The sequence below is a fragment of the Eublepharis macularius genome, chromosome 4 (assembly GCF_028583425.1).
Source record: "Eublepharis macularius isolate TG4126 chromosome 4, MPM_Emac_v1.0, whole genome shotgun sequence".
Classification (NCBI taxonomy): Eukaryota; Metazoa; Chordata; class Lepidosauria; order Squamata; family Eublepharidae; genus Eublepharis; species Eublepharis macularius.
The window spans coordinates 135,492,984-135,781,341 of NC_072793.1; the positions used below are offsets into that span (position 1 = coordinate 135,492,984).

The following is a 288,358-nucleotide window of genomic DNA, read 5'->3' on the forward strand; positions in this document are numbered from 1 at the left end:
GCAGAAAACCCTTTTATTTGGGGGTGGGGAGTGCGGTGGGAAATGAACTCTTTAAAAATCATACTATCAGAATTCTAGTTCCTTTGTTTAAAACCTGATATGATACCCAGGGTATTTGAAGGACCACCTACTCCCTACAAAGCTGATTGTCAGCTGAATTCTTCTATAGAGGCCCTGGATGCTTCCACAATCAGAGGTGATGTAGGTGCAAGCAAATACAGGGTTTTGCCATGAGGAACCAGAATACACAGGACTGAAGCCAGAATGAAATGGCTCAAGGCATCCAAGTGTATGGGACAGTGATAGCCTTCATTGCTCCATTTATTTGCTAGAAACATGCCTTCAGCATGAACAACTGCTCAGTATTGTTAAAGTACTTGTAAGTAGACATGGGCATGAACAGCATTACTAACAGAAAAAACCCACGAACAGCCCAATCTGCTGTTTGCGAGCAAGATGTTCGTGAGGCCCCATTCTAAACAAACAGGGGGTTGTTAAAAGCCTTGTTTGTTGCCTTCAGCAGCCGTCTGGACGGAAGGACTGAACTCTGTCTGAACTCCTTCTGGCTTTCCTTCTGTCTTTAACCCTTAAAAGTACTTCCAGCAGAGAGTCCTGTTTTTGCAACTGTGAACAGAAAATGACAACAAAGGGGGAGACCCATGCATCATGCCTTTCCTGGGGTGCAATCTCTCTGAAACTTGGAAGGTCTTCGGAGGACAGTGAGGACTATGTCCCCTGCAAATTTGGTGGCTATTGGACATTGGGAAGGTCAGATTGTAACCCCTCAAGGTAGCTTCCAGCAGAGAGTCCCATTTTTGCCACTGTGAAGAAAAAATGACAAAAGGGGGGGGAACCCATGGATCATGCCTTTCCCGGGGGATATCAGGAAGGTCAGTTTGTAACCCCTCAAAGTAGCTGCCTTCCAACATGCAGTTCTGTTTTTTGCCACTGTAAACAGAAAATGACAGCAAAGGGGGGGCACATCTCTCTGAAACTTGGGGGGGGGTCTTCAGAGGACAGTGGGGACTAAAGGGGTAGAGCCATGGATCATGCCTTTCCCAGGGTGCAATCTCTCTGAAACTAGGGGAGTCTTCAGAGGACAGTGTGGACTAAAGGGGGAGAGCCATGGATCATGCCTTTCCCAGGGTGCAATCTCTCTGAAACTGGGGGGGGGGGTCTTCAGAGGACAGTGAGGACTAAAAGGGGAGAGCCATGGATCATGCCTTTCCTGCAGTGCAATCTCTCTGAAACTGGGGGGGGGGGTCTTCAGAGGACAGTGAGGACTAAAGGGGAAGAGTCATGGATCATGCCTTTCTCGGGGTGCAATCTCTCTGAAACTGGGGGAGTCTGCAGATGACAGTGAAGACTAAGGGGGGAGAGCCATGAATAATGCCTTTCCCAGGGTGCAATCTCTTTGAAACTGGGGGGTCCTTCAGAGGACAGTGCGGACTAAAGTGGGAGAGCCATGGATCATGCTTTTCCGGGGTGCAATCTCTCTGAAATTGGGGGGGGCCTTCAGAGGTCAGTGATGACTATATCCCCTGCAAATTTGGTGGAATCATCCATTTATTCCCAGGGTGAACCAGAGGGCATACACTACAATGCCCGCAACTAAAGTGGCCAATGGGATTCCATCATTTAAATAGATAGATTTAAAACATTTCTCAACATGCAACACCTTAGGGGTGGTATATATTATTGAATGCCCATGCAGGAAATATTATATAGGGAGTACCTCTTGTGTGTTAAGAATACGCATTCAAGAACACCAGTCTAAAATAAGAAGACATATTTTGGAAGCGCCCTTAATGGCTCATTTTCTACAGGCACAGCATAAGGAACAGAATTTGACATTTTCAGTGTTGGAGGTGGTCAGAAACAAGAAGGGGGTGTTTACGGCTAATCAACTACTTCAGAGAGAAATGTTCTGGATATTTTATTTGAACAGCAGGGAACCTATGCGTCTGAATGGTGAGTGGGACTTGTCTTGTTTCCTTTAAGCGCGTAACAGAGAATTGAGGAGAAGGTGCATACGCACTAGTATAAGATCAGGAAGTGTTTAGGTAGAGCACGGAGAATGTTACCGTCATATTGATTCCAGATAAACTCGTTCAAGAAATAATTTGTAACAGTGAGTATGAAGAAGTGACTTTATATTATTGAGTAGTGAGCATTTTGTAGGTACACCTGTATATGTTGATGTATGTATTTATTTGTATAACAGCTAAGCCCCTGAGAAAGCAATACCATGTGAAACAAAATTTGCTAGCATTTTGTCGGGCGGATTGGGAATTGCATCCTCCTCAAGACTTCTGGAGAGAGCCTCTAGCTTGGATTGCGTCTACTCTTGTGGAAGAGATTGGACCATCTTAAGTGCCCATGCAGGTGACTTTGAGACTACGCAGATTTGCACAGCACCATAGCACTTTTATCACTTCTTCCCTACCTGGAGGACCATCTATCTCCCATTACTCAGAACATTATTAATAGGCTGGAACATCCTTTGGAGTTCAGGACATTGGTTGGACTACATGGGATATTTGAATAGTGGCATTGTTATGCATTGATTTGTATGTATGTATTTTCCACTAGTAGTCCAGCATTGATTTGTTTAAGGCTGACTGTATGCATTTTGCTAAGTGTTGATTAATATTCCTTTGATAAGTGGCAGTGATTGATATATGTTGCAGAAAGTTGGATTTGGGAGCAAGTAAATATTACTTGACGTTATTATAATTCTACTTGGGGAGACCCACTTTTTTTGTACTGTTGCTCACAGTCTTTCCCATAGCCTTTGTTTTTGTTATCATTTAATATTATTGTCTGTTCTTCCATTAGTTTTAAAGTCAAGGTTGATTTCAGATATTGTCTCTGCTTTTCTAAGGAGGTTTCCACTTTTTGATATAGTTTTTAATAAAAGTTTTCTAGTATCTTTTTTATACTTTCTCATATTTCTCAGAACCTTCTTCATCTCTTAGTACATTTATAATTCTTTTTTCTGTTTCTTTTCTCAGTTTATATGCTAGCCACCTCCCTGGCTTATTTGCATTTTTAAAAAAGTTTTGTTTTGCAAACTTAATTTTTTTGCTATATCTTCCATCAAGAGATCATTGATTTGATGTTGCAATACTTTTATTTTCATTTTCAACCCAATACTTTTAACAATGGTAGATCTCCCAAGAAAACCTAGATGGAGATTAAATACACTGTATTTGAAAAATAAGTTTGTGGAAGAAACAAAAAAAGAGATGGGACTATTGTTTAAGCAGAACGTGCAGCCAGAAACTGCAATTTCAACAGTTTGGGATGCAAGTAAGGCTTATTTTAGAGGACTAGCAATTAAATTCGCTGCATAACAAAAAAAGGAAAAGCTATGGAAATATCAAGAATTGACAAATACCCTAAAGAGAAATGAAGAAGATTTAAAGTTAAACCCTACAATCCAAAAGACTATTTTTTTCTATGGAGGTAGAACTGTCCCCCATTCCAGAGGCCAGTTTATCCCATTAAAAAGAATGGACTCTTAAAATTTAAGGGGGGGGGGGCACACCAACAACCAGTTGTGGCCTAGAGTCCTTCTATTTTTCTTTCTCTTTCCCTCATTTTAATTCTGAATGAAGAACTCAGGAAGGCCATGCTTATCCTAATAATTAAAGATCAGGAGTATTGTTCCAATATTTCTAGAACAAATTTTCGATACAATAGCAATACTCCATCCTTCTACCTAACAATAATGATAAGCATGCCTTTTCTAAGTTTGCAACGTGGAATTGAAGCAATTTTTTTTCTAATACACACCCTAGTTCAGTCTCACCCTCTAGATCAATAATATTGCTATTATATGCATTCCAAGGGTTACTTCAATAAATAAATTGTCAGGTCATATACTTGGTTCACTGTTGTCCAGAGGTATCATTAAAATGGTTGGTTATAAAGCAGAAATGCATATTTGCCTAAATTTAAATTCTCTCATTTTTTAAAAACAATATATAGTTTAAGGTTAAGCTCTAATAGGTAAATTTGAATGTTATGTTCAGATACAGCCCTTGGATAGAAATATATTATTTTGTTCCATTTACAGTAAGAATATGGCATGTCTTTATTGTTGTATTTCATTTCTCCAGAATGTCAGATTCACTTTCCTTCAGCATTTCTTAGCTGTATTATGAGTTTGTTAGCTGTTAATTTTAAGCAGATGGGTCACATTCACCCATGATCCTGCCTAGCACGTGAGCTGTGTTGCCATGGTCAGGAACAACGGTTCCTCCATGCTTTGAAAGCACCCGGGATTGCTTTTAATCATCCCTTTTACTATTTGCACATTTCTGCTAATTCATTTGACAGCTTATAGTCAAGGCTTCAGGTGATGTAGTTGAGATGATATATCCCAGTGACTGACAGAAAAATGAGCAGTTCGTAAATCTAGTCTTATTTCTAAGGAATTTTATATATCCATTAATTCAAGGTCTGAATTACTAACTCAATAGGTCAAGAGGTTTAATCAGATTTCTATATGCTGAGATGAGGATAGAAATGAATCGTTCATTTTTTTTTCTTTTGCTCTGAAAAATAGGTTATCTGGTGGAGGCTTAGAGCAGTTGAGTTCTGTATACTACTCACTCACTTCAGTATGGGCTAGACTTTTGCTTGTTGCTTCCTGATATATCAAATGTGTATGTGTGTGCGTGTATGTATATATCTTAAATGATTATTAATGTTTGAAATATTTTAACATTCACTACCATGGCTGTCAAGAAAATGACCTCCCTTAGCCCATTTCTTGGCTTTCAGAACTTTAGCTAGGGCTTTTGGGCCTAGTCAGGACAGAAGAGAAATCTCTGGAAAATTACTGTAACTTTGAGCCAGCAGTTCCCAGGTAAGGCTGGAGATGGAACCATGGCACACAGGTGTGGGTGATATCATGAGATCAGAAGGCTTCAAGGTCAGGGATCAAGAGGGAGGCTCTCTCCTTACATTCCATCTCATTCATGCTTAGGGATGCCAGTTCTTTATTGGGGGTGGGGGATTCCCCACTTCCACCCTCCACCCACCACCCCCACTTACCTAGCTGGGGGAACACGCCTCCTGGGGCTCGCTCCCAAGCATTGCAGCATGCTCCTGCATGCCACAACAGCCTGATTCAGGCAAAATTCAGCCCAAACCAGGCCTGATTTGGCTAGATCTGGCATGATTTGGCCCCCTGCAGAGCATGGGAGCATTCCCAGGGTGGCACATGGCCTGCACAATGCTGGCCAGGACCAGGAACATGCATGTGTGCTGTGCATGTGCAAGGGGACCTAAAAGGTAAGTGGTGGGCCTCCAACCTCCCACTCGAGGGATCAGGGAACCTAGCAACCCTATCCGTGCTCTGGATACTGGTTAGGGTAAATTGGTTTGACTGGGAACATGTTTTATCTTTTGTGGTCATATGTCTTAGCAGGATGATACCATGTAGCAGACAGCATGGGTTAAAGAAGGGTCTTCAGTTTGTTCTTTGGTGCTTCCAAGCCATCTTGAGCTCTGGGTTTGGCAACTGATTTAGTTGCTGGCTCTGAGCCATTTTGTTTCTTGCTCTTTTGGTACTGAGATTTGGGGTTCTGTTTGACTTTTGTGGTTTGACCTGAGAAGATAACATCTAGATTAACTAAAGCCTGTTAAATATTTTTAGAGTCGTTATTTAGCTTTCATTATTTTCTTTCCTGTATTGCACAATTTCTATACTTGCAGTCTTTTGCACAGTCCTTAATAAACTTTATTAATTACATTTCGGTGGTGTTATTTGGGTTATGGGACTTCTGTCTGAATCCAGTACTTTGGCCTTTTTGGCTTCAGCTACCAAATAACTGTTTTTGAGAAACTCAGTCTGCAGACATCCTACTTTGCAGGGATGACTTCTTGATTAGGGGTGTAGACTCTGTTCCTCGGTCAATAAACTTAGGGTTAGCTAGAGAGACTAGTGGCAGCTTGTTACCCTAGGAGACAAGGGCTCTTGCTCCCCAGAAGTGTGTTTGACCCCCTTCCCAGCTCCTTGAGGAGTTCGTGACAATGTAGACCATGAACTGGGTATAAAGGCAGGATAGAAATGTGTTAAACAAACAAAAAATAAACAAGTAATGATAAGTATTTTAGACATTAAATGCTATTCCATAGAACTCTTACAGTGCAAAGGGTTTAGAAAGATATAACTCTGATTAGGACTGAACTGTGAATAACTCAAGTCACTTATGGGACAATATGGTTTACATATGGTTTACTGCAGCTGCTTGAACATCCAGTCAACATCTGAGGGCAAAAAAACCTACAATGTGTTCAGGACACTGTGATAAGAGATAATCAGTGACTCTTTGGCTTGCCATGCTCTAACAGTGGCTTCTCCATGGTCCAGAGAGCAATAATTTAATCCACAAATAGCTATATAAATAACATGCTGGTTCTTTTCAACCTATTTATAATTGTTACAATGTAGTCCTGTATTGTGCTTTATTAGTTCTGGTTAAGTGCCTAGTATTTTATTGATCCTTTCAAATATCACAATTATGACCCTTCCATCCCTCAAAATCAACTCCATGTGCTAGTTTTCTTATAATTTTAGCATAGCTTTGTGGTGTTTGATAATTTTCTGAGCATGCCCACATTTCACACTGAGCATAGTCAGCACTGGAGCTCATATTCAAATTACTATCAAGTAGTTTGCTAGATCAGTTGCGTAAATCCAAAATGTAAAGAAGAAAATGTGTATGTGTAAAATGATACGTGGGGCATACATATATGGCAATAGGCAAATCAGGCATTATGTTGGTCACTCGCGGAAACAGTGCAAAACATAGCATGGCAGATATTGAGTACTTTTTGAGAAGATAGTGGGTTTATCAAGAAAAAAAATATAAGGAAATGTTTTTATTAAATTTGAAAATGCAGCATTACAGATCAAGTGAGAAACAGAAATCAGAGAATGTTGTACATCACAATACTGGGCCATTGGGATTTTTGGTTGATACCTTATATATTTCCCATACATACTTATAATAAGATAGATTTTGACAATACACCAACTGCAATATAAAAATGAGCTGTCCCATTTTAGAGTCACATTGATATATTTTGGCAACTTTCTGTTGCATTTAAGGAGATCTCAGATATACTCATTTTTGGTAATAAATTATATTAATAGTATTTACATTTTAATGAACAGTTCATTCATTTTTCCAATAGGTTTTATTTTCAGGAATAATTGAAGCAGTCTAAAACAAAACACAACTAGCTGACTGATTTCTTTTCAAAAGTCCAATGGCTGCATATTGGCATTCAAGAAAAAAGAGAAGAGCTGAGAATATAGACCATAAACATAATCTTAGAAGTCATTATCTGTGCTACGGAGTGGCAGGCCTGTGTTCCTCTGGAGCTCAAACCTGTTAAAACAGAGACGAATATTCAACTTCAAACAAAAGCAGGATTATTGATCAGAACCAATTTTTATAACACATATGCATCATATTTTTTAATCACCTGGGTTTTGGCCGACTTAGATTGATATTATCTTTAAGAAAGTGAGAATCCATTCCTAGCAAATAACTTCAGCTGAACAGCTGAGTATGAATCAAAGAGCTCAGCATTTTCAAGTCCACCCTTGGGCCTTTACACAATTCTATTTATTGTTCTGTTGTTCGCGTGTTTTACAAATATATTACACTCATGATTCTGCCTTATACTGAATCAGATCCTTTGGTCCATCAAGGTCAGTATTGCCTACTTACTGGCAGCAGCTCTCCAGGGTCTTTGGTAAAGATATTTCAACATCACCTGTCACCAGATCCTTTTAGCTGGAGATGCCAAGGATTGAACCTGAGACCTCACGCATGCCAAGCAGATGCTCTACCACTGAGCCACGGCCCCTCTACATATTCACTTAGCACTTGAGAATACCATTCTGCAGATCAGTTTAAATGGTGGGAATGGATTTTGGTTGATGGAACAGCAACAGCATAACAGCCTGACCCCACATGAAGATGTGCAGAGGTCATTTAGATCATAGTACAGTGCTAGGCTCCTAATTCTAGTAAAACCTCATCACTTTGGGCCAAGCTACAAGTGACGAATGACACTTGAATGGCAAGTGGATTGAGTGGAGGGCAAGTGAACAGGGAGAAATACACTTGCTGTTCAAGTGTCATTCGTCACTTGTAGCTTGGCCCATAGTTTCAATGCTGGACCATTCAGAGGCAGCAGCCATCACCACCGCCGATCAATGTCAGTGAAACCTTTTCAGAGTACGACTGAAACATGCAAGAAAATGCTAAAAGCAGGAAAAAGTGGGGGTTAGTCTATGATTTTCACCACATTGCTTTCCCTGTAAAATCTCTTGAGCCCACCTCCTTTTTTAATCCAACTGTATTAGTACAGTTTTAACCGACTTCAAAAAACTCCACAAGTTGGAACCAAAGCATCAACCACACACTGAAACTGGTGGAGAGGAATTTACCACTTCCTCCCTCGTGTTTCAGCATGCTGAAACTGCCACCTGAAAACCAACATCTACAGGTTAAAGGGCTCTCTGATATAGGAAGCAAAGTTGGGGAGTACTGGCAAAAATCACCTTCTCCTCCTCTGCCAACGTAGGTGCTGTTGTGCTCACATCACTGCTGTTACGCTAGCCAGCCCCATGTAGTTATACCACCTCCTGTCACACTGTTTCTACTCTACTTTCATTTCACTCTTAATAAGTCAGTCACATTCTCCGCTATTTTTATCCTTGCAATTTTGAGACATGAGAGAGGAGGAGACAGAAAGAGGAAGAAGAGGTGTTACTGCCTCAAAGTAATTGATGAGTGTGGATTTGAACCAGGGTCTCCCAAATCCTAATCCCTCTACCCATTACTGAAATAAATTCTTATCTCACCTCTTTATTTCTCCCTTCCAGTCTTTCTTGATTTGTTTATTACTACTCTTGGAAAGTCTCCATGTGCTATCACTTTCCTCTAATACATTCTCTACTATGGTATCTACTACTATGATACTATTTACTATGGAGCACTGAACTGTGCTCCTTTCTGTGCTCTTTTCTACAAACTGTGCTCCTCTCTGTGATCCTTAAAATAATATATTTTAAGTATAAAACTATTATCTTCCTCTTGGTAAACTTTACTTAGCGCTTTCTGCATTTTCAACCCATGAGGACTGCATCTGTTTTATTCATTGGTTCTGGCCCCATATGGCTTCAATTCTGTTTTTTTTTTTAAATTAAGAATACCCAAAATAATGGACTAAAAAGTACAGGAAAAACAGGTGAAAACTTTAAAATATCAAGTGGGATTCATGGCTGTCTGCAGAGTTTTTGTGTTAGCTGTATTGCATTTCCCCCCAGCACCTACCCATTGTAAGGGTTTTTTTGTTTTCTTTAAGGCACTGTTTCAATGTTCTATTTATTTATTTTTTAAATCAGAAAAAAAAACTTGATTGGTTGCTAATCAGGATGCAGGGGAATAAAGAGGAGGGCAAAAGGCAGAGCCAGCCATCACATCATAGAAAGCATTCTGGACTTCAAAACAGCCCTAGTTTGACTTTGCTGGAAAAAAATCATCAAGGTATCTTCACAGGGAGAAAAATTGCAGAAAAGGTGGAGAAAGATTAGTTCTGCAGCAGATGCAGCCTTTCTCCATCTGGAATGCAAAAAGATCTGGGAAGTAGTTTGGAGTAGAGATGGGCATGAACAGCAATACGAACTAAAAAAAGCCATGACCAGCCCAATCTGCTATTTGCGAACAAGCTGTTCGTGAGGCCCCATTCTGAACAAACAGATGGTCGTTGCAAGCCTCGTTCGTTGCTGTTTGTCAAGCCAGACAGTCTGGCACCTGCAATCAATTCCCTTGGCAACTTAAACAGGGATTGTCTGAACTCTGTCTGAACTCCTGCTGTTGCCCTAGAAACCCCAATCTAAGCCCAATTTAGTTTGATAAGCAAGTCTTCCTTTCAAGTGTGGAGCTCCAAATTTGTTACAAGAGAGCAAAGACCAGGGGGGAGGGGAGCTCCCAGCTCTGGCTTTGCAGACAGTGGAGAGGGAGAGACACAGCTTCTGTTGGCATTTTGATAGAGTGCATTGGAGCTTGAATTTTCTTTGTGGGTGGTGGGATAGGGATCTGCCCCTTCAAGTTCCAAGGCTGCTACCAGACTCTGGGGCCAAGCTATTATTTATTATTAGTACCTTTCCTGGTGCCTGCTCAGGTCAGGTTTCTGGGAGTGGTGCAGTAGGGATCTTGACCAAACTTGGATGATGGCTGGAGGAGAGCCTGCTGGTCCCCATGAACATCCAACCACAAACACGTTCGTGAACAGGTTATGCTTGTAAGTGTTAATGAGTCCCTGTTTGTGGATAGCAATGAACAATGAACATCATGTTCATTTTTTTTCTGTTTGTTTTCTAGTTTGGAGACTGAGTTGGGGTATTTTGACTGTGATGTTTTCCGCATGGTCACTTTACAGTGTTTCAGAGTCTATTATGCTTCTCATGTTCTCCAGAGTTCTACACATGCAAAGGAGTAATTGAAAACAGAAACAGTTTTTGTCCATCTTTCCCGTGTTTTTTTTTCCTCTGCACACATTCTGTGTTTTTTTTTTAAGCCACTGCCCAGTAGCTGCTGGCATATGTTATGTCTGTGCAGAATGAAAAACTCCCATTCTGCTTCTCATGCCCCCACCCTTTCCCTCAGGAACTAATTGGTCTGTCCTTCAGTAACCACTCTCATCATCCTCAGCTTTCTGAACTCCTTTTCCGCCATTTTTATCAGTAAAGTGAGGTAAGGGTTATAAAGCTGTTTCTCCATTTGCTTCCTTCCTCCTGAGTATACCTGCACTCTCTTTTTTTCAAAGCCAGGAAAAAGTCCTAATGTTGCTGCTTATTCTCTGCTGGCTTTAAAAGCCAGGAAAGGGTTAAATGGCTGCTTCCCCCTTCTTCCCTTGGTGGTATAAGCACACACACATTTTTTTTCCTAAGCTAGGAATGAGCTGTAACATTATTGCTCATTCCTCCTGGTTTTAAAAGCCAGAAAAGGGTGAAATGGTTGCTTTCCCCTCCCTCCCAGTGTCTTTTCCTAATGCCAAAGAGGAAAAATAACAAAAAGTTTAAGGAAGCAGCAGGGAGGGAATAAAGCACCAGTATTTTAACCCTTTCCTGACCTGGCTTTAAAAAAAATGGGAGTGGAACAAGCATGAAAAGTACATGTTTTCCCACAGAACTTCTCCACCAATTGCCTCTCCAATGGGCATGGAACATCTCAATCAGAAAATACAGGGGGGGATGGGTTCCAAAATTTCAATGTTAAAATACATGCATTTTTTTTTAAAAAAAGGACATAAGCTCCAGCCCTCACAAAATGTGGCTCCAAACAAACACATCTCAACTCAGCAGACACCAAATTACTTTGAGGTCATATAGTGCAGAATGATGGGAACCCAAGCCATTTTAGCACTGATTAGCGTGAATGCTCAGCATCACCGGCATAAAGTGTATTGTGTGGAATGAGCCTGTGTGTGCAGAAGTCTGGAGAGAAACCGATGCAAAAAGGCCAGAACCTATGAAAAAGCCCCACGTGGAAAAGTCCAGAGACTGAATTTCATGGATATAAGTTTCATATCACCCCAAATATGATGCTTTAATTTCAATTGAGTTTGTTTGCAAATTCAGATGATCATAACTGTATAGAAAAATCAAGGGACTGACATGTGCCCAACTAGTTCTTCATTCTGTCCTGTAACTAACAAGCCAACTCTTCTCCCATCCATTTCCCATTCTCTTTTCTTTCATATGTTAAGCTGGACTGTAGCCTGCGGGCATATAGAGCTCAGTATATTTTAGGCAGTTTTAAAATAGTAAATAATGATGACGATTATGCTGAAGTCTCAATGATTTCCATTCAGCTCAGTATCTGATTTCCATGCAGCTTGCACAGCTGCAAATTTCAGTTACCTCAGCAAGCCAGATTCATGCCCCTTGAAAAGCCTACTGCCTATTTTAATGGATTTTCCCTTTCCAAACAAGGGAAAAAAGTGACTGTTTCTAGGTCTTTCTGGTTTTACTTCTTTCCCAGAAGTCAAGGCACCATGGTAACAATGTTAAAGTGAGGGGGGAAACTCACTTGACATTGCAGGAATCCTAATTTCCTCACTGCTGCTACCTTCTCCTCCATCACTGATGGTTCTTATTTCGATAAGATAATCTTCTTCAAAGGGTACCAGCAGCTCAGCTGATGTGTTGTTTGTCTCCATTATATGAGTAGTGCTTTGTCGATTTTGCCTGTACAAAATCTAAATATAAAAGGAGACAAAGGCAGAAGTTACTATGTTGCTGTTGCTTGATTTTGTAGAATGTTACATACTGGGCTGGATTTTTGGTTCTTATGTACATAGGTCTGTGTGGAATTTGTTTCCCTGGTAGATTCTTTTATCCCCTTCTATCATTAGTGAAAACAGAATCAAAACTACCTGCATCTGTTTTGGAAATGGGTGATGTCTTAAATCACATGGAAAAGCCATCAGTGTTCAGTGAGTCAGGCACTATTTTTAGGATGTGGGGAAATTAATTTAATTTATTACATTTGTATTCCGCCCTCCCCACTTTCGCAGGCTCAGGGCGGAAATGGCCATTATCTTTCACCAGTGGTTGAATACCTTTTTCTTCATTTGACTGATTTTTGGAACGCAAATCCAGGATTCTTAGACATTATAAAACACATCCAGAAAAAAAAATCCTAGTAGATTTTAGTTTTTGGTGCTTGCCATCATCAGTAGGCACTTTGTTTTTCTTCGATTCTCTGATTTTCCCAGGCAGTGGTCCAAGGAAGGTGGCTCCTAACAGGCAAGAGCCAGACACAAGGCCCGGTAGAACTGTGGTCCTGGCTTGCTCCTTTTCCTTCGCTACCTCCTTTGTGGGGGCACCTTGTTCAGGAGTCCATAGGACTGGACTCTTTCATCATATTTGCTTGAAACTTGGGGAGTCTTTAATGGACAGGCAATACTAGCTGCACTGTAAATTTGGTGACAAAACAGCCACTGCAGTCCACTCTATGCCCCTCCCCATAGGAAATAATTGCAGAACTGTGAGTCTCCTTCCCTCACTCCTTCCTGAAAGAAAACAAACAACAGACCATGACAAGAAAGGATGGCAAATGCAGAGTTTTCAGTGGAAAGGTACTTTTTAAAATTGTCAATCAATCACTGTAAGAGTAAGAAAATGAAATGAATGCAGACTTGATTTTTGTTTTTTTAAAATGCTGATGGTAAGCAGACCCCACCTTCCAATAGGAATCAGTCGATGTAATTGTGCCTGCCCTGAGGCACATGAACTTTGGGAGGTCTGCGATATCAAACTCTTTTGTTCAGTCTGCTTGAAAATTAGCCAGGTCTTTAGAATAGAGGGATAACTGTTCTGTGCAGATTTTGTGCCATTAGCTTTATAAGCAGCTGCTCCAGACCCTCAAATACATTCCCCATTGAAAATCCCCAGTGAGCCAGCTTGGTTCAAAGGTTAGAATGTCTGATACCCAGATTTGAATCCCCACTCTGCCATGGAAGCTTGCTAAGTGATGTTGGACCAATCAGCTAACATCACCCTTTCTGCCTAGCCAACCTGGATAAAATAGACAAAAGAAGAATGATATGAGCCTCTTTGGACCCCCACTGGAGAGAAAGGTAGAGTATAATTAAAGTTAATATAAATAAATAAATAAAAAATGGTCCCCAAACCCAGAACCTGAAAAACCACATAGATTTGAATCCCAAGCTGGTAATGTCCTACCCCAAAAATCAGCAATCATGATTTTAAAAATCCCCCTTTCAAATCCCAGATCTGAAATGATGATGATTTTTTTTTTCTTGGAGCATACATATATGGAGAGAGAGAGAGAGAGAGCATACATAGAGAAAGAAAAGTTTTAAATTTTTTTAAAGCTTTTAAAGTTTTTTTTTTTAATATTCACTATTTTGAGGGCCCTAATTGGGTGGAAAAGTGGGATAATATGCTTTTAATAAATAAAATAAGTCTTCACTGCATTTTCAGGCCTTGCGAACTAATTAACAAAACATGCGCCGCTCCAGTTGATTACAAGCATCCATTATGGAGACTTAGTAGGGTTGCCAGATACCCTTTTCCTCTCAGAGGGAGGGGGACCAGTACTTCACCTTTAGAAAGTCTTCCAGGACTGTGTAGGCCAAGCCACATATACATGCCTAGCCTGACCACTTCGGTTCAGGCTTGTAAGTTCTCACAGGCCCAGTTCTGGCTTGTCACCCTGGGAATGAAATGAGCAGGCTCCTTAATTAATTTCACCTGCAGCCTGTTATTGCAGACTAAGATGTCCTTGAATAGAAGGGAGTCTCAAAGCTCCAGATGCTTTCTCAGTCCTAGCAATGTTGATATCAAAGTGTGCCCTGATTGGCTGACAGTACTAGAAAAGATGGTTCCTCGCTGCTCTCTGAATCTGACACACTCTCACTTGGGGACCTGGTTTGACCATTCTATTGCTACCTTTATGCTATCAGTATGTGAGAGACTTTGCTCCATGTCAGGCCTTACAATGACAAGAGCTGCCTGGCATGGTTTGGGACTTTGTTTGAGCATCTTGAGTATGAGCAACTTAAAGCTGCTTCAGAGAAAAGCAAACTAGCAAGCTTTCATGTCTAGTCAAATAGTTTTAGCTAAGAATTAAGTAAGCTGTTGTTATTTTATTGCCTTTTGCTTGTGCCTTATAGAGTGGTTCCTGGACCCTTGCATGGACTCTTCTGAATTAATAAACAACATTTATATTTAAGCCTGTGTCTTGAGTTTCTGACCACTTGTGGGCATGTTCACCCAGAGAAACGAACCTGGAGACTGGGAAGTCTCAAACAACTTAGATGACCTCAACCTTCCAGAGGGCTGTGAGAGGTTTTCAGTGGCTGTAATCAGCACTTAGAAACAGTAGTCAAGGTTTGAACTGTCTAGACAAACATTGTCATGCAGGTCACAAGAGTGCTCCCAAATTGGCCCAGCACAAAGTACAGGAGCACTCAGTCTGCATGATGATGTCACTCCTGGAAATGGTGACACTGCACCAGAAGGATGCCTTTCCCCCCTGCCAACCAGGTGAGTGGTGGCGGGGGCTGGATGCTGGGAGCGGGTGATACGTCAAGCCTAAGACTTACCCTGTGAAGGCTGTGTGTATAAACCCCTGTCTGTTATTCATCCTCTGGTAGATTAATCTTAAATAAACCTTTTATTCAAGCATACAGTATAAAAATGCAGTAATAATATATGGGCTTGGATCCCATATCTTTGCTCCATGTGCTCTTCTCTGAGTGCTATAGAGGCAGTCCTCTGCTCTGGGGCATGTTTCTCTCACACTAGGCAGTTTAAGGCTCCCTGAAAAATACTGGAAGTACCCAGTACTAGAGGAAGTGATTCCGCAGCTGAGGTATAGCACCCAAGCTATGACTTCTAGACCATTATTTGCACATGTATGGAGTTAAGGCATAGCTGAGGTCTATAATAAGCAAGAGAATGCATCACATCCAATTGACATTAAAATGAGTAGTACAAATTCTAACACAAGTTGCTGAAATGGAGGAGGACTCCAATGAGAAACTGAATACCACACCTTTCAGGAAGCAGTCTTGTGCACTAATCAACTGGTCACTAGGCACTATAATACATCTCCTCCATGTATTTTAAAAAGCAGCAAAAGTCCTTTTCAAATTATATGTAGAATTAAAATAGCTGGCAAATTTCCCCCAACTCACTTCATAACAATTTTGTTATCCTGCTTTCCTTGAAAAATCTCATAAGTCCAGAGTGTTCTGCACTACTTTTGGGAAAGCCCAGGAAAAAATAAACACAAAGAGTACATCTCTTCCCTAACTATCAAGCCCTTTCTGTAACCCCCTCCCCCAATAAAAACTCTACACTTAGCAACTGGTGGCAGGGGAGAATTTTTAAGGATAAGAGAAGCTTTGGAAAAGAATTTTTATATCTGAGTTAAAACAAACATCAACCTGTCAGGGATGGGAAATATCAGCTTCTCCTTAACTAGAAACAGACAATGTTCCTGAATATTGGCCAGGAGTGTCATTTCTGACAGGGAACTTGGGATTGGAATGGAACAAATTCTGAAATAGTGTTTTAAGTTAGGGAAAAGTTGCTTTTTTATTGAGAAGGGGAGGGCGAAACTAGCAGGAATGACTTGCAAGTTACAATGAACTCCTCTACGGGCCTCCTAAAGCTGAAGATGTTTGGGACAAGTTCATAATATAGAAGGACTTTCTGAACTCCCACAAACTGAAATGTATCCCATCACTGAGAATTCTTGTTTGAATGAATATGCAAAATGAGCTGGAATAGGTGACTGGCAGCAAAATTACATTCTGGGGATCTGGAGTAGGATTGCCAGGTCCCTTGAGTTCCTCAACAGGAGACTGGGACCTGGCACTTACCCTGTGGAGACTTCAATGTCTTTCTTCCGCACATGCTCCCAGCATGCGTGATGATGTCACTTCCCAGAAGTAACATCATCACGCGGGTCAAAGGGCACCCCAGGAGTGTTCCCATGGTCACCAAAGAGCTGAATCGCCCCCCATGGGCCCAATTCAGCCCTGAACAGGCCCATTGTGGGCCACGGGAGCATGCTGCGGCAGGGCGCAGGAGTGCGCTGCACTGCCCAGGGTGCACTGCACCCCCCACTGGCCAAGTACATGAGGGCAGGGGGAGGAGGTGGGAGCAGGGGATCTCCCACCCCAGATGGGGGGTGGGGGGTGGGAAGTCTAATCTAGAGTCTAGCAGACTTTGCATTATGTATGGTGTTTAGTTTTTGGAAAAGAATAGGAAGAATCTTAGTATTTCTACATCTCTACTCTACAAAGAAGACGATAGTCCAATGAAAGTGGTTAAAAGATAAAGAGATGGGGCAGATTCTCTGTTCATGATGCTCCCCAGCAGATTCTGTTTAGATTGCATCCAGAAATAACAATAATCAATAGGTTTTTCCCCACTCTGATGTCTCATCCCAATTTGAGCAATTTGTTTACAAAACTCAGCAAGAAAACTCAGCAGCCTAGAGCCTGTCTTTTATATGATAGAGAGGAAAATCGTTCTTTCCCCCAAAGAAATTGCAATTGCTCAGCCCCTTTGTGATCAAGAGCTGCAAGCATAGCTCTTTGAGCAATATTTGCCTTTTTAACATAATAGATTTGTGGTTGCATTATTCACATAAGGCACATCAACAAATTTACTTTCACCCGTTAATGCCTGATGTGGAGGTAGATTTATGCATTGACAAAGAAGTTACTTATCTGAGTTCTCTGGGATATCAAACAGTCCACTTTTATTATCTAACCATCCAGCAAACATTCTACGCGCTCGGAATATTAATATATTCCACTTAGTGAATAAATTGAAGGAATGTGCGATTGTCCTTTATATCAGAGTAAAAACTTTTAATACTTCAAGCACAATCATATACATTACATTCACTACCATTGTCATTTATCACATACTTACCTTGTAGCCAAGCACCTCAGATTCATTTTCCATTGTTTTCACATGTTCCCAGTTCAAGCATATCTTTGAATTTGTTAATTTCCATGCAATGTTTGCTGGGCGTTGGCTTGGTGCTTTAATAAAATGTAAGAATAATATGCATATAATAATTATTTTGCAGAATATGAATATTACTTTTCATATCTGTGTGCCATTGTTTAAATACTTTTATCGTAATCACCTTTACCTGAAATTTGAATTCTGTTCAGCATTTGTGGAAAACTCACCAATTTGCATAATACATTTAAACATGTTAATATATTTATTCATCTTTAAAGTTATTAAAAACAGGCTTGGACCCAACAGAGAATTCTGTGGACAGAAGGGATTTCCATCTGCAGAGCTGGACTTCAAGCGCACAATACCCCCTGAATACTGCCCTCAGGAAAAGGGGAACCCTGGGAACAGCTTGAGGTGGAGCTGAAGGTCTGCAGCAGGGGGAAGGAGTTGGAGAAATTGCTCCCTCTTTGTTTGCGAAAAGCCATTTCCGGGATACAAACCAGATTCATCCCCCTCCTCCCCCAATACTAAAGAGTCAAATATCACTGATGATTTTTCCTTACATTCATGCTCCTTCATAGACCTTTGGGCTTAAGATCCCAGTTTCAAATGACTCCTATCCTTCAATCACTCCATTGCCTACCTATCAGTTATTGTGCTCAATTCAAAGTATTGGTTATTACATAGAAAGCTCTTCATAACCTTCGTCCGGCATACCTATGAGACCGCCTCCCTCCCTATGTTCCTCCATGGCAGCTTCACTCATCTGAAAAGGTCTCTTGCAGGTGCCAGCCTGTACATGGGTGAACTCAACAGCAGCCCATACACGGGCTTTCTCTGTGGTGACCCTTACTCTATGGAACAGCCTTCTTGAGGAGGTCAGGAGAGCATCCACTCTCCTGGCTTTCTGCAAATGATGCAAAACCAAATTATTCAAAAAGACTTTTTAGTCAGATAGGAGGGAAGCATTGTAGGGGGGTGGGAGTCTCAGATGCTTCACTAATGAGGTAGGGACCATAGACTTCACCGCTCTGTTAACATATATTATCTGTTGTTTTAAATTTGTACTCCTATATACTACTTGTGCTTCATGTTGTCTAATGTCAGTTCTAGAATTGATTATGATCTGTTTCAGCAATTCTTCAGCTCTGAATTGGATCCTTGCTAATGCTACATCTTTGTTAACTGTATTTATTTATCTTATGGCATTGTCTATGGAAATGTCCTTGATACTGTATGGAAATGTCTTTGATACTGATTGTACTAATCTCATGCTATGTAATCTGCCTTGAGTCTCAGTGAGAAAGGTGGACTATAAATGACATAAATAAACACTAGATTCGGGTCCAGTAACACCTTAAAGACTAACTAAGTTTCCAGGGTATAACCTTCTGAGAGTCAAATATAGATATTTGTTATGTTAGAGCAAATGCATTTATACCTTGCTTGGACTATTCAAAAACATCCATTGCTTCATCCTCCACCCACACCAACATGTGCCTTTTAACAGCGTTATCTTAAAGCAGAGTTACAATCAGTGTAAACCCATGTACTTCAATAGATTCAAAAGAGTGGAACTATGCTTAGGACTGCACCCTTAGACTGAAATCCTAAGAACACTTTCTTGGGAATAAGCCACAAGACATAAATAGGATTCTGAGTAGATGAGGATCACTCAGTGAAATCCTAAGCAGAATTTCAATGAGTCTAAGCTTATTGAAATCAGTGGGCTTACATTGGAGTAACTCTGCTTAGGATTTCACTGTGTCTCCATTATTGGCGACACCCGTGAGGGCAACTAAAGAAGAGGTAAAAAGCGCCATTTTGGAAGTCCGTCGGGCTTATTCAAAATATGCAACGAAGCGGCAGCTGCCCCGCGAGATTTTTATCGAATTCTCATCTAGGAGGGTCCGGGACACTATCCTATACAACTCATATAATGCGGACTTGGACTTTCTGGGAAATAAGGTTAAGATACTGAAGGACGTTCCATTTCTAGTTCGGAAAAGAAGATTTAAGTATAAAAGGCTTGCTGCTCTCCTGAGGGAACGTGGGATAAAGTATAAATGGCTATTTCCGGAAGGAATTTGGTTCAGTTATAAAGATCAAGCTTACAAGATAAATTCAGAAGATCTGCTAAGGGATTTTGAGGCCAAAAATCAAGAATTTGGGCAGGACACCAAGCAAAAAGAAGAAGATTCAAAGTCTGAAGGGGGGGGAGGCAACGAGCACTGCGGCTATTGCTGCTCAGAGAGAATTGCGTCCGAGGCCTGGGGGGGGGGGGAAGACTTAAGTTGGATTGTGATTTGTATTTTGTAAGGTCAACCACTCCATCAATATTTTATAAAGGTTAATTTTTAATTATGGCAGTATGAAGGGAAAGCATTGTAGTGTAGTGTTTATTGTTTGTATGTTGCCTTCCCCCTTTTTCCCAGCCCTCCTTCCCTTTTTCTTTTCTCTCCCCCTTTTCTATCCCTTGTACTTTTGTAGTTTTTGTAGTTTTCTGTGTTAGATATTAAAAATAAAAATTTTCAAAAAAAAAAAAAAAGGATTTCACTGTGTCTCCTTAACTCTGGCTATCTACTAGTTCTTTCATGCTCATCCTCCTATGCTTTTAGACCTGGATCCATGGGATAATGACTACTAGATCGATTTGTACTTGACAATTACTACTAACTACTGCACTTAGGACACAACTATGGCTAAGAAGAAAAGCATAAGCATAATAATTATTGTTTAATAAATATTTATTCTTTGGGAAACACTGGATATTTCCAAATCTTGCATTTATGTAAAAAACACGCATAAGTATTTGAATAAGATACCAATTGGACAAAATGCCATAAAATTGTTCCTTTTTGCCCATACAAAGACTGACCACATGTTCACAGCTGGAAAGATTTATGAAAACAACAGTGTAACCAAATGTATTTTTACTATCCCACAAGTTATATTGTACATAAACCCATTATGTTATTGTCAAATAAACCAAAGGCTGACTGGCAAGATATCTGTGAACATTCTAAATCTTAAAGAAATCCTAACATCCTTCAGGCCATCAAATGTTTAGTAAAAAGCCCAAGTTTACTATAACATTTCCAGTGTAATCCTAAACAGAGTTACTCCCTTCTAAATCCATTGAAGTCAATGGGCCTAGAAGGGTATAACTGTTTATTCAACAAACTTGAGGTGGCTTGCTAACACTTTTATTTTAGTGTGCAATATTACTTACACTAATATCATGACACGGAATGGCTATAAATAAATTTCAATTTTTGTTACACTTGGTAAAATAGCATGTGTATCATAAATTTAATAGAGGCAATTCAGATTGTGACCAATACACTAACAATCAGAGACTTTGGGTATGTGATTACTACCCTAAAACCATGTTGAACGGAAAGGCAGTCTAAAGTATTCCAGAAGAAAAGTATGACCTAGGGGCTTTAGAATAAAGATGACACCACAAGTGAAATCCATATGTTAGTATTTTGAAGGTTACCATTTTCTCACATGGATTCAGCTGCAAAAGTGATTTTTACTTCTTTAGTATTCACTAAAATGTAGTGTTTAATGCAGATCCGTGGTGTAATGCATGGAACGAAAATGCAAAGTTGAGATTCTTTATGACACATTTTCCAGTTCTGTATTTCCCCCCTATAGTCCCTATAGTCTTTGAGTGTGGGAGCCAACTAATACTGCTGATATGATCCAGAAAGAAGTAGTAGACATCCCTGTGGAACACATGTAGTATGATGGTCGGGTAGCAATACTGTTAGTTTGCATGCTGAGTAGTGATGAAAGCTCCAAGAGAAGGAATGATTACATAATGATCCTCTATCTACATTCTTAAGTCCTAGCTGGAATTTCTATTCATTCTGAATAAAAAAACAAAGACAAATCTCAAAGGACTGAACTATGGGTAAGGGTTGAACTATGTAATTTGACACAAACCACTCATTTTAGGACTTCCTTTGATGCCCTTATAAGATATGTGAATATTCCTCCATGTTCCTCTGCCCTTCATGGGGAGGGCAGAATAGAAATCCAAAGTAGTAATAATAGATAGATAGATAGATAGATAGATAGATAGATAGATAGATAGATAGATAGATAGATAGATAGATAGATAGATAGATAGATAGATAGATAGATAGATAGATAGATAGATAGATAGATAGATAGATAGATAGATAGATAGATAGATAGATAGATAGATAATATGCCTGAAAACATCTTATAGTACAAGCCTCAGGAGTAATCGATTTAAAGTGGTAATGTAAGTACAGAATAATTTTTTTGGGAAAGTGCTTGATACACACCCTATAGCCCACATCACACTCCTGTCTTCTTGATGTATACCATGTAGATGAGTGTTTATAAGGACTTGCATGCATTAAAATAAATAACCACAAAACACCCTTTACCTGTGCATTAGTGACCACCTCTCCACACGTAACCTAAAAAGGAGAAAAAGTTAAAAAACGGGCAAAGTGATTTCCCACTTAGAAGATAATTATTGGGGACCCACTTGTTCTCACAAAACCAGGAGAATTTTGAATAAATATAATGAAGTATGGGCTGATAAATTAATTGCAGATTGCTGGAGAATATCAGAATCTCGTCACAAAAAATTGTGGTGATGTACTCTGAAAGATCTTTCCAGCTTTTAAACATTTATGAGAATTTTTAATTAAAGTGCGAAACTGAAGCTAGAATCACTGCAGTATGAAATCTAGATTTCTCTTCTGGAGTTCTTAAGATTATCTCATTTTAGAGAGCTCACAGATTCCATGCAATTCTTCTTGGCTGTTGATATAATATACTACTCACTACCATATTTTTGTCTGGTACTATTTGGAAACCACTGAACATTGTAAGCACTAAATAGCATAAAACATTTCAGATTTGCTGAACCCGTTAGATCAATGTAAATAGAACAACAGACTGTGAACTGTTCCTAGTGCTACAATAAGGAAGCAACCTAGTGCTACAATAGAGAAACAATAAGGAAGTAATAAGGAAGTAAACAAAATGTTTTTTCTTTTATGTTCATCCAGAGAAATGTAGAAAACATACCAGTGGTTATTACTATATATTTGTATTCTACTCTTCATCTAAGGAGCTCAGGATACCTACAGTATATATAATGTACAGTATATATAAGTGCCTGTCCCCTTTACTCTCACACAAACCTGTGAGGTACCGGCCTCAGTGACTCTCATGTCTAAGTAAGAACATGAACTTGGGTCGTCTTCATTTTATTCTGAAACTGTAACCACTAATGATTCAAATCTGGTTCTCATGCTTAAGGAAATACGTATAAAAAAGGTCTATAGCCAAGTCCTTTTCCTTCTAGCTGTCTTTCATTTGCTGAAATTTCTATTATTACAATCACTTTCTTCTCTGGAAAGGTAACTGAAATTCCAGCTGTTAAATGTGATCAAGCCTTCAAAATGGCAAAAGGAGTATTTCCCAAATTTGTGTTTTCTTTACACATTCAAATAACAACACAGCCTCTATTCCTAAATACTGCTAGAGAAGGAAGTAAATGCAGCTGCAAAAAATGCCTTCTCCCAACTCAGGCTATACTGAAAGATGACCCCCTACTTTTATACAGCTGATCTGGCCACCAGGATTCATTGCACAATAACATTGAGACTAGAGTACTGTAATGCACTCTCCCTTCAAAATCAACTCAGAGACTCCAGCAAGTGTAGAACTCTGCAGCTTGTTTACTCTCAGGGACTAGATGAAGCATGCATATCACTCCCAATCTGCAGTCACTCCAACGGCTTCCCATCAGTTACCAGGCTCAATTCAAGGTCATGACTATCACATTCAAAGCCCTTCATGGCCTTGGCCCCTCATATCTGTGTGCAACTGCCTTGCCTTCTATATTCTGCCATGGCAACTTCAGTCACCTAGTCAGGGCCTTGTGCAGATACCACCCTGCAGTTGGGCAAAATCAACAGCTGCCAGCACACATGCTTTATCTGTGGTAGCCCCCACCTTATGGACTGGCCTGCCTGAGGTGGTCAGGAAAGCTCCCACTCTCTTGGCTTTCTGTAAACTATGCAAAACTGAATATTCTGCCCAGATTACACAACTGTGTCATAAGAAATAGCTCAGAGAGATGCCTCTGTGGGGAAGAGAAGAAATACTATGCTATTGGGTACTAACTGCTGATGTAGATGTGCCTACCAGGGAGTTTCTATGCTGATAAAAATGCCATGGAAATTAGTTAGTTTCAGAAAGATTTCATCACTATGCTTGTTTAAATTTTTTCTGCAACCATTCCCTATTGTTTCTGTTTCATTGAATATCCTAATTGTTGTTTGTTACTGTACTTTTCAGTGAATGTCCTAGCTGTTGATTATATTGTATTTTCACCCACATTGTGTAATCTGCCTTGGATCTCAGTGAGAAAGGTATAACAACAACAACAACAGTCATGATTAATGGTGAGCAATAATGGAGATTTTGCTTTAGTAGAATGTAAGCATACCTTTGAACAGTATAAATATTATTTATAATTTCTGTAGATCTAAGGTTTCTTTCTCTATGTCTTTTATCATATCTTTTGCAAGCAGAACTGTTCTATTTAGATTCTATTTGACCACTTCTGCCATTTCTCTTCTAAGTCCTACCACATAATATGGTGGGGTTGCTACACTTATGCCCCAGTGCTCTCTAGCCTAGGAAGACTGACCTTTGTGGAATTGAGAGATGGGCCAAGCCAGCTATCAAACCTCTGATGCTGATGGGACTACCTGCAACAGTTTGTCAAGGATCTGCAAGCCTGAGTCACTGTTCCAGGATAGGAAGTACTGAATCTGTTCTAATCAGACATGACAGATCCAGCATTGCAGCTGGATTGGGCCTTCACCCAATTCAGAGAAACCTGGGCCTTCCTGGACATGGCTGACAATACCACCAGACGATGAAGGTAGCATCTTGATAGAGCACAGGTTTATAGACTGGATCCATAATTGCCCGAATTATGATAACCTGTCCGTTGGTTTTTTTAGTTTTTGGGGGGCTGATTCAGTCCTGGGAGTGGGTAATATAAGCTTTCTTATTTTTTATTTTTTGACAGAGATGTGTGCCAGTGGCAGTATGGATAGGGAAAAAAAGTGGTTTGCTTAGCAACTTTGAGCTGTCATCTGAAAACACACGTTTTCCTTTGCCCAGGCACTACACAGGTGTGATATACAAAGAACTGGCAACACAACTGGTATCACAGCTCATCATCCAGTGCCATTGCTTGTTTTATAAATAACACAAACCATGGCAGTGCAGTATGTGTAAGTAAGCAGCATATGCAAGAGATAAAAGTAGCTATCCACAGCACTGATATACCTTCTGTACTGTACTTTTTGAAATAGCAGAAAAGAGGAGCACATATTGTTTGGTGCATAATTATATGAATGACTAGAGCAAGATTCTGGTCTAGTAACACCTTAAACCCTAACTAGATATCCAGGGTTTGAGCTTTCAAGAGTATTATTTGTTGCGAGTCTGGTGCACTTGTGCTTTTTCAAAATACTTACGTGATTTTTTTGTAGTGACATTGACTGGGGCACTGGATGGTCCAGTCCCAGCTGTGTTGTAAGCCCTCACTATGGCAAAATACATTGTACTGGCCCTCAGGCTGGTGATAATTTTTGATGTTATATTGCCATTGACTCTGACTTTGCTGGTCGTAGAATCCTTGGCATCATCCATCCAGTATAAGACCTAAAGCAAAGAGCAAAGGCAGTTCATTGCTTTCCGCCAATTACAGTCTTGATTGGGAAGAAGACAAGCTGACAATGAAGGCTTCAAGAGGGATGGCTGATTTTGTAATTGAAGTTGTCAGGATTTAAACATGAATATTTATAGTTTTTATTGTATCCTGAATACAAACTAGAAAAAAAAATAAATTACGAATCCTTTGCTTTTATAGATACCCCAAGGGAAAACACAGATGAGTAACATTTAAAAGCTTGTTTTACCTCTGTAAGCAAGAGGGGGGAAAGTTTTAAAATGGAAAAAATTCCTGAAGAGGTCTTAAGTACGCTTGTCCATATAGTTACAATGCAATATCTATTGACTCAGATATTGCTTTGAACTGTAACAGATGTTTGATGTAAAATAGTATGTGCTTTGTAAACTACATAGGCCTACTGTTGTTTAAATACTGTATGCTGAAAACCATACATAGTAAACATGTCTGTGATATTTGAGTATCGTTCTTTCTTTCTATGGATTCTCAGTAAAGGCAACTGTTACATGTTTTTCTAACACACTCTTCTCTCTTCATGTTTAGGGACTGCTGTCACACTGTACAGTTAAAACTTTTAACAGTCTTCATTTCATTGCGGCCTTTTACTCTTGCAGTGTTGGAAGAGTGGTAACAGAGGTGGTGATGATGACCCCTTAGTACAAGCACAAGAAGGAGATAAATGTGTTGGGAATATCCAAATTGAGGGAATCTTTCTCACTACTGACAAAATGAGTTTTTGGGGTGGGATGGAGTCCTGTAATGGGGGTCCAATGTGTTTATCTTGTTCAGAGTGACAGCAAAGTTGATCCAGGAAGCATTGTCCTGAGACTCAGTTGGTTTTGTGAGACTATCACATAACCAAATATGACTGGCTACACAGCATGATGCCATCACACTGATTATATCATTCCTGATTGATTGAGATTACTATTCCCAGAAAAAAAATAAAACAGATTTAATAAATGGACCTAAAGTGGCTATTGATCAGGGAATGAACTTGCAGTGAACAAAAACGAGACAAGAGGAAATATTTTGGCCAACTCTTGAAAATCATTCTTTCAGGTTCAAATCAGTCTAAGTGAACATTCAACACAGCTCTTATTTGACTCCTCTCTGTCAAAAGGCATTCATTTTTATCTCCTCAAATGCATCCTTCCTTTCTTTTTCTACATGTAGATAGGGGGACTATGGATAATCTCATAGATGAATCCCTAAATGCAAATTAGAATACAATGAAATCTCGTTTAAGTGAATTGCCTGATTGACATTCAAACAAATTGCTATGAGTAAGCAAGAATGCTATGTAACCTGAGCTGCTCCTCCACTTTGATACTTGAAGAACAAACTATGGACAATCAGGAATCTAATATACCATATTTACACAATCAAATGATGTCTATTTAAAGTTCTCAATAAGATTTTCAAAATAACACTACTTTTAAGAGATGGAATAATGTTGGGATGCCAGTTAATTTGCCACTTTCTCAGGAGCTGTGATTTGGCCAGTTAATTTTGCTGTATCGTCAACTGAAAGTTTCACAGCTCTAACACCTTTGCTACTTAAATTATCTATAACCTCAACCTGAGAAGCAATTGTTCTCTTTAACACATTTCTTTGTAGAAGATACACACTTACAATGGCTCTTCCAAGGTAAGAATGTGATAAAGAAAATGGGGAATCCATGTTGGAACAAAAATTCTATATAAAATGGCATATGTAATAAGTAACTATGGATGCTTCCCATTTCCCACTTCCAGAGGAGTTAGCTGTGTTAGTCTGCAGTAGCATTGCTACTGTAGCAAAGTAGTAAAGAGTCCAGTAGCACCTTTAAGACTAACCAACTTTACTGTAGCATAAGCTTTCGAGAACCACAATTCTCTTTGTTAGATGCATGGAGGAATTGGATTGAGTTTAATGACCTCTGGAATATTAATTTTTCTGATTCTCTACAACCTTGTGTATTGTTTTTATTTCATATAAAATAGTTTAAACAAATTAAACTGGTTCATCAAAAAGTGTCTGGGTAAGGATAAGGGAGGGAAGGACAAGCAGTATTGTAGTTGGAGTCTGCTAAAGACCATCTAATTAAGGAGATGAGGTGGATTCTGCCCTACATGACAGGTTAATAGGGTATCCAAGAAACACGATCTTGTAGTTAAATGAGACCTCAGCTTCCCTGATGTGTGCTGGAAGACCAATTCTACTACTACAACCTCTTGACCTGCCTGGCTGACAACTTCCTTTCTCAAATTGTGGAGGAAGTGATGATGGGCTCAGCCATAATGGACTTGATCTTAACCAACAAGAAAAAGTTGTTTGATGGGGAACCTTAGGAAGAAGTGATCACATCCTCCTACCTATCACATCCATTTACTGTGGAATACCAAGGAATATCAAGGATACCAAAGAAGTTTGTAGCCAAATGTAACATGCAGCCAAATACACATGTTAGATTTTAGTAGTAAATGTCAATAAACTGATGAGAGTTATTCCATGAACAAGAATTCTGGAATGGAAAGACCAAATGAAGTGTCCTAAAAGAACAGCTTTTGCAGGCTCAAGCTATCATCATTCTAGTAAGATAGAAATGTGACAGGGGATCTAAGAAGCCAATGTGGATGAGGTAAGGAAGAAAAAGGAGATGTTCGAAAAATGGATGGAAGGAAATGCAGGCAAAGAAGAGTATCTAGGGGTAGCTAGGCACTGTAGGGCAGCCATCAGAGAGGTCAGAGCTCAGAATAAGTTGAGACTGGCCGGGGGGGCTTGCCACACAAAAAAGATGTTCTTCAGATACATGAGGAGCAAACGGAAAGTAAAGGGGGAGATACCCCCATTGCTTGGTGAAAGTGGAGAAACTTTGACAAAGGACAAAGAGAGGGCAGGAAGGCTCAATGGCCTACTTTGTCTCGGTCTCCTCTTGGAAAGAGAGAACAGGTCCACCTAGCGATAGTAGTAGGTAAGGCATGGCTTTGGGGCTGCTGTTTGACATGAAAGAAGTCATGGAGAAGCACTTTGCTGTACTGGATGTGTACAATCACCTGGGCCAGAGGGTGTGTACTCAAGAGTGCTTAAAGAACTTTTGAAAGAGCTTGCAGACCCTTTGTTGATCATCTTCAAGGCCTCTTGGAGGACAGATGATGTGCAGAAGACTGGAGGAGGGCAAATGTCATGCCAGTCTTCAAGAAAGCAAAAAAAGGGCGATCCAGGAAACTCCAGGCCACTCAGCCTGACCTCTGTCTCAGGGAAGATACTGGAGCAAATAGTAAAGGCATCAGTCTGCAAGTATCTGACAGACAACATGATGATATGGGGAAATCAGCACAAATTTGTCCCCAATAGGTCCTTCCAGAACAACCTCATCTCCTTCTATGATCAAGTGACAGGCTTACTGGATTGCAGGAATGCTGTCGGTTTAGTTTATCTGGATTTCAGTAAAGCTTTTGACAAGGGTCCTCATGATATTCTGATGGATAAATGGAAGACTGTGGACTTGACTCTAGAATGGTGGAGCTAGTTGGATAATGGCACCTAATGAGTAGTTGCCAATGGCATCACATCTGATTGGAGTTATCCAGTGGTGTGCCACAGGGTTCAGTTTTGGGTCCAGGATTTTTCAATATTTTTATAAATGATCTGGATAAGAGTGTGAAGGGATTACTCATTAAATTTGCAGATGACACTAAACTGGGGGGAACAGCAAACATCCTTGAAGACTGAGATAGAATTCAATGAGATCTGAATACGCTGGAAAAATGGGCAGATTCAAATAAGATGCAATTTAACATGGATAAGTGCCAGATTCTCCACCTGGGTAGCAAAAGCATGCACACTGGATGAAGGAAGCAGTGTGTGTGAGACTCTAGATGGATGGGAAGCAAAATATGAGCAGTCAATGTGATGCAGCAGCAATGAGACAAATGCAATCTTGGGATGTATCAATAAAGGCATAATCCAAATCACAAGATATCATTGTCCCACTATATACTTTGTTGGCCAGGCCCCACCTGGATAATTTGTGCAGTTTTGGGGGTCTCATTTCAAAAAGGATGTGAACGAATTGGAACAGATGCAGAGGAGAGCAACCAGGATGATCAGGGGTCTGGAGATCAAGCCCTATGAGGAAAGACTGAGGGATCTGGGAATGTTTAGTTTGGAGATGGGAGGTTGAAGGAAGACATGATTGCTCTCTAAGTATTTAAACAGCTGTCACTTAGAGGAGGGAAGGGAGCTGTTCCTGTTAGCAACAGAAGATAGGACTCAAAACAATGGGTTTTAACTACGGGAGGCAAGGTACCAGCCGGACATTAGGAAAAACGTCTTCATTTTAAGAGTAATTCAGCAGAGGGGATGCCTGGGGATGTGTTGGGTTCCCCCTCATTGGCAGTTTTCGAGGAGTGGCCAGATGAATACTTGTAAGGGATGCTTTAGGTGTTCCTGCACTGGGCAGGGGTTTGGATTAAATGGTCTGTAAGCCCACTTCCAATTCTATGATTCTATATATGCAATGATAACAAAGATTCAAACAAGCCAGCTAAATCTGATTGCAGATACCTAATAAGATATGAAATGTGCTACCTCATATCCAAGAACTCTTCCAGTATGTCTGTTCCATGCAATGGGATTCCAGGACACTTCCATTTCAGAAGCTGAGAAACTTTGTATAGAAGTTCCAGTAGGTGCTATCTGAGGCTCTAGGATAACAAGAAAATCACTATAAATCTAGTAAACATTTATTTTACTTAGCAATATGTGAATTAAAAACTGATATAATGAAGATGTAAAAATGAAACATTCCTTTCATACAAGAACTAAAACAACACTTCTAAGTTTGGCTTCCTTTGTTGGCTGTATCACAAAAATGTTGTAAGTAATATTGGAAAACTGAGTGGAGATTAGAACGGGGAAGAGGTGATGCTGATTTGGAAAGTAATCATGTCATTGGCTACTTTCACACTATATCGGCTGACTTAACATTACTGGAGGAGCCTGGAATGGAGCCCCGGAAGAAAAGCTACACTGTTTCTCCAATGCAAGAGCCAATCTTCTTTGTGCCTGCTATCATCAATATATCTAATTCTCTACATTTAATCTAGAGACTGGAGGCATGGGCAGACAAGACAGAGCTTTATACAAACTGATGAAAAGCCTCATGTTTGCATAAAAATCTAAAATCTGAAAAAATATATTGGATGGTGCGTTAAAACCTCTCCAAATGATAAAAACAGCACCTGTACCTTTAAGAAACAAATGACCTCAGTTAGTGCTGTTACTCAACCACAACTGTATTGCCAGCCTTAAAGCTTTGGTTTCTATCCACAAAAGACAATGGGTGGTGGTGGTGGTGGTGGCTATTTTGACTTTTGAGGAAGGAGTCACTGGGGTCAGGTCCAGCAGCAACCATCGGGCCACTTGATACTCTATGACTTTACCCAGGCCTGGCTACTTGCAACTATTCTACAGCTGCTCCTCCTCCCAAAGCTGATGTGGTGTCATGGTTAGAGTTTCAGACTAGGATCTAGAAGATGTAGGTTTAAATCACCATTCTTCCATGGAAACTCAATGGGTGTCTTTAGGCGAGTAACAGAATCCTACCCTAACTTACTTCACAGGGTTGCTGTGAGGATAAAATAGAGGAAAGGAGAATGATATAAGCTGCTTTCGATCATCATTTTGGAGAAAGGCAGGATATACGTGAAATAAATAAACAGTAAATATTGTCAGGTCTAAGGAAAACAGGATACGTTGAAGCCGCTTCCCCCCCTTGCAGCAAGAAATCCAAGCTCTCTTGAATCAAGGTTTTTTATTGAGAAACCATAACTAAAGCGTATATATGTCCATAGATTACACAGAAGCAAATAAAGCGTCTGGCTGTACGCAGAACTCTTGTTGAGAATGACGTATGGAATGCTTGCTACAAAGTTCCAGTCCCTCCCTGTGAGCCCCCCACCCTCAGTGCCCAACCAGCTGGGCATAGTCAGTGGGAGAGTAGGATGGAACCATCTCAAGGCCTCTGTGGCAAGCCATCCGAGATAAGCGTGCTGTCTTCCCAGGAGCTGGATGGCCTGTGTGAAAAACTACACCCACACCCACATACATACAGAGGATGACTGCAAATCAAGGGAAGATGGAGGGACTGTGGGCAACAGACCTGACATTTTGTCCCCCGAAGGCCCCCCTTCACCCCCCTGGCCCTGGCTTGGCTGGGTATTTCTTGTGGAAGTTAGTTGTGAGACGTAGAGCGTTAACATGGGAACGTTCAACCCATTCCCTGAAGCTTTCATCAAAGTCTTTCCGTCTGATTAAGTAGTAAAGTTTTTTGTTTTTCCATTTAGAGTCTAAGATTTCCTCCACTTCATAGTGGACTTGGCCATCAATTAGGGTTGGATGTGGAACACCTCTCTCAGGGTGCCACTCATCTGGAGGGGGAGCTTTTTTCAGTAGGCTAAAGTGGAAGGTTGGGTGCATTTGGCGTAGGTTCTTTGGCAATTCAAGTTCTACTGTTACTTCATTGATTACTCTTTTTACTGGGAAGGGACCCATGTATTTGAGCCCTAGTTTTTTGCAGGATTGATCACTTTTGAAGTTTTTAGTGGAGACATACACCCAGTTGCTGGGTTGCAGGTTCCATTGTTCGGTGCGATGTTGATCTGCATACTTTTCGTAATCCTTTTTGGCTTTCTTTAAAGTCTCTTGGATGATATTCCACTGAGTTGTTAAGGAGGACCACCATTCTCCTAGGTCTCCTGCCTTATGAGTCTCTGGGTTGGTGGCAAAAGGTAGGGCTTGTCCTTCGTATCCATGCACTATTTTAAAGGGGGAAACCCCCATGGAACTGTGTACTGTGTTGTTGTACGCATATTAAGCAAAATGGAGAAAGTTTATCCAGTTGTCTTGCTGATAGTTAATGTAGCAGTGTAGAAATTGTTCCAGTACTTGATTAATGCGGTCCATTTGTCCATCGGTTTTGGGATGATGCGCAGAGCTTATTCTTTGCTCGATGCCGGCAACTAGGAGGAGTTCCCGCCAAAAGTTGGCCACAAATTGTACTCCCCGATCTGAGATCACTTTGATAGGAAATGAGTGGAGCCTCACTATATGTTTCATGAACAACTTGGCTAGTTTTTTGGCTGTTGGTATGGCGGTACAAGGGGTGAAGTGTGCTTGCTTAGAGAACAAATCCACCACTACTAATATGTATGTACACCCATTGGAGGGGGGTAGACCGGTGATGAAGTCCATCGAAATCACCTCCCAAGGTTGGGAAGGAGTTTCCAGTGGCTGAAGGAGTCCTGGGGTTTTTCCTCTTCTGGACTTCCCCATTATACAGACTGGGCAGGTGGACATGTACTGGGAGACGTCCCATCTCATATGAGGCCACCAGAACTGGTGCTGAATTAGGTGGAGGGTTTTTAAGTAGCCGAAGTGACCAGCTAACTTAGCGTTGTGACACTGTTGAAGAATTTCCTTGCGTAGGCTGTGTGGAATATACAGTTTGTTGCCTTTGTACCATTCACCCGCCTCTGTTTGGGTGAGCTCGTGGCGAGGCACTCCTTCTCCCTCCTTTTCCACTTCCTCTTTTACACGCTTCTTACAGTCAGAGAGATCAAGTTTCTGATTGAGTCGCTGTTTCACTATCTGGCTGTGGGTTGTCACTGCCCCTTCCAGTTGGGTTGGTGAAAACACTGTGTCAATAATTTCTTCTTTTTGGCTGTCATGTTGGGGCATTCTTGATAGGGCATCTGCTAGGAAGTTGGTTCTCCCTGGCAAGTACTTGAGTGTAAAGTTAAACTTGGAGAAAAATTCTGCCCAGCGAAGTTGTTTAGCATTTAGCTTTCGTGGCGTGCGGAGAGCCTCTAAGTTTTTATGATCAGTCCAAACTTCGAACAGGCTTCTAGCCCCCTCCAACCAGTGCCTCCATGTAGTAAGGGCAAGTTTAACCATGAAAGCTTCTTTTCCCCACACACTCCAATTTCGTTCTGCATCAGTAAACTTTTTGGACAGATAGGCACAGGGGCGGAGTTTGCCTTCTGCATCGGGTTGTAGCAACACACACACACCCATTGCCGTGTCGCTGGCGTCGACTTGCACAATGAATTTGCGGCGTTCGTCTGGATGCTGTAGCAAAGGCTCTGAGATGAATTTTGTTTTTAGCTTTTCAAACACTCGCTAACACTCCAGGGTCCACTGTAATTTGTCTTGGGTTTTTTTCTCTTGACCCCCTTTCCCTTTGGATTTTAACAAGTCTGTTAAAGGCAGAGCTATTTGGGCAAAGTTTTCTATAAACGGTCTATAAAAATTAGCAAATCCCAGGAAAGATTGTAATTGCCTTCTCGTTTGGGGCGCTTCCCACCCCTCCAGTGCCTGTATCTTAGCTGGGTCCATTTTTAGTCCTTGACTGGATATACGGTAACCCAGGTAATCCAATTCCTCTTTGTGAAATTCACACTTGGAAAGTTTGACAGGCAACTTATGCTTGATTAGGGCGTTTAGTACTTTCTGTACTAGTTCAACATGTGATTCCTTATCCGCCGTATAAATAAGCACGTCATCAAGGTAAACAACCACCCCTTTGTACAGGTATTCATGGAGCACTTCATGAATAAGCGTCATGTATACAGCTGGGGTGCCTTTAAGCCTGAATGGCATGACTAGGTATTCAAATTGTCCTAAGGGCATGTTAAAGGCAGTTTTCCATTCATCCCCCTCCCGTATTCTAATGTGGAAGTATGCATCTTTTAAATCCAGTTTTGAGAAGATTTTGCCTTGAGCTACTACGCTGAGCAGATTCCGAATCAAAGGGAGGGGGTAGGCATTTGACATGGAGACCTCATTAATGCCTCTGAAATCCGAGCATAGTCTCAACCCCCTGTCCTTCTTTTTGACAAATAAAACTGGGGCAGCATAGAATCATAGAATCATAGAGTTGGAAGGGGCCATACAGACCATCTAGTCCAACCCCCTGCCCAGTGCAGGATCAGCCTAAAGCAACTCTGACAAGTATTCATCCAGCCTCTTCTTGAAAACTGCCAGTGAGGGGGAGCTCACCACCTCCCTAGGCAGCTGATTCCACTTTTGAACTACTCTGACCGTGAAAAAGTTTTTCCTAATATCCAGCCGGTACCTTTGTGCATGTAATTTAAGCCCATTGCTTCGGGTCCCACCTTCTGCTGCCAACTGGAACAGCTCCTTGCCCTCCTCCAAATGACAGCCTTTCAAATATTTAAAGAGAGCAATCATGTCCCCCCTCAACCTCCTCTTCTCCAATCTAAACATTCCCAAGGCCCTCAGCCTTACCTCATAGGGCTCAGTCTCCAGACCCCTGATCATTCTCGTCGCTCTCCTCTGTACCCTCTTGATTTTGGCTACATACTTTTTGAAGTGAGGCCTCCTGAACTGCACACAATACTCCAGGTGTGACCTAACCAAGGCAATATAGAGAGGGGCTATGACCTCCTACGATTTTGACGCTATGGCCCCTTTGATACAAGCCAAGATTGAATTGGCCTTTTTTGCCACCGCATCACACTGGCTGCAAATATTTAGTTTACAGTCCACTCTTACCCCAAGATCCCTTTCACATATACTACTGCCCAGAAGTGTATCCCCCATCCAGTATTTGTGCTTCTCATTTTTGTGGCCCAGATGTAATACTGTGCACTTGTCTTGGTTGAATTGCATCCTGTTCACAGCTGCCCACTTCTCCAGAGTATTCAGGTCTTGTTGAAGTTTAATTCTATCTTCTTGGGTGTTTGCTACTCCTCCCAATTTGGTATTATCAGCAAATTTAATGAGCAGCCCTTCCACTCCTTCATCCAGATCATTGATAAAAATAGTGAAAAGTACTGGGCCCAAAACCGAGCCCTGCGGCACCCCACTGGACACCTCCTTCCAATCTGATGAAATGCCGTTGACCACCACTCTTTGGGTGCGGTCCTCTAACCAGTTCCCTATCCACCAAGCTGTCCTATAGTCCACTCCACAGTCTTCCAGTTTGCTCATCAGAATGTCATGGGAGATCTTATGAAAAGCTTTACTGAAATCTAGATAAATCATGTCAACAGAGTTCCCCCGATCCAGTAAGCTGGTCACTCGATCAAAGAGGGAAACCAGGTTGGTCTGGCAAGATCTGTTAGGAACAAAACCATGCTGACTTCCCCAGATCACTGAGTGGTCCTTCAGATGCTTACAGATTGATCCCTTTAAAATCTGTTCTAATATCTTCCCAGCAACAGAAGTCAGACTGACCGGCCTGTAGTTTCCCGGGTCATCCTTCTTCCCTTTCTTAAAGATTGGGATAACATTCGCTCTTCACCAATCTTGTGGCATATCCCCAGTCCTCCAGGAGGCCTTGAAGATGATGGACAGGGGTTCTGCAAGTTCTCTAGAAAGTTCTTTCAGCACTCTTGAGTGCACCCCATCTGGCCCAGGGGATTTGTATTCATCCAGTGCTGCCAGATGCTTCTCCACAACCTCTCTGTCAATGTCAATTAGCCACTCTGGTGTCCTGCCACATTTTCTACTATCTCTAGATGTGCCTAAGTTCTTCAGGGAGAAAACAGAGGCAAAAAAGTCATTAAGCCTGTTGGCCTTTTCTCTGTCCTGCATCAGAGTTTCTCCATCTACTCCCAACAACGGTCCAATTGCCTCTTTTACCTTGCGTTTGCTTCTCACATATCTGTAGAAGTTTTTCTTATTGTAGCGAGCCCTCCTGGCCAGACCCAGCTCGTACTGAGCTTTGGCCTCTCTGATGGCTGATCTGCAGTACCTAGTAACCCTCATATACTCCTCTTTAGAGGTCTGCCCTTTTCTCCATTTCCTGAACATTTCCTTTTTCTCCCTTAGCTTATTCTGAAGCTCTCTGTACATCCACATCTGTTTCTTGGAGCCCTTGCCATGTTTCCGTCTTGCTGGGATAATGAGGGCTTGAGCTTGCAAAAGCTCGTGTTTGATAATGGCCCACCCTTCACTTGCTCCTTTCTCTTCCAGCACACTCCCCCACGGAATGACTCTCATCAAGCCTCTGAGTTCATTGAAGTTGGCCCTATGAAAATCTAACCTACGAGTCTGGCTACGAACTTCCTTGGCCCCCCGCAGCAACTGGAATTCAAGGAGGACATGGTCACTTCTCCCTAAGGTCCCCACCACCTTCATCTCATCTACCAATTCTTCCCTGTTGGTTAATATCAAGTCTAGTATGGCTGAGCCCCTTGTAGCTTCCTCCACCTTTTGAAAAAGAAGTTATCGACCAGGCAGGTCGGGAAATCGTGTGATTCACGACGTTTTGCTGAGCCTGTCTCCCAGCACACATCAGGGAAGTTGAAGTCACCCATAATTACAAGGTTCTGATGTCTGGATAGTCTACCAATCTGTTCAAAGAGGGCAGCATCCGTTTCTTCTCGCTGGTCAAGTGGTCTGTAGCAGACTCCAACAATAATACCCTTTGTCCTTCCTCCCCTTATTTCTACCCATATGCTTTCCACCGGACTGTCCACCCCATTCTCCATAACTTCTTGAGAATCAAGCCCTCTCCTCACATACAGTGCCACTCCACCTCCTCTTCTACCCTTCCAGTTTTTCTTGAACAACTCATACCCATCCACTAGCACATTCCAGTCATGGGAATCATCCCACCAAGTCTCAGTAATTCCTACTATATCGTAGCCCAGCAGAAGCATCTGGGCTGAGGCAAGAGCACATGGTGGAGAGCTGCTGCTAGAAGGTAAGGGGTTGTTGTCTTTCTGCCTTTTGCCCTTTGCCTTTCCTAGCTACCGTGTGAGAAGCTGAGGGTGAGTGGGTTATGTGTAGCTTGCTAGAGAGTGGTTCTGGTTAAGTTCTGTGTGGGGCTGTTGGGGGCTGAGTGAATTGCTGTTGTTTGCTGCTGGTTGCTGTTGCTCTTGGTTATGAGCCCCGCCCCCTAGTGTCCTGGGGCCCTGCTGGGCTAGGCAGGAAGTGACCTTTTGAAACAAAAGGCTCCTCCTCGCCAGAGGGCAAGAGCTAATGTGCTCTTGGCCTGTGGCTCTTAGCCTGTGGATCTGCCTGGGGGACCTGAAACTCTGCTGGTATACTGATTCTGCTGGTACTCTAGGTATATATTTGGAAGGCAATCATGTCTACTGAAGCCCCCTTCGCAGTCACCTGCATGGACTGTGCCATGTTTGTTTTCCTCCCAGAAGAGAAGACAGAGTTCACTTGCCAGAAGTGTAAGCTGGTCAGAGTTTTGGAAGAAAAGGTTCAGAGCCTGGAGGAGAGGATCACCACCCTTCAGGAGATCAAGGAGGGAGAGGATTTTATTGACAACAGCCTGGGGGCTCTGCACAGCCAAGAAGAGGAAAGTTAAGGAGGAGAAGAAAGAGTCGATCTCCCTTCTGAGCCTCCTCTCAGATCTACAGTACAAACCCGAAGACGTCAACGAAGAAGATGCTCTGGTCCACTTGAGCTCAAGAATTGTTTTGAAGTGCTAGAGATGGTGACGGAAAGTGGAAGGAGAACTGCAGAGATCTGGAAGAGGGTGTGCAGAAGACATGGGGCCACATGGAAGTGGAAAAAAATGGAAGGTGGTAGTCGCCGGGGACCCTGCTCACGGGTATGGAACGCCATGTCTCTGGGCCAGATCCCCTATTCCGAGAGATGTGTTGCTTGCTGGGGGCCAGAATTCAGGATATTACCGACCTGCTGCCCAAACTCATCAAGCCTGCTGATAAGTACACGTTTGTGCTGATTCATGTGGGAACGAACGACACCGCTGCGAATACTGTTGCAAGAATTAAAGAGGATTATGAAGCTCTTGGAAGGCAGTTGAAGACATTGGGGGCTCAGGTGGTATTCTCTTCTATCCTTCCAGTCACAGGAAGAGGAACACGCAGGGAGCGGACCATACTTGAGGTGAATCATTGGCTGAGTTGGTGGTGCCAGCAGGAGATCTTTGGGTTCTGGAACCATGGGATAGGTCTTCTTAGAGAAGGCCTTCTAGCACATGATGGGCTTCACCACTCAAGGGCAGGGAAGAAAATGTTTGGAACGAACCTGGAGAACTTCATCAGGATAGATTTAAACTGATGCTGCAAGGGGAAGGGGATGATCGACATGGTGATTTCAATGAAGAAGTGAAAACAGTGGGGACCCACCTGGGTAGGAAAGGTCAAACAAAGGTACAAGGCTACAAATGTCTATATACCAATGCCCAAAGTATGGGCAATAAGAAAGAAGAGCTTGAGCTTCTATTGCAAACAGAGGGCTACGATATAGTAGGAATTACTGAGACTTGGTGGGATGATTCCCATGACTGGAATGTGCTAGTGGATGGGTATGAGTTGTTCAAGAAAAACCGGAAGGGTAGAAGAGGAGGTGGAGTGGTGTTGTATGTGAGAAGAGGGTCAGCATGCGGGGAGCTGGCTGGCCGGATAAACCCCCTCTCCAAATTTTTGTCTATGAACTTCCGTAGCTCCTGGCACTCCGCCAGGCTCATGGAATATAGTTTGCCCTTGGGTAACTTCTCCCTGGGAATCAGTTCAATGGCACAGTCAGTGTTGCGGTGCGGGGGAAGCTCATCCACTTCCTTTTTGCTGACCGCTAGGCGGAGATCCCTGTACTCCCGGGGGATGGTTTTCTCCTCCTCCTTGGCTAGTAAGGCAACATTCAGAGGGGAGGGAGGTGTCCCGCCCCACTCCCTCATCCACGCATGCACATTGCACTGACTTCCTTTGAATAGGATAGCCCCCTCCAACCATTTGATGTAGGGGTCGTGATCTCCTAGCCAGCGGCTACCCAGGATCAGAGGGTATTTAGCTGCATTGCTGACTATGTAGGGGCGGGCATCCCAGTGCTTCCCCATTCCCATGGGCACGGGTTCGGTTTCAAAGGGGGCAGGACTCATGCTTGACCCATCCATTTGTCCAAAAACTATTGGATCCTCCAGTTCATGGGCTTTCAAGCCTAATCCATTTACTAGAGCGGGCGAGATATCTCGGGAGCACCCGGAATCTATGAGGGCTTGTACTCGCACATGAGTCCCTTGTTTAAGGTTTACAAGCACTACGGGCATGCACAATATGGCCCCCCTTTTTCTCACCTCGGAAGGGGTGGAATCCTTGGTGACCTGCTGTGGGGGCCCTTTTACAGAAGGTCCTCCTCGTTTCCCAATGGGCGGGTACCTCACCTTCGGGGGCTGCCAATTCCTCAGCTTCCAGCCCGGTATCCAGCTTCCCTTGCTGTACAGGGGCCTTGCGTTCCGTTTTCGGGACTCTCGGCGCTGGTACGGGTCTTGGCACTACTTTTTCCGGAGGGGCTTTCAGGGGACACTGTGCTGTGAAATGTCCAGTATTTCCACACTGGAGACATAAGTCCTGCCTCCAGAGAGCGTCACAAAGTTCTCTGCCTGGCCCCGGTCCTCCTGGGGTGGTCCGGCCACGGGTAGGTAGGTTGGCTTGCCTCGTCCCCGAGAGCTTGTGCTGTTTTACCAGGAAGACTACCTGGGTGTGGTTTTCAACCTCGCAGGCCAGTTGAACCCAGCCTAGGAGGGTGGGTGGATCATCCAGCATCAGGGCCTGATCCAGTCGTTTGGGATTCATTCCATTTCGGAATAGTTCTATCTTGACTTCCTCATGATAGGTGGGGCACTTGGTGGTGAGTTGGCAGAACTCGGCGGCGTAGTCCCTCACCGGCCGGGAACCCTGCCGTATGGCCTGGAGCCTCGTGCGTGCTCTCTCCCCCTCCATGGGGTCCTCATATTGGGCTCGTAACACTGCAATAAAGGCTTGTAAATCATACAACTCAGGGGCTCCGGTATCGTGAAGAGTCACATACCATTCTGCCACTAATCCTTCCAGCCAGGATGCCAGGTGGATAACACGGCTCTGTTCAGAAGGGAACAGGTAGCCCCACTCATTAAAGAATTGCAGCGCTTGCACTATGAAAAAACCCAGCTTTCACAGCTCTCCGTCAAAAGAGGCTTCTAGTTTCACCCATCCCATTGGGATTTCCATAGGCCTTGCTCGAGCATCCAGATAGGCGTTGGCAGGAGGCATTGGGTAGCTCTGTTCTACATGCGGGGGTGCTGGTGTTCTCCTGACCAAAGGGGCATGTGGTACAGCCTGCTGCAGCCACGGTGGAGGGTCTGCACTAGGGGCCCTCCCGCCTTGGATGGTTTGCGGAGGCGCCGTTGGCCAGGGCCTCGGCAGTCCCTGGTAGGGCCGAGGCCCTGGGGCTGGTATTATGGGTGGTCCCTGCCTGGGCCCGATGGCTTGCCTGGCACTGGAAACCACCGGGGCCACAGGAGGAGGAATGGGCTCCGTCTCAGTGGCGAGAGAATGGGTCGCCGCGGGCGCAACCAGCGGTGGTGGTGGTGGCGGGGCAGTTGGAGCCACTGGGGGTGCCATCATCTGTTCCACAAGCTGTGCTGCGTGCAACAGCTCTCCCCTCAACGCCTGCACTTGGGCCTCCAGTGCGGCATAATGGGCTTTTTTGGCCTGGGCAGCCAAGACATCTTCCTCCCCTCCTGGTGCCCCAGGGGCAGGGGCCGTGACCTGGAGGATTTCCTGCTCCCAGGCATGTTGTAAGTCCCCCGCTCATGCCCACTCCTCAGCCGAGAAGTCCGGCTCTGGCGGGGCCCCTGAATTTTGGGTAGCGCCCGCTACAATAAACATCCCAGAAACATCCTGGTAGTCACTCGCTCCCAATGAACTACCTTCCTGGGGCTCTTCGCTGCCTTCACCGGCTAGCTCCAGTATTTGTACATCCTGCGTTGCCGATTGTGTCACATCCAAGGAGACCGATGAGGCAGCTTGAACAGTCGCATGCAGCCCCTGACCCAAGGGCTGTTGTAACTTGTGTGCGCTGGCCGCCAATCCCTGCGCAAGGCCGGTTACCACTAATATATCGTAGCGCATTATCTGAACTTGTTCCATGAGGACATCCAAATGATCCCCCCTGGGTGACGGAGGGGGGTAGGTAGTCCCACTTTCCGGCACGTCCACATAGCACCCAGCTGTCTCATCCCACCAGAGATCGGGGAGGTCGCTGAGCACTGCCGTGTGAAGCGCTGCCGTAGAAGTTTGGAGTGACTCCGAAGCATAGTCCTCTCCCACTTCCCACCCTGCTGAGGATTCAAGGATGGTGTGTAGTTGGGGGTCCAGACTGCTACTGAGTCCCGTCCCAGCACAATATCGGGCGGACAGAGTCCCTCTGCGCCCCTCCTTCTCCACACGTGGCCTAGGGGCCCACTGTCTCGGGGTAGGCAGGGAAGTCCATGACAGATGTGAAGACCTGCTCCTGGGGATCGCACCTAAGTCGGCCCTTGCACCTCCACCTGGCGGTATCGGGTCCAAAGACTCCGGTGGTTAATTGGAAAGGCCCTCCAACCCCTCTCCCAGGTCATACGACTTGATCAGTGTAAATCTGGTAGCCATCTCACTGGGGTGTAGGTTGAAGGGAGAAAGGGTGATTCTCAACAATATGTCAGGTCTATGGAAAACAGGATACGTTGAAGCCGTTTCCCCCCCTTGCAGCAAGAAATCCAAGCTCTCTTGAATCAAGGTTTTTTATTGAGAAACCATAACTAAAGCGTATATATGTCCATAGATTACACAGAAGCAAATAAAGCGTCTGGCTGTACGCAGAACTCTTGTTGAGAATGACGTATGGAATGCTTGCTACAAAGTTCCAGTCCCTCCCTGTGAGCCCCCCACCCTCAGTGCCCAACCAGCTGGGCATAGTCAGTGGGAGAGTAGGATGGAACCGTCTCAAGGCCTCTGTGGCGAGCCATCCCAGGAGCTGGACGGCCTGTGTGAAAAACTACACCCACACCCACATACATACAGAGGATGACTGCAAATCAAGGGAAGATGGAGGGACTGTGGGCAACAGACCTGACAAATATTAGCGTTGCCATGTCTCCTTACTCTCCCAGTGGGAGGGGGATGACCTGGTACTTACTTCTTTGGCCTCCTTGTGTGTGTGCAAAGCATGCACATGCTTCCAGCAGACGTGATGACATCACTTCCAGTAGTGACATCATCTCTTCCAGCTATGGGCATGAGCCCATCCTTCACAGGGGTCTCCTGGCATGATAATATCACTTGAGGAAGTGATGTCATCACATCTGTGGGGAGAGAGCCTGGGATCCCCTGCCCTCATTGGGGGAACCTATGTAGCAAAGAACCTGTGAACATTTACTAAGTATCTCTTTAAATGATAATAAGTACAGATATTATAACAATTACTAAGTATTTTACTAGCAACAGTGTACAACTCAAACACTTCTGTTATAACTCAAACAAACTCAGCTAAAGTTTGCTCTATTTACTAGTAGGAGAACCCACTCTTAATGGGCTTCATATTGAACAAACCATCTCACACGAGGTATACCTCAAAGAAGCAACAAAGTGCTAGGGCTAAAGTGCTAATCCCAAATGGGATTTGTTTATACCATATTGCACAAATGTTCTTTAATTGCAAATGAATAAATAGCACCCTTCAACTATAAATATCCCTAAATCAATTTTTGGTTATTTTTTTTTCATAAATTGTCAAAGTTCATAAGCACTATATCCCAATAGTAACAGAGAGTCCATACATAAATCTTGACTTGATGATTCTCATGAAGTGGCTGTGATTAGTCTTGTATCCTTAAATGGGTCATCTAGATCCTTATTGTCCTGTTTCAAAGTGCATCTTTTTCAAAGAGTCACAGTCAATGTAAACAGATACAGTATAATGCAAACACAATAACAATGTAACACCATTCCATAAAATACATAAGAGCAACATTCAAAACGTACAAAGTTTACTTACATAATCTCTTAAGGTCTTTCAGGCTTAATAATAAGGTTATTTTTCTTTATTCGGTATCACTTTGTGTGTCCAGGAAAGCACACAAGTTCATTAAAAAACAAGCACTACCACCTGCCTACCATTTGGAGAGTCTGTTCTTAAAGAGAAACTAACATTTATCCTGTATGTATTGCACTTAGCCCAAAAAGCAAGCGAAGTAATTAGTTATTTTCGGACCTTCAGAGGCCAAACACTTCAGCTTATGAATCCAATATGTCTCCTTTCTCCATAAGTCTCTTATTATCGGTTCTGAATCCCTCTTCTTGGTTTTATACAATGGGTGGAGCTGAGAGAGCTCTAAGAGAGCTGTGACTGACCCAAGGTCACCCAGCTAGCTTCAAGCAGAGGAGTAGGGAATCAAACCCAGTTCTCCAAATTCTCCTGCCGCTCTTAACCACTACACCAAACTGGCTGAGCTGCACTTGTTGGTAGGTGTTTTGGCTCCTGAGACTGGCCTGTCCCTTGGCCAGGAGCCTGCAAAAATGTCTTACAGCCCAGTTCTACATCCAGGCCAGGACTGTGCACAGCCAGTCTGGCGCTTCACCTCCTTTGTGCTATCTCATCCTACGCCTTCTGCTGACACCACTCTTGTGGAATGGAAGTGGGTCCTGAGGGGTTACAGGTGCAGGTTCATGTTCTGCCTGGTATAATCTTTATGGTTATCTCCAAGGCTGGTGGCAAAATCTACCTTTCAGACTCTGGCACTGCTGGAGTGTGGTCAGCAGGTGTCTTTGCAGCATCATGCCCTCCCTGGTCCCCCTGGTCCCCTGGCCTTGACTCCAGAGTCAGTCACTGGGTCAGAGGGGCTCACGACAATTGTGAATAATTGTTTAAATTAGGATCTTGCAATGGTCATCAGAATTTCAGTGACATGTTTTCTAAGCTACATCTGAGAATTACTTTTGTAGAAAGGTAGTTTATATATTTTCATAAATAAAATAAATCTGTTGCCAGGACTTAGTATGGACTTAGTGTGGATATGACCTTCTCAACCTTAATGGTGATCAGCTTACGTGATTTACCTTAGAAAGACATAGAAAAAAACGTTCAGTGGCTTGTACTCAGTGGGAAAGCTCTTGTATTTCCATGCCTTTTTAAAAACATGAGAAAAGAGTATGTATTTTTCAGATAGGAATCACAGAACTATTGAGGTTGTTCATAGGGCCATAAATTCACAGAAATAAGATGGCATTTATATCCCAAACCAAACATATTCTGAAGAAAAAGATATATGCTTAAAATATCACAGATCAACATCTAGGTGGCATGGTATGTAAATATATCAGTGCCAGTGTTTAGGATAGGGTTGCCGTTTCCCCGATGTCTTGCTCCCACCTTCTGCCCCTCACCACCACTCAGCTAGTTGGTGTGATGACTTCACTCCCAGGGGCTGATTTGGGCTTCACATGGAGTCTATTTGGGCCCGAAATGGGCTGAGTCAGGCGAGTTTGGGGCCCAAATTGGCCCCATGCTCTCTGGCACTCACGGGGATGTCATTTCCCAGAAGTAACATCATCACAGCAGCCTAGGAGTGCCCACTCAGAAAGTGCATGCACAAAGAAGAAAGGTGAATGCCCAGTCCCCCCTCCTGCCAGGACAGTAAGGGGACCTGGTAACTCTAGTTTAGGATTGCATGCCAAATCTTACACAGCATAGTTTTTATCTTAATTGGTATTATAAGAGGATCTACTATACACTGTAAGAAATGGATCATTTTGCTTACCGTCTTCTCCAGAGTACACAATATATACTGAGCTCAGAGCACCTACTCCTTCATGATTGAAGACACCCACTTTCACTTCAAAAGGGAACAATGGAGTGATGCTTTCATTTCTGTAGACATACTTGGATGCTTCCACAGAATTAACCACTGCTTTTGTCCAGGTTGTTGAACCAAGAGGGCGGAACATGATGATGTATCCAAAGCCTTCCCCATTTTGTAGTTCCTCAGGAACTGACTGCAAGAAACATAATAATCAATCAGTAGGCACTTGCAAGCTGTATATGTTGTTTTAATTGAATCTTTACCCTATCAGTATATTTCAGTTGTATTGATTGGGTTGACTATGCTTTCAAGAAGATAATAATGCTTGTCCCATCAGTCAGAGTAATATTGAAAATAGCAAAAAAAAAAAAATCTATTGGAACAATCAATTTAGAAACAGAAGACCTGATCAGCAGCATTAAAGGCATGCACAACATTTTTAAAATTAGAAGCATTTCATTATGATGTAAGTTTAAGTTTAATTATTTCTCCCCTAGACACACACTTGTATAAGATACTTTACAGGGCTTGGACTGCTAATTTTGGATGAATGACAGGGAAAGGAAGCAATTTAAGTATATAAGTACACACCAATTGCATGATTGCACACTTATAGGAGCATACCTCTGTAATTTAAATGCTTTAGTGTGAGTCCCTTGAGTCTGAAAATATTCTTTTAGTAATTTAACGTAGTGAGCTTCAACTAGTGTTTATGACAAAATTAATATATCTATTAATAAAATATACTTGTCAAAATCTGTAGTGGAGAATATGCTAAGAAAACATTTTCATCAGTGTGTGTTTTTCTTGAGATGAAAAAAATACTTAGGTTGATTATTTCTAGGAGAGAGGAACACTGATAGAATATTTTAACTATCATTATAAAAGGCTTCATGACAGAAGTTTGCGCTGCTTAGCAAAGGATTATGCCATGCCAATGAGCACCTTAAAGAGATCAATCGCTTAAAAATGGAATAATACCACAAATATCGGAAGAAGCAGTAGAGCTCACAAGCAAATGAAAGACATTGAGCTTTTTTAGGCCTTGTACAGAAAATTCAGATGGCGAGATACATGTGTGGCATACATAAAGCAGTGAAAGAAAGCACTCAAGAGTAGACAGAATTCTGAGAAAGTCCCCAACAATACCTGTGTCACAGTGCCAAGGAAATGAATTTGCTAAAGGAAGAAGCAGAAGGCTTTTTAAAGATACCTTTTAGTAGGGAAAATGTAAGCTGGTGTAGCATAGTGGTTAAGTGGCTGGGATCTGAGTCAGCATTCTGCTGGTTTGACTCCCACTGCTGCCATGAATTCTGCAGGTGGCCTGGGGTAAGCCACTCCTCACCCCCAGTTCTCTGACTGTATTGTGGGGATAATATTAATAACAGTACTGACTTCTTTCACTGCTTTGAGTGTGGCACTAATCTGTCCAGAAGGATGGTATATAAATACACCACTGCTTTTTGTTGTTGTTGTTGTTAAGTAGTACTAATATTGAATTTGTTGTCTTTTTTATGCTTTCTAAACTGGAGGATTGAGAGCTTGCTTTCACTTTCAGTTACCTGCTCAAGTATTAAGTAAGCTCTGAAAGATGGAGTAGGATTGGTATGTAGCTGTGGATATTTGGTCTGATTACCATGAACTTGTCTAACATTACATGTTTGCCTACAGTGGCACCTGATGGAGCATCATGACTAATGACAAAATAATCCCTCTTCAGTCCTATGAAGCAAAGGAATGAAGATTACTCTAGAGGAAATAAGGAGGAAAAAGGAAAAATATACCTCACTCCTACAATTCTTTAGGCCTGAAGATAAATGTCTTTGTCTGGGATCTCATGGGAATACAGGTGAAAGGTGGGAAAGGCTTGTCTCCATCCAGCCCAATCAGCAATAGGAACTACCCTGATGAACAGACTGGGTTTTTCAGCTGGTCATCTTTTGTGGCTGAGAAGGAATTTTTTTATGTTGGTTGAAACTGGCAGGGCCTTTTTGTATTCCCTGGGCTCAAGTGAGGTTGTTGTATATTGCTTGGATCTGGTTGTTACTTATTGCTCTTTTGGTAGGGGAATAGGTGCGGACTAAGGGGACACATTGGGAAAGTGACTTGGTAGACTATCTCAGATAAGATGAGGCATAGCAGAATACTCTTGTCATGGATATAGCTAGAACTATAGGAGAACAGTTGATGGATACGATTTAAAAAGAAATAGAAGATGCCTTTGCACATAGAAACAGGGCTAGCCCAGCCACGTAATTAGACATGCCACAAAGGGACTCTAGAGGCCTAGAAAAGAACAACCTTAGATAGGTGCATGAAATAATGGAGTGACACAGTGGTATGCCATCATGTAGCTTAGAAGAGCCACCTAACTTGTATCACTATATATAATGTAATAAGGCCCAGGTAGAGAGAGCATCTGAGAATGGCAGGAATGACTAACTTCATAGAAGTTGATGATATTAGTCAAGAATAGATGTACTGGTTGAGGGCCAAAAAATATTCATATGTATGAGAAATTTGGAATCACTAATTTTATATAGCCTTGGTTAAAAAAGCAAGAATGAAGGAACTATTTTTATATATTTTAAGAAGATGTTTCAAATATGGATAACCTTGTCTGGTGTTTGAAGTTATAAGATGCCAAGAATGTGAGTTCCATTAAAGTGGGACAGACAGCTATGCGGCTCTCCCAGCAGCAGCAGAATGCAGCTTAAGCTGGGAGCCGTCCTTTGCGGCCCCGCCCTGGAGGAAAGGAGACAGGCTCCCTTCCCAGGCATCCTGGGCTTAGCCGGGGGGCGGAGCCAAGAGCCTGATTCAGGCGGCTCCTCTCTTCCCAGCTGCAGTCTCTTTGAGTGCTCGGTGAAACAAGAGCTCTTTGCTCTGCCTTCCTTTGAGTGGTGAAGCTGAAGGGAGGAATGTGTGCTGAACAAACATTGATGGAGGCAATGGAGGCAGTTGGAAGGCAGCGATAGCAGTCAGCTCTTGGAGACTGTCGGAGGCAGCTGGCGGCTGCAGTGCATAATACAGGCCAGGGTTTCAGGGCCTGTTGGGGCTAGAGTAATTGAGCAGTTTAATTGAGCAGGCTGGTGGGGCACTGGGGTGGCAGGCAGCTAGGCTGTATTGGAGGGACTTTGGCTCAACTTGGGTGGGGTCTCTCCCCTTAATAGTTGTCTTGGAGAAAGTGGGTGGTGAGAGCCCTCTCTCTCCCCCCCCCACTCACACATAAACCTCTCTTCCTGCCATAAGCCTGTTTGTTTCCATTTAGCCTCCCCCCACCACCTGCAAGGAGTAAAATAAAGTAACTTAAAAAACAGAGCCGGTGTTCTTCCCTTTGGCTTACTGGTAAAACAGCACCTAAGCCTATATTTTTGTGGGCCATAAAAGAGGGCCTGTCTCTGCCTGATAGTTATTCTGTTAGCAGGCAGATTTGCTCAGGGCTGTGCTTAGCGCCATCTTTTGGTGGAGAATTACTGGTGGCCTGTTTCTGCTTGACAGCCATTCTGTTGGCAGGCAGATTTGCTCAGGGCTGTGCTCGGCACCATCTTGTGGTGGAGAATTCCTGGTGGCCTGTTTCTGCCTGACAGCCATTCTGTTGGCAGGCAGATTTGCTCAGGCCTGTGCTCGGCGCCATCTTGTGGTGGAGAATTACTGGTTGCCTGTCTCTGCCTGACAGCCATTCTGTTGGCAGGCAGATTTGCTCAGGACTGTGCTCGGCACCATCTTGTGTGGCAGCTTGGTACTGCTCCTGGCAATTGCTACTTTTGCTGGGGCTTAGTGCTACCTGTCAGGGCTAGCGTCAGCAGTTGGTTAAGGGGTAAAGTTGCGAGCCAGTCCAACACATTATTAACGGCTGCTGTGTCATCATTTGGGAAGGTTTATGCTGCCCAGAAAAGGGGGTGGCCCATCAATGGGGAAGTGGCCTGTAAATGGCCAGTGCCGCGTAACCCTACTCGGGCTCTGTCTCCCTCAGACGAGGATGATGGCCCAGGCAGGCAGGAACTTATGGAGCGCATTGTTGTTCTTGAGAGGGCAAGGAGTGGTACAGCATCAGCTGTTGCACCTGTTTAGCCATGCAAAGGTGCTAAAAGAATTACAATTGCTGCTTTTAATAAGGATTTTGTCTCTTGTCTTTCTGCCTGGAGGGAGTATCAGGAGTGGTGGCAAGTGATGGAGGCAGCAGCCAGGACAATCCAACATCAACTGAGAGTGTGGCTGACATTGACCAGGAATAGTCAGCTGACAGTGGGCAAGTTGCCATAGCAGTGGAATGACCCATGCCTGATGGTACGGATCCTTTGCCCAAGCAGAGTGCCACTTGGCCTGGGGGCTCTTTGGGGCAGGTAGCTGCTACCGGCGCTCCTGCATCTTCTGTTTTGGAGACATATCCCATGCTTGGTTGGCCTTCTGCAGGCCCAACTATTTGGCCTAGTTATGCCAGACGCTCCTTGCACCTCCAGCAGGTGCAAGTACTGCCTGTATTGGGCTGTGCTACCAGTTGGAATGGATAGGCCTTCCCTCTGTCTGTGACTGGGTGGCCTTTTGGTTATGGCAAGCAGATGGGCCTGGCCCCTTATGGACCCCAGGGATATGGCATGGTTCCTTATAGGACACTTCCCCCGGGAGACATGGCATTGCCTGCGGGGGCGGGGAGAATATACAAAGGGTTAGTACATGGATGACTTTACCCTTCTCTTCAGGGAACGGGAGAAGAAGGATATAGATGATCTGTACGATAGGGATAAGGAGAAGATCTGCTGCAGGCAGATTGTCAGGAACTGGACTCATTGGTTGTCTGGGTTCCTGGTTTATGCAGGGGTATTGGCTAGGGCACAGCCAGGTAGGGCTCTCCCCCCTTTTCCAATACATGGATATTATATATAGGGGGTACATGGACTTTGAGGGGGCGGCTTGGTTGATACAGCTGTGGGTGCAGGGCATGGCCCTTGCCAAGTCCAACCTCAGAAATAGGAGCGAGAGTGGTCATATGATTATTCTGCCCTCTCAGGGTTCAGGTTCCCGCACTTTTGCGGGGCAGCAGGTGTAAATATGGCTGCTTTGTTGGGACTTCACGTCCGAGGAACTTTGCAACAAAAAAGTGGGCAAGTATATGCATGACTGCCCTGCATGCATGGGAACCCACCCATAATCTGCCTGCCCCAAAGGAAGACAGGGTGGGAAATGCTTTTGGGGCAGTGGTGGCCACCAAGAGCCTGGAAAAGGGGCCCAGCCCAGTAAAGCTGAGGGTACTTGAATGGTTTCTTCAGGTCTCCCCAAGGCACAGGGTGCTGGCTATTTGTCCATTGTTAAGATGACTTTTTGATGTCTGGGCCAGCTGGCATGGGGCAGTGTGCCAGGCTTTTGGCAGGGGTCATGGAGTGTTCAGAGGAACTGGGGGTTCCTTTAGCTCATGAGAAAACCGAGAGACCATTTGTTGTCATAGCGTTCTTGGGAATAGAACTGGACACAGTACAACAGACCTTAAGGTTGCCCTTAGAGACGGTGGTAGATCTTGGGCTCAATTGGAGGGCTGCTTGAGTGGAGCCTAGATATCTCTCCTTGAGTTGCGGCAATTAGTTGGCCATTTAAACTTTGCCTGTAAGGCAGTTGGGCCTGGGAGGGCTTTCCTCAGGTGGCGGTGCGATGCTATGAGGGCCTTACGGTTGCCCCATCAGCGTTTAAGAATTAATAAGGGCAGGCGGGATGACCTTTTGGTGTGGAAGGAATTCCTTTACACCTTTAATGAGGTGACTTTTTGGAGGGAGGAGCTTTTGCTAGAAGCCTAACTTCAAGTCACCTCTGATGCCTCCTGGTCTACAGGCTTTGGAGTCTTTTTAAGGGGGCATTGGTGTGCTGACCAATGGCCCGCTGATTGTGTAGCCCAGGGATTGTCCAAGTAACTTACGTTTTTGGAGTCCTTTCCCTTGTTAGTGGCCGTGTGGCTTTGGGGATCACACTTGGCGAACCGAGCTGTCCACTTTTGGTCTGACAACTTGGCTGTCATGCACGTGGTCAAAACCATGGCATCTGGATCCCCCAGGGTGATGAGGCTGGTAAGGGCCTTTACATTGAAATGTGTGCAGATGAACATTTTGTTCAGGGCCAGGCATGTTCCAGGTGTTAACAACGGTGTGGCAGATGCTTTGTCTTGCCAACAGATGGAACGATTCTGGCAGCTTGCCCCCCTGGGCCGACAGGCAACCAGCGAGGATGCCCCAGGAGCTTTGGGAGCTTGGACGGCGGAAGTAAATAGAGCAATCCAGCTGTCCATTGCCCCCAGTACACGCCCGTGCGGTAGGGCAGCTTTACCAGTTCAGGGTGTCGGCGGGGCTCCAGCAGTTGTGGCCCATCCCGCCTGAGCACTTGATGCACTTTTGTGTAGTGCAGCGGGGCCGGGGCCTTGCAGTGAAGTCCATCAGGGGTCAGTTGGCCGCTTTAGCCTTCGCCAGCAAAGCACGTGGCTTACCTGAATTCACAGGTGTCTTCAGGATTAGAAAGATGCTGGAAGGCTGGGCCAGGGAGATAAAAATGCCACATGACCCAAGGCAGCCCATCTCCCCATCAGTCCTTAAGGGACTGGGGACCACATGGGTGGAAGTCTGCTCGTCAGCATTTGAACGGAAGATTTTCCACACTTCTGCCTTAATGGCATTTTTTGGAGCTCTGTGAGTTAGTGAGCTGATGGCCTCATCGCGTACAGACGTGTCTGGCCAGGCACTGAATGCCCAGGACATTAAATTCGTTGGGGATAAAGTCTCCATTGGGATCAGATGGTCCAAGACTGACCAGCGGCAGTGGGGGAGCCCCTTGCTTTTGGGCCCCTGCTCTGAGCAGGAGCTGTGCCCTGTTAAGGCCCTTAAGGAATATGTCACACTTCGTGGGGATGACCGAGGGATTTTATTCCGCCACAAAGATAGGGCCCCACTGACTAAATATCAGTTTTGGGCAGTGACAGAGAGGGCACTTAAGACAATTGGCTTGTCGGGGGTCAAATTCGGAACCCACTCCTTCCGGATTGGTGCGGCCTCCACAGCAGCTGCTATGGGATACCCTCAGCGGGCAATTCAGAGAGTGGGCAGGTGGCAGTCAAGGGTGTTTCGGTCCTATGTCCGGCCCCTGCAGCAGTTTTAAATGGCAAATTACTTGTTCTTTCCTCAGGTGCCGTGTCGAGCCAAGAGAGGAACAGAATCTTGATTTGTGGCCACAGCATGGTGTTCTGGGAGGCCACTCAAGCCAAGAGAACACAGATGGGATCCCAGCTGGGCCTGAGCGCTGCGGCCACTGTGGAGTGGCAGGGCAGGCGTGGTCTCAGATGGCCCGGCCTGCTGTCTCTCCTGTTTAGGGGATGGACGAAGCCTCCCCCACACGTTGTGGTCATTCACCTGGGGGGTAATGACCTTGGGCTGGTACAGGGCATGGCCCTGTCGATGCAGGTAGCTGAGGACCTTGAATACATAAGCAGCCGATGGCCGAGTGTGCTTATAGTATGGTCAGAGATGCTACGACGATGGGTTTGGCGGGAGGCCTTTGACACCAGGGCAATAGAGAGGGCCTGACATAAAGCTAACCACGCCATTAAGTGATCTTTGGGGCAAGGCTTGGGTATTTATTTGCCACACCCCAAGATTAGGGCCGTATTTGCCCGCCTCTAAAGAGGCAACAGTGTCCACCTGGCACCTGAGGGCAATGATATTTTCCTAGATGACCTGCGGCAAGGGCTTTGGGTGGCTCTAGGCCACCGGTGGGGCGCGAGGGTCTAAGCAGAGGCTTGACCCTTGCGGTGGCAGGAGATTTTGGGAATAGGGTGCGGGCTGGTGAGCACCCTGTGGCACTTCCCCGTGAGTGGGGACAGGGCTGCCATTAAGGGCGGTATGCATGGTTGCGGCTACCGTACACTGGCAGAAACCTGCGGGGATCCTCAATACAAGGCCTCCCCTCATGCCGTGCGGCTGGGTGTGTAACAGGTGCTTCAATGGGGATCCATGGCCTGGCAGCCCGGGTTGCAGCCATTCAAAGGATGGCCTACACCCGGGGGCGTGGGGCTCGCCCAGACAGGTCAAGGCGGAGGTCCGGAGTTGACCCCAGGGCTTGACCTGTACCGCTTAGTTAGCTCTTGCCGTGCATTACCTTTATGGTCATTTAATAAACGGCCCTTTATTCCAAGTCTGTGTCTGTCTCTTCCTTCCGGCTGGGGTTGCAATTGTAAAGAGATGGCTTTGAAACCCTATAAATATGACAGGCTAAATAGTTTCCTTTTAAAAGGGGCTGCTTGCCTGTGACCTTCTTATCTTTGGGTAAGATTTTTTTGGGGATTCATATAATTGCTCTCCATAATGGTTTCTGTAGTTGTTGTAATGGATAGTATAATTTTGGTTAAATGAGTTGCTATTAAGAATACTAAATACACGTTAGAATAATAAATTCTTATAGGGGAAGCAGAGACTCCATCACCATATTACTTGTGTACTATACCCAGTAATTAACCTAAAATGTTATCTGTGGTGTACCTCTAGCCAGGAGTTAAATGATTTGATATAGGAAAACTAACAAGACTCTCAAGACTCTTTAAGTGCACTCCTATATTTATTTATTTGTGCCATTTATAGTCCGCTTTACTCTCTGAGATTCAAAGCAGATTGCATGGATCCAGGTGGCCATGTCGGCCATGTCAAGGTCGGAAGTCATCTTCCAGGCCAAAGTGAGGTTGTAGAAAGCATTTTTTGTAGCTGCCTTAACTTGCTTTTCTAGTAGTAGCACTGAATCCAGTATAACACCTAGGCTCTTAACCATGTCTGCAAGGGTCACATGAACTTTGTCGAAAGGGGGAGTACAATGTCCTTCATGATCTCTGCCTTTCCAACTAGCGTCACTTTGGCCTTGTCTGGGTTCAATTTTGATTTGTTTGTTTTCAGCCATTTGACCACAACTGTCAAGCAGCAATTCAAGATTTCTACTGCATCCTGTGGGGACTTGGATAGTGAGATACAGAGTTGGGTGTCATCTGCATATTGATGACATCCCACTCCATATCCATGAATGAGTTCTCCTTAAGGGTTTACACAAAGATTGAATAACATAGGAGACAAGATTGCGCCCTGAGGAACCCCACAAGATAGTTCCCATTCTGGAATAGCTGATCTCTGACAACCGTTTGAGTTAATTCCACAAGAAACAATTTAAACCAGTCCAAGGCACATCCTTTGATGCCCACTTCTGGCTCTAAACACCACAACAGGATGGCATGATCTACTGTGTCAAAGGCTGCAGGTAGATCCAGGAGGAGCAATAAGGAAGCATGGCCTTCGTCTATATTCAAATGGAGATCATCCACTAAAGCTATTAGGTCCATCTCTGTCCCATGACCTGGTCTGAATCCATACTGAAAATGGTCTAGAGTGCTAGAGTTATCCAAGAAGATCTGGAGTTGTTCAGCTACTGCTCTTTCAATCACTTTGCCGAGAACTAGGCAATAATTGGCCACATTTGTCTAGGGATGATTTTTTAATTGGCGGACAGATAACCACCTTTTTTAGCGGCAGAGGAAGGTGCCTTGAGTTTGCGATTGATTTACAATAGATCTCGGTGGTTCACTTACGTGACCAGAGTGAGGTTGTAGAAAACATTTTTTTTGGCTGCCTTAACTTGCTTTTCCAGTACTAGCTTAGTAGTAGTCCTGACTTTAGTTTAACAGTAGAGATGAGCACAAACCAAATACAAACCTGGTTCATGACAAACCAGGACGGTTCATGGTTCGTGAACTAATAGTTTGTCAGATCCCATTTCTGATGAACTGCCACGAACTTTAGGCTGGTTCGTTTGGTTCATTTTTGAGTTCATCGTTGCAGACAGCCGGAACAGATCAATCAGTTCCCTAGGCAACAGGGGATGGACTTCCTGCAGACCTTATGTTGACCCAGAAATGACCTTCTGCTGACCTGGAAGTGTTGATTTGCCAGCCCGGACGTGACATTTTCATGAACCAAAACGAACTGATTCGTGAACCGGGGCAGGTTCGTGAAAGTTCGTGGTTAGTGAAACGTGACAAACCATGAACCGTATGGTTCATTTTTTTCTAGTTCGTGCCCATCTCTAACAGCCAAGATGAGCAATGCATATGTAGTAGCTTTCCTATCTCTTAAGATCTGTTGTTTTAACTGGTTCAAGATAGCCCATATGTGAACTAAACAGTGAATTAAACAATTCTTCTATCTCATCTGTATTACAGCTAGCATCTAGATCAGAGAGTATTTGTGCTATTTGATCAATGAAAAACTTAGCAAAGGCCAGACAGCAAATTGTCTGTTCTTGAGACTATAAAGATTCAAATATAAGGGTTAGAAGGTATTTGGATACCGTAAACCATTGGGATGGTCGTGAACTAGCCAACTCCATGGTTGTTGAGAAATATCTGAATCAGGCCTGACCAGAGTAATCTAGAACAGTCTCATAACTGGAGTAGTTCTATAGTAGTCAGGGTATGGTACAACCAACAGAGTTGCAGGCAATTCAAAAGCCAAGTCCTACCCAACAGAGTTGTATGCGACTCAAAAGCCAAATCCTACCCAATCCTACCTTTCTCTTTCTGCAAGAGGATTAGGTTATATTCCAATAGGTAGAGTTCAACAGTAAGATGCACAGTGCTAGAATAATTTTTCAGCTGGTCTGGCCATGCCAGTCTTCTTGGGAACTTTATTAAGAGGCACATCTTCCACTTTAGCCTAACCAAATTGATTTTTAACATTTTTATTTACTTACTGTATTTATATCCTGACCTGGATAGTCCAGGTGAACCTGATCTCATCAGATCTCAGAAGTTAAGCAGGGTCGGCCTCGGTTAGTAATTAGATGGGAGCCCTCCAATGAAGACCAGGGTTGCAGAGGCAGGCAATGGCAAACCACCTCTGATAGTCTCTTGCCATGAGACCCCCATCAGGGGTCACCATAAGTCAGCTATGACTTGAGGGAACTCTCCACCACCACCACTCTATTTGTACCTCACCTTTGTCCCCAGAACAATCCTGTAAAGTAGGTTAGGCTGAGTGTGTGTTACTTGCCCATGGTCACCCAGCAAGTTTCCATGGCAGATTGGGAATTCAAACCTGGTTCTCTCAGATTCTAGTGTAGCAGTCTAACCACTATACCACACCGATTTTGTACCACCTTCCTTTCATAAAATTGTGACCATTTATTGATTTCTGCATCTTTCTTCTTTCCCTGTAGCAAGCTAAAATTTCTTAACAGATGTTTCATCCTAGGTAACTAATTGTTAAATGTTCTCTTGATACTACTTGGATGAAATACCTGTTGGGAAAGTGCCAGGTATGTATGTATTTCAATAAACTAGAAGTTGATGTAAGTCTGTGGATCTATTACCTACTGAATGCTTCCACCTGTGTTCTATTTGTACATTTATAAATAAAGCAAATATAAACATCATAAATATCCAGTGTTATTTTATCCAAACTAATCCAAGCCTTGATACCCCTCCCCCTGGAACTGTGAAGTGGATCATGTAAGATGTACACTCAAATCATAGTTTAGATTTCTGATTCTCCTGTAATTTTAGACTTTATCTGGATGGTTAGTCAGATCAGTCCCAGTGAAGTAAAGTTGTGGTTCTGCTTTGTTATTTGGTTCCTTAGAGTTTTGACCGTTACATACAAAGCCCTTCATAGCCTTAGTCCTTCATACCTATGGGAGTGCCTCTCTCTTTATGTTCCACCATGGCAACTTTGCTTATTTGAACAGGGCCTTCTGCAAGTGTCACCGTGCAAATGGGCAAAATCAACAGCTGCCCACACACACACATTCTCTGTACTGGTCCTCCCTCTATGGAATGATCTGTGTGAAGAAGTCATGAAAGTTCCCACTTTCCTGGCTTTGCACGAACTATACAAAACTGAATTATTCAGGAGGGCTTTCTTAGACAGGTAGCAGGGCTACGTTGTGGGGAAATGGTTCGAAGAGGTGCTTCGATAAAAGGAAAGGGACTGTAGACTGTACTACTGCGTACTGTCTGTTATTGTCATTTATTTTGTCATTTCAGATTGCATAAGTTTTTTCAAATTTGTCTTAGCTACCAGATATCTGCTTTAACTGATCTATACTGTTAAGGGGCTTTTAGAACCCCTCTCCCAGAATCTATGTGTGAGCACGTTCAAGAAAAAGACACACATACACATAAGAGGCAAATTTCTCCTTCTCTGTAGAGAACTACAGGTCAGCTCGATCTTCCAGGGAGGCGAGAAAATTCCTTTAAACTCTAAACATTTTTCATTGTTTTTGTCCCCAAAAAGATTTTAGCCTTGCATATTTTACTTCCCAGAATCATTTCAAACCCATAACAAAAGTATGACTTCAGCATTGAGGTCTTCATATTACAGTGAGATCTGACTGTCCTGTCAATCAGAGTTGTTGGTTGCCACATATCCTGGGAAACGTAATTCTGAAGGAATGTTTGTATTAACCCTCTTGATCTTTTATTCTGTAAACAATTAGCAATTATTCTGTAAACAATCAGTACTAAAGGTATATAAAGTTCTCTGATGTAACTGGTCTTTATACATATCAGCCAGAGAGAGGCAATACGTGTCTGCCTTTTATCTGAATCACAATAAAACTCATATTTTCTTGTATCACTGTGTTTGGTGTCTTGAAATATGTTTGAGTAAATGGTAATAGGGGAGTTTATAACTGGCAGCAGAGTACTATTAAAAAAATTCCCCTAACATATACTCTATTGTATTGTTTATTGAATGTCCCAACTGTTGACTGTATTCATTTACACTGTGTAATCCATTTTGAGTTTCAGTGAGAAGGATTGACTATAAATAATGTAAATAAATAAATAAATAAATAAATAAATTGAGATCAGTTGCCCTAGAGAAACTTGGAAAGCTGGACTCTATGGCATTATAGCATGTTGAGAGATCTACTTTTCCCAAAACCTGATTTCTCCAGGCTCCACCCCCCCCCCCCCCCGCCAATCTCCAGGAATGTCACAATCTGGAGCTGGAAATCCTATTTCAGCCACCTTGTTCAACCTGAACAGGGCCAAACCGAGTGGCTGCCAGCCGCATGAGCGCGCCAGGCTGCTCGCCTCTCCTCCTCCCTGGCAGTGCTCCTGCAGCTTCAACCACCCAGTTTGGCAGCTACCAGTTTGGGGCCAAACTGGTAGCTGCCAGGCGCAGGAGTGCTGCAGGGCACCTGCCCCCTATCAGGGTTCTGGGGAAGGAAAAATGCCAGGCCTGGCTGCCTTGCCCTCCTCCCACCCAATTGGTGCACAGCAGATGTGGCAATACCTGGCCCACTTGCCCTGCCCTTTCTAGAGCCCATTGTATTGTTTCCCCACAATGGGCTTTGTTACTAGTGAAACATAATTTCCTTAATATTCCTGGTCTCTTATACTATAGAGATGCACAGAAATCAACTGCCAGCTGTAAAACCAGTTGTACCTGGTTTTTCCCTCCCTCACCTTTATAAAACAATCATATACACAATGCTAAAACAATCATATACACTATGATTAGTGCATTCAATCTGGCACAGATGAGCTCTTATTTAAAAGCTTCAGTGAAAGAATTGTTGGTCATTCTTGTTTCCATGTGTGTGTGATGTTTTGCTTCCATCTCATGGCAACCCAATGGATATAATACGTCCAAAACATCCCATTATTAACATATTTGCTTGTATATTGCAAACTGGAGAATGTGGCTTCCTTTATTGAGACAAGCCATATCATTTTGGGTCTTCCCCTTTTCTTACTCCCTTCAACTTCTAGCATTATTGACTGTTCCAGAGACTCCTGTCTTCTCATGATGTGACCAAAGTACAATAGCCTCAGTTTTGTCATTTTAGCTTCTAGGGAGAATTCAGGCTTGATTTGATTGAGAACCCACTTATTTGCCTTTTGGCCATCCATAGTACCCACAAACTCTTCTCCAGCACCACATTTCAAATGAATGAATAGTCTTCCTGTCAGCTTTCTTCACTGTCCACCTTCACATCCATACATAGTAATAAGGAATACCATAGTGAGGATTATCTTGGTCCCCAGAGAGAAATCCTTAAGGATCTTTTCTAGTTCCCTCACAGCTGCTCTTCCAAGTCTCGATCTTCTTCTGATTTCTTGGTTGCACTCTCCCTTTTGGTTGATGATTGAGCCAAGGAATAGATAAACTTTAACAATTTCAATTTCTTCACTGTCAACTTTAAAATTGTGTAACTTCTTAGTAGTCATTACTTTTGTCTTCTTGATGTTCAGCTGTAATCCTACTTTGGCACTTTCTCTTTTAACCTTCATCAGTAGTTATTTCAAGTCTTCACTATTTTCTACCAGTAATGTGGTGCAATCTGCATGTCTCAAACTGTCAATGATCCCTCCACTAATTTTCACTCCACCTTCTTCTAAATCGAATCCATCTTTTCTTATGATATGTTCTGCATACAGGTTGAACAGATAGACACCTTTGCCAACTAAAACCATTCTCCCCCGCCCCCCCCCCATATTCTGTTTTAACAGTAGCCTCTTGTCTAGAGTACAGGTTACACATCAAAACAGTCAGATGTTGTAACAAACCTATTTAACACCATCCATAACATTTCATTCTCGACTCTTGGGTACACCCCCCCCCTCTTGGACACACACCATACCATGGTGAGGGGGTTTGAGTGTGTCAGTGAAGCTGAGAGTAATACCATCAGGAGTGCAGACTTGGCCAATAGGCTAAACTTCTAGAAGAGTCACTCAAGGTGGAATGGTCACAGCTGAGACACCAGATTAAGATTTATCCACTCCCTTCAGGAATCAATCATCACATCTGCGGAAGAGAATTGACTCTTCCAAAATTGATTGGAGTGGAGGAATTCTTGAAAGCTAGCTACTGAGAAGCAGCAGTAGTGAAAAGTAACACTGGTAGAGGATCTTTCACAAGCAAATAGAAAAGTCTCCCAATAAACATTTAAATTATTTTTGTATCAAGATTTTAAATTAGTGAAAAAATATGTAAAGTGCTGTGTGCTTATAATAAATAACAATAAATATAGGTATTAAATAGTTCCTACAAAATAGTCCACTACATCCATATTAAATAGTTCCTACAAAATAGTTCTTTACATCCACAATATTAGCAGCGTAAAAGCTCATATATGTACAATCTGTGTAGATGGTAAAGTATTTCTAATCAAAAGATGGAACAGTCAATCTACTTCTGTGGAAGGGGTATCACCATCTGGAATCCTCCCGAGGCATCCACAAAGAAAGGTAACAAGCAAAGCGCAAAATGCAACCAAATATTCAATCTGTTTTTAGAAGTAAATCTTTTGTATGGATGTGAGATGCTGCCACGGCTGGCTCCGCCCAACAAACTGCTAGCAGCAATTGTTTTGCTATCCCAGCTTTTTCAAGAGCAGCAATCTATGAACCAACCAAGATGGACCAGATGACAATACACATTTTGTAAATATTCTTCAATCAAATTATAATTCTATTGGTTACAACTTACATAGTGGTGACTCTCTTTCTTATACCGGCTGTACCTCCTTCCCTTTTGATGGATGCAGTTTCCATGGGACATTGAGGCACTACCTCTCTAATGTATCTTAAAGGAGACCACACCATTACCGATTTAAAGTATTCTACATGTTCTGTGCCATTTACACTAAAAAAAGCAAGGTAAGTCCCAATCTGAATTCAGACCATTAGAAGATCGGGAACCCAATCTGAATATCCAAAAGGACTCTTGTTTGAGTAATAAACGTTGTGAAATTCTGCCTTCCCTGTCTCGTAACACTTCTAACACTGCAAACCAAAGGTCTCTCTCATTTCTATGGCATTGTAAAAAATGAGTTGTTAAAGGAGCCTCTACTATTTTTCTCCTAATTTTCGACTGATGCTCCTGTATCCTTATTCTTACCGCCCTAACTGTACTTCCTATGTAAATCTTACTACAGGGACATTCAATGAGACAGACCACCCCATGTGTGTTACATGTAGAAAAAGCCTTTAATGTGATCACTCTGCTGGGTTGTTGTACTGTCACTAAATTCCCTGTCATGCTATAGGCACTCACACTGCAGTGCCCACAGCTGAAATGTCCACAGCTGGAAATGCTCAGTCTACATTCCAATTCCAAAAAAAGGAATGCCAAAGAGTGCAGCAACTATTGGACTATTGTGTTAATTCCCCATGCAAGCAAAGTGATGCTCACGATTCTACAGCAAAGACTCTCACCATTTATGGAACAAGAAATGCCAGATGTTCAAGCTAGATTCAGGAAAGGAAGAGGCACTACAGATCACATCACAAATTTACAATGACTAATGGAATGCACCAGGGAACTTCAGAAGAAATTCAGCATGTGTTTTGTAAATTATAAGCTTTTGATTGTGTGGATCATGAAAAAACTATGGATAGTGTTAAAAGGGGGGTGCCACAACATCTAATTGTTTTGATGCGCAACCTGTACTCTGGACAAGAGGCTACTGTTAGGAGTAGGACAGAATATGGGGAAACAGAATAGTTTCTAATTGGAAAAGATGTCAGACAAGGTTGAATATTATCTCCCTACCTGTTCAAGCTTTATGCAGAGTATATCATAAGGAAAGCTGGATTAGATCTAGAAGAAGCTGGAGTAAAAATTGGTAGGAAAATTGACAATTTGAGATATGCAGATGACACCACGTTACTCACAGAAAACAGTGAAGACTTGAAACAGCTACTGATGAAGGAGTTACACAATTTTAAAGTTGACAATGAGGAAATTGAAATTGTTCAAGATTTTCTATTCCTTAGCTCAATTATCAACCAAAAGGGAGACTGCAACAAGGAAATCAGGAGGAGATTAAGACTTGGAAGAGCAGCTGTGAGGGAGATAAATAAGATCCTTAAAGATAAAGATGTCTCTCTGGGAACCAAGATCAAGATCATCCAAATAATGGTATTCCCCATTATGATGTATGGATGTGAAAGTTGGACAGTGAAGAAAGCTAACAGGAAGACAATTGATTCATTTGAAATGTGCTGGAGGAAAGTTCTGTGGATACCATGGACAGCCAAAAAGACAAATAAGTGGGTACTAGATCAAATCAAGCCTGAATTCTCCCTAGAAGCTAAAATGAAAACTGAGGCTATTGTACTTTGGTCACATTATGAGAAGACAAGATTCTCTGGAAAAGTCAATAATGCTAGGAAAAGTAGAAGGCAGTAGGAAAAGCGGAAGACCTAAAACTAATGGCTTGACTCAATAAAAGAAGAAAAGTCCTCCAGTTTGCAAGATCTGAGCAAGTCTGTTAATGATAGGACATTTTGGAGGTCTTTCATTCCTAGGGTTACCATAGGTCAGAGGCAACAACGGCACATAACACACAAACACACAAATTAATATTTATCCTAAGACAGTGCTAGTATTTTAGGAAACATATAAAATTATGTTTCTTATGGAATACTTTTTACGTCTGGAATGAATATATGTATTTTCAACTGCCTTTCCATGAAATCCTGTAGCATGGGGTTTTTTTTTTAGTTCTTAGAATGTCTTTCAGTTTGTATGCACTTTAAAATGTGATGACCTAGACTTCCCTTCAGTGACTGGCTGGTAATGAACACACAGTTTCTTTGTATCAGTTCTGAGCAGGCTGTGATCCTTCTGAAACTTAGCTTTAGTGAAACTCTTTTCTAAAGCATGTTAAGATGGATTTTTTACTGGGGCATAACACAGACTGCAGAAAGGGTTATCATTACTTGCCATATTTTTGATGTGATGCATCTATGAATATCTTTTTATAATCATTTCAGACTGTCATTTTCAGAATAACCTCCAGGTCGTTCTTTACAGCTGTATATTCTCATCAAGTTACTTACTATTTGATTGCAGCATGTGTATTAACTCTCTGTAACACTTTTCATGGTTCTTTATTCTCATAATTCTAACAGCAGCTTCCTTTTCAAGGAAACCAAGATTGTTGGTTAAAAAACAAAAGTACTAGACTCTTCCTTCTACTGGTTGATGTGTTCTGCAAATTGTATGGGGTTGGGTAGGGAAGAACCAAATCCCAAATCCAATCATTAGCTTGTATTTCAAAGTCAGGTTGTCTAAACATTTGTCCATGTTCTATTTCAAGCCCAATGGCCCCTATGTTGTGTTTATCTTAAACTCAACTGAAAACTGGGCCAAGCAGTCCAAGCTTCATCCCTTCCCTCCACATACCGTAAGGCGACTAAGGGTTTGGCTGATGCTGTTCAGCACCAGAGTCCCCTCCCCACCCCACCCCTTTGCTCCACATAGCCAGTAAGAAATAATCTTTTTAGAAATTATTTTGATGCCTCAGAGTACATGCCAATTATCCTATGCAATATCTCATGCTATTCTTGCCAACCTTGTTATAGTTTAACCACTTCAAAGATCAGGCCTATTTATTAAGACTTATAGTATGAAGCAGGTGGGAGGAAAACTCTTTCCAGAGAAATCAGAAGATGATTCCTTCTTAAATTCCTGCTGGGTAATGCAAAGTGACCAGCTACTTCTGCATTATAAATAGGGTGAGTGAGTAGACAACAGCTGCAAAAGCATAGTCACTAGAGATAGAGCTGACTAAATTGCCTCAAGTGATTGGCTGGGTTGCATAAGCCATCATCCTGGCCTTGCCCATCAAGAGCCTACTATTTTTATCAGACAAGAAAATCCTCACCTCTTAGTTTAACCAGCAGGGAGTGGCATTAGAAATAAACTGGGAGAATCTTGTCAACCCTAATTCTATGGGAGTTGATGGAGAAAGGGCCTTCTTAACAGGGCTTTTTTCTGGGAAAAGAGGTGGTGGAACTCAGTGGTGGAACTCAAGACCACACAATGATGTCACTTTGGGTCAGCTTGAACAAGGGGGGAGTTTTTTAAAGTTTAAATTGCCCTAGGCGAAAATGGCCACATAGCCGGTGGCCCTGCCCCCTGATCTCCAGACAGAGGGGAGTTTAGATTGCCCTCTGCACTGCCGAGTGGCACAGAGGGCAATCTAAACTCCCCTCTGTCTGGAGATCAGGGGGTGGGGCCACCAGCCATGTAACCATTTTTAAAAGGTGCCAGAATTCTGTTCCACCGTGTTCCCACTGAAAAAAAGCCCTGCTTCTTAAAATCTCACAGAAAGCATTGTATACTGTATACTTTAGACCTTAGTCCACCTAAACATATTTAAAGTTACTCTGGGCATTGCCAAAGAAGCATCATTGATCGAAGTGTAGCCCAAATTATTCATCTTGCAATGCTTCTGATAACATTTGAACAGATAGGCCCAGAGGAAATACAAAGACTCTAGACACAGCCTATGGAGATTCCAGTCAAAATAGGAAGGCCTACCATCTAATTTCATAACTGATTGTGTGTACAGCTGGTAAATTTTCTTCAGTAGCCTCTGCATCTATACTTAGCTGGACATTTCAGTGATACTGATAAAATGTACCCTCAAGTCATAGCTGGCATATTGCAACCCCTGGAGGGGTTTTAATGTACCACCAAGTAAATGTGCTTAGCATTGCAGCTTTAGCCAAAAACTTTCCTTTGAGTGCTTTCCAAACATGCACTGCGTAGTATTGGATATCGCAAGCCTGTGTCTCCTTTTATGTATGACAGGATACATGTCACTAGCATAATATTCCAAATAGAGTGTGTGTGTGTGTGTGTGTGTGTGTGAGAGAGAGAGAGAGAGGGAGAGAGTGAACAGACATGCAAACAAAACTGTGTAAAACAGTTAATGCAGAAAATATCCAAACAGATTAGCATGCTAAACTGCCTTCTGCATAATGATGATAAGAGGGCTATGGATGAGTTCTAAACATCTTTATAACATGCCACTCACAGTTTACTTCTCTAAATAGAAAACAATGGCATGGCAAACTTGCTTTTGCCAGAAATGTCTTGTATTTTCCCTTCATTACAATGAATATTTGAGACTGATTTACAAATTACCTCCCATGTGATGACAAGTTCAGATCGGCTTCCTCCACCTCCACTCACATTCATTGGTGCCACTACAGGAACTAGAAAGACAAAGCACAGAAAAAGACTCCATTCACTGCAACAAGGCATTCATAATCCCATAAACCCTCACAGTTACATAATGATACGAAGGGAGGAGAGAATGCATAAAATCTCATTAGCAATAGTCTATTTGATGCTAGAGAGAGATTTAACTGATTGTTGTTTTCTATATGTCCAGTTGAAAGCTGCCTCCCTGCACCCTTCTGCCCAGACAGTTTGATAATAGTCCGTTAACAGCTCTAGCCAGCACCACAGAATCAATTCAAGTCTTCCTGGCATTCTACACAGGGTAAAGACAAGGCCTTAAGATCAAGACATGAAACACCTTTTTGTCCTCCTTTCCCCTCTTCTTAAAAACATTCAGCCTGATAAAGTGTTGAGGTAGAACTCAAAAGCATGCATGCTGTTTTATGTTATTGTGGATGGCACTATTGGCTAGACATGGGCACAAATGGAAAAAAAAATGAACACCCTGTTCGTCGTTTGGTGCCATCCACGAAAAACAAACAACCAACATGGATGAACATGAACTGTTCCTGGACATGTTCGTTGTTCGTGGGGGCCAGAACCCTCCCCACCCCAACCTCTCCACTTAGCCCCCGCTCAAACCCATTTACCTGGCCCTTTAAAGATCCCTTTAAACTATCAGCTGGCAGGCAGCAGGGAGGGATTCCCCCCTGCCGCCTGCCAGCTGATAGTTTAAAGGGCCCTTTCCTGCCACGTGCAAGGGGCAGGGCCCTTTAAACACCCCACAAACTGATCTTCCCAATGTCCAATACCCACCAAATTTGCAGGGGACATAGTTCTCACTGTCCTCTGAAGACCCCCCAAGTTTCAGAGAGATTGCACCCCAGAAAAGCCATGATCCACAGGTCTCCCCGTTGGCTGTCATTTTCTCTACACAGAGGCAAAAACGGGACTATCTGCTGGAAGTACTTTGAAGGGTTAAAGCCAGAAGGAAAGCCAGAAGGAGTTCAGACAGAGTTCAGTCCCTCCTAGCCTCCGGTTGCCAAAGGAATTGATTGCAGCAGGTGCCAGACTGTCTGGCTTGCTGAACGGCTGCCGAAGGCAACAAACAAGGCTTGCAATGATCACCTGTTCGTTTAGGATGGGGCCTCACTACTGTTCGAGAACAGCAGATTAGGCTGTTCGTTGGTTTTTTCTGTTCGTAATGCTGTTCGTGCCCATGTCTACTAATGGCTTTTGGTCTCAAGATCGAGAGTGGTTCGCTCGACCAGAATATAGCACAGACTTCGTCTCCTCCTTGACTTACCATCTTCATTGTAAATGGACTTTGGACAGATTTTGATGGAAAGGAACTAAATAATGAACTGGAATCATGGTAGAAATCTTGCTCCTTTGATGTTTGGGGATCTAGCGGGGTAGATTATCTATAATTAGACTGATTATGTCATTATAGCAACTCTTTAGCAGAAGACATTCTCTGTAAGGAGATCCCTTACTATCAGTGCAGTCATAAGCAAAGTCACACGTTGGACTTAAGTGTGTAACTCTCCTTAGAATTGCATTGTATAAGGAGCAGATTGGCCTCTTGAGTAGCACTATGATCTATCAAGACAGTTTTTTAAAAATATATAAATTTAACAACTCTGAATTCGTCTTTCGTAGGTATATCGAATATACAAAGTATTATTTTCTAACGGGGGGGATCGTCATTTGTCAGTTTTTGTTTGGACAGTTCACTTTGAGCAAATTGTATTACATTTGTCAAAATTTAAGAAGGAATGGCGACTGGGGCAGTTAACTAAATGAAGAATTAAAAGGAGACTTTCAAGCCAAGCTCAACTAACATTCTACTGTTGCCTGAACCAGTTAATGCTCAATTAGTGGTTGTGTTAAATGAGTTCTGTATTTACTGTATTTGCATTGGAAAGAAATTTATACTACTATTCAACAAAGCCTTAACTGGGTCATAGTTAAGAAACAGATGAAAATTTATGGTTGAGTGCATCGACAGAAGCTCAATTAATTCTCAGCTTCATTTTAATGAACTAAGCAGTGGCTCATTTGCCTCCAGGAATGTACAAATGCTTGATCGAGTTTTAGCTGGCAATGTAGACATTGCAAGACAGACTTTCTCCTTCACCCTTTCATTACTACTTATTTGCCACACCTGTTACACTGAGGCTGATCTTAATTAGTAATCTAGAAGCATAGCAGCCAGCTGCACAGAAGGAATGTCCCCCTGTTGTCTATGGAATAAATGTTATAAAGCAGCCAAGTGGGTACGTTTATTCAAATATGCAGGGCTCTTTGGATCAATATTTTGAATCTGATCTATTTCTGCATTCCAACTATCCTAATCAAAGAATACTTACCCACATCAGGCTCTGTCCTAAAAGCCTTCACTTGAAGAAAGGCAGACAATCCCTTGATTTCTATAATTCTGCAGTTTATAAAATACCCTCTATGGCATAAGGGGGAATTAGCCCATTGTTCCTATATAATATACTGTCGTGAATTTGAAATCTGGTAAGTGTGGATCAGTCTGTTTTACGAACATGGTATAATATGGAATGTCTGGGGGAGCCAGAGCCTATGACAAAAATCATAGTGGTTAAGTGGTTGGGATGCAGATCAGCACTTTGTTGGTTCAAATCTCACTACTGACATGAGCTCAGTGGGTAGCATTGAGTAAGCCACTCCTCTCAGCCCCAGCTCTCCAGCTGTATTGTGGGGATAATAATATTGACTTTGTTCACCACTCTGAGTGGGACACTAATCTGTCTAGAAGAGTGGTTTATAAGCTCAGTTATATTATGTATGCTGATATTCCCTAATGATCCTAGGTATTTCCTCAGTGAGTCTTAAATATTAGGAAATCACTTTATCCAATGACTCATCAGGGCTTGGTAGAGGTGGCATCCCACAGCTGAAGTAAAGAGGAAGATATGGGTATCTGTGTAAATAAAGCAGGATTGCTAGTTCCATGCTGAGAATAGGTGATCCCCTGCCTCCAGCTGCCTCCCCCCGGCCACTATTCATCTGGCTGGTGAGAGGAAAAGGTGTGGGGAAGTTGGGCAGAGTACAAGGGGAAATGGCCATGCGTGCTTTGTGGGGCTTCTAATGACATGACTGGAAACTACTGGGTCTCAGCAGGAGTGATTCCTAAGGAATTCCTAATATTTGGGGCTCATTACTAAAGAACTGGCCCTGCTGAGACCTCATTGCTTCTAGTTTGAACTGGAAGTGACATCATCAGAAGCCCCATGGAGAGCATGTATGCACTCTCCACATACACATGTGAGGAGAACTGCCATCCCCCCCTCCCAAACACACACACTTTCAAAGTGGGGGGACCTGGCAATCCAGAAAGAAAGAGTTCTTTGGATTCTCAAAAAGACTGATAGGGAAGCTGACAGATTTTGCTGTGAGCTCGCTGGAGCATGTTGACAGTGCAGGATCTCTCTCTATTGGGATCTGAAGTGAGGAAGCAGGTTTGCTACCCTGTAAGAGGGTTTTTAGCTCTACCTGCATATCTGTAAATAAAGAAAAAGCCATATGACCACCCCAAGGAACTAACAGAAGTAAATATTGTCCCTCAAACTTCTTACCACCCAGAGAAGCATGAATGGAACATGTAACAATACGCTACTTAATCATTTGCCATACATTGGCTTTTCCTGGTATTAAGCTATACAGTTTTTGCATATGTTAAAAGGGGGTGGTCTTTCATGATCTTTTCTTTTTTTCCCTACAGTCCTAGTGGTCCCCAATGCAAGATCTTGTAACAGATAAGGCATAATTAGAATCCATGTTAAGTGACTTTGAATATACACACTTGCTTAAGTACGTATGAATCAGATCAAAGTCTATAATTCTTTACATGAATCCCAGCATGCAGAAGGCCTTAGGTGATTCTTTAGAAACTGGGCAGTAGTCCACCAGTGACCCATTATCTACTTTTTACCCACCTCTGCATTAAAACTTTATTACTTGGGGGGGATTTGCCACGGGAATAATGAGAATAAGGATGCTGTGCAATGGCCACACCATAAAATCTTTGAGAGAATATGCAAACGTTCCCACTGAAGTTATTATGAGATAGTTTGTCTTGCCAGTTTTCTATCTGCACAGCAGTACTTCTGTAGAACCCAACAATAACAATAGAAACAAATCCTTTCAAAATAACCACTTCTGTGCCAGTTTTTTTCCCTACAGGGACACATCAGTAGTCCTGAATAATATTGAAGTAGTAAATAAACTCTCCCCATACAGCTTTGAGCTAAAAAAAGATTTCAATTTTATTTAACAATAGATTTTTAAACTCTTGCTATTTTCATTTTTGCATTTTTCTCTCTAAAGAAATGCAGCAGAGCAAAGATTAAGAGAAATACATTCCTTATTATTATTTATTGAATTTCTAGTCCGCCCTCCCCGCAAGCGGGCTGAGGGCAGATTACAATGAACAGACAAAATACAGTAGTAAATAAAATAAAATCCATAAAATCACAATTTCTTAAAATTGAGTTTCAGCGGCACTGACAATTCCACAATCCTGTGGCCCAGAAAAGAAAAAAGAGATTCATGAGTAGAGATGGGCATGAACCGCATTATGAACTTAAAAAACCCACGAAATTGGCGATGGTGCGATCGTGATACGGCAGTTTGTGATTGTCCACGGCCAACGAACCAGCGTTCGGAAGAAGCCTGGTTCGGCACATTTGGCCACGGTTTGGGAAGCCAGACAGTCAGGCGCCAGCAATCAATGCTCCTGGAAACGAAGCCGGGGGAATGCCTGAACTCTGTCTGCGCTCCTTCTGTCGCCCTGGAAACCCAAATGGAAGTCCAGCTTACCTTGATCGGTAGGTCTTCCTTCCAACCATGGAGCTGCAAAGCGGTTACAAGTTGGGAGAAGACACCCAGGGGAGGGAGGGGGAAGGAGGTGTTCTGTAGCCATGGGCACTCCAATCTTATCCCTTCAAACTCTGATAGGCAGCTCTGATGGCCAAACACAGACCTCCTGCGTTGCTCAATGGGACCTGTGCTTTTAAATAGCCGTTGGCTCCCAGGCTGGGTTTCACTTTCAGCGAGCAGTGGAGTTGGACAGAGCTCTTGCTTGCCACTTGCTAGCCTTTGGGGAGAGAGACTGAGAGTATAATTCATCTTGGATTTGGGGGAGAGGATCTATCTCCTCTGGTTCCAGGGCTGCTGCCAAGCCCTGAGGCCAAGCTTAGTGGGCATCTCAGCTGAGGGCTCACAGTATTATCACTGCCTGATCTGGTGGTCAGGCTTGTGGGTGCACAGCTGGGCTAGGGCTTTAGCCTCAGCCTCTGGTGCCAGGGCTGCTCAGTGTGGCTAAGGCACCTCAGCCTTAGCCACACTGTGATGGGGGCTGAGGGCTCACATTAGTGCCTGATCTGTTCAGGTCTGTGGGAGAGGTGGGCTAGGGCTCTAGTCCCTCCCTCCCTCTGGGGCCAGGGCTGCTGCCAGGCCCTGGGGCCAAGCTCCGTGGGCACCTCAGCTGAGGGCTCACACAGTATTATTAGTGCCTGATCTGGTCAGGTCTGTAGGAGTGGTGGGCTAGGGCTCTAGTCCCTCCCTCCTTCTGGTGCTAGGGCTGCTGCCAGGCCCTCGGGCCAAGCTCAGTGGGCACCTCAGCTGAGGGCTCAGTGCCTGATCTGGTGGTCAGGCATCTTGGTGTGCTGGGCTAGGGCTCTAGCAGCCTCTGGTTCCAGGGCTGCTGCCAGGCCCTGGGGCCAAGCTCAGTGGGCACCATGGCGGAGGGCACACAGAGTCATCTCCTTTCCTGTCCTCCTTAATTCTAGTTTGGTGGCACAATGAGTCTTCCTGTTGTGTTGGCCGCCAAGGGTAGTTATGGGGTGAAGTGCGATGGCAGTCCTCCTGGTTCAGTTGTGGAAAGCAGTATTGGGTGTGGCTGAGGGGCCACAGAGAGGCCTTCCGCTCCCCCCAATTCACCTGTGTGGTCTGTGGCAGAGGCCAAAGAGGTCTTTCTGCAGGGGGGAGAGAATCTCTCTCAACATCTTGAGGAGGGGTGGGTGGGTGATGGATCCCTGGAGGAATGGTATGTGTGTTATGAAAGATCCCTCCTGTCCCCATCCCAAACTCTCAGTGGTGTCCCCGCCTGCAGTCCACCCCTCACCCCATCGTCCGTGTCCAGGCCTGCAGCGCACACTGTAACCATTTGTTCTCCTTCCCCTGGGACAGTTAGCGGTCAGCATTACAACGCCTCCATATGGAGGCACTTTCAGGCCCTTCCTGATGACCCCTGTGTGGTGCGGTGCTGTGCCTGTGATGTCCTGGTGCTCAGGGGCAAAAACCCAAAGAACCTGTCTTTGACAGCCCTGACTCGGCACCTGAAGAGGCACCACCCGAGCCTGTCTCCCTCCTCACCCAGTGAAACATCCATTGGGGGGAGAAAGGGGGCTACGAGCTCTTCTGAGCGGGGGTCAGCGGGCAGATCACTTTGCCCTGAAGGTGATGCTGTTGAGAGCACAGCGCTCCGGCAGGCCGTGCTGGTGGAGGTTGTCCCCTTGGGGTCTGGGACAGCGCTGCTTACAACCTCGAGGCTGATGGCTCAGGAGGCGGCTGCCGCTGCACTGTTCCTCAGTGGAACCCTCGGGTGAGGACCCGAGGTGGCTGGGGGATCAGGTCCCTGATCCAAATGACACATCCTCTCCCTCCCACGCCAGGAATACCAGCACACTCCTCTTTGGCCTGGTGGTTGTGGGGGGATCTTCCCACTTATCCCCATATGACAGGTCCTCTCCCTCCCATCCTTTCCAGCAAGGCAGGAAGGTGGGTACTGTTGGCTGCTGCCGCCGCTGCACTGTTCCTCAGTGGGACCCTCGGGTAAGGACCCGTGGTTGCTGAGGGATCTTCCCCCTCCCCCTCCTCATAATGACATGTCCCCTCTCTCCCATCCTTTCCGGCAAGGCAGGAAGGTGGGTACTGTCGGCTGCTGTTGAAATTTTCCTTAGTGGGACCCTGAGGTGAGGACCTGCAGTTGCTGGGGGATCAGGCCCCCGCCTGAAGGTCATGTCCTCTCCCACCCATGCCAGGAATACCAGCACGCTCCTCCTTGGCCTGGCAGGCAGGCACATGGGGTACCACTGGCGAGTGGCCAGACCCCTTGCCCCCTGAGGGGAGGTGGCTCAATGCCACCTCCCCATGCCCACCATGCCCGGCAGCCACCGGCAGTAACCACCATTCCTGCCCTCGCTGGGAATACCAGCACACTCCTCCTTGGCCTGGCAGGCAGGCACATGGAGATACCGCTAGTGAGTGGCCAGACCCCCTGCCCCCTGAGGCGAGGTGGCTCAATGCCACCTCCCCATGTCCACCAGGCCCATCAGCTGCCAGCAGTACCCACCATTCCTACATTGCTCGGAATACCAGCATGCTCCTCCTTGGCCTGGTGGGTGGGCATGTGGGGGTGCCGCCAGTGAGCAGCCAGACCCCCTGCCCCCTGAGGGGGGGCAGCTTGATGCTGCCTCCCCATGCCACCAGGCCCGGCCACCGCCAGCAGTACCCACTGTTCCTACATTGCTGGGAATACCAGCGTGCTCCTCCTTGACCTGGTGGGCAGGCACATAGGGGGTGCTGCTGGCGAGTGGCCAGATCCCCTGCTCCCTAAAGGGGAGGTGGCTTGATGCCGCCTCCCCATGCCCACCAGGCCCAGCAGCCACTGGCAGTACCCACCGTTCCTACATTGCTGGGAATACCAGCGTGCTTCTCTTTGGCCTGCGGGCAGGCACATGGGGGTGCCGCCGGTGAGCAGCCAGACCCCCCACCCTCTGAGGGGATGTAGCTTGCCACCACCTCCCCATGCCTGCCAGGCCCGGCAGCCGCCGTCATCACCCACGTTCCTGCCCTCACTGGGAATACCAGCATGCTCCTCTTTGGCCTGGTGGGCAGGCACATGGGGGGTGCTGCCAGCAAGCAGCCAGACCTCCCGCCCCCTGAGGGGAGGCAGCTCATTGCCACCTCCCTGTGCCCGCCAGGCCCGGTGGCCACCGTCAGCACCCACCTTCTGTACACTGGGCCAATGTCAACCGGTGGCTCTAATTGTATCGAGTGGGAGTTTCCTGGGGGGCTTGGATTGGAGAGGGTATAACTCCAAGATCCCTTTTGCAATCTTGTCCAAACTTGGGTGATGGCTGTAGGAGGGCCTGCAAAACACTCCCCAGGAATATGGGCTCTCTAAGTGACACGGGGGCCATTCCGCACCCCATGAACCACGAACCGCAAATCGGTTCGGCAACGGAAAATGTTTGTTGCGATTCGCAACCTTGGGATCATCGTCGGCACTACACCACAAACCACAGAGTCATTAATTTTTTTTGGTTCATGCCCATGTCTAGTCATGAGTAGATATTCAATAATCATTACTCTTGTGCGGGGGCAGATAGTCATATAGCCCCCCACTGATAGGAGACCAGCCAGGAGACTAATTTGATAGATATAATTTCCTGGCCTCAACCATAGGCCTAGCGGAACATCTCTGTCTTACAGGCCCAACATAAAGATACAAGATCTTGGTGGGCCCTAGTGTCCTCTGACAGAGTTCCACCAGGTTGGAGCCAGGACTAAAAACGCCCTGGCTCTGGTTGAGGCCATTCAAACCTCCCTGCCCGGGACCTCCAGTAAATGTTTTCCAGCTGATCTAAGCACCCTCTGTGGTACCTACAGAGGGAGATGGTCCCTCAGGTATGCTGGTCCCAGTCCATTTAGGGCTCTATAGGTTAAAACCAGCACCTTGAACCTGATCCAGAAGTCCATGATGAGCCATAGCAACTAGGGTATGAGATTGGGCGAAGAGGTATGGGAAGAACCGTGATGGTCTGAAGAGAATAAGAGTTGATGGGATAGGCCAACCCAAAGCAGTACTAGCTGTTGGAGAGAGTGGAAACACTGGAATTGTATTTTATTGCCACATATAAACTGCTTTGGAGATTTTTCTGGACTGTAGGAAAACAAGCACACATTATACTATAGCATTAGGTTACTGTGGTTTAGGACTAATAGACAAAAAGCTATTCAAATTATTTGGAGTTTAGCAGTGTTGTACTATAATGCTACTGGGGGGATTTCATAGACATTTAACCATTTCCACTCCATATGGGGATTGTTTGAAGACTCCACCTTGTAAAAATATAATGAATAAATGAAAATCAACAAATAATATGCCTAAAGTCTCTCTCACACAATGAATGTGAAAGTTTCAAGCAATTTTAAAGGATTCCTTACCCCATCAGCAACATTTCTGTAAACTTACTAGATGCTTTAGTTTTGACTAGTTCAGATGGTGTGCTTGGCTCCCCAATCCCTATGCTGTTGCCAGCCACAACTCGAAATTCATATTCAACCCATGGATTGAGATCCACCACTGTTGCTGAGTGGGTCCTTCCATTAATAACTTCAGGAACTACGAATAAAATAGAAACAATTAGATATAGAAAGCAGTTTTAAAATATACCTAATACACAAATAGAGACGTCAGGAATACAAGCATTTACCTGTTGAAATTCCTTGCCATCCAACAGAAAAAGGAGTCCTTGTCTGAATAGTGTATATCTGGATGGGACTGTTATTATCTCTTCCTGGTCTCCAGTTTAGCACTGCAGTTGTACTAGAAATATGTTCAATACTAACATCTTTGGGTGGACCTGGAGTGCCTTATTAAAAGGAAAAAGTCCATATTACTTTAGCCAAAGAGTGAAATGGTTGCTCTTTGGACTCATGCATTCTTCATTCACTCAGTAGATGTATTGGGAATAGGTTTTGAAATCGAAATTGAAGCATCCCAGTGAGTCATCTAGTTCAGCCTCCTGCTGTAAGACAGGATAACCTATGTTTTAAACATCTTACCCCTCCAGTCTTTCCTGAAAAGATTACAGTTTAAAATAGACAAAAATGTCTCTGTCCACTTCCTTGGAAATCATCTAAGGGGGTTCTTCCTTCGACAACAACAAAGCCCATCATTCCTAAATCACAAACCATTATCTATCTCAGTTTTCTCCATCAATATAGCATTTGAAATAGAGGGTATATTTATTTGATTTCTATAGTTCATGAAAGCCATGGAGGGAAGTGGGGGGGCGGGAACATACCCTAGTTAATTCCAGCCACTTGCAGCCCATAATTTTCAGGATGTATGAAATTCCATGTATAAGATATAATTTCTGCACAGAATGGGAACCTCCAATCAAACAATGTTACCAAATCTTCTGTGTGAATACTGCCAAATATTTTCATAGCCATTGCTTTTTCTTTGCCTGTATCCATTACGGCACAATCAGCACAAAAGCAAAACATTCCCATCAGTACCCAAGAAGCAACTCCTCTGTCTACTCTGGCTGCTTGTCTCCTTGTGAAACAGGTGGATTAAATGCAAATTCTCCTCCCAGATTACTGTTCTACTATAGCTATTATGATACATGAACCTGTATCTCTGTGACATCCAAATGGTTATTAGAGATGACAAGTGGGGACCTGTAAGGACTTATGCGGGGCAGCTCATTTTCTCCTTCTGCACCGTGTCCTCTTTCCTTTGCCTGCCCCCCCATAGTCTCTCCCCACTTTCTTGTTTCCTTCTCTCTTCCCATCTGCCTTTGTCTGTTCCCATTTTCACCTTTCCCCCTTCAGCCTCAGGCAGCCTCTCCTCTATGACACAGTTGCATGGTGTCAGCTGAGCCAGGCTCAGTTGCATGGTGGGAAACGTGTAAGGACTTGTGTCTGTGGGTCACTTCACTTCCCCCTGTATCCCCTTCCTCACATTATTTCCTCTTTCCCTTCTCATGGCAGTCTCCATATGCTTACCTTACCCTACATCCTTCTCTCCTTCAAACCCATTAAACAACTTACCTTTTATCTTCCCCCCATCTTCATCTATATTTACTAATTTATTTCACAGTGGTGCCCACAGCAGCTTACCTCATTCTCCTTGCCTCCATGTATTCTCACAACAACCCTGAGAGGTAGGTTAGTCTGAGAATGTGTGACTGGATTAAAGTCACCCAGTGAGCTTCCACAGCAGTGTGGCAATTCAAACCTGGGTCTACTACATCCTACTGTTGAACTCTAACCATTTTGCTACACTGTCTTGGGGTGGGGGGACTGCTGTTGAGCAGTAGCAAGCAGTGAGGCCTGGGTGAGTCATGCAAGTAATGTGGTATTAAGTCATTTAGTTTTTGTGTCTGGCCCTGGCCCCAATGAATCCTCCCTCAAAAGCCCAAACAGCCTTGGAAAGGGCCCTGCCCTCTCCCCCTGCCTTTTATTGACGGAAACCAACCCTGGAATATGGACCTGTTATTTGGTTGCCTAGCAACAGCCACTGAGGGCATCTGGTTAAAACTACAGGAGTTCCTTTAATCATTTTTTAAAAAAAATATCCAATGTATTTTATTTTTTTTTAGATTTCAGATTTTTCTGCAAACCTGGGGCATTTTTCAGGTGTCCAGGAAGATTTGTCTTGTCTGCTCATGGATTAATTGACTATTATTTATTAAAAATTGCAGTATTTTAATCTCAACTTTTTGGGAGCAGAACGCTGTAATACACAGATAAACTTTATATAAAAAAGTTTACCAGATTTAGGCAACCTTAATGGAGCCCCCACAACTTCCTTATCCAATAGGCACAGTGGTTGTTAGTTCCTCCAAGCTTCTGCCTATCAAAAATGTGTTTCTCTTACTCAGAGAAAGGTTTCCTTTACCAAAAAATGAACCACAAAGAATGACATAATAATTACAAACAAATCAACATATTCTAAAACAAACGATATAAAAAACACATCTGACAGTGAAATTCTAGGCAGAGTTACTCCAATCTCGTCCCAATGAAATCAAGGGTTTAGACTGGTTTTACTTTTTGTAGGATCACACTGGTGTTCAACACAGATTTTGTGATTTGTGTATACAGGACATATTAAATAATCATTCTTCATTCTCACTAAGCAAATAATAGATTCAATTTAGCATGCTAAAGACATATTTTTGAGATGGTGAATATAGTTTGAAGAAGAGTGTGTGTAGCTTTGTTGCCCATTGGGTAAAACTTCATCTGAGGGTAGTAGTAAAAAACATTTTTGAACTGCAAATCATGACTGCAAATCATTTCATGCAAAAGAGCTTCTCTGAAGATGAAGTATTTCATATACTTTTACAGTTAGTTGCAATGTTACAGTTAACAGACTTACCCCTTACAATAATTTCTGTCATTGCAGATAGGCTGTCCATAGCTGTTTTCACTCTACATCTGTATTTCCCAGAATGGTTTAGCTGAATATTTCTTACCATCAAGTCCCCTACTGATTCCTTGAGGTAAAAAGAAGAGAAAGAAACAACTAATCACTCCCAATGTATTTTCCATACTGGACATTTTTATAACTTGCTAAGAAATTAATAAAATATGCAGCTTTAAAATTAAATTATTCATTGCTATCATCAGTTTTTTCCAATTCGACATTTTTATTATGGCTTCACAAATAATGCAAACATTGAATGCAAAAATTAATGGATTTAGCCTATATACAGGAACAAAGCTTCTGGTTAGGAAGAGGCTTTTAGACTGTGGGCAGAAATGCAAACCGTTCACCTGTCCTACAAGTAGAGAGAGTGACATGTCCAGTGCATTTTCTGTAGTGGTGGCTATGTACTAATATGCTGGCAACAAAAATAGAGCAAGGAAAGGATTAGATAAGCATTCCTGAAGACATATATTGGTCATGTGACTTGGAGTTAGGATGAAAGACATGGAGTTGTACAGAATTTATGCCTATAAAGCAACTGGTAACCAGGCACCTTGTTTGATACGTCAGTGGGCACAGGGGAACTTGAAAGTTGTTGCTTTCTAAAGAATATGAGCAATAGCAGAACATGGGCTGCTTCCACACACTTTGGATAATCCACTTTCAATACTCTTTAGTGAACATTTGAAACTGATTTTCCATGTGTGGAACAAAAAATCCACTTCAAAAGGATTGCGAAAGTGCATTGAAAGTGCATTATTCAACGTGTGTGGAAATGGCCATGGTGTGGATGCTGATGCAGATGCACATTACTGTTTAGGGCACAAGCTTAAGTACAAGTCATAGTAAGCACAGTTTAGTGCACAGCACAATGGGATACATGAGATTCTGTATTCAATGGTAACTTCTGTTGCATAGTACTGAGGATATTTGTTAGTTAATCTAGCAAAGTTGCACAGTCAGGAAAGTGTGGAATCATGTGTGATGAACTACTCTTCAAGCCAGAGCAACTGTTAAAACTTACTTTTATTGAAGCTGATCCACATTCACTTGCCCCTTTGCAGTAACAGAGGAAAAAATAAAAACATAGTGGAGAATCTAGAAACAATCTAAATAATGCTATTCACTATTACAAAAGACTAGATAATCCAGCTGCACATGAGTAAGCATGTGAGTGTGTGCCTGTTGCAAGCTTGCACAGGATAGCTCTTCTTTCTTGCAAGACCAGCAGGAGAGGGAGAACAAAAGGCACAAAAAGTGGCGTCAGGAGCTTCTGAAGAGACAAAGAAAGCCATCACACAAATACACAGTTACACAGCCTAGTTCTAGAAGAAGTGAAAATATAGTGCTACCGAGTGCCAGACATGCTGAGTTGCCTCTGTTCCAAAACATAATCCTAATATATAAAAGGCAACCCCTATTGCCAATGAGTCACTTTTTATCCTGGCACAGTAGCAGTGAGTCATCAGCAACACTGTGCTGCATGAAGATAAGCCTGGAGAAGCAGCCCTCCCAAGGAGGCCTCTGGAGGGCTGCATTGGTGTGGTGGCTGTCTCTGTCACTGCAGGGCCTTGGGAGGGGTGCCACACCATGCCAAGCCTCCCTGCCACCTCTGCAGTCACAGAGGCAGCAGGGAGGCATGGTGCGCTGGTGGGAAGGCCTGGGAAGGCAGTGTGGCTCTCTGGAGGCCTGGAAAGACCTGGCATAATGGGAAAGCCCGACAATGATCCCTCCACATGGAGGCTTGGAGCATGACAGGTGGCCGCAGCCATGTCTCAGACCCTCAAGCTGGCAGGGACCAGGCAGAGAGTGGGAGGGAGGGTCTTGGGGCCAAGGCTTCCCAAACCAGCATCCAGAGCATGGTGCTTGGGCTTCTCCCCCTCCCTCCCTCCAGACAGCCTCACTCAGCTGCAGAGAGCCTGGTAAAGCTCCGCTTTTCTCGGCCCCCATCTGTTCTCCATGGGTGCCTTGGTGGTTCGTGGGAGGAAAGGCTTGCTGAGGCTGGTTACGGAATGGGTGCGTGGAGAAGCCCCCAGGAAGAGTTGGTGGGGTAGAAGCAGCCAGCCAGCCTCCCTCCCTCCCTCTGGCCCAGGCTGTGCTCCATGGGGGAGTCCCACAAGGGGGAGGTCTCCCTGCTGCCCCCCCCACCTGCTGCTCTCCACAGCCATGACATGGGGAGGAGCACTGTTTTCTAGAGCCCATTGTTTTTACAATGGGCTTGATTGCTAGTTCAGTATAATCTGTTGTTTCTGCAAATCAGGGCCAAGCTACACATGACGAATGACACTTGAACGGCAAGTGGATTGAGTGGAGGGCAAGTGAACAGGGAGAAATACACTTGCCGTTCAAGTGTCATTCATCATGTGTAGCTTGGCCCTCAGTCTAAAACAGCAGATTTGTACAGCGTTTCTGAATACAGATTGCATGGCCCATTTCTCTGTGTGTATCTATGTGTCTTAGAGAGTACAGAAGGTCATGCCCTATTACCAATTGAATAGGATTACTTTACCAAGTAAAGCGGAGATGGCAGGGAGGCCTGGGACAGTATGCAGCATTTCTAAAAATGAGCAGGAACTAGATAGGAAATAAAATTTGGGCTGCTCTTCAACTACAGCTAGGGAATGTCATTTTCTGTCTGTGTCTGTCTATGTAAGGAGGAAAGGAGCATTTTCCATCCTGGAAGCCTCCTGATTTTCAGGCTGTCCCCAGGGACATTAAGCCGGGTTTTGCTGTTGTTACTTTACCCATGCCCTCAGGTGTATATTTGGGGAAGCCTGTTCCTTAACAAAGCATGAACACATATGAACACATGAAGCTGCCAAACTGAGTCAGAGCATCGGCATACAATGGTCATTATTATCTGCTCCAACGAATGGCTCTCCAGGAACTTAGACAGAGGTCTTTTACATCACCTGTTGTCTGATTTTTTAAAATGGAGATACCGGGGACTGAGCCTGAGAACTTCTACATGCAAAGCAGTAGTTCTATTGCTGATGTAGGCCCCTTTCCTCATGTCAAAATTAATTAGATGTATCCTGGATTTTAGCCCATTCCAAGGTTAAATCTAGTCATAAAGAAAGGTATTTATTTATACGATGTGTATTCCATCTCCCCATATATATGTTTCAGGCAGCTCTCCAGTTAAAACAATACAAAAATAAAATCATCAAACATAAACATTGAAACCAGCAGTAAAATAAACCAAGTGGCAACCAGGAAAATAGAAACAGCACAGGACCCTAAAATTTAGTTTGCATTTTTTAGACCAAACACTGCACCTAAAACCATCATATGGAACCTATCTTCAAACATCATGCACGTTGATCACTGTTTTTTTAAATATTCCCAATCATGGGAATGGAGCCTACACACATTTAGTTGGTATACTCATGGCTTGTCACTTGAGTGTAGGTTGGTGTAGGAATACACTTGTGTGGGTTCCTATCTAAATGCAATGAAATCAATGTACATAATATCAGCTGAAGAAGGCTAAAACACATCACATATAAAGAACTTAACATAATACACTTCAATTTAAATAGGTGAATGGTAGGCTTAAGCTTAACATCAGAAAAGAATACTATGAACACTGAAAGCAAAATAATGTGGCCTCCTGGAAGGCAGACCAGACTGCTCAGGCTGGGGGCAGGGTTTGCCACCCCGGAACGGGAAAAGGCAGCCGGCTTCTTCCCGGGCAACCGGGCATCGGCTGGAGGGCAGAGCCGAGGGCTTATAAGCCAGCTCCGCCCCTCCAGCCCTCAGTTGTCTCCACGTGCTTGGCCCAATCACCTCTCCCTATGGGCAGTGTAGGATTAGCCGGTCACTGTTTATCAGGGCCAGGTAGGAATTTTTTCTTCTTCCCTAATTGGCTTTAAAGGGGAGTGGTTTTTCGCCTACCTTGCAATGTGGGAGTCATTAATTGAGGTGTTGTGGCAGTTATGTAAATAGTTCGGCCACTAGCAGGATAGGATAAAATGAGCGGGCCCATGACCCCCTTGGCACATTCCCATTAGTTGGGAATTTAGGGTCTGTCAGGAGCAGCTGGTGAGGCTGTATGGCTGCCAGCTGCATGGGCAGACTGCCTGGTGGGACCCCTGGACAAGGCCGCCCCCAGGCTCCATGGCTGGTACGGGTTGAAGCTTTAAAGTGGAACCACTTGCCTGGCTGCCAGGTCCCAGCCATCCTTTAGATGGAACACCCCTGGGGCAGTAGGGGATCACCCAGACAGATCAAGGCAGAGGTCCAGGGGGACCCCAGGGTTTGACCTGTACCACAGTTAGATCCCTTGCCACAATGACAAGTTATGTTATGTTGTAATTAATAAACTGGCCCTTGTTTATACACAACCTGGTCTCTGCCTTTTATTTCGATTGGGTGGGGGGAGCAAATACATGTGGCATTACATTTATTTTCTGGTGCACAGGAGAACAAATGCACCTTAATATTTCTCATATGATTTCAGAATGATTTTAAAAATAAAAAAAATGATTATGGAATAAAGAGTTTATAAAACTTACTCCTCCAATTCTTTCAAAATGAGTTATTCTTTTAAAATCTATGACATCTTCATTAAACAACCATGAGAATTCAGCATCAATGGATGGATCTTTGGATACCTGACAAGGTAAGACTATACTTTCTCCAACAATAGCATCCATTTTGGAAGATGGTGTAATAAGTACAGTTCTCTCTGTTGAAGGGGAAAAAATAACTTATTTTTACATGCTATACCATTTAAATGGTTAAATACAATTTCCTCCCACCTCCCTTTTGACTTTTTTTGAATATATTCTTTGCACAGGAATCAGAGCCTGAGGACAGAAAGCAAAATTTTCTTATGGCTCACATGCCTTCTTTCAACACTTCTTTTTCATTTGTGAGTGGAACTTGGGAGGAAGTGGGGGAGAGGCGAGACTTTTTAGAGTGCTCTAATGCTTCTCTCCCCCAAATAATTAGGGGTCTCCAATGTTACGATCAGCCGAAGTTCTGATAATGCTGTCCATCTAGATATTTCCTTCATCTGGATTGGGAAACAGGTTAGAGTAGTCAACTTCTAAATATTTTCTCCAACCCTACCATTGGAGCCTGACCCTACAAATTACCTTGCTGATCCCACGCCATTTTGGATTAGATGTGAATGTCCAATGCCCACATGCTACATGAATTGTGTTCTTGTGTTGACCATGATCTTGATCATACTCATAGACTAGAGAACATGGACAGCATGGACCTCTTCTTAGCTGCTTTTATGTGGTTGTAGGTTAGATGCAGAGAAGCCTGGGTAGAATACAAAGGGCCATCTGGAACTGCTGCTTTTTGTGCTTGATTTCCCCCAACCATTCTTTACATGTCTTATAATGAACTTACATGGGATTTCCTGCTTCTATTAATTTGGGGGTTTTAATATATAATTTCAGATTTTTCTGCAAACCTAAAGCAATTTTTAGGTTTGAGAAAGATCTGTCTTGTCTGTTTATGGCTCCAGTCTCTGAATTTAAGTATACACAGATTTGTCTACATTGAGAATTAGATATATGAATGATAAAGGCATTGACAAATCATACTCTTCTATGGATCATGGCCATATATTTTCATACTGTCCCCACACCTTTTTTTTCTATGCAGAAGTACAAATTCTGCAAACAAATGTAATTTGGCAATAAGGCAAGTGAAAGAGGAGCCTGACAAGCATATGGCTAAGACAATAAAAATTCTTCTGGATATATCCACCACAGAAACTAGCCAAAGAAACAGATGGACTGTTAAACTACAAATATATGGAAAGATCACTGAAGAACGGGACTGTAGAAAAGCTGGATTCATTTTTTCTGTCTGAGTCTACATTGCGGAAGATGTCAGACTTAAGAACTAAGTCAAATGCATCTGATTAATTTTCTAGGACAAAGTGACAAGCTGAAAATGTGAAGATGCTTTGGCCCCATACATCAAAATAATTATATGAATGAAACTGGGTTTTATTAAATTGGTAATCAGCGTGACTGCAGCTTATTAATTCTTTCTTTCATAGTAGTGTGGGTTAGTACAAGGCTACTCAACATGTTTGTTGATATTTGAACAGAATCTCCCTGGCTCCAAGTTTGGAATGGTAATGATGAATCTGGACTTAAGTATTCCTTGGTTACAAACCAAACTGTGAAGAGATCACTGCCCCTTTCCAGCTGCCTCTCTGTGGCTTAAGCTGGGAGCCAAACTTTGCCTCCTCGGAAGGAAGAGGAGACAGACAGGCTTCCTGGCCATCTGGGCTTCAAGCTGGGGGTGGAGGCAAGAGCCAGAAGCGTCTTGGCCTCATAACCTCAGTTGCTCCATGAGATTGGCCCACCTGCTTCTTCCTGTTTTAGGGCAGGATTAGCCAGATGCTGTTCCAGATCCAGGTAGGAATTTTTTCCCATTCCCCCAATTGGCAAGAGGGGTTGGGTTTTTCGCTTACCTTGTGCTGAAGCAGGGATTGGAGGCATTTTGAGGAGGTGCCTAGTAGGTTTCACTGGCAGGAGAAAGTTGGTGAATAGGGAGCGGGCCAGTGAGCACCCCTTTGACAATTCTCCATCGGTGGGGAAATGGGGTCTGTCAGGAGGGATGGTATGCTTCATGACTACCACCACCTGTGCAGATCGCCTCCAGGGAACCCCAGGTGCAAGTCCTTCCCTCATGCTGTATGGCTGAGGCTTTAGGAGCTTGATGTGGGGAACCCTTTGCCTGGCCGGCCGAGTCCAGGCCTTTCTATGAATGGCTCAAGCCCGGGGCAGTGGGGCTCACCCAGACAGGTCACGGTGGAGGTCCTAGAGTGACCCCATGGCTTGACCTGTACCGCCAGTTTGCCTTTGCCACAGTTTAGTGTTGATATTGTATTTAATAACGCATCCCATAGTTCCAATGACTGTCTGTCTCATTCTTCCGACTGTGGGGGCAAATGGTGTTTGTCAAAATTATTCTATTGTGTTGGGTTCAGGAGACGATAACCCCACATTGACAGTGTTCCCTTCCCAGGAACTTGGGCCGCTCATCTTGTAGTGTTTGGTTCATGAAGCCCCATCCTATTCAGAGATACCTCAGGGTTCTTGTCAATCTAATGAAGTTAAGCAGTAATACATAGTTATTCTACCTATACCCAGAAATCCTTCTCCATCTCCTCCACCACCTCTATGTGACAAAATTATTTAAATAACTCCAATGTTATATAAATAGCAGCTCCAAAGTTACATAAATAAATTCCAGGTTGGTGGTCAGTGTCTGAAATAAAAAAGGAGTGAGGGGAAGACAGGAACCTCCTCCCCCCCATCAAGGAGCAGTTCAAATAAAAAAGATTGATCTTGAAAATAACATTCCTGAAGCTGATATGACTGCAGATAAAATGAGTTTGAGAAACCAAGAGTCATCTAATGGACAAATGTACCTATGATGTTCCCTCATCCTTAAACAGCAGAAATGGCACCTGAGGCATTTTTAAAATTCAAAAAAGCACTAGCTAGTTTACTATTTTAGAAGAAAAAGGTCAGATGAAATCATGGATTGAAAATTTACAAGGTAAAATCAGAACACAGATACTGAAAATAGTTTTGTTTTTGAGTCTTTTCTTCCCTTGGTTTTCCCCTAACCCTCTGATATAATTTTTTTTAGTATTTTTGTCACCTTTGGAGTTAGGAATACTGGTACTCACCTTTGAGTGGGTACTCCTTCTCTCCACATACCAGTGCTTTCCTTCAGTTCTTAACTTGAATCTGAAAGTCTCCACAGGCAGTTTCCAACCACACCCAACCAAGGATCTCTTCACTCTCCAGAAATACTTGTCTGTTTGACTAGGTAGAGAAAATCTCCTCTCCCTAGAAGATCTATCCACTTTTCCATGGCCAGTTTGGGAGTTTGCACTCACTTCCCAAACCAACTTTCCCCAGTGCCCAGCACTGAAGCTACCAGCTACTCCCACACTGCTTTTTGAAGGGAGGGAGAATGAGACATATGTATCAGCGAAAGGTTGGTTTGACCTTGAAAGACTGGGAAGACCACAACCATTCCGTGTGGCTTCCTGATCTGATTGACCTACTAGAGCCACATTAGCAAAGGTGGCCAATCTCTGGCATTTATGTATTTTGACCAATGTTCCTTGTTAAAAATCAATAACTATATTTATAACAAGTATGAACATCTACCTCAGCATTGTCTAACTGACTCTAATGGAGAAAGATACTTCTCAAAATCTACCAAATAACATTATTTAATTAGAGATACCTGTCCCCACCTGTAACCATGAGATTCAGGTATCTCAGGAAGAACATAGGGGTCTGTGGTAAAAAGAGAAACCAAAAAATACAAAGGAACAACTTCAAAACCATCTCTTTGTATGCTGATTTATTTTATTTTTAAACTTCTGGCATACAAAGAGCTAGTTTTAGAAGAGTTTCTTTTTCTACTGTAATGAAGCACATAAGTACACAATTTTATACTATTAAAATAAAAAGGAAATTCATCAAAATTATCTGAGAAACGCTGAAGCTTAGTTCTACTGCTTTATTTTGTTCTATTGTTTTGCTTTGTTAAACAGTTCAGCCATGCATTATGTGGGGTATAAGTGTGCATTCTTGCACTCGCAGCAAAACAAAAATGCATCTTTTATAGAAGGCTGATACCAGAACTGTCTGGCTTTGTAGCCTGATCACATCAACCATTATGAGTGATGCTGAGATCTTGGCTTTGCATAATACAAGCTGTTTTCTTTATGAAGTTTTCCTTTAGGTTTCCATCTCAAATCTTTTTAAATGCCTCTTAAAAGCTCCCTCTTTTCTATTATCTAGCTGTCTTGCTTACTAACTACAGCCATGTATTACAGAGCATGCCCCATTTTCAAACAGAAAAACAGACAAGACATTCAGAGCACTTGAGGTATAATAAAGACTTCTATCACAAAGAATAAACAACTCAATGAGCAGCAATAAACTTAATTTGCACATTAGATATGCTTTTTTGGAATTCTGACATTTCAGTTGAATATAATGCTGAAGCAATGAGGCCTATAATTGAACAGCCAAAACTTCTCTGAAGGGGAACCAAAACAAATGTTCCCTGCAAACACTATCATTATGATAGCATGTTGTTATTCTGATTTTTAATACATTTTGCAATTGTCAAATAGAAGCTTTTCTTTATATTTTAAAGATATAATTGACACACCATTCACAATTATGATACATGCTCACCGTGTGCAGAAATGAAATGTAATGTTCAGGAACCTTGAAATGCTGACTATGAGCCCATTCTGGTGCACACAAATTCTTGCACATACACAGTGGGTCTTTAAAAAAGCAGATCCATGCACATTTGTGCATGCACATGCACACATACACATATTCGTAAGGCTATGTTTCACACTGATTGCAAATCTATCAAAAGCTTGTATTATTGCTTAGGCAAGGATAGACAAAGAAGGGAGCAGTAGAATAAGGTTGCACTCCTCTGTCAAGAAGAAAAGCAAGAAAAAAGTGTTCATTCGCCCACCAATGGGTGATTTCCCCTGGCATCATTATTGTTTTGGCTTTCCTCATTTTAGGTTTTATTTTTAACCCCCCCCCCAGTAGTTATTGTTTTTTAATTAGTTATTTTCTACATATTTGGGTCAAGTAAAGGTGCTTTAATCACATACTAGTTCCCATGGCTGATATTCTCTTCCCTGCTGTGATGGTGTGAGAGCTGATTTTGTCACTGCCACCCAAATGGTAATTGAATGTGAGGTTCCATGGACACAGATCCAGGGCCAGACACTTCATTCAGCTTAGAGCCAAACTACAAGTGACGTCTTACACAGGTTGGACACTAGTCGGCTTCCCTCAAGTTTTGATGGGAAATGTAGGCATCCTGGTTTTACAGCTTGGCTCTCCATTACAGCTGCAAGACCAGGATGCCTACATTTCCCATCAAAACTTGAGGGAAGCCGACTAGTGTCCAACCTGTGTAAGACGTCACTTTTAGTTTGGCTCTTAGCCAGTCATTGTAAAGTAAGGAGTGAATATTTAAACTAGCGCCAGCTCCCAACTGCACAAGTTTCATGAAGGCAGCTGCCCTCCAACTCAATTCCTAGCACTGTGGGAGCAGCCAGTGGCCTTTGGGATCAAGCATTAATTTCTGGGGGTCCCTTCAGGCTGGCTCAAAGAGGGGGCTGTGTTCACCTGCTTTAGATTGTGTATACACAATGTTATTTTAGATAGGCCTGATCGTTTGGGACTAGCCAAGACCTCATGAGGGTTGGGAGCAATTGAGTCCATTACTGTGACATAGATGTGGTGACTTGTTGGCTGCGTGGCTGGGGACTTGGGCAGGGAATTACTTGCTGTTCCTGAACAGCAGCTAGTAAAGACTGACCAATAGTTGTAACTAGATGGGCATGGACAGCAATACAAAAACAAAAAAGCCACGAACAGCCCAATCAGCTGTAAGCGAACAAGCTGTTCATGAGGCCCCATTCTAAATGAACATGTGGTTGTTACAAGCCTCATTCATTTCGGTTTGTCAGGCCAGACAGTCTGGCACCTGCAATCAATCCCCTTTGCAACTTAGGCAGGGATTGATTGAACTCTGTCTGAACTCCTGCTGTTACCCTGGAAACCCCAATCTAAGTCCAATTTAGCTTGATAGGCAGGTTTTCCTATCAAGTGTGGAGCTCCAAATTTGTTACAAGGGAGCAAAGACCAGGAGGGCTCCCAGCTCTGGCTTAGTTTGCAGACAGTGGAGAGGGAGAGAGTTGCTGTTGGCATTTTGATAGAGAGAGTGCATTGGAGCTTGAATTTTCTTTATGTGTGGTGGGATAGGGATCTACCCCTTCAGGTTCCAGGGCTGCTGCCAGGCTCTGGGCCAAGCTATTATTTATTATTGGTACCTTTCCTGCTGCCTACTCAGGTCAGGTTTCTGGGAGTGGTGCAGTAGGGACCTGGACTTGGATGATGGCTGGAGGAGAGCCTGCTGGCCCCCACAAACAGCCAATCACAAACATGTTTGTGAACAGGGCCATGTTCGTGGTTGTTTGTGAGTCCCTGTTCGTGGATGGCAATGAACAATGAAAATCATGATCGGGTTTTTTTTCTGTTCGTGCCCATCTCTAATTGTAACCCACAGTCAAAATCAGGGAATTATAAAGATTAGTCATTCATTAAAAAAATTAATTTTACCCACATACTTGTGTCTACATTCAGGGTACAGAGACAATGTTATCAGGAGCACCTTGCAAATAAATGTGTTTAAAATTTTGCACTTGCACGGAAAAATCAGCTGGCATTGCTCTCAATCCACAGCTCACATTCTGGTTTTTAGAGCTCAGGAGTCTTTCCTAAATACATAAGTATTAAATAATTATTTCTCATTTGGTGAAATGTGAGGAGTCAAAAAGGCAGGTAGGTTATCCCAGTGCACTTTTCTAGAGAGTGGACAGACAAATTCAACACTAGAGAATATTGTGAACATCCCTACTCTAATCCCCTACCTCTCTGGATCTGAACTCCATCTTAAAACTAACGGTTGTAAGCACTGCTAGAGAGGCTGCAGAATTTCCTAAACTATATTTGTTCTAATTGCCACTTTCACAATGGCCATGTGAAACATGTTTCATTTGATCAGCTGAGGTTGACAAAACATGGTGGTTGGCAAGATAAAACTATTTTGACATTATAAAAATAAAATAAATCAGATGTGGAAAAACATTGTTTTATGATAAACTATAGTGGGCATTCAATTTTTCTTAAAAATGCCAGCATTGTTAACGTTATCTAGCTTCAACCTTTATTGCAGAAGGTTGATAATTATATTTAAGTAATGCTGCCTCAACAATAGCCACTTCCTCATCAGTCAGTTACCATTTAATATCAGGATGAAGAGACATTTGTAGAGAAAACCAATTATTTTAAAATGCCAAACAAGATCAGATTGCTGGAAAATCAGGAGAAAAAAAACCCCTAAATTACTCCTCTACATCTGGGTTTGCTGGCACTTAAATAACCTCTTTGTAGGTTTATCAGTGATGACTTAACCCAAGCCCTATGGAATCAAAGCACATGCTTCAGTCTGTTGAGCTATAGGAAAATATCTATTAACTGACAACTATGGAAAGATTTTTTTCTCCCTTGCATGAAGAACACCCATCAAAAACATGACAGGATACAGCTAGGCCTCCTTGCAGAAAAATTTCATCCACCACTTCTACACAGTAGTACCAGCTGTTACATACAGGAACATTCAGCATTACTGAATGCAGCATTACACTGAATATGGTCATATTTGAAAATTTCAAGTACATAGATATGAAATGTCCATGTTAGCCAAGTCTTGTGTAAGGCTCAATAAAAAAAGAAGGAAAAAACCCCCTACCTAGATGCATACCTTAATATTATCCCCAGGGATAATTCCAATGTGCTACAGAGCCCTTGCTTCACTATCATTTCCTCTCTGCAAAGGAAGCCCTCTGCATGCACATTCAGAGCTATTCATTTCACCAATGGAACAGGGAAGTGTATAAAACATGCTAAAGTGCCTCTAGCTCAGCATTATCTTCTATGGCTGATAGCAACTGACCAGGGTATCAAGACCAAAAAAAGGTCTTTCTCAATACCTACTACCCCAGTCCATTTAACTAAGAAGGTCATGGATTGAACGTGGGGCCTTCTGTGTATAAAGTATGTGGTCTCCTATTGAGCCAGAGCCTTTCCTAACAAGCACTGCAAGCAGGGTTCATGTTAGTACATCAACATGTATACAAATGGTGGGATCTATATTTTTAAAAAAATCATAAGAAATGAAAGGAGTTTAAGAATTCACAACTGCTTCATGCAAGATTGGGCCAATTTGCCCATGTTGTTTTGAAGGCATTTATATATGGCAGTCATTTGCACTCTGGAAAAAGAAATAGCAATAAATGTAATGTTCAGAGGCTAACAAACTCTGTTCTCCCTTCGAACTGAAAGGAGAGCTGCTTCTTTGGAAGGAGGGAGGAAGGGAGTGACTACTTGTTTGGTGGAAGAGATTGTTGTTGCTATCAAAGGCCCACTCTTGATGTTACCACCTGCCTTGACCCCTCCCCTCCATGTTCATTTGTTTGTTGATAGTAGATTTGTTGTTATCTTGGCTTTCAATATTTTTGGTTTTCTGTTGCATGTGCACATGGAGGGGGGGGTAGTATCGCAAGCTGCTTTGAGACCACAGTAAAATGGGGGAAAGTGGTTAAAAAGTACGGTTGAGAAATAAATAAATGAACACGAGAAAAAGCCAAAAGGAAAAGAAGACAGATGATTGCCTGTCTGGTCCGGGCCATGAATATGTTTAAGTTCAGGTTCTGTTCTGAAGGAGCATTGCATCTTTAATTACAGAACTGGTCTTAACAAACATCAAACACTTTTTTAAAAGGATTATTTATATTTTATCATTATTCTAATTAAATATCAGAACTGTTACAAAAAACGTGAGTCTTTAAAATAATACTTCCATGCAACTGAAATGATAAAAACAGACAACTGACTGCAGCAACTATTTCCTCTCCAGAAAAATAAAAATGACTAGGGTATCTTACACATCTCAGATGCCTCATTTGACTTCCCTTGAAATGACAACCCAGAGTTCTAGTAAACTTCCCCCCCTCACATATTAACCTGATGGCAGCATTTTGACACATCACATCAGGGTCCATCAGTCACATCCCCTTAAATCTCTTCTTATGGGATTTGTCTTAATGAAGTCTGATGTGGATGAACCAACAGTGAAGCGTTGCACAGCAATGTCAAGACATTTTCCTCCAAAGAAGACGATTGACTCAATTAATATGCTAGTCGCATCCATTCTTTATAAATGGAGGGATATAAATACTAATTTTGAGCAAAAAGGGGGAATATCCCTGATTAGGTAACAAGTATTTTTTTGATGTTAGCTAGGTATTATTACTCGCCAGTATATATCTGTAGCTGTTAGAGAATTTTTTAGAGCTTTATCATTTCTTTACTTCTTTTTGCAGAAATTGCCAGCCATTCTGAAGCAAAGGGGACTCTATATTTATCAGTCTGCATGTCCATCTATTGGGATGATTGTATGGAAGTGCATAAAGGTGAGACTGCTTCTCTATAGGGTTATTATGTTTTAAGTAGATTTACCATTATCACACAATCCCTCACCAACCCCATTGACCCTACTGGAAGATCCATAGCCATTTCAAATTGAAGTATATTTTGACCACATAAATATCTGGAAGGAAAGTGGAGCCTGGTAGCCAAAAATGTTCATCTCGAAACTTAGTAAGTGACCCTACTGAGGCCATGTACATGAGGCTTTATGTGGCTTTTAGCAGTTTAATATTTTCCAGGGATGAGGTGAAATTTTTGAGAGTTGTTGTGTTTGAGTCAAATGTTCCTACCCATTGTGAGAAATAAACTCACGAGTCTTTGTTTTTGCATCAGTTCCTTTTTTATCATGTAGAATTATTTTCTGCAGTTTTCAGTGCTATTTTTACTTTAATTGCACATAGCGTGATTACACGCTATAAGTCAATGCGATCAATGGCTGGTACATTCAACAAACAAGACAATAGGATGTGGATAAGTAATTTGACATGAACATATTAAATGACGGGGAAACTACCAGTAGGAGCATATCTATACCAACAGATAGTACCCAGTAGTAGACTATAGACCTCATCCCTTTACCAAGACATATGAGTGATTCAGTTCTTAAAGCACAGGCTTATCACCTGAGTAAAAAGCCCTCCTGAATAATTACGTTTTGCACAGTTTGTGGAAATTTAAGAGAGTAGGAACTCTCCTGATTTCTTCAGGCAAGCCATTCTATAAGGTAGGGGCCACGACAGAAAATGTGCGATAAAATGTCTTCACTGTCAAGCTCCATGAGTTTCTAGGTGGGCACAAACCAAAATATGAACCAAAGTTCATCATGAACTGGGCTGGTTTGTCATTCACAAACTGGTAGTTCATGGGAGCTTATTTCTCATGAACTATGACTAATTTTAGCTCAGTTCGTTTGGTTTGTATTTCGGTTAGTCACTGCAGACAGCCTGGCACCGATCAATCAGTTTCCTAGGCACCGTGGGAGGAGTGTGTAAGCTTTCTGCAGACCTTCTACTGACCCAGAAGTGATGTTTTCACAAACCGATCAAACTGGTTCATAAACTGGGGCAAGTTTGTGAAAGTTTGTGGTTCGTGGTTCATGAAACACGACGAACCATGAACCGCATGATTCAGAATTTTCTTGGTTCGTGCCCATCTCTAGTTTCTAGCAATTCAAAACTGATCCATATTGGTAACTTAAAAGAACTTCCTACTCCCTTAAAAAGACAAAAGATTCTTTCAGTTCCATGATTTCTTTTCTATAATAATGTAGACAAAGAGGAAGGTTACAATTAAAAGAAAAGACAACTTATTTTTATCCTGAGTCTCTTCAGAATTGACTAATTTATCCATTTCTTTTGGGCTAATCCATCTCTGGTTTTGTCAACCATTATGTACAGACCTGGTCTAATAAGATATAAGTAACCATCTTCTATATACATAAAAACCAAACTGTGTGGATCACGACGACTCACTTCTTATCCCCTCACATGCTCAGTACATCACACACGCGCACAGTGCAGGGATAAGAAGCGATCAGCAGTCAAACGGTTTGCCTCCTCACCACCTCCTCGGAGCCTCCACAAGCCCAGAAAGGCAGAGGGCGGCTGCGGGAAGGCCCAGCACCTTGATGCCATGCCTTGCCATAGCTCAGGGGCTTTTGGAGGCCTGTGGAGGGAGGCTGCCACTTCGTCCACCTCACAGGCCACTGGCCTCTCAACAGCCAGACACGGTTCCCTTCAAGCAGCAGCCGAACGGCAGCTGCGCTTCTTTTCACTCCTCTGTCCCTGAAGGCATCCTGGGGTTTCCCAGAAGGATGCCTTCATGGGTCAGAGGAAAAACCAGAATCTGCTTCTGAGACAGGTGCATGGAGAGGCTGTCAGGAGGAGTAGGCACAGCATGTGCAATAGGAAAGGACAGGATTGCCCATTGGAAATAACTGGAGCAGATTGAAGAAACTGGGAGCCGAGATTGCAATTCACTTGCATAGGTTCTATTTAAAACCATTACAGAACAAAATTGCAAAGAAAATGTGGAATGGATTTTCCACACAGTTCTCTGGATCCAGAGAGTTGTCCTCCCCCACAAAAAAAGCTGCACTCAGCTCCGTAATGACCTCTCCCCACCCCCGCGCTAGACAACACCAGCCAGGGAGAGATGCACCACTGAAAATAACCAAACTTGGCTTGAAGAAAGCCAATTTACATGCATGGTCTCCACTGAAAAGCATTACAGCACAAAAATAAATTGCAAGGAAAATACGGAATGGATTTCTCATACAGTTCTCTGACACAGATAGACTACTCTGAGAGTGGTAGGAGCAGCAGAAATGATCTTGGACTGGAATGCTGGGTTGCAGCGTAGAATGACTGCTCCTGGGAATAGTTTTTCCCCTAAATCCAGTGAGAATAGGGTTGCCAGCTCCAGGTTGATAAATTCCTGGAGATTTGGGGAGGGGAGACTAGAGGGAATGCAGTTTGTGGAAGGGGAAGGAACTCAGTTAGGTACAATGTCATGGAGTCCACCCTCCAAAGCAGCCTTTTTCTCCAGGGGAACTGATCTCTACGGCCTGGGGATCAGTTGTAATTCTAGATCTCCCGCCACCACCTGGAGGCTGGCAACCCTGAGTACAGCACTGAAGCATTTTGTGTTGCTTTTCTACTGGCCTGCCAGGAGGGGGCCACCGAATCCATTTTCTAGAGCCCGTTGTATTTGTTCACACAATGGGCATTGTTTCTAGTGAGATAATAATTTCCAACTTGTGATCATCTTGTACTAATCAGTACTCAGTTCAATCAAATCTCCCATTTATCCTGTTGTTAGGTATACTCACTTTGCCAAGCAAATCAAAGATTCAGAAATTTCCACATGTGCAAGGAAGAGGCTAATTAGAAATCTCAAAGCAAAACATATGTTTCATGTCTAAGCGTCAGGATTGCACATCCTCATCATTTATCACATCTTGGGAAGAACAGTAACCTATTTGAAATGATACAATATCCAGACTGATTCCTGATTTTTTTTTAACTTGTTAGTATCGCATCTAAGAATGATATCAAAGCACAGCCACCACCTGCTGCATGGCCAGGCACCCTCTGGTTTGCCAAAGGCATCTCAGCAGTTCTGCTCCAGTAAGGAGATTTGGTTCATACCGCGCCTCAGACAGTACTATTATGTTCTGTGACATCTCAGCATGTTTAATCAAATATGCATGTGCTTTTCCAATATGCATAAAGCGCAAATGAAGACAATGAAGTACCTTTCACAATCAGGTTCCCTGAGTTTCTAGCAACTCCAAATTGATTCATTGCTATGCAAGTGTATACACCTGCATCGGATTTGGTAACATTATATATCTTCAGACAGCCGTTCTCTAGGATAAAGATTCTGAAGGAAAAAAAAATTAAACCCATGAAACCAATTATTATCACAATTTTATTTTGAGCTCTAGCATAACAGTTAAGCAACATCATTCTTAATCATCATTGTTTATCATCGTTGTGTCAGCGGAGTTGAGCAAATTCCAACTGATTTTTTATCTCACTGTATCATTGACCACTGTATTAGACACAGATTAGATGTACCAAAATTGACTAATCTGTCCACACCACTAGCCTGCATCCTTCTCTGGTCAATGTCAGCTACTTCAAAGGAAATAATAAATTCACCATATGAGGTATAATTGTGTTGTGTTTCCTTGCAGGGTGAAATATTTTCTTGATCTCCTTTGGTGAGCTGTTTACAGTATGAAGCATGATAACCCATGTAATTTTCGCAGTGTGAGTAAAAGTTATCAGTCATCTAGGTAGCAGCTTGCAAACCTCCCAATCAGACAACAAAAGCAGCACAAAATGATTGCAAAAATGTGGGGAGAAAAGTCCAGAGCTCCCAGATATTTATGGGCAATGGAGTTTGACCTACGCTAGCCTGCTCTGTAAAATGGACTAGCTAATTTAGCCAGTCCCATATAATGACCCATCTCTGAGGTCAGAGGCTATTGGCACCAATCAGATAATTCCCCAAATGATCAGTCCACCCTGTTAATGGCTCTGCACTTCCATGATAAAAAGGGAATCTGGCCCAAGCCAGTTGTCCTTTATCAAAGGTAGCCTCAGTGTGGAATGGGGAATAAAGAGTTATTCTCATGTAAACTTCAAGGGCCCAATATTCTAGATGCTCTTGTGCCATACTAAATTTAGAGTTTCAGTCACAAGGAGGAAAACTGTTATCTCCTGATGGGGCAGAGCTTTCTACTTAGAATGGCATTTTTGTATAGACGGCACAGTCAAACAAGTCTTAAAGTGCTACTGGACTCTTTACTATTTTGCAACTACAGACTAATATGGCTAACTCCTCTGAGTCAAACAAGTGATTCTCTTCAGGCACTCTGAAGTGGTACATAATGTGTAGGAAAATGTACTCTGTATTGATGTTGGATGGTGTCTGTCCCTACCAGCAACAATGAATGATGTGAGGAAAGGATCAGTAAATATACAATGTTATGACATTACAACAGCAGTAGAATCTGACATCATGTGTTCAGCAGCAGGTTCATTTCCCCTACAAGATGGGTCTCTGCCCTTAGTTTTCTTACTTATGTACAATTCTGTCCTAATTATACTGTGGAGATAAAGTCTACGCAAAACACTGTGATATCTAAATTCAAATCAAGTACTGACATTTGGGTTATTTGGATCATAAACATAGCACCCAGTTGATCCCTTTTTTACATAATGCAGTTTCTTAAATAATTGATCCAGTTGATAACACAGAAGGAATCTAGGCTACATTTTACTAGAATAAAAAGTAAAAGTAATAATTATCATTTGTATAGTACTACAGTAGCATCTGCAAAGCACAAGAACAAACTATGATTTCAGTGAAGCCAGAGACGCTGATTTAGAGTTAATTATCACAGGCTGTGTTCAACCAACTGTCAAACACAAGAGAATTCTCACACCTGTGCTTAGTGTTCGAGGTGATCAGGTGTCAGTATTAAAAAAAATAAATAAAGCATAACTCCCTGGGATTCATTTAGCATGATGGGAATTTTTTCTTGTTTGTTCCCTCTGCTGAATCAGTAGGTTGCTTCGGTACAGCTGCTTTGCTGATCTGCATGGATTCAACTTGAAAATCTATACTGTCATCAGATCCTTTGACTCATTCTCATTTTATATAAAAAAAAATACATAGAAAAAATGTTCAAGGAGAAAACAAGGAGGATTTGGCATAATTTGCCAATGATTCAATGCAGGACATTTTAAAGTAGAACAAAGAGTGGTTTCAGGGCTGTTTCCTTGGAAGTTGTTTTGGAAAATCAACTTGACCCCCATACTTTCCTTTTGTATTTTATGCTAGTTTTCATTAGTCAAAATAAATCTAATATTGGTGATGAGAGATAGGTTAAAATGGATTGTGTGTTCTGTTCCAGGATAGGGACAAAATTTCCTTAGAACAGGCTGTACAACTTGTGGACCATCCATATGAATGGAACCCACTAGTCATATAGTGTACCCCTTAGAGGCTAGTGAGCTGTGGTCAGCTTGATGGAGTATTAGTTATGGACACATGCTTTAAATGTGCCATCTTCTTTCTTCATGCTGAAAAAACTAACAACAATAACAATATTCAATTTATAGTTCTGGCTTGCAAATATTCAACATCAATACTGTAAATTAATTAAAGAATGAAGACCTAATGGCAAACCCTTCAGGACTGTTTCATTTCTCTGATGGATTAACCACTTGTATCCATCTTGTCTATTCCACAGAAGTCAGCAAGTGACCCCCTATACACCATGAAATCCACTAGCTATGTAAAATGGTCTGCCATGTGCTCAATACTAGACATGGGCACGATCGGAATTACGGCCCTGATTTTGGCGTTGGTGCCATCGGGACCGGGCTGATTGGTTCCATCCATGGCTCCCGGTTCAGCGCTCGGGTGGGGTGCTCTATCGGGTCTCGATCGGATTGATCGGTTTACGTTCGGGATTGCAGTCTGCAGACAGTCTGGCGCCAGCCATCTGTTCCCGAGGGAACGGAGCCCCATGGAAATGGAGCCTGGGGAATGCCGGAGCTGTTTGCCCTCCTTCTGTCACCCTGGAAACGCGAATGGAAGCCCAGCTTTCCTTGATCAGCAGGGCTTCCTTCCAACCACGAAGCAGCCAGAAAAGCGCACGCCTGTCTTGTCCATTTGGGAGAAGAGAGGGGAGGGCAGGGGGAGGGCATGTTCTTCTGTAGCCATGGGCACTCGAATCTCATCCCTGCAAAGCCTGAGAGGCAGCTCTTACGGCCAAACACAGCCCTCCTGCGTAGCAGACCCAGGCTTTATAAATGGCCATGTGCTGCACAACAAAGTTTCACTTTCCGCTCGCGGGTGGAGTGGGACAGAGGCGAGCTCTCGCTTGCCACTTTTGGAGAGAGAAAGCGCAAGAGAGAGAGAGAGGGAGCTTTAGCTTTGGGCTTCAGTGGATAGGGAATTAGAGAATAGGGAGCTATCTCCTCTGCCCCCCCCCATGACAATACTGGCACACTCCCATGGGGACAGACCCCCCTGCCCCCTGAGGGGAGGTGGCTCGCCACCGCCTCCACGGGCCTGCCAGGCCCGGCGGCCGCCATCCTCCTCACCCACCATTCCTTTACCGCTGGAAACCGCGGAGTGCCCTCACGCGTCGGCCTTCCCGATTCCTGATTCTGTATCGGAAACAGGACTTGATCAGTGAGGTTCGGGTACCTGGGTTCGGTGCCACCGCGGAATCACGATCAGCTAAATCGGGATTATTTTTAGGATCGTGCCCATGTCTACTCAATACCCCTCTGTTTTGGAATCCCAGAGAGGTAGCAAAAACAGGAGATTTATTGAGCCTATGGCAAACTACCAGACCAATAGAAAAGAGCAAGAGTCCAGTAACACTTTTGAGACTAACAAAATTTGTGGTAGGGTATGAGCTTTCATGTGTTGCAGCTCACTTCTTCAGATCTAGAACATGAGTCTATCTGTTCTTGTATCTTGGTGAGTGGAGACCAGGTTGATGAGCTATTTTGGCTTGGTGGTTCATAAGTTGTGAAAGTCTCTCTTGCCATATGCCTACATTTAATGATAATAAAAGAAAATAAATGTGAATGTTGTGGCCATCAAGAATCAAACTATCAGATGGGAACTGAGTGACAGATTGCATGCAACACTCAACTTGTAGACTTAATAATGCTATCAACCAGCTGGCATTTTGAGATAAGAATGTCTATGTTCTTAGAAGTAAGCTAATACTATTTAATTGGCATTACTCAGCTTTGCATCAAACCACTAAGATAAGCATATCTTCTCCCCTAAGTTTTGGAACGATATACAATGACAACACTAAAAAAAAAATAAAGGAGAATTTCAAGCATCTTATCTTTTCCCCTTGTGGACATGTTTGGCATTTAAATCCCAACCCTTGAACTAACAGATGACAAACATTATTCTTATGTACTCTTGATAAGAACATAGATCAAGTTAATTTTTAAACTCAAAATATATGTCCATAATAGTCATATGGAAGAATATTTCTTTTCTTCCTCTTTGGATATACTCTATTTGGATTCCAGAGTTTAGAAGCAATAAATAAGGGATGTCATGGAGAAGGAGATTCCATTCAAAAGCTATTTCTCATGAATGAAATGAAGATATTTATAAGATACTTAACCCTATATTTATAAGATAATTGACATATTTATAAGATAATTGACCCTATATCATTTGGGGACACTGAGAGAATCAATGAATAAAATGTGGAAGAGTTCCTATGCAACAATCAGAACACTGAACTGACTGAGAGTAACAAAATCTTTATTAACAGAACTAACAAACTGGGTAGAAAAGAGAAGAAAATAAATCTAGCTCCTTTGCTAGTTGAGAGTACAAAGTTCTAGAAGAAATGCCTAAGAATAGCATTGTGCAAACAGACAAAGGAAAGCTCCTTTTAAAAGAAGGTACTCCCCCTAAAATCTTGTCTAGATGGACCTGGAGGCCCCTTTCAGGATCATTTCCTCTTCTTTCGTACACCAGACACTGCCTATCCCAGCATTAAAAACATTGGGTAGTTTTGTATGTGGGCTCAGATATATTAAAGCGATAACACTAGGAACTGAATTCTTATGTGTCACCACAAGCATTTTGACCTTTCCCGTGTTGTTACTATGTATTTGTGAAATAAAAAAGGCTCCCTAAACTCATTGATGTTCATGCAGGAGAGCTGGTTTAAGATCAAATATCAGTCTTTCTGCAAATTTGGTGTCACTGGTGAACCAATACATTTGATCTGAAATGAATTTTTAGCCTCCTACCCACCATTTTCTCCATGGCATTATAACCGAGAATAACTTTTTCTTAGCCTAATGTTTCCTTCACACATGGAAGTATTTCTCTAGTCATTTGAATAGTGGGTTCAGAGAAATCAGAGTATTATAAATTAAGGAGCTAGAAAAGCATAAACTCCTATGGAGTGGGTGTGTGGCTTGTAGTACTTGCTAGGAAGTTTCAGTTCCATTTGAATAGTACAATGAAAAGGGCCCCAAAACTGTTTGTAATTGATCCTGATGTAAGAGAGAGACAAAAAAATTAGGAGATGCTGCATGACGTTGACTATAAAATGGAAGAAAGCAATGCTGGGGGAAACAGCCTGAAATTTTATAGGAAGTTGCCAACATATTGGAAGAGTGGTTGAGAGTGAGAAGCATAGCAAGAAGGGAGACAGGCATTCTTTGCTTTCCTTTCTTGTGGGAAATTTTGTGATAGACATAGGCCATTTTCACATTCTTTAATGTCGCACAAAACTCATGGAACAAGGGGATCTTCATGGCGTGATTTCTGACGTCACCCTGTCATGATTCCATTTTCATGGGCCATTAAGATGCCTTCGTTCCATGAGTTTTGCGTGATATTAGAGAGTGTGAAAATGGCCATTATGTGTGAATGGTTTTAATGAACTTTAACCAAAGCAGAGGAAAATTTCTGAAGTATGATTAAAATGCCTGACAATATATATGTGATTTTCAACAAAATTAGAATTCAAATGAGTAAAAAAGAATAAAAGATTGCATGGGCCTAGTCTATTGGTAAAACGGAAACACCAAGGATTCTACAACTAGAAAATGGTGACCTGGTGCTGGGAAAGTAATGAAGTAGAGGTCCAGTAATTAGATGATCAATGCTGTGAAGAAACATTGGAAAGGATAAATGGATGACATGTTGCAAAATAGTGAGACAAAGCAATAAAAGGCAAATAAGAGTGGAAATAGAGAGTAAGAATTATTACTGGATTTTAAAGAGCATGATCATAATTTGTTTTCTTGTTCTATATTAGAAGCTGGTTTGGCTCAGTTTTATTATGGAATGGCAAACAGTTACAGGTGAATCAGGAGAGAAGATGGACTAGTGTAATACAGAATCTTGACAGTAGTTTCATACATTCCAAGTGAAATGCTGATCTAGATTGATACAGTTATAGAAAGAATGCTGAAGAAGAAAATGGTATGTGGAGTGTGTGTTGGAAGGATGTACAAGTGGGAAGTAAAAAAAGTGAAAGATATGAAGATCAGTTCATGGATAAATACCAACTCATAATTTTGGGTGCTTGTTCAGTGTCTACCTTTTATGTCAGAGCTGACTTCATGTAGTGAATCTTATAACTGATATACCATGCACTGAAATCCTAAATCACTGTACCAACTCAAAAGAGTTTTAAAAGTATTTAAAGGAATGGAGCATCTTGAGTAGGGTAACATATTAGAAACTATCAATATGGCCTGATAAAAAGTAGGTATCTATAATCCTACATCCTTTACCATTTATGAGAATCACTTTTCTTGTCTTCTGGGTGTTGGGGCCTTTTGAGGCAAGGTGTTATTGAGTACATCCCTTTCAAATATATTTATAGTAGGGTAAGCAATTTAGGAAGCAATCCTAAACAGGTCTATTCATATTATTTAATGGGGCTTAATCCAGGAAAATGTTATTAGAATTCCAACCTCATAAGATTGGACTTCAGCTACCCAGTTAAAGCTCTTCTCTCCTACAGAAGGAGCATTGGAGGGCTGAATATGACTGTATGCCTTACTCTACCTATACCAATCAAGTTGCATATGAATCTTTTGGGGTTAGATTTATCACACTCATTCATTTGTATTGTGCAGAAGAAGTCTGTAAGATAAATGCATGTTACATGCATGCACAAGATTTCAGAACAGCTCTGTCTCCATTTGGTACTTTGAAAAAAAATCACTGTGAAGTATTTACATGAGGAAGTTCCACATAAAAGCCAAAGGTGAAAGATTTTATTATCAAGTCATTCCACATCCAATTCTGCCAATTTAATAGAGTTGAAATGTCACTGTAATTGACATTTTTTCTTAATTTAGGAAGTCAATCTTAGTTAGGGTTAGATTACCAATAATTTACAGTGCAATCCTAAACAGAGTTATATCCTTCTGACTTCATTGGACTTAGAAGGGTATAACTCTGTTTAGAATTGCGTTGTTTTTCTCTGAACTGTAGCTTAGATTTGTTTTAAATTATACTCATTTGTGCAAATCAGGAACTCAAGGGATCAGCATGGATCATTCATGTATATCACAGAACCTTACTATTTAGGATATATTGTGCACAATAGGATCTTAAAAGTTGGTCATATAAACTAGAGAGCCATAGTTACTGAAAAATAACAGTGCAGATCTGTTCCCAAAGGGGCTGGGTCAATTTAGGCCCTGTGGCTTTGCGCAGGCAGATCTCCCCCCTGTGGCACAGCCCTCACTCGGTTCCAATCTCTTTGGGCTGAGGTTCTAGCTGGGCATTCCTGGGCACAGCTGTGCTGCCTACGCTGCTTTTCTTGGGGTGGGTTGCTGGCCACCACTTCCTGATCTCCTTTGCAGAGCACTTTAACATGTGCTGCCATGACAGGGCCATTCTAACCCCTCTTGACCAGCTTGTTGTTTGGGAGGTGAATTGTTGGGAGGGCTTTAGCCATTGGCCCCTTGCCCCCCCTTCCATCAGTGCACTGAGTGGTTCTCCAGCCCCACTGCCTCATAGATACTGGGGACTAGAAATGGGCACAGAACGGGGGGAAAACGAACCATGTGGTTTGTGGTTCATTCATTTTCACAGAACAAGAACCATGAATTAGCCAAACTTGAGCCGTTTCGCGAACTAGTTCAAGGGAGCCCAGAACTGTTACCTTCACTCTCACAGCCAAACTAAACAAGACTTTCCCAATGTCCAATACCCACCATATTTGCAGGGGACATAGTCCTCACTGTCCTCTAAAGACTCCCACATTTTAGAGAGATTGAACCCCGGGAAAGGCATGATCCATGGGTCCCTCCCTTTCCTGTCATTTTCTCTTCACAGTGGCAAAAACTGGACTGTCTGTTGGAAGCTACTTTGAGGGGCTACAAACTGACCTTCCCAATGTCCAATGTCCACCAAATTTGCAAGGTACATATCTGTCCTCTAAAGACGCCCCCCCCCCCAAGTTTCAGAGAGATTGAACCCCGGGAAAGGCATGATCCATGGGCCCTTCCCTTTCTTGTCATTTTCTCTTCACAGTGGCAAAAACTGGAGTGTCTGCTGGCAGCTACTTTGAGGGGTTGGCCCTTTTCCTGGATGGATGGGCCAGAGTGGGAGCTCTCTAGTTTGCAGGGACAGCTGCCAATCAAGCATTGAGGCCTCAGATTGGGGGCAACCAAAAGACTGCCACCATTGCCTGGGTGATGGATTGAATGGTGCAAAGAATCTGGCTTCCCGAACTGGCAACAGAACAGTAGGAAAAAGTCGTGTTTCATAAAAACGTGGCCCTACTGAATGTATGGTTCTTTGCAAACAAACCAGCCATTCTGTTCGGAATTTTGTTCCGTGTTTTGTTTCATGCCCATCAATACTGGGGACCCCTATGGGTACTGGGGCTGGTGGCCATTTTAGGGGTTTGGCAGCCATTTTGAGTGCTTGTGTTTGGGGGCTATTTTTAGGCTGGTTATTGGCAGCCATTTTGACTGGCCCTGGTGCACTCTTCCTGGCTGTGGTATATCACAGGCTCTGGGGGTGTTCCCTCTGCTTATGGTATTAGGCCATCCAACTTGGTTTAGTGGTTAAGAGCAGCAGTGCTCCTGTTTGGGGCAGTTGACTACAAGAGCTAATATGCCTCCCAAGAAGGGCTATGGCCCCTCCAAAGATAAGCAACCAGACAAGAGGCCTGCCACATGGTGCCCCTTGGCTACCCTTTCATCTTCTGATGATGAGCATGCAGGCCCTAGTTGGCAGGAACTTCTGGATAGAATTTCTGCTTTAGAGCAGGCCTTGGGTGTGGCCAATGTCAACACTTCTGCAGCATGCAAAAGGCCAGGGACGGTGGCCTCTACCACTGCTTTCTTTAATGACTTTCGTCTCAGGTACATGCAGGCGCATCTTTGGATGAGGCTGGAGGGTCAGTGGATGCTGGGCACATGGCCATTGCGGTGCAACCTTTGGAAGTGGAGGGTAAGTCATCTTTGCCCCAACCTGGGGGTGCATGGCCTTGGGGGCCCTGAGGCCAGGCCATTTCCCCCGCGCCCCCTGGCACGCCACACACACCATATGCACAGGCAAGCATGGTACAATTGGTGGGTCCTAGTGGATTATGGCCAGTGGGGCCAGCCAGCCTTTATGGGTCTGTTGCCCAGGGTGGGTGGCCGGCCACCCATGTCATCCCAGTCACAAGTGGGTATGGGCACAGTGGCCCCTTGGGGCTCATACTACAGTTCCCTGTGGTCAACCTACGGGTCAGTTCCTTTTAGGGCGTTACCATTTGGTGATACTGCCATGCCCCTCGGGGCCCATTTGATGCCTGGGACCAGGGACAAGATTCTAAGGGGGAAGTATGTGGATGTCTTCTCCCACCTCTTTAGAGAATTGGAAAAGAAGGACAAGGAGGATCTTGAGGAGTGTGATAAGGAGTTGCTTAAGCACCGCAAGGTGGATAGGACCTGGGAAACTGGTTGCTAGCTTTCTCATATATGCAGGTGTCATAGCCCGTGCCCAGCCATGGAGGGTGCCCCCCCTTTTCCAGTATATAGATATCATATACAGGGGGTATTTGGACTTTGTTGGTGCAGCTTTGCTGCAATACAATAGAAAGTTCCACATGTGCCGCTCTTAACCCCTCCGTCCCATGGAATCAGGTCCACCAGCACCTGTGGCTGCAGTTCATGTCCCTGGCTACGCCCAATGTGGGAGATTACACTGATAGTGGTCACCTGTTTCAGCAGTCTTCCACGCCATTGTGCATGTGACCTCCTGTGGATCAGGCCACAGTGGCTCGTATGCTATGCTAGGACTTTGCTTCCCAGGGGGTTTGTTCTAGGGAGCCAAGCAAGTTCCACCATGTGTGCCCAATGTGTTCCGGTCCCCATGCTTTTACGGCATGTAAGCAATCTGGTCAGGGCAAGAGGCGTGGGCCAGATGTCTCTGGGTCTTCTCAGCAGCAGGAAGGCAAAGGGCTGTCGCCACAATGAGGTGGTAGGCAGGTCTGATGACTCCTTGCCTAGTTACGGCTGTTAGCAGTTGTGGTTTTTTCTTGTTCGTTTCTTCTTCTCCAGGGTGGTGTTTGGGGGACGCAGGTGGCTTTGGCATTGATAAATTGTCAATTGTTTGACTGCATTTCTGTTGCAGGTCCAGGGCCCTGGGGTATCTCGCAGTGGTAAACCTCAGTTTGCTGTTTTGAAGGCTTCCCCGCCAGGTGTGTGCAAGAAGCTTGGAGTTGTTTTGTTTTGGGCCCATGGTAGGGTTGCCTGGGTGCGCATGCTGCCCTGCCTGTTGGGTGGGCAAGTTCTGTTGCGTTGGGTCCCGAGGCTTCCCCGCTGGGTATTTGCAGGAAGTTTGGGCCCTGTGGTTGCATTTGTCCAAGGCTCTCCATCTCTGTGCAAGAAGCTTGAATGGGATTGTTGTTTAGCAAGGGGCTCCCATCCGCAAATCAGGGCTGCATTTGCTTACCTCACCTGAGGGGATGGTGGAACAACTATTTGGAGGAGGTGCAGCAAGGGTTTGGGTGGCTTTATGCCTCCTGGGGGGCACTATGGCCTAAGCAGAGGCTTGGTCTTAGCGGTGACAGGTAGGAGTTGGGAAATATGAGTGGGATGGTTTGGTGTAGTGGTTAAGAGAGTGGGACTCTAATCTGAAGAGCCGGGTTTGATTCCCCACTCCTCCACTTGAAACCAGCTGGGTGACCTTGGGCTAGTCAGGGCTCTCTGGAGCTCTCTCAGCCCCACCCACCTCACAAGATGTTTTGCATACTTTGGCATACTTTGTAAACTGCTCTGAGTGGGCATTAAGTTGTCCTGAAGGGTGGTATATAAATCAAATGTTGTTGTTGTTGTTATTTAATAAAGTGGCCATTTAATTCCCAACACTTGTGTCTGTCTTTTCATTATGTCTAGGGGGGCAATATGGCACTCCCGTCCAGAAGCAACATCCACGGTGTCTGGGGACTGTCCCCCCCCCCGGAAGGAGGAGGAGGCAGTGGCTGTGCTTTCCCCTACATACGGGAACCTGTGCGTGGGGCAGAGCTAGGCCAGGTGTTTTCTGCTGCTTCACCCCTTGGTGCTTCAATGCATCTCATGCTCAGCCCACCCACTTCTCCCTATTTCAGAGCAGGATTATCTGATCGCCGTTTACTGGGACCAGGTAGGAATTTTTTTTCCTCCCCTTTATTGGCACTTGGGTGTGGAGATTTTTGCCTACCTTGCACTGTTATGAAGGGGGGGGGGTAGTTGGCTCTGGTGGGTCAATATTCTCTCCCTTGGCTGGTAGGAGTTGGGAAATATGAGCGGGCTGGTGACCACCCTTGGCATATTCCCATTGGTGGGGATTAGGGTCTCTCAGGAGTGGCTGGCTGCTGTACGACCCAGTTGTAAGGTCAGACACCCTGGTGGGGAACCCCTGGACAAGCCAGTCCCCCCCTGCAGCTTCATGTCCGGGTGGGGGAGCTTTAAGGGGGTGAACCACTTAGCCAGGCCAGCTGGGCCCCAACCATACCATGGATGGCTCGCATTCCGGGCTGTCGGGGGTTGCCCATACAGGTCAGGGCAGAGGTCCAGGAGTGACCCCAGGGCCTGACCTGTACAGCTAGTTAGGCCCTTGCCATGTTCACAAATATGTTGTTATAATTTAATAAAGTGGCCCTTTAATCCCCAACACTTGTGTCTGCCTCTTCATTCCAACTGGGGGGGGGGCAATGACTAGCTACCATTCACTCTACACAGGAGTGAACCTGGTGATGCACTGAAGTGTTATTGTAGTGTAGAATGCAGCAGTCTTGAATCAATTCTACAGTAGATCATGAAGATCATTATATACCAAATGTTCTGAACTGCAAATATTCTAGTATTGTATTATTCTACTATTGTCTTTGTGCATTATGGGTTGGTTCGAAAAAAGCTTTTGCACAAGTCAAAAAGAGAACTCCCTTTGACCAACAAAAGTTCATGCTGGGGATCCTGGGACCAGCATGGACAAAAGCCACATGGAATAAAGGCCATAGTAGGAAAGGGAACTGAATGAAATGGAGTGTAAAAGCTAGTTAGATCCAACGTTCTGGCCTGTGAATGTGTTCTGAGTATCTAGGCTGATACTCCAATATTCATATAAGGGTGAAGATTCAGTGTTTGTTATTTTACATCTTTGTTCCTGTTTTTGCTCACTTTCCTCCCCCGGAGACATTGGAAACTTAATTATATTAACTAAAGACAGAAAAATGATAAGCTTCCTCTTCTCCTATCATGCATGAGTGAAATCATTCTTTCAAAAACAGCTGTTATTTTGTAGCCACCATCCCCTATAGCTCTGGTACAAATAGTTTCCAATGATCTCCAGCATAAAATTTTTGGGTGGTCAAAGGGTACTCCTCCTTCCTTTTTCACTAACAAAAAGCTGTACAATCCAGCCAAGTATTTCTTGCAGCAATTACAAGGGAGCTGTCCTGAGATGGATGGACCAGTTGACAGTTCTCATTCACTTTTCTTATCACAATGATTCTTCTGTTTATGTCCTGTTCAATAGATTCCATAAAAGAGCAGTCTATAAATGATCTCCACAAAAAGCACCGTTTCTTCCATAAATAGAATTGTAAAATTTAACCACATTACAAGCCATAGGCCACCTATGAAAAATTCTGAAAGAAATAGAGGACACAGTTCACTGTATCTAGTTTTAGTCAGCATAATACTAAAATACAACAGCATAATACTAAAATACAACAAAGATAAATTTATGCAGCTGTAATGGACAGCAGAATTAGGTAAAGTGAATAAACTGTGCTTTATGACAGTTTTGGTTATAGTTTAATAGAGCTACCGGGGTACATCTTAGACTTTATTATTTGTACTATATGTTAATGAATTTTCTACCTGTTTGGGTATAATTTGTATGCTAATATTACTGCTACTTAATAAAAATATATTTAACTATGTTTAGAAGAGTTTTTTCTTTGTGTGTCTGCAAGTAGATATTAATAAGCTTTGAAATCAACTTGGCACAATCTGACTGCAAACAGCATATAAAATCAAGGTTAATTTGGATCAAAACAGAGTTCCAAATTCTAGTTGAATAAGCATATTAAAGCTATTTGAGTAAACAATATTACTAGCAATAATAAGTGAGAGAAAAATATTGTTTCCTGCTAATTAAAAAAGGCAATTATGTTACTGTTGTTATATTCTTAGCATACCTTAGAGCGTATATTCTAAAAGACAATATTTGTTGCTGGGAAATACTATGCAGAAAAGGGTCATTTCCCAGAAAACAAAACAATAAAACTTAAGACTAGAGGACCAGGATGTTCCCCATCAAACTATTGAGCTCTGTATTTGGATTTCTGGGCCAGGTTCCCAAGTGCTATATAAGAAGTTCTGGGTTCTGAAGAAGGTGTTTCTCAAAGAGCAGCAGCCCTTTGCCAAAGAGCAGCTGCCCCTTGTCATATAGTAAACTATTCTTTAAAGAGCTTTCAAAACCATATTAACAGCAGGTGGTGATTTGCTATGGGGGACTGCTGCTCCATTAAACAATTAATAATCTCAATGGACATGGCAAAGCCTGAAGTTGGCCCTTGGATGGGCTTGGACACACCAGACATACTAGAGGGTTACAAGAAGCATGACTAGAGATGGGCACGAACAGCAATACGAACAAAAAAAAAGCCACGAACAGCCCAATCTGCTGTTCATGAACAAGCTGTTCGTGAGGCCCCATTCTAAACAAACAGGTGGTCGTTGTAAGCCTCATTCGTTGCTGTTGCTGTTCGTCAAGCCAGACAGTCTGGCACCTGCAATCAATTCCCTTAGCAACTTAGATGGGGATTGTCTGAACTCTGTCTGAACTCCTGCTGTTGCCCTGGAAACCCCAATCTAAGCCCAATTTAGCTTGATAGGCAGGTCTTCCTTTCAAGTGTGGAGCTCCAAATTTGTTACAACAAGGGAGCAAAGACCAGGGGGGAGGGGGGTTCCCAGCTCTGACTTTGCAGACAGTGGAGAGAGAGAGAGACAGTTGCTCTTGGCATTTTGATAGAGAGAGTGCATTGGAGCTTGAATTTTCTTTGTATGAGGTGGGATAGGGATCTACCCCTTCAAGTTCCAGGGCTGCTGCCAGGCTCTGGGGACAAGCTATTTTTTATTATTGGTACTTTTCCTGGTGCCTGCTCAGGTCAGGTTTCGGGGAGTGGTGCAGTAGGGATCTTGACTTGGATGATGGCTGGAGGAGAGCCTGCTGGCCTCCACGAATAGCCAATCATGAAAATGTTCGTGAACAGGGCCATGTTTGTGGTTGTTCATGAGTCCCTGTTCATGGATGGCAACGAACAACGAACATCATTTTCATTTTGTTTGTTTGTTCCCATCTCTAAGCGTGACTCCCCCCTCCTGCGGCACCACCAAAAATGTTGTTTCTTGGGGTCCTCTCTGTCCTAGAAGCAGCAGGAGGAGAGATGAGGAAGTCATGCTCATGGATTGAAATGCCTGTTTTTGAGGACATGCGCCAGTGCATGCCAAAATACCTCACTTCGGGACCTATAAACCAAAAATAACAATGTATAATTAAATTTTAAAGTAAAGAATCTTTAGTTCATGCTTTACTTTTTTACTATACATTTGCACATTTTCTTCAGGTCTTAAATCCCAGTTCACTTGTGTATTTTAAGTAACTAATATTCAGTCATCTGGGAAAATCTCACCTAGTGCAGCAAGTATTTGTTCACATTGTCATTATTAAGTGCAACCCAACTGTTAATGATTGCCTTTCATGCCTAAAATGATATTAGGAACTGAAATAAAGCCTCTTCCAGATCTTAGTTAAAGCCTGATAAAAGGTTCAGTGCCTTACAGTGAAATCAATGGGCTTAGACTGGAGTAACTCTGCTTAGGATTTCACTGTTTATGTACTAATTAGAACACACATAGGTAGTTCAAGTAAAATTTTTGCGGTCTTTAGTCAAAGGAAAATTACTTTAAATATAGCCAAACACCCTCTTAATGCCTTATAATGCATATATCACGAGGGGAGAAATCAAGAAAGAGGTGGTTGCTGGTTGCTGCCTCTATAGTTTGCAATTTGTTATGCAGAAGTTGTACTTTGTGTAAGAACTTGCTGCTGTGACACAGACAGCATATAAAGGAAGTTCAGAGAAAGGCAGCCCTGTACATGCCCATTATATTCCCAACTGGACTATACTCTTCACTTTGTTAAGTTACTTAAGCTCCAGGGGAATGTGGAAGATGCAAACAGTTCTCTTATTTTCTTTCATTGCCCTTTCGTATCATTGCCAGAGGTCTGTGGAGAAAGAGGGCTGAATCTCTCAGTGCATTGATTCTGCATTCAATGGAAAAGGATTTTTTCATTAGCTGCTTTTTCATTATAATCTCCCCAAAAAGACAGATATGAAAGCAAAAGTACTTTTAAACATTCATGTCACTTAATGTTATTTTTTATACCTATTGTTCAGTTTGAGTGAGATCTCTGTTGAACCTTCCTGAGGTCCTGGTGGACTTCACACAGAAGTCACGGCTCTGAGAAAGTGCAAGAGCGCTCATTAAAATAGTTTCACTTTCCGTGGCTGCACACAGATTCAAAGTAAAAACAAATCCGACATAAGAAATCTGTAAAGGTTTTAATTAACTGGGTCCAACAAATTGTCATTTTCTGTTGAAAAGTGACAACAAAAGAAGAAATGAGAGCTAAGAAAGATAGGACAACCTTCACCTTTCCTATTATTTCTAGCAAGGATTTTTTTTTACATTCTGCTTTGCCTGATTCTCATTTCAGCTTCTCTGCCACTATTATTTTATCTCATCTCAGTTCCTTAAGAAACAGAGAGGTGAAGAATGAATACAATGAACCATGGAGTACTGTGGTATGGTCCAGAAGAGTTATAGAATGAACAACAGCTGGACACTCTTTCTAAAAACATGAGTTAGCAAAAGGAGTTGCCTCACCTTAGGTCAGACCACTGGTTCTACTAGCTAAGTACTTAGAGGTGTGCATTTAGAAAGTTTCTGTTTCAGTTTTGGGTCGCTTCCACATGTTCCTTTTTTCTCAAGCTTTCTCTGTCCTGAAGCCGAGTCTTCCCAACCCGCTTTCATAACTCACCTTCCATACGCAGCATCCTCATGTGTTTCTTGTGTGTGTTTGTAGTGGAAGGGGGAAAAGTCCCAAAACAAAAAGTGTGTTCTTTCTGCACCTCATCACAAATGACATTGGTGAAGTTTTAAATGCAAAAGTGTTTAATAACTAATAAGTATGTGAACAGTAGAGTAGCGCAATTGCACGATTTCATATCCTATTACATAAAAGGCAAACCATGTTCCCTAGCACTCACTCCTTATCCCCGTGGAGGTGCAGTATGCAGGGATAAGAAGCAAGTGGGGGCACAATGAGAGCTCAGCATAGGCTGTAGGAAGGCTCAGTGGGCCAGCGAAACCCTCCCAATGTCCCACGGCAGCGGGGGTGGTGCTCCCCACTGCCTCCGTGGGGTCTTGGGAGGACCAGGCACAAGGCAAGCGGTGGCTGAGGGATCAGAGGAGGAGAGAGCCCCTGTTCCCTTCCCCATCCCCCTCTTGACTGATGCCACGGGGAGAGGCATGGGGGTGGGTGGAAGCACTGTTAGGAGCTGTTATATTTTCCAAAACAACAGGCTTTAATGCTAGTTTGAAATAAAATCAGAAATGGTATTCTGTTCCCAGTGTTGTTCCTAAACCGATAGTCTGATTGCTGAGTGATCCAATGTAGCAAGCACTGCATTGTAATAGTGCAAGGACCTTTTTAAAAAGTTTTTAAAAAAGGGGGGGGAGGAGGACATATACTCGTGCATGCGAGCCAGACGTTTGTGTGGGAGGGGTAATGGCAAGAGGAGGGGTGGAGATTTGTGGGAGGGCACTTCAGAAGCACGAAAAAGCCTCCAGATGCATTGATACATTAGATAACCACACAAAAAAGTGGCATCAAAAATAAAAACGGAACAAAACAAGTTTCCCCCAAAACGCTCAAAACTCGGAATCATTCATGATGACCTGCTCGCACATGGGAAACGAAGACGTATGTAATGAGTGAGATAACCCGCCAAAGTTCTGTTAGCAGGCCGTCTCATTAAGGACGTGTGGAAGCGACCTTGGTTTCAGGGGTTCCAGAACAATTCTGTTTCATTACTAGTTTGTTTCAGCTGAGTCAGTCCTAGCTTGGAACTGATCCATTTTATTTATTTATTTTGGTCTGTTGCCTGTGCTTTGGCTGCTCAGGTACAAACACACTCTATTCTTTTCAGGGATGGGTGGGTAAATGAGACTCCGGGGCAACTGTTTTTGTGCTTAATCCCAACCAGCATGAACCATTAGTCCCCTTCCTAGCGCACGACAACGGACCCATAGAAAACAAGGTAGAACAGCAGGGAATTCCCAAGTAGGAGAGTTCTGCAACAAGGGCAAAGAAGTATCCTGTTTTATGTTCACTTTTTTTCTTTTTCTATAGTCCCAGTAAGCTATTGCCTTTGCATTCTGCTGTTGCTTCTTGGTATTATGTTTCCTTGTTCTTTTTTCCCACAATGAGGGATGAATCCAAATATTTCCTTTTGATTTCCTTTTTGATTTTTGATTTCCTCTGAAACCCGGGGCGTTCTCACAGCCAATCTTCTCCATTGCCCAAGTGCAGGCAGACAGGCAGGCAGGCAGAATGATTGGCTGGATCTTCTCCCCAAACAGACATATGTTTTCCCCATAATTTTTCCTTTTCTGTGAGGGAAGGCAGGATTGGTTTTGAAAGGGCAGAGTAGTCAAAGGGCTCACAGCATGGAGGGGGAGCAATCTTAAATTGGTCTACTCAAGATGTAAGTCTCATGTTATTCAGTAATGCTTACTGCCAGGGAAGTGGCTCTCGAGTTGCAGCCTATGATTGAATTCTCCCTTCCAAATGTTTTCAAATCTGATAGGCAGGAAAGGGAGGGGTCTCCCCTTTCAAGGACATGATTGGCAGTGGAGGGGGGAGATGCACTCAGCCACATTTGTTTCATTCCCTCTTCCTTCAAACAGAGTTAACTAATAATGTAAGGTCTCTCTCCCCTTGGGATCTGATTGGCGCTGTTCAGGAAAATAAGCTGCTGTGCTGTCCTGAGAGGCGAACTTGCTCTGTGCTGAAGGTATGAAACAAAACGAAGCACACAGACTTCTTAGTGGGAGAGGGACTCATTTCAATTTAGTTTCCTGGTTTTGCATTCCAGAAGCTGCCTTAACAAACCGAACCAGTGAGTTCTGTGTGTAATTTCAGCTAGGTTTTTTTCCTGTTATGCACACCCCTAAGTACTGCATATGGATGTGGGTCTCCAAGGTCTTTCCCAGCATTTCTTTCCAAACCCATTTTTACCAGTAATGTCAGGGATTACTGAACTGTAGACTTCCTGCATGTAAATCATGTGCTTTATTCCTGAATATTTTTTACATGTATTTCTATCACTGCCTTGGGTTAGGTTATACTTTGTTGCTAAGCAAGGCAATGTTTTAAAAGATGCATATACATTTTGTACAGTTCTACAGGCTGAAGTATAATTGTCCTGTAAGCATGGATATAATCCTGAATCCAGGCATATATGTCTGGGAAACACATATCTAAATTTGTTTCTCAGAATTGTATATGATACAGCTCCGATATTAATAATAACAACTGTGCTTATGACCTGCCCTTCTGGACAGATTAGCACCACACTCTGAGGGGTGAACAAAGTCAATATGTTATTATCCCCACAATGCAGCTGGAGAGCTAGGCTGAGAGGAATGGCTTACCCAAGGCCACCTACTGAGCTCATGGCAGTAGTGGGATTCAAATCCATTCATTTATCACACATCTGCAATTTTGACATATATTATAATAACTTGTCATAAAATATCACATGGAAGTTTTTTATATAAGGAAACCTGAGTGTGTGTGCGGGGGAGGGGGGGATCCTTCTTAGGAGAAAAATCAAGAAAAATGGAAAGACTATTTTCCTTAATGGGGTTCTTCAAAGTCCCAGTTTTTTTCAAATTCACAATATTGAACATTGAGAATGGAACTTAGAGAGTTATAATCATGTCCAATATAGGGTTAACAGATGATTTTGTCTCAATGCAAAAGGAAAAACAGCTCAAGTTTAAGCAGAGTCACACTCTCCTAAACCCATTGACTTCAATGGACTTAGAAGGGTGTAGGTCTGTTTAGGATTCACTTTGAAGAGAAAGAGATCCAAGTGATTCTGCTGAGTGATCTGGAATTTTGCCTGCATTTTCATATTCTAGTACATGAAGCAATATGAAAAGACAGGAAGCATGAAAGGAAATCTATGTCTTTGATCTTTGTCTCTTCACCCATTAGCCAGAAACAAAGATGAAGTGATTAATTAAATTTAGCAGCCAAGAAATCAATCCCATTGGTCTATTAAATAATACCAGTATGAAACCAAGATATGAGATACATCTGAATTCATGTTACTTTCATGGTGAAACTGCCTACAAGAACTTGCCTTGTTCTGACTCCTAATGCAAAGCCCCTAGATGTCCATTAAAGTCTGGAAATGGAAATGCAATTGCTGCTCACGGAGGACATAGTAACTTATTCAATTAGAGCAACTGCAGCAGAGCAATTCAAAACAAGAACGAAGTGAAAACAAAAAAACAGCAAAACAATAAAAAAGATTCTAAACAAACTTTAGAATTGAAATTATCTGAATATTTCAATAAACAGAAAATTGGACCTTGAATAATTGGTATCAAATAATATCTGAAAAAGAATATATTAGTTACCAAATGTTAAATTCAGCACATCAGAACTCGAAATTTCAGAGTTGAAATGACAATGCTGTAATTGATCTATACTCCAAAAAATTCTGAATTAACATATCCTTCCCTTCTATATGATCAAATTTGTACATTCTATGCACCTCCTATGTAACTTTTACAAAGGAGCCGAAAGGCCACCAGTGAGATTTGTCTCCTAAATGCCAAAGGAAAATATAATATGAAAATGGGGAGAAATTAGGCTCTATATGATCCTCAAGGATTGTTCCTCTACCACTGAAAGCATGGGACAGAGACCCTCTTCTTCTCATTTGGACATACACACACCCGCTGCTACTTTGGAACCTCTCCAGTGGTGTTGGCCTGTAGGATCAGGTAACATATGCACACGCCTCTTCTGCTTCTGCCTTTTCTGCCTCTCCCTCTTCCTCCTTCCAATGTCCTATTCTTTCACTGAAGTACTGCTCAGAGAGAACCTGCATCTTTTGCCCTTCTACACCCTTCTTCCTCTCTCTTGTTCTCTCTTGCTCTAAAGATGCTGTAAACACATAAAACCAAAGATGGTTTCTGACTTTCTGGCATAGCCAGAGGGAGAAATATGTAGAGTAATTGAGACAGCTTTCACTTGGAATCTTCTGGTTTGCTTATTTTTGCTAGTTTCATATGTGCTGGTATTTTATGTTATCTAGTAATCTGCAGTTCGTGAAACCCCTAAATATTTATATTGCTTTTTCAATCTACCTGCATTTCCCTCTTTCCCTTCCATTAACTTTATATGTTCAATAAAGATTAAAACTTAAGTATTGTTTCCCTCAATGTTTGCCATTCCAAGATCCTCCCTTAGGTATTGCCTGAGTTAGACCTCATTTCAAACACAAACAAAGGATTCCTCTGACAAAGATCTAGGAGTGAATGTGTGAACAGAGTCTGCACATGTACTTTGAACTCTTCTGATAACAATAGTCATGGAGTGTACACACATACTAACTATGCACGAATTATTTCTATGCAGATAGGCTCAATGCCTACATGGTGATTATAATATTTTGTAAAGTTCACCCTCTTTCATCTATTATATTTATATTCTTTCAATAAGACAAAGACTATGTAAACATATTAAATCTTTCAGACTGAGGTCTTGTTTAGTTCTAGCAACAATGAAAGATATAAGCAGTGAAAACAGTGGTTATGTGACACTGGTACGTACACTTACAAACAAAGATGGAAATACACAGGCATACAATTTTCCCATATGACTTTAATCTAAATTGAATTATCTGAGTTTCCTCCCCTCAGGTCAGTTTAAAGTCACATGTATTTGTTAGTATACACAAGAGCTGCACATTTTCATATCTGTTCTTTCATCCCAAAACTCACATCTGAGAGAATTGTTGATCAAGCATATTCCCCCACAGATTAAAATTAATTACACAAACCAACCTATCTTTAAAATTAAAGCATCTGGCCTCTGATTAATTTCCTGGTAACGTGGTCCCTCCTCTAAATAAAGAAGATTTAAGCAAGTAAATTTGTAAGAGGGCAAAAATGATTTCTTTTTCTTTTCAAATAGATTGAGAATGGAGATAAGAATTGCAATTATAGCTGCATGCTGCCATTCAAACTCTGGCCCATTCAGTAATGAAAATCCTGTGACCGAAAAGCCGACCTTACTCCAAATTAGGATCAAAATACTTATAAGGATCAGTGTATCATCAACCCTTATCAGAGGTTCTGGTTAAGTTTAGGATACTAGTAGAACATTTCAAAGGTAATACTTTGCAATCAATTCCTTCAAGCTCCTTGCTTTAAAAAAGGCTCCTGGGTTAATATGGATAACATACCACTTTACTTAGGTTTTCTTTAAGACCCTAGCAATCAGTGAATAATCTTTATTAGTTAGTGACGTATTATAGTAATGAAAACATCTGTACAGCCATTTACGTTTTTACTAAGATACAGAAGATTATTTTCTTTCTTTTTTTGGAAATACACTACAAAGGAAAAGTAATGTTCAATGCATATAAATCCTCAGTGTCCAATTTAAAAGAGAGATTGTGGAATCTCTCAGATTCAAGATATTGCATCCGTCAAGTAGCCATGTCACATTCATAACTGAGCTGTTCCCTTTTTAAAATGTTTAGCTCTGCAGTCTAATTTAATCCAATTATCAGTTTTCATTTTGTGATGTACCTTATGCTCCATTGACTTATCAAGAACAACACCAACACTTTCATTTGAGTACTTTTGGGGTCATATTTTTTTCTGAATTTCTGAATACTCTATTAATGCTGTAAAAAATATTATTAGAGATGGGCATGGACTTGGAAAACTCCATGGACCCCTGGCTCATGTTCTGTCTATTTTCATGGACCACAGACCACTAACTTTTCACAGACCAGCCCCATTCACGGACCAATTCGTCAGTCCGTGGTCCATCACTTCCGGCAGCCCTGGTTCCACCTCTTCATGCCCAGAGAGCCAAAAGTCACAGAGAATCTTCAGAAGCCTCTCTTCCAGCGACCCTCCAAATTTGGTCAAGTTTGCATTTCAGACATCCTGAGTTACAGACCCCCAAAGCGGCCGCTCCCAGGAAACTTCTAGTAGACACTGGATTCACAAATGCCAATTGACTTGCATTGGTTAGTGGCACCAAAAAGTTGCAACGAGGTAAAATCAAACAGAAAAAGGTGGGGGAAGAGCCCCCTCACTCACCACACAGACACCTTCCCAGTCGTTGCCTAGGGAATTAATTCTTGCTCCTTGCTTACATTGAGAAGAATGGGAGCTCTCTTGTTGGCAGGCAGAGCTGCCTATCAAGGTTTTGAGGGCTAAGATTGGCTGCAGAACATCCACCCTTCTGTTGCAGAATGGGAGTTCTCTGGTTGGCAGGCAGAGCTGCCTATCAAAGTTTTGAGGGCTAAGATCAGCTGCAGAACATCCACCCCTCCATTGCAGAATGGGAATTCATTCTTACTCCTTGCTCCATAGAGCAGAATTCGAGCTCTCAAGTTGGCAGGCAGAGCTGTCTATCAAGTTTTTAAGGGCTGAAAAAGGTCTGTGGACATCCCCTCCATTGCATAGGGACTTGATAGATCGATGCCAGGATGTCTGGACTCACAGACCACAGACCAACGGACAGGCCCAAAAGGACCAAAATTCATGAAAAAGGTGAGTCCTATGAACTGCATGTTTGTGAACCACGAACCAGCCTGGACCGTGCAAAATTTTGGTCCACTTTCGCACCTCTAATTATTATTTAATAAAAAGCCCAGGAATTAATGTAAATCTTTAGAAATACCTTTTGCTTTGCTGTAGAGTCTCAGTGCCTTTTTTCCAGGTAATAACTGCCTTGGGAGAGGCATCTGGTTTACATCCAATGGTGACTTCACCTCCAACCTGGACAACTGACATTTTTTTCACAGGGTGCTTTGAAAAATCTGGGGGTGAAGCTAATAATAATAAAAATAGGAAAAGTGACATCTGAAACATATTTTTGGCATTACTGTGAAATTGCATTAATTGTCTTTTTATATTACAGCAGGCATGTCTATTCGAGTCCACTGAATGCCTTCTTCTAAGAAATCTCAATTTGATTCTCCATTCCAGTCTTCACCTTTTTCTAGGATTCATTTACTTACCTATTACTCTTAATTCTGCATTGGAATAAATGGATTCATATTTGTTTTCAGCAATGCACTGATAGAGGCCAGAGTCTGAAATGTTCAGCATAGTTATAGTAAGAGTTCCATTTTCAATTTGAATTCTACCCTGAGAAAAAGAGAAGGGGGGTGGGAGGAAACCACTATTAATCTTGCATAAATAATCTATTTGTATTTTAAAATGGAACTTTTAGTTTGTGAAGGGAAAATGCACCAATGCAAAGCCTAGGTCTGTGGCTGCATGCTAAATTCCCCACAAATACCACAGAACCTCACTCATAATATGGTAACCAAAAACAATTTCACTGCAGTTACTTCTCTAGTAAATGACACATATAAATACTTGATACATTGCCTGGTGCCTACATTACTTTACTTTTGGTGTCAGACAAAAACATCTGTTTGTCCAGACTATTAACTAAGGGGATCCATCTTTTTTTTTAAGCTGTTGTATGGTCTGCTCTGAGCCTGAGGAATGTTTCATTTTAGACCACTCTCTGCATTTTATGCTACTTTTATGTTCTGGCAGATTTTTATTGATTTGGTTTTATTGTTTATGTACTTGTTGGTATTCTTATTTGGTTTTGATGGAAGCTGCCTTGAGCATGTACTGGAAAGGTGGCATATAGAATTTCTATATAAACCAATTCCTTGATATTCAGATTATTTTAATTTGGAGATGGTGAAAGATAGTTGACTGATACTAAAATCATTTAGCTCTAGATCTAAGATGGTACAATATATTGTGATTGTCACAGAGGGTCTGACTGTGTAAGAGGCAAATTGAGGGGAGTTGAACTTGGGAGTTCCACAAGGGAGGTCAAGAGGGACCAGGAGAGAACCTCTATAGTCCAAGTTCCCTGAGAAAGGCCATACAAGCTCTGCTTCAGCAGGAGTATCCACAAGGTTTCAGGTGAACAAAGCACCCCATTTCTACCCTAAAATACCCTTAAATGACCAAATCAGTTATGAAGGCAGAAAACTTTTGGTAGTGGGTGATTTGATTATAGAGAGCAGGGTCTGTAACAGGCATTTTGCCTGCCTGGTACAAAGGTTTTGGACATCAAGCGCTGTCTAGATAAGTTTATAGATAGTGCTGGAGAGGTGGTCTTGGTGCATGTTGACACCAATGATATTAGGAAATGTAGTTTTGTGGTCCTGGAGGGAAAAAAAAAGGTTATTAGGCAGAAAGTTAAAGGTCAGGACTTCAAAAATAGCATTCTCAGAATTGCTGCTGGTTCCACGCACAGGGCCAGTTAGGCACAGATTAGTGGTCTCAATGAATGGATGAGAAATTGGTGCCAGGAGGATGGGTTCAGATTTGTTAGGCAAATTGGGACATCTCAGAGCTGTACAAAAGAGATGGGTTCCATTTGAACCAAAAGAAAACCATACTGCAAGCACAATATCAAAACAGTGTCAGAGAAGGTTTTAAATTAATCCCCAAGTAAAAGCCAACAGGAACTAGGGAACCTCTGGTTCAGGAAAAGTCAGTCCAAAGAGACAACAGAAGAAGTAAGAATGGTATAGCAAATGAGACAAAGGGGCTGAGGAAGCCAAAGGTTGTGGAAGGGGGAAACGATGGTTGTTGTGGGTTTTCCGGGCTGTATTGCCGTGGTCTTGGCATTGTAGTTCCTGACGTTTCGCCAGCAGCTGTGGCTGATATCTTCAGAGGTGTAGCACCAAAAGACAGAGATCTCTCAGTGTCACAGTGTGGAAAAGATGTAGGTCATTTGTATCTACTCAGGAGGGGTGGGGTTGAGCTGAGTCATCCTGTAAGAGTTTCCCAGGGTGTGGAATGCTAATGGCGGGAGGCTTCACTGTATCCTGAGGAGGTTCTTTTGCATATGGATTGGTACTTGATGTGCTAATCTTCTCTGCAGGGCTATTGTCGGGGATAGAATGTTTTGTTAGCCTGGTGTTTTTCAGAACTGGAAACCATGCTCTGTTCATTCTTAAGGTTTCTTCTTTCCTGTTGAAGTTTTGCTTATGCTTGTGAATTTCAATGGCTTCCCTGTGCAGTCTGACAAAGTAGTTGGAAGTGTTGTCCAGTATTTTGGTGTCCTGGAATAAGATACTGTGCCCTGTTTGCGTTAGGCTATGTTCAGCCACTGCTGATTTTTCAGGTTGTCCAAGTCTGCAGTGTCTTTCATGTTCTTTTATTCTTGTCTGGATGCTACGCTTTGTGGTCCCGATGTAAACTTGTCCACAGCTGCAGGGTATACGGTATACTCCTGCAGAGGTGAGGGGGTCTCTACTGTCTTTTGCTGATCGTAGCATCTGTTGTATTTTTCGGGTGGGTCTGAATACTGCTTGAAGGTTATGCTTTTTCATAAGCTTTCCCATCTGATCAGTAATTCCTTTGATATATGGCAAAAACACTTTTCCTGTAGGAGACTGTTTTTCCTTGGTTGTTTGATTCATCCTGGGTTTGATTGCTCTTCGGATTTCATTTCTGGAGTAGCCATTTGCCTGAAGTGCGTGGTTTAGATGATTAATTTCCTCATTGAGGAAGTGCGGCTCACATATCCGTCTTGCACGATCCACTAATGTTTTCATTACGCCTCTTTTCTGTCGGGGGTGGTGATTGGAGTTTTTGTGTAAGTACCGATCAGTGTGAGTTGGTTTCCTGTAGACCTTGTGACCTAACTGAAAGTTTGCTTTGCGGATGACCAAGGTATCCAGGAATGGGAGTTTTCCCTCGATTTCTTTCTCCATTGTGAATTGTATGTTCAGGTGGATGTTGTTGAGATGATTCAAAAACCCCATCAATTCTTCCTCCCCATGGCTCCAAATGATAAATGTATCATCCACAAACCGGAACCATACATTAGGTTTGTGAGGTGCTGATTCTAGAGCTGTTTTTTCAAAATGTTCCATGTAGAAGTTTGCTATAACTGGGCTGAGTGGGCTCCCCATGGCCACCCCATCCATCTGTTCATAGAATTCGTTGTCCCATTGGAAGTAACTGGTTGTCAGACAATGGTGGAATAAGGCTGTTACATCCTCTGGGAAAATCTGATTAATAAGTGCAATAGTGTCTTTTACTGGGACCTTGGTAAACAGGGATACAACATCAAAACTGACAAGTATGTCTTGTGGATTGAGTTTCAGAGAACTGATTTTGTTGATGAAATCTGCTGAATCTTTGATGTAAGATGAGGTTTTCCCGATGTGGTCCTGCAGGAGATCTGCCAGATGTCTAGCTAATTCATATGTCGGTGAACCAATGGCACTCACAATGGGTCGGAGTGGGACTGAATCCTTATGTATTTTGGGGAGTCCATATAGTTTTGATGTTGTATCCCTGTTTACCAAGGTCCCAGTAAAAGACACTATTGCACTTATTAATCAGATTTTCCCAGAGGATGTAACAGCCTTATTCCACCATTGCCTGACAACCAGTTACTTCCAATGGGACAACGAATTCTATGAACAGATGGATGGGGTGGCCATGGGGAGCCCACTCAGCCCAGTTATAGCAAACTTCTATATGGAACATTTTGAAAAAACAGCTCTAGAATCAGCACCTCACAAACCTAGTGTATGGTTCCGGTTTGTGGATGATACATTTATCGTTTGGAGCCATGGGGAGGAAGAATTGATGGGGTTTTTGAATCATCTCAACAACATCCACCTGAACATACAATTCACAATGGAGAAAGAAATCGAGGGAAAACTCCCATTCCTGGATACCTTGGTCATCCGCAAAGCAAACTTTCAGTTAGGTCACAAGGTCTACAGGAAACCAACTCACACTGATCGGTACTTACACAAAAACTCCAATCACCACCCCCGACAGAAAAGAGGCGTAATGAAAACATTAGTGGATCGTGCAAGACGGATATGTGAGCCGCACTTCCTCAATGAGGAAATTAATCATCTAAACCATGCACTTCAGGCAAATGGCTACTCCAGAAATGAAATCCGAAGAGCAATCAAACCCAGGATGAATCAAACAACCAAGGAAAAACAGTCTCCTACAGGAAAAGTGTTTTTGCCATATATCAAAGGAATTACTGATCAGATGGGAAAGCTTATGAAAAAGCATAACCTTCAAGCAGTATTCAGACCCACCCGAAAAATACAACAGATGCTACGATCAGCAAAAGACAGTAGAGACCCCCTCACCTCTGCAGGAGTATACCGTATACCCTGCAGCTGTGGACAAGTTTACATCGGGACCACAAAGCGTAGCATCCAGACAAGAATAAAAGAACATGAAAGACACTGCAGACTTGGACAACCTGAAAAATCAGCAGTGGCTGAACATAGCCTAACGCAAACAGGGCACAGTATCTTATTCCAGGACACCAAAATACTGGACAACACTTCCAACTACTTTGTCAGACTTCACAGGGAAGCCATTGAAATTCACAAGCATAAGCAAAACTTCAACAGGAAAGAAGAAACCTTAAGAATGAACAGAGCATGGTTTCCAGTTCTGAAAAACACCAGGCTAACAAAACATTCTATCCCCGACAATAGCCCTGCAGAGAAGATTAGCACATCAAGTACCAATCCATATGCAAAAGAACCTCCTCAGGATACAGTGAAGCCTCCCGCCATTAGCATTCCACACCCTGGGAAACTCTTACAGGATGACTCAGCTCAACCCCACCCCTCCTGAGTAGATACAAATGACCTACATCTTTTCCACACTGTGACACTGAGAGATCTCTGTCTTTTGGTGCTACACCTCTGAAGATGCCAGCCACAGCTGCTGGCGAAACGTCAGGAACTACAATGCCAAGACCACGGCAATACAGCCCGGAAAACCCACAATAACCATCGCTCTCCGGCCGTGAAAGCCTTCGACAATACGAAGGGGGAAACATTTTACAGGTATCTGTCTGCCAATGCTTGAAGCATCTGAGTTAAGATGGAGGAGCAGGAGTGCTTGGGGCCAAATGTCAATTTAGATATAGTGGGTGTGTCAGAAACATGGCAGAATGGAGAAAGTCAATTGGATGCTGTCATCCCTGGGTATAAGCTCTATAGGCAGGACAGGAAGGGACATATTGGGGAAGGGGTTGAGTTGTATATCAAAGATGGCATTGAATCAAACAAGTTAGAAAACATTAGGGGAATGAACTCTGCAACAGAAGCAATGTGGGTGGAAATATTGAGTCCAAAGGGTACTTAAAGATGGAGGTGTACTATTATCCATCGGATCAACCCCTTTGCTAGATTTCTAGACACTATAAAGGATTGTGCACTAGAACAGTTGGTTAAAGAGTCAACCAGAGGGGCAGTGATCTTGGTTTTGATTGGGGCTCAAGACCTAGTGTGAGATGTAGATAGCATCACACCAGTGAACACAATATTATTAAGTTCAGCATTCTTGTCATTGGAAAATTACCCCTAAAGTCTAAAACAGTAACATTTGATTTCAAAAGAGGGAAGTTAACATAAATAAGGGGAATAGTTAAAAGGAAGCTGAAACACAAGAGAGTCAAATCCTTAGGGGATGCTTGGAAGCTATTTTAAAAAACCTACACTAATTGAAGCTCAAGTAGAATGTGTCCCCCAGATTAGGAATAGCGGTGGGCATGAACAGCAATACGAACAAAAAAAGGCCACGAACAGCCCAACCAGCCATTTGCGAGCAAGCTGTTCATGAGGCCCCATTCTCAGCAAACGTGTTCATTCCAAGCCCTCTTTGTGGCGTTCATCAGCCATTCGTAAAGCCAGACAGTCTGGCACCTTTCAATCAATTCCCCTGGCAACATAGGCATGGACTGTCTGAACTCTGTTCATTGCCATCCACGAACAGGGATTCATGAACATGTTTGTAGTTGCAGGTTCGTGGGAGCCAGAACAGCCCCCTTGGGACTTAGCTGAACATGAGCCGGGAAAGGCATGATCCATGGGTCTCCCCCTTTAATGTCATTTTCTCTTCACAGTGGCAAAAACTGAACTGTATGCTGGAAGCTACTTTGAGGGGTTACAAACTGACCTTCTTAATGTCTAATACCCACCAAATTTTCAGGGGACATATTCCTCACTGTCCTCTGTGTCCGGGGTCTGAGTCCCAGCCCCCAGACTTGCCAGAAGGGAACAGTGGGAGGCAACCGGGAGGCAGTGGCCCTGCCACCCCAGCCAGCAACCAGGTCCAGAACCTGCCTACTCCAGGGGGAAGGGGCAAAAGGCCAAAGCCTCAGAGGGCTGGAGGGAGCAGGGAGAGACCAGCCAGTCCCACCCTCCAGGGGGAAGAGAGGGGGCTAAGCAGGCCAGAGGAAAAGGGCCAAGGCAGGGGGAATAGGGACCCAGCAGCAGCCCAAACAGAGCCCTTACCAGCCAAGGAGGAGAAGCAGCCACTACAGCCTAGAGCCACACCCCAGCTAGAGGACAGTAGCCTGGCTCAGGAGTTGCTAGGAGCCAAGCCCCTCCAGGTGGAGCTGCCACAGGCATTCTGGGGGAAGAGATAGGCAGCCCCGCCCAGCATCAATGAGCAGGCAGCCCAGAAGCTGGCCAGGGGCAATTCCTCACGAGCAAGGCCAGAGAAGCTCAGCAGCACAGAAGCCAGCTGGGGCAGCTCCTCGCGAGCAAGACCAGGGAAGCTCAGCAGCACAGAAGCCAGCTGGGGCAGCTCCTCATGAGCAAGGCCAAGGAGACCTCAGCTGGGGATAGCTCGCATTCAACCCCACCCTGCCAACAAGGCAAGGAAGCCTAGAAGGGGTTAGTGATAGGAGGGAAACACCTGGGGGAAGGCACAGCTGGGCCAAGTCAGGAGAGGGAACAAGCCTGGAAGGAGGGTGGGGCGGAGAAAGGAAACCCTATAAAGGGTGGCTAGGAAGAGCTCTGAGGTGGTGGGTTTGGGCAAGGAGTGATGGTGTGGAGTGAGAGCAGTGTGAGAGTGGAGGCTTGGAGGAGAGTTCTGGGAGGAGGAGATGATGGAGGATGCAGGGGGTGAGCAGGCCAGGTTGAGCAGGCCAGCAAGTGGACTGAGAGGGAGTCTGGGTGATGTATACTGCCCCTCCTTCCACAGAGCAGGGTCCTGCAGCATCCCTGGTGCCCCTCTGATGTCAGGGCCAGCCCAGCTGATGCCCTGCCCAGCAGTGGCAGCAACAAGCCCTGACACTCTGAAGACCCCCCAAGTTTCAGAGAGATTGCACCCTGGGAAAGGCATGATCCATGGGTCTCCCCCTTTAATGTCACTTTCTCTTCACAGTGGCAAAAATTGGACTGTCTGCTGGAAGCTACTTTGAGGGGTTACAAACTAACCTTCCCAATGTCTAAGAGGAAAAGAGATGAAGCCAGTGAAAAAGAGTTGTCTGAGCGGTTCTTAGGCAAGACTGCAGATTATAGCATTATGGCTCTTCTCCCTTGTAATGCATTGTAACCTTGAGGTGCTGAAGCTAACCACACGTTCAAATACTTCCAATAAAACAATATGTGCAAGAAAGCAGTGATTGGACTGGTGTTTTCAAATATGATGTTCCCATGTGCACCCCCCTCCCGAGGGCATCACAGACAGAAAGAAAAGCATAGAGCTATGATATGGGTGGAGAGCATGCTTTCTCTCTGTCTCTCTCCCTCAGAATCTGGTAGGAGGCAGTGGCCCTGTTGCCTATAATAGTGTCCCCTATCTCCCCCATGTAGTAAAGCAAATACTACAAAAATGCCAAAATCGCAAATCCTATCATCCAAAGGAAGTCAAATATGGTAGAACGGCATCCAGAACTTTTCCATTTCCCTGAGCAGTGAGAACTGGACAATGGGTAATAGCTTTATCTGTTAAAACAGTTACTGACAGTCTATTACTTAGTGCCCTGGGAACTTGAATGTGCTCATCTGCTAGCAAGGGCATCCTCATTCATAGAAAATGAAATAATAGATTTGCACATCCGTTCCCTTACATGAAAATCTCTGTTCATCTCCATTAACAGATGAAGTGGACCTAGGGATGCCAGCTCTGAATTGGGAAATTCCTGGAGATTTGGGGGGGGGGGGGGAAGCCTATGGATAGTGGGGGCCTCAGTGGAGATTCCACCCTCTATGCATTATACTTCACCATTTTCTCCAAGGGAATTGATCTCAGTAGTCTGGATATTAGTTGTAATTCTGTAAGGTGGCATACAAATGTTTTAAAATAAATGAATTTTAAAAAAACTGGGAGATGTCCAGGTCCTACCTGGAGCTTGGCAACCCTAGGAGGTCCAAAGTGCAAGATATCTTTTGCAATCATTGCACTGCATGTGTGGCTCTGATGCTGAATGTGTGAGATAGGATCAGTTATATAATTACTAGCTTAAGATAATGCCAGTCATATGAAAGCTTTGTGGGCTTCCTGAACATTATAGCAGAAGGAAGAGTGCCATCTATTGAATAAAAGGGATCCAGTTTTTTCAGGTCTTTGGATTTATTTCAGAGGATTCTCAAGTAAGTACTGACTCATCCCAACCTTACTTAGCTTAAAAATTTGATGAGAACACAGCCTGAGGTTGTATGGCTGGTACATAGCAATCTAATTAACAACATTCCATTACTTATCCACTTCTTCTTTCAAAGAAGCTGGCTACAAATATCTTCTGCATACTTAGTTCTACCTGCAGGCTGTTTGCAGTCCTCAGACTGAAATGTGCACACACACAGACACACACATTTTCTCCGTTTCCCATACAATAGCTTATGAATTTAAAGCACTTCAATACAAGATTTCACTTTACACAGAAGCTCAACTTTTTGGACTTCCTCAACTAATTTTCTTTTTGAGTTAAATAGCAACTAGATAAAAAATATTCACAAGTAAAAACAGTGGGCAGATGTCCGAGTGATTGGTCAGGAATGGTTTGACAAAAATGGTTTCATAGACAGAAAAAAGGAAGAAAATATCTTTTTTTTTTAAAAAAATGAAGATATAACACTGCAACAGAGTAAGTCCTTTACTGAATATAAGAAAAGTATGTATTTCATCTATATCCTGTCATGGAATTCATGGTGATGAAGCATTGTTCTATTGTTCTATTGCTTGAGCATTGACTGACCAACTGAGCTTAGGAACCTTGTTACCAAAGACTACTATTTTGGTTTTGTTGTAGTTAATTCTTAATTCCTCTCCTTCATAATAGTCTGCCATTCTCTTTAACATCCTTCTAAGTCCATTTTGTGTGAACGACATGATTGCCATGTCATCAGCATATAAAAGTACGGAAATTTTCCATCCAGCCAATGAAAGGGGAAAAAAATTCTGGGAACTGATAGCCAAAACACAGTTATTTATATAGAAGTTAAACAGGAAAGGGGCCAATAGGCAACCTTGTTTAACACCTTTTCTCAAGGGAATAGGATCTGTAAGTGCACCTTGAGCATCTACTTTTATCCTCATAGAAAGATTGGAATGGAAGTCCCTCAAAATTCGAAGAAGTCTCCTATCGATATATATGTTAGCCAGTTTGGACCACAGTCTAGAATGCATAATGGAATCAAAAGCAGAGCTGTTCTCTTTCAGGACACTGAAAAATTCCAGACATAAGAATAATATTTTTTTCAGTGGTCTTCCAGAACAAGGTGCTAGAATGCCTGTAATGATAGTATCAGGTATCAGAACTGCATCTCTTGGGAATAAGTGTTCTGTTAGGAGTGGCTGCAGAAAAGGCCCTTCAGCATCACCCACCAAGCACCTCTTTAAGAAATGGATTACACAGTATGCCTACTGGACTACCTCAGAACCTAAGCAGTTCTTCTGCTACATCAGGAGGCATTTCTCCAGATCATCTCAGCACAAGATATTAAAGGCTTTAAACATCAAACCCAGCATTTTAACCTGGATCTGGATACGTTGGATAATGTGTGTCTGTTTGGTTTCATTTTTTACCAGGTTTTGAAACAGCTGCCACTAACTGGTCATTTTAGGAATTAACCACTGAGAGGGCCAGTACTCCCGGCTTCCCTTCCCACTTAGCTGTTCTAAGGCTCTAATTGGTGACTGTCTCCTGCTACACAATATCACAGGATGGCTTACCACACTTGTGCAATCCTGGGAAAATAATGATTTAACAACTACTGCCTACCTTTCCCCAGTGCCCATTTTAAATAGTGTGTTTGAATGGTAGGTCTATGTGGTACAAATATCAACTACCAGTGTTTAAAAGAGTAAAATGTTTATTAAAAGTAAAAAGTCCACACAACAACAGATCAATCAAAGAATACAAAAGAAAGGTACAAACACACAATTCTCATGTCCCTCTATACATCGTCTAGCTGATCTTATTCTAAAGCAATCTCTTTAACTTAGAAATTGTAGTAATCTAAAAGTTTTCCCCTGCCTTGCAGCCGTTTGTCCAGGCAGCCAAGACTGTCTCCTCCATGTGCAATGGGGGTCATCAAGATGGAACACATGTGTAAAATATTTAGTTTATAAACATTTGGGGAAAGAATTTGTATCAGCTGATTCGAAAAAGTAAAATAGAGTAGTCTTGTATATAAATCCACAACTGAAACCAGAATTGGTGATATCTGATAAGCAAGGAAGATTTGTAGGTTTAGAAATTACATCAGGTGGAATAATGACTTTGGTGTTGGGGGTATATGCACCAAATTAAGCAAAGGGTTTATTTTATAAACAACATGGACATATTAATAGATCTGACTTATGAAAGCTGGTGTTTGATGGGAGATTGGAATGGAATGATATCCCACAAATATTAGACATTCACAAGGTAAATTTCTGAAGGCTTTTTAGATTTGATGGATAATCTATGTCTAGTAGATGTTGGAGATTAAAAAATGGTTCTCCTAAAGAATATTCTTATTTTTCAGAGATTCACAGATTATTCTCAAGAATAGATATGATTTTGACCACTAATGATCTAGTTACAAAGGTTTCTAAGATAGAAATTTTACCAAGGACTTGTTGTAAAAGAAGATAAGATACATTTAGATGGAGATTAAATGAAACCTTGTTGCAAAAAGAGGTGTAAAGGATTGTAAGGAAAAATGAAAAAGAATTCTTTGATCTTAATGTCAATAAACATAATGGCATGATAATGGTTTGGGATGCAAATAAAGCCTTCATGTGAGGTTACTTAATACAACACAATATTAAGGTGACGAAGAAGAGACAAGAGAAAATACAAAATATCATGGAGGAGATTAAAAGAAAAGAGGAGGAATTAAAAATTGCCCCTAGTAGTAATAAAATCATTCATCAAATAAGAATTTTACAATGGTAGTTATCTATGTTAACAATAAGAGAAATTAAAATGAAATTGAATTACATTAAGCAAAGAAATTTTGAATTGGCAAATAAGCCAGGTAGATGGTGGGGCTATAAGAAAAGAGAGAGAAAAGAAAATGATATAGAAGATACAAAAAGGAGAAAAGCTATTAATGGATAATGTGGTCATTCAAAAAGCTTTTCTTATATATTATTTAAATTTATATAAAAGCCAGGATATTTTGTTGGTGAAAATAGAAGACTATCTTAAAAAACAAAGTATACCTGAGATCTCTGAAGAACAAACACAATCTATGAATGAACCTATAACAATTAGAGAAGTAATTGAAGCTATAAAAAAGATTAAAATGGGAAAGACACTAGGACCAGATAGTTTATCAGGTCTGTATTATAAGTGTTTTGAAGACAAAATATGCATACATTTACAAAATACAATCAACTCTATTTTACAAGAGGGTAAGATGCCAGAATCTTGGAAAGAGGCAAATATAATGTTAATACTCAAAGAAGGACAAGACTTGAACAAAAAACTGTAGACCAATTTGATTACTGAAAAAAACCAAAGAGACAGTTGAGGAATAATGTTAGAATTGTACTTGATATTTTGGAATATTTTGAAAAACATAATGAAAAGCAAGTTGCTTTGATACATTTAGATGCAAAGAAAGCATTTGACAATTTGAACTGGGTTTTTCAATGCACAATTAACAGAACAATTTAAAGCTGATAAAAAGGATGTATGGATGTGATCAATCTGATGAACATGTTATTGCTAAAATTTATAAACTTTTGTTGAGATTGGAAACAGAAGAGCAGGTGAAAGAATGTATGATAAAATGGGCAAAGAAATTTAGATATAACACACAACATATGGCTGAAGGGGCTTAAATTTACATTAAGCTCTGATATGAAAGAAAACTTTTATAAAATGATGTATAGATAGCATATGTCACCATAAAAATTAGCAAAAATATATAAGTATTGTTCAAACAAATGTTGGAAATGTGAACAGCAGGAGGGGACATTTTATCATTTATAGTGGCCATGCAATAAAAAAAATGGATACAAGTACATTAAATTATCCAGAAGATTTTAAAGATTAATATACAAATGAAACTGGAGACATCCTTGTTGGGATTAATAAACAGAAGTTACTTATGGTATACTCTTTTGTATATGACAACAACAGTGAGACTGTTACATGCTCAAAAATGGAAAGCCACAACATTACCTACAATAGAGGAATGGTGGAGAAGATGATAGAGTATGTCGAGATGGTGAAACTTACGTCTTTGATTAGGGAAAAGTAATTGGATACATATATTGTTAGCTGGAAACTCCTTATAGACTTTTTTTCAGGAAACAGAGAGAAATGAACTGATAGTTTGTGCTTTTGAAGATTAGAATGTGGAAAAAATGTTTAGAGGGAAAGAGAAATAGCCAAATTTGAAGTTAAGCTATAATATTGATTGTAAAGGTAAATTTGGAGTTAGGGTATAGTGTGTAATACTTATATTTCTTTTCACAGAGAAAATTGGTACTTATTCCTAACTTTTTACTTTTTTCTTTTCTTTTAGTTAAGTTTTTTCTCATTTTTTTAAAAAACAATTTTTTAAAAAATAAGATGAAAAGTTTGAACTCATTATGAGAGGTCCTTCTTCCAGATGTATTTGGCCAGAACAGACCCACCAAAGTGGACCCCTCCTGCTTTGCCAAGGGATGTTATCTGTTCCATTTTCCTACCTCCGTGTGGACTAATGAATCCTTTCCTGAAGTCTCCAGGAAGATACAATCTAACCTTCCACACCTCCAAGTCTCTCTGTCTCTCTGCGTATCAGATTCTGGCTTGGATGTGAGCTCACCAATTCATTGTCTGGCTAAGATGGCCATTAAAATTTCCAAAGCTTTGATGGTTGGCAAGACTTGAAATCAGTTGACTTCCCCCTTTTTGCCTGACTTCTGTTAGCAGAAAGAAAATACTTGTAAAATTAAATGTGGGGGTTGTATGAAGCCTAAACCCTGAAGTATATATGAAGTGGGAGTCCCCCCCCTCCCCAGTAATTTGGAGTCATCTCCAGACTTTTTCACTTCACTTATAACTCTGTGATATAATATGCACTTAAGATCAGCAGAATCATAAGCCCTCTCACTAATGCCCTTCAAGCTGCAGTAGAAAACAGCAGAGTGAGTCATTACCGGCTCCAGACCAGGAGACTGGAATACAAGTGGAATGTTGATGGAATGCAGAGTGATTAAGTGTGATTGGTTTCTGCCCTCCCTGCCTTGAGATGTGCAGCATTCCTGACAAGAAAGGTGCTTGAGGGATTTTCCTTAACAAACCCCTCAGACACTCACTCCTCCTTTTCCCATTCAAGAAACCCTGGCTAAATTCCTATCCAGCAATCAAGGGTCATCAATCATCTCTGTTAAATTTTGACTCTTCCTGGGAAAACCTAATCTAAACTTTAAGTTTATAGTCCAGCTCCGGAGATACTTAATTAAAACTGTAGCTTTGTTATCTGGTGCTGGAAAGAATCAATCAAAACCTCTCTAGCCCCATTGTCACACTCCAGAACGCCAATCAAGTTTCCTCAACCCCTTTTGTCTATCCCAGGAGACGACCATTAAGTCATTGTTTTTTGAGCTGAAGTCACCTTCTTGCCCCAGGGCCCATTTTGCCCTATAATTGATCAGGCTTTTCCCCTGCCAAATTGTGCAGATTTACTCAGATCCAAGCACTGTACCCTCAGATCCCTCTGAGCCTCCTGGCATAGGATGCTGGTTGTTCAAGCCCTCTTCCTCCACGGACCTCTTTACTCGTCTAATGGTCACTATCACATGAATCCCATATTCTATATCCAGTCTCCTCACTGCTTTTCCTGGGACTCTTGTATGCTTGTGATTTATATTGCTTTTTGCTGTGTGTTTGAATTTTCCCTTTAAATATTCTTTGCTTTGCAAAACCATCCATCTAGTCAGTTTCCTAAAGGAAGGGACCTGGTAAAAATTGGTGGAGGGTCTTGCTTGTTACTGCCTCTTGCAGCTTCTCCTTATTTGCTAATTACCCCAGCTCACAAGGAGACCCATATACAATGTTTACCATCAATCAGATTACATGAAACTTGTAGGTCCAGATAAAAGTAACCCTGTATACATGTGCACTACCACATAGTCCTGGTGAAGCAGAACTTCCCTTTGTAACATCCCTGTTGATTCTTCCTCAGCACACCGTTTGTTCTTCTATATGCTAAATATTTCTATCTTTAATCATGCTTTAATCATGTTCACAGTTCTTTCTGTGTACTGATTGCCAAATTCTATCCTTAAATATTCACCCAGTTTCTGTTAAGGGTGAATCATCTCAAGCCATATGTTCCTCAGATCTTTCTGGTTTCACCTCAAATTTTGATTAAAAGCTGCTCTTCAAAGTTTTCAGTGTTCAGTACACAAGTTAGTTATACTGAATTCTGTTATATACTTAGTTCTTCCCATGACAAATATATTGGCATTTATCAGCTGCAGCTCTCACTCTCTCTCTCTCTCTCTCTCTCTCACACACACACACACACACACAAAGGTGAAAGACAGCAGAGAGAGAGGTGATTCACAAAAATGTGTATCAACATTTTATTTATTTTACTTCATTTATATCCTGGCATTTTCCTCAATGGGGGCCCATAGCAGCTTACATTATTCTCCTCTCCTGCATTTTTCCTGCACAACAACCACATGAGGTATGTTAGGCTAAGCATATATGATTGGCCTGAGGTCACCCAGAAAGCTTTCATGATAGAGTAGGGATTAAATTAGCTCATCCAGAGCCTAGACCATCACTCTAGCCACTACACCAAATTGTTCCTTCATCATACATAATTTATTAAGAAATGGTAAAAGTCTTACCTTGGGTGCTAGAGGCTGGCCATTTTTAAGCCAACTATATGAAGGCATTGGTTTCCCACTTGCTGTACATTTCCAAATCAAAGTGTCATAGAGAGAAAGATAGGCATTCTGAATACGTGTTTTCCATTCTGGTAGGGCTACATAAGCAAACAAACCAGAAGATGTTATAGGTATTTTATTTCAGCTTACCTTATTGTAAGGGTCTGAGAAAGTTACAAATTAAAAACATACATTTATATAAACAAACCTATTAAATAAATTACTTTATAAATCTTCAAAAGGTGTGTGTGTGTGTGTGTGTGTGTGTGTATGTAGGGATAGATAGATAGATAGATAGATAGATAGATAGATAGATAGATAGATAGATAGATAGATAGATAGATAGATAGATAGATAGATAGATAGATAGATAGATAGATAGATAGATAGATAGATAGATAGATAGATGCAGGCAGGCAGGCAGGCAGGCAGGCAGGCAGGCAGGCAGGCAGGCAGAGTTGGATTCAAACTTACATCCATGTAGCAGCTTAATTAAAGTCAGTTTTCGTTGGCTTTTATTGCCCCAAGAAGATTTCTTTACTCCCCTGCCCCAAAATGACACTGCTGTATGATCTCATGAGGCTTGGTGAGCTGCCGTAAAGACAGACTCAGCAGGAATCAACCTTCCTGCCTGTCTAATAAATGTAATCATCATTTTGTGCAACATAAATCTTTTATGGATGAGGGAGACAGCGCAACTCCTGCCAAGTCTTCCTCCTCTCTTCAGCCCCATTCCACTGTATTTGCAAAAGATAAGGAGCAAATGTATGAAGGGCTGCTTTCATCTCTCTCACATATATGTTGGGATGCTTTGGTGAACAAAGTATACTATAGCAAGCAATAGATCAAATTGTCTGATTAGGGTAAAACATTAAACTGATTTTTTTTTTATTTCTCTTGGGCTAAACAATTTTTCTCTCCATCCTTTAATGTTTTAAGTAAATAAAGCAGTTTTATTTCTGCTTTATAGCTTCATGCTGCAGTTTATATTTTTTACAATGCAAGGATAATGCACAATATCTTGCACTCACTGAATTAAGCAACTTTCATTTCTTTGATCATTTTATTAATTAGTAAGGATAAAAAGATTTCTCTTGTTCTTTTATTATATTTTCAATTTGGTTTAAGTATGATAATTCCTACATACAATCATTCCTGAAATTAATTCTGGAATTGGACAATGTACTTTTGCTTCAGCATTTATGTCCTTCCACTTATTTATATTTTTTCCTACTCTGTGTCACTTCCTTTGCACAGGAGCATGGATAAAACTTTTTCAGCAAGTAATCTTGATGGGGTGTAAACATGACTACTCAGTTCTTGTACTAATGTGCACAAGTAAACAGCACATACACAATATAAAATCAAGACCCTCAAATTGGTTCTCCATTGAAAATAATGGTCCCAAAATCCCAGATTTGGGGGGAAAATCACAAATTAATACCAAACCAGTAATGTCCTACCTCACAACCAGTAATTGCAGTAAAGGTTACTAGAGGTGGGCACGATCCAAAAAAAATTACCGATCAAGCTGATCGGGGATAGGCACTAGCAACGACCCCAGATCACCGATCCACACCGATCATCTCCCATTTCTGATCCGTGGATCGGATTGGGGAGGCCAAAGCGGAGGGGCGCCCCACTGTTCCCAGCTATGTGGGAAGGCGGGTGGTGGCGGCAACCGCCGGGCCCGGGGGGCCCGGGGAGGTGGCAACGAGCCGCCTCCCCTCAGGGAGGGGACATTCCCACACACACACACGCACACTTAGAGCAGAGGGGGGGGAAAGGTTTTAACCTGGCAACAAGCCGCCTTCCCTCAGGGAGGGGATGTTCACACACGCACACACTTAGAGCAGAGGGGGAAAAAGTTTTTAACCCGTCCCTGCCTCTCCAAATAGAGAGAGAGAGAGACACCCCATCAACATGTTTCAGCCAGCTTTTTAAAAAAAGCAGGGACAGAATCCTCCATTCCTCCCCACCCAATTTTAAAAGCAAGCAGCCAGTCTTCCAAAAGCATATTTTAAACACACACACAGAGCCATGAATGAGGTTTTCCCACAAAATACAGTGTTTAAAAAGCAGGTTAAAAACAGAGAGTGACAGACAGAAAAACAGCCATTCCTCCTACAAAGCCCCGTTTTTTTAAAAAGCAAAAAACGTTTGGAGTGCCCATGGCTATAGAACACCCCCTTCCCCCTCCCTCCACTGGGTCTCTTCTCCCAACTGGTGAGTGCGTTGCTGCTACATGGTTGGAAGGAAGCCCTGCTAATCAAGGAAAGCTGGGCTTCCATTTGGGTTTCCAGGGCGACAGAAGGAGGGCAAACACAGCTCAGGCATTCCCCTGGCTCCATTGCCCTGGGAATAGATTACTGGCGCCTGATTGTCTGCATTCCTGATCAGATCCCAATGGCCCGAATCAAGCCCCGATGAAGCCCCCCCCCCCCCGAACGCTGTTTCGGTCGCCGTGGACGGCACTGATCCCCCGGGTCCCGATCGCGCGAATGCCATTATCATGGGTATTTTTCTATCATAATGCCGATCGTGCCCATCTCTAAAGGTTACCCTCTCAAATCCTAGTTTCTGAGATTATAACATTTTTTTATTGAAGCATACCCCTATGATTCAGTATGCCCAAGTTAAAATTTAGATTAGGAGAATTTGAAGAGCTGTTCTGTAATAATATCTAATAACTTTGTGAGAAAAAATATGATCAATAAGGTACACGTGAAGTATTCCAGAGTTACTCTATTGTATGTGTAAACAATTCAGTTTACTTACCATATATAAAGAGTTGACCTTTGGCAACATTCCTTCCTTGGATGTTTTCTGCAATACATTCATAAGAACCTTCATCTTCCTGCTGAAAATCTGGGATTTCAAGGAATCCTTTAGATGTGTTCATTTTTCTGGCCAATGGGTTCTCATCAGATCTCCTCCAGCTGATACTGGGAACAGGACTAAATTAGAAAATCAGAGAGTCCAGAGAATCCTTTTAAGATGAGCCAATAAAATAAGGAAATTTTTAAGACGCATCCTGTCTGATCCAGGCCCTTCTCTTGTCATGATATTTATACCTCTTCTTAGCAATAAGAAGTCACTCAGGCTGGAAAGTTGTTTACTCACATACTTCCTGTAATACCAGGTTCACAGTGCAGTAAGGGTGCGTGAGAGAGAAACTGGATTTGTTTTGCTTTGTAGTGTCTATTTTGACACTTAAACAGAGTTCATCACTCCTGTACCAGAGATCACATTAATGATAAAATCAGACCTCTTTTCCCTGGGTCATACAAAGAGTGTAGTAGGAACTCTGGATAGAGGATCACATAGGCGTTAGATATAATACATCACACAAGTTTATTCAGACTACAAGCATGACTTGTAGTTCCTTTCCACTTCAGCCTGCTAGTTGACACTTCTGGACCTGGGAGCTGTTTATTACGTAAGAATTGCAATGTTTTTTCTTCAGCAGCTTATAATGTAAATATAATAAATAGACCATGCCACTTTTCATGCCTCCCCCACTTTTGGGAACAGCACCCCAACTCATCTTGTAACAATCAATTACTACAGTCCCTATAGGATTCCCTTCTTAGTTTTGGATACCTCCTAACCTTTCTCCTTCCAAAACCCATCTATCTCTCTTCAGTTGGCTGTTGACAGTTAAAATCCTCCATTTCAGAGTTCCATTTTATTTTTTTAATCTGATGACAGAACCTTCTTCTGTCCATCACATCTCCTTAAAACATACAAATCCATGCACTCCACTGAGTACCAGCCATTGAATTTATTATCATCAGACTATTATGACAGACTATTTCCAATTTCTGTGGAGTTTACTCTTCTGATAATTGCAGATTAAGCTTGCAATTTGAAATGGCATATCTATGGTCCCCCTAAAATTTCCATAATATACTAGAAAATCTGGAGACCATGAAGACATCACTTGCACATATATTGACTTAAACATGAACACTCCACAGCTTTTGACTCTGAAAAGAAAAAAAAGTATTAGTGTCTCAGCAATAAAACTACTATGAGCCAAACTAAGAGAAATAGCGGAAGTTCCATGAATGAGATTCTAGGCCTTTTATCCCCCTTTAAATATCAGCTGTTGAGTTCCAATTTGGATTGTAAACATAGCTTATATTTAAGTTTTTTAAAGCCTTTCCATCTGCCATTTTCCTGAACTGAAATGGTTCTGTAGAGCAGCTGTTTGCCCCATGGTGATAAACAAACATATCATACAAGTCCTAGGCCCTTCTCACACATGGACTTTAAAGCATTTCAGTATCTGTTCTGCTTCCCATGTTTACAGGAATTTCACACTTTCATGGGACTCAGTACCAATGTTTGTCTGCAATATCCCCAATTTTTCCTCCTGCAGACATACCACAATGTTATTTTGAAGCCACTGCTGAGTCACAGCTGGCACGATTAATGTCAGTGTGAACTCTATACTCCCCTTCTGCTTCTCTTCTCCCGCCTCTCCTTTTCCCCAGGAGCTGATTGGTCTGTGTGGAATTAACCACTCCTACCCTCCTCAACTCTGAACTCCTTTTCCACTATTTTTTTTCAATAAAGCAAGATAAGGGTCATAAATCTGCTTTTCCATTGGCTTCCTTCCTCCTGGGTATGCATGCACCCTCTTATTTTTTTTTCCAAAACCAGGAACGACTCCTAACCTTGCTGCTTATTCCCTGCTAGCTTTAAAAGGCAGGAAAAGGTTAAATGGCTGCTTTCCCCTTCCTCCTGGTGTCTTCTGCCACTGTAAAAAAAAAAGCATTTTGCACAGCCATTTGGAAATCAAAGGAGCAGTGAGGGAAAGAAGCAGCAGCATTTTAACCCTTTCCTGGCTTGGCTTTAAAATAAATAAATGAGAGTGGTACATGTTCTTTCCCAGAACTCTGCCACCAATTGCCTCTCCAGGGGACAGCTCAGTCAGCAAAAGCAGAGGGGATGGGTTCCAACATTGCAACATTACTACGCATGCTCAAAGTTTTTTAAAAAAAAATTGTGATGTGAATTGCAAAGCCCTGAAAGCCCAAAACTGCACCAAGGTTTCAAAGCCTGTCTAAAATGAAAAACAAGATGCCAAAACGAAACTGCCTTGGACCATGTGGAATGTGGGAGTGCCATGCTGAAGTCACTGTGATCAAGGTGAATGCACATAAATGACAGTTTAAAGTGTAAGTGCGAAAAGGACCCTAGTTAAGGTGCCATTTCTGCATGGGAAAACATTGCAGGAGGGAAGATTTAACTTCTTTCCTGCGCAGTCATCCTGATATGAACTCTCTATTAAGAGTTTGAAATAGGCTTGAATTTTTTTTTGTGCTTGTGCATTTTTGCACTGATGTTTGGGGTACAGAAAAAGGCAATGCAGAGGAAACAGCAGTTTTTGTTAGTTAAAAACTCAAATCAGTTTCAGCAACAAGAACAATTTTACTGAAACCAAGTAAGAAGTTAATCTAAGGAAGCAATTTCTGACCATATGCCGACAGCTAGAGTCTCCAACGTGGCACCCATGGGCATCATGGTATCCAATGATATATTTCCAGGTGCAGGTGCCAAGTGTTTTTGGAAAGTGGGATTTTGGAAAGTGGGGTTTTGCACAGCAGGGCTTCTGATTGTGCAGATTTTTACCATGTTGCTTTGGCAACAGCTGCCATAACAACATAAGGATCTTCACTGCATGAATGTCACAATTCCAAAGGTGCCTGCATTCTCAAAAAAGTTGGGGACCCCTGGCCCACAATGACTACTGGCCTTGACATCTATTCCATGTATCACAAAAATGGCACATATACTTGAAATACAACTTGATTTTTAATTGCTAATGAATTTCAGAACAATTTCAGAACAAGCCGGATCAGTTATAATAAAATTTGTATTATTCGGGCAAATTTGCCTTCAAACTTCATGATATTATTAGTTATTCAGTTCTGAGCTTCAGAATAACTGAAATTCAAAATAAATACATACAGTATATTCTCAGATTGCAGATCCATGTAGCTAATCTGAGAATGTTTCCTACATCCCAAAATACATTCTCTATCCTTGTATCAAAGAATGAGATGAATTATGAGCACAAACTGTAATATGGTAACATGCTCTTAAGTCTTAATATGCTTCAGGGCTTCCTAATAAGGCCTGTTTAGTGATAACTAAAAATGTAATGCTAAAGAAACCCAAAGAGCAATTTGTCATACATATTTTTCTGTCTATGTTTTTTAAAAAGGCAGGGAAGAGCCAGCTGTATGCAGAATGATGTATTTGAAATGAACCTGAGAATGAAGGGGTGGTGGTGGTGAAATGGAATTGTGGGGTTCTGCTGAGAACCTCACCTCCTATAAAAATATTAGAATTGCATGGCACGTTAAAGACATCACACACCTGCATCATGCATAAACATGTTAGATGCATACAACTGGGGCACCTGCAAGGACTTCCAGGGGGCATCTCATTTTCGTCTCCCACACTATTTCCTCTTTCCCTTTCCTGAAAGGACCTATAGTCTCTCTTTCCCCCCTGCATCCTTTTCTCATTCCCTCCTATCCAATAGCCAATGTCTCTTCATTTACCACCCCACTTCAGCTTTTCCTTCTTCCCTTCCCCTATCAGCCGTGGGAAAAGGCTGTGCTGAGTTGCATGGTGTAACTGTGCTGGGCCAAATTGTGGGGAGGCACCTTGCTTTCCCCTGTATCCCCCACCCCATATTCTTTCTTCTTTCCATCCTCTTGACAGCCCCCACATCATCACCTTTCCTTGTTTCCTTCCCTCCCACCCACCGGCAAGCCACTAACTATTATTTACCACCCATTTTCAGCTATATTTATTTTCTTTATTTATTTACTTCATTTACACCCGACATTTCTCCCAAATGAGGAGCCAATGAAGTTTACATCTTTTTCATCTCCTCCATTTTATCCTCACAATAACCTTGGCTTGCCAGCCTCCTGGTGGAGCTTGGAGTTCTTTTGGAATTAAAACTGATATCCAGACTACTGAGAATGGTAGCTGGAGAACATGGCTGTTTGGGAGGGGATTCTATGGCATCACATCTCCGCACGGTTCTTTCCCCTCTGGAAACTCCACCCTCCTCAGCATCCTTCTCCAAATCTCTAGGAATTTCCCAACCCATAGTTAGCAACCTTACAACATTCCTCTGATGAAGATTAGGCTGAAAATGTGTGACTGGTCCAAGGCCACCTAGTGAACTTCCACAATGGAGTAAGGATTTGAATCTGAGTCATCCAGATCCAAGACTAAAACTCTTGGATATGGATGACACTGGCTTTTGTGAGGTGTCTGTTTTTGAACATTAGCAAGCAGCTTGGGCTGGATAATTCTTGAGCATTTCATGGTAACAAACTGCCTGGCTGGTTGCTTACAGGCCTGGCCCTGATGAGTCCTCACTCAAAGGACAAAACACCCTCGAAGGGACCCTGCTCTCCCCCTCCACCTTTTACTGACAGAACCCATTGTATTATGGTTGACAAGCAACAGCTACTGAAGGCATTTGTTTCTTAAAGTTACAGACTCGGCCACTATTGTTTGGGGGAGTATTAACCTCCCTAATGTAGGGAAAACATCATGGTATAGCCTGATGTAATAAAATCACAAAAACTAAACAGGGTTGACACTTGAGTAGGGGACCACCAAAGGGGACTCTATAGAGAAAGGCAAATGGGACACCACTTTTGCATCACACTTGCCTTGAAAGCCCCTCTGCTGGGGTCCCCACAATTTTGTTGAGAATTGATGACACATACTTTTATTGGTAAGTCCGTCCCCCCCAAGCATTTTTATTACACATTTTTCTGCAGACCTGGGCTTTTTTTCAGATTTGCAGAAAGATCTGTTGATGGGTCCAGTCTCCAGTTTTAATTGTCCACAGAACTGGCCATCTTGAGAATTACATATATTGATATTGTTACTGTGCAACTTAAACAATCTTGCTCAAAGAAAAATTAGAGATAATGCGGCCCTTACCTGGGATGCAGCAATGCTACTTGAGCCAGGGGCTGTTTATTGCCGCTTCGGAGGAGGGAGGCAGCACCACCACCCACTTCCTAATAAGGGGTTGCTGGGAGGGTGGAGCAAGGGCCTTAGGTGGCTGCTCTGCCCTTCCCAGCCTCATTGCAGCAAGTCGCTCGGTGGAGTAGGACGTCTCTCCAGCTGAGCAACTGGGTGGTGCGGTCCTCGAGTAGAGGCCGAGCATTGGAGGCTTGCTGCCGGCTCGTCAGGAGGACAGCGAGGCAGCAGAGGGAGTGCTGTGGGCCTGCTGGCGAGAGCAGCAGGGCGAGGTGGAGGTTTTGGCTGGCCTTGTCAGCAGCTCAGGCAGGTGGCAGTGGCAGGGGTTTGTGCGGGCCAGGCGGCGTGCCCCAGCCCACATTGAAGTGCTGCAGTTCCCACTTTTCTTCTGCGCTGCCTGGCCTCGTGCTTTAGCGGCTGGGGGGAAGGGGCGTTGCATGCTGTGGAGCCGCATTTGGGTTGCACAGCCTGATGAGGCTTGTGGTGCATTTCTTTGGAGTGGGGCTGTTTAGCCTACCCATTCTGGGTGGTGCGGCCTTTGTTGCACGATTTCTACCGCCCCCCTTCTTTTGCGGGGATAGGGGTTTGAAGGGAGGCTGACCAGTTGGGAGCCTGGGAGGCTGGCATTAACGGCCCTCCATTCCAAGTGCGGGTGGCACGGCCTGATTCCTGGTGGGGGGAGTGGGCCAGGTGGCAGTGGGCGCCATAGTGTTTGGTCCTGGCTTGGACGTTGGCTGTGGGCTACCCTTGGCCTTCGGCTTTGCTTCGCCTGATTGCTGGTGGTGCATATGACTGGCACATGTGGTGGCCATTTCGCTGGTGTGCCCCAGCTAGGGTTTGGTGGCCATTTTGTTACAGCGGCCATTTTGTGTGACTAAGGCAGTGTTGTTAAGTGGTTGGATTGCACGTCAGCACTCCTTTGGTGCCACTGCCTCACTTGTTTCTTACCTACCACCTGGTTTGCCTCACTACAGTGGCATTTGTAGGCTTGGCATACAGGGGCCTTTTTCAGGTTAAAATAAATAAATAATAAATAAATACCTGAGGATTAAATAATAATAATAATAATAATAATAATAATAAAAGCAAATAACATAAAAACAAATAAATAAGAATAGATAAAATGCCTCCTAAGAAGGGTGGTGGTGCCTCTAAGGAGAAACAGCCTGCTAAGAGGACACCCCCTAAGCGGCCACCCCCAGCTGTATCCTCTGCTGAGGATGAAGAATCTAGTGCTGGTCAGCAGGACATCTTGAAGCATTTGGCGGCTCTGGAGCAGGCCAAAGGGGACGTGGGTTCAGCTAAACAGGGGGAGAGCACAGTTAGGCCAATTCGTCGTGCCTCTAGGGATGCTGTTAACCGTGATATTTTGCATTGTTTGTCTGCTTTGGAAGGTGCGGCTGGATCTTTTACAGCTGGAAGTAGTGGTAGACAGGCAGCAGCTGTTACAGAAACGCAGGAACCAGTGGTGGATCTGAAGCAGGAGTGGCCAGAGGACTCGCCTCCGGTAGCAGTGGCCGTTGATCCAGTGGATGTCAGTGGTAAGGAGACTTCACCACACTTTAAGCTATCGTTGGCCTTGGGGGCCTTGGGGGCAGGGAGCCACTGGTGTGTCAACAGGGGTGCCTCAAGGGACACCTCCTATCCAGGCACCTGCTGCAGTAGGTGGGGGTCAGGCTGCATGGGCTTGCCAGGGTTCAGCGCCTGCCACCCATCAGCAACAATCTGTAGCTCCCTCAGCTTGGTGGGGGGGGGGGTTTCCAGGACAGCAGCATACTTGTGTCTGCCATTTGGCTGGCCTGGTTGTCCTGCCAGCCCTTGAGACTTTTATCCTTATTCTTCCCTTGCCTATGGTCAGGTTCCTTTTAATGCCATGCCGTTTGGGGACACAGCTTTACCCCTGGGGGACCATTTGACCCAGGTGACAAGGGACAAAATCCTGTGCGGGGAGTATGTCGATATCTTTTCCCTTCTCTTCCTAGAGTTAGAGAAGAAGGACAAAGATGAGATGGATGACAGGGATAAGGAGCATTTGAGGAGGAGGTGGGTGGAGAGGACATGGAACAATTGGCTACCTGGCTTCCTAATCTATGCTGGGGTAATTGCCAGGGCGCAGCCCAATCGGGCTGCGTCTTTGTTTCAATACCTGGATATAATCTTGAAGGGCTACATGGGCTTCTCCAGTGCTGCATGGATGCAGTACAATGAGGAGATCCGAATGCGGGCGGCTATGAACCCTAGTTTGCAATGGGACCGTATTCACCAACAACTGTGGCTGCAGGTGATGTCCCCAGCTAAGCCAAATTTGGGGGATCGGTCGGATAGTGGCCACGTAGTGCAGCACAACTCCCAATCGACCAGTACCCATGGTGGGGCAGGGCAGCAGGTTCAACCCCGGCTGCTCTGTTGGGAGTTTGCATACAAGGGAACTTGTATCAGAAAGCACTGTCGATTCAAGCATGAGTGCCCTTCTTGTGTAGGCCCACACCCATACAATGCATGTGCCAAAGCCAGGCAAGGGTGGGGTGGCAGAAAGCAGCGGGGGTGGCTCAGGCTGGCAACAAGCCTCTGGAAAAGGTCCCCAGCTCAGTAAGGCTGAGGGTTCTTGAGTGCCTGTTATGTGATTACCCGAAAAGAGAGGATGCAGTTTATTTGTTCGAAGGATTAGGGACGGTTTTAAAATTCCTATTCAGGGGCATATGGCCCCGTTTATGGCTGACAACTTGCGTTCAGTTCAGGGAAAAGAGGATATAGTTAGATGGAAAATTCAGAAGGAATGTGTTGAGGGGAGGGTTTGGGGGCCATTTTTGGCCCCTCCAACCCCCAACTTCAGGGTTTCACCCTTGGGGGTGGAGCCTAAGAAGGTGGCTGGTGAGTTCTGCCTCATTCACCACCTGTCTTACCCAAAAGGGGATTCAGTCAATGATGCCATCCCAGAACATTTATGTTCTGTCAGGTACACCTCCTTTGATCAGGCGGTCAAGGTGGTTCATAGATGCGGGGTGGGGGCGGAGTTGGCTAAATGCAACATTAAGTCTGCATTTCGCCTTCTTCCCATTTACCCTGGGGGATTTTGAGCTCCTGGAGTTCGCCTTTGAGGGCATGTACTATATGGACCACTCCCTTCCGATGGGCTGCTCCATTTCTTGCACTGCCTTTGAGCACTTTATCTCCTTCCTGGACTGGGAGTTGAGACGACATGCATTTAGTTGCGACACCGCCCACTATTTAGATGAGCTCCTGTTTGTGGGGTGGATGGGGTCATCTCAATGTGCCAGGCTTTGGGCCACTTTTACTGAGCTGGCAGAGGAACTGGGGGTTCCGTTGGCTCATGAGAAGATGGAGGGGCCTTCTCCAGAGCTTACTTTTCTGTGAATTGAGTTAGATATGGTCCAGCAATCCATGCAATTGCCTTTGGACAAGGTCAACGACCTCAGAGCTCGTCTACAGGAGTTTAGAACCAAGCGTAAGGCGTCCCTGGTAGAAGTACAGCAGTTAGTGAGGTTATGAGGCTGGTGAGGGCATTTACATTGTGGTGCCTATGGTGGAATATATTGTTTAGGGCCAGACATGTTCCTGCAATTAACAATGGTGTGGCAGACGCTTTGTCTTGCCAACAAATGGAGCGTTTTTGGCAGCTTGCACCGGAGGCCGATCTGCAACCATCACAGATGCCTCCAGAGCTGTGGCAGCTTGGGAGGCAGAAGCGTGTCGGGCCATCTAGCTAGCCATCACACCCAGTATTCGGAGACTGTATATGAGAGCAGTAGGACAGTTGGAGGAGTTCAGGGGGGAAGCTGGTATTGGTGATATTTGGCCCATTCCTGTTGAGCATATTATTCAGTTTTGCATAAGGCAGAAGTGCCGTGGGTTGGCGGTAAAGTCCATTAGAGGGCAACTTGCTGCCCTGGCCTTTATTAGCAAGGGCCAGGGATTTCCTGAGGCCATGGGCAATTTCTGGGTGTGGAAGATGCTTGATGGTTGGTGTGGAGAGTGTGGTTCACACAGACCCTCGGGAACCCATCTCGCCTGCTGTGTTCAAAGGTCTGAGCGCTGTTTGGAAGGTGATCTGCACATCGGGATATGAAGCAAGGCTTTTTCACGTGGCTGCTTTGACTGCCTTTTGGGGGGCTTTACGGGTCAGCGAGCTTGTTGTGGCATCAGGCAAGGATAATTCTGGTTGTGCCCTTATGGCAAGTGACCTGAAATTTGAAGGGGATGTGGTCTCTCTTATGATTTGTTGGTCCAAGACGGACCACAGGCATAGAGGGGTAAGTGTTTGGTTGGGGTCTTGTACTGATATAGAGTTGTGTCCCATTAGGGCTTTGAAGAGATATTGGTGAGTGAGGGGAATGGAGCAGGGCTGCCTTTTCTGGCACCAGAATGGTTCCCCTTTAACCCACTACCAGTTTTGGGCAGTGACAAAAAGGGCTCTGTCCAAGATGGGTTTGAAGGGTGTGAGCTTCGGCATGCATTCTTTTCGAATTGGGGCTGCATCTATGGTGGCTGCCGTGGGGTATTCCAGTCATTATTCAGAGGATAGGCAGGTGGCAGTCTTCTGCCTACCACTCCTATGTGTGTCCTCTGTCCCAGTTTTAAGTGTTACTAATTGGTGTTTTTTCTTAGGTCCTGTGTCACGCATGGTACGGCAGCGTATCCTGATATGTGGGCACAGCTATGTCTTCTGGGCAGCCCATCAAGCATGGAGGACGGCAGTTGGGTCCCAGCTTGAACTAAGTGACCAGGCTACAGTTGAATGGCTGGTTCGGCATGGCCTTAGGTGGTCGGGCCTGTTGCCATTGTTGTTTGGAGTGGGGTGCAGTGCGCTGCCCCACATCCTTGTGATTCATTTGGGTGCAAATGATCTTGGGCTCATGCAGGGCAAGGCTTTGTCTTCCCAGGCACAGTCAGACTTGTGCCTCATCGCAACTCATTGACCGGGGGTGCTGATTATGTGCTCAGCTATGATCCCTCAGTGGGTTTGGAGGGAGGCGGAGGATCGCCATGCCATTGAGAGGGCCAGGATGGAGGCCAATAGGGCCATTCAAAAAGGATTGGGGGAGGGGTTGGGCATCTATTTGCCTCACCCCAGGATCAGGGCTGAATTTCCCGACCTCTATAGAGGTGATGGGGTGCGCCTGTTTGAAACAGGCTATGAAATTTTTCTGGATGATTTGCGGCAAGGGCTTGGGTTGGCCTTAGGCCACCAGTGGGGTGCTAGGGCCTAAGCAGAGGCTTGGCCTGGCATTAGCTGGTTTGAGTTGGAGTAGGGCGCGGGCCGGTAAACACCCTTGACACTTCCCTATTGATGGGAAGAGGGCTGGTACTGCTTTGAAGGCTGCCAGATGCAGAGGCAGGCTGCCTTTGGGAACCCCTGCCTGCAAGTCCTTCCCTCACTGCTATACCACTGAAGTGTTCAGGAGCTTAAGGGGGGGTGACCAAATTGCCTGATTGGCCAGGTCCACCGCATCCATTGGATGGGTCCCACCCGGGGCTTTGGGGCTCACCCAGACAGGTCAAAGTGGTCATCTATGGGGGACCCCGTGGCTTGACCTGTACCGCTTTAGGTCCTTGCCACTGTTTGGCTTGTTTTAGTTGTATAAAGTTAATAAAGTGGCCCTTAGATCCAGCTTGGTGTCTGTCTCTTCATTCTGACTGGGGTGGCAATGTGGCCCTTTCCTGGCACGCAGCAAAGCTGCTTGGGCCAGGGGCCATTTATTGCCACTTCGGAGGAAGGAGGCAGCACCACCACCCACTTCCTAATAAGGGGTTCCTGGGAGGGCAGAGCAAGGGCCTTAGGTGGTGGCTCTGCCCTTCCCAGCCTCATTGCAGCAAGTCACTCGGCCCACCCACCTCTCCCAGTATTGATGTAGGAGTAGCTGGCTGCTGTTAGCAGAGCCAGGTATGAATTTTTCCCCTCTTTACAAATTGACATCGGAAAAGGGGGGGGGTTGCCTACCTTGCACCGATTTCTGGGACTGAGGTGATTGGCTAAGGGTGGTGCCTGTTAGCAGTGTCATGGCTGGTTTGAGTTGGAGTAGGGTGCGGGCTGGTGAGCACCCTTGGCACTTCCCTATTGATGGGAAGAGAGGCCTGCCTAAAGGGCTGGTACTGCTTTGACGGCTGCCAGATGCAGAGGCAGGCTGCCTTCAGGAACCCCCGCCTGCAAGTCCTTCCATCACTGCTATATGACTGAGGTGTTCAGGAGCTTAAGGGGGGGTGACCAAATTGCCTGGCCAGCTGGGACCACCCCATCCATTGGATGGGTCCCACCTGGGGCTTTGGGGCTCGCCCAGACAGGTCAAGGCGGTGGTCTATGGGGGACCCTGTGGCTTGACCTGTACAGCTTTAGGTCCTTGCCGCCATTTGGCTTGTTTTAGTTGTATAAAGTTAATAAAGTGGCCGTTAGATCCAACTTGGTGTCTGTCTCTTCATTCCGACTGGGGTGGCAATTTGCTGTATAAGTTCAGAAACAGGGGAAGTAAAGCAGATTCACAGAGCTGAAATTGCCTCAAAGTGTTGTCCAACTCAAATCCATTCTCTCAGGCTGAAACAAGAATGTGAATGTTACAAGGTACTATGATGGAGAAGACCACACAATGCTCTCCCAAATTGTCTCTCTCTTTTTTTTTTTGGTAACTAAAACACAACCAATAACCAAATAACAATACTATATATAATGTAGAGTAACAGTGATAAGGCTTAGATTCTAAATTGTCTCTTTAAGTACAAATATGGCTTTATTATATTTGAGTGGCTCATAAGAATCAAAATGATGAAATATTAGACACAAACATAAACAAGGAAGCAGAGAATCGAGCAATTAGAAGCAAGTATAAGCCAAAGAATGATGAGCAGAAAAGAAAAACCATGAAAGAGAAGCTGCAATAAGAAGAACTTGATATACCAGGGAGAGGGCTGCCTTGTTTTGCATTTTTATAGCTTTTATCATTTTTATTTATATTTGGATCAATGTACTTTATATGATAAAATACTCTAGTGTGAACATGGCTATAAATACTTCTCGACTTTCTAGTAACATCAGAAAACACCCAAGGCTCACTATCATTATTTATTATGTCACCAGAATACTTTGAAATATTAATAGTTTCACATTTCATGGTTGCCTTTCTAAGCAAAGCTTCTTTTCCATACCAGAAAATCAGTAAACATTTCAGAGCAGCTTTTAACTGAGGCTTTGAGTTAATATTGCTGAGATTTGCCTTCGTTGCTGATGATGTCACATAATGATATACAGTATTAACATTCCAAATGTTCAGCTGAAACAAACTATTCAGATTCATGCAGATAAATGTATTTGTTCAGCAGATTGTGACACAATCTTAGAGATACATCTGTTATTGAAAAATGAATGTTATTGAGCATGCTATAATCATGCTTCCATGCTTCTACGTGAACGGAATAGTGAATGCATACATGGGCTTGTGCTCTATCACATATATTCAACAGCAGCATCTACCAATCTTTGAAATTTGTTGTTACAACATATTTTCACCTTCTTCCCTCTACAGAAAAGGTTGTGGAAGGCAAGCTAGTATTCAAAATTGAAATGTATAGGCATAAAGTGCTATCCTAAATAAATCGACTCAGAATCCTATTGAGGCTTACTCCCACAGAAGAGTTTTTAGGATTGCATTGTTCAATCCTAAGCATGTGCTACTGATAGAAGTTAGTTTTGTAAATGGAAATGGGAGGGGAGCAGTTTTCAATGATTCTCTCCTGGCATTGCAGGCTCCCACTTAGTCACCCAGACTGTTCCAATCAAGCAACCCCTAGAGCATGATTTGGGGAGTACACTATGCTGCAGTGTGAGGAGGGAAGTGCATGCTTTGAGCCAGTGTGGTTTAGCGATTAGTGTCAAACTAGGATCTGTGAGGCCCAGGTTTAAAACCCCACTCTTGGACCACTGACACATTTGCAGCATAACCTACTTCACAGGTTGGTTGTGAGAATAATACAGAGGAGAGAAGAATGATGTAAGCCACTTTGGGTCCCCACTGGGGAGAAAGGTGAGGTATAAATGAAATAAATAAATAAACGTTTTTTTTGCAGGGCTACTCTGCTCATGTTTTATAGGAGTTAAGCCACAAATGTGTCCTGAATGTACAGGTATGTTCCAGATTTCATTCCAATATCTCAATGTTCAAGAGAGTTGAACATCAACAAATGGAACACGGTCTGGGCAAATGAAAACAAATGTGTAACTTCCTTCAGCTAACAAGAATTATATATCTTGGTCCAGGTTTGCAGAAACATATGAAGAGTTAAAAAGAGTTATGATGCTAGAAAATAACCCCCAAACATGACATGCAATATTGGAAGGAGGTGAGTAGGGAGAAACTGTGGGCAAAGAAAGGTGGATGGAGAAACTTCAGGAGCTATGAACAGAACTGAGACGATAAGGGGTGATCTGCAGAAGGAAGGAAAGATCAGGTGGGTAGTTGGCAAGAAGACAGTGACAAAAGGATGGGGAGGATGGGTGAAGCAGGGTAAAAAGTCACAGTGATCAGGAAGAGGAAGTAGAGGGAGAAAATCTAAATGCAGATAGAACAAGAGCAGAGGAAACAAGTTGAGGGGATCAAATTTTCTTTGCCCTACAAATCCTTGTGGAGCTACTTTTTACAGCCATTGTTGGGGATTAGAGCCTGCAGTAGCTTTCAAAAAGCCATCCTTAGTCCCTGTGCATCCCTCTTGTCTCCATATGTTTTGTACGTTTCATATCCAGGCTTGATCACTGATTCCTGGAAAAAAGTAGCAACGTTGTCTCACCTAGTTCCATATAACACAGGTGTAACCCCTAGAGTCCTGAGGGCCAGGTTCAATTTCTAGAGTAATGTTCACAAATTCAAAATGTAAACCCGCTTTAATTAAATACAACAGAACACAACTATGAAAAACATTCCCTGAACTATCAATTGTGGTTCACTAACCAGTGCCCCCAGAGCAAAGTCCTCCTCACAATCCACTTTGTAAAAAACACAGATGGTACTGTGGGTACATCCAGAGGCCACACTGGAATAGAGTCCTTGATATCCAAAAGGCCTTCTGGAAACCACATGAACTCTTCTAGTGAAGATGCTGGAAGAATCCTGGAGCTTGCTTGTTGCCCTAGGAGCAGTTCCCCTTTCCTCCTCGCAAGACAAAGTGGGGCAGCTCTGGACTAGGGTGTTAATCTCAGGCAGTCAGTGAAGAGTTCATCTGCCAGAAATTCCTGCTCTTTGCTCTTTGCAGGTTCTTCAGCTCTTCTTAGCTGCTGCTGCTGTCCCAGAGAAAAGTGTTAAATCCTTTCAACTAGCAGTTTCAGCTCTCTGTTCTTTTTTTCTGGCTCCAAAGCTTGGAGACAACCTTTGTCATTCACAGAGCACTACCTCCAGCATGTCTCTGTTCTTGTTCTTTCAGCTAGTCCAGTCCTGCTATATACCACCTCTCCTAGTCATGGTGGCCTTTTCAAATGCCTGCCCCATGAGTAGGGTTGCCAGATAGCCCTCACGTCCTGTTGGGAGGGTGGAGCACTTGGCACTTACCTATTGCTGAGCAAGAGATCTTCTTTCACACACGTGCTTTGCCCAGAAGTGAGATCACCATGCCGCCCACGCTCCGCACAGGACTGTTTTGGCATGTTTGGGTCCCAAACAAGACATGATAATGCTCCCATGCGTAGCACGATAACATCACTTCCAGAAGTGATGTTGCCACACCAGGAAGTGCAAGTACAGCACATGCTCCTGAGGTGCCTGCCAGTGGCTGGGCGATCTGTGAACAAGGGAGTTTGCCGACCACTGGCAGGTACCTGGGAAGCCTACCCATAAGTAGAGGTGGGCACAAACAGCAATATGAACAAAAAAAAGCCACAAACAGCCCAATCCGCTGTTCGTGAGCAAGCTGTTCATGAGGCTCCATTCTAAACTAACAGGTAGTTGTTGCAAGCCTCGTTCGTTGCTGTTCATTGCTGTTCGTCAAGCCAGACAGTCTGGCACCTGCAATCAATTCCCTTGGCAACATAGGCATGGACTGTCTGAACTCTGTCTGAACTCCTTCTGGCTTTCCTTCTGGCTTGTAACCCCTCAAAGTAGCTTCCAGCAGACAGTCCAGTTTTTGCCACTGTGAAGAGAAAGTGACATTAAAGGGGGAGACCCATGCATTATGCCTTTCCCAGGGTGTAATCTCTCTGAAACTTGGGGGCTCTTCAGAGGACAGTGAGGACTATGTCCCCTGTAAATTTGGTGGGTATTGGACATTGATAAGGTCAGTTTGTAACCCTCAAAGTAGCTTCCAGAAGACAGTCCAGTTTTTGCCACTGTGAAGAGAAAATGACATTAAAGGGGGAGACTCATGGATCATGCCTTTCCTGGCTCAAGTTCAGCTAAGTCCCAAGGGGGTCATTCTGGCTCCCATGAACCTCCAACTACAAACATGTTTGTGAACATGTCCTGTCCATCAATGTTCGTAAATCCCTGTTCATGGATGACAATGAACAACAAACATCGTTGTATTGTCGAAGGCTTTCAAGGCCGGAGAACGATGGTTGTTGTGGGTTTTCCAGGCTGTATTTTGACACTGAAAGATCTCTGTCTTTTGGTGCTACACCTCTGAAGATGCCAGCCACAGCTGCTGGCGAAACGTCAGGAACTACAATGCCAAGACCACGGCAATACAGCCCGGAAAACCCACAACAACCAACAAACATCGTGTTTGGTTTTTTTCCTGTTCGTGCCCACCTCTACCCATAAGCCTTTGCAGAACAGCCTTATGCTTTGCTTTCCAAGTAGTAATGGACCATATTGGGGATTTCATTGGTAAGAAGCAGAACAGGACAGCATTTTTCCACTTGACAGGAACAAATCTGATCTAATTATCGTAAATTAATGTTATTACCTATATACCCCATATACTTGTATGTGTGAGTGTGTTTTTCCTTCTCTTTAGTTGCAGTTGGGGATGCTTGAATGTCCACTAGTTTAGCTCACATCCTGTTTATATGTTGAAAACAAGGAGCTGATTTTCTTACTGATTTTTCATCTGTGCATCAAACCCTTGACAGCTGTTTGGCAGGTTGCTTTACCCTATTCATTCCTAGTGGGTGCAGAAATCAGTTTTTCATGATTTTCACAAATCATATAAATTAGGAATAAATAAATGCTGTTTAAAAAATCCTGACCATTCAGTGTTCATGATCTAAGTAATCCTTCATACACTTCGTGCACTTTTGAAAAGAGCAAATGCAATCCGTTTGGTGGATGTTTGAGTTTTTCAGTGGAGAATGGACCATTGGTTCATACTGGATCAACACAGTGAAACTCAATAAGTTAAACATGTTTACAGCAAAATTTGCAGCATCCCAATTTCCAGCCTCTTTCCTTTGATCTGTAAATGTATAAAATGAGGTCAAAGAGATGTGTTTTGCGGGGAGGGGGGAGGAGACTGAACACACCAACCCACAGCCTCAGACTCTTTTGTTATAGGTTGTGGGGTGGACACAGGGGTCAATGTATTCCTGCCTGGAGACTTTTCTAATAACCCCATGTCTCTAATACTGACACTGTATTGAATACTATCAGAGTACTTTCTCTTGAGTACAGCTGTCTATATTGCTATGGCCTGTGGTATTATTTTTAATTGAGAACATTTAATGAGATATCAGTCATTAAATTAGAGATTCCATTTATGCAGAACTTGTTCTTTATCACACAGCTATGGGTCTTCATTGTTATTTTCTAATTTTATTCTCTGAAGTAGATTTGGACAAGCAGTTGTTGCAGTGCACTAATTGGAGCCACATATTTCAAATTTCCATCATCTTTGTCTTATTGTGAAATGTTTTATAACCAGGCCAAAGAAAAGATGGAATTGGAGGAATTTTGTAGTTGATTGATATAGATCTTTGGTGGCATGAATGGTGGCATTCATGAAACCATCACCAATTCTTAAAATAATACCAGACATTTAGCTGGTGATGGGGTCCTGTCCATTCAGACAAGGAATATAATGACACAGACATCATCTACTTTAAGATACCTTCAGGTGGGTCTGTAGTCAAAGAGCAAGATTTGGATCCAGTGGCAGCTTAAAGACAGTCTTTAACTTGCTGCTGGACCCAAATCTTGATCATCTACTTTTAAAAATTCTTTTAGAAATAAGTTTTAAAAAGAGAAAGGAGGAGAGCTTCATTGTTTATTACCTAGATTGAACAATTTACATATTTTATTTTTCCAGTAGGATTTGAGTCCAGCGGCACCTTAAGAGACCAACAAGATTTTCAGGGTGCAAGCTTTCAGGAGTCAGAACTTACATCCTGAAAATCTTGTTGGTCATTAAGGTGCCACAGGACTCAAGTCTTGCTGTTGTACTGCAGACCAACATGGCCATCTTCCTAAAACTATCCTTCTCAATTTGTTTAAGCTTATTTGTAAATTTAGGCATAAGAACAAGCACCAAAGTTAAATGTAGGACTCTGTCACCCCAGGTTAATTTGAACTTGTGATCAGGTCACCTTCTTATTATTTTCCTTTTCCATACCAAACGTTCCCAGGAACTGCACTTGGGGATGTTTCCCAACAAGCTTCCTCTTCCTTTTCCTTTTGTACTTTTATCCTTCTTCATGAAATCAAAGCTGTCTGAAACATAATACGACATAGGCAAGTGATGGTTTCATCCTGTGTTGTGTTATTTTAGAGATGGTAGTAAACCATTTGCTGTATTTTGTTCTGCCCCAAAGATTATATCCTAAACTGAAAGAAATGTTATAAGAAGAGAGCAAGAGTCAGAAAGACTTCACAATGGGATTGATTAATACTTCTGCTGAAAACCGGGAGCATTTGCTGTGGCATCATTTTCTGGAATTTCCCTCAGTCACTACAGTGAGTTATGTATAATGTTTCCTAAATTGGTTATTTGTATCTTCTTCTTAAAATACTGGTGCACATAATCATAATTGCCAGGAGGAAATAATACCTCGCTTAGCAAGAAGGGAATATTTTCTGTAGAACTTAAGAGTGGTGTGGATAGGAATAAATTCTCTGCAAATATAAGTATTCCTATATGACCACTTTGATAATTAAAGGCTAGCAAATAAAAAAAAATGTGGTATGTACAGAAGAGGTGAGGAATGGGAAATCAGAGGACTTTCATGTCATTTAACTGGAATGTGAGTTCATATTAATTTCAAGCTGCTTTGAATGTTACCTTGCCATAGAGGAACAGAATGCACAAGTTTTCTGTGTTTCCTGTTCTCTTGCAACAATGTCATGTCCCCAGATCCAGCTTTCACATATTTTATGCTGAAGAAATGAACCAGCTGCTGACATTGAGACAGCTTGTGCACCTTTTTAGTAAGGAGGTTATAAAGGCTGTATTTTAAATATGACGTTGTTCTACATCCTGTTCCTGAGCAGCAAGGAAAAGTCGAAGCCACTCCTCATTACCTAAGTCGTGTCATCCATTCAGAGTTAACTTAATGTCAATTATCTTCAACTTATTGTGTTCTTTGACAACTAACACATAAACACTTAAAGTGTAGGTGGAGCAATTTGATTTCAAACAATACTTTATTAATATGCTCAACATCCATAAATAGAACACAAATTACCTAGATGTTGGGAATGATGTTAGGTTTCTCTGTGGGGTGTGTGAGAGAGAGAATGGACTTTGTAGATCTTGTGACACTAAAGAAAGATCATTTCAGTGGGCTTAGAAGAGTGTGTGTCTGCTTAGGATGACACTGTAAATACTGCAGCACTGCTAGCTGGTTACAAAAGTTATGCTCACTCGACACACGACTCTCCTCTCATTACAAAAGGCTTCCTTAAAAGTGATTCCTTAGAGCAGAGCAATGAAAATATTTTAATAGGAAAAAAATGGCCCTTGTAAAATGAACATATTAAAAATTCATACCAAAAGAGAGCAGTTTTCCTACTGTTCATTTTAATAAAAGTGTCAGTACTTTATGGGATAATTTAAGCACTGTGGAAAAATAGAGACTGAATTAATGGCAGAATTCCATTTTATGATCGTAGTTCTACAAATACACATTAGCAAATAGTCCTATACTTACAAGTTGGTTGGACTAATAATATAATCAGAACTATCTTCTTTGTAAACAGGACTATATAATATGTCTCCCCCTCAAGGATACTGGATATCTTTTTATGGAAGATTAAAAAAAAGATAATGAAGACATCTTCCTCTTTTGCATCCATACAAAATGTTTTAAATACAATGGACTTTTTTTAGAGCTGAAGCCACCATTTTTGAATTATACTGATCACTTTTTTGTGTGAGTAGTATCAAAGTGAAATTAATATAAAACTGGCCATTTTATTTATTTATTTTAAAAATTGATCAAAGGAAGCTCAATCCCATTTTATGTCAAGTATTAATTGCTGTCAAATAATAAGTGCCAGATATCAAATAAGCATGGGGCACAAGTCAAGCCTCGTACAGAATCTGCAGAAGGCCTGGCATGGAAGCTTTACAAATGATCAAATGTACCACAAGTCAATCAGCAACAGCTGCAAACTTTTACCTTATCATATTCAGTTGGGAAGCACACTGCATGTGCAGAGACCCATCATATTCATTATCATACTAGCCAAGTCTGTGAACTAAAGGACCTTTCATTCTCTCCCAACCAATTAGCATCTGTTGAATGGCCTGCCTGATGAGGTCAGGAGAATCCCCATTCCCCCAGCTTTCTGCAAACGATGCAAAGCCAAATTACTTTAAAAGGCTTTTGTATTGTAGGGTGGGGGGTCTCAGATGCTTCGCTAATGAGTTAGGACTATAGACTTCACCCCTATGGTGCCTTATGTACTATCCGTTGTTTAAAATATGTGCTCCTATGAGCTACTTGTGTGTCATGCTGTCTACTGTCAGCCCTAGAATTGCTTATGTTTTGTTTCAGCATTTCTCCAATTGGATTCTTAATGCTATGACTTTGTAAACTTGTGTTTATTTACCCTATGGCATTGTTTATGGAAATGTCCTTGACAATAACTGTCTTGATGTATTGTCGAAGGCTTTCACGGCCGGAGAACGATGGTTGTTGTGGGTTTTCCGGGCTGTATTGCCGTGGTCTTGGCATTGTAGTTCCTGACGTTTCGCCAGCAGCTGTGGCTGGCATCTTCAGAGGTGTAGCACCAAAAGACAGAGATCTCTCAGTGTCACAGTGTGGAAAAGATGTAGGTCATTTGTATCTACTCAGGAGGGGTGGGGTTGAGCTGAGTCATCCTGTAAGAGTTTCCCAGGGTGTGGAATGCTAATGGCGGGAGGCTTCACTGTATCCTGAGGAGGTTCTTTTGCATATGGATTGGTACTTGATGTGCTAATCTTCTCTGCAGGGCTATTGTCAAGGATAGAATGTTTTGTTAGCCTGGTGTTTTTCAGAACTGGCAACCATGCTCGGTTCATTCTTAAGGTTTCTTCTTTCCTGTTGAAGTTTTGCTTGTGCTTGTGAATTTCAATGGATTCCCTGTGCAGTCTGACAAAGTAGTTGGAAGTGTTGTCCAGTATTTTGGTGTCCTGGAATAAGATACTGTGCCCTGTTTGAGTTAGGCTATGTTCAGCCACTGCTGATTTTTCAGGTTGTCCAAGTCTGCAGTGTCTTTCATGTTCTTTTATTCTTGTCTGGATGCTACGCTTTGTGGTCCCGATGTAAACTTGTCCACAGCTGCAGGGTATACGGTATACTCCTGCAGAGGTTAGGGGGTCTCTGCTGTCTTTTGCTGATCGTAGCATCTGTTGTATTGACTGAAGCACAGCCACCTAGACTATATGGACTCCCCAAAATACATAAGGATTCAGTCCCACTCCGACCCATTGTGAGTGCCATTGGTTCACCGACATATGAATTAGCTAGACATCTGGCAGATCTCCTGCAGGACCACATCGGGAAAACCTCGTCTTACATCAAAGATTCAGCAGATTTCATCAACAAAATCAGTTCTCTGAAACTCAATCCACAAGACATACTTGTCAGTTTTGATGTTGTATCCCTGTTTACCAAGGTTCCAGTAAAAGACACCATTGCACTTATTAATCAGATTTTCCCAGAGGATGTAACAGCCTTATTCCACCATTGCCTGACAACCAGTTACTTCCAATGGGACAACGAATTCTATGAACAGATGGATGGGGTGGCCATGGGGAGCCCACTCAGCCCAGTTATAGCAAACTTCTACATGGAACATTTTGAAAAAACAGCTCTAGAATCAGCACCCCACAAACCTAGTGTATGGTTCCGGTTTGTGGATGATACATTTATCATTTGGAGCCATGGGGAGGAAGAATTGATGGGGTTTTTGAATCATCTCAACAACATCCACCTGAACATACAATTCACCATGGAGAAAGAAATCGAGGGAAAACTCCCATTCCTGGATACCTGGGTCATCCGCAAAGCAAACTTTCAGTTAGGTCACAAGGTCTACAGGAAACCAACTCACACTGATCGGTACCTACACAAAAACTCCAATCACCATCCCCGACAGAAAAGAGGCATAATGAAAACATTAGTGGATCGTGCAAGACGGATATGTGAGCCGCACTTGCTAAATGAGGAAATTAATCATCTAAACCACGCACTTCAGGCAAATGGCTACTCCAGAAATGAAATCCGAAGAGCAATCAAACCCAGGATGAAGCAAACAACCAAAGAAAAACAGTCTCCCACAGGAAAAGTGTTTTTGCCATATATCAAAGGAATTACTGATCAGATGGGAAAGCTTATGAAAAAGCATAACCTTCAAGCAGTATTCAGACCCACCCGAAAAATACAACAGATGCTACGATCAGCAAAAGACAGCAGAGACCCCCTCACCTCTGCAGGAGTATACCGTATACCCTGCAGCTGTGGACAAGTTTACATCGGGACCACAAAGCGTAGCATCCAGACAAGAATAAAAGAACATGAAAGACACTGCAGACTTGGACAACCTGAAAAATCAGCAGTGGCTGAACATAGCCTAACTCAAACAGGGCACAGTATCTTATTCCAGGACACCAAAATACTGGACAACACTTCCAACTACTTTGTCAGACTGCACAGGGAAGCCATTGAAAATTCACAAGCACAAGCAAAACTTCAACAGGAAAGAAGAAACCTTAAGAATGAACCGAGCATGGTTGCCAGTTCTGAAAAACACCAGGCTAACAAAACATTCTATCCTTGACAATAGCCCTGCAGAGAAGATTAACACATCAAGTACCAATCCATATGCAAAAGAACCTCCTCAGGATACAGTGAAGCCTCCCGCCATTAGCATTCCACACCCTGGGAAACTCTTACAGGATGACTCAGCTCAACCCCACCCCTCCTGAGTAGATACAAATGACCTACATCTTTTCCACACTGTGACACTGAGAGATCTCTGTCTTTTGGTGCTACACCTCTGAAGATGCCAGCCACAGCTGCTGGCGAAACGTCAGGAACTACAATGCCAAGACCACGGCAATACAGCCCGGAAAACCCACAACAACCAATAACTGTCTTGTTGGTCTCTAAGGTGCTAATGGACTCAACTTCTGCTGTTCTACTACAGACCAACACGGCTACCCACCTAAAACTATACTGTCACAGTTGCACTGCCCTAGACTGCTGTACCAGTGTAATATAATGTACTGGGTGGTTTGCTGCACCACTACAACAACATCACATATGATGTTTCGTAGACTCATCTGTTTTCTGTACCCAGTTCTATCACCTTTTTGTCTTTCTATTTGGCCTGGTCTATGGTTTGACTGCACATTGCCTGCAGTTGCTTGTGTGTGATTACAATCTTGTTCTCTTACATTAGGAGCAGTATTAATTCTTCCACAATAATTCTTCTTGTAAAAGGTAAGGGTGCTATGTGCTAGTACAGCCATAACACATTCATGTGTGTTTGTGTGTGTGTTTACATCGAACAGCATGTTCTCAGATGTGTGATGCTTTATGACCGCCAAAATTTCCTTATTCTTCACTATAAAATATGAGCTCAGTGCATAAATGTGTATTCGTGGTTGTGAAGATAAATCTATGGTATGTATGAAAGCTCCAAGGCACCTAAGAACCCAGAGTGCAGTCAGTCTTTTTATTTATATTCTTCAGAACAGATAGCAGGCTCAAGAATCCATAAGTTAGCAAATTAAAAAGAGAAGAGGAATAATATTTTTTTTGAAGTGACAAGTCTAGTCACACTGGACATCAATTTCAGTTTGACTGAAACAACAGAGGAATCACCAATAAGCAAATCCTGTATCTTCTTTCAAACAAAGACGCAAGTAGAATAATACTCAGTCAATCATACAGTATCTGTGCCTCATCTTTCATGTCATCCATCTCAGGGCACTTCACAATAAAATTAAATTTATGGCTTAGATAATTAAGACCATGCCTGGTTAAACAAATGAGACAAAGAAGAGATTAGAAAGCCGCTGCTAGTTTTGGCGTCAAATACTGACATGAGAAAAGAATTAGATTCAAAAAGGGCACAATAATTAAATAGCTCAGGCTCCCAGTCCTACTTCATTCCTTAAACCACAATTTTTGCCAGGTAAACTCCAGTGAAATTAGAAGGACTGACTTCCAAATGGATAAGTGTAGAGGAACCCAAAGGCGTAATTACCTGGAAACCCACTCAGATTTCCCTGTGAGGAAAAGGATTGAATAGGGTGAGAAAAAGCTGAGTTTAAAAAAACAGAGTGTAAACCAAGGATATGACTGGAATGTGACAGGAATGACCCAGAGGATGGTTACTTTTGATGAAATAATGTGGACTCAAGAACAGATAAGAAGACTGGAAGATAAGAAGTTTGATAACTAAGTAACAGGGACCTGAAAATATAAAGGAAGACAGTAGAAACATAGAAGAAGTGGAGCGTTAGAAGACATTAACTGATGGATGGCTCTGAGAGCTGGGCCGATTCCAGACGGCCCTCTGCCTCCCGAAACGTTGCGCGTCGTCGCGCGTCGTCGCGCGGAAAACGCGAAATATCGCGTTTTCTCGCGCGAGTTTTGCGCGAGGTCGTTTCGGGAGGCAGAGGGCCGTCTGGAATCGGCCCAGCTGAGGAAATTGTGAAAGACCTTGAAAAGCATGAATCTGTATCCCCATGGCATGCAGGAAGAACATCACCCAGTCATTTCCACGTATATACTCATCTTTTTGGTTGCCTGAAGCATGTGCAAGCAATGAATAGATTGTTGGCTTCACAAAATTCTTTGAGTCACTGTCCTGCTTTATTTTGTGATCCTAGTTCAAATTTTCCAACTATGTTTGATTCTGCTTTGTCTCTTACTTTACCATTCCAGTCACCTATGATTATCAGCATATCATGTTTAGGTATATGATCAGTTTCTTCTTGGACACTTGTGTAAAAGCTTTCAATTTCTTATTCCTTGGCTCAGTCATCACCCTAAGGGAGATAGCTCAAGATGGGTAGCCGTGTTAGTGTGTCTGTAGCAGTAGAAAAGAGCAAGAGTTCAATAGCATCTATAAGAGTAACAAAATTTGTGCTCAAGCAGTGGCTCATGAAAGCTGATACCCAACCACAAATTTTGTTAGTCTTATAGGTGCTACTGGAATCTTGCTCTTTTCTACTGCAATGAAAAGAGAGACTGCAATGAAAAAATCAGAAGAAGATTGAGACTTTGAACAGCAGCTGTGAGGGAGTAGAAAAGATCCTAAAAGATAAAGATGTCTCTCTGGGAACTAAGATCAAGATAATCCAAACTATGGAATTCCCCATTACTATGTACGGATGTGAAAGTTGGACGGTGAAGAAAGCTGACAGGAAGAAAATTGATTCATTTGAAATGTGGTGCTGGAGGAGAGTTTTGCGGATACCATGGATGCCCCAAAAGACAAATAAGTGGATATTAGATCAAATCAAGACTGACTTCTTCCTTGAAGCTAAAATGACAAAACTGAGGCTATTGTACTTTGGTTACATCATGAGAAGACAAGATTATCTGGAAACGTCAATAATACTAGGAAAAGGCAGTAGGGACAGCGGAAGACCGAAAATGAGATGGCTTGACTCAATAAAAGAAGCCACATATTCCAGTTTGCAAGATCTGAGCAAGTCTGTTAATGATAGGATGTTTTTAAGGTCTTTCATTCATAGGGTCGCCATAGGTCGGAGGTGACTTGACGACACATAACACACACACACAGATTTAGATGACAAATTGGGAAGAGGTTTTTGGATGTAATCCCTCCCACACATCTAATTCCAGAGAGAGCAACAGTTAGTAGAGATCTGTGGATAGTTCAACCATATTTTAAGGATGCATTTATACAAAGCCCTTGCAATATGAATATGAGCAGATCTACAGATTTTGAATGTATAAAGTTGTTCTGAGCCACTGGGGAATGGTAAAAATCTGGGGAAGTTCTTTTCTGGCAGCCTGATCCAGGATTTCTTTGTTCAGAATTACTTCGGTTATTCATATGTAAAACCATGCAAATTTAATTGATTAATTAAATGATTAATTGACTAAAGCTAATACAATTACTCAACTAACATTCCTTTGGTTAGGTGACTAGGTTAATTTAAAATTGATTCCTATTCACTCAAGTATTTGCAAATTGAGCTCAAACTGTGATTTTTGTGGTCTACAATGACAAACAGTTGCTTTCCCTTTCAAACTCTGCTGTGGTAGTAATTTAGTTAAATCTTTTTTTTCCCCGTTCCCTAATTGGTCTTTGTTCTGTCAGGTACTTCACTATAATTGTGTCTTCTCCTGTCAAATAATATAAAAGACAGCAAAAGCTAAATTAATCCTTTGACCTTCAGCTTTTGAAACTAATCCCGCTAACAGATAATGCGCACAATTTGTGTTTTCACTCATAACAAGGAATGAGAAGAAGACAGGACTGAAATAGCATTGGAGTGATTGGCCTATCTTTTCTTTACAGGTCATTTAAAACATACCAGGAAACTTCGTTAAAGAAAAAAAAAACTTTGTGAAAAATGGTTACTATTTTGCATAGTTATTTTAAAGCAAAGCAACGTAATTGTAAATGAAATATTTTGCCACGATACAATTCTAGAAAAGTCACAATAAAAACTAAAATATGAAAGAAAACATGCAATTGGAATTTCTGAGACATAATTGGAAAAAAACAACATGGCTGGTAACAAAATCATTTCTTAATTATTTTTATACATTTTTATACTAGAAAATTATATATTTTTATACTAGAAAATAGATTTGCAATGTAATTTTTTTCAGTTTTAGCTCATATTTCAAAACAAATTAATAGGTCAAAGGCATCTAGAGGAGCATATAAGATTAAACACCTGGTATGATCATGAAACTATACAGATGATGATGATGATGATTGATGATGATGATGACGATGATGACAATGATGACAATTAGATGTCATCACAGGCCAGCAGATGTTTGGGCTTGGATTTTTTGGTCCTGACTCAGACTCCATGCTAGCCATTGTTTCCAAAGTTCTCCTTCTTACATCTTCTTGCTTCTCTGTTAAAATGGGATGTTCTTCTGCCATGTTGTGAATATTGGCTTGAGGCAAAAGTCTCACTGTTTCCGATCCCACTGTTTCACCTCCTTCTTCTTCCATTTCTTCCTTCACTTATATTTTGGTCTTCTAGTTCAGTTGTTTTTCTTCATATTTCTTCAATTTCAATATCTGAGAAAATCTTGTTTCCCATTATGAAGCATCTTTGGTCAAACAATTGCAGCTCCATTACATCAGAATCAGGGAACCTTTCTTTCCAGATGGCAAACATTTGTTTATGGTTCACTCTAGCTGATGGATTTGCTCAGTAATGGGGGGAACTGCGCATGCGTCGATCCGGTTAAGACACTCCCAAAACTGCCTCCCGGAGAAATTTGTTATTAAGCTGCCAAGAAGAGAGATAAACTTTGAAAAACAGTCTGAAACATCTGTGGAAAAAGTGCCAGAGAACCAGAGAGGTTGTATTCTCTGTGAGCCTTTGGAGGTGAGAGATATCTTTTGCTTCTATACTCCCTAGGCGTGGGCTGGGAGAGAAGGAAAGAAGTGTAAAATGGCGACTAAAAAAGAGTTGAAAGATTTAACGCAGCTTATCACTACCTCAGAACAGAATGTTAGGGGTGATATTAAGGCCCTCAAGAAAGACTTGAAACAGATGGCCTTAGAAATTAAGAGCATAAAAAATACTGCTGACAAGGCAGCCCAGAAAGCTGAAGCTAATGAGGCCAAAATTAAGCAACTGACTAGCAGATTAGCTTCTGTAAACGACCATCAAAGGAGGAGAAACATTCGTTTATCTGGCATTCCTGAAGATATCTTAAAGACTGATCTGGAAGCAAGGCTAACTGAATGGTTTGAACAACATGAAATAAAAATTGGCCCGGAGGAAATAGAAAGAGCACACAGATCTCTCCGTCCCAAACCTGGTCTGGGAGCAAAGCCAAGAGACATTGTTATGGCATTTGCAAGAGAGAAAACAAGAGACGGAGTTTATAAAAGGCTAAAAAGCCAGAAGGACCTACAGTTTAATGGCTCTAAAGTGATAATTAGACAGGACCTTTCTCCAGAGATGCTGCAGCAAAGAGCATTGTTAAAACCTTATACTCAAAGACTCTTTGACAGTGGAATATTGTTTACATGGGGATACCCAGCGGTAATTTTGGTATTTAGAGAAGGTAAACTCCTACGTGCAAAAAACCCAGAAGAGGCAAGGAGAATGATGGAGAGACTGGGAATTAGTACGGCATCATTAGAACCAGAAAACATGGAGGATCAAGAATCTGAGCAACAGGAAGCTTTTGACATTACTACAACTAGCACCAAAGAAGAAGAAGGGGGGTCAAGCCAGTAATTACAAAGCAAGCCAAAGCGCTTGAGAAAAGACACTAGTCGCCCTTAGGTTACATCTGGTACTTTATAATAAGGCTCTGTCTGAAGATATAGCACTGATGTTAAATTTATTTTTGATTTTTTTCTTGAGAATGGATAAAATATTAAATAAGCAAGGTGGCTTCTATTGAAACATGCTTAAACTAAATAATAAGGGAGGAGGGGATGGGAACGCGGCCCTCAATTAAGCAACGAAGAGGTCAGGAGGCGTATGTCACTTGTATACCCCTTACGGGAGGCTCTTCGGGAAGGGGGAAGGGGAATGGGGGTGACCATCAAAGTAAGAAAGGACAGAAATGAGCACACATATATCAAATTTACAAAAGAGAATGATTGAGATAATTAAATTACTTTCTTTGAATATAAATGGATTGGCTTCTGGTCTAAAGAGGTACAGATTAAAAAAATTGATCAAAAAACAGGGAATAAATATAGTATGCCTACAGGAAACCCATAAAGGCAAAAAAGATAAGAAACCTTTGCTGAATTCCCCATTATGGGAAACAAAGGTGGAGGCAAGAGGAACTAAAAAGGCAAGAGGGGTAGCTATCCTTATACACTCAGGTTTAAAGATACAAGTTTTAGTTCAAATATTTGATTCAGAAGGGAGATATGTTTTTTTGAAATTCAAGCTGAACAACAGGAAGTTTACAATAGCTTCTATATACGCACCAAATACAGGTCAAGTAAGTTTTTTAAATAAAGTATTTCAGAAATTACAGAATTTCTACGAAGGGGAATTGGTTGTAGCAGGAGATGTTAATTATGACTTTAAGAAAAGTAAAACTTTGAAACTTAAGAAATGGAAATTGAAGGACCCATTTACTTATGGAGGGAAAACACCACAACCTACATATTTTTCTAATAGATCTAAGACTTTTTCATATATAGACTACATCTTGATAAAGGAAACAAATGAAACGGAGGTGGTGAAAACAATAACCTATATGGATTTCGGATCATGCCCCTTTGATAGCGCAACTCAAATTAAGCAAAGACCAGAAAGAGAATATTTGGAAATATAAGGCTAATATGCCGTTAACAGAAAAGGATTGGATGGACTTAAGAAGAGATATAGAGCTCTATTTTAGAGAAAATAGGAACTCAGTTACGGAAGAAGTGCTCTGGGATGCTGCTAAGGCAGTCATAAGGGGAGTTTATATTGCTAAAGAAATTAGAATTAGAAGGGAAAACAATAAGGAAAGAAGCAGGAAAGTAAGCAAAATTATACAAAAACAAAAAGAATTGCAGGAAAATTACAGTAGACAGACTCAAGAACTCCTAAAAAAACTTTAAAAAGAGCTAGAGAATTTAGACTCTTTATCTATGTGGAAGAAAGAAATATTAGTGAAAAATGAATATCACAGAATCAATATAAATACAATGAAAAGAATTGCCAATTACTTAAAGACAAGGAAGGAAAAGCAAAAAATTGGATGCATCAAGGGGGATGGGGATAAACAGCTTTTTAAAAATACTCAGATAAGAGAGGAATTTGCTAAATTTTCAACAGTTATTTAAATCTGGAGAAAATCAAAAATTTGATGAATAGTTAGACAACAATTTAACGACAGAACAGAGGGAGAGCCTGAATAAAGATATCACACAACAGGAAATAGCAGAAGTATTAAAGGGTCTAAAAAATAGAAAATCCCCTGGTTTAGACGGATTCACTGCAGAATATTATAAAGAAATGGCGGAGTTTCTGATACCAGAAATGCAAAGATTATTTAACTATATATTAAAAGAAGGTAAAATGCCAGATTCATGGAAGAAAGCTGAGATCCTTCCAATTCTAAAACCCCAGAGAGACCCTTTAGATACAAATTCTTATAGGCCAATTAGTTTATTGAATCAAGATTACAAAATATTCGCAAAAGTTCTAGCTAATAGATTGGAAAAACACTTACCAAAACTAGTTAAGGAAGATCAATATGGTTTTGTCAAGAATAGATTTATAGCCCATCCATTGAGAAATATATTAAATGTTTTGTTTGGTAAAGAAAAGAAAACCCTAGCTCTGCTAAAATTAGACGTTTATAAGGCGTTTGACACCTTAAATCATAATTATTTAATGCAGGTATTGGAGAAATTTGGTTTTACTGGACCGTTCCTAAATACTATAAGGGAAATTTATAGGGGTGGTAAAGCAGTTATTAGAATAAACGATAGACATACTAGAGAAATTTCAATCCAGAGAGGAGTAAAGCAAGGTTGCCCATTATCCCCGATCCTATTTGCATTAGCAATGGAACCCCTAGCAGATAGGATTAGAAATAGTGGTAGAATTCAGGGATTTCGAATAGGTAAGGAAGGAAATCTTTTTGCGGATGATATTCTGCTGACAATAAGTAATCCGCTACAGGCAATAAAAGAACTGCTAGTTATTTTAGAAGATTTCAAGTCAAGCTCGGGGCTTGGTGTCAATATTAAGATATCTGAAATAATGTTTCTTAATGTAGATAGGGAAACTAAAAGAGAGATATTAGTTCTAACGGGGATGAATTCAGGAGTAAGTAAAATTAAATATTTAGGAGTATATCTTGCTAGAAACAGAGAAGCTACAAAAAATCAATTATAATAAGGTTTGGACAAAGATAACAAAGAAATTGAAGGACTGGAAGAATAAACATTTGAGTATTTTAGGGAAAATAAGAGCAGTTAAAATGTTTATATTACCAAAGATGTTATACCTACTTCAGGAACTCCCAATAGAACTTGGCCAGAAAGATATAGGGAAATGGGATGAAAATATTAAAAATTGGGTGTTCAGCCGGAAAAAAGCAAGAATCTCAAAAAAATTGATATATATGCCCCAAGATGATTTAGGATGGGGACTCCCACATTTGCAAGCTTATTATGATGCATTTCAGGTGAAAGCATTGATGGAGCTAGAATGGAGGAAAGGGGATAAGTGGGTAAGATTTGAATCTGCAATCAATAAGGGAGCAGGTAGTTATGGAATTTATACTAGAGATCTGCAAAAGGAGAAAAGGAGATAAGACAAGCAAACACAGGAGCAAACAATCAAATCAAACCCATCTTTTCCACACTGTGACACTGAGAGATCTCTGTCTTTTGGTGCTACACATCTGAAGATGCCAGCCACAGCTGCTGGCGAAACGTCAGGAACTACAATGCCAAGACCACGGCAATACAGCCCGGAAAACCCACAACAACCATCGTTCTCCGGCCGTGAAAGCCTTCGACAATACATCTACAGAGAATAGTAGGCACTCTGGGTTGAAGATCATACAAAAGTCATAGATAGGACAGGGTAAAAGCCGGAACAAGACGGAACAGGCCAGAACGGGCACTAAAGAAATGCCAGTGCCACAAAAAAGAGGGGGATGTGTTAGAGACACTCCAGAACAATATTTTAGAAATGAAAACTCTGGACTGCCCTGCTTTTATTAACCCGTTCCATGCCAAAAAGCTCCCGGAAAAGCACAAAACAGCCCGGAACGGGCACTAAAGAAATGCCAGTGCCACAAAAAACAGTGGGATGTGTTAGAGACACTCCAGAACAATATTTTAGAAATGAAAACTCTGGACTGGCACCCTTCAATTAACCCATTCCATGCCAAAAAGCTACCGGAACGGCACAAAACAACCCGGAACGGGCACTAAAGAAATGCCAGTGCCACAAAAAACAGTGGGATGTGTTAGAGACACTCCAGAACAATATTTTAGAAATGAAAACTCTGGACTGGCACCCTTCAATTAACCCGTTCCATGCCAAAAAGCTCCCGGAACAGCACAAAACAGCCCGGAACGGGCACTAAAGAAAGGCCAGCGCTACAAAAAACAGTGGGATGTGTTAGAGACACTCCAGAACAATATTTTAGAAATGAAAACTCTGGACTGGCACCCTTCAATTAACCCTTTCTATGCCAATATGCTCACGGAACTGCACAAAACAGACTGCAGTTTTCTGCAGACTCGGGACTGAAAGCACACCCAGACCATGTTTTTCGCTTCCCTCCACCCCAACAATTATCTGTTGGTAGCCTGGGACTTAGCCTCAGGCGAAGAGGAGTTACCTGGCTGGATGCTCCAAGTAACAATAAAAAAATATGTCCTATTTTTTCAGTTATTTATTTGTTTATTTATTTGAAAAAAAAATTAAGAGATGTCCGATTAATATATATAATAAACCAAAAAAGGGAATCCACTTTAAGGATTGCTTCCCATAGACCAATTCAGTTAGAGGGTCAAAATGAAGGTGAGTGCAAAAATGATGCGAAGGGTGTGTGCATTTGTACAGTGAACAGTGGATTAATGTGAACAAAATCAGTGATGCAAAAATTCGTGACAGCTTGGTTGGAAAGCTGCATGAAGTATTGGTATCTGAAGAGGGTTTTGACTAAAGTGTCAGCAGGTGCTTGGAGAGACGGTTCAAGCATACAGGAGGGAACAGCAGAGCTGATTTGAAGAGAAGGAGACTGGGTAAGGTTGCAACCTCCAGATAGAGCCTGGAGTTCTCCTGGATTTACAGCTGATCTCCAGATAAGAGAGATCAACTCCCCTGGAATAGCTGCTTTGGAGGGAGGACTCTATGACATTATATGCCACCGAGGTTCCTTTCCTTCCTAAACCACACCATCCTCTGATATTACCCCTAAATCTGCTGGCACAAGCAGGAGTCAGCAACTGTAAGACTGGGGAGGCTGAGGATGGTGAAGCAGCAAATATCATACTCTAGAATGTAACAGATAAAGGGCTTCTAAGCAAGATCAGGTTTGCCATTATGGCCTCTAGGAGAAAATTTCCTGTGGGATGGTGGTCTGGGGTACCACTTGTCTGCACACAACACACACACGTCAGAGCCCAGGCAGCCAGGAGGGCCAATAAGGCTGGCTAGGCAAGAATCAGCCAGTGGTCTAGTGGTGCAGAAAAGCCTGGTGCTGCAGCTGCTGCCTATCCTCCTCACTTGGCTTGCCTTTGCCTCAGTTGCCCCATCAGTGATCCCTCTTGATCAGAGACACCAGCCACAGATGACCAATGATGAGGCAAGTGAGGCAAAGACGAGCCGAGGGAGACAGGCAGCAATAGTCCTTGGCTTCACTGTGGTGCTGCCTCCTGCTGCTGGCTTGTACTTGCATATTAGCCCATTATCTGTTGGATCTCCTCCAGATGAGGCAGTGTTGATGGAAGAGGGATGGGACCAATGGTGAAGAACCATTTTCCATGGCTTCTTTGGCAACCCTGTCCACCCCCATAAAGATGATCCATTTCAGTCTGATTGTTGCCCTCATCATGGCAGACTAAGATCATTTGTTGCCCTGATGAATGCCCTACACTGATCCTCTTATTTGGAAACTGCATCCTTGTTTGTTTTCCTGTACTTCTTAGTGCCTTTTGATATCATTGACAATGCCATCCTGTGACAGCACAGCATTCATATTTGCTAACGCTGTGACCTGGAGCCAGGTATTTGGGACACAGGGAAGTTTATATCCCAAACATCTGTCTGCCATGCAGCCACAAAGAGGTAGGTAGATAACATGCACAAACGATGTCTTCTTCACCCACTGGTTTGTAAAGTGTGGGTTGGTGAACCCCAAAAAATGGAGCCAGGGCATCCATTGTAGATGTCAGCACTCAAAAGGCAAGGATTGGTGGGGGGGGAGGCGGGGGGGTGTCGGGGGGAGCAGCGCAGCCGCGAACCCCGGGGGCCTGGCTGCCTTTGCCTTTGCCTTTTGCCTTTTGCCTTTGCCTTTGTCTGGGGATGGGGATGGGGAATTTTATTTTTGGCAACCTCTTCTACATGCAAAACTTTTTTGGTACAAAGTTGTAATGTTATAAAATGGTAAAAATTTCATAAAATTGTAATTTTACTAACAATCCAACTCAAATAAATTTATAGATAATTCAAACAGTATTGCTTCTATAATCATATTAGGCATAAATATTAAACATAACTTTTAAACATTAAGTAAAAAGTATTAAATACTCGGTAGAGATGGTTTGAAGGTTTTATCTTAAATCCTGAGCAGCTTGAAACCTTCACGTGAGAACTGAAAACACGTTTCTCTGTTTTAGAGAAACTGCTTTTCAGTACAAAATAAACGGGATGTATGTTTTTGTTGCACTCTCCCAACCAGGAGACAGACTCCTCCTAAGAGTTTAATGGCTTCTTTCATTAACAAACGCTAGTCGTTTTCATTACGTGAGGTATCAAAATATAAATGTTTATTTAAATAAAACATAGAAAAATAGAACAGATGAACACAACAAGAATTAAGTTTCCTAACATTTCTTAATGAAATCTAACTCAGTCAGATTAACGATGAAATGCATTCAAGTTACCGTAGCACATATTACAAGGGTAAGTTTCCTGCCTAGATCTTCATGAGATTTCTTTTGGCCAAAACCCTGATCTGCTATTTGGATTACCATTTTTATATATTATCTTATGCAGAAATCTAAGATCTTTTCATATGATAACAAAAATAAATATCAAACCAATCATAATTTAATTCTTTTTTACTATTTCCAATCATGTGACATTCTACCTAGCCAAAAGTACCACTATGCCCAGCTGCAAGATAAGAGATATGGATAGTAAAAATGACAAGAAAAGTTACATGACCAGATCATCCTTGGTCTCTGCTAACAATTACAGAACATGTATCTGATACTGTTCACTATTTTTAATTGGCTGTCAAAGATAAAGCACCAGTTATACACCATACTAGAAAAAGAACTACAGTGATGTTCATACAGCGTTATTTAGAATGCATATGTTTCACGAAGTATGTGTTCTAAACCATAATCAGCAGTCTACTGGTTTGAATCCCACTACTGACATGAGCTCAGTAGGTGGCCTTGGGTCAGCCACTCCTCTCAGCCCCAGCTCCATTGTGGGGATAAGAATAACACTAACTTGTTCACTGCTCTGGGTGAGGCACTAATATGTGTAGAAGAGCGGTATATAAGCACAGTTATTATTATTATTTATATTTCCATGACACCATCCCTTGACCTGTGAAATTAAGTATTTTGATAAATATGAAAGTGATACAAAATATAAATGCATTGCATAATGTGTGAGTGTACATATACAAACTTTAAAAATTGTATTGGATAATACCGCAAAGCATGATTACTGAGAAAGCTGCTTTCACTGCTTTCAGTGTGGAGAGCTGCTTGTAGATCAAAACAACCTGACGAGCTGTCTTCATGCAGAGTACACTTGATTCTCTTGGCTTTCAATTCTGCTTTCGTTCAGCATGGGTAAATCAATGTGTCAGCAGTAAACATTTGTATCACTCCTCTCTGAATGACCTTTTAAATTTTACTGCCTATCGTGTCAAAGCAATTAAAATTAACAATACAGTTACTAAGCTGCTAAGATCAATTAATGGCTCTTAGGCTTTATCTATTGATCTAGTGACATCTTCAAAACCCACTGGTAACAGACTATACATACTTCTCTTCTATTCACAATATATACACAAGGATTGATTACATATTCTTATCTTCTAAATTACATATTTAAATGACATATTCTTATCTCCTAAATTAATTAGTCAAACTCTTACATCAAGGATTGGTGACAAGTTGTGGACCGACTATGCTTGGACAGAATGTACACTGAGAATAAATGACATCAAACAAATTGGAAACTAAATAAATCACTTTTATTTAACAAATAAATTTCTTCTGAAGTCTCTTTAGAAATTAAACAATAGAAACAAACTATGTGGCATTCCTCAAATCCACGTGTAGGATGCTATGGAAGTGGTACTTAGAGGGAAATTAATCTCCGTTGCCTCCTGTCATGAAGAGCAAAAAGAAAACATTAGAAATGAAATGATATCTAGAATAAGAAAACTAGAAGATGAACACAAAAAAGGCCACCCAATCTATAAACTTGCTTGCATGAAAATTAGAGGAAAAACCTCCTCACATTCTATACAAGCTATTAAAGGCACCCAGGAAAAACTCCAACTAATTCTGTAAAATTAGCCGATGTATTTGCTGAATACTACCAAACCATTTGTACATCAGACAATCCTGACACTAATCATATTTAAAATTATTTATCATCACAGGAAATTTGGAAAAAAACCTCACAAGAACATAAACAATATCTGGACCAACCAGTCACAACAGAAGATGTTACAGTCACTATCAAATCCTTGAAAAAAATAACAAAGCTTCAGACAGGGATGGATTCCCTGCCAAATTTTTACAAAAAAATACATTCACCTACTTTCAACTCCACTAACTGCCACATGCAACTCTGTTATGTTAGGAGGTAGCATCCCTCTATCTTGGTCAGAGGCTGAAATAGTAGTTACTCCAAAAAAGGACAACCATATTACAAATACTAAATCTTCTCAACCAATACCCTTACTGAATCAAGACCAAAAGATCTTTACAAGCATATTTGCCAAAACATTGTCTAAATTTAAATAACCAACTACATTCACCTTGACCAGACAATACACGTAACACTTTAATTAATTTCTGTGAAGCATACAAAACCCCTGCATTACTTCTGGCCTTTGATATAGAGAAGGCATTTGATTAAGTGGAAATACCATATCTAAAACTTTTACTTCAAAAAATGGGTTTTGGCGACCAATTCTAAAATGCCATTAATGCTCTTTATCTTTCTCCAAGAGCTACAGTTAGGACTAACAATGTACATTCAATAGATATCCATATAGCAAGGGGAACTAGACAAGGCTGTCCCCTTTCCCCATTTCTGTTTGCCATAACTATAGACAGGGCCAATGCTACCATTAGACCAACTAGGCAGCCGCCTTGGGCACAGACCTCAAGAGGGGCATAGTTTTAAACAGATTACTTTCTTGAAAAAAATGCAACTGAGAAAACCTATTGAGCACCCCCTAAATGGTCCTGTCCACAGACATCAAGCAGCTCAAAAGCTCACCGTAACTTTTTTATTTTTATTTATGTATGTATTTATTTATTTATTTATTTGTTTGTTTGTTTGTTTGTCTGTTTGTTTGTTTATTTGATGTATACCCTGCCCTCCTCACAGATGGGCTAAGGGTGGCTAACAACATTAAAAATACATTAAAAAAACATTAAAATCACAGAAACATAAAATCAATAATATTTTTTAAAAAATAATTAAAATAGTCCAGGAGCAGGCTATTTAAACAAATATTGGGAGTCCGTATACAGGCATGGCAGATGGCTGAGGGCAGCTCCGGAAGAAATGGTGGTCTTAGATGGAAGAAGAAGGACACTCGCTGGCACTCAGCCAAAGGCCCAGCATAACATCTCCGTTTTACAATCCCTGCAAAACTGTAACAGGTCCCACAGGGCCCAGATCTCCAGCGGGAGAGCATTCCACCAGTCCAGGGCCAGGGCAGAAAAAGCCCTCACCCTGGTTGAGGCCAGATGGATGTCCTTTGGGCCAGGGACCACCAGGAGTTGCTTGTCTGCAGAGTGCAACACCCTGCAGGGGACGTAATGGAAGAGGCGGTCCCACAGGTATGGAGGTCCCAGTCCATGAAGGGCTTTAAATACCAAGGTTAACACCTTGAACCAGATCTGGAACTCCACTGGAAGCCAGTGCAGCTGGCACAGCACATGATGAATGTGCGCTTGGATGGGCGTTCCGGTAAGGATGCGTGCCGCTGCATTCTGGATCAGCTGTAACTTCCGGGTCAGACCCAAGGGCAGTCCAGGATAGAGTGAGTTGCAGTAGTCTAGCCTGGAAGTGACCGTTGCATGGATTACTGTGGCCAGGTCCTGTGGCCAGGTCATAATCTTCTGACCCATTGCCTTGCCGATGTGGGGATTCGTGGAACAGCCCTGCAATGGCTGAACTCCTTCCTTCACAATCTAGGACAGAGGGTGGCACTCAGGGAACAGATGTCTGCTTACCATTCTTTGGTATGTGGCATCCCTCAGGGGGCGATTCTTTCCCCGATGCTATTTAACATCTATATGTGCCCCCTTGCTCCGTTAGCCCGCAGCTTTGGGCTAGGTTGTCACTGGTATGCGGATGACACTCAGCTCTATCTGCTGATGGATGGTGTTATGACCTTTCTTTAGGGTAGATTTTTCTTTTAATCTATCCCTTAACCCTCTGGGTAGTCTGCTGCCACCCGGAATATTTTATTCCAAGATATTTTATTTAAATTTTCCCTTTGGTAACGTTCCTAAGCGTCAGGCTCCTTCGTGGTTCTATGTGGCCCTGAAGATAGGAATGGGATATAGCAATGACAGCTACACTGGGATATAGCAAAACAAAAATAAGCTTTTATTTATTCGAGAAGCGTATCGGTTTCATAAACGTAGTTCTCGGTTCTTAAAGTTACTTCATTTACTCTCATTCACACAGCTGGCCTCTCTTTCCCTGACTGAGTGTCCTTTCACAAACATGCTCAGTTCAGGTTCCACACAGGTTATATTTCTCTCATAAACACTTCAACATATTCAGGCAGCATACAGCTAGCCTGCTTTCTTCTGACTAAAAATTTTTTCTCTACTCTCAGTCTCAAACTGCATTCACTCCACCCACCCTCTCAGTCCTCAACCAATCATATTGTCAGAAACTGTTTTAACCTAAGTAACGCCATATTTAATCGTGTAGTGTTTAGACTTCTTTCCCTCCAGGCAATACCTGCAAGGAGCTGATTCCATGGGAAAGGATCCTGTCTTATCTGCTGTTTCGACCTTGGCCAGCTCAGCGCACCTCTGAGAAGTTTTGCTGTATGAACTCGGGGGGGGGGGAGGCTGGGCTCCGGGAGTGTGAAATGTAACAACCTTTGCTCTATGATTCATTCCTAGCAATGCTTTGCTCGGCCAGGATCTCTAATCCTGGAATATGCACATCTGGGCTTGAATGCTGTCTTTCACAATAAACCTTTTGAAATCAAAAGACCTCGTCTTCTTGCAGAAGGGAGTGAAACAGACTATCAAGTCTGGAATGCCATAGCCTGACACATATCACTCACTCATCCATCTCCTTCACCCCCCACTCTTCACCTATCTCATCAAGCATTTAAAGATACATGCACACATTTACTTGGAATCATTACAGATGGCCAGTCCGATCTTGCTTTGGATTCCTTGGTCAAGGGTCTTGAGGCTGTGACGGTATGGTTACATCAGAGTCGCCTGAAATTGAATCCCCTGAAGACAGAGGTTCTGTGTCTGGATCATGGGGCAATCGAGCTGGGAACCGGCTCCGAGCTGTTGATGGGGTACAATTGAAACCTTCTCTGATGGTGAGGAGTCTGGGTGTGACCTTGGATGCTACACTTTCAATGGAGGCCCAGGTCATGACTGTTGCCAGGTCTGCCTTTTTTCATCTTCAACAGGGCAGGCAACTGGCGCCCTATCTTTCACCCCAGGACCTGGCCACAGTAATCCATGCAACGGTCACCTCCAGGCTAGACTACTGCAACTCACTCTATCCTGGACTGCCCTTGGGCCTGACCCGGAAGTTACAGCTGATCCAGAATGCAGCGGCACGCGTACTTACTGGAACGCCCATCCAAGCGCACATTCATCATGTGCTGTGCCAGCTGCACTGGCTTCCAGTGGAGTTCCAGATCTGGTTCAAGGTGTTAACCTTGGTATTTAAAGCCCTTCATGGACTGGGACCTCCATACCTGCGGGACCGCCTCTTCCATTACGTCCCCTGCAGGGTGTTGTGCTCTGCAGACAAGCAACTCCTGGTGGTCCCTGGCCCAAAGGACATCCATCTGGCCTCAACCAGGGTGAGTGCTTTTTCTGCCCTGGCCCTGGCCTGGTGGAATGCTCTCCTGCTGGAGATCTGGACCCTGTGGGACCTGTTACAGTTTTGCAGGGCCTTTGGCTGAGTGCCAGTGAGTGTCCTTCTTCTTCCATCTAAGACCACCATTTTTTCTGGAGCTGCCCTCAGCCATCTGCCATGCCTGTATACAGACTCCCAATATTTGTTTAAATAGCCTGCTCCTGGGCTATTTTAATCATTTAATAAAATATTATTGGTTTTATGTTTCTGTGATTTTAATGTATTTTTTAATGTTGTTAGCAACCCTTAGCCCATCTGTGGGGAGGGCAGGGTATACATCAAATAAATAAATAAATAAATAAATAAAGTTATGGTGAGCTTTTGAGCTGCTTGATGTCTGTGGACAGGACCATTTAGGGGGTGCTCAATAGGTTTTCTCAGTTGCATTTTTTTCAAGAAAGTAATCTGTATAAAACGATGCCCCTCTTGAGGTCTGTGCCTAAGGCGGCTGCCTAGTTGGTCTAATGGTAGCATTGGCCCTGTCTATAGTTATGGCAAACAGAAATGGGGAAAGGGGACAGCCTTGTCTAGTTCCCCTTGCTATATGGATATCTATTGAATGTACATTGTTAGTCCTAACTGTAGCTCTTGGAGAAAGATAAAGAGCATTAATGGCATTTTAGAATTGGTCGCCAAAACCCATTTTTTGAAGTAAAAGTTTTAGATATGGTATTTCCACTTAATCAAATGCCTTCTCTATATCAAAGGCCAGAAGTAATGCAGGGGTTTTGTATGCTTCACAGAAATTAATTAAAGTGTTACGTGTATTGTCTGGTCAAGGTGAATGTAGTTGGTTATTTAAATTTAGACAATGTTTTGGCAAATATGCTTGTAAAGATCTTTTGGTCTTGATTCAGTAAGGGTATTGGTTGAGAAGATTTAGTATTTGTAATATGGTTGTCCTTTTTTGGAGTAACTACTATTTCAGCCTCTGACCAAGATAGAGGGATGCTACCTCCTAACATAACAGAGTTGCATGTGGCAGTTAGTGGAGTTGAAAGTAGGTGAATGTATTTTTTTGTAAAAATTTGGCAGGGAATCCATCCCTGTCTGAAGCTTTGTTATTTTTTTCAAGGATTTGATAGTGACTGTAACATCTTCTGTTGTGACTGGTTGGTCCAGATATTGTTTATGTTCTTGTGAGGTTTTTTTCCAAATTTTCTGTGATGATAAATAATTTTAAATATGATTAGTGTCAGGATTGTCTGATGTACAAATGGTTTGGTAGTATTCAGCAAATACATCGGCTAATTTTACAGAATTAGTTGGAGTTTTTCCTGGGTGCCTTTAATAGCTTGTATAGAATGTGAGGAGGTTTTTCCTCTAATTTTCATGCAAGCAAGTTTATAGATTGGGTGGCCTTTTTTGTGTTCATCTTCTAGTTTTCTTATTCTAGATATCATTTCATTTCTAATGTTTTCTTTTTGCTCTTCATGACAGGAGGCAACGGAGATTAATTTCCCTCTAAGTACCACTTCCATAGCATCCTACACGTGGATTTTAGGAATGCCACATAGTTTGTTTCTATTGTTTAATTTCTAAAGAGACTTCAGAAGAAATTTATTTGTTAAATAAAAGTGATTTATTTAGTTTCCAATTTGTTTGATGTCATTTATTCTCAGTGTACATTCTGTCCAAGCATAGTCGGTCCACAACTTGTCACCAATCCTTGATGTAAGAGTTTGACTAATTAATTTAGGAGATAAGAATATGTCATTTAAATATGTAATTTAGAAGATAAGAATATGTAATCAATCCTTGTGTATATATTGTGGATAGAAGAGAAGTATGTATAGTCTGTTACCAGTGGGTTTTGAAGATGTCACTAGATCAATAGATAAAGCCTAAGAGCCATTAATTGATCTTAGCAGCTTAGTAACTGTATTGTTAATTTTAATTGCTTTGACACGATAGGCAGTAAAATTTAAAAGGTCATTCAGAGAGGAGTGATACAAATGTTTACTGCTGACACATTGATTTACCCATGCTGAACGAAAGCAGAATTGAAAGCCAAGAGAATCAAGTGTACTCTGCATGAAGACAGCTCGTCAGGTTGTTTTGATCTACAAGCAGCTCTCCACACTGAAAGCAGTGAAAGCAGCTTTCTCAGTAATCATGCTTTGCGGTATTATCCAATACAATTTTTAAAGTTTGTATATGTACACTCACACATTATGCAATGCATTTATATTTTGTATCACTTTCATATTTATCAAAATACTTAATTTCACAGGTCAAGGGATGGTGTCATGGAAATATAAATAATAATAATAACTGTGCTTATATACCGCTCTTCTACACATATTAGTGCCTCACCCAGAGCAGTGAACAAGTTAGTGTTATTCTTATCCCCACAATGGAGCTGGGGCTGAGAGGAGTGGCTGACCCAAGGCCACCTACTGAGCTCATGTCAGTAGTGGGATTCAAACCAGTAGACTGCTGATTATGGTTTAGAACACATACTTCGTGAAACATATGCATTCTAAATAACGCTGTATGAACATCACTGTAGTTCTTTTTCTAGTATGGTGTATAACTGGTGCTTTATCTTTGACAGCCAATTAAAAATAGTGAACAGTATCAGATACATGTTCTGTAATTGTTAGCAGAGACCAAGGATGATCTGGTCATGTAACTTTTCTTGTCATTTTTACTATCCATATCTCTTATCTTGCAGCTGGGCATAGTGGTACTTTTGGCTAGGTAGAATGTCACATGATTGGAAACAGTAAAAAAAGAATTAAATTATGATTGGTTTGATATTTATCTTTGTTATCATATGAAAAGATCTTAGATTTCTGCATAAGATAATATATAAAAATGGTAATCCAAATAGCAGATCAGGGTTTTGGCCAAAAGAAATCTCATGAAGATCTAGGCAGGAAACTTACCCTTGTAATATGTGCTACGGTAACTTGAATGCATTTCATCGTTAATCTGACTGAGTTAAATTTCATTAAGAAATGTAACGGGTTAATAAAAGCAGGGCAGTCCAGAGTTTTCATTTCTAAAATATTGTTCTGGAGTGTCTCTAACACATCCCACTGTTTTTTGTAGCACTGGCCTTTCTTTAGTGCCCGTTCCGGGCTGTTTTGTGCTGTTCTGGGAGCTTTTTGGCATGGGATGGGTTAATAAAAGTGGGGCAGTCCAGAGTTTTCATTTCTAAAATATTGTTCTGGAGTGTCTCTAATACATCTCACTGTTTTTTGTAGCACTGGCATTTCTTTAGTGCCCGTTCCGGGCTGTTTTGTGCTGTTCCGGGAGCTTTTTGGCATGGAAAGGGTTAATTGAAGGGTGCCAGTCCAGAGTTTTCATTTCTAAAATATTGTTCTGGAGTGTCTCTAACACATCCCCCTCTTTTTTGTGGCACTGGCATTTCTTTAGTGCCCGTTCCGGCCTGTTCCGTCTCGTTCCGGCTTTTACCCTGTCCCGTTAGAGATAACAAAACAAACAGGTTTATTCAGAATGGTAAGCATGACTTGTATTCCTTCCCACTTCAGACTACTAACTGACACAGTACTGGAGTTGGGAGGTGCATATACTTCAGAGTTAGAAGGTTATGCTTTCATCAGTTTTTAATGTAATAACAGTTTCTAGATAGTTGTTGTGGGTTTTCCGGGCTGTATTGCCGTGGTCTTGGCATTTTAGTTCCTGACGTTTCGCCAGCAGCTGTGGCTGGCATCTTCAGAGGTGTAGCACCAAAAGATAGAGATCTCTCAGTGTCCTCTCAGACACTGAGAGATCTCTATCTTTTGGTGCTACACCTCTGAAGATGCCAGCCACAGCTGCTGGCGAAACGTCAGGAACTACAATGCCAAGACCACGGCAATACAGCCCGGAAAACCCACAACAACCATCGTTCTCCGGCCGTGAAAGCCTTCGACAATACAGTTTCTAGATAGCTTGGCACATTTTACTGTTTTTTATCTGGGAATAGCACCCATCCCCCTCCCACTAAAAATCAGTAACTTCAGTCCTTACAGGATTCCCTCCCTAGCCTAGGATATCTCCTATCCCTTCTTCCTCCCAAACCCAATTGTCCTTGTTGTTGGTTGGCTGTTAAATTCTCCAGTTTCTTCCCCCTCTCCACTTCAGAGTTTCATTCACCTTTTTAATCTGATTTGTCTACTCTGATGAGGGAAAACAGAGTCCAGTGACATCTTAGAGACCAACAAGATTTTCAGGGGGCAAGCTTTCAAGAGCCAGAGTTCCCTTCTGTCTGAAGAAGGGAGCTTTGACTCTCGAAAGCTTATACCTTGAAAATTTTGTTGGTCTCCAAGGTGTCACTGGACTCAAATCATAGTGTTTATATTCAGCCTTTTGTGAGCGTTGCTGTCTAATATTAAAATGTTGGTTGGTTAAACTTTCACCAGAGTTTGACAAAAATGCTAACAAATGAATGGCTGGGTTGGAGTATGAACCCAGACTTACCCTTGACTTCAGTGGTAACTATTCCTCTACAGCATCACCACCTAGTGCCAAAATTAAGCCAGAGATGTGTGAGCCAGTCAGTTGGCAGGGGTAACTCAGCAGAAGTTGGCCCCTGGGAAGTCACAGCAAGAGCAGCCACATTGAAAAACACCTGCTTAGTCATGGCAGAGAGGAGGCCGGACTGGGTGAGAACCACCAGGATCTTCTCTCCCCCATGTAGGGTAGGACTAGCAGAAGATAGTTTGGGCCAGCTTGGCCATGTGGGGACTGTTCTAGCAGACCAGGGAGGTCTGAGAGGGAGATGTCCTGGGAAAGGAGAAAGAGGAACAAGGTGGATGCAATTCTTCCCCTCTTTATTCTGAGGCCTAGCTGAGCCAACTGCTTCACAGTGGACTTATGGGCAGGAGCAGCCACTAGGGAAAACTCGAACCCTGACGTTGGGGGTAGTGGAAATACAACAGTGCCTCACAATGCTCACATACACATCAATCTTATTTTCAACCCAGCCAAGTATATAATTAAAGCTGGAGACTGGAGCCAAAAACTTCTGGTGTTTTTCTGGTTTGTGCAATCATCTTTCCTGGTTTGTGCAATCATCAAACTTGAAAAACACCCCAAGTTTTTTTTAAAAATCTGAAATCTAAAAAAGAAATCAAGTGGAAGCTAAAAAAAAAAACCCAAGTTGATAAAAGGTTATGCAGTTTTGTCAGCATTCCAGGCTTGGTTTCTGTCAATAGAGAGCAGAGGGTAGGGCAGGGCCCTTTCTAGGGGTGTTGGGCCTGGCAATAACAACCAGGTGACTCGCTACCACCCAAATCACATGACACACCCAGCGTGCTTGCTGCTATTCATTAGCACCCACCCCACAAAAGCCAGTTGTGATGAACAGAAGAAGGTTCTACCTTCAGTTCTCCCTGTATTCATTACAACTGGATAGAATTCATACAATTTCATTTACCCTGCCTATCAAGAAACAACCATCTGGGCAAAGAGGTACTCAGCTCCTATTCAGGTGATTACTAAAATGAAAGTGAATTTGTATGCCAAACCAGATAATTAGCTGTAATTAAAATCTGTAGTTAACACTAGAAATGGGCATGAACAGAAAAAAAACCCAAACGTGATGTTTGTTGTTCGTTGCCATCCACAAACAGGGACTCATGAACAACCACGAACACGGCCCTGTTCACGAACATGTTCGTGGTTTGCTGTTCGTGGGGGCCAGCAGGCTCTCCTCCAGCCATCATCGAAGTCAAGATCCCTACTGCACCACTTCCAGTAACCTGACCTGAGCAGGCATCAGGAAGACTAAGAATCTGAAGGAAAGTTTAGCATATTTTGATAATTCTTTAAGCAGAAACAGAAGAAGTCTATCACTAGGGCTTGTTCCATATGAACATTGTGTGCATTGAGAGTGAAGAGGCAAATTAAAATATTTCACTAAGCTTGTGGATAGCACAACGTATGATCTTAATTAATTTATTCTACTCAAAATGTGTAGTATGAAAATTTTATGCAAGACCATCTATAGCAGTAGATAACGGTAATTTGCATGCACACTGTAGAGACATACAACATATTTTCAAGAATATATTTATTTAATGTGAATATTTTTGGCAACAATTAATATGCTAATATATATTTAATAGCAATACATTATTAAAGAGTGTCAGTATTATAAATAACCTGATATTTAAATATGCTATTATTCCTACATGTTGTGATTGTATGGGAGTGTAATGCAGAATTTGTTTCATTTCCATTTCCCCCCCTCACATCTCAGACAGCAAAAATTAAGATACTTATGTTAAGTATAGCATGCAGCAGTTTGCAACTTTCTCTCAAGTACTGGGTACATTTTCTATTTTTGATAGAATACAAAGACTGTAATACTTTTAAACTCCATAAATATGTCAATAGTATAATTTTATATGCTAACTAAATTATAAGTGATGCATTTTATGTTGCTAAAATAAATTCAGGTTTTACAGGAAAGTAAGTATTGCATATATTTCATTCTCCCTCACTTTTCCATTTTTAATGGTAACCTCTGTCCCTGTCTTCAAAATTTCCAGAAATTTTACATCAGTAGACACAATAAGCTGCTCCTTTATCCACATGATAAATGGTCTATTTTATAACCTACTTGAGAGTGTTGGAATACCTGGAAGGACAGTGTAAAAGAATTTTGATGAGTTTGTCAAACAAGAGTAGCAGCAGACAAACTGAGGCAGTAAAAAGATCGGAGTAAAACTTTATTAATTATATATTAAGATATATATCTTAATATATAATCTTAATTATATATATATATCTTATATATAATTATATATTAATTATATATATATATATCTTATATAATTATCTTATATATTAAGAGAGATATAAGGTATGCACCTTGAGCTCCTCAGAGCAAATTTTGTAAATGAAGAGGGACAAGTTAAATAACTGGGGACCTGTGAATGAACCAGGCTACAGGGGCTAAAATAATGGAAGGCTTAAAATGATGTGACTGGAGGACTCCAAATGTATGTTTGTTGTTGCTAAAGGAAGGAAGGAAGGAAGAAAGGAAGAAAGGAAGGAAGGAAGGAAGGAAGAAAGGAAGGAAGGAAGGAAGGAAGGAAGTCTGGATATTAACTTCAGTCAGGTGGGGATCACTAAAGAGGGTTGTTGGGATTAAGTTGCATACATTTGTGTGAAGTTAAGCCCACCACACACATTCTCACCCAGTATCATCAAAATGATTGTGGTAGAGTCAATACAGTATAAGGTTAGATCTGGCCAGCTTTTCAGCTGGTGGAAAAGGAATGAGGGGTCCCTTTGATCACTAAAAAAGGCTATTCTGGGGATTTTAGGGCCGGAATAGACAGAACGAATTTGGAATGGGAGCCATGTGATAAGGACAGAAATTGGGCAGGATTGCATGAAAAGCTGGCTGGATGCAACTTGTATTCTACAGAAATATATGATGAGTATTGAAAATTTTGCTGTTTATCTCAATGACATGTGATCTATGGCCATGATACAAGATCCACCCCCACCCCCGCCGCCACTCCTGAGATGGAAATATAAACTCAATTACCTTGGACTGAGCATTGTTTCTTCTTACCTTTGCCTAGGTTGGCTTACTTGAAATAAAACTCATATGTAGAAACACAAGTGTGTTTCTTTCAAGTGTCAAAGCCATCAGCTTTACAAATAGGAAGAATTTAATGAGATGTCAGAAATAGTTGAAGCAGTTAGCCTAACATACTTAAATTGAATCATTCGATTTGCTGCCACAACAAAAAACATTTTAATTGATATTATTTCAGAACATTGGTGTTTTGCATTCATATACATATTTTGAATGGAGGAATTTGTGTAGGTTTGGTTCCTAGGGAAGTGTTTATTTATTTGATTTTTATACCAGCTCCTCCTCAAATGAGGTACAAAGCAGTGTTGACAACACAGAGTCAGAAATGAAAAAAAATGAATGGTTGTTTGGAAAGTCAGCCATTCCATATGACATGACAAGGATGGAAGATCAAGGGTCTGCTTTGTCAGATTACTGCCTTGGTGAGATGGCATATCCTTTCTCCAGTGTGAATTCTCCAATGTGAATTTCTTAAATTATCAGACATTTAAACATTCCCTTGACTATTGGATATCTATTCAATTCACCATTTAAAAATGATATCATTTGATTGTAACAAACAATTTTTTAAAGAGATATTAAGATCCTTACTTTCCGAGGGCAAAGCATTCCAATTTAACAGGTGAGCCCTTTGCTGCATATGTTGTTTCTGGAAACCGTACTTCAATTTTTGGTTCATACTCTCCCATCACACCTGTTGAACATCAAAACAACAAATGCTTCAGTTGCGACTCAGACCTGTCTACTACAACAGAATTTCAGTGTAAAAGATAAAGTTGTGGCCTTACTTGTTCCCATGGTAACTAATAAGTGTCTTCCAGTGAGAGCAACAGTGGGCCTCTGTGGAGAACTTCATGGCTCTGTAGATACCAATATGAAGTCTACAAATCAAATCATGAGTGAGTTCTCCTTGATCTCTTGACCAAGATTATCAAGAGGCCAGCATTTAGCAGTCCTCTGGCAGCATACTGTATTCTTTCTAACCTTTAAATCTGATTGATTTGTGAACATCACAAAGTTAGATGCACTGAACACCCAAAAGGGAATACCAAACTTCTCTTCAACTTTACATCTCTTACAACAAAAAGAATAAGCAATTTTCTGGCTTGAGAAACTGGGATAACATGTCATTAATCTCAGCACTTTTTGGTTGCAGCATCACACAAATTATTATAGATTATTATAATTCTTTGCTGTAGCACAATTACCGTGTTCTATTATTTTCTTTTTTAAAAATAATACTTTTAACTATTGTTTATTTTAGGTCCAACAGTATAAGCCAGGCATGCACAAGTTGTGTGACCCATCAGGTTAAACTAAGCAATGTATTCTCATGTTCCTGTAACTGAGTCATGCAGATTTTTCCATCACTCAATGAGAACTTAGATGTACGTCACAGTATCACTAATCAAACACCGCAGGCAGGGCTTCCATGTTACTTGACATTGCCTAAAACAGAATAGTCAGTGGTGAGGGGGGGCAGTTATTCAAATTTAAGTTGGTAAATGAGAGCTCAGTCATAGAAGCCCTGTGCAAGACTAGTCTGTGTGTGAGCTCACTGATCAGGAAGAGACAGCAGGCATGAGCTTGCTGGACCTTCCCCACCTTTGTGCAATAGACAAGTCATATGCATGGTGCAAACATACAGAAGAAGTGAGCATGTGCATATCCCCTTCCCGTGATTAACCACATTCAGAAACCAGCATTGCTGATCATGGGGAAGGAGCATATGCATGAACACTTCCTCCATGTGTTCACATTTTTCAGACAACTCAGTGATCATGTGGAGGTGGGGAGGGCTAGCATGCTCATGTCTGCTGACTCTCACCTTGCAGTGTATCAAGACATGGATAGGAGGCATCTAGTGGTATACATGTATGTATGATCAAACTCTAACAATGAAATCCTAAGTGGATTTCAATGGGCTTAGACTGGAGTAACTGCTTAGGACTTCACTGTAAGTATCCTTATTCTATGAACAGAGACAACAGAGAAAGGGACATTGACTCAAAGAATATACATTTTTTAAACCCTGCTAAATTCTTAAGATCATGATAGTCAGCAGAAGGCCCAAAGAAGCAAATTCTGTTTCCACAAATTGAACCTTACAGTATAGCATAACCCCTTATGCTGTCCCTCCTACAAACCATTATGCATTTATGCACTGTTTCTGGAGAAAAGACAATATGGAATGTGGTTTAGCATTTGTTGCTATGTGCTCTGAGCATGCACTTTGAGTGATTATACTTATGAAAGTAAACCATTTTTTTAAAAAAAACCTTGAACATTTAATTAAAGAGTTTTGTTACAAAGGATATCTTGCACTTTAGTGACTAAATTAGATCTATCTTTTTGCATTTTAGATTTTTACAATAAAAGCCTGTCACATCTGAATTTAAGCATTCCTGGAAGAATATCATTAATATGAGAAATAGGGTTCCTTTACCATATCTGTTTCTGTTATAAATTGTTTTGGTTTACTTTTGGCCTATCTGCAAAAAAATTGGTTTAATAGGCTTTTCCTTATGAATCTGTGAAAGATTGACTAGAAATCTCTAAATGTTCAGCACCACTTGAAATGAAAATCCTGAAAATTCTTTGGGAGAAGTTATAAGAATTAAACTGCCAGGAAACTTGTTAAGTGGTTTAGGTTGCAATCCTATGGACACTTTTTTGGGACTAAGCCCCTCTGTATAATATAGGATTTACTTCTGAATAGGTCCTGACCAGGATAGTCCAGGTGAGCCTGATCTTATCAGATCTCAGAAACTAAGCAGGCTCAGACTTGGTCAATAATTGGATGGGAGATTCCAATGAAGACCAGGGTTGTAGAGGCAGGCAATGGCGAACAGCCTCTGTTAGTCTCTTTCCATGAAAACCCCACCAGGAGTTGCCGTTAGTCAGCTGTGACTTGAAGGTACTCTCCAACACCAGTTCTGAATAGACCTTTTTAAAATTGCTCCCTTTTGCTCATTCACACAATTCCTTCATTAAATTTTACCAACAACAGCCAGATCCCAAGTACAGACTTACATGAACCATTGGCCTAAGATAAATGAGTAATTCCAATCTGCCAATTAGACTACAATGATTGTCACTTCACATCTAATGCATGGTGTTAAAGACCAATCAAATTAGATTAAGTAGTACTGTTAAAGCTTACCATCAATACGGAGCACAAGTGGTGTAGGTGGGCCCTGCACACTTTGTTGTGCTTCCATGTTAGTTACAACACATGTGTAATTGCCCACATCAGAGGGTTCCACTTTGGCAATGTACAGATTCCCTGTCCCTTGAGACACAAATCTCCGATTGTCCTCCTGAACATATAAGGGATTATCATTGAAAATCCAAGCATAGGACAAATCTGGAAAACATCAAACACTCATTACATATATCTTCCTAACAAAATTCTGCTGTGAGTTTTAGCACTGTTGGAAGAGTTTGGTTTTTTTAGTGAACCAATTCCATGATAGATTTTTAATTAACAAAACAGCTAATGTAAAGTTTTAATAATGGTGGGTCCTAAACTGGATCCTGAACTTTCTCCTCCATTTTCATCTTCCTGTGTCAAGTGCTTTCTTTAATCTCAAATAAGAATAAAATGCAACAAAATTCGTACAAAAAGGAAATACTAATTTTCCTTTTCATTTGACTAGTGCAATGACAAATAGGTACAATGATATGACTGTGTCAAATGGAAAGCTGAATGCTTTAAAATCCATTTAGGGGGTTGGGATAGAAGGAATAAACATAGTTTACACATACATGTCCAAAAAATGACTTGGACAATTACAAATTAATCACTATATATAAACCTTTCATTGTATCAAACTCAAACATAATACTTTGCTAGTAGAGATGATTCACACACTTGAGAGAGAATAATAAAATATTGTGTAATTTGGATTAAATAATAATAATATTGTGCTTATATAAGCTCTTCAGAACAGATTAGTGCCACACTCAGAGTGGTGAACAAGTCAGTGCTATGTTTATCTCCACAACAGACAACCTGTGAGGTAGGTGGAGTTGAGAGAGCTCTGAGAGAGCTGTGACTGACCCAAGGTCACCTAACTAGCTTCAAACAGAGGAGTGAGGAATCAAACCTGGTTGTCCAGATTAGAGTCCTGCCACTCCCAAACTGGCTCTCCAGTGTGATTGATCAGATTTAGGCTGGATAAGAGAAAATATTTTCTTATTTATATGTTGCCTTTCCTCATAGTTCAAGACAGCTTACAAAAACATTAGAAAATTTTCCACATTGATATGAAGATAACCCTCCCCCACCCTCCTTTAAAGCCTCGGAGTGCCTGCTGAAGCTCTTCAAGAGGGGCTTCCCTTGTCTCCTCAAGGAGTTCTTTCCACAGAGCAGCAGCCACAATGGAAAAGCACTGGGCTCTGGTTGATGCCAGACAGGCCATTCTAAGTGGTGGGACAGCCAACAAATAGCTGTCTGAGGATTGTAGTTGGTGTACCAGGACAAATGGAAGGAGATGGTCTTCGCTATTCAATATCATCACTATTAAGAAGTGCAATTGGGCATAGCAATAATTTGTAAGAAATTATTTAGAATTAAATCTGGTAAATTGCAATGTTGTAAATAAGTGGATTATATTATTCTTGAGACTCTCCTAATTCTTCTTGTCTCAGTCTAGTGTCATTGTGTTGCTTTCTCAGCAAGTGATTTCAAGGAATTTCTTGCAGTTCACATATTTCCTTCTTTAGATTGTTTCATTGCTGTGACTTTGTGAAGGCAACTCCAAGATAAGGGCAGTTCTACAATCTTCATTTTGGTACATATCTGTGAATGAGGAACTAGAGGATAACGGTGCTCACAGTACAATCCTAAGAAGAGTTACTCCAGTCTAAGTCCATTGAAGTCAATGGGCTTAAACTGGAATAACACTTCTTAGGATTTCTCTGTCAGGGTACTTAAAGCTCAGGTGCAACAGAATCCATTTTGAAAGCCACTGTGATATATGATCAGGAAGGATGTTGCGGTAGAATCCAGGAACTCCATGTTTGAATTCCCTCTCTGCCACTGAATATTACCGGATGATCTTATGTAAATCACTCTCTCTCTCTGCCTCATGTACAACAGTGTTGTTGTCAGGATAACATAGGAAAGGAAGACTTTTCTATGGTCATCCAGGGAGCTTCATGGCTCAGTAAACACTTGAGCCCAGGAACCACCTGCAATAGTCTAAGCACCATACTAGCTTTTAAGTAAATACATAGCTAATATTTAACACACACACATATTTAACACACACACTTGCCTCATTTAGAATGGTAAAAAACAGTCATGGGCTATGAAAAGTCTTGCTTGGATGGACTGTTACAATGAGCTCTTCAATGTCTAAAATCACTGTCCAAATAAATGCCATATTTTCCAATCATGCTGTCTGAGTGTAGCATTGGTATTTAAATGTGGTCATTCTGGGTGGCTGCCTGTATTGTGAATGGGCATTTTAATGCACAAACATTACAATTTTTTAGAACTATGACAGACACAGTAGATTCCACCATGGAGACTGCTCAGACAGGTGGTCACACAGTTGCTATCTCCTGCAGTGCAGGCTGTCACTAGAGGAGGTGAGGCTGCATGCGGACTACTAGAATGGACATTATGAACTGTTCTTCAAAAACTTCCATCTGAATATGCCTCAGGCATTTTTTGGAATTCCACTTTTTCTATTTTAGTGCTTTGAGGATGGAACAACTTATGTGCTAACTTTTCTTTTCCTCTTCTCTGTAGCTGCCTCCTTTAGATAGGAGTAGCTCACCTCTTTTATGATTCCCCTGCCACTCTGATCTGCCTGACTCATTGCCCTTCTGTTCAGTGGCTTCTTTTCACCTTCTGTCACAACTGTTCCTTCCTGCTGTCTGGAGTTTGACAGCTGACTGTGGAACTCTTTCTATCATGCTCCAGCAGTGGCAGGAGTGGCATGGAAATTGTATTTTTAATAAAACATAGTAAATCAGAAGTTTTTGAAATCTAGCAGTTTAGCATTCCTTAATTAAATGTATAATTCATGAGCTTAGAACTTCCTGCCAACTGATTCATTTCAAAACTTCGTCTCTTTCCCCCATCCCAAGTCACTGCCATCATCAATGCCATTTTAAAAACATTATTTATGTTTCAGATGCAACGTCAGCATGGTATGATAATGAGTTTGTAAACACCCATGGCTTCTGTGGAATTTTACGCTGACTTCCTATAATATTATGTGACTATAATTAGAAACAGCATGTCACAGGGGATCTATCAAGGATGCTTCCCTTCTGAAACCTTTTTAAAAAACTTCTATACCCTGCAATACAATTAGGAAGTTAATGAAATCTAGCAAGAGAAAGCTTATGGAATAATGCATCTTCAAGATCTTTTAGGTACTATATTCAATCTGCTTGTACCAAATTTCTTATGCAAATCCTTATATTCTGAAAATATATATTTCAGATCAATACAAATAATATGATGTCCTATTCATTAGAAAATATCACAAAAAGCTATGAATACGAATATTTTTTTTGGAAAATTGCTTAGCAGCAGAAAATGTAAATTATGAGATAAGGGTCATTTTTATTTCAGTGACCACTGAAATTTCATCTAGAGAAGAATATGAAGCAGATTAGGTGGTTTCTCCTTAGGTAATGAGGAGAGGAATGAGAATGAGAAGAGACACCCATTCCTGAGGAAGGAGAAGAGACATCCCAAAGAGTTTTAAGAAAAACAGTTCCTGGAGGAGGAATTCCGCAGATCACTATGATTCTGACTATAGCAAATTCTGAAGTGAATTTTAAGATACCTGTCTCAAGTGATAGTTTTGGTCTGCAGTTGAACACCAAGATTCAAGTCCAGTAGCACCTTAAAGATCAGTTTTAATGTGCTGCTGGACTCGAATCTTTCTCAGGCAAAACATCCAAGGTAATTCAAAGGAAGAGCTTTGATATGACTAGCAATACTTTTCAGAGGGAAAGGGTCTATAGTTTTTGATGACATTTAAAATATTCCTTTACTCTCCTCTAATCTGTTATAATATTTAGTTATTAATGATGTTATCCAATGCAAACATTTTATAGTTTCCAAAGATTCCAAGATCAATTTTAACTAAGGGCCAAGCTACAAGTGACAAATGACACTTGAACGGCAAGTGGATCGAGTGGAGGGCAAGTGGACAGGGAGAAATACACTTGCTGTTCAAGTGTCATTCGTCACTTGTAGCTTGGCCCTAAGTTGAATGCAGCAATCTTAAATCACCTCCAGGAATCTAGTCAAGGAACAAGATAACCTGCCTCTTCATGGATTCATGGGGACTTTTAGCCAAACACAGATGTCATCTGATTTGTTCAATACATTTTTGTACTTTTGCTAAATGTAAATCTGGCCATGACATGTAGAGAAACACGTACCTGAATGTGAATTGCTGTTACAAGACGAAGGCCAATGTGAATTTGAACTAACACACAGAAGTATTCAGGAGCATTCATTAGAAAATAAATTGCTGTTTGAACATATGAAGCTGCCTTACACTGGATAAGATCATTGCTTTATCTACCCTCTCATAGCTTGCTGTGGCTGTCAGCAGCTCCCTAGGGTCTCAGACAGAGAATGGTCCTCTTGTCTGAGATGTCAGAGACTGAACATGGTACCTTCTACATGCAAAGCATGCACTCAGTCACTGAACCATGGCCTTTTTTCATGTGCTCTGTCAGACCACAGCACCAAAACAGACTTGATAGCTTTTCTTATTTTATTTTCCCTGGCTCAAAGCATACAGTACCACAATGGGCCATATCTTTGGGCCATATTCTGACATCTGAAAGTCAGATATAGTCCAGGTGCATGATACTGCGAAGTTATGTGACCTCTATTCTCAGTTTCTCCTCTTTGTTCCCAGGCACCAGGAGTTTACCACGCATTATAGTAGTTGTATGCCTCCTAACAACATGCAGCTTCTATGCAAGGCCTGCCACAGATGAAGGGATTCTGAGAACTCATAAATGGTCAAAATTGTGCAAAAAAATCACAATAATATCCTGCCTGATTTTTTAAAAATCCTTATCCTCCAAACTCTGAAATACATTTAAGAGTATCTACACACATTTTATTTGAAATAGATAAAATATATTTGGTAACATTTGGGTTTGCCAGTTATAACATACAGAGAGACTCAGAACATCCCCCAAACAATATATTCCTTTTTATCAGCCCAGTTTAAGAAAACGTATTTTCAGTAGTTAATACGAATATTTATTATGCTATTATTTACGGGCATTATATTTCATGAGACTTTGGCACTTGTGATTAGAGATGGGCATGAACAGAAACAAACAAACATGATGTTCGTTGTTTGTTGCCATCCACTAACAGGGACTCACAAACAACCACGAACATGACCCTGTTTACGAACATGTTTGTGGCTGGCTATTCGTAGGAGCCTGCAGGCTCTCCTCCAGCCATCATCCAAGTTTGGTCAAGAACCCTACTGCACCATGCCCAGAAACCTGACCTGAATAGGCATCAGGAAAGGTACCAATAATAAATAATAGCATGGCCCCAGAGTCTGGTAGTAGCCCTGGAACTTGAAGGGGTAGATTCCAACTGCACCACTCCCAGAAACCTTACCTGAGCAGGAAGCAGGAAAGGTACCAATAGTAAATAATAGCTTGGCCCTGAGCCTGGCAGCAGCCCTGGAACCTGAAAGGGTAGATCCCTATCCCACCACACACAAAGAAAATTCAAGCTCCAATGCACTCTTTCTATCAAAATGCCAACAGCAACTGTCTCTCCCTCTCAACTGACTGTAAACTAAGCCTGATCTGGGAGCCCCCCTCCCCCCTGCTCTTTGCTCCCTTGTAACAAATTTGGAGCTCCACACTTGAAAGGAAGACCTGCCTATCAAGCTAAATTGGGCTTAGATTGGGGTTTCCAGGGCTACAGCAGGAGTTCAGACAGAGTTCAGATAATCCCTGCCTAAGTTGCCAAGAGAATTGATTGCAGGTGCCAGACTGTCTGGCTTGACAAACAGCAATGAACGAGGTTTGCAATGACCACCTGTTCGTTTAGAATTGGGCCTCATGAACAGCTTGTTCGCGAAAAGCAGATTGGGCTGTTCGTGGCTTTTTTTTGTTCGTATTGCTGTTCGTGCCCATCTCTACTTGCAATTCACCTGGAAGTTGATAAAAAATACAGACACTGAAAGTTAGCAATACTTTTCTGACATGCTGAGTGTTTATTTGCATTGTCTACTGTTCATTCTTAAGGAATTGTATGACTATACATCCTATATTAAACATCACATTTAGGGGTGTGTAATTTGGTATTTCCAAGATGAAAGCATGTTCTAATAATACCTTACTGGTTTTATTCAGGAATATTCAGGAATCCAGGGTAATTATGGATATAATCTGGTATGCCAAATACTGCACTCCCAAATAATCTGGAATTATTTGGGTTTATCCAGGAATCACAGCACTGAACATTTTAGAACTTGCCAGCTTCTGTTTTCTCTGTTTGAAGTTTTTTTTCTGGGCAACAAGGGGAAACAGAAGTGAGGCAGCTCTTACTGATCAATGGGATGTGTTATTAGGGGTAGCTCCAAGGGTCTGGCCAATCACAGTGATACCTTGATGGGATTGCCTTTTTCAAACTCTTGCTGAGCATGAGCAACACATAAAAGAAGTCTGGTTTAGTGGCTACTCTCAAAAAGAAAATCAAACTAGACATTCAGTGGAACAAGAAGAGAGATTTGGGAAAGTAAAACAATATGTACAAGTATAAAATGGATGAAAAGAAGCTGCCAGAAACAAAACCTACCACAGAAGCACCTATATGAAGTGATTGCTGGCTGCTGCATTGCTGTGGGTTGTGTTCTTCTTTATAGAGGTGGAGAAACAGGAGTGTCAAGGAGTTCCAGACCCCTGGGGCCCAGCCCAGCGAAGGGGAAGGGACACAGGCTGCCTGGAAGATGCTGTTGCAAATAGCAAACCAGATAAGCTGCCACCAGCTCCCCAGTCTATCCCTAAGCTAAGGAGTTAGGGAGCAAAGCTCCAGAGCCTATTAGGAATTAGCCCAAAGCAAAGTCTACCTTGCAAGGGTAAGCTTACAGGCAGAGTTCACAGTCAAAGAACAGTTGTTTGGTAGGTGGATCTCAAGCACACATAGGGTGAGTTCAACAAAGGTTTTATAACAGTGAGGCTTCAGAGTCTTAATAACCCACATAAGGAAAAAATAGAAAGGTTTATTAATTCAAGGTGCAAGGTTATCACACATAAGACACAAAGTGAGCACCAAAAAAAAAAAAGATCTACAGCAGTACACCCTACATACTGCACTGAATTCTTAGGAGGCAAAGCAAGTTGGTTTCTCAAGCATAGCAAGCAAAAGTCCCTGGTAAAGGGTCCACAAAGTAGCAAAAGCAAAGATGGAGCTTCAGTCCTTCTCATCAAATAGAGGCAGAAGCAAAGCAAAAGAGTGTGGGCAGAGGTCTGAGATAGACACCCACCACAAGCTTCTCCATGTTGGTTAACAGCCGGTTTATATTGGTTCAAGCTGGAACCAAAGTGAGACAGTCCTTAAACCACACCCGTTCCCAGCTTGACTACATCACCTGACAAGTACGAAAAGGGACGTGTGACAAGTCTGCAGATCTTGGCACACGACCTAGGTCTACAGGTGCGAAGTTAATTACCAATTAGCCAGGAAGAACAGCTTATCTTGACTAAAGGACAGAAGCACAAGTGACTTATTGCTAGCAAAACAGAAAGCTTCTCCAAAAAGGGGGGAGGGAATTTCCCTAGACAAGAAAGCCTCCAAACCAACTCTCAAAAGGGCTTCTCATATACTCTTAACCATAACATTTTTTCTTTACAAGGAGTGCTAGTGATGAAGGGCAGATACTGCCACTCTGTGTCTTGTCACTTACAGTATAGGCTGCAGGCAGACTGCAGAGTGAGGAAAACTAGAGTGGGAGCCTAAAAGAACTCTCCTTCTCACTTTCTGAGGCCTTTTGGGTTGTTACTTAACTTTCTCTACGTGAATCTGTATGTCTTACTTGCCATTGCTAGATCTGGCTGGCTGTGGCTGGCTTGTGCCAGGTTCTGCAACTACTTTCTAGTTTGATGTTGGTTGGTTCTACTGAGTTACCAAATTGGGCCTGGGTTTTGCCTGGCTTCTGTGAGTGACACTAGTTCCGTTGGGCTAAGTTACAACAGTGTCCCTGGCTTGTGTTAGCTCTGCTCTGTTTCTCTGTTTTGGCATTGGTTTTGCTAGGATACTCTGGGCTGAGGTAGATTCTATTGGGCCTGTCAAAGTTGCCCCATTCTGCTTTGCCTTTGTGAATGACACGTTCATCTGCACTTGCAACAATGTCCCTTGCTTCAGTTGGTTCTGCTGGTATTATCTGGTTTGGCATAGGTTCTGCTGGTATTCTCTTTTGATGATGATTCAGTTGGGCTTTGTTGGTCCTTAGGACTGAGAGATTTTACACCATTGGTTGTTCTACTGTTTTTGGCAAAGGTTTCTTTGCCCAGGAAAGCATTGCAACCCCGTCCCCAGGAAACAATGGCGAGTGACTTGGATCATCTTTTTCTGGGGCCCATAGAATGGGACCTCTTGGTCCAATCTCCTTGAAACTTGGGAGGTCTGTAGTGGACAGTAAGGACATACTAGCACAGATATGGAAATGTGTAATGAGATGAAAGTGCAATTCTGTTCACCATCTTTCCAGCCATTCAATGTATGTCATGGCATTACTGGGATTAGAAAATCTATGTTCATATCCCTTATCTCTATCAACCCCATTACTATTCTCTCCCAGCCCACCACATTCTGAGAGAGGGTAATAAGACTCTCCTGAGCCATGTAGACACCTTACTGGACATGAGCATTGCACTAATGCTACTATGGACTGTGCTTCAATATTTTAAATAAATATGCATGTTTAGCACATTCTACTCATTTATGCTGGAAAATTAAGTGAAGGACAACATGAAATATCCACTATTACCTCCATAGTGTGGTGGGGTACTGCAGAGCAGAACGACTCCTTGCCCTTTTCTGACTGAAACGGTGCTTCTTGTTTTGGTTTCAAAGTTTTCAAGATCTTTAGGGAAACAATTAAAAATCTGTTAGATTTACTTTTTTTTTTTAGATCGACCCATTTTTAAGCAATGAAACCAATGTTGTTGTCCATACTCAACTCCCCCGCCCTTCATCTTTTTAAAAATGTACATGGTAATTTTTGCTATTAGCAGTTTCGGCCTCTGAAAAATATACTGCAAATTCTCTTATTGAGGAAAATTATAGATATGTATTTATTCAATGAGAAAACATTTTTACAATGCATACTGTCCTATTGGTCATCTGCTTGCTTTTTCTATGAGAGTGAAGATTTATAAAAATATTTTATGCTATTATATCTGTTGTGAACATTCTGCCAAATTCACTGGAGGAAATGCCCAGAATTTTAATTTGGGCACATGGAAGTCTTTGTACATTGTCTCTGACGGGCAATAATATATTTTTAGAATACTTCTGTGCTGCCTTTTCAGAGTCTTACTCAAGATGACTTACAATTTAAAGGCACAATATTAAAACACAAGCCATTACAACACAAGCAGAATAAAAAATATTTATAAAACAGAAGCAGATAATTTAAAAGCTGATAAGACCACTAATTAAAAGCCTTGGTTAAAAGGTGTGTTTTAGCCTGAAAGAAAGTAAAGTAAGCACCAGGCAAGCCTCAAAGGAAAGAGCATGCCACAGAAAATGCCTTTTCTCTAGTTGCCCCCCAACTCAACTCTGAGGGTGGGAGATAGATCAAGATGAGTAGCCATGTATTGTCGAAGGCTTTCACGGCCGGAGAACGATGGTTGTTGTGGGTTTTCCGGGCTGTATTGCCGTGGTCTTGGCATTGTAGTTCCTGATGTTTCGCCAGCAGCTGTGGCTGGCATCTTCAGAGGTGTAGCACCAAAAGACAGAGATCTCTCAAAAGATGCTGAGAGGTTCAGGTGAATCAACAGGTACATACTCCTCATCATTCTCCTGGTGAAGGTCAGGATGACCAAGGACATTTCTGTCCCAAAGTCAGGCCCGAATCTCATTTGAAATGGGTCTGAAGTTGTGTAGTCACTACCTGCTCAAGCACAGTGCCCAAGAATTGAATATTAGCTACTGAGGTCTTTTGGGTCCAAGGATGCCTTTTTCAGGAGAGGTCTAACAACCATCTCTTTGAAAGAAGTTGGAAGTATACCCTCTCACAGAGAGGCATTTATTACTTCCTGGATCCAATCAATCAACTCAACCCAGCATGATACTATCAGCCATGAGACCTCAGAGTTCTAAGTCCATTGACTGCCCAAACACTGTTTCAATGCTTATCTGATCATCAGCAATTATTCCCTTCTGGCTCTCCCTTTTTAAGGAACTTCTAGGCTTTCAGAATCCTCTGATTCAGATGCCAGAACAGTTACCTCCGGGTGTCTCATCATTACCTTATTACTGTGTTTCTGCTGGCTTTGGGCAGTTTGCTTTGGGAGCAGGGACAAAAACTCACTGGCCCTTTCCTCATCTCTGAAGCAAGATGCATTTTAGAACTGGAAAAACATAATCCCTCATCCTATTGTGCAGTAGCCCCAATCCAAATTGGGTCAATCCAAGTCTTTCTTTTTAAAGAGTTCATTCATGTCTCCCTGTCCTTAAAAACTAAAAAGGAGAAGACATTAAGACAGTGAAGCTTAGTGCCCTTGACTTTTTAGAAAAGCTTGATTTGATGGGATTGAGAGAAGTGTCAAGGTGTTACAAAAAGAGTACTGTGGCAATCAGTCCCAAAGTTCTGCCAGTCTCCAGGGCTCTGAGTCAATCCTGAGGAATCTGCCCTCAAGCAAACCCTAGAGACAGGTAAGCCAATCAGAGCCCTTGAAGGTCCACTAGATGGGAGTGGGATGAGCCACCTCACCTATAAAAGGTGAGTGTTGATACATTTTCCCTTGGGGAGGGAGCTTGTGGCCTTGGATAAAGGCGTAAGCTGAATCGGGCTTTTCTTTTGGGTTGTCAGACTTTGAGGTGGTCAGGTTAGAATTCTTGTTTCAATTAAATAAGTGAGCACCTTTTTTGAAGAGACCACTAAAATCTAGCAATTATAAACTGGTTCTAAACCCAGGTTCTCTAAAAAGTTGATAGAGCAAGCAGGAACCTGAATAAAAGCCCATCAGCAGTGATAATTTTTTGAATAGCCCCATCTGGAGGGAAAGGAATTATTTTCTCCCTTTATTCTGAGAAATACATCAAGTACACTTAAAGAGAATAAAATTTCATGGGTGTCTGTATGATGAGGATTCAGATTAACAATACATCCACATTAAGAAATTGGTGTATTGGGAGATTTGTTTATTTGGTGCTGTCCCATCCCCCCTCCAGCCACACTGATTACATTTTTAAAGAAGGAAAACCACTTCTGGTTAAGAATATGGTGGAGGGGACTGGAGTGAAAATATGAGGGGGGGATCAGAAAGTAGCATAATCCTTATTATCTTTACTGCAATATGGTAAATATGAGACTATTAGTATTCCTATTATATATTCTATATGTTTACCTTTACATAGCAGTTATAATCAGCAATGAACTGTTAGCACTCTTGAGATCATTAACCAGTTTATATTACTGACCGAAGTGGTAATGGTGGGTGTGAACTTTTAAAAATAAATCTATGTGATTATCTACAATATTGGCACTAGGATACTACATCTCTTACTATTACTGTATTCCCTAGAATAATGCTGTAACATAGCATGGCATAAGCTAATAAAACCTAATGGGTTTTTTGTTGTCAAGAAGTGATCAGGTGTTTGGAATGGATTGCTATTGCTAATAGACATTTAAAGAACAGCGGTCCTATTTCACAGATGGTATATTCACTAGCTGTGCTGCTTTCTGTGGAAATCTATGAATAAGTTATCACCTGACTCTCCATAATTCTCTCCTTCCTGTGCCTGCATTTGTCTTACTTTGTGAAAATCAACTTGTTTTACACTGCATTTTGCTATCAGCTCCAATTGCCTTCCAATTGCACTCTCCCCTCCTTATAATTCTCCTTCATCACTACATTCTGGCACATGACTATTGGCATGGTGCAGCTAATCAGTCAGCTCTGTAATGATATCATGTAGACCAGGGAGAATGCTCAGGTGTGAATATGATCTTTTTGAGTATGGCAGAGAGATGATGGGGCTCAGCTGCATATGGTGGCAAGTCATCATCATTCGAAGGAAACATTTGCAGACCACAGCAAGCATCAGATATGCTTATAGCAGAGAAAACATATGTTTGTCTGTGTTAACCAAATTAGATTTTCACAAGAACATTACTGATATACACTGAAACATATGGGAACATTTCTACAGAGCGTTGGGTAGCAGGTTGACAGAATAGGCAAGATGCTCAGCTGGTGCAACTGCACCTTGCCAACTCTTGCAATTTCTCTCAGAACTTTGGTGATAAGCATTATTTTTCTTAAACTGATATGATGAGTTTTCATTCCACGATAGCACTGCAAAAGTTGACAATGAAAGTAAAGCAGTAAACCATTGTGGAGCCTTTGGGTGTCATGGTACCTTTTCTTGTGCCTGCTAAGTACTTTTAGACAGGGGGAAGGGCTTTTGCCCAGCAGAGTTTCTGATTGACCATTGGCAGTCTGATTAACTGTACAGATATATAAAAAGGTTGTTTCAGCAGCTGCCATTATAAAACGAGGCTGAAGTTAAGCTGTCTATATCCAAGAAAAAAAATTAAACAATATGTTCATTTTTAAAGGCAACCCATTAGCCAAAACCTCTGCATGAAATGTTGAAGAGCTGCTGTTAGAATTATGCATAACCATGCTCCCTGACATTTTGTGAATGCCTCCATTTCCCATGGCAGTCATTTTGTGGTTGCTCCACCTCCCGCAGAAGTCACTTTGTAGCTGCACCACCCACCCTGTGTCAGAATTTAAAAGGTGCCCGCAGAGTCAAAAAGATGGGGAACCCCAAGGTAAAAGTTAGTAGGTGTGGATCCTCTCTGCTAACCTCTTTCTCCCACACTCAATTTTTTTTGTAACTGAAAAGGAACAGGAAAGAGGAAAAGAAAATAAGAATTAATAGATGCAGACAGAATGGAAGGAAAATAAAGAAAAGAAGAAAGAAACCAGGAAGGATGGGGGAAAAGAAAAAAGAAACACAGAGAGGAAATAAGAAAAAAAAGGAGGTACTCGGGAAAGAAGTTAGTGAATATTTCCCCCCACCCCCTCACATTATTTGGGAATGAGAATATCTGCCTTCCCTAACTTGTGTGAGTATTGTGTTGTATCAAGCAACTGCACATTGTTTCACTTCCAAACTAGGTTTATTTTAGATACTGAAACTGTTTTAACAGCTGCTGCATCACTCAGTAAAATAGCTTAGATTCGGGCCAACTTTTCACCCATATATATCCTGTTTCCTGTCCTACTATACTACCAGTGCAATTCTAACCCCTCAGGCAGCGCCTTGGGGGGTAAATAGTTAATAGAAGTTCATCTTATGTTGCACTTCATCCTGTATCTATAAAGTTATCCATAAATAATGTTACAAACATTATTACCCAGTGGTTAATATTCCATTCTTGGGCAAGGTGTTCAACAACTGGTGGCTATACAGTTTCGGGCAGTCTTGGAGGAGATATGTTATCTAGACCCATTCCAATATGGATAAAGGCCTGGATTTGGGAATGAAACTGCCTTAACTGTTGGCCTTTGCTGGGAGAATGACAAGAGGAGTGTATCCCTGTTGGTCAATGAGAAGCTGCTTGGGGACTGCGGAGCCCTGGATAGGATGGAACTCCTCCTGAAGGAGCAGGTTCATACTTGTGGGTGCTATTGGATACTGGCCTATGATTGTAAGTTCAGGTTTCCTTCATGGCACTTAGCATCCACTGGATGGCTATGTGGATGGCTCACTAGCTATGGCCTTCGTTGGAAAAGTGTGATCTGGCCACAGTGATCCATGTTGTGCTCACATCCAAGTTAGGCTATTGTAATGTGTTCTGCGTAGGGCTGCCTTTGAAAATGGTTCACAAACTTCAGTTGGCCCAAAATGCAATGGCCAAGCTATTTGTCAGGACAGTATATAACAGGGTAGATAGTACATGAATTTATTGCTGGAATTCACTAGTGGGAATAAAGAGGATACAACCCTATGACATGAAGGTTCCTGAAATCAGTGGCGGTTCTTGAAAACAAATTACACTCAGTAAGTGTGTACAAGTTCCTTAGCAACTTACTAGTTAGAAATTATACTGTTGGCTTTTAGGAAGGAATGTTGTGCAGTCTTGTCTTCCTAAATACCAAAAAGGAAAGAAGAGCATCCTAATGCACAAGTTTGTTATGGGTAATTAGAGCAAGTCAAATTTATCACCTTGCATAATTACTAACAGTTCATCTGAATTAATGTAATTTCATGCTTTCTTGAACTTTTGATTTTTCCCTATAAATGTTTTGTCATTAAATAATCTGAAATATTACTGTTGTAATTATGGTCCATTATTGTATAATGCAATAATGCAAAGCATTAGGAACAGAAACAGTTTGAGATCTCAAAATCTAAGTTTTTTAAAAAACTATATCAGTGGGATTTTCTGAAATGTTCTGGTTCATCATGATATAGCAATACTGTTCATCCCTTTACTTTTCCTTGTAGGCTGTGATATATTATTGAATGACTAATACAAACAGACATGATGTATCAAAATACAATTCTTCACCCAAACAAATGTTTTTAAAAAATATGAACTAGCAGCCTTTAGACTAAGTCCATTGTTAAGATTTGCAATAAGCAAGCACACTACCTGTGTTTAGTGGACTGGTAATTTGTTGTCTACATTATCTTAGTGATGCTAATTACACTCAAATTGTCTATAGCCAGAAAACTGGCTATAGTTTCTCACAGCTAGAGTTTCTACCTATGATGTTTTTCATGGTTTCAGAGATCTTAAATATGTTTTTTACATGAGTCACTGAAGGACAACTCCAATCTAACTTTTTTTAAAAACCAGATATTCTTAAATTTCATATACAGCCCCCAAACTAAGTAAAGTTAGTTATAAGTAAATACACTACCAGTGTAGATAGATCAAGATGAGTAGCCATGTTAGTCTGTCTGTAGCAGTAGAAAAGAGCAAGAGCCCAGTAGCACCTATAAGACTACCAAAATTTGTGGTAGGGTGTGACTCACTTTTGTGAGTCACAGCTCACCTTTTCATTTTTTTTTATATAAATTTTATTTTTAATTACTAACCACAAAAAAAACTACAAAGAATGGAAAACGGGAACAGGGGGAAAGGGAAGAAACAACATATAAAAAACGCAGACTACATCTACAAGTATTGCATTCCCTTCATAATACAATTATTTAAAGTTAAACTTTCTAATATGCTATTAGATTGGTAGATCTTATAAAGTACGAACTACAGTCAGGATCAGGTCTTCTTCCCCCCCCCCCTGCGTCTTGGTCGCAGCTCTCTCTGAACAGCTATAGTAGCTGCGCTCACTCACTCCTCCCCATTACAGCTCACCTTTTCAGATACCAAAAAGTGAGTTGTGAGTCGTGACTAGACATGGGCACGATCCAAAAAAAAATTCTGATTAAGCCGTTCGTGGATCTGGGCTGCCGCCGAACGCAGGTCATCAATTCTAACCAATCAAGTCTCCTTTCCGGTCCGGAATCGGGAATCGGGGAGGCCAGCGCCCAGGGCAACAGTAGTCAGGCTCTTGCGCACGCGCACACGCGTGCTCCTGAGTCGCCCCTGCCCACGCAGCAAGCTGGCTGTCCCGGTGCGCCGCGGAGCTGGCGGCAGCGCGAGTGGCTCAGAGGCTGCCCGCGCCATTCACCTGCCCCGCAAGACAAGGGGTGGCCGGCTTGCCTGCGCGCCCTTTGTCCTGGGGAAATTTCCCTGACTCCATTGCCCCAGGAATAAATTACTGGTGCCAGAGTGTCCGCAATTCCGAACAGAAACTGACCCATCCGATCAAGTCCTGAACAAGCAAACTCCCGACTGCTGGATCGGCTGAGTCACAATGGCACAAACGCCAAAATCGGGGGGGGGGGGGTGTTGAAATCGTAATTCAGATCGGGCCCATCTCTAGTCGTGACTCATATCCCACCATAAATTTTGGTAGTCTTATAGGTGCTACTGGACTCTTGCTCTTTTCTACACTATCAATGTAATCTTAAACAAAGTCACTCCTATCTAAACCCATTGATTTCTGTGGGCTTAGATTGTAGTAACACTGTTTAGGATTGCATTGTATAAATCAATGGAAAATGATCAACTACATAGATGAACAAGATTTCTACCCTAAAGAGGTATCACTAAATCTAATCCTCAACATGGCCCCATCTGTGTGGACTTAAATCCAGAGACTGGGGCCATGGATAGACAAGACAGAGCTTTCTACAAACCTGAGAAAAGCTCCAAGTTTGCAGGTAACAAACCCTGAAATAGCTTTAAGAAATGAATGCTATGACTGTTGCTAGACAACTGCAACAATATTGCCAATCTTCAAGTCTTGGTTTCCATAAGTAAAAGGCTGGGGAGGAAGAGGTAGGGCCCTTTCCAGGGCTATTTTGGCCTTTAGAGGAGGACTCATCAGGGACAGGTCGACCAAAATCACCAGGATACTTGCTATCACACATGACTTACCCAGGTCTGGCTGTTTGCTATTGTTCAACAACAGCCACCCAACAAAATTCAGTGGGGTGTAGTGGTTAGTGTTTCAGATTAGGATCTGGGAGACCAGGTTCAAATCCCCATTCTGCTGTAGAAGCTTGCCCATTGAGCTTTGGCCAGTCTCACACTCTCAGCCTAACCTACCTCATAGGGTTGTTGTGAGGATAAAATGGAGGATAAGATAATGATGTAAGTTGCTTTGGTTCCCCACTGGAGAGAAAGGTGGTATATGTTTTTATGATACAAAAGTGTAAGATGCTTTTTTTTTTGCTGTAGAATTTTGAGCATCACTTCACTTGCATGGGAGATTATTGAGATGGTCAAATAGTCGCTGCACTCTGGCATCCCCTTTTTTCAGAATTTTCAAAATTTCCAGTCTGTGAACCATTGTTTTGTTTTCCATATTTGTTGAAGTAAATCAGTTCCCCAAGGGAGGCTTGATTGTCCTTGACCAGGGGCAGGGCCTTTTTATCCTGGCCCCAACCTGGTGGAAAGCTCTGTCTGTTGATATGTAGGCCCGCCAAGATCTTTTTTCCTTCTAGTGGGCCTGCAAGACAGAGATGTTCCACCATGCTTATGGTTGAGGCCAGCCTGGTATCCATCTGATAAGCCTCCCTACTGGTCTCCTGTTAAGGGGGGGAGGGGTTGTATAGTTTTCAATGCACTATTAGTATATGTATATGAAATAATAGTTAGGTTTCCTCTGAGGAAAACAACAACCATGTAAACAACAGTAATTATTGTATTGTCGAAGGCTTTCACGGCTGGAGAACGATGGTTGTTGTGGGTTTTCCGGGCTGTATTGCCGTAGTCTTGGCATTGTAGTTCCTGACGTTTCGCCAGCAGCTGTGGCTGGCATCTTCAGAGGTGTAGCACCAAAATACAGGGATCTCTCAGGACCAAGCTACACATGACGAATGACACTTGAACGGCAAGTGGATTGAGTGGAGGGCAAGTGAACAGGGAGAAATACACTTGCTGTTCAAGTGTCATTCGTCATGTGTAGCTTGGCCCTCAGTGTCACAGTGTGGAAAAGATGTTGGCAGGTCATTTATATCTACTCAGGAGGGGTGAGGTTGAGCTGAGTCATCCTTTAAGAGTTTCCCAGGGTGTGGAATGCTAATGGCGGGAGGCTTCACTGTTTCCTGAGGAGGTTCTTTTGCATATGGATTGGTGCTTGATGTGCTAATCTTCTCTGCAGGGCTATTGTCAGGTGTAGAGTGTTTTGTTAGCCTGGTGTTATTCAGAACTGGAAACCATGCTCTGTTCATTCTTAAGGTTTCTTCTTTCCTGTTGAAGTTTTGCTTATGCTTGTGAATTTCAATGGCTTCCCTGTGCAGTCTGACAAAGTAGTTGGAAGTGTTGTCCAGTATTTTGGTGTCCTGGAATAAGATACTGTGCCCTGTTTGAGTTAGGCTATGTTCAGCCACTGCTGATTTTTCAGGTTGTCCAAGTCTGCAGTGTCTTTCATGTTCTTTTATTCTTGTCTGGATGCTACGCTTTGTGGTCCCGATGTACACTTGTCCACAGCTGCAGGGTATACGGTATACTCCTGCAGAGGTGAGGGGGTCTCTACTGTCTTTTGCTGATCGTAGCATCTGTTGTATTTTTCGGGTGGGTCTGAATACTGCTTGAAGGTTATGCTTTTTCATAAGCTTTCCCATCTGATCAGTAATTCCTTTGATATATGGCAAAAACACTTTTCCTGTAGGAGAATGTTTTTCCTTGGTTGTTTGATTCATCCTGGGTTTGATTGCTCTTCGGATTTCATTTCTGGAGTAGCCATTTGCCTGAAGTGCGTGGTTTAGATGATTAATTTCCTCATTGAGAAAGTGCGGCTCACATATCCGTCTTGCACGATCCACTAATGTTTTCATTATGCCTCTTTTCTGTCGGGGGTGGTGATTGGAGTTTTTGTGTAAGTACCGATCAGTGTGAGTTGGTTTCCTGTAGACCTTGTGACCTAACTGAAAGTTTGCTTTGCGGATGACCAAGGTATCCAGGAATGGGAGTTTTTCCTCGATTTCTTTCTCCATTGTGAATTGTATGTTTAGTTGGAAGTTGTTGAGATGATTCAAAAACCCAATCAATTCTTCCTCCCCATGGCTCCAAATGATAAATGTATCATCCACAAACCGAAACCATACACTCGGTTTCTGGGGTGCTGATTCTAGAGCTGTTTTTTTCAAAATGTTCCATGTAGAAGTTTGCTATAACTGGGCTGAGAGGGCTCCCCATGGCCACCCCATCCATCTGTTCATAGAATTCATTATCCTATTGGAAGTAACTGGTTGTCAGACAATGATGGAATAAGGCTGCTACATCCTCTGGGAAAATCTGATTAATAAGTGCAATAGTGTCTTTTACTGGAACCTTGGTAAACAGGGATACAACACCAAAACTGACAAGTATGTCTTGTGGATTGAGTTTCAGAGAACTGATTTTGTTGATGAAATCTTCTGAATCTTTGATGTAAGACGAGGTTTTCCCGATGTGGTCCTGCAGGAGATCGGCCAGATGTCTAGCTAATTCATATGTCGGTGAACCAATGGCACTCACAATGGGTCAGAGTGGGACTGAATCCTTATGTATTTTAGGGAGTCCATATAGTCTAGGTGGCTGTGCTTCTGTCTTGCATAGTTTTCTGTGCATGTCGGGATGTAGTGAGGAATTCTTGATCAGCGCATTTGTTAGCCTGGTGATTTTGCAGGTGGGATCTCGTTTTAGTTTTTTGTAGGTGGAGGGGTCCACGAGTTCCTTAATCTTCTTTTTGTATTCCTCTGTTTTCATGATCACTGTAGCATTTCCTTTATCTGCTGGTAGAATGATGATGTCTGGATCTGCATTGAGGGTCTTGATGGCATTTCTCTCCTTGCGTGTTATATTGCTGGTGGGAAGCTTTGCCTTTCGTAGAATCCTGGCTGTCTCTCCTCTTATTTCCTCAGCTTCCTCATCAGGTAGATGACGAATGGCAGCTTCTACATTTGCAATGATGTCTTCCACCGGAATTCTGGTGGAGGTGACTGCAAAGTTTCCTCCCTTTGCCAAGATGGAGGTTTCTTCTGGTGAGAGTTGACGGTCTGTCAGATTGATGACAATGCGTGCATTGTTGAGCATTGGGCTTGTCTTTCTTTTTTCCTGTAGTTTGTTAAACTTCTGCTTCTGTCTGGATGTGTGGTTGGTAAAAAAATGTTCCATCTTCCTGTAGGTGAAGTTATCGACCTTGTCCCAAACCTGACTTCTCATTTTATGGCTGGTGTTGATATGCAAGCAAAATAGCTCCTTGTCTGTGGCAGCAAGTTCTCTGCGGGTAGTGTGGATTCTCTCACATAAGAGGGCCTGTTCTAGACAGTCATAAATGCAGTCCACCTGTGTGGTTTTGAAGATTCTTTTTGTTGTGAGAAAAGATGGAATGGTTCTTGTGTCCCTGCAGCGTAGGAGAAAGGTTAAAGAACAGAGGAGATGTGCTTTCTTGTTCCGAAGTGTTTCCAATCTCCGGGTCTGTTGGAATGTTTCCTCCCCGTAGAGGTGTTCAATGTATTGTCGAAGGCTTTCACGGCCGGAGAACGATGGTTGTTGTGGGTTTTCCAGGCTGTATTGCCGTGGTCTTGGCATTGTAGTTCCTGACGTTTCGCCAGCAGCTGTGGCTGGCATCTTCAGAGGTGTAGCACCAAAAGACAGGGATCTCTCAGTGTCACAGTGTGGAAAAGATGTTGGCAGGTCATTTATATCTACTCAGGAGGGGTGGGGTTGAGCTGAGTCATCCTGTAAGAGTTTCCCAGGGTGTGGAATGCTAATGGCGGGAGGCTTCACTGTTTCCTGAGGAGGTTCTTTTGCATATGGATTGGTGCTTGATGTGCTAATCTTCTCTGCAGGGCTATTGTCGGGTGTAGAGTGTTTTGTTAGCCTGGTGTTATTCAGAACTGGAAACCATGCTCTGTTCATTCTTAAGGTTTCTTCTTTCCTGTTGAAGTTTTGCTTATGCTTGTGAATTTCAATGGCTTCCCTGTGCAGTCTGACAAAGTAGTTGGAAGTGTTGTCCAGTATTTTGGTGTCCTGGAATAAGATACTGTGCCCTGTTTGAGTTAGGCTATGTTCAGCCACTGCTGATTTTTCAGGTTGTCCAAGTCTGCAGTGTCTTTCATGTTCTTTTATTCTTGTCTGGATGCTACGCTTTGTGGTCCCGATGTACACTTGTCCACAGCTGCAGGGTATACGGTATACTCCTGCAGAGGTGAGGGGGTCTCTACTGTCTTTTGCTGATCGTAGCATCTGTTGTATTTTTCGGGTGGGTCTGAATACTGCTTGAAGGTTATGCTTAGTAATTAACAGTAATTATTCATCAATAATATCTACCCGGTACAATCCAGTATTTTGTTGAGAGGTATTAAAGAAGATGAAAAAGAATTTCTTAATTTTTTTTACAAAGCTTTTAAACTGCTGAAAAATAAGAGATTGGATGACTTAGGCTAGAAAATACAAATTAATACAAGAAGATCCTATCCCACTTGAAGTGGCTTGCTTTTTATATTTCAGTTAGAGACAATTTAAGAAGCACAATATTAATCAATGTGTTAGACCACTCCCCATAATCAGACCAAAAACAATGATATATCTGTTAAAATGAAAATAGACAGGAGATCTCTGGTGGTATTGGAGGCTGAAAGAAACACAAATTAATTTGTAGGGAAAGCAACCGTAATCAGTTCTACTCAGAAGTAAGTTCTATTTTATTCTATGGGTCCTGTTCTCAGGCAAGGGTTCTTAGGACTGCAGCTGCTATCTCTGGATGTAATAATAATATACAGAACCAAGTGAAAGAGCGGAAAAGTGATATTAGATAAACCATGTTTGCGTCAATATTTCAAAATTGGCTAGAGTGGCTCTTGCCTCAATCATTTGTTGGCTAAAACTAATCTATGACCCAAAAGGATTAACCTCCCTGAAAATCAAACATAGTTTCAAATCTTCATGGGAAAAGGCCGTAAATGGTAAATTGACTCCTGGGATTCTCTCCCCAAATGATTCTAAACATGGGGTACAATCAAACAAAGATACGATTGGAACAAAGTATACACGATGCCGAGCACCAGAGAGATATAGGGAGCTCACCAACTTTTCTGACTCCATTATGAACCAAATACATAGCGCAGCTGAATATTTATCACAATTAGAGATCCTCAGACAGCCTTTGCTCTTCCCAGATGGCAAGCCCTCCCTACAGTGGAAGTACAGTGGCGTTACAAGAAGATCTTGTGGGAAGAGAGACTGTGCCCTTCTATAAGAGGAGTAGTGGAAATGACAGAACATATTTTACTCGACTGCCCTCTCCACCAAATAAACCTTTTAAAGTACATATTCCCCCCTACGCGAAAGTCTTCCAAGCTGCTCAGACCAAGTTTATGTGGAAATGCTGCTTATGGATGAGAAAGAGCATGTAACAACAGTAACCACAAAATTTTGTTCAGCCATTTGCAAAGCCTGGCAAAATATTTGAGATATAAAATGGACCAGTGGCTAATCTATATCAAGCCACTGTTTATGGGGGATGCAAACTAGTGAGCATAATTTTAAATGTTTTTTTATGCTATACTTTCTGTTTTTAATTCATCTACATGTAAATATTTTTCTTTAGTTTTTAACCTGCTGGTGGTAGATTTTACCAACTGATGGCAAGTGAATTGCCTGATTTTAAGTTATGCTGGTCAAATGACCACAATAAGTAAATAATTTTTAAAAATTGAAGGAAAATATGTCATCAATGGTCTCTAACCCCATATAAACTGAAAATGTATAAAATGAGAAATGACAACAGTTAGTGATGTGGAAAATCTTTTGTAGACTTTATACATAAATATTAGGCTGTCCAAAGATAGCCATATTTTGGAAAACAGTTCTGAAACATATTGAACAAATTAGAGGTTATAAGATTCTTGTAGACCTGTTATATGCACTGTTGAATTATCTTAAAGGCCTAGAAGTGAATGATTTGGAAGCAGTAATGAACCTGTTGACAGCTATTGAGGTGACAATTATCTGTTATTAGAAAAAAAAATCTTTTTCACTCCTTGTCTCCAAATGGCTTTTAAAAACATGGGAAATAGTCATGTTGTCAAAAATAGCAAGGACAAATTATTTGAACACATTTATTTAGAAATATGCTTTATTTACATTATGTTGAAATTATGTCATGATACTTTTACTTTTCCATGAACTGGATAACTTTAAGTTCTTTCATTAAAGTTCAAATATTTACAAAGTTTCAGTATACATTAATGGGGTTTTTTACATTAAAATAACAGGGGAAGGCCTTGGCCTGAATGCTTTACTTGTTGGCACTCCAGGGCAACTTGTTGGCCACCATGAAACAAAACATTAGACCAGATGGACCACAGGTCAGTCCAGGAGGATTCTTCTTATGTTCTTGTTTGTATGTGTAGAATGCCCTCAAGTCATAGTTGACTTATGGCTGGGTTTTCATGGCAAGATACTAACAGAGGTGGTTTGCCATTGCCTGCCTTTGCAACCCTGGTCTTTGTGGGAGGTTTCCCATCCAATTACTAACCAAAGCTGACCCTGCTTAGCTTCTGAGATATGAAGAGATCAGGCTCACTTGGGCTATCCAGGTCAGGGCTCTTAGGTTCTTATATTTCCCCAATTATACCGTCAAGGCTGCAATGAGACATAAGTTCAGTCCTAATTAGGTTTTCTCGCTGGTTGTGTGAAGTTACAACAACTTAAAATAACAAATTTAAAATGCATAGGTCAATGTCAGAGCCAAGAATTCAATACTTAAACAAGAAAAGGAAATCAAAAGACACATTTAACCCTTTTATTTTGGGGAACACTTTTTGTTCTTGTCCAAGAGTCATTGTAGACTTCTAGTTCTCAACAACATCTTTTCTTCATCTCTTATACATCTCAAATATAATGGAATACATTTCTCACATTTCAAAATGTGATTGTATTAATAATCACTCAGGAATGTTCTTCTCACCTCTATGAAACTGTCAATAGTTCATAGGTTACCCCATAGTTTTCCACTAGAAGCATAGGCACAACACATTGACTTGGTCTCAATTTAGCAAATAGCTGAATCTCCCTGGCACATCAGTGTTGAAGGGATTTCGTTGTCCAACTCCATGTACAAAAAGTCAGCAAGACTCATAAGTGTTCTATTAAAGCATTGTAAAACACAGCATTGTTAAGAGAAATTCTCTTAATGATCACCTGAACATAGACAACAGCCATGCTTCTTTGTTACCCCTTGCTGCCTTTGATACAGTAGACCATGTCACCTTGTTGAGGCACCTGGAGACAGAAGTGAGTATCAAAGGACATGCCTTAGACTGGTTTAAATCATTTATCTTGGATCGGACTCAAAGCGTAGCTGTTGGGAACCAACTATCTGCAGAACGGGAGTTATCATGCGGAGTTCCACAGTGCACAATCTTATCCCCATATTGTTCAACTATTATATAAAGCCTTTAGGAGAACTCATTTGTAGTTATGGAATTGGATGCCATAAATATGCAGATGACACCCAGCTCTATATCTCATTATCAAAATCATCATGGGATGCAATAGAGGTTTTAGGTCGCTGTTTGACAGCTGTGGTCAAATGGCTGAAAGCAGACAAATTGAAACTGAACTCAGACAAGATGGAAGTGATGCTGGTTGTGAAGGTAGAGAGCTTGAAAGACATCACCCTTCCCACTTTCAATGGAGTTCATCTGACCCTTGCAGACTCAGTCAAGAGTCTAGGAGTAACTCTTGATCCAGTGCTACTGCAAGAAAAGCAAATCAAGGCAGCTCCAAAAATTGCTTTCCACAAATTCACCCTTGCCCGGAAGATGGTGCTTTACTTCAACACGGCCAGTCTGGCCACCTGGATCCATGCCATGGTAACATTGAGACTTGACCACTGTAAAGTACTGTCCATTGGTCTCCCCTCTAAGTTAATTTGGAGACTGTTACAGGATGACTCAGCCCAAACCCACCTTCCTGAGTAGATATAAATTACCTGTTAACATCTACTCCACACATTGACACTGAGAAATCTCTGTCTTTTGGTGCCACACCTCTGAAGATACCAGTCACAGCTGCTGGTGAAATGTCAGGAACTACAATGCCAAGACCACAGACATACAGCCCAGAAAATCTACAACAACTAACATTCTCTGGCCATGAAAGCCTTCAACAATAAACCTGATAAGGATTAGATAAAAATAATCAAAAGAGAACCAGCTCTACCCTTAAAGACAAACAAACAAATTATGAATTGACTAGGTTCTGCAAAGAAGACAAAACCAGTGACTGTCACATACCAATAAGGCAGCTGCTATAAAAGTTCCTACTTCCTACTCTGTTTTCTAAAGGAAAGCAGCCATAGCCTGCAAAATCTGAATGGATGGGTGAGTGTCATTCTGAGGCAAACTTCAATGAAGTCACCGAATGAAGTCATTTAAAGAAAGAAGGAGCTGTGTTGGTTGGCTTGCTCTACTTGGCTGCCTCAACAAAAGGTTCAGTGGTTGTTGTGGATTTTCAATGTTCAGCACACTGTAACCAGCCCTTTCTACATTGAGATGAGTCTGCTGACTTCAGTAATGGAGGAAAAGCTACTTAGCCAACCGGTGAAGGAGTTACCACCCACCAGTAGCAACCACGGCAAGGCAAGCTGCTTTGGGGTGTGTGACTCTGTATGTGAGACTGTGTACATGATGTGAGCATGAGAGGGTTTGTGTTATTAATTCCATTTCCATTAATATGCTAAAACAGCATGGGGAATTCTCACAATGGACTGCATCCCCCTTGTATCCCTATGTCCAAGCAAAAGGACCCAAACTCCTACCCCATGCAAGAGAAATTAGGGGAATCTTTTAGTACTTCACTGGCCATTTGACTTTCTACAACAGCAACAGGATGGGCCTGAGAGCTACTTTACTAGATCATAGATGGTGACCTACCCTCACCATGCAATGATGCAATAAAACAGTTCTTCATTGTCTCCAAGGGAAAAATCCCTCTGGAAATAAATAATGCAGAAAAAAGAGACCCTTGTACATTCCTGGCATTTTCGATTTAGTAGTTAGGTAATGGTCTCCACCCCCTCTTGAAAGAAGGGGGAGTGATAAGTATTAATATATATTGATTTTGGGGGGGAAATCTTTGTAATCTTTTGTGGGTGTTGTACCTAAAATAAAATGAAAGACTCTGGTGAATACAGTGGATATTACATTAAATAATTTATTGGCATCTAGGAAAGTAAAAAGAACATTACCGCACTGTAAATAAGGAGGCTGCTTTAACCTTCAAAAATATTAAATTTTATCAATAAAATCTAACTGCTTTGAGACCTATATATGCTTTCTTCATAACAATAACTCAATAATATCTATTGTTTTTCAAAGAGAAGTTTCTTGAGACTGCATTGTATAACATAGGGTGATGGTTGTATTTAATTTAACGGGGAAACATTATATACCTCACCAATGTCCTACACAAGCAGCATGAATTTTAATTGGGCCCTCCATATTACATTTAAATGAAGTTCAACCATGGTCAAGGCTTCACAATTTTCTTCAGGGACTACCTATGTAGATCTAAATATGGTGAGATGGGAAATATGGTAAAATATGCTAAATAGCCCCCTCCCTTCAATATTTCTCAAAGCTTTTAATACTGGGTCCAACCAACATACTGGATATTGTCATTTTCTCTGCATCCACTATTTCTAGTTTTGAAGTCAAATTTCACATTGAAATTCAAATTTTGCACTTTAAATTTGAAATTCCACATTTAAAATGTGAATAGTAGAACTGTCCAACAAGAATAAAATGTGAAACGTATGTGATATAGAAGGTAGCCGTTTTGGTTAATGAATCTGATTTTACCAAGTGGGGCTAGCTATATACACACACACACACACACACACACACACCCTTGATTTTGCCACCTTAGTCTTTTAGAACAAATTGAAATAATTAGTATAAATTAGAGAATAATTTTCTGCAAATAGGCATACAATTCAGTTCAGCTATATCTAAGACTCATTTGGAAAACATATAAAAAAGCAAACACAACCCAATAATTTCTGTATATTTAATCATAATCATTATGGGAACCATTTCTTTTCCAGTGTCACAGTACTGTTTTTTGGGAACTCAAATAGAAGAATAAATATACATCCAAAGATCGCCTCTGCCCCTAAACCAATATGAATATAAACAAAAGGCCAGATAAATGCTAAAAGGAAATTGTCATACTGTGCTATACAAGAAAAATCATTTTGCTCAGCTGTTATTCAGCTGAGGCTCAGTTCTTAATGAGGTGGTAAACTCATTAAGACAGCCAGTTTGGTGTAGTGGTTAAGAGTGCGGGACTCTAATCTGGAGAACCAGGTTTGACTCCCCACTCCTCCACTTGAAGTCAGCTGGGTAACCTTGGATCAGTCACAGCTTCTAGGAGCTCTCTCAGCCCCATCCACCTCACAGGGTGTTTTGTTGTGGGGATAATAATAACATACTTTGTAAGTTGCTCTGAGTGGGCATTAAGTTGTCCTGAAGGGCGGGATATAAATTGAATGTAATTATTATTATTGCTATTAAACTGTGTTTGGGTTGTACCACTTGTTAAGGCTTGCCACGGGCGCTGCTGGGCAGGGCACCAGCAGGCCTGGCTCTGACTTCAAAGGGGTGTCAGGGATACTGCAGGACTTTGCTCTGTGGAAGGAGGGGTGGTATACCTCACCCAGACTCCCTCTCAGTCCACTCGCTGGCCTGCTCAACCTGATCCCATCATCACTCTTCCTCTCCTCCTTCATCAGCTTTCCTCCTCCCCTCCTGGCACTCTCTCGCTTCTCATCACTCCTACTTAACCCACCACACCCTGTGGGAGGGCTTCCCTTTTATCCCCTCAGCCTTGCCATGCTCTACCTGCCAGCCATGCCCTCCTGCTGCCTTCTAACCATGGCCCTAGCTGGCTTAGGCAGCTGCAACTGTGCTTGTTTGGCTGGAAGCACTGGGCCAGGCCACCTGGGCCTCATGGGCTGGCTATCTAGCCTCTCTGGCTGGACTGACGGCTGAAGGCAGGTCTAGCTGAGCCTCCTTGGCTGCCCATCTTCTCCCCCAGACTGCCTCAGGCAGCTCCACCTGGTGTTGCTTCGCTCCTGGCCTCCCCTGGGCTAGATTATTGTTTTCAAGCTGGGCTGCAGGCTGAGGCGTGGCTCTGGGTTGCTGAGGCTGTTTCTCCTCCCTGGCTGGTAAGGCTTAAGTTTGCCCAGCTGCTGGTTGCCTGTCCCTGCTGAGTTGGTGAGGCTGCTTCACCTCCCTGGCTGATAAGGTTTCTGTTTGGTAAGCTGCTGTCTGTCTGTCTGTGCTGCCTTTTCCCTCTCCCTCTGCTCTGGCCCCCTCTGGGTTGACCCCACTCTCCCTGCCTAGCCTCCTAGACTCCCACTGGAGGGTGGGACTAGCCGGCCTCCACCTGCACCTTCTAACCCTCTGAGGCTTGGGTGCTTCTTTCCCTCTCTTCTGTGTAGGTAGGTTCTGGCCCTGGGAGCCTGCTGGGGTGACTGGGCAGCTGTCTTCCATGTCCTCCTCCTGGCAAGGCCGGGGGCTGCGCTGTGGACCCCGAACACCACTGACTTCAGGAAGAAGTTCACTTGATGGAATGTTTGCACACAGAAAATTATCAGTTGGTATGCCAGCTATGGCCGTTCTTCAAAAGGTCACAGTGATCTATGTTCTGATCACCTTCAAGTTATGCATTCTTTGTGGGACTGCCTTTGAAAATGGTCCAAAAGTTTAATATGGACCAAAATGTGGTAGTGAAGTTATTGTAGGCAACTGGATACAGGATTTTTATTATTTCTATGCTAGTTGCGCAGAGTGGTAAGCTGCAGAACTGCAGTCCGAGCTCTGCTCATGAGCTGAGTTCGATCCTGGCGGAAGCCGGGTTCAGGTAGCTGACTCAAGGTTGACTCAGCCTTCTATCCTTCCGAGGTCAGTAAAATGAGTACCCAGTTTCCTGGGGGTAAAGTGTAAATGACTGGAGAAGGCAATGGCAAACCACCCTGTAAAAAGTCTGCCAAGAAAACGTGATGCGACTCGCCCCATGGGTAAATAATGCCTCGGTGCTTGCACAGGGGACTACCTTTACCTTTTAGTTCCAGGGCCAGTTCAAAATGTTGGTTCTTACTTAGGCCTGTAATATCTGAAAGATCACCTCACTCTGTGCTGTACAACCTGCCGGTGAGATCCTTTTCCTAAGTAGGGCTATTAGCAGTTCTGTCTGCAGAGACGAGTCGTATAGCAACCAGAAGCAGGGTTTTATCAGTGGTGATGTCTTACATTTGGAATGCTTTCTTCCTTGCATTCCTGGTGCCTAATTTAATGTTTGTTAGGAAATAAAGAAATTAAGAAATAAAAATATTTCTTTTGACCTAGATTTGTACAAAGGCTTTTTAAAGAAATTGTTTTTATTGTCTGCTTCTATTTTTATATTATTTTATTTTGGCACTCCCGGCTGCAGCAACGCTGCATTAGCCGGGGGCCATGTTTTGCAGGCTTGCCCGGGAAGAGACAGACTCCCTTCCCAGGCATACGGGTACTGGCCGGGGGGCGGAGCCTGAGCCTTAGAAGGCGGCTCCGCTTTCCCGGCCCCTCAGTTGCTGGTTTCGCTCGGAGACGGAAGGTTCCTTCCAGCTCCCGAGCGTTTTCTCGAGGGGCCTACCTGATCCAGCGTTGCCAGCAACGGATCCGGCCGAGTAGCTGGTGGAGCGGCTTTTCGGCGGCGGCGGCGGCGGCGGCGAGGGAGCGTCTGCGGCTTCGGGAGCCTTCCCCCTTTTCCGCGCCTGCGGCGGCGCGGCGGCGCGGCTCAGCTGCGCACCCGCTGCGGCTGCTTGTGTGCTGCCCGGTGCTTCTGCGGGCGGCTGGGGCTTGCCTGGGGGTGGTTACCCGGCTGTTCACCCCTTCGGCTCGTTGCCGCCTTGCGGCTCAGTCCTTCTGCGTTCACGCAGGGCTTGTGTTTTTGCTCCTGGGGTGTTTCCTGCGGGCTCCGGCTGTGTTGGGCGGTTGGGGTGTTTGGTTCTCCACCCCCCCCCACGGTTATCCTGGATTAGTTTTCCACCACTCTTCCCCTGCCCATATTTGTAGTAAGGGGCGATTGGGTGGTTCCCTAGGGCCATCTGGCCTGTTGCTCCGGCTCCTTCCCCCCCCCTCGAGGCAGCGGGTTGGGGGTGCTGGTGAATTGCCGAGTGGGGTACGGAGTGTCACCCTTATCCAGGGGCATTACTCGGAGCAGGGGGCTTGGCGGCCATTTTGTGACTGGGCCATAGCGGCGGCCATTTTGTGGGCCTGAGTCTACTTTTTCATTCGCTGCCCCCCCACCCTCCTCTGTAAGGGGTGGTTGCCATATTATTTCACGCAGGTGGCGGCAGGATGCCCCCTAAGAAAGGCAGTGGCCCATCTAAGGGCAAGCAGCCTGCTAAAAAAGTGGCTGCTAAGAGGCCTCACTCCCCCGCTCAGTCATCTTCTGACGAGGATGACGGGGGATCTGGCTTGCAGGGGATACTTAACCGTTTGGTGGCTTTGGAGCAGGCGCGTGGTGCCACCCAGCAAGGAGGTACCGGGAGTAGGGTGCGTCGGCCTACTAAAAAGGTTGCCCCTTCTGTTTTGCAGCAGGACATCCTCAAGCGTATTTCAGCATTGGAGGCAGCGTCTGGGAGCGAACGTGCTGAATCCAGTTCCAGTCATGGTCCGTCTCAGGCTGGGGAGGAAATGCCCGTGCCTGAGGCTGAACAGGAGATGTCCGCAGATGTGGGCCAAGTTGCCATAGCGGTGGAGCCAGTGCCGCAGGAGGGTAAGTTGGCTGTGCCTCAACAGCCTTGCACCTGGCCGTGGGGGCCCTGGGGTCAGCCTGCTGCCTCCGGGCCTCCTGGTTACACTGCTTCTACCATACCACACACTTCTTCAACTTTGAATCCGGCCTCCCCGGAGACCCCGGCACAGGCTGCTCTTGGTTGGCACCCTGTTCCCCCCCCCTGGCTGGCAGGGGGGTGCTTCCACCTCTATGGTCCCTGCTCAGCTCCAAGTGCCATCCACATCCTCTGGCCTGCCTCCTGTAGGTTGGCCTTATGGCTGCACTGGGCTCGGAGGTTTCCCTGCTTATGCACACTCTCCGTACGCTTTAGTGCAATACAGGGCTTTGCCGTTTGGGGATACGGCACTACCGCTTGGTGACCATTTGACTCAAGCCACTCGGGACAAAATTATTCAGGGGGAGTATGTAGACGTCTTTGCCCTTCTCTTCAGGGAACTGGAGAAGAAGGACAAGGACGATTTAGATGAGAAGGATAAGGAAAAAATCAGGCGGCGTAAAGTGGGCCGGAATTGATCAAATTGGTTGCCCGGGTTCCTCATCTATGCGGGCGTTTTGGCGCGTGCGCAGCCTTGGCGCGCTGTGGCGCTGTTTCAGTATTTAGATATAATCTATAAAGGTTATACGATATTTGTCGGGTCTGCCTGGCTCCAGTACGATGAGGAGTTCAGGATGCGTGCTGCCATGAACCCGAACCTGCCGTGGGATCAGATTCACCAGCAGCTATGGCTGCAGGTGATGACCCCCGCCAAGCCTAATATGGGGGATAGGTCAGATAGTGGTCACTTGAATTTCCGCCCACAAAACACGCCTGGTTCCCGCGCCTCGGCGGGGCAGCCGGTTCAACCCTGGCTGCTCTGTTGGGATTTCACATCCAAGGGGCAATGCAATCGTAAGGCGTGCAAATACCGTCACGAGTGCCCTGCTTGTGCGGGGTCTCACTCTTATGCAGCCTGTCCCAAGGCCAAGCCTGGCGGCGGGGGCAAGCGGTTTGGGGGCGGGGGTCATCAGCAAGGGCCTGGTAAAGGGTCCCTCCCCAATAAATCTGAGGGTACTTAAGGGCTTGTTGTCCCTTTACCCCCGGCGGAGTGACGCCGAGTATTTGGTTTCTGGGTTTCAATTTGGTTTCCGTATTCCATTTCAGGGTGAGCGTAAGCCTTGCATGGCAGCCAACCTTCGGTCTGTGGCTGGTATGGAAGATATAGTGCGGGCAAAGATTTCAAAGGAGTGCACGGAGGGCCGTGTTCTTGGCCCATTTGATGCCCCTCCTGTCCCTTGTTTGCGGGTTTCCCCACTCGGGGTGGTACCAAAGAAGGCGGCCGGGGAGTTCCTCCTTATTCACTACCTGTCATTTCCCAGAGGCAGTTCAGTGAATGATGCCATTCCGGAGGAGCTGTGTTCGGTGCGTTACACGTCCTTTGACCAGGCGGTCAAGGTTGTGCACCGTTGTGGGGTGGGTGCTGAAATGTCAAAGTGTGACATAAAATCAGCCTTTCGTCTTCTCCCGGTTCACCCGGGCGACTTCGAGCTTCTCGGCTTTGCATTTGAGGGCAAGTTCTATATGGATCGGGCCCTTCCCATGGGGTGCTCCATTTCCTGTGCGGCCTTTGAGCGCTTCAGTTCCTTTTTGGAATGGGAGCTGCGTCGCCGCTCGGCCTGCTTGGACACCTGTCATTATTTAGATGATTTTTTGTTCGTTGGGCCTAGGGGCTCTGGGCAGTGTGCCAGGTTGTTGGCCAGCTTTGTTTCCCTGGCTAGTGAGTTGGGTGTCCCCCTTGCCCATGAGAAGACCGAGGGCCCCGCCACGGTCTTGATTTTTTTGGGGATTGAGTTAGACACCATGCAGCAGTCCTTGAGGCTCCCTGCGGACAAGGTTGAGAGCTTGCGCACGCGGCTTGGGGACCTTATTGGTCGGAATAGAGTTTCCCTCCTTGAGCTGCAACAGTTTGTGGGGCATTTGAATTTTGCATGCAAAGCAATTGCCCCAGGTAGGGCCTTTCTTCGGCATTTATGCGAGGCCATGGGGTCGCTGAGATTGCCCCATCATCGCATGCGTATCAGTAGGGGCATGCATGCGGATCTGCGGGTTTGGAGGGATTTTTTAGGATCCTTTAACGGGGTTACGTTTTGGAGAGATGATTTGTTGCTTGAAGCCGAGCTTCAGGTTACTTCCGATGCATTGGGGTCCCTGGGTTTTGGTGTGTATTTCCGGGGGCACTGGTGTGCTGCCCCTTGGCCGCCAGACTGGGTCGAACAGGGTTTGTCTAGGGACTTAACGTTTTTAGAATTTTTCCCCCTGCTGGTTGCTGTCTGGCTGTGGGGTGAGGAGTTGTCAAACCGCACGGTCCACTTCTGGTGTGATAACCAGGCGGTGGTTCATGTGGTTAACTCCTTGACTTCCAAGTCGCCTAGGGTTATGCGTTTGGTGAGGGCCTTTACCCTTAAGTGCCTCCAGCTGAATATATTGTTTAGGGCCAGACACGTTCCAGGGATTAGTAATGGTGTGGCAGACGCTCTGTCTCGCCAACAGATGGAACGGTTTTGGCTCCTTGCCCCAGAGGCCGATCGGGTACCAGCGCGGATGCCCAGAGAGCTGTGGCAGCTTGGACGGCGGAGGCGAACCGGGCCATCCAGTCAGCTTTAGCCCCTAGTACCCGGAGGGCGTATGACCGTGCGGTAGGGCAGTTTACGGAATTCAGGAGGACAGTGGGTCTTCGGGATCTTTGGCCCATCCCGACAGAGCACCTTATGCATTTTTGCGTGGTGCAGCATAGTCGGGGTCTTTCTGTTAAGTCCATTAGGGGCCAATTGGCGGCATTGGCGTTTGTCAGCAAGGCCCGTGGCCTTGTGGACGCCTCGGGCGACTTTAGGGTACGGAAGATGCTTGAGGGCTGGTCCAGGGAGGCTGGGGCCCCTAGGGATCAGCGGCAGCCCATTTCCCCTGCTGTACTGAAAGGTTTGGGAGCTATTTGGCCAGACATATGTTCCTCCCACTATGAACAGAAGTTGTTCCATGCAGCATCACTAGTGGCCTTTTTTGGTGCGCTGCGCGTTAGTGAGTTAGTGGTTCAGGCTCGTACAGACACGTCTGGCAGGGCCCTGCTTGCCAAGGACATAAAGTTTGTGGGGGACACAGTGGCCATTACAATCCAGCGCTCCAAGACGGATCAGAGGCAGCGGGGCACCACTTTAGTTTTGGGCCCCTGTTCTGAGCCGGAGCTCTGCCTGGTCCGTGCGCTTAAGGATTATATTGAGCTGCGAGGGGACGCTCAAGGGACTTTGTTCCAGCATGTTGATGGGGCTCCTTTGACCCGTTACCAATTTTGGGCTGTTACTGAGAGGGCCCTTTGTAGGCTGGGAATGTCAGGGGTCAAATTCGGCACCCACTCTTTTCGGATAGGGGCGGCCTCTACTGCCGCGGCCATGGGTTACCCTCCCCAGGCTATTCAGCGGGTGGGTAGGTGGCGGTCGGGTGCGTTTCGATCTTACATCCGCCCGTTGTCCCATTGTTGACAGACCTTGCTGACTGTTCTTTCTTAGGTGTGGCATCTGGCACAGAGAAGCTCAGGATCGTGATTTGTGGACACAGCATGGTGTTCTGGGCAGCCCATCAAGCCAGACGGACCCCGATTGGATCCCAGCTGGGGCTCAGTGCTGTGGCCACTGTTGAGTGGCTTGGACGGCGTAGCCTTCGATGGCCTGCCTTGTTACCACTCCTTTTCGGGGGGCGGAAAGGTCCGCCCCCACATATCTTGGTTATACACCTCGGTGGTAATGACCTTGGTTTAGTGCAGGGCAAGGCCCTGTCACTGCAGGCAACCGCGGACCTCCGTGTAATTAGTCATCGGTGGCCGGGAGTGCTTATTTTTTGGTCCGAAATGTTACAGCGTAGGGTGTGGCGTGAAGCTTTTGACCCACGGGCTATTGAAGGGGCTCGGCGTAAGGCCAACCGTGCCATGAAAAAACCTTTGGGGGATGGCTTGGGGATCTATTTGCCGCACCCTAGGATTAAGGCCGAATTTGCCCATCTCTACCGGGATGATGGCGTGCACTTATCGCCAGAGGGCAATGAGATTTTTCTGGACGACCTACGGCAAGGGCTGAGGTTGGCCTTAAGCCACCTGTGGGGCGTCAGGGCCTAAGCAGAGGCTTGGCCCTGTCGGTGGCAGGAGATTCTCGGGGAATAGGGAGCGGGCCGGTGAGCACCCAGTGGCATTTCCCCCATGCGTGGGGGAACAGGGTCTGCCATCAGTGCGGTATGCTTGTGACGGCTACCACAGCACAGGCAGATGCCTGCGGGGATCCCCAGGAACAAGTCCTTCCCTCATGCTGTACGGCTGGGGCGTTAGGAGCTTGATGGGGGGATCCGTTAGCCTGGCTGGCCGGGTTGCAGCCATTCTATGGATGGCCTACACTCGGGGCTTTGGGGCTCGCCCAGACAGGCCAAGGCGGCGGTCAAGTGTGACCCCGTGGCTTGACCTGTACCGCATAGTTGGCCCTTGCCGTAGTTACAGTTATCTATGTTATGGTTATATTAATAAACGGCCATTTATCTCCAAGCCTGCGTCTGTCTCTTATTTGGGCTAAGCCTGCAATTAGTTTATTTATACCCTGACTTTCTCTCCAATGAGGACTCATAGAAACTTGTATTTTTATCCTTAAAACAACCCTGAGAGAGAAGTTAGGCTGAGAGTGTGTGACAGGTCATCAATAAGCTTTCCATGGTAGAGTGGGGATTAGATCCTGGGGCTCCCAGATCTTCATCTGACATGCTGCCTCTTGACCTAGGTGATATATATTTAGCTACATTTGACCAAATTTATTGCATTTATTTGACAATGTCTGTGTTATGTGCTTCCCCATGTATTCTGTGTGGCCCTTTGCCCCTGCTTTTTTATTCCAACCACTCTTTTCATGTGTTTTTTTCTCTTTTATAATAAACCTTTTTATGAAGGCTTTTTTTGGGGGGGGACTTCCTGAGGACAATATATTTTCTGAGATATTGTTCTGAATCTCTTCCCTATGTGCTACCCAGATTTCCATAAAGTATTATCTAGTATTATCCCTGAATGGTAGCAACTAGTTACCTCGGGTTTTTTCCAGGGAAACAATGGTCTAAGGGAGTTCCTAGCAAGGAAAGTCACCTCCCCCACTTCCTAAAGTAGCAACTGAAGCCTGAAGTCTGTTTTTATAGATACCATTTTAGGCTGCTTAATATTATTTATATGGCTTGATAACTGATCTTTTTAAAAAATGTGAACTCTCTTGAGCAGCTGGCCTATACATTTTGTAAATAAATAAATAATGTCCTTGTCAGACCATAGGAAATAGTGTTCTATAAGCTGTATTCATCCTTCATAAAGTTATTCTCAGGACCTGTTTGTTGCATCAGATGCATCAGATTTTCCTTCATATCAAAAACGGAATTTTCAAACACATGAAAAGGAAAGTTAACATACAGATATTTGGATTTTAAGATAAAATAGGAAAAACTGTAGTTATTGCTACTAGTTAAACAAGCTTACAGTGCCATCTTAAGTAGATGAGCAAGATGTATTGTCGAAGGCTTTCACGGTCGGAGAACGATGGTTGTTGTGGGTTTTCCGGGCTATATTGCCGTGGTCTTGGCATTGTAGTTCCTGACGTTTCGCCAGCAGCTGTGGCTGGCATCTTCAGAGGTGTAGCACCAAAAGTCTTTTGGTGCTACACCTCTGAAGATGCCAGCCACAGCTGCTGGCGAAACGTCAGGAACTACAATGCCAAGACCACGGCAATACAGCCCGGAAAACCCACAACAACCATAGATGAGCAAGGTTTGAGATCAGTAGCACCTTAAAAACCAGCAAAGAGTTTCCAGAGTATAAGCTTTCAAGAGTCAAGCTCCCTTCATCAGATACGAGTAGGAATGTATATTATTTATTTATGTCATTTATAGTCCGCCTTTCTCACTGAGACTCAAGGTGGATTACCCAGTATGAGATTAGTATAATCAGTATCAAGTACATTTCAATCATCAAGGACATTTCATAAACAATACCATTGATCACTAAGTCTTTTTACGCCAGTCAGAAGTTGGGAGAGCTGTTGCAAAGATGTATGTTAGGATGTGGAGGTAGAATATGAAATGTAAGGGAGCGAAAGGTGCTACAGGGCTTGACCTTGTTCATTTATTGCAGACCAACACAAGCACCCACTTGAAACACCGGTATCCACTTGAAACTATCCTAAATAAAGTTACATCCTTCTAAGCCTATTGACTTCAATGAACTTAGAAGAGTGTAACTCTGTTTAGGATTGCACTGTGTTTTAAATCAAGCTGAAAAATAGTTTAGGATTAGTTACAGTGAGAAGGTTAGCTAAAACAGAATTAGAAAGATCTAATTATTTACTTTGGATTGAATAGGGTAATTGTTTTTGGCGTGTCTTAAGTTCAAAAGATTATATATTGTCAAAGGAATATATTGGAAGCATTTTTGCTTGTCTAAGTATTAAAAATCTTTTTTGCTCAGCTAATGAGGAATATAATGTATAAATAGAACATGAACCCAAAGGAGGACAAGTATATCAAGATCACTGCCTCACTCCTGATTCTTTGGGACTGCAATAACCAGCTGCTGGTAACATTCTGGAAGACATGCTCTGAAAGACAATGAATACTTGCATTCTTTTAATTACTACATTCATAAAAAACTTTGTGACACTGTATTTTTTGTGTTATGCAGTTATTTTGTCTGTTCTGTGCTTAAGAGAAAAAAAATATTTGTTAGGTAATTTTGTCTCTCGAGTCTTGGAAAAAAATTAAGTATCAATACAATACCAAAGGAAAAAAACTACAGACATGATCGAGTTTCCTGAAGTGAATTCTCAATAAAAAATACTATGGTAAACATATCAGCGACCAGAACAAGAGGTTCTAAATTAGGCTCCTTGACATCCTAATTTCCCAAATGAAAGGAATTCATTTTTATGGAGCAACATCCAGCCATGTGACCTCACATGAAGTTTACAATGATAAAGGCCAGACACGGTAATGGTAGGCTTTCATGAAACCAAACCAAAATCAGACATGAATTTGGAGGGGTAAAAAAATAATTTTCCTAAATTTATTTTGTAGGTTGAAACCTGTAATCTGTGAGTGCAAGGATCATGGGATATTCCCCTTCCTCTCCCTCTGTACACATTTTGGGAAAGTCAATTCCTGGGATCAAGGGACTTGCATGTACTAATAGCTGCACCTGTTGGGTGGCTGCAGTGGGGGAAAGGGAAGGGGTCAAAATCACTCCTATCTTTCTCTTCTGTAAGTAGAGCTGATCTAATTCCTTTCCCTCTCCCCACTATGGCTACCTGATTGGTGTGGCTATTGTGGCTGCAGAGCAAGTGTGAGATGTGGGCTTTGGGCAAAGAAGGCATACACATGTTTGTGGGGATAAAATAGGCCACAACTTCACTGATTACAGCTGTTGACGCACTGGCGCAGCAAAAGGCTGGATCACTGCTATCTGATAGAACAATCCGCTAGCCCATTCCTGTGCCTTCTCCCCATACTGGCCAGGTAAGTGGAGGCAGAGGGTGCTGGGTGAAAGTGGGAGATTGCACACCCCCACCGGGGGAATGAGATCCCTATACTGAACCCCAGGAATAAGCTTTCCTGGGATCAGAAATGGCTCTAGGGGGAGGTTGGGGAAGATCCCAGACTTTCAGTGTTTTCCTCTAGTGTTTTGTGGGATACAAACCTTTTATTTTTAAAATTTGTTTCCACCCTTTCTTTTAAGGAGCTTAGAACTACAATGTTGTTGTAGGCCATTTTCACATGCCTATAACCTCCAGAAAATGGCGCAAAATTCACGGCACGATGGCATCTTCATAGTGCGATTTCCCATTTAATGGCACAATTTCTGACATCATTGTGCCATTAAACAGGAAATCGCGCCATGAAGACGCCATTGTGCTGCAAGTTTTGCACGATTTTCTGGAGGCATTTACAGGCATGTGAAAATGGCCCATAGGGCCAAGCTACTTGACACTTGAACGGCAAGTGTATTTCTCCCTGTTCACTTGCCCTCCACTCAATCCACTTGCTGTTCAAGTGTCATTCGTCATGTGTAGCTTGGCCCGTAGTCTCACAGAAATGCTATGAGGGAAGTTTGTCGGAAGAGGCCTACCCCAACACTCTCCCATAAGTTTCATACTTGTGCAGATGATTTGAATCTGACTGTCAACATTCCAACATGGTTGTTTTGAGATTAAAACACCACCCTGAGCTTCTTGGAGGAAACATGCAAAAGTAAAACTAAAGGCAAATAAATATAAACGGACACGGCTCTGTCTCCTTTTCCCCAGCTCCCAATTTGCATGCTATTATCCTGATGAGATTTCATTAGTAAAATCATCAGCATACAAGGTTTTGACAATGATTAGTGTTCAACATTTACTCCAAGATACCTTTCAAATCTAGATATAACAATACTAACGTCTTTCCAAACTGTGTGTAGCCCTGTATGCTAGCATTCAGGTGCGAAGATTGTGGAGTTCAGAATACCTGATTTGATTTAACAATATTGATTTTCTCATTTTCTGTTTCCCAACGTATACTACAAGGGTTTTTTTTAAAAGGTTGTGTCATTCTGAGCCATGCTGTATTGCTTTCTGATGCTCATGCAATTTGTGTGCACTCAAAGGAAAACAGGAAGATGAAGTAATCAGAGGAAAAGGAGGCTTTTATGTTTTTATTTCAGAAACTCCTTTCCCTCCCTCCCCCACATTAATTCTACTATTATATAATGTCAGTCTAGCTATAGTGACATCCTATGAAAGTTTAACCAGCATATTTAGCAAAGCAGGTAGAGTATGTATTTATGGCTAATAAACACAATCAAGATAACTTGGGGCCTTTTCCATTCTTTTCACTTATGCTTGGTATAGTTCTGTGCTTATTTCATAACTTCATAATGGTAGGTCAAGCTAAGAGATTATGATTGGCCCAAGGTCACCTGGTGCATTTCCATGGCACAGCAGACATTCAAACCCATTCCTGGTCCTTGTCTGATATTCTTGCCATTATGCCATGCTAGCAAAGTGGTGGAAAATGGCCTGTTCCCCCACCCCATCCTCCTCCAGTATTGCCAGAATGATGCAATACTCCTAGTTGGATACAGCTATGCTTTGTGGAACATACCGGCCAGCAACAGCAAAGGCAGCAGTTGTAATGTGCTCCGGTCCTAGGGTTGGTATGAAAGGCAGAGCCATTCTTCTGCCCAGCACCAACATTTGTACATATCCTATGAGCCACTGCCTCAGTACCTAAGCTCATAGACTGTAAGACAAAGTGGATTGGATAATTTGTTTACTGTCTATCTAGCTTTTTTATCTTGTCCTTTCACTAAAGAGTTCAAAACTGGGAACATGGGTACATGGTTCTTTCTTCCCCATTTTAACACAACCCTTTGAAGTAAAAGAGAAAATGACTGGTTCAAGGTCACCCACCAAGCTTCATAGCGGAGGATCTGAACCAGCAACATTCTAGCCACTGCACCACAGTGAGCTGAAACGAGCTTTTGAGGCCATGGCTGGTTGGTTAAAACAGTTGATTAAAATTAATGGAATTTTATGGATATTGTGTGAATATGTTCATTGTGTCTATGTGATCTGCCCTAAGCTTGCTTGCGGGGAGGGTGGAAAAGAAGTTTAATAAAATAAATAAATACTTGCTCACCAGTTTATCGTCTCTCCACACATTGGAATGTTAGTTATGATGTTATTATTTTGTAAGTTATTTTTCTTACTTAAAAAAAAAAAATCATTGCACCCTGAGACAGAACAAGAATAAATTCCTATAGCCTAAAACTTTTAATTCCTTCTTAAGACTGGATATGGTTCTGCCTGATCATTGATGGTGCAATCTCATTTTGGACTGCACTAGCAGGCACTGGTCCATTTCCTCACTACAGCTGATGACTACTGATTTAGCAATCACCATCCTAGCCAGGACACTTGCCCTACACAAAGATTGTCCTCACAACACAATGAATCAAAATGAAACAGAAAGGCCAAGTACATGGATCTCTTATCTGTTGAACAAGCAGAACTTGGAAACAAACAAATGTTATATTTTCTATTACATGTAACTAGAGGTGAGCATGAAATGAAATATGAACTGAAGTTCATCACAAACCAGGCCAATTTGTGGTTCGTGAAACAGCCGTTCGTGGAAGCTCATTTCTCATAAACCATGACGAATTTTAGCCCGGTTCATTTGGTTTGTATTTTGGTTCATCACTGCAGACAGCCTGCCACCAATCAATCCGTTTCCTAGGCAACAGGGAGTATGGGCTCTCTGCTGACCTTCTGTTGACCCGGAAGTGACATTTTCACGAACTGAATGAAATTGTTCACAAAGTGGGGCAAGTTCATGAAATGTCTTGGTTCATGAAACGTCATGAATCACATGGTTTGGAATTTTCCCAGTCCATGCCCATCTCTACATGTAACCTTGTAATGGTTTACACCTTGGAAGAGAGAAGGCTGCCTGGACTCAGGCTCCAAACACTCATTTATTGAAGGACACTGAAAAGTCATCTGAAAATGTTTTATCACCTATAATGTTTTATAAGACTGTGGACGGAAAACCAGGTCTTCATCTTCTCTCTTTTGACCAGGAAATATGAGTAAATATCATCTTGTTTGAAGCACTGTAGGCTTCTGTAATATTCACTTTAACTGCTATGATGGATGGCACTTTTTAAATGCCTGGTAGTGCTGTAAAAACAGTTGAAGGGTTAATCCCTCACAGGGTTAATCCCTCACAGACACAGATTGCTTTGAGTGGTAGGCTACTGTGAGAAATCTGCTTGAATAACATGAGCTGAAAAGAGGCGGGCCTGTTCTTAGTCCTAGCTGAGAGGAATCGAGTGTGAAGGAGTTGGGAGACAGAATCATAACTGAATGCAGTTCAATACAGACAAAAAAACTGGAGGGAAGTTGGTAAGGAAGTTTGGGAAGTAGGTGCAACTCCCATACAGGCCAAAGAAAGAGGATAGATCTTCTAAGGAGAGGAGACTTTCCCTCCTCAGTCAAACAGAGAGGTAGCTCTGGAAAGTGAAAAGATCCCTAGTTTGGTATGGTTGGACTGTCTTTTGGAGACCTTAAGATTCAGTGAAAAATAGAAGGAAAGCACTGGTGTTTGAAGAGGAAGGGTTTGGGGTAGTAGAAAGTGGGTACCAGCATTCTTAAACCCCAAAAGAGAGTCTAAAAGAAAGTGCACTAGTGTTTAATAACAACAACAACAACAACAGTGCTTATATACTGCTCTTCTGATTTTACCTTAGAAACATTTATGATGAATTACCTCAGATATTTTCAACTGAGGTAATTTCACCTAGTGTTCGCCTCTAAAATAAAACAAAATCAAAAAGAGTCCAGTAGCACCTTTAAGACTAACTAACTTTATTGTAGCATAAGCTTTCGAGAATCACAGTTCTCTTCGTCAGATGCATGGAGGGCAAGAACAAACTGGTCAGATATATAGGTGGAGATGGGAGGGAGGAGTAGATGCAAACAGTAGCTTCTGATATGGAGATCAGTTTGCTTCTGTTAAGGAAGTCAGTTACTTCTGATAATGAGATAACCATTCATAGTCTCTATTCAATCCCAGCCTGACTGAGTCAAATTTACATATGAATTCCAATTCAGCAGTTTCCCGTTGGATTTTGTTTTTGAAAGGTTTCTGTTGAACTACAGTGACCTTTAAGTCCTTGATGGAATGTCCTGGTAGATTGAAGTGTTCTCCCACTGGTTTCTGGATGTTGCCATTATTAATGTCAGATTTGTGTCCATTTATTCTTTTGTGCAGAGGTTGGCTGGTTTGTCCAATGTACAGAGCAGATGGGCATTGTTGGCACATGAGGGCATATATCACATTGGAGGATGAGCAGCTGTACGAGCCAGAGACAGTGTAGTTGACGCCATTGGGTCCTGTAATTGCATTTCCTGGGTAGATATGAGGGCAGAGCTGGCATCTGGGTTTGTTGAAGGGTCTGGTACCTGTGTTGGTGACTCTGCTAGCTAATTCATGGTAGAAGAGTCATAGACAACAACACTTGTTCATTCTTATTAGAATATATTAAGAATTTGATAAACTATATTTTTGTTAATGTTAAAAGCTTGCTAAGTTTTATTAACCATGTAACCAATCTATATGAAGTGATAGAGTTACAACACGTGGGGACTGGTGATGATAAGAGATAAAACAAAGGAAAATGTGTAAAAAAAGTAAGTAAATTATGTAAGCTTTGCAAGATCAGAGCAAGTCTGTTAATGATAGGATGTTTTGGAGATCTTTCATTCATAGGGTTGCCATAGGTTGGCAGTGACTTGATGGCACATAACATGCACACAGACTGATGTATGTTATGGTAAAATTTGACCACCAGGTGTAAGCTCTTCATGATCTTAAGGTCTGGTGAAAAAGGTATAAAAAGTCAGAGAATGGAAGAAAGAATAGTGTAAACTGGATCCACACCAAAGCCTATAAGATTGATGAAGAAATAAACATACATCAACCAGGTCATTAGTACCCTCTGTCTTCTGTCTGGCTAATCAAGAATAGTAATCTATAGATGAAACAAGATTAATTAAATTGGTATTAGTTTCATAGTTTGGACAAGAACTAGGTATTCTATGCAAGTATTCCGTAATGATAATAACTAAAATGTGCCGTGAACAAACAACAAGAAATGATGTTAAAAATAAAGACTGTAGTACCTGTCTGGTCTTGTATTGTGGGAAGTGTAAAACAGGTAAAAACATCCTTGAATAAAAAAAAGTCAGCTGGACTCCACTGGCACACTGGCGGTTGTTGCAAGTGACATTGTGCTTGAAGGAAAAATTCATTTGCAACAGACAGGCAGTTTTGAAGCCTGCTCTGATAATCCTTTGTGCTTTGAAATCATGAGCAAGATGAAAACTTGGCTAAGCATGGTCCATGACTTTTGACAATTTCTTTCTTTCATCTTTTTCTTTCTGTTGTCATCATGGTCTACACAAAGGTAAACTTTTGGCCTAAAGCTAAGCAGCTGTATGACACTTGAACCTGTGACTGTTTTGTAACAGAAGGAACAAACAGACCTCCTCTATGGAGGAAATAGGAGGTGCTTCCTAGTTCAGCTCCCAGCGCATTTCTTCAAAAGAACCTGCCTCTTGATGAATGGAGAGAATCAGCCGGTGTTTCAGTGATATGTGAAAGAAACCGCATATTCTCAGCGCTTGATCAGCATGCATTGATAAAGCACTTTTTCTCTTCAGTTGTAGCACACAACAACTTTAAAAAGTAGTTTCATTTTTTAATGCTACTATATATAGTGTGGTACCCGTCATATCCTTTTTTAATGCTACTATATATAGTGTGGTTCCTGTCATACCCCGGTAACAGGCAAAGTAATATGTCAGGGCACTCATACCACATAAGTTCCCCCACAGTTCTTCTGATCCTTGTGTATGGATCCAAACTTCCCTGAGCATTCATGTTAGCATGACACCTTATTTCTGGACAAAGGGAACAAAAATTATTATGGAACTTCATTGGCTTTCCTGAGGAGCAATTAGCAACAGGCTTCAATAGAGTTCTTCTTCTCAGTGAGGAATGTTTGCGCTTACTTTGCAAGCCGACCCATTGAAATCTCACCCTGAGATGCCAAACAAAGCTCCTTTATTAACAACGCCAACCCTGTTTACAACAGGAGGAAAAGCTTTTTACAATGTGGACAATTTATAAGTGTGAAAGGGTTGTCTGTCTCTGGGGTATTGCTTTCCTGTGAAGCCCATTAATCTTGTATGTGAATTAAAGCCGCTTGTCAATATCTCTTGAAATTAACAAGCTAAAATCACAGTTGGTGACAGACAAGTGACTTTCATGTGGCAATGGAAGTGAACTGAGTTAAATAGGAACCATCATCCCTTCCTCTGATTAGTGATGGAGCCTGAGACAAAGTGATTTGCATGTATTAGAAACTCATTTCACATCCCTGACAAATTGGTTATTTTAAATAATATTTGGTCTGCTCTTTTCACCCTCTATGAATAGTTATGAGAGGTATTTTTGTTTCATGCTTATTCTCCTTCGCAGCCTTCCTGATCCTTCACAACACCATTTCCCTCTATTTCTTATTATCTGCAACATATACATAGATTTTACACCACAGTTTAATTTAACCAAGGGCTTACAGCTGTCCATCAAAGTGCACATGGGGTTATGTACTGGGGGACATGTTTATTATGCGATAGCTGTGATCATGTGACATTTATTTGTAGATTAAAAATTTATATCCTGCCTTTCTCTAGGGATTCAACTCAGCTAACAAAATGCTAATGTGGCAAAAATATGCAATAAAAGCATGAAAAAACAGGCAATCAAAATTATTAAAATATATCTGGTCAGAAATAAAATCATTTCCTTTAACAACCTCAGCATGCTCCTCTGTATCCCTCTGGGAATGAGCATACAAAAGGAAAATACAGTTAATAAAGAGTTAACTATTTGGAAGAGACGCCATCTGCCTCCTGGGGAAGTCTGAGAAGAATCAGGAGTTGATTGCTGTAAGATTACTGCTGAGTGTTTGCAGTTAGGGCATCTAGTCCCAAATTGTATATTCTGTAAATAAATGTTGAAGTCTTCATAAGAGGCTGAGATCAGTTCTTTGGGGGACCTTGATAATCTTTCTAAGGTTTCATTATCACAGTCCCTAGAAGCAACCTTAATAACATAGAGCCTTCTAAAAAACTGGCCAAAAAAAGTGAAGATGACCTTCAAACTTTTTCTGGAAGTCCATTACAAAGATTTGGTGCCATGAAAGAAAAGGAAAAGCTAGTGTGAAGAAAGGAGAAATACACAACTTTGTATGAGAAGGACAAGAGTATACTTGATGTATAGGTTCATATAGGATGATGTGGTCTTTCAGACCTTCATGAAAGGCTTCAAAGGTAAATATCAGCTCCTTAAATTGAGCCCAGAAGCAAATATGCAGCAATTGCAGCTACTTTCAACATAGATGTTATCTATTTAAAGTCTTTCCCCTAGTAATTAAGCGGCCACATTTGATGCTAACGGAAGCTATGGAGTAGTCTTGATGAAGGACAGCCCCACTTAAAGCATGCAACAGTAATCTAATATCATGGTTACAGGAGCATGGATGAGAATGGTTAAGCTAGAAAAATTCAGGCAGACAGACACTTCACAAAAAGATACAACTGACCATGTTTTTAACATTAGTGCCAGTCTGCTTTTCTAATATTGAGGCTGGGTTCAAGAGCCACCCACAAGCTCTTATTTATTTATTTTTAAAAATTTGTCATTTATAGTCTGCCTTTCTCACTAAGACTCAAGATGGATTACACAGTGTGAGATTAGTACAGTCAATATCAGGAACATTTCCATAAACAATGCCATAGGGTAAATAAAAACAAGCTTACAAAGACATAGTATTAGTAGGAATCCAATACAACATGTAGGTGATGTCTATGGTTCCTAACTCATTAGCGGATCATCTGAGATCCCCTCCATACAATGCAGCCTTCCTATCTGAGTAAAAAGCCTTTTTGAATAATTCGGTTTTGCATCATTTGCAGAAAGCTAGGAGAATGGGGGCTCTCCTGACCGCCTGAGGCAGGACATTTCACATGGTGGGGACCACCACAGAGAAAGCCCGTGTATGGGCTGCTGTTGATTTTGCTGATGTGCAGGATGGCATCTGCAAGAGACCCTGTTTGGAAAAGCAAGCTGCCATAGAGGAACATAGGGAAGGAGGCAGTCCCACAGGTATGCCGGTCCAAGGCTGTGAAGGGCTTTGTAAGTGATAACCAATACCTTGAACTGAGCTTGGTAACTAATGGGTAGCCAGTGGGTGACTGCAGGATGGGAGTATCATGGTCTACGGGCCTGGCAGCCCCAGCCCAGTCTTGTCCATGGGCTGTGCCTTTCTTCCTTCAGTGTTCTGTCATGTCCATTCATTTGGGTGAGCATAACTTTTATTTTAGCAGTATGCAAGCAATTTATATATCACTGTATGTGACATCCATTTTTTAATATTTGTTCTATTTTTTGTACTTTGAATCGTCAGTGATCTAAGCAGAAAGCCAAAATTAAGTTTATACAAGCTTAGTTTCTGTCATCTTATAGAGTGAGAGCTGTTTGGACTACACACCTTGCAGAATAAAATGTGGGGCCATTAAAGAAGGAGGAGCAGTGAAGCTTATGCAACTCAGCCAACCAGAGGAGGAATCTGGGAAAGACATTTAAAGCCATAAATTGATGTTTGCACTCTTCTCCCTCCTCAATGCATCCTCCAGGCTTGCATGGGTCACATAACCCTAGAAATAGATTTTCCTGGGGTCGGACTAGACAGCTAGAGGAGGGGGAAACCTGGGAACATCTGTGACCATCAGAGCCTTTTTCTATGGAATCACTGGATTCAAGACACGGCCATTACAAAAGGCTCAGGACAGTAAAATATTATTTGTTTGGTGCCTACAAGTCAATAGATTTGGCACCATAATAGAAATGTCCTGTGCTTGGTACTCATGCCTCTTGCATTTTTAAAAATTGGGGACACACAAAAAAGAGGGCCTCTGAAGTTGATCTTAGTTTACACACATTCATGATTTTCTCCAAGGTTTCTGCAGTTGTGCCACAGATGTTACCTTGCAGTCCCCATCAGGAGATCAATATTTGTATGACACTTTAACATTACTGTGCTACAGACAGGATCATAATTGTGATCCTGGTTGCATTATGCAATACTTTAGGAACTACTTCAAGTGATTGTCAATATATATTTCTTGTCTGCTTTGAATTATTAATCCCCTCTTGCAATTTATATTTAATCCCACATTGTCTATAATCCATCATTTTAAAGTCTACAGCATGATGGAAGATTACAAACAACATTGATGATTGCCTTGGATTTCCCTAACCCGCAGAACAAAATGCAGCTAAATGTCCTGAGAGTAACATTTGTTGTCTTCCAAGATGTATGTTTGTGTAAAATAAGTACAACTTGGTACTACTGTAGCCTTCTTTCTTATGACAAAAGAACATATGAGCTGTTTTCAATTGATGTTTCTCAGCTTATTGCACAATCAACACTATTGTGATACCGCATTACAAATTATAAATGTCTAAGTTATTATATATTATAATTACTTATAAACAACATCTAGAAGAAAGAGGAATTATCAGCTAAAGGACCCTATAATGAAGAGAGAACTTTACCAAAACCCTGTGAGTAAAAAGGCAAAGATTCATAGAAGTAGCTCGCTCTCCAACAGTGAAGTTTTAAAAAGACTACCCAGAGAAGAAAGGGGATCATATCCACTGTATAAGGCTTCTTGGCTAAGCATCTGTTCTGAGAAGAAGAAAAAAACATTAATGAAAGTTTTCAAATAGTTCCCTTACATAGTCCCTGGCAAAAAGCCTGTTATGATTACATCCAAGCCTATACTTCCCATCAAACCTTGAGGTAAGTAGACACGTGTAGAACTCGAGTAACTCATCTCGTTTAGTTTGGCTCTAAGTTGTAGTGGCCGGATGTAATCATAACAGGCTGTTATGATTACATCTGTGCAGCCTGGGCTATGCAGCTCCGGGCCACATGGCACGGTTTCAGGTGGGGGCTGGGCGAGCAGGGAGAAAGGCAGTGATGCTATGACCCAACACCATGCTGGCCCGAGCACACATGCTGCATTGCTACATTTCCCCCCTGCTCGTCTGGCCCCTGCCCAAAGCCGCACCATGCAGCCTGGAGCTGCATAGCTCAGCATCGCTCTGCAGGGGCCAGGTGAGTGGGGAGCTGCATAGCTCAGTGTAGCCCAGCTGCATAGCCCAGCATCACTCTGCGGGGGCCAGGCAAGTGGGGAGGGGGAAGATGCAGCGATGCTCCGGGCGCCCTGTCTGCCCTGTCTCTTCAACCTGTCTCTTCGCCTGGCCCTCACCCAAAGCCATGCTAGCAGCTAGCAGCAGCCAGACACCCTGTCTGCTGTACGGGGAAAGGGGGCAGGAGAGGGCCCCCCAAACCCCCACATACACCCAGCGGAGGGGAAGGAAGGCACCCAGCAAGAGCCCAACACTGGCACTCCCTTCTCCGCTGCTCTGTAAATGTTAAATTTAAAGCTGCAAGGAAGCATACACTTCCTACATTTCCCATCAAACCTTGAGGTAAGCAGACATGTATAGAACTCGAGTAACTCATCTCATTTAGTTTGGCTCTTAGTGCTTAGTGTCTGAAGTTCTGGTTCACCTGTAAGAGGTCTACATCTCTTTCCCATTTCTACCATCCTTCTCCAAATCAGGAGCTTCATTGTATGCACCTAGGTCTGGGGTAAGAAGCTTCAGGAGCTTCATTGTAGGCACCTAGGTCTGGGGTAAGAAGAAGCCACGATGAAATACATTCTGTAATACAAAGGTATTGTCAGAAAAATCTTGAGACTTTATTAAAATGGTCTGGACTTCATCTTATAAAAATAAATTTTTCTACACCTGCCATCATGAGGCATATCTTTTTAATGTTCTACTATGTCAGGCTCCTATAACAACTATGAGGGGAACCACACAGCCTCTTAAGATTTTGGGGAACCAGGTTAATCCTAAACAGAGTTACTCATTGATTTCATGGGCTTAGACTAGAGTAACTCTGTTTAGGATTTCACTGATAGTTGAGGTATGAGGGTTTGATGCCATGAGGTAAGATTTGTGGTGAGTAAGAAGAACACAGATATCACTGAGGTAGGAAATGTATAAAAATAATTTTAAAAGATTTATTAATATACTGCTAGTTTTTAAAGAACAGTTCAGCTGCCCAAGTCTCCCAACATTCAAAGGAGAACCATGACTGAGGTACTTAAACAAGGCAGTTATGGCTTCAAGTTGTGACTGAAAATCCCTTTAGTGATTGTAGTTACAAACAGACTTGCAGTACCTAGCCACCAGGCTGGATCCTTTCACACACATATTTCTCACACCATTCTGCCCTTTCAAAGAGTCATTAGCAGAAACAGGCCTTACAACTTGACACTCCTAGTCCTCTCCCAGAGGTAGAGCTAAACCACGCTGCCACAATACCAAATAGAGCTACCCTTGATGCTGCCTGCTGTCTTGCTGAAGCAGACCCAAACTGACTGTTGCTTTGCTTCCCTCCTACATCCCATCCTCACTTGAAAGGTGATTGGATGCTGCAGCAGCATTCCCATAGACTCAGGAGTAAAACACCTGGTTGGCAGATTTACCTTTCAAGGGCAGAACACCTTTCTGTTCATTACAGTAGTCTCCTTCCTAACCAAGATAATCACAGAGAAAATGCACATATTTTTATAAGTCATCTCTGTGTGAGAGCCTGAATGAAAAAGACATTACTTCCACTTGTCCACTTTGAGTTGGGCTGCACATTACAATTACCATCACCATGGAAATTGATATATTTCTGAATTGCATTTTCCACAGTTCTACTGTAACATTTAACAGCACTGACATATGAACTGTGGCCATCACATTGTGTGTTTACATAGTGTTTACATTCAAATATTGGCAAGTGGGTTGGCATGAGAGAGTGGAGAAATCTACTATTGGAAGGTTCCAACTGATACAGTACTGTAAAATTCTACCCAGGATCCCAGGAATCATTGGTTGTTAGTCAGTCTATGTTGTGGGTGTCATCTAATGTCTTGATGGGAGTTTAAAGGAACTCTCCTTCAAGTGAGCAAAGTCAATAAGACCTGCTGAGTTCAACAAAATTGTGACGGTAGGGAAAACTCTAAGAATTTTTAGGAAACCAAATGAGTTTGATAAAGACTAGCAAAGTTTCTCGGAATCGTTCTTTATATGATTGGGAGAATGTATGAAACACTAGACTTTTGACTTCCCCAGTGTTCCAAGCCAGATGTGTAAGAACCATTACCATGTGGAGGAGGGCAAAGAGCTGTTCCAGTTGGTAGCAGAGGGTAGGACGCGAAGCAATGGGCTAAAACTACATGCACAAAGGTACCAACTGGATATCAGGAAAAACTTTTTCACGGTCAGAGTAGTTCAAAAGTGGAATCACACTTCCACACTTCAAAAAGAGGCTGGATGAATACTTGTCAGAGATGCTTTAGGCTGATCCTGCACTGGGCAGGGGGTTGGACTAGATGGTCTGTATGGCCCCTTCCAACTCTATGATTCTATGATTCTATGTGGCCTGGGATACTCTGTGATGAAAGTAGCTTTCAGTATCAGTGAGACTGGAAGGGCATTTGCCACACTCCACAGCCAAAGGAAAGAGCTATAGTCTTAGGATCCATGCCCATCATGGCTGGTAAAAGCCAGTGGTGAAGGGTTATGGACTGCCTTGGAGACCATTGTCAACTTGTTGTTGGGTTTTGGAGTTTTTCTGGGAGCATTAAATGAAGCCATGGTGAGACCTCTCCTAAAGAAGCCAGCTTTGGATCCTGACCTGGCCAATTACCACCCAGTCTCAAACCATCCCTAAGGTTCTGTTATATAGTAAAACTGGGCAGGAATCATTGCTCCTTTGAAGGAAAGAATATCTATAAATCAGCCCACCAATTGACACACAAAAATGAGATGGCCTTTTGATACTACAGATAATCAAAATTAAGCAACACCTTGTAGAATCTGAACAAGAACCTAAGACGGTGGAGATTTCCCCTAGCTGAACATAGCAGTCAGCATGCTTTTTAGCCCTTGAAATTCAGCAGATAGCTGACATCCACCATAGTGAAACAAGCAGGAATGTTCACCTTTACACATAATATGTCTGTGAACCATCCACGACCATTACTGTCTCTTTTGTATGACCTCCATGACAGCAGATTTGCAATAGGAATGGAAAGGGATGAATAATTAATCCATTTACTAAAGTCTGAAACAGCTACAGGAGGCTAGCTTTAGAAATATCTTTTATTAATGAGCATTAAAAACAATTGCTCTCTCAGTACAGCAGCCAGCCCAGACTTTTAGATGGGGTGGGGATGGGGAAAGAAGCAAAAGGTGCCACTTCTTTCACGATGCCTTCAAATAAAAACTTTGCACAGCCACCTGTCAAAAATGTGTGGATACTATCAGTGCAGTCCTCAGCAGAGTTACACCCTTTTAAATCCATTGAAGTCAAAGAACTTAGAAGAGTGTATTTCTGCTTAGGGCTGCAGTAAAAGTCAGAGGCAATGATCTACAGCATAAAGTTCCTTCTGGTTTCTCTGGAAATGGAATTTCAGAAGAAAGTGGGGCTTTCCGTCATGACCGAGTGGGAAAGCCTGGAATCTGTAAGTGCAGCTTAATTTGCTACCAATGCTTTTATTATTTTTACCTGGCCTCTGACCTGTTGGGTTTGGTTTGCAGAAAATAAATTAGTTTCCTCCTTTACAAGTTCTGCAAGCGCATGGAAAAAGAACAAGGTGTAGGAAGAGGATCTTGTTATTGATTTCCGGGAATTCAAATGTGCACTCACACACCTCTACTTAAGAGACAGCTACATAGTTTAGGTGCGTACAAAAAGGCCCTGCCAATTACAAAGCAAATTCAAAGAGGTGTAGATGCCCATTAATGTAACTAAATGTCAGTAAGGAAATTATGGTGTGTGACATTTCTGTGACTCTGCTGGACACCATTATATTTTTGCAATTATTTTATTTCCAACCTACAGCTGGGTATGGAACAGATAAAAACTGGATCATGGACAATGGCCTCCTCCCTAAAAGGCCATGGCAGGTCTATAAAGCAAAAAGTAATCATATTAATCTTTCTTGACCTTTGTGTCATCTGTAGATAATTATTACACATTGCAAGGACCTTGGGCATCAGGTTCATTATTGCTGTCTACTGGGAAAGGCACTGAGACCGAACATGGAAAGGTAAAGAATGATGACTATTTCATGGCAAATTTCATGGACATGTTAATCACCTCATAAATTGGCTTCAATACACAAAATAATTGAAAGTGAAAGATAAATAAAACATAAGATTCCAACACTCACATGCAAACTGCAGCTTTGCTTTTCTGCTGAGAATTGTTCCAAATGAATTTGTAACCAAACATTGGTAAGTTCCAACATCCAGGTTTTTGTGTGGTCTATTGATTGCCAAGCTGCCGCCAACCAGCTTATAGTGATAATTCATGGCAAGATCAATATCTTTGCCATTTTGCTTCCATCTATGATGGGAGAAAAGTCAAATTATGGTTGTAATTTACAGTCTATTCAACTTTATTTTAAACAGCATGCTGTAACATACCTGCAGGAATAAAAGCATGGTTAAAATATTAGAATATCATACCATATTTCACAGCAGACTGATTTTATATCCATCTTGTAAATTCTACTGTTTGAAAAAATCCTTTTTTAATGATATATCCTAGTAAGCATCCAAATGTCTACGAAAAATAATTATATTCATACAGACCAAGCCATACATCCAAATGCCATGACTGCTGATCTCTGCAAATAAGTGTGTATGTATATATGTAGATGTGTATGAGAGAGACTGAAAATATTTCATGGCCTTTGCAAGTGATGTAATAAATTTGCTTATAGCAATGTTTTCAGAGATATAAATCAGAACAGATTTTACTTCAAAGGACAGGAAGAAAGCAGAAAGGGGATGTTTATACTACTAGTTTGAGATTGATAATGTAATAATGGCAACACTGTTATTTTAAAACATGATTTGTCTCTGTTAGACAGTAAAGGAGAAAATGAATGGTGTCTGCAACATATCTCAGCTATTTACAAATGTCAAAATAAATTGTGTTTTATAGATAATCATATTTGCTACAATAACAGAAAACTCTTGTGAATTAACCATTTGTTGTATTAAATCAAACTACTCCTTACTTGTACCCAGCCAGCACTACTAAAGCTCATGGGTTAGATCCAGCCAGATTTTTCTCAAATCCCCTTCATTACCACAGCCCCCCATCCCAAAGAACTTTTGCCCATGCAGGTCCAAAATTCTAAAATAGCCATTTTTTTGGAGGTCAAAGCTGGCTGGATTCAACTCTATGGCTGATAAACAGTCATCAGATATTTTAATCAGTAGTTCTCCCCACATCTTCTCAACACATATTCACACACTGCATAGTAAACAGTATTGTTTATTTTAGGATGAATTAATACTGGTAGTTTTATTTATTTAAGTCAGTGCCTACTAGTTTTTTTGTGATTATCACAAAGCAACATGAATAAAATAGAGGTAAATTATCAGCATAGGAATGATGAATGGTCAATATCCTAAGGCAACTTTATAGCTAAAGCAAAGCCTATATCGGTGTCATACTCTATCAATTATTAGAATATCCCAGGTAGCCTAAGGTTGATTCATAAAAATATTTTTATGAATAAATATGCAATTTTGGTGACATTTGTTAAAAACAGCTACTCCAGCGCCTCCCCCCACCCCCCGCCCCGTGGAATAATGGGACCTGAATAATTCTGGAATCCTGGAAAAACTTGAACCTGAATCTCAAAATAATACTTTTTTCAGGTACATGTACATACTGCCCAATCTAAAGGGCTTCTTTTAACAATTTAATACTTATGTGGATTGATGTTCATATACAGCACAAGAGAAAGATCTCAGTGAAGAAATATAGAGAGATAGTAGGGAGATACAAGCTTCAAAGGTGAGCACAGATTGATCAAACATCCGTTTAAGTGGATTCCATGAACGAATCCCTGTAGTGCTAAATTACTTAGCTGGCTTATTAAAAAATAATTTGGCCCTCCTGGCTGGCAGACCAGGCTATTGGAGCTGGGGGCTGCGTTTGCCACCTCAGAAGGGGGAAAAGGCAGCTCGACTCTTCCCGGGCACCTGGGGATTTGCTGGGGGGCAGAGTCAAGGGCGAGTTGCTGGCTCCGCGCACCTGGCCCCTGAGTTGCCGCCTCTCCCCTTGGCCCACCCACCTCTCCCTTTATGCAGTGCAGGATTAGTCAGTCGCTGTTTATTGGGGCCAGGTAGGGATTTTTTTCTTCTCCCCTAACTGGCTCTAAAGAGGAGTTGTTTTTCGCCTACCTTGCGCTGTAGGGATGTTTTGTTAATCAGGTGTGGTGGTGTTGCAAATAATTTGGCCACTAGTAGGATAGGATCAAAATGTGTGGGCCGGTGACCCCCCTGGCACATTCCTATTAGGGGAATTGGCATCTGTCAGGAGCCGCTGGTGAGGCTGCATGGCTGCCAGCTGCGAGGGCAGACTGCCTGGTGGCCACCCCCAGGCTCCACGGCTCTGGGGGTTGGAGCTTTAAAGGGGAACCACTTGCCTGGCTGCTGGGTCCCAGCCATCCGTTTGATGGAACATCCCCGGGGCAGTGGGGGCTCACCCAGACAGGTCAAGGCAGAGGTCCAGGTGGACCCCAGAGCTTGACCTGTACCGCAGTTAGATCTCTTGCCGCAATGACAGGCTGTGTTATACTTTAATGAATAAAGTGGCCCTTATTTATACCCAAACCTGGTCTCTGCCTTTTATTTCAACTGGTGAGGGCAAAAATGTTTCATCTATTTTATGAATTCTGTAACATTAGCCATTTAAAGTCATCTGCGACACAGTGGTACATTGCTGGCTATGATTGATAATAATATTGGCCATCCCATTCATGTCCTACTGACTCTTTCACTTTTTTTTTAATCAGGGCTGGTGAACTTCGATTTTTTTCTTTTTCATCCTGATCCAAGAAAGCATTTCTTCCACATCTATTTAAACTTATGTGTAGCATATGCTCTTAGGACCAAAAACCTCCTTTCAGTTTTCCAGCCTTGTATATACTGGGGCTTAATTCGCCAGCATACTTTAATTTCAGAATCAATCACTGAAATAACTGCTGTCATCATTACATGGCTCCCAATTAAGATCTATAATTGTTTTTCAACGCAGATGCAAAGTTGTTGGCTTACTCAAAGCAAATGAATTTTTCACAGTGTCCCCATAATCATTCGAATCACACAGTATGATTATTATTAAACTGTGTATCCAAATCAGGGAATCAACTTCTAGTGTGAGCACTTCTCTTAATTAATATGTTTAAAACAATGAATGATAATTATTAGTGGTTGCATATGATTGTCAGGTGAGGCTTTAATCGTACTATGTACACCCTGACAAATTACTTAAGATGGGAAACTTCTTGGAAATTATATTAAATCATTCTTTCCAGAATGATAGTTCAGTGTTGGTACATTATTTTACACTTTCTTTTAAAGTATAAAAACTGCACACAAAAGTAGGGATGTGCAATTTGGGTTCGGTATTAGGTTAAAAACCAAACTTAAAAGGGAATACAGATTTGGTATTATTGAATGTAAGTTTACTGAATTTAGTCAGTAACATTCAGTAAACTACGGAAATTGTGGCTGGGCTGTTCCTTCTTGTTCCTTTGCTAAGGAACATCAAAGAAATGCTGTTTTCCATCTTTTAAAATTAGATCGGAGGGGGAAGAAGGGAGGGGGGAAATAGAGGCAGAAGGAAGGGGAAAGAGGGAAGGGAGGGGAGGGTGAGTGGCTAATCCTTGCAGGAGCTCTGGCCAATAGGATCTCTGGAAGGAGAGCACCTTTTTAAAACTACTTTTTTGCTGTGTGTGGGTGCTTTGGTTGGGCTTTTGTGAGGGGGGTTGGTTTGAAGTTGATTATATTTACTGTTCATTTTGCTGCTTGTTCTGGAGTGGTCTTTTTTGTTTTTTCCCATTGTGGATAATCCTGTTCTGGGTGTTTTAATTTTATTAAATTTACCTCTGTTTTTGCTGGTTGTTCTTTGGATGTTTTCTCCCTTTATTGGTACTTGGAGTGCTGTTTCTTTATTGTGTTCACTGTTTTTTGCTTGGTGTTGTCTGTTGCCATAAGATTGGTCTTGTGCTCAATTGTTGTTGATTCAGAATTGTTGTTCTTTTGGGGGGTGTTTGCTGGGGCTCTTGGTTCAGTTTAACTTAAATTACCTAGAGGTGTTTGGGTGTACTTTCAAAAGTAGGCCACCTGCTAATTTGGTGGATATTGCTTGCAAAATCCCACCCCAGCCCCCTGGATGGGCCCAGGAAATTTTCCCCACAGGGAATAATGGAGATTAGAGATGGCTGAGGATGCCTTATTTATGGAACTTGGGGAGTTGTTAAAGGACAGTTAAGAGTAGGTCCTCTGCAAACTTGGAGAAATTCAGTTAAAAATGACCGTCGCCCCCCCCCCCAGGCCTCCAGATATACCCAAATTGAGTTTCCCATAGGGAACAATGGCCAAATTTTACCAAATTTTCTCTGTATTACCAAACCAAACTGGAGAATGAATTTGGTATTCAGGGAATACCAATTTTTTTTCCAGTTCGATATTACCAAACCTGAATTTACTGATTCTTTTTCCCTGTGCACACCCCTACGCACAAGTTCATACATATATAAAAAGGTGCAACTGATTTTTACTTTTGTTTTATTTTTAATAAGCAATAATGCAAACTAAATTTAGCAAATAGTAAGTCATTTCAAGCCACTTAGGTCCCAATGAGATTTCTAGTTACACAACTGTCAACTGTGTGAATAGTTTTATGGAAGGAAAATATTCAAAAATTATATTGGCCAGGATACATTCTATCTCTGAATGTCTACTAACTTATCATTTTAATTATCCTGTTTATGTCCCACTTGTCTAGCACAGAATCCTACATTTTAGCAAGCAATTATGGTTTAAAATCCATCAGTTGTGGTTAGTTTATTTTATGTTCGAAAGGTGGGAGGACGTTGTATTGTTAAATGTGTGGCAGCAGCAATTCAGTGTGTAGCAGTACTGAAAAGCAAAGTTTTTGCTAGCGATTATTGAGAAAAGGATTAAAAATAAAACAGCAATTCAGATTTGAAAATATTTGGAATTCACCAAATAATGCTATATTCAGAATATTCGAAATATTTTCAAATTTGAATTGCTGTTTTATTTTTATTTATCTTTTTCTATCATTCTAGACAGTCAAAATGATTTAGCATCCCATTGGTTCTTACAGAAAACAGGCTGGGCTGACCATTTACTACTGATTAATGCTGCCATGCTGAAACACCTCCTTCATACCTGTCCATGGAAATTCCTATGGTCAATGGGCTGAGGGAAACATTTTAAAAAGTGGTTTGCCTTGTTGGCTTTAATGGAGTTCTGGAGAATAGGAAATTCCAAATCTGAAGGGTCACAATTCTGAATGCAAATTCCAAATCCAATTTTTTTTGGTTTGTGTACATTCCTAATAGCCACTACCACAATTCCCTTTGCTTAGTTGCATAGATTTAAGGTTTTTTTAAAAAAAGGTTTATGGTAAGGCAAGCCATGATGAAAAGTTTATAAACTTTTGCATGGGGTGGAGAAGGTGAACCTTTGGTTTTTTCCAAACATGTTATACTAAAGCTTAGGGACATCCAAGCCAATGGTCAGTATATGGAGAATAAACAAAATAAATGTCTCCATACTCTGCAATAATTAACTTATGGAATTTATTACCACAAGATTGTTGTCAAGTTCTTGACAAGTTGATAAAATATGGTCTGGATTAGACATGGGCACAAATCGCATTACGAACGTCAAAGACCCACGAAATTGGTGATCGCGATCCAGCAGTTCGTGATTGTCCATGGCAAATGAACCAGCGTTTGGAAAAAGTCTGGTTTGGTGCGTTTGGCCATGGTTCAGGAAGCCAGACAGTCAGGTGCCATCAATCAATTCCCCTGGAAACAGAGCTGAGGGAATGCCTGAACTCTGTCTTCACTCCTTCTGTCACCCTGGAAACCCGAATGGAAGCCCAGCTTACCTTGATCAGCAGGTCTTCCTTCCAACCATGGAGCTGCAAAGTGGTTAGAAGTTGGGAGAAGACACCTGGGGGAGGGAGGGGGAGGGGGGGGTTCTGTAGCCACGGGCACTCCAATCTCATCCCTGCAAACCCTGATAGGCAGCTCTGATGGCCAAACACAGACCTCCTGCATTGCTCTATGGGACCTCAGCATACAAAAAGCACTGCGCTCCTAGGCTGGCTTTCACTTTCAGTGAGCAGTGGAGTGTGAGAGCTGTTGCTTTCTACTTGCTAGCCTTTGGGGAGAGACAGAGAGAGTATAATTGAACTTGGATTTTTATGGGAGTTTCCTGGGGGCCTTGGATTGGAAAGGGTATAACTCCAAGATCCCTATTGCAATCTTGACCAAACTTGGATGCTGGCTGGAGGAGAGCCTGCTACACACTCCCTGGGAATATGGGCTCTCTAACTGCAATGGGGGCCAATCTGAGCACCACAAACTACAAACCGTGAACCCGTTTGGCAAAGGGAAATGTCCATTGCGGTTCGCAACTTCTGGATCGCCATTGGCACTGAACCACGAACCGCGGATTTGTTAATTTTTTTTGGTTCGTGCCCATGTCTAGTCTGGATCCAACTACTGTTAGGTGGATTTGTAACTGGTTGACAGATCACACCCCAAGAGTGCTTGCAAATGGTTCTTCATCCTCTTGGAGTGAAAGCATAGTGCCTTGAAGATCTGTGTTGTTCAACATCTTTACAAATGACTTGGATAAAGGAATAGAGGGTATCCTCATTAAAATTGCAGATGATACTAAATTGAGTGCCCTGATCTGGATAGCCAAGGCAAGGCCAATCTTGTCAGATCTTGAAAGCTAAGCAGGCTCAGCCTTTTGCCTTAAACACCCCACCAAGGGTCTCCATAAGTCAGCTATGACTTGGCACTTTCCTCCACCACCACCAAATTGAGAGGGGTAGAAAGCACAGTAGAAGATAGAATCATGATTCAGTTGATCTTGACAAGATGGAAAACTGGGCTAAAACTAAGACAACGAATTTCAACAATTTCATTTTGGGCTAGTCTTGAGAGATCAGCAGCTGTGGGACCAAACAAGGAATTGTTGCTTTAAGAAGACAGGCGCAGTACGGATAGCAGCAGCAACTTCTCTTCCATTTTTCCCTTAAAGAGAATGGAACCAAATGACCTCACCAAAGCCTCATCTTTCCTAGCTAGTTCTAAATGGCCCTTCTACAGAATTCCAGAATATGTTTCCTCTCTGCATGAAGTGTGCTCAGTATTAAAGCACTGAAATGTTTAGGTGGCTTTTGTGCAATTTGGATAAAGGATAAAGTGCTCAGAAAAATGAAATATTTCTTAAGGTCCAAAAAAAATCTTAATACACTGTATGGCTGCTGACTTTTGCAAAGTAATGCATTTGCCCCTCTGAGTCCAAACCCTAATATGCACAGTAGCAAAAGATTAAACAAATTTTGTCACATGAAACAATGTTTGTAGTTTCAGGTAGATAACCATGTTGGTCTGCAGTTGAACAGCAGGATTTGAGGTGCTATAGGACTCAAATCCTAATGTTTCCATCAGCGATACGTTAAAGTCAATAGGAGTGTTACCATCCATTTCAATTGGGTGTGGATTGCATCCATAAAAATTACATTAAGATTTACCTCAGACAATATTTGCTGAGTCCCCATGTTGTTAAACTAACAAACTAACACCATATATATTTTTTCTTGGGTTCTGTTTCCATTCAGTCCTTTGTTCTATAGTTTGCTTCACAATGCAGAATTTAATGTCTCCTTTTTTTAAAAAAAAAAACCTTGTTCACTTCAGTGCCATCATTTTGTGGTGAGGCTGTTAAACATTATGAGTTTTTGAAATGAAGTTGCAAAAACTTATTATTGCAGTCAACGGCCTTTTCTTAAATGTATCATATCCTTATAGAAATGCACTTACTGTCTCTTCCTATAAAAATGTATCTTATACATATACAAGCCAATTCAGCAGCCTTCATGAGCTCTTAGGAACTTAGTGATTCTGCAAGAGCAGGGAATATTCTGTTGTCTAGGATCCCTGGCTTCTTGTTAGATAAACAAGTGGCAGCAATTGTTGAGGTGCCTTTAACCAGTTTCAGCTGGTGAGCCAGCTGTCACATTTCCTGGACAGGAAAGATCTTGCCACTGTAGTAAATCCTCTAGTGACATAGACTTTGAAGACTGCCCAGAAGCTTCAGTTGGTATGAAACACTGTGGCCAGAATGCTGACTAGAGTGGGTTATAGGGATCGTATAATTCCAGTCTTCTCCCATCAGCACTAGCTCCCAATTTGCTTCATAGATCCAAGCTACAAGTGACGCCTGACACAGGTTGGACACTTGTCAGCTTCCCTCAAGTTTTGATGGGAAATGTAGGCATCCTGGTCTTACTGCTTGGCTCTCAATTTAATTGAAGTTTACAGAACCCCCTCCCCCCACACACACAGCGGAGGGGAAGGGGGGCACCCAGTGAGAGCCCAACGCCTGCACTCCCCTCCCAACCGCATGTTCCCCCTCCCATAGACTGCCGCTCTGTAAACTTCAATGAAATGGAGAGTCAAGCTGCAAGACCAGGATGCCTACATTTCCCATCAAAACTTGAAGGAAGCTGACAAGTGTCCAACCTGTGTCAGGCGTCACTTGTAGCTTGGCTCTCAGTTCAAGGTTCTGGTATTGACCTTTAAAGTCCTATAAGGTTTGGGACCAGCATATTTTAAGGACCACCTTCTCCTACTAGTTTATTCTGGTAATCTTTGAAGGCCCTATTTTGGGTGTCTCCACCATATGAGCCTAGATGGCAACCCAAGAAAGGGCCTTCTCAGTTGGGGCACAAAACCTTTGGAACTTCTTCCCCAGGGAAATTTGTCTGTCTCCCTCTATCATTGTCTTTCACCAGCAGGTGAAGATTTTGTTTTGTTTCCAGCATACCTCAAATAATTGATATTGGCCTTCCTCCTTGTTCTTTGTTTTGTGTGTTTGTGTATTCATGGAATTATTTTAATACTATTTTAAACGTTGTTTTAAATTTATATTGTTTTAAAATGTTGTTTCAAATTGTTTCTTAGTGTATTAATGTTTTCCTCCTCGGGGATCCTTTTTTTTGGTAGAAAGGTGGCATACAATTTTAAATAAATAAATAAATGTTGGTAGAAATGGCACCACTATAATAATTCATCTCCTTGATTTTCCCACCCATATATAAAGCTGTTCTGTTTTGACTGCTTCCTGTTCCTTTTCCTTTTACTCTTCACTGATGACAGCAGAGTTAAACTTACAACTGTGACCTAAAAGCTTTTTTTTAAAAAAAAATGTAAGTCATTTTACACTGTTATTTTGTGGCACCGTATGGCTATTTATTCATCCCCACATGGCTATTAAACAGCAAATTTACTAACTCTGTTATTCAATTCCCAGGGGGAAGTTTGTGCAAAACCTCCCTCTAAGGCTACATCCAACTTTCAGATACTATATCAAGAAATTCCAAGGTTTCGCTCTTTCATTCATATAACTATCGTGGACATCTGTTATCCTGGTAAGTTCCTGAATCATTGTGATAATTTAGTTTATGGGTAAGTGACTGAATTGTGCTGATCAAGTGTTTTGTGATATGTGACTGATCTGTGGTACAAATGTTCAGATGTTCATTTGCATGTATAAGTCTGTAGAGATAGCACAATATATTATGTGCCAGTTAAGATTCATATTTGGAACTGACCATAAAGTGTGTCATACTTCAAATCATTTTAACTGCCTTTGTCATATTTTTTTCACTCTAGTATAAGTCTGCTGCCAAAGTATACCATCTATATCATGACACCCTCTACACACTTTATTTAATCTGCAGTATTATATTGTAATAAAATATAGAGTGGATAGCTAGGTGAGGGTGGCCTGGCAACTAAAGAAAGCAGAGCAAAACAGTAGAAAGTAAAACAGAAAATTAAGAAACCGTGGAGAATTAAGAGAAAATAAGAGAGTACACCTATTAGAATAGAGTAAAAAAGTACTTAGTTAGTGCAACTGTGAGTGTTATCACATTCCCATCAATAATACCCCATAATTTCCCTTGTCATCTATTGTCACAGTTTTGGTAATTACCCTATTCATTTTTGAAGTTTGTCATGCTGAATGACTTTGTGGTCCTAAGAATGCAGGCTTCTTAATTAGCACTCTGCATTTCTCCCCAATGGTAAACCAAGTTTCTTACATCATTGTCCTTGACCTCTACTCCAGCCCTATGAAGTAAGTAGGACCAAGAGTGTGTGATTGGCCCAAGGTCACCCAGCCAGCTTCCCTAGCAGAGTGGGAATTCAAAGATGGATCTCCAAATCCTAGTCTGATGCTCTAAATGCTATGCAACACTGAATTCTAAAATTCTATTTTTAAAAAATAATTAATACCTCCAGCTAGTTATGTTAGTGTGATTATCATTTTTCATTTTATACAGACTATGATTTACTGGTGATTTACAAACAACTGATTTGCAGTGATTACCTTTGACTTTTTCAATCCAGCAGATCTGATCAGATCATTGACATTTTATAATTTGATTTTATAAAACACTGAGACTAGGTCATTCCTACTTTCCCCTCTAATGTCATTTTGTAAGAACCTCCATGTTCATTTCTGCAAGTAAAAGTAAATACGTCAGTGTTTTGATTCTACTTGTGGAGTGTTATAGCCACTTATCAAGAGACCAGGCAGTCACTAAATTGTTTCAGTGATTCTACACAATTTGTTCACTGAAACTATTCTAATAAACTCACTTGACAATCCCATGATGATGTCCAGCTGTGGTTTTATTAGAGTCTTTGCATACCTGATCATCTGTAATCTTTCCTAATAGAGTCCCTTAACCCTGTATTTGAAATGCTCCTCATTTTTTACTCTCTGTATTCTTTTCTTAAATTCATTGTTATGTGATACTTTTAATCTAGTTTGAGAAGTTTTTCTTTTTCTTTTTGCTGCTTCATAGAGGGCAGATGTTAATAACCACAACCACCCCAACAATGACCACAACAAAAACCACAACTTAGTTCATCAGGCTGGATCCAATTATTACAAGAACTGAGTGAATACACAAAGGAAGTACAACAGTGGTGATGGGAAGGATTGGAGAAGAAAGGACAAAGCAGCGAAGGCCATAAGAAGATTGGAGAAAAGTGGTGATAGGAGAGTGGGGGTGAGCAAGAAGATAGGAAGTGGTAGGAGCAGGCGGGAATGGTATATCCCCTCCTGTTGAGTTATCACAGATCCTCCTTCTAAGAAGATCAACTTAATAATAGTTCTATCAACATAAACACTCATTTTTAAAGACTTTAGTTAGTGGCGCTTGTGGAGAAGATTCCACCCTCTTTCGTCTCCATTCAGCCAATCAAATTTGGACCAATCAAATCTGAAAGGCTGAATAGAATGTTGGAGTGAGAAAAGTGGGGGGGGGGAGAACCAGAGGTAGTTTAACATACAATGTCCAAATATATATATAAAAGAGGAGTTGGGTTCTGGAGGGGAAAGGGACAAGAGATATCCTAAATAGACATGGGCATGAACCAAAAAATAATAATGAATCAGCAGTTCGTGGTTTGGTGCCGATGACAATCCCGAAGTCACGAACCGCAACAAACATTTACCGTTGCTGAACCAGTTTGTGGTTCATGGGGCTCAGAACAGCCCCCATTGCACTTAGAGAGCCCATATTCCCAGGGAATGTTTTGCAGGCTCGCCTACAGCCATCACCCAAGTTTGGACAAAATTGCAAAAGGGATCTTGGAGTTATATCCTCTCCAATCCAAGGCCCCCAGGAAACTCCCACAAAAATCCAAGCTCAATTATACTCTCAGTCTCTCTCCCCAAAGGCTAGCAAGTGGCAAGCAAGAGCTCTGTCCCACTCCACTGCTCGCTGAAAGTGAAACCCAGCCTGGGAGCCCACGGCTATTTATAAGCACAGGTCCCATTGAGCAACGCAGGAGGTCTGTGTTTGGCTGTCAGAGCTGCCTATCAGGGTTTGCAGGGATGAGATTGGAATGCCCATGGCTACAGAACACCCCCTTCCCCCTCCCCTGGGTGTCTTCTCCCAACTTGTAACCACTTTGCAGCTCTGTGGTTGGAAGGAAGACTTGCCTATCAAGGTAAGCTGGGCTTCCATTCGGGTTTCCAGGGTGACAGAAGGAGCGCAGACAGAGTTCAGGCATTCCCCCGGCTCTGTTGCTGGCGCCTGACTGTCTGGCTTCCTGAACCACAGCCGAATGCACCGAACCAGGCCTCTCCCGAATGCTGGTTCGTTGGCCGTGGACAATCATGAACCGCCGGATTGCGATTGCGCAATCGCCAATTTCGTGGGTTTTTGAAGTTCGTAATGCGGTTCGTGCCCATCTCTAATCCTCAATAGACAGACAGTCCAATTTAAACAATCAGCTTTTGGGTGCTGTTCTTATTGAAAACAGTGAAGCATTAAGGTTTACCTGGTTACTTGTTTCTAAGTCTGAGACTCTTAAAGTACATACTCTGTGACCATTAAGCAAAAGCACTTTTTGACTCTGGTAACTTGTGTCACCTAACATACTAGAGTTAGGAAGGCATTAAATGTCATGCAAATCAAGTTAATAAAATTATGTGTTTGTTACCTTTAACATCTCAACACATGCAATCCACAGCAAACTCAATAGAAACTAGGGAAAAGGGGTCCTATTGGTGTCTGTTGTGATCTTTGGTTTAGGATTAAGGAAACCTGCATGTAAAAAATGTTTAAAAATAATGTAACCGTTTTTAACATGCCCAGGTCATGTTAAAAAATGATGTAACCGAGAAGGTGGCTGAGTTTCTCCATTCTGCCTTGAAGTTGCGTCAAAGGATAGCATGGAGTTAAGCTCTAAATGTATTTTTGTATTTGTAATACAGCAATCTTTTAACTTTGTACTTTCCTTTTGTAAGTGGATAACTTGAATTGCTGCTATATGCCAATAAAGGCTAACTTGACTTGACTTGAAAAATATACTTTGCTTCACACTCCTAGAGCTGAGGATGTGGATGGTGAAGTGGTTCTCAGCCCTCCAGTCTGAAGGAACTTGTTTTATGATAAAAATAAATAATAGTATAGAGACGCAAAATACCTTGTTGTGACAATGTATAATTTGAAAAATTGTATTTCTGTATTATATTATATTTGCCTCTTCTCAATATCATTCAAAATTGCATCACATTTGCAAAAACAGACTCACCTGTAGTATAACATTGGGTGCCCTCTAGCTGAACAGTTCAGCAAAACTTCAGGAACATCGGAAGATAATGAGTAAGTGACATCAAGTGGCTCTTGAATAAATGTAGGTCCAAACAGAGTTTCTTCTTCTGTGAAATGAAGCAATGATTTAAACTTATTACTCTACTACTTAAAGTCACTCCAAAATTTCCTATACTATTACCATGGGTACAAGAAGATTATTCTAATCACATTAACCCGGCCTGCCAGGTCCCCTGCCATGTTGGGGCATTTCCTGCCCTCAATCTGCTACCACAGCTCACATGGCCAGTGTGAGAGGGAGTCCTAGAATAGGGGAAGCAGACTGGCAGGCATGTGTACAAAGCATGCACCCGCTCCTGTGTCCCCCAGTGGTCTGGGTCATACCAGAGCTGATTTTTTTAAATGCCCCCTGGCACAATCTATCACTTCTGGGCTATGCTGGGAATGATGCTATCACCAGGGGCTGCAGGCACAAACTCACTATGCTTGCACACAGGTAAGATCCACACTCACCCCTCATTCTCCATGCCCCACTCCTATTTTAAAGTTAGAAGGACAAGGCAACCTAAGAGGTTCTCTGAATGGTTTCCCCTCGCCCATTTATTCCAGCCCCATATTGCTTCAATTTATCCCCTGAGTTCTGTGTGCATTAAGTTTTTGCTTTGAGTTTTTTGGTTTTTCCTCAGTTTTTTCACTGTTCTTTTGAGACCACTTTTACCTCAATATTTTTCTGGAGTCTGATTTGAGACATTTTTTTTCCTTGTTCATAATGTTTCTTACAGTTTTGTTCGTGCTGTCCGTTCCCACCCACCTCCAACCCACTTTTTGATAATTGGACATTCATCATTGTTGAACCACTCCTTCTCTCCTCCTCCTCTCCCCTTCCAGGTTTTGTTTTGATCTTTTTAAATCATCAATTTCATATTAATAGATTGACATACCATTGTAATAATATGTGCAGCAGGTTCTCTGAATCCCCAGCTTTCATTTTTTTAGAAGAAGCAAGTCTCTAACTCCTTCCCTTGCAGAAATATTTTATTTATTTATTATATTTATATTCCGTTCTCCCCGAAGAGCAGGCTCAAAGCGGATTACATCACAATATAAAATAGGCAGCATATTAAAGCAAAGTTCAATGTATAAAATCCAGCGACACTCACATTGTCCTTCACTCACTATAACCTCACTAAAACCTGTGGGGTGGGTGGCTAATTGACAGATGTTATACAAACTGGGAGGCAGTATCCACCACAACAGGAGGCCAGTTGAGGTGGGTGGTCCTCCCACCTCAACTACCATATGTCTGGTGGAACATCTCCATTTTACAGGCCTGGCAAAAAGATAGTAAATCTGCCAGGGCTGTGTTTCCACAGACAGAGAGTTCCACCAAGTTGGTGCCAGGGCCAAGAAGGCCCTGGCTGTAGTCAAGGTGAGACAGATCTCTCTGGGGTAAGGAGCCACCATCAGATGTTGATTTGCCAAACAAAAGGCCCTCCAGGGAACATGTGGTGAGAGGCAGTCCCATAGGTATGCCAGTTCCAGTATGCTAAGGGGTTTAAAGGTCAAAAACACAACCTTGAACCTGATCTGGAACTCCACTGGGAACCAGTGCAGTGTAGCGCAGTATTAGTGTTATATGTAACTAGAATGGAATTCTGGTCAAGGCACCTGCCACTGCATGCTGAACCAGTTGCAACTTCTGGAGCAGGCCCCAGGGCAACCCAGAGAATTACAGTAATCTAGTCTGGAGGTGACCATCACATCCATTGCAACTGCTGCAACCTAGGTCTCCGCTGACAAGGAGTCATCTAAGGTCATGCCCAGACTCCTTACCACCTGCATTGGTGCAAGTGGCACCCCATCAAGCCCTAAGAGTCGAATCTCAGAACCTAAGAGCCCATGGCCCAGGTACAGGACCTTCATCTCTGTAGGATTCAATTTCAGCCAGTTCTGTTTCAGCCATCCATTCACGGCCCCAAAGCCCTGGTCAAATTATCTGGGGCGGTATCTGGCCAACTGTCCATCAGAAGTTGGGTGTCATCAGCATATTGGTGACAGCCCAATCCAATGATCCATGCCAATTGGGCAAGGGGGCGCGTGTAGATGTCAAATAGCATTGGGGAGAGTATTGCCCCTTGTGGAACACTACACACTAAAGGCTGGTGGGGCAATAACTGCTCTCCCAGCACTACCTACTGTCCCTAACTGTGGAGGAAGGTGATTAGCCATTTCAAGGCAGTCCCACTAATCCCCATGTTGGCAAGGTGGTGAGTCAAGAGATCATAATCGAGTGTGTCAAACACTTCTGAGATATCTAATAATATTAGTGCATCTGTGAGCATGACCGACACTGTCTTCCACCACATGGCCAGGGAGGAAGCCAGAATAGAATGGGTCCAGGACAGAGGAGTCATTCAGGACAGCCTGCAATTGCTCTGCCAGCACCTGCTCAATCACCTTACCCTGAAACAGGAGGTGTGAAACTGGGAGGTAACTGGACAGGTTGCTAGGGTTCAAAGATGTTTTTTCAGGAGAGGTCGCACCACTGCTTCCTTCAGTGCTCCAGGAAATACCCTGGAGCTCAAGTAGAGATTGACGATGGTTTCCAAGGAGTCTCAAAGCCAAAGAGAGGGGAGCTATGATTTCACTGATGATGCCATCAATGATGACAGCACCCTCACTTGAAAATCCTGATTCTTTAGATCACATGCAGAAGAATCAAACCCAAATTGATTCCAATGCTTGGGGATCAACTGCTAAGAAAACCAGGAATAAACTTTGTGCATGGAAAAGGCCAAAGTTTGCTTCAGAAACTATGTGACTCTCATGATACAGTTTTCAGCACACAACTAGGTGATACCAGGGGTGTATACTGTTTCTCTTAAATACCAACGGCAGAGCTCTTAGAGGAAAGGAGGGTGATGTGTCTCTCTGTCCCTCTCTAGTTCCCTGTCCCACCCAGTGGGTCTTTTGTTCCTGGCCTTTTTGTCTTTTTCCTGCTCTTTTGCTCCCTTTCCTAATATTTTAAATGTTACAATTGCAACATTCAAGATGCCCAGCAGATTTGAAAAAGTACTATCCCCCCCTTTTTACATCAGTCATGATGGATATAGAATTGAAGAAAAGGATTTTACTTTTATTTGACATCTACATTACTTTTATACAACACATATATGCCTTGCACTTTCTTCCTATGCTCAGGAGCCAATGTAGTACTTGTAATGCAACCTGTAAGAATATGACACTGGAAACAAGAAGACTTGAAACTGTGTAAGAACTGATATACTGCTTTTAGAGATGCACTTATAACATATTATGCATATGTTATATTATTCTATAAGATTCCAGAAGAAATCAGTACCAGAGAGCCTTTTGTAAAAAAATCTGATTTGATGCAGCAAGCTGGTTTTGGCCACCTGTGGCCTACTTTCCTTAAGGCAGAGAAGGAACTGGAGGAAAGGACACAGAGAAAATAAAACATCCCTTCTTACCAGCAGAATTCAGTTATCAGAGGGTATCAAGGTTGCTAGATCGAGACGCATTGGCGCTGTTGAAGGTGTTGTGCCCAGAGGAAAGTGGGTGAGAGGTTGGCCTATGTCCTTCTGAATTGAGGACAAGATAAGGGATTTTGCAGGATTTGGAATTCTCCCCAGAAGAAGAGCCAACCCAGAATTGCATCTTCAAATCAGAACTAACCCTAGATACTTTATGAGCCAATAAGATAGCAAATATTAGAATATTGTAATATTGTTATGATTATCTGAAAGTATTAATTACTCTACACTTCTATTGTAAGGGGTTGAGCTTTTTACGCACAAGGAGACCGTCTACTTCTGTGTAAGGGAAGAAGCTCATCCCCCGGGTAATAAAGAACCATCTGTTTTGCTTCAATTCAAGAAGGACTCCTGGATTTTATTTTAATTTTTATTGTGGTTGATTGGGGAAAAAGAGAACAACCACAGAGGCACAAATCTGTGCTCAACAGCTGGGGGCTCCATCCTTAGCTGCGCCATCAGCTCCAGAGATGCCATCTCTTGCGAGGAGTTCAACAGGATCCTAAGTCTGTGCACGGCAACCCGGATTTTGGGAAAACGGGTGAAAGTTGATACCTGGCAAGAGAACAACCACAGAGGCACAAATCTGTGCTCAACAGTCATAGGCAAGGAGGATAGCAAGTCTCCAGAAATAGAAAGGAGGGAGCAGAAATAGACCAGGACTGCCTCTCCTCTGTTTCTAGGATGGGTGTAACTCTGACCACAGTTTCTAGAAGGAGAAGGGAAGAAAAGGAAGAGAGAAGCAAATTTCTTTCCACTTTTTTGCTACATAGCAGGAGCTGACACCAGAGTTGTGGTTTAGAGTGAGAAGAAAGAATTACCCACAGGCTCTTATGGGGCCTGATTCAAACATGATGCTGGTGAGGAAAAGAACTCACTTGTGAGGTTTCAAACTCACTCAGCAAATGCTCATATGGTCAACAGATTTCTGGGAGGATAACTAAACACACACACAACAGTTTTGCACCAGTAGCAATCCAGTTTTAAAAAGATGTTCTGTCAATTGGAAGTCTCAGGGGTCCTTGCCTTGCCTGAGTGATTCGGTCTGAAAGCTGAGATGGAGTAGAACTTAAGACTGTACAGAGCACGTTTGTATTAAAGAGCTGAAGTTTGTATTTTGAGGCTAAGGAATACAAGCTTTGGTCGCTTCTGGCTTTAAAATGTGACACAGTTTGAAAGACAGCTGCCGGGGGGATTGTTTCCTCGGCCTTATGTGGTCTACTCCCTTAAAACTGAGAGGAACTGGATGAAGCCATTTAGTGTGAAATTCGTTGAGATTCAAACACATAGTATTCATGGGCATTTAATACTCAGACATCACCTCACAGCTTTTATCACCAAGACCTCCTTCATTTTAAATCCTTACACAGGGAAATTGCCTTTAGGCTTTCCTGGATAGTCTGCAGACAATTTCCTCTTCCTCTACAGCAGCAAACATTTAATATCTGATTGATAATAAGACCTCATTTCTCAAAGATTTGTGGGGCATATTTACATAATGAAGGTGAGGAGAGGGCTTCTTTGCATGCTTTTCTCAGGATTACGTGGCTGGAGGTAACAGCCTATATCTTATTTGTACAAAAAGATCCTTGGAGAGGGTGCAGGAAAACAAGGTAAGACACTTGGCATATCAGAATATATTTGATGGAATGAACTGATCAGGCAATTATGCCATTTATCAGTAGATATTGACTTAAAATCTCATGTTTGCAAATATATTTTATATATTTTATTTTGAACTCAATCATCATGTTATAATTTACAATGTAAAAAGCTAATTTCAAGGTCTGGTAATTTCCCCATGCATTACAAAACTAATGTTGCTGTACCAAATTTATGGAATTTTTCAGACTAGTCCTATACCTATTTAGTTTGATTCTAATGACATATTCTTCCACCAGTGGTTGAATACGGATTTGAAATTGGGAGTGAGCAATATAATAGCCAAGTCTACAAATGATACCAAATTATTTAGGATGGTGAAAACCAAGGCAGATTGTGAAAAGCTACAGGAGGATCTGTCTAAATTAGGTGAGAAGACAAAAAATGAATTTTAGTGTGAGTTATGGTTGCCAACTCATGGCTGGGAAAATCCTGGAGATTAGAAAAACATCAACTGGGTATAATGCCATAAAATCCCACCCACCCTCACTTTCAGCAGCCATTTTCCCCAGGGGAATTGATCTCTGTAATCTGGGTATCAGTTTTAATTCTTGAAGATCTCCAGGCCCCACCTGGAAATTGGAAACCCTAGTGTGGGTAGGTATAAAGTGATGAACATTGAAACAAAAAAAATATAAAAATTAAGTATGGGGTCTGATTGAAAGATTGAAAGAGGTCTTGAGGTTGTAGTGGAAAGCCTGATGTAAATATCAGTCCTGTATGCAACAGCAATGTAAAAGGCAAATTCCATACTACTACTACTACTACTACTACTACTACTACTACTACTACTACTACTACTACTACTACTACTAAATAATAAGAATAATAATAACAATGTGCTTATATTCCTACATTCTGGACAGATTAGTATTCCACTTAGAGCAGTGAACAAAAGACAGTGTTATTATTATACCCACAATCCAGTAGAGGAGATGGGGCTGAGAGGAATGACTTGACCAAAGCCATCTGCACGGCAGTAGTGGGAAATACAGCTAAGGGGAGACATGAGAGAATTTTATAAAATTATGCATGCTGCCATTTCTTCCTGTCATATAATGCTTCTACTCAGGTGATCTAATGAAGTTGTAGGGAAATAGGTTCAGGACAGCCCTGCCTCCCCAAATTCTTTACTCAGTGAGTAATTAAACTGTGGAATCTACTGCCAGTGGAGGCAGTAATGACCATAAGCATACATGACTTTAAAAGGGTGTTAGGTCTATGTAGGATAGGTCTATCAATGGCTACTAGCCATGGTGAATAAAGGGAACCTCCACATACAGAGGCAGAAAACTGCTGAATACCAGTGTTGGGAGGCAATGGCAAGAGAGGGTCTTGGTCACTGTGACCTATTTGTTTGGCCCTCAGGGGCAACTAGATGGACTAGCTGGACTCAGGGTCAGCACCACCAGTGAGGCGGTGAGGCAGGCGTCACAGGTGCTGCGGGGCCACAGGGGGTGCCGGAGAGGGTGCCGGGGGCGGAGGTGCACGCCACAGAGATGGCATGCCTGGCCCACGGCTGCTACTTCAGCTGGCCAACCCCGTGCTGCTGCCGCTGCCACCACATGCCCCAGGCTAGGTGCAGCAGCCGTGGGCCAGCCACGGCAGGTGGCCGGGGCAGTGTGCTGAGCACAGGCAGCCTCCTCATGCCGCCCCAGCCACCCGCCAGCCAATGGGCCCAGCTTTGTTGTGTGATGACTTCATCACATGATGGTGTCATCATGCAGTCTGGGGGCACGTGCGTGCGCTGTGCACGCACACACGAGAGGGTGGCCACAGGTGCCAGAAACCCTAGCACTGGCGGTGGCTGGACTACTAGTCTAATAATAGTTTTACTGTATATATATTTTATTCCAAATTAAGTGTCATTGGGATTTGATCCAATTAATCCCTTTGCTAAGGCTACTTTGTTACTAGGTTAGGGTTAATGGAGGATTGCAAGTGCCCCATAATATGTCTTTTTCTGTGTGTTCAGTAAGCACAAGTTTAAAACTTTTAAAAGTAAGTCCCACTTCTAAATTTACTGTACTGTCTCATATTGTTGCTGTGAGGCCAGGCCAGGTTTGGCTCACTGCTGCCAAACCTGGGCCTCTGTTACCCTGGTGCTGATCAGTAAGGCCCATCTAATCACCTAGCAGAGGTCTGTGTTTTTTGGATTTGGAGGATTTAATTGTCCCAATTTTTTCATTGAGTTTCAGATTTTTCTGCAACCCTAGGGGATCCCCTAGGGGATCCCCTAAGTTTGCTGAAATATCTATTTTGTTCCCAGGTGCCTCCAACCCACAAGTTTAAGGATTGCAGATTAGGGTCTGTAATGATTTCAAGTAAATGTGTGCATGTGTCTTTAAATGCTTGGTGTGATAAAGGTGAAGATTGGGGGTGAAAGAGAGGGATGAGTGAGTGATATGATTGGTTGATGACTGAGTGTGGGCGGAGTGAATGCAGTCTCAGACAGTGTTGAAAAAACATTTAGTCAAGGAAAGAGAGGCTAGCTGTGTGCTGCCTGAGCATATTTAAGTATTATTGAGAGAAATATAACCTGTGTGGAAACCTGAACTGAGAATGTTTGTGAAAGAACATTCAGTCAGAAGAAAGCAGGCAAGCTGTGTGCTGCCTGAGTAGTTTAAGCATTTCTGTGAGAAATATTGAGTGGGGAAAAGAGAGGCTAGCTGTGTGCTGCCTGAGTAACTTTAAGCACGTCTGTGTGAGAAATACTGAGTCAAAGAAAGAGGCTAACTGTGTGTGAAGCCTTAGAAGAGATCTACGTGAATGAGTTTAAATGAAGTGACTTTAAGAACCGAGAACTACTTTTATGAAACCGTTACGCTTCTTGGAAAAATAAAAGTTTATTTTGTTTTGTTATATTCCAGAGTAGCTGTCATTGCTGTATTCCATTCCTACCCTCAGGGCCACATAGAACCCCAAAGGAGCCTGACACTTAGACACGTTACTAAAGGGAAAACTTAAATAAAATATCTTGGAATATAATATTCCTGGTGGCAGCAAACTACCCAGAGGGTGTAAGGGAAAGATTAAAGGCAAAATCTACCCTACAGAAAGAAGGGGTCATAACAACGTCCTTTGGCTGTTAGTATATAATCAAGTGGGGGGACCCACAAGGGCTTGTAAGGGGCATCTCATTTTCCCCTCTCCCACCATGTCCTCTTTCCCTTCCCTGATTCCCAAGGCCTCTCCCTTTCTCCTACTTCCTTCTTTCCTTCCCACCCACCTTTGTCTGCCCTGTCTTCATCTTTCCCCCTCCTCCCCTGCAGCCTCACTCCTAAGGCCCAATTGTGTGGTGCCAACTGAGTCAGGTCCAGTTGCAGGGCAAACTTCACTTTTCCCTGCATCCCCTTTCCCTCCGCATTCCAGCTTCCTTATGCTCACCTTTCCCTAAACTCTTCATTCCTTCAAACCCACTTAACTTACCTTTTATCTGCCCCCCCCATCTTCATTTATATTTCTTGATTTATTTCATGTATATACTTCCTTTCCTCACAATGGGGATCCAAAGTAGCTTCCATCATTCTTCTTGCCTCCATATTATCCTCACAACAACCCTGCGAGATAGGTATGGCAGAATGTGTGTGACTGAATCAAAGTCACCCAGTAAGTGTCCACAACAGACTGGAGACTTGAACCTGGGTCTTCCACATCTTACTCTAAAGCTCTAGCCACTACACTAAACTGGCTTTTGCTGGGTGGTATGTGTGCTGTTGAACAGAAGCAAGCAGCCAGACATGGGTAAGTCATGCAAGTCATGTGGTATCAAGTCATCTGGTAGTTGCTTTTGGCCCTGGCCCTAACAAGTTCTTTCTCAAAGTCCAGAACATCCCTCAAAAGGGTCCCACCTCTCCCTGCTTTTTACTGACAGAAACTGAGCCTGGAATATTGGCAAAACTGTTAAAGTTGTCTAGCAACAGTCACTGATGGCTTCTGGTTAAAGCTACAGGAGTTTCTTTTATCATTTTGGTGTTTTTTAACACCCAATTATTAAAATGTTTTTATTTTAGATTTCAGATATTTTGCAAAACCGAGGCATTTTGCAGATTTGTAGAACTGTCTTGCCCATTCATGGCTCCAGTCTCTGCATTTAAGTATCGACACATCGGGGCCATTTGGCTATTAGTAGATAAGATATAGAATTACTAAGAATAAATAGTATTTTATGGCCAGTTTTCACATTACACAGATATATATTTGCCTTTGAGCCTTTTGGAGCCATCTCTGCCAACTCACCCTATTCATTCTCCTCCCTCAAACTTTGTGACCAAATTGTGAGAATGCTGCGACCCCTGACTTACCATTAGTGATCCACTGGGCTAGAGGTATGGTCTGTAGTGTAAGAGGTGTGGATTGTGGCCCTTCTTTTTATTGTTAGTTCAGCATCCCCTTTTCAGAATTCAGCCTCTTCACTCCTTTTTCCCTCATGAAGCATTTCCCCTGTGACTATTGGGGAGGTAACAAGGGCAGTAACTCTATTGGGGAAATATTGGGAGAGGTAACTCCATATGCTTCTGGGCTCAACTGCTTCACAGATATATTTAATCTTAGTGGCTGGCAATCAATCAAGAAGACCAGGGGCTCTCTGCCACCCTCCCTCTAAGGAACACTGCTTTGTTGCTCTGATAAGGAAAACACAGCAGAGAGAAACAAAAGCTCCTAAACAAAATGAAAAAAAATATGGGTTTCCGTTGTTAACAGGCTATTTATGTAAAGAATTTATTTCATTTTCATATTAATTTCTATAATTATAATAAACATTTAAGTAATTAGTGTAATTAATGAAGATACTCCACACAAGTCTATTGTCTATCCTCCAGAAGGCTACTTCTTGAGCCATTCCCTCTTTCCTTGGACCTGAACCTTTGCCCAGTAAAAGTCATTGGTTTTCTTTCCCCAAATAAGCTGTAAAGGTATCTTTGTTACTTTCCTTGGGGTGTTTGTATATAGATCAGGGCTGGGTAGCATCAGGGAAGCAAGGTGGCATTGCAGTGCATTGTCTGGTTGGTTTCTTATATGGTTGTCTGGGGGTATTGTAGGCATGCCACTGTGTATTGCAGTTGTGACCCACCTGTGATTGCAATATGATTTCAGTGCAATGGCTATTGTCTCAGTTCCTTGAAGCTGAGTCTTATTTTTTTCTCTGACTGGACAAAACATAAAATACTGACTAGATATGCCAGCAGCATGTCAGTGCTAGTGATGAGACAGAATCTGGGGATTAGGACTGAATTTGCAATTATTGCTAATAATGGTGTTGCCTTGCTGTCAAATTTAAAATGTTTTAATGTGTTTAGGATTAATGGGTTTTTAATTAATGTTATGTATTTATTTATGTAAGTCTTCTCTTAATAAAACTGGAAAAGTGAGGCATGAGGTTTTTCTACTCATGAACCTAAATGTAAAAAATAGACCCAGCCTATGAATAATCCAACTTACTGGGTTCTACTCAACCACATTACTAAGTGGGAGGACATGTAACAATTTTTCAGTTTCATTGAGACACTAATAGTACCATCCTAAGCAGAGTTACTCCAGTCTAAGCCCATTGATTTCAATGGGCTTAGACTGGAGTAACTCTGCTGAGGATTTTACTGTAAATCATGAGGAAAGGCTTGTAGGTTAAAAGTTCAATTCCAGTAAACAAAAGCCTACTTGGTCCAACAGAAGATATTTGTTCTGTAGTTCTCATTTTTGTTAACTCAGTTATCTTCTAGTGTACTTCAACCAATGTATATAAACCTTCTTAGTATTACAGACAAGCATGCTTCTGAAACCCATTTATTTAGTGATCCTGAGTAGTGACTAGACATGGGCATGAACAGAAAAAAACCCGAACATGGTGTTTGTTGTTCGTTGACATCCACGAACGATGAACAACGAATACTGACGAACATGATCCTGTCACAAACATGTTCATTGTTGGTTGTTTGTGGGGGCTAGCAGGCTCTCCTGCAGCCATCAAGATCCCTACCACACCACTCCCAGAAACCCTACCTGAGCAGGCAGCAGGAAATATACCAATAATAATAGCTTGGCCCCAGAGCCTGGCAGCAGCCCTGGAACCTGAAGGGGTAGATCCATACCACACCACTCCCAGAAACCTTACCTGAGCAGGCAGCAAGAAAGGTACCAGTAATAAAGAATAGCTTGGCCCAGAGCCTGGCTGCAGCTGGAACTTGAAGAGTTTCCACTACACACAAAGAAAATTCAAGCTCCAATGTACTCACCCTGTCTCTCTACCAAAATGCCAACAGCAACTGTCTCTCCCTCACTGTCTGCAAAACCAGAGCTGGGAGCCCCCCCCTCCCCCTGCTCTTTGCTTCCTTGTAACAAACTTGGAGCTCCACACTTGAAAGGAAGACCTGCCTATCAAGCTAAATTGGGCTTAGATTGGGGTTTCCAGGGCAACAGCAGGAGTTCAGACAGAGTTCAGGCAGTTCCTGCCTCTGGTTGCCAAGGGAATTGATTGCAGGTGCCAGATTGTCTGGCTTGACGAACAGCAAGGAACAGCAACGAATGAGGCTTGCAACGACCACCGAACAGCTGATTGGGCTGTCCGTGGCTTTTTAAAGTTCATATTGCTGTTCATGCCCATCTCTAGTAGTGACATATTTAACAGTATCACACATTCACAAAGTGACTGTGTTATCTTCTTAAAGAAAGTGGCTATTTAAGAACAAACATTTTATTAAGTATTGATCTATTGAATAGAATAAACATTATCCCACCTGTGTGGATATGCTCTCCTCTAAAAGCCACCTGCTCTGAATGCTTAAGTCTCTGTTTTATCAGTCCAGAATAGGTTATTAGCAAGTTTGGACTGACTCGGAAGGAACAACAATATTTTGCTTTGACTTAGACTTGCCATGTTAGATTACATGATAAAAGTCATGTTTTGTCTTATAAGGAAAGTGGCATTGAAAAATGATAGGCTTCATCTATAGTGTGCGTTTCTTGTAGAGACTCAATGATACATAACCAAAATATCACCATTCCTCCTAATATCAAATGTAAAGGTTCTATGGTATCAGTATGGCAGTAAAACTGGGTCAGCTACTAGAGACAAAATAGAAATTTCTACATGCTGGTAAATGATATTTTGTATTTTTTTTCCAAATGACCCAACAAATATAAACTATGTACATTATCTCCAAGGAAGCATGGGATATTGTTAAGGGGGGAAGAGAAGAAGGGGATCAACCTCCTTAAACTGGAAAGAAACACAAAGCACTTACTCCAGTCCTAATTAACCACACCCCATAAACATTTTTAAGCAGTGAAGTCAGCAGAACCATTAATATTTCACAGTATCCTTTAATGAAAGGTGAAATTAGTGTTGGAGGGTGTGAACCTTTAGGTGTCCACCCTTCAGCCTCAGTCCTCCCTACAAACTCACCCATAAATATAAGAGGGATAGTAAAAAGATCCCTTCCTGAACTGTACTGCTCAGGTTTGATGTAAAATGCAAAGTCCTCCTGACTAATTGCTATGAAGAAATATATTGCATTGCAAGACTGCTGAGTAGAGGTGGGCACAGACCTCATAATGGACCTAATTTCCCCACAAATTTACCTTGTTTGGTATTCACGAACACACGGGCTGTGGGTCGTGTTTTTTTCACGAACGCACCACATTTTGGGGCATTCTGTCCATCGGCTCATTATGCCATGATTCCCGCCATCACCGCTCAATCAATTTCCTAGGCAACAGTATGGAGTCACCTTACCCTTTTGGAACACGCCAATCTAAGCTCAGGAAACCTTGATTGGCAGCTCTGTCAGCCAAACAGAGAGCACCTACTAGCGTTTCCTATATAAGAGGAAGTGCGTGAAGCACGGCTTCAGTTTGCAGGCAGGAGCGCGAGTTAGCAACTGCTTGCTGCGGAAGTTTTTCTTTTGCATTGCACATTGCAAGAGCAGCTTATGCCTTAGCAAGGAGCTTTGGGGCTTTGGATGCAAGAAGGCTAACTCTTCTCTCCATTCCTGTTTAATTTTTTTTGCCTTTCAATTCTTGCTAGCTTAGTGAGAGTACTTTTTAAAAATCCCTTTACCGTGCTATCAGGTTACTCTGATTTCTTTCCCCTTTCAAATCCTTGGGTTCTTGGGCTTGATTTTTTTTTTCAAACTCTTACTTGCTTTTGGGTTCCTGGTGGGTTCTATTGTGCTCTGACCCCACCCACTCGCAGACCCACAGTGGGTGCAAGGCAACTTATGGGCTCTTTGCTTGAGTTCTTTCTTTCTTTCCACTTTCTTCCCACTTTCCTGGCTTTTGAGGTGCCTGGGGTGGGGGGGGGGGGCTGCTATTGGGCTCTGTGAAACGCCCACTCTCTGATGACTGGCAGTAAGCTTTTGGGGCTGCTTGCTTGAGTTCTTTCAAAGCCTTTCTCCAAATAGTGATTGCCTTTTGGGGTGCTTTCCTTCCTGGCTTTTGAGGTGCAAGGGGGCTGCTATTGGGCTCTGTGAAACACCCACTCTCAGATGACCTGCAGTAAGCTTTCGGGGCTGCTTGCTTGACAGTGTGCCCCTCTTGGGGTGCTTTCTTTCCTGGCTTTGAGGTCCTGGTGCGAGGTATTGGGCTCTCTGCGACCCCACGGGGAGATTTCTGTTCTCTCCAGGAGACTCTCCTTCCCCCCAGAATCACCTCTGTCCTATCCTGTCCTGTCCTGTCGAGGGCTGTTACTCCCAGGGATCATCATTTTACTCAGAGTCATGTCATTCCAGTCCCAGAGCACTTTTGCTACACCCAGGGGCTGTCACTCAGGGGCCTGTCATTCCAGTCTCAGAGCATTTCTGCTTCATCCAGGGGCCGTCACTCCACTCAAGGGCCTGTCATTCCACTCCCAGAGCCCTTCTTCTATACCCAGGGGCCATCACTCCACTCAGGGGCCTGCCATTTCACTCCAAGAGGCCTTCTGTTATTCCCAGGTATCATCTTTTTATTCAGAGGCATGTCATTCCAGTCCCAGAGTACTTTGGCTACACCCAGGGGCTGTTACTCCACTCAGGGGCCTGTCTTTCCAGTCCCTGTATAGTTTATCTGGGCCTAGAGACCTTTCTGGAAAATCCATTCCACATTTTCTCCCCTCCCCCCCTTTTTTTGCTGTAATGTATTTCAATGGAGCCCATGCAAGCAAATTGGCATTCTTGTTTCCCATAATTTACAGTGGGCCTTCCAGCCTTTCCCATTATCCCGCCAGGGAGCATCATTCCCCTCTGAGGGCCAACCATCCATTCTCAGAGGAAGATTCTCCCAACACCATCCCAGGTTTTCATTACAACTTTTGGGTGCTGCAATGCAATGTCAGCCAGTTGGCTCTTTCAGCTCCTATTTTCTGTACTGGAAGTTTCCTTAGGGTGGCCAATTTGGGGGCCTGTAACTCAGACATCCGAAATGCAATCTTAACCAAACTTGGTGGGTTGATGGGGGAGAGGCTGCTGAAGATTCTTTGTGAGTTTGGGCTGCCTGGGAGTGAAGGCGGTGGAGCCAGGAACCTGGAAGTGACGTAACCCTGTTCGCAAACCTGGTTCACGAACCGGGCTGGTCCGTTTAAAAGTTCATGGTCCATAGTCCATGAAAATCAATGGACCACAGACCAGTGGTCTGTGGCCAATTTCTGGTCCATGCCCATCTCTCCCGCTGAGGTTCAGGATTAGGTAAGCAAGAAGCTACTCTTCTAGTCCTGCTCTGGAATCTTATACAATTGTTGTATTGGGAGACCTGAAAATATTTTGAAATGTTTTCTCTCTCCTCCCGGCCCCATGATTCCTTGCTACATTGAAGCTTGTTAATATTTCTTCAAGGCTTGATAGCTTTCTTAAATTGCTAAGCAAAGGGTAGCTTTGTGGTTCATTTGTATTTGCATTGCTTATAGTCTTCATAACAAGGCTGCCTCCAAGAATGTATTTCTGATTTCCAGCAAATTTGGCAAACATCATCCAAAGATTAAGTTTTCAAAATCCTTTTTTTTAAAAAAATGATCCTGCATTAATTCTGCACAGAAATGAAAGTGCATCTGTTTCTGGGAAGACAAGCAATTTATGAAACTTTGATTGAGTCAGACACTGTTTTTATGAGTAGCATCTTTTGATAGCCTTCAGAAATAGCAAACTTGAAGTGTAAATAGTCATTGGGAGTGATAACACACACACACACATTAGCTGTTTGGAAGTCATCTCATTTTTTAAAGTGCGTTAAGAAAATGGTAACTAGCTACATGTAGACATTCGTTTCACTCACAAAATAAAATGTGTTCTCCTAATTCAAAAAAAAAAGAGTTACAGCAATGCAATAATGTCATTGAGTAACAGAGGATCAAATGAGCTACTAGTTCTGAATGTAAAGCATCAAACATATCTGAATATCACTATGTGATATAAGAGACATAATAAATTCTTAAAATGTAGTAAATAGTATAAACATCCATTGCCATTTGACACATCAAATTCAGATGTCTATGATTACCTGACATGGAACTTTGCAAGCATTTTCTGCTTTACCTTTACTAATGGTCATGAGGCCTTCCAGAAAAGATTAGGCAAAATGGCAAAGCACTGAAAATAAGATTGTCTTCTTAACTGCTTAACTTTGGCATGTCTGACTGACCATCCAGAATAATCATCTTCCTTCAGCCATTCACTCAGCAAGGCTTTCCATTAGGGATGATTTCAAATGTCTCATTCCTGCTGTTTGACCAGAAATTCCATGTTTCCATTTTGTTTCTCCTTTGTGTGAATCAAAACCAGGATTTTTCATTTTGTAGCATAAACATATTCTAAAAATTAGGATAAAGCTGAAGAGAAATACTAAAAGTATTAGAATTCTAGTGTCAAAATATAATCTAAAATAACATTCCTGAAGAATGCAAAAAACAGATTTGCCTTACTAAGTTTAATTAATCAAAAACCAGAAGAGTTATGGTCTGAAATGAGATATTATTACGGAAGAATTTGCAAAGGCTATTCCTATAGCTAAAAAGAAAGAAGAAGCCTAGATGGATGACTACTACTTGATTCATTTATTGGAGATGCAAAGGAGTGAATGTAGGTAGGGATCCCAATCCCTTGGTGGGGGCAAGTTATCCCCCGATTTCACCGTCCACTCCCCCGCCACTTACCTGTCCAGTGGAAGGGAAGGGTGCAGGAACAGGCCTCCTGGGACAGTGCAATCTCGGGACAGTGCAATGATGTCACTTCCAGGACATCTGGGACTTACAGGACATCCACTTCCTGCATCTGACAAAGAGCACTGTGGTTCTCGAAAGCTTATGCTACAGTAAAGTTGGTTAGTCTTAAAGGTGCTACCGGACTCTTTACTATTTTTCTACCAGGAGTGATGTTATTTCACTGCCCCGAGAGTGTTCTCACACTTTGCAGTGGGCCGATTTGGGCCCCAAATTGATTCACTGCAAAGCACACATGTTCCCCCACACCTGCACCCTGACATAATTTCCCAGAATGTCGTTATCATGTAGGCGTGGGGGCACACACATGCAAGGAGCATCATGGGAACAGGAAAATGGTAAGCACCATTCCCCCCCCTCCCACCAGAAGGTAAGGAGACTTGGTAACCCTAAAAAGTGGGGCCATCCACATGCAAGTCAAATTCTTTACAGTGAAGTACATCTCCTTCCCAAATTTTCTGTTTCATCATATCATTTTTTCCTATATATCTTTTGATTTTTACATCAATAAATAACCATTGTGTATATGTGCATGTGTGTTGTACACATACATTCCATATAAATTATGTATTAAAAATTAAATATGTGCAGGTTTATGAATCTTTTAAACCAACAGCAAGGAGAGTCCCTTTGACAAAATGTAAACAAATATAAATGTAAAGGGGGGCATAAACTACATAAACTCAAATACCAGTATCTCCTTGCTTTAGCTAGCCACAGGGGAAATGTTTGGAAAGCTTTGGAAGGTGCTACACAGTAGGAATATTGCCACTATTGTTGATATTCAGCTTTATGCCTTTTGGCTCTTTATCCATTTCATGATTTTGGTATATGGTTTTAAGGAGAATTTTGACCACCTCTACTACAGGCATACACAAGTATGCCCATTTGACTTGGAGAGATTAAGCAAGAGAAAAATGATATAGATATGTGAAGAATCCCATAAGACAATACCTAAGGAATCTTAAAGTGACATTTCTAGCTAGAGTGAAATTGCCTAGTTATAACTACATTGGCTGCATGGTTCTTTATAACTGTTGTGCAAGATGCATGAAAGATCTTTTTGTGTGTGCAGGTGATTTATGTCATGAACTTGGCCATGTCCTTCACATACCAAAGTATTGCAGAAGCAGACATCTAATTACAGAGACAAATATCCAAAGTGAAGTTAGGGGGATGTGTCTTTATGATGTATAGTAATCCTGACATGCATTCTTCTCAATGAAATTTCATTAGTTTTGTTTTCCTAGGCAAGATGAATAAATAATAATGAACTTTTTCCAATCTACTGCACAAGCATTTTGTTCATTGTGACTTGAGTTATAAGTGAGACCTAGATTTGGTGGCAGATACAGTTTGCTGCATTGTACTGTCGTAATATTTATCTGCTATAATTGCCAAACTGACTGAAGGTTTAATTCAATAATTTACAATACAGAAAAAGATAACAGCTATATCATTAAATATCCTGCCAGTTAAATAAATCCAACACTTTGTGCTTCTGTTACTTTTACGGAGTAAAATACTAATGTGCATAGTACTATAAGAAAGATTATCATTAAGCCAAGATGATTATTTTCCTAATAGACTGCATGTATGAAATTAAGGATGTTAGATTCATATACAGACAGGGTTCCATTTCCACAGGGTCTCTCCATTATCATGTTGGGATCCTTCTTGAAGTGGTCACATAGTATCATTATTTCTTCTTCCAAATGGAAAAAGGCAATGGCCAGCACAATGAAAACTGAAAATGAATAATACTATCTATCTTTAAACAACTTTAGAAAATCTAGACGTATTTTATACCTCAAGAGAATTTGTGATATGTTTGCCTGACATAACAATTTGTCCAGGGAATTGGATTTGGAAGTTTACCCATGGGCAATTTCTGAGGTGTGTCTTAAAACAGAACTGAACAATACAAGAAACATGTAGTTAAAAATGGGATCCTTTTCAAGTTCTCTCCTCTTCTATTACAAGTAGTAAAACATACTCTTTTTCTCCACAAGTGCCAGCCAATTATGTGGCATGAAAATGGAAAGTATAATGTAACAAGTAAATCTTCAGGATTTGAGTCCAGAACCCTTTGGAGACCAAAATTTTCGAGGTATAAGGTGCTAAGATGCTACTGGACTCAAATCCTGCTGTTCTACTGCAGACCAACATGGCAACCTACCTGAAACAGTAAATCATTTCCAGAGGTTGAGAAATTCATTTTTGCTTTTTTTAATTCCAAAAGCTTAATTCATTTCCATTATATTCATCAAAAATCTCCATTCATTATTAAATTTGGACATTTTCATCATTAAATTCTGTGTGTAGTCCAAATTTCCTCATCTTGTGATATCTGTTTGACTTAGAAATGATTGGAAAACTTTCATGCCAGTTTCATATCGCTTGAGCTTTCCTGACTCTGCCTTCCTCTATCTCTCTAAATGAGACTGCCAGGTGTTAGAGAAATGAACAAAAGAAATAAATGGTATCCCTGCATTTGTTATTTCCATTCATATTTGTTACTCTAATGAATGCAATAAAAGGGGCTTTTTCAGTTCCTTTTTTCATAGAGTTGAAAACAACCACAACCATGCAAAACCTTTTGTTTTCCCCATTGATAGAATACCAAATACATACAGATAGAATACCAAATACATACAGAGGTTCAAATAAAACACCGAATAATTTTAATTCCTAGCACAAAATTAATAAATGCATAATGTAGTGATATCAACGTACCTGCCATCATACCAAGAGACAGCACTAGCTTGCAGTTATCAATGATATGACAATGGGCTTTTGAAATTTTAAGCAAACCCTCCATTTGAATGCAATTAATTGTGCAGTCTAATGGAATGTTCAAGAGAAATCTTTAGAATGCACAAAGATACATTAAAGAATTTTTAGACAGTAAGTTACTGATTGCTTGTAATTGACAGCTGGGTATGGAAAACTTGAAAAGTAAATCATTTCAACCAATTAGGGCAATGCAAAGCCAGGCAAGATTAAAGGCTAGATTGTGTTTTTTTAAAACTCATCTGTAATTGGAGAGGAATGCAAGTGATGTTAATATTTTTTAAAAAGTGCAAGACCCTTAGGATTAATAGTCAGAATGTTCTATGAATATTTATTTGAGTATCAAATGCTTTTTCATTATCCCATCGATAGGAGGACATGGATCAATTATCTGTTGAAAAAGAATAGGATTTGTAATTAATTTGGACTTTCATGTGTGTTGATAAGGTATATAGCAGAAAGGTGGCCATAGAGCAAACATACAAAAAAGTCTCGTGAAATGAATGAGTGGCCAAGGACTTCTTTTTACAATGCATCCTTAATTGATGTAATCCATTGCTGCAGTGTACTAATGATACTTGAACACATGCCAGCTCAGCTCACATCCTACTTGCCTGTTGCAAAATGGAGCTGATTGATTGGCTGGCTGTTTGGTTTGCTCATAAGAAAGTCAAACCTCTTTACTAGGATATGTTACATGTGTTTAGACAGTCACACACAGTGTATGTTAACCCCCACAAACATTTGTTGTCTTGTCTCTATACATTACCTCATCTCCAATTGTTTGAATGAGCAATTAACAAAACTATATATGTTTGTGTAAATAATATACAGTGCTTTATTTCTGTATGTTATAAAATATTTTTCAAAGTTTTTAAAAAATATATCTTGCATGTAGAGCACACACAGACAAGAACGGATACATTTTAAAAGTCCTTTTAAAAGATAGGAGATAAACTTTTACACCACTGTCTCAAGGTAGAGGTATCTTCTGTTCAGTGACCAAGTTGAATAGCAAACAGTTAAGATAACTCCATCCCAGGCTCAGCTCACACATTATTGTGGCAGTCAAAAATTATATGTTCTGCCACTGAATATATTTGCTACAAAGTTGTAAGTCTGTGTGCTTATTTGCCATCAAGTCATTTTCAACTTATGGTGACACTATGAATTAATGACCTCCAAAATATCCAAATGCCTTGTGAAGTCTTGCATACTGAAAGCTGTGGCTTCCTTTATTGAGTTAATGCATCCCATGTTGGGTCTTCCACTTTTTCTTCTGCCTTCAAATATTCCTTACATGATTGTCTTTTCCAGTGAGTCTTGTCTTTGCATGGGCCATTCCCACATGGCTTACCTGCACCCAGAACGCTGCGCAGCATGCCGAAAAAAACGTAGAAGATCGCGTTTTCTCTTGTGAGTTTTGCGCCATGTTGCACAACATCGCGCAAAACTCGCGAGAGAAAATGCGATCTTCCGCATTTTTTTCTGCATGCTGCACAGTGTTACAGGTTCAGGTAAGCCGTGTGGGAATAGCCATGGTGTGACCAAAGTATGATAGACTCAGTTTTGTCATTTCAGCTTCTAGGGAGAATTCAGGCTTCATTTGATCTAGAACCCACTTTTTGGTCTTTTTTTCCATCCATAGTATCAATAGTTTCTAGTGGGTAGCCGTGTTAGTTTGTGGAAGAACAGCAAGATTCAGGTTCAGTAGCACCTTAAAGATCAACTAGATTTCCAGGGTATGAGCTTTCACGAGTCAAAACTCTATATATTGTTGAAGGTTTTCATGGCTGGAGAACGATGGTTGTTGCGGATTTTCCAGGCTGTATTGACACTGAGAGATCCCTGTCTTTCGGTGCTACACCTCTGAAGATGCCAGTCACAGCTGCTGGCTAAACATCAGGAACTACAATGCCAAGACCACAGCAATACAGCCCGGAAAATCCACAACAACCATCAGTCAAAACTCTCTTCATCAGATTTGTGGAGGGGAAAAAGGTAGACATCCTTGTAATCCAGGCAGAGGGAAGGAAGGTTATTGAAAATTAGAGTGTCGAGAAGCTAGCTATAAGACATGTTGTAATTAATTTGAAAGAGCATGTGGACTCTGGGAAGTGCAGAAAATTAGCATCTGTAGCATAAGAAAAATCCAATGTCCGAATTCAATGGAGGAAGGGGGGGGGGGGTTCCATTGTTGTGAATTTACAAATAAACTTATTTTCAGCAATTGCATTGTAATTTTCCTTTGAAGTTTCTCTGCTTGGGAACTGCTATTCTTAGATCAGTGGTGGAATGTCTTGGCTGATTAAAATGTTCTCCCACTATTTTTTTTAATATGGTGTTCGATATTAGATTTATGTTCATTGATTCTTTGGTTCATTTTGTTCATTTCTTTTGTTCATTGATTCCCTTGCAAAGGGATTGACCTGTTTGTCCAATATAGAGAGTTGAAGGGCATTGGTGACACTTGATGGCATATATAATGTTGGAAAATGAACAAATGAATGAGCATGAGATGGTATAGCTGGTGTTGTTAGGCCCAGTGATCGTGCTGTTGGAGTGAATATAGGGACAGAGTTGGCATCTTGGTTTATTGCAGGCCCTGGTCCCAGAGTTCATGGGAAGTGCACTGTTGTGACTGAGGAGTTGTTTAAGGTTGAGGCTGTCTGCGAGCAAGAAACGATTTGCCTCCCAATGCATGTGCGAGAGCAGCAGCATTGCCCAGCATAGGTTGCAGCCATTAATGATGATGAAACTGGTTTGAGCTGGGAACTGTATGTGTTATTGTTACATTTGGGCTTATCTTGTAACGGGTCATTCCTGAATATCATTCTTGCTTTGTTGATCCGTTATCTTACTACATCCGGTAGACATTGTAATTCCAGAAATCATTGTAGAACCAGGGACGCTGAGAGATGGGGACAAAGAGGACAAAATTCCCAGGGCCTGTCACCTCTTGAAGACCCAAGAACCTGGATAAATCATGCATTCAGAGAATGCTTTTCATTTATTTTTGGTGTGGATCTGCCTGAAGTCACTGGAAACACAGAATCCAGGGAGCAGTTTCCTGGCAGTCAGTGTCTTTGCAACCTGGAGTAAACATGGACCCATCAACCATCCTCCCACCCTTTCTAATTCTCCCTGTGTTTGTCTCTCCCATTATCCCTACCTCAGTTGGGGAGTAAAAACATTTAACTGCAGAACAGAAAACTTTGGAACATCCATTGTCCCCAAAGCAGCCTGCCAGTAGCACTCGTTCTTCCCTGGGGAATCTCTGTGGCACCCTTGGGGCACACGTGGTAACAAAACAGCATCAAAGTATCTCGCACATCATATTATACTTCATCATTTAAACATTGTAGTATAAGCACCAGTTAATACGAATTGCAGTGACTCAAATATAAATCCAAAATTGTCTTACCATCCTAACTACCCAAGTATCTGTTTGATACCCTTTTATTGTGAAACTGTTTATAATTCTGCGTGATAAATGACTTGGTGAGGTGAAGAATGGGTGTGCTGAAAACTATGTGTGCTGAAGTACCTTGAAAATTAAAATCAACGCCTTCTAAACAAAACTGAGATGAGAAAACAAATTACTTACAAATCTGTTAAAATTAAGAACTGAATCTTTGTTTTATTATTGCTAATTAAGCAGCAAAAGGCAAAACACGATGTTATCATTCATTCATTTAAAAATCCTAACTGCTTTTAAACTAAGAGACTGTTTTGTTTTTATATGCTTTCTCATAAACAGCATACTTTACATCAAAGATAATTTTAAAAGACAGCATAAATTATCAGTACCAATTTTCTAAACAAAACTTCCAAAATAATTTCCCCAAACTAATTGATAAAAAGCAACTAGAAGGAGCTATCACTGATACCCTAAAGCTTTCATTCAGCTAAGTATATTAAAGTATAGTATTAAAGGTATATTCCCCCCCAGTCGAAATAAAAGGCAGACACAAAGCTTGGGTATAAAATTGGGCCACTTTATTAATTTCAGCATAAATTGTCAATACGGCAAGGGATCTAACTAACTAGTGGTACAGGTCCAGCCCTGGGGTCACCCATGACCTCTGCCTTGACCTGTCTGGGCGAACCCCCACTGCCGCGGGGCTGAGCCATACAATACAGGGCTGGTACCTGACCAGCTAGGCAAATGGTTCCCCCTCCAAGCCATACAGCAGAAGGGCCTTACTTGTACAAGGGAGCCATGTGGCAGTCTGCCCTTGCAACTGGCTGACATGGAGCCCACCAGTCACTCCTGACAGACCCCAATTCCCCACCAATGGGGATGTGCCAAGGGGGTCACCGTCGCACTCATTTTTCCATCCTAACCTGCCACCACTAGGGCCAAGCCTCTGCTTAGGCCCTTGCGCCCCACAGGTGGCTTATGGCCTACCTGAGCCCTTGCTGTAAATCATCCATGAATATGTCACAGCCAGCAACTGATAGGTAGACCCCATCACCTCTGTAAAGGTCGGCAAATTCAGTAAGCTGGGGGGCAACCAATAATGCCCCAGCCCTCCCCAAAAGCCATTACCATCCAGGTGAATGACCCAAACACGAGGCGGAAGACTGCACCTCCCCTAGAACCATCAGGCCACTACTTGCCTGGGTGCTGCAAGCCTGTGTGAGCCTGTAAGGAAAGGGCCGTGCCCTGTAATTCAAAGGTCAACTCCATTCAGGCAAATGACCAACCCGTGAGGCGAAGGACTGCACCTCCCCTCCAATCACCAGGTCGTGACTTGCCTGGGTGGTGCAAGCCTGAGTGAGCCTGTAAAGAAAGAACCATGCCCTGTAATTCAAGGTCAACACCCTCCAGGCGAATGACCAGTATGTGAGGCAGAAGTCTGCGCCTGCCCTCAAAGCATCAGGCCACTATTTGCCTGGGCAGTGCAAGCCAGCATGAACTGAAAGGAAATGGCCATGCCCTGTGAGCCAAGGTCATCACCCCCCTGGTGAATGACCACGATGTGAGGCAAGGAAAGGGCCATGCCCTGTGAGCCAAGGTCATCACCCCCCTGGTGAGTGACCGGGATGTGAGGCAGAGGTCCGTACCTCCCCTTGGAACATCAGACCACTACTTGCCTGGGTGGTGCAAGCCCCCATGAGCCTGTAGGGAAAGGGGTCACGCTCTGTGAGATGACATGAGGCGGATGTCCACAACTCCCCTTGAGCCACTAAGTCCACTACTGTGTGGAATGCAGCAAGTCCGTGTAAGCCTATAAGAAATAGGCATGCCATGACCCTGAGGTCACCCAGGTGACCCCCCTCTTGCCACCTAAACTGCAGCACAGGAGCATAAATGGTGTGACCAGTTTCATAAATCTTTTGGGGAGGGGTGACTTGAGAACGTGGACTGCTCCTTGAATTGTCACACCAAAAGTGAAAAATGTGGCAGACAAACTCCCTTACCACAAAACACTACCACTAAGATCTGGAAACCAAGAAGCATCCGAGCTAATCTGAAAATTCTGCCTCTAAGAGCAGGTCCTCCTTCCAAAAGGCAAGCCCATTAAAGCAGTTGAGAAACTTAACTCATCCTACACTGCCAAATCCTCCGTGATACCCCTACAAAACTTAAGCCTGTGATGAAGAACCTATGGACACAAGTAGGGGTCCCAAGGAACTCTCTATCAGGTGCCATCACTCTATAAGCAAAATTAACCCTCGCAATGGCCAGAACCTGTAGAGTCCTTACTTGCAAAAAGAGCTGAAGAGCTCAAAGGCCACTAAAAGACAGAGCACTCTCTTTGAAGAGCCCTGACTGTAAGATATTGCCCTTATGATATTGGCCTATGAAGGGAAACCTAATGACACAAAATCTTTGAGATGGTGAGTGAAAGGCAGGCTCAATGTCACATTGTCATTTAATTGCAGACCCCACATCACTGAGCCACCTTGACTGTTGGTCAAAGGACCTATATGCGGAAAAAGAGGTGCATCCAAATGTGGGGGCAGTACCCTGCCCTCAGCACACTCCCTTGCTATTTTGTACCAGGACCCTGAACAGGGATCCGACATCCATTTGAAACCCACTAGCAAATAAAGGGGGATCCTGGTGCCTGGAATATGCAGCCACCAACCACTAAGAACCTACAGATATATGGGTCAGGTCCCCTCTCCAGTTTGTTGTTGTTGGGACCACCGCTCAGCTCCCCACCAGGCCTACCTCCATGCCCCTGATGTTTGCAAGCCATGAAGGTGTTTGGGGGGCACCTCAGATTGGGCGTTCATGGCCAGATCTACAGAATTTCCTAGCACTACCGCTTGTGAGGTGAACTCTCAACAAAGCATCCAGGGTGAATGGACTGCACCACCAGGGACACAGATACTAGGATCAACAGCAGCCCTATGAACAAAGTGACTGCTGTCAAAGTGATCCCCCGTGTTGGTATTGCAGGAGACATCACCTACAGCCCAAGTTGCTAGTGTATCCTATCCCAGGGTAAGCCAGGCTTGAGGACGGCCCCCACACACTGAATTTCTCATCACACTGCAACCATACAGCACTAGCTAAGTCATTATGCCCTTTATATTATATCCAGGTACTGAACAAAAAAAGGGGGGCATCGAGCCCATTAAGGCCTAACCCTTGACTCATTGCTATGTCACAGTGATTAAAGTCGACCATGTGTGTGGACTGGCAACCTGCCTGCTTCATGGCTGCGGACATGAAGACCACTGTCCTGACTAGCTCCAATGTAAAGCACCAAAGGTGTAGGAACAGAGGTTGAACCCAGGGCCCCCACAGCCATGATGCATATGCCCACTGTGTTTTAGTGTGCTTACCATCACGCTATAGGGCAGGCCTCTTCAGGCCAGCATGGATGATCTGAAGCCACATATGTGTCAGCACAATCTGCTACCGGGGCTATGCCCCCAGCGCCTTTACTTCTGAAACTCATCCAGCATATACCCTCCTTCTGCTGGCTCCACAGCAAGCATCTGGGTCCATCACTGCACCTTCCACAGCCGGCATGTCCCTTTCCTCATGCTTGCCTATGGAATAAGGTCCTTCTAGAGCAGAAAGTCTTGTTAACACTTCGCACAGAGGACAGAGTAGCTGACTCCAGCCTCTTGGGCCAACCTGATCCTGGCCTTGAGACCCCTTTGGACTGTACATAGGCTGCAATGCAATCCAGTATATCACGTCTACTAGATAGGGTTGCTAGCTTCACATTGTGAAATTCCTGGAGACTTTGGGGGGGGGGGCTGGAGAGTGTGTGGCCCGAGGTGGTGAGAGACCTCAGCAGGGTACAATATCACAGAGTTCACCCTCCAAAGCAGCCATTGTCCCCAGGGGAAGTGAGCCCAGCAGCCTGGAGATCAGTTGTAATTCCGGGAGATCTCCAGCCACCACCTGGAGTTGACAACTCTACTACTAAAGGACTCCTCCTATCAGAGGAGGACAGCACTGGCATAGCACTTTCAGGGGCTTTCCTCTTTGCTGGCCATTTGCCTTTGGGCTTTCTTTGGCCTTTCTTGGGTGGCATGGTTAAACCGGGTACAGAAGTGAAATGGCCATCTATGGGGTGACCCACAAAATGGCTGCCCACCACACAAAATGACTTCTGCCCAATAAGATGCCCTAAACAAAGATGGCTGCCCCGGCATCGCATAATGGCCACTGATAACCACACCTTTGTAGTTGCCCTAATAAAAGATGGCCACCACCCCACACTACCAGTTCTAGCCTCTCTCAAGTAACAAGGACTGCTAAGGTTAGAAGGCCTGTCATCCTATCTGCATGAGCCTACCCCAAGCCCCCAAAGTGTAAACAGGGGTGGGGGGAGGGAAAAGCCCAGACAGGGAGGGGGGCACCAGCATCCACCCTGTTAAGCCTATGGCAATAGTATATGAAGCAATCCACCCCTCAGATGGCTGCAATTCACCCCTGTGGCCTACAGCAAAGCCTATTGCTGCTGCTACTGGAAGAACTCACTACCAACAGAGTGAAAAAAGGGGGAGAGGAGCCTAGTAGGCTGGAGGCCTACAGGGGCTGAGCCCCATCCTGCTTTAGCCCTCCTGACTGATAGATAACAAGCCCCAAATGTAAATGGGGGAGGGGAGAGAATCTCTGCCAAACCACTGAGCCTGGCGCTGGGCTCTGGCTCTCATCCTGGAGTTTGAAGGTAGCAAGCTGGAGTTGAAGGTAGCAAGCAGGGGAATAGCACAGCTTCTCCAAGGCAGTTACTGCTGCCTAGACCTGAGGGCCATCAATAAAACCAGCCTCAGAGGAGCTCAGCTTGAAGTGTGCTCTGCTCAGGCCAAGCAACAAAGACAACTGTGTACTGGGGAAGGGCGGAGCAGGCAAATATGCCTTTAGCTCCGCCAATCCAGCAAAGCCCTCAGATGCCTAGGAAATGTCCAACTGCCTTTCCTTCTTCTGGGGCTGCAAACGCGGCCCCCATCCAAGCTGTGGTGTTCTGTCCAGGTGGGCCAATTTATACTCTTGTAAATATATGGCTCTTAAATCTAGAATTCTTGGTAAGTTTGGATTACTTCATCAAAGCCTGTGACTCCCTCCCCCCACCCCTTTAAGAATGGCTTTCATATAGAAAAGATATACACTCTAATCCAGGAAGAAAAAAAACTATTTATACACTTAAGGCTTCCATTTCTGAATTGTTTTGCACCCCTACCCTCATTCTGCATCTTGAGATTCTTGAGGTTCTTCTGTTTTAGGTGCCCACAATAGAAAAGATGGTCTACTGTGTGAAAAGGCAATCCTGACATTTTATCCTTCACAACCGGAGACTACAGTGAAACCTGGGATATTAGAAATCAGCAGGGGTTCTCAAACAAGAAATAGATGTTGAAATGAGGCTAGGAAGTGGGGTTTATACTCTGAGGTGCTGGTTAATATATATATATATATATATATATATATATATATATATTCAGAACTTATCCAGGATAAACACTGTAGATGAAACAACTATTTTCTGTTGCCAGGGTTGCCATGGGGGGCAACCACAAGGGGTGGGGGCAGGACTTACCTGCTACTGCAGGCCCTTGCAGGTCATGTCATGTTGCTGGCAACATAATGATATAACTTCTGGAAGTGACATCATCATGTTAATGGCACACTGGAACCACTCTGGTTTTTTGGCAACAACTCTTTGGTTTTTGTCTCCCAAAACGGTTTCACTGCCAATATGATGACGTCACTTCTGGGTACAAAGGAAATTATATCATTGTGTTGCTGGTGACATTATGACATTGTAGGCAAGGGCTCACGGCAGCAGGTAAGTTTCCCCCATTTACTCCTCTATTTCCCCTCCACCAACCAGGTGAATAGTGGCAGAGGTTAATGGTTGAGGGCAGAGATCTCCCATACTCAGTGGGGGCCTGGAAACCCTATCTTTTGGGGATTTTGAAATGCATAGTTTTCTCTGCCTCCTGATTAGATTCCAAGTCTTAAGAAAAATCCAACGAATCTATTAACACATTGTTTGGACTAATTTTTTTCTAGTCTCTTTCTCCAGTTCTTCCATTACAGTGTCTGTTGTCTAAATTAGCTTATAGTATCTGAAGCCTTGCAGTACTTTAACCTAGCAAAAATACCTCATTTGTATTGTAGTAGAGTTATGGATCATAAATGAAGAAAGAGTTAATGTTTAAAGGACAGGCCATCTGCCTCCTTATGGTGTCTGGGAAGATGAAGCTATGGTGTGATTGTTACAACTGCTGCCGGAATTGTTGTACTTAACATACCTAGGCCCAAACTGTATATATGTAAATAAATATGTTGAAATATTCTTTCATAAGCCGGGGGGAGAGAGCTCCTAGAAGCTGTGACTGACTGAAGGTCACCCAGCTGGCTTCAAGTGGAGGAGTGGAGGAGTCTCACACTCTTAACCACTACACCAAACTGGCTCTTAAGGTGGTTCAGTTTTCTGACTGAACCACCTTGCCCATACTGCTATTAGCTTTGGATGGAAAAAAAGCCAAACACCTGTCTTCTATTCCTTTGAAAACTTATAGCAATGTGGAGTGAGTATCTCCTTCCTGTCAGGATCTAACATTTTCTTTGGTCAGAGTTACGCCATGTTTAATACTGTAGTCGTTAGCCTTTCTCTCCCTCCAGGTCCAGGTGTTATTTTGACCGCGCTTTCCATGGGAGAGGATACTCTTATCTGTTTCTACAGCCAGAGACCTTGACGAGCCGAGCCTTCCCACAGCAAAGTTTTCATCACCATGGAAGATGGGGGGGGGAGGGCTGGGAATGAAGGGTTTGATGTATCACATGTTGTGCTTTCTTTTCCCATTCTCGACAATGACTGTGTTCAGCCAAGATCCTTTCTAGGCCTTGGAATATGGATACTTGTATCAGAGCCTAGTCTTGCAATAAACCTTTTGAAATCAAGAATTTGTACTTCTTGCAGAAGGGGAAGACGAACTCTAGATAACAGGGATTCCATAGTCTGACACTTCCAGTATCTCTGCTGTTTAGCAACTAATGTTCATCTGTTATCTTATAGTCTCCATCACATTTGCAAAATCTGTCTGGGAGATGATAGATATAAGATTTCAAGAGTGCTGAAAATGGTTTATTTATCGTGTGCTTAGAGTTTCAAGATACATTTTCAGAACTGCAAATGAGCATTCAGGTCACTTCCACAATTAGTCCTGGTTTATAAATGCAGCCAAATGAGATAGTTGAATGCTGAGGTGGTATAATGAACTGTACTGCCTTTCTCCCATTGATCAGGAGAAGAGAAGGATATAAATATTTTAAATAAACAAACAAGACTTCACAAGGTGGGTTCCAGCTTTGGCTGTTCCATCACACAAAAAACTCCATGCACAGAGAAAATTAGGATAAAAAGAACAGGCGTTCTACTCTCTCTCTTTGCTTATTGTGCTGGCTATCACTTTCCATTATCTGAGTCTACCTTGCTTTGCCTATTGACTTTACACATTGTCCCATTCTTCCCTTATTTTGGAAATATCCTTTTTGAACATACATCTGTACTTCAAAGCAGCAGCATCCTTTGCACATTATGCTACTCCCCCCAACCATGCAAACAACATATACAAGTGTTTTTACTTCTTACATACATCTCTTATTTTTTCTCTTTTGATCCTGCAGTCCTAGGGATAGAGGAGGTAGTCTATATTAATAAGTTTCCCACTGGATATTATTGTCATTAGGTGTATAGCTTCCTCATTTTGTTGAATTTTTTTTTATCCGAATAACAACACCATTCGATTTATACACCGCCCTTCCATTTAACTTAATGCTCACTCAGAGCATTATATAATGTGTTATTATTCTCATGACAATCACCCTGTGAGGTGGGTGGGGCTGAGATAGCTCTGAGAGAGCTGTGACTGACCCAAGATCACCCAGCTGACTACAAGCGGAAGAGTGGGGAATTAAACCCGGTCCTCCAGATTACAGTCCTCTACAACAAGCAGGCAACACAATCAAAATAGATAAAATCGAATATACATAATTGTAGCTGAAGTGAGATATGTGGCTTCTTCCAAAAACAGAAGGCGAGATTTCCTTTCCATCCCTAAAATCTAGTGAGACAAAACAGCATACAAAAATAGCCAGTGAAAATAGGGCAATGCTCACATTCAGACTACAAGCCTGTCAGGGGTATCTTCAGATTACACAAAGCAACTTTAACACCTGCCAAGCAACTCACAGCTGATCAGGAGATAATTTCCATTTGTGGAAATCCCCAATTTTGCATAGTTTGGTGGGTAACCTGTAGGGCAGGTATTCAGCAGGGTATTCAGCACAGGATCTGGTTAGAACTTCATCAAAAAGCACAGAAGCTTCTAATGTAGGAAGCAGTTATGTTACCCAAATAGAGGTGCAAGTGAGGGGCCCACAATACTTTGTGGTCAGTTCAAACAGAGCATCTCCCAGGCAATTAACTAGATTTGGCCCAACAGCCTGTGCATAACAGGATGCCAACAGGATGCCAACACTCAGAAGAAAAACAACTCATTGAATGAAAAGAGATGAATCAAGATGGGTAGTCATGTTAGTCTGTCTGTAGCAGTAGAAAAGAGCAAGACTCCAGTAGCATCTATAAGACTAACAAAATTTGTGGTAGGGTATCAGCTTTCATGAGTCACAAAAGCTGATACCCTACCATAAATTTTGTTAGTGTCATAGGTGCTACTAGACTCTTGCTCTTCTCTACTGAATGAAAAGGTTTTTTACTTTCCTAACCAGAACAAAGGTCCAAGAAAGAAATGGCAACAAACAATTGCAAACAATGAAATAGGCAGCACCCTTAATAAGCCTAACTGCCTATGAACTGTTATTTTTTGGGAGGAAACCTGGAAAAGGAGGGACTGGTTAGCATTTAGGCAAGCCAGTGGTACTTTGAGGGAAAAGGAGGAGAGAAAAAATATACAAGTCTGAAAAGGAAAGTTGAGTAAGAGTCCAGTTAGAGTTTCCAGCTTCCAGGTGATAACCAAAGCAGAAGGGCACCATGTAGTAAATAGCAATATACTAAACAAGGACCTACAATGGTCAGATCTAGGAGACCCACACAATTGAAACAGACTATATAGCTGGAAGAAGCACGCTTCCTCTAACAGCTTAGCAAAAATAAAGTTGTTTATCAAACCAGCAGGTATTCATGCAGTCAAATTACAATAAGTATAACAAAGTTCCAAAGACACTAGAAACCTGTCAGTGACCATACAGTTTGAGCATCAAAGAAATTATCCCTTAGAAAAGTCCAGGTTCTCCAAAGTCCATATATATAGACATTGAAAATGGAGCCCAAGCTCTCTTCTTTGGATGCCTTCAAGGGAACCCGAAGCCACGAGCAAGCAAGAAGCCGACTTCTGGATCGGAGAACCTACAGTGGAGAAAAAGGATGTGCAGGGAAAGTATCACAGCTATCAACTGCTCAACAGAGCACAAGCTGGATTCCTGTTTTGGTGTTGCTTTTACAAGAGCGTTGATAGAGTTCCAAATGCAAAAAGAAGCTTCACTTCTCTAATCCCAAGTGGGAAACCTGGTATCCGAGTGTTTCGATTGTGCGGGTGTCCTAGATCTGACCATTGTAGGTCCTTGTTTAGCTTCCAGGTGGTGGCTGGAAATCTCCAGTAAATGCAACAGATCTCCAGGCCACCAAGATCAGTTACCCTGGAGAAAATGGCTACTTGGAAAGGAGGACTCTATGGCTCTATAGCATCGGGGGGGGGGGGGTCTTTCCCCAAACCCTGACTTCTCCAGGCTCAACCCTCCAAATCTCCAGAAATTTCACTGGATACCATTTTATAATGGGATTACAAATAAGCATAAAGGCTTGAACTTGCCAAGAATGTAATAGTACTCAAATGTGTTATTATTAATAATATATACTAGATACTAAGAATGTTTAAAGATATATTGAGCAGTGTTGTAACTTGTAAGTAGACATGGGCACAAACAGCATTATGAACGGAAAAAACCCACAAACAGCCCGTTCATCTATTTGAGAACAAGCCATTCATGAGGCTCCATTCTAAACGAACAAGTGGTCATTGCAAGCCTCTACCATTGTCTTTGTCTGCCGTTCATCAATCCAGACAGTCTGGGGCATTTCAATCAGTTCCCCAGGAAATGGCAGGGACTGAACTCTGTCTGAACTCCTTCTGGCTTTCCTTCTGGCTTTAACCCTTCAAAGTACTTCCAGCAGAGAGTCCTGTTTTTGCCACGGTGAAGAGAAAATGGCAACAAAGGGGGAGATGCATGCATCATGCTTTTCCCGGGGTGCAATCTCTCTGAAACTTGGGGGGTCTTTGGAGGACAGTGAGGACTATGTCCCCTGCAAATTTGGTGGGTACTGGACATTGGGAAGGTCAGTTTGTAACACCTCAAAGTAGCTTCCACCAGAGAGGCCTGTTTTTGCCACTGTGAAGAGAAAATGACAACAAAGGGGGAGATGCATGCATCATGCCTTTCCTGGGGTACAATCTCTCTGAAACTTGGGGGGTCTTTGGAGGACAGTGAGGACTATGTCCCCTGCAAATTTGGTGGGTACTGGACATTGGGAAGGTCAGTATGTAACACCTCAAAGTAGCTTCCACCAGAGAGGCCTGTTTTTGCCACTGTGAAGAGAAAATGACAACAAAGGGGGAGATGCATGCATCATGCCTTTCCTGGGGTACAATCTCTCTGAAACTTGGGGGGTCTTTGGAGGACAGTGAGGACTATGTCCCCTGCAAATTTGGTGGGTACTGGACATTGGGAAGGTCAGTTTGTAACACCTCAAAGTAGCTTCCACCAGAGAGGCCTGTTTTTGCCACTGTGAAGAGAAAATGACAACAAAGGGGGAGATGCATGCATCATGCCTTTCCTGGGGTACAATCTCTCTGAAACTTGGGGGGTCTTTGGAGGACAGTGAGGACTATGTCCCCTGCAAATTTGGTGGGTATTGGACATTGGGAACTCCAGTTTGTAACCCCTCAAAGTAACTTCTACCAAAGAGTCCCACTTTTGCCACTGTGGAGAGAAAATGACAACAAAGGGAAGGACCCATGGATCCTTCCCTTTGTTGATTAGTCTTAAAGGTGCTACTGGACTCTTTTCGATTTTGCCTCTCTATACTGCTTTGGTCAGGCCACACCTGGAGTACTGTATGTAGTTCTGGAGGCCTCACTTCAAGAAGGATGTGGACAAAATTGAGAGGGTGCAGAAGAGAACGACGAGAATGATCAGGGGTCTGGAGACTGAGCCCTATGAGGAAAGGCTGAGGGCCTTGGGAATGTTTAGTTTGGAGAAGAGGAGGTTGAGGGGGGACATGATTGCTCCCTTTAAATATTTGAAAGGCTGTCATTTGGAGGAGGGCAAGGAGCTGTTCCAGTTGGCAGCAGAGGATAGGACTTGAAGCAATGGGCTTAAATTACATGCAGAAAGGTGTCAGCTGGATATCAGGAAAAACTTTTTCACGGTCAGAGTAGTTCAAATGTGGAATCAGCTGCCTAGGGAGGTGGTGAGCTCCCCTTCAGTGGCAGTTTTCAAGAAGAGGCTGGATGAATATTTGTCAGGGATGCTTTAGGCTCGTCTTGCATTGACCAGGGGGTTGGACTAGAATGTCTGTATGGCCCCTTCCAACTCTGTGATTCTGTGTCTGAATGGGTCTTTGATTAATGTTTCCATGGAGCTTTTCAGGCAGGTGGACTACTCCCTGCTGGAAGTGCTTGGGAACAACTTCTGCCTAGATCCAGGGACTTCAGTTTTATGTTAAACAAAATTTTTCATCCAAGTCTCTGGCAGCCATGCTAGAGAAGTTTAGGGAAGGACAAATGTAAGGGTCCCTGAGGGGTATCAGTTGAGAAACAAATGAGTGCTACCCCTTTGCAGTTATTGTTTTTGTTGTTTAAAATTTTTGAACAAAAACTAAAAGAAACTCGGTTGTGATTCCCGTTGAATGAGGCCATTTCTTCAGGTCCCTTCCTTACTTTCAAACACCTGAGTGTCTTACATGATGGAAATATGTAATTGGCTTGTAATGAAAATTCTACATATTGGCTGCTTTCCAAGTGTGCTTAAAACCGTTAATTCCAGAGCTGCCTTCTTAGTTTTTTCTGCTACAAATCTGACAAGGCAAGCTACTTTAAAGAATAAATAGAAGCTTGCCTCACAGGTTTTAAGAGCTGTGGCAGAGAAAACTACAAAGGAAATTCTGCTGTGAGCACAGTTTCCTTACATGTGTGAAAACAGTTTCTTTGAAACATGGCATTTTATATTCATTGGATGAAAAAGTGGGCCATAATTGCATGCTGAGATTTAAATATTCAGGAATACAATTTGCACAATTTTTTGCATAATTTTATCTACAGACCAATATAGCGTATGCTCAGAAAGCTAGTATCTGAGCCAATTCATTACACACTCAAAGGAGAATGTGTATAAGTCTGTGAGGCAAGATAAAGCAATGGGGAAAGGATGAATTGATTAACAAGGTTGACAAGTATAAGCTGAAGCTTGGCAAGAGGAAGCTAGATGCAAGATGACTGAACATGATAAGAGAGGTCTCTAGGAAATCACAGCAAATTTAGGATGAGAATCAGCAGCCAGTTTTTCAGAATGATACAAATTTGAGCACAAATGCTGGCTCCCAGATTCACCTGGTTGTCAGCTGCACAGGGAGAAGAGCAGGGTGCATGGTGGCTGCCATGTTTGGAGGGTGGCATGGGATCTAGGGAATGAGGCATGGCAGGTACATGCCCAGTTCAGTGGCTGTCAAGTCTGCCTCACTCCCAGGTGGCAGGGGATCCACACAGCTGCCCACGTGGGATCCCACTAAATGTCATTCCATAGCTTCCCCCCCCTTCAGCAGGGGTCTGGGAAGACAGGAGGTCATCAGCTGGCAGGTGGGCCAGCCAATGTTGGGATCATGCCCTATGCAGCGCTAATGCTCCGTGAGCATGTGTGTGCATAGGAAGAGGCTACTTGTAGCCATCAGAACATGACTGTTGACTAATGAAGGGCCAGCTAGGAGTCAGCTTCTGATTTCTCACTGCAGAAATTTTGCTCTGTACCTAGCAAAGGTTTTTAGAGATTATACCAGAAGCCAACTCTAAGCTGATCTGCTAGAAATCAGGTTCTTCTGATCTTCCACCCTGGAAACTTGTTGCAGCAAATCTTGGTGGTGCTGTTGGTATCATAAGCCCATTTGATTTCCTTTCTCTTCTCTCAACCTCAAGCTGTTGGCTCCACTCCAGGAAAAGGAGATAAACCAGTTCTTTCTCTCTGCATCTTGCATTGCAAAAAATACAAGCATAGGATATGTTCTCACCCAGCTTGGAGAGGGTCGGAAGAAATATTCTCTTTCTCCCTTTTTCTCTCCCATTTTGAACTTCACTGTGTACCTATCTTGCTGAGTGGGCAGGGTC

General features: G+C 42.5%; 1 protein-coding gene across 1 annotated transcript; it reads right to left on the bottom strand.

The window, feature by feature from the left end:
- Nucleotides 1-7,276: 7,276 nt before the first annotated feature.
- On the bottom strand, nucleotides 7,277-239,397 carry CNTN6 (contactin 6). The gene is given in 21 exon segments (XM_054977138.1): nucleotides 7,277-7,311; nucleotides 7,314-7,409; nucleotides 12,129-12,297; nucleotides 17,519-17,631; nucleotides 25,111-25,297; nucleotides 29,902-30,017; nucleotides 44,876-45,110; nucleotides 64,873-64,943; nucleotides 74,204-74,353; nucleotides 74,445-74,603; nucleotides 77,126-77,243; nucleotides 81,694-81,866; nucleotides 94,535-94,662; nucleotides 117,883-118,033; nucleotides 118,223-118,352; nucleotides 133,326-133,462; nucleotides 136,143-136,321; nucleotides 184,198-184,300; nucleotides 186,770-186,973; nucleotides 195,621-195,716; nucleotides 239,241-239,397. Coding segments are annotated over 21 exon segments (2,892 nt in total). The 5' UTR covers nucleotides 239,383-239,397.
- Between the last annotated feature and the right edge of the window lie 48,961 nt (nucleotides 239,398-288,358).